The sequence below is a fragment of the Elephas maximus genome, chromosome 16, assembly GCF_024166365.1.
Source record: "Elephas maximus indicus isolate mEleMax1 chromosome 16, mEleMax1 primary haplotype, whole genome shotgun sequence".
Classification (NCBI taxonomy): Eukaryota; Metazoa; Chordata; class Mammalia; order Proboscidea; family Elephantidae; genus Elephas; species Elephas maximus.
The window spans coordinates 47,879,985-48,151,137 of NC_064834.1; the positions used below are offsets into that span (position 1 = coordinate 47,879,985).

The 271,153-nt window shown below is 40.1% G+C and overlaps 4 protein-coding genes across 18 annotated transcripts; 2 read left to right on the top strand and 2 right to left on the bottom strand.

The window, feature by feature from the left end:
* Positions 1-4,995: 4,995 nt before the first annotated feature.
* Positions 4,996-67,925, top strand: ZNF518A (zinc finger protein 518A). Of its 10 annotated transcripts, XM_049856075.1 has the most exons (7): positions 5,218-5,841; positions 8,211-8,296; positions 10,027-10,068; positions 15,734-16,275; positions 19,767-19,914; positions 22,822-22,872; positions 23,661-32,468. In XM_049856075.1, exon 7 carries the CDS (start codon positions 23,808-23,810, stop codon positions 28,257-28,259), a length of 4,452 nt encoding a protein of 1,483 aa, XP_049712032.1. In that variant the 5' UTR covers positions 5,218-5,841; positions 8,211-8,296; positions 10,027-10,068; positions 15,734-16,275; positions 19,767-19,914; positions 22,822-22,872; positions 23,661-23,807; the 3' UTR covers positions 28,260-32,468. The 10 variants fall into 10 exon arrangements, 9 of the variants coding, with proteins under 9 accessions (XP_049712033.1, XP_049712032.1, XP_049712030.1 ...); XM_049856073.1 differs by lacking the exon at positions 10,027-10,068 and having other exon boundaries at positions 8,211-8,340; XM_049856074.1 differs by lacking the exon at positions 10,027-10,068.
* Positions 67,926-68,774: 849 nt separating this feature from the next.
* Positions 68,775-160,649, bottom strand: BLNK (B cell linker). Of its 4 annotated transcripts, none has more exons than XM_049856082.1 (17): positions 157,977-158,146; positions 133,637-133,702; positions 129,131-129,180; positions 114,502-114,542; positions 110,841-110,997; positions 109,656-109,819; positions 96,594-96,675; positions 95,220-95,291; positions 86,115-86,187; positions 85,744-85,771; positions 84,703-84,745; positions 82,230-82,314; positions 81,753-81,784; positions 78,625-78,701; positions 77,762-77,845; positions 73,234-73,389; positions 68,776-69,134 (listed from the first exon to the last, which is right to left on the bottom strand). In XM_049856082.1, the coding sequence occupies exons 2-17, from the start codon at positions 133,687-133,689 to the stop codon at positions 69,015-69,017; spliced, it is 1,317 nt and encodes a 438-aa protein (XP_049712039.1). In that variant the 5' UTR covers positions 133,690-133,702; positions 157,977-158,146; the 3' UTR covers positions 68,776-69,014. The 4 variants fall into 4 exon arrangements, with proteins under 4 accessions (XP_049712040.1, XP_049712039.1, XP_049712038.1 ...); XM_049856081.1 differs by lacking the exon at positions 157,977-158,146 and adding an exon at positions 160,407-160,619 and having other exon boundaries at positions 68,782-69,134; XM_049856084.1 differs by lacking the exons at positions 68,776-69,134; positions 73,234-73,389; positions 157,977-158,146 and adding exons at positions 76,831-77,171; positions 160,407-160,649.
* On the top strand, positions 119,615-240,483 carry DNTT (DNA nucleotidylexotransferase). 3 transcript variants are annotated; one of them, XM_049856080.1, is made up of 15 exons: positions 119,615-123,178; positions 124,576-124,662; positions 125,458-125,843; positions 171,120-171,205; positions 173,124-173,165; positions 213,095-213,269; positions 214,222-214,350; positions 218,617-218,787; positions 219,740-219,811; positions 220,914-221,037; positions 227,307-227,439; positions 228,539-228,647; positions 232,511-232,756; positions 238,319-238,402; positions 240,221-240,483. In XM_049856080.1, the coding sequence occupies exons 4-15, from the start codon at positions 171,120-171,122 to the stop codon at positions 240,305-240,307; spliced, it is 1,458 nt and encodes a 485-aa protein (XP_049712037.1). In that variant the 5' UTR covers positions 119,615-123,178; positions 124,576-124,662; positions 125,458-125,843; the 3' UTR covers positions 240,308-240,483. The 3 variants fall into 3 exon arrangements, with proteins under 3 accessions (XP_049712037.1, XP_049712036.1, XP_049712035.1); XM_049856079.1 differs by having other exon boundaries at positions 119,615-124,662; XM_049856078.1 differs by lacking the exons at positions 119,615-123,178; positions 124,576-124,662; positions 125,458-125,843; positions 171,120-171,205; positions 173,124-173,165 and adding an exon at positions 197,251-197,930.
* Positions 240,484-255,548: 15,065 nt separating this feature from the next.
* OPALIN (oligodendrocytic myelin paranodal and inner loop protein) lies at positions 255,549-268,016 on the bottom strand. The gene is made up of 6 exons (XM_049855483.1): positions 267,782-268,016; positions 263,895-263,930; positions 262,197-262,232; positions 259,972-260,091; positions 258,566-258,622; positions 255,549-256,139 (listed from the first exon to the last, which is right to left on the bottom strand). Exons 1-6 carry the CDS (start codon positions 267,782-267,784, stop codon positions 255,963-255,965), a joined length of 429 nt encoding a protein of 142 aa, XP_049711440.1. The 5' UTR covers positions 267,785-268,016; the 3' UTR covers positions 255,549-255,962.
* Between the last annotated feature and the right edge of the window lie 3,137 nt (positions 268,017-271,153).

The following is a 271,153-nucleotide window of genomic DNA, read 5'->3' on the forward strand; positions in this document are numbered from 1 at the left end:
AAAGTTTGGTTTGAATGAAAAAGCATGTTTAATTTTTATAAAATTAATGAAACACAAAAGGCGGCAGTAAGGTGGAGTTAAGGAACAAAAAAGACACAAGATGTATAGAAAAACAACAGAAGTCAGTCCTTTCTTACCAGTAATTAAATTAAATGTAAATGGATTAAACTCCCCAATTAAAAGGAAGAGGTTGGCAAATGGAGGTGTCATGGGTTGAATTGTGTCCCCTAAAAAATATGTGTCAACTTGGTTAGGCCATGATTCTCAGTATTGTATGGTTGTCCTCCATTTTGTGCTAAAGAGAATTAGGATGGGATTGTAATACCAGCCTTACTCAGGTCACCTCCCTGATCCAATGTAAAGGGAGTTTCCCTGGGGTGTGGCCTGCACCGCCTTTTATCTCTCAAGAGATAAAAGGAGAGGGAAGCAAGCAGACAGTTGGGGACCTCATGCCACCAAGAAAGCAGCACCGGGAACAGAGCATGCCCTTTGGACCTGAGGTTCCTGCATTGAGATGCTTCCAAACCAAGGGAAGACAGATGACAAGGACGTTCCCCTAGAGCTGACAGAGAAAGCCTTCCTGTGGAGCCGGTGCCCTGAATTCGGACTTCTCTACTAAACTGTAAAAGGAGTTTCCGTGGGGTGTGGCCTGAGAGATAAAAGGAAAGGGAAGCAGGCAGAAAGTTGGGGACCTCACACCACCAAGAAAGCAGCACCAGGAGCAGAGTGCATCCTTTGGACATGAGGTCCCTGTACCTGAGAAGCTCCTTGACCATGGGAAGATTGAGGACAAGGACCTCCTTCCAGAGGTGACCGACAGAGGAAGCCTTCCCCTGGAGCTGAAGCCCTGTATTTGGAGTTGTAACCTACTAGACTGTGAGAAAATAAATTTTTCTTTGTTAAAGCCATCCACTTGTGGTATTTCTGTTATGGTAGCACTAGGAGACTAAGACAGGAGGAAAAAAAATGATCCAACTACATGCTGTCTACCAGAGACTCACTTTAGACATAAAGACAAAAAGAGACTGAAAGTGAAAGGATGGAAAAATATATGCCATGAAAATAGTAGCGAAAACAGTTTGAGTGGCTATACTAGTATCAGACAAAATGGACTTTTATATAAAAAATTGTTGGAAAGACATATACATATATTGATAAGTGATCAATCAAGAAGATATAACAATTATAAACATATAAATGCCTATTAGTCCCAAAATATATGAAGCAAAATTTGACAGAACCGAAGGGAGAAACAGATAATTTAACAAGAATTGGAGATTTCAATACAGTACCTTCAGTAATGGATAGAATGATGATGCACAAGATCAGTAACGAAGTAAGGACTTGAATAACACCATAATCAGTTAGATCTAACACATACACATAGAACCTCCCCCCAACAACATCAGAATATACATTCTTCTCTAGTGTACATGGACCATTATGTAGGATAGACCACACATTATGCTACAAAATAAGGCTCAATAAATTAAAAAAAGATTGAAATCATACAAAGTCTTTTCTAATCACAATGGAATAAAGCTAAAAATTAATAACAGAAAACTTAGAATATTCACAAATATGTAGAAATTAAAAAACACAACAAGTGGGTCAAAAAAGAAATCACAAGTGAAATTATAAAATACTTAGAGATAAAAATGAAAACACAACATGCCAAAATTCATGGGATGCGGCCAGGGGTGGATTAACCAGTAAGTAAGGTATGTATATGGGTTTACTGGTATGTATTTACTAACCTGTAGCAAACAATTTTACATGGCTTTCACCACATCTTACATCTTAAAGGACTAGTAGAGAAAAGCACGCTAAACCCAAAGCTAGGAGAAAGAAGGGAATAAGAAAGATTAGAGTGGAGATATATGAAATAGCGGGGGGGGGGGGGGAAACAAAAACAAACAAAAACACTAGAAAGAATCAACAAAAACAAAAGTTCGTTCTTTGATGTGGTGAAAAACAGGCAAGATTGTTCACTACAGATTAGTAAATACACACAAGTAAGCCTGTGTGTACCTTGTTTATCGGGTAATCCAGCCCTGGATGTAGCAAAGGCAGTGCTCAGAGGGAACTTCTTAGCTGTAAATATCTACATTAAAAAAGGAAAGCTCTCAAATAAAAAACCTAACTTAAACCTTAAGGAACTAAAAGAGAAATGCAAATTAAATCCAAAGCTAGAAGAAGGAAGGAAATAAGAAACATTAGAGTGGAGATAAGGCTGTACAGCCGGTAGATTTTGAGTTAGTGCGCCTGCACCTTGGCCTCAAGAAGAAAGGAAACCTTGGGAATCAACCAATCATGGTGAGGTGTTGTAAGAGTTGTAACAAAAGTGTGGCAAGAGTAGACTTTTCTGAAAAACAACTATTATGGAATGGTCAATAACCTTCTCGTGACTGCTTGCTTCAGTAAGACAAATTCATGGGTGCTATTTTGTCCTTCCATAATGCCTGGTTTTCTCACTTTTTTTGTATTATTGGAACATGTCAAACATCTTTAACTGCCAATCAAACATTATTCACCCTTCCTCCTTGCTGATTAGAACTAGTATTTTTTGCTCAGGTGGGAATTTTCCCAATTCCAGTGTATAAATCATGATTGGTTTAAGCCAATCACAACAATCCCGTTTTCCTTTGCCATTGATTGTTCTATAGGTGGGATTGTAACTGGCCAATGAAATATAAAGAGAAGTTTATTGGAAAAGAATTTTCTCCCTGATTAAAAAAAGGTGAAAGACTGTGAGACTTTTTACTTCTCCTCATTTCTTCCTACTTGGAATACAGGCAGTACCTGGATTACAAACTAGTTCTGTTCCCAAATCTGTCTTTACGTTAAATTCATATGTCAGTCAGGACAACTGGGTATGGTTTGTATCTAACGTCATTTAGTCAAATGTTGTCTTAGCATATAGTATATAGTGTAACTATATACTGCATAAAAAAATTAAATAAACACTTCCAGACACACTAAAATATTTTTAACATAATAACACAGTAATGTTTTGATGTGTGCGGTACAGTAGCTCCTCCTTGTTATTATGAACCACTCCATGTACCTCAAATTTTTCATATAATAGGCTTTATAGGGTTAGTTCTTAACTATGGGTTGCATGTTTAAGTCGGACACTTGTAACCTGGGGACTGCCTGTACTGTTGAAGGATGATAACATCTTTTAAATATTTAAAAATCTCCCATTGAACTGGTGGCTCCTTGAGGAATCATGTCTAATTTATTATTAGTACAGTTTCTGGCATATAATAAGTATTCATGAAAATGTCTGCTGAATAAATATTGAGTAATGTATCACTGCAAGGAGCCCTCATGGTGCAATGGTTAAAACTCTTGGCTGCTAACCAAAATGTCTGCAATTTGAACCCGCCAGCTGCTCCATGGGAGAAACATGAGGCAGTCTCCTTCTGTAAAGATTTACCATCTTGGAAGCCCTGTGGGACAGTTCTACTTTGTCCTGTAGGGTTGCTAGGACTCAGAATCCACTTGACAACAGTGGGTTGGTTTGTTTTTTCACATACATTGCAAAAAATATTGGGAAGGATAATATTTAAAGCTCACTTTCAACTAACATTTGGTTGATAGGTTTAAGAGTGTTATCAATGATAATATCCTTGACCAGTGAATGTGACTACTCTACGCTAGATCACCCAGGCTCTTGGTGTCTCTTTTTTCTACTTCTGGTTGCTATGATTATATTGTTGGGGTTAGGGAGACTGGACTGATACGCAAAAAGAAGATAGCCATGTTTAAGAAAGTCTTGTTCCCTAAATTAGTACCATTTAACTCTTTAGTGATGATTATGACATTTACACACTTATTCCTTAAAAGGATGCTTATATTTTCATGATGCATATGTAAGTTTCTAGCTATAACTTTATTCTGCTGTTGTTGTTAGGTGCTGGTGGAGTTGATTTTCCACTCCTAGTTACCCCATGTGACAGAGTAGAACAGCCCCATAGAGTTTCCTAGGCTGTTATCACTACGTCTTTTCCGTGGACCACTGGGTGGGTTCCAACTGCCAACCTTTCAGTTCACAGCCCAGGACTTAACCATTGTGCCACCAGAGCGCCTTAAACGTATTATACAGTATGCTTCAGTGGCATGAACCCCTACAGTGAAATGTAATTACCAATTATATATATATATATATTTTTGAGAAAATCTGACAGTCTCATATAAGTGATCTGCTTTTTGGCATAGCGTCCATGAAAAGCAGAAAATGGTTTGTAATTACGATGGAAACTTTGTGATCATAACCACTACCATCATTTGTACCATTTTCATTACACAGTGAATGCAACGGAGTTGATTACTCTCTTCAATCTATCAACCAGGTATTAGTTATGCATTACCTAATTCTCTGAGGCTCAGAAGTTAAATATCCTAAGCATTTTTTAAAGTTTTTTTTTTTTTTTCTGATTATAAAAACCATACATCCTTAAGAAAATACGGGACATAAATATTAGAAGACAAAAATTCGATCATAGCTTTGTCATTTTTTTTTTAACATACCTGCCGCTATACATATATATATAACCTAATTTATGTAAAAAGTAAAGTTAATTAATACATTGGATTTTTCAGAATTCTCTAAAGGAGGGTAGAGGAGCCATACTGGCTTTTGGGGGAAGTCAACAACCATAATATTAATTGACCTCTTTGTCTAGCCTTGTTGCGCGATGTAAAAAAAGGATTCCTTCGATGAGGACGAATGCTTCTCTCTTTGTTAAGACTGATTCTCAATTCAATTATTAAATATGTACATGTTTGGAGTTCAACATGTCTTCCAGAGCTGCTTGTGGCAGCTCATTTTATTGACCTGGGCTGCAACGGCTGCTAAAATCTGCATGTCAGAAGGAAAGGGTGCGTAGAGGCCATTTGTAAAACCGGAAATTTTAGAGTTGAGACCATCCCCAATCGGTGAGGGCTGGCTACAGAACGCAGTTCTAGCCTTGGTGTCTACTCTGAAGAGCCTAAAGTCGTCGTTTGTCTACCATTCCCTTGGCTGTAGGATCTCTGCAGCTGCTAGTAAGCAAAGGGACACCAATTAGTCACCGGAATAGCGAGCACCGGGGAAACGCGATCCTTTGAGAGGTCAGTGCGAGCCCGACCCTATGGCCTCGTCTCAGCAGGCTAACTCTCGGGTCCTCCCGGCCTCCGTCCTCTTCCGCTTGTCTCAGGTACAGCGCGGATTCCTCCGCCGCAGCGTGCCCTCCCGGTAGCGCTGCGATCGGATTTTCGGCAATACCCGGATGGAAGTATAATGGCCGCCATCAGGGGCTCGCAGGCAATGGGGACCACGACAGGTATTTCCCGTGAGCGGAGCCGCACAGACCGGCTAGCATGCCGGGACTCCTAGAGCACCAGCCTCGGGGCAAAGGGCGAGTTTGTGGGGCTTAAGGGTCCCCCGAACAGGCCCAGGGATCCGCCTCTTATGATAGGAAGCGTCTGTTAAATAGTCCCGGCCATTCAGTGCTTCCGCCTAACTTGCCGCAAAGTTTTTATAGAGAAGTCGGCGTTTTTACTCAGTGCTCTTGTGAGCTGCTGGAGTTGACCATCGCTTCTTAGCTTGGGCTTTCTATGCCTGTGGGCTTTTTTGACCTCTCTACTCTTCGAAAGGCTATGACCTTGAAGGGCAGCGCGGCAACAGTGTGCTTCCGCGCGCCCGAGGGGCAGCAGAGCCCCGGAGGAAGGGGCGGATCGGGCGCGGCGTTTGGGGCGTAGCGGGGCGCGCGGCGCTCGAAGCACCTAGTCGGCGGAATCCTGGGCTGGTGAAGGCAGCATGAGCGCCCTTCCTGAGACTTCATCCCTCGAACTGTACGTTCGCAGACCCACCGCGGCCCGACTCGACGGCGTCCCTACTGTGGGTCTAGTTTTAGTCATCGGGGGCCAATTCTTGCAGTCAAGATGCCCAGCTCCCTGGCGCGCGCTCTTCTTCTTCAAGAGTTGGCCATAGCTGTTCTTCCCTGCAGATCCCAGCCACACCCAGTCGCAGATGGATTTCTTTGTAACTGGCTTTCTCACTTGTAGGGTCCATTTTGAGTCTATTTTTAATATGGTGTCCTCATTGTTGAGTGGACAGGTTCTTCCTAGATGTCTATGGTAGTTGGAAATACGTAGGGTGAATTTATATACTTATAACTCTTAAGCAGACCAGCAGAGTAGTTGCGGTGGCTTTAAAATTCAGAATGGAAAAGTTAAGGTACAGTTTTTATAAGTTTAATTTGGGGGCATTTAGTGTTTGTTCTCCATTTTATCAAAAACATTCGTTCAGTGTGTTATCTAAAGTCTAAAAAACTCTAGAAAAGTAAAATAAGTCAATGTTTAAGAAACTCAGAACAGTGTTGAACTTTGTACCATTGTCACAATGATACATGAAGGTACCAAACAGTACATCAGGATAGAAATTTCATTAGGTTAAGGTTTTTTTTTTTTTTTTTTTAATATATATATGTTAGGCGTACTTTCCTGATATTGTTGAATTGTTTTTTTGAAGCAGGTATTTGTTTTGAGTATACGCTAAGTTTAGTAGTACTCTCAGGTTGAATAGACAACCTATTTAAATTGGTTTATTGCAATTCCCTAACATTTTCAGAGCTTAAGTGCAAATCTATACAAATGAATTCATTATCTTTCATTATCAAAACTTGGTAAAGACAGTGGCGTTCTACTAACATTTTCAGAACATTTCATGGGTCTAGTAAGTAGAGTAGACCGTGTTGATTTTTGATAAAACTCACAAATGAGTTAAGCCTTAGATCTAGAAGATTGTTAATAAAAATTATGGGGAGAGGCAAAATGTAGGTATCTAAACGATTTTGCACATCTAAAAATTTTCTTATTGCAGTGAAAATAAATACAACTGATCGAAAACATTTTGCATTTGGTTTGAGAGGATAAAAGGACAGCAATCACAATGAACACCTAGAGTGCACTGATAATGGATTAAAAACTGATTTAAAATGCTTAAGATTTTTTATCATTGTCAGACTTCTGTTCAAATCTTGTTGTCTGTAGTAATAATAGTATGCGGTAATCTAAAAAAAAATTTTGTATTTTGAAACATAGAGGAGATAGGCTTTACCATTAATCTACAGTTTGACTTTAAGTGTTTTAAAATTTATTTTTATTGTTTACTTTTCAGTTTGTAGTTTGGAATTGTTCTTATTGAAGCATTGTGTGCCCTAGAGCACTTAATGTAACTTAAAAAAAAAAGTTTTTTAAATGATAAAGTGCGTGAATCTTGCTCAGGTTCCTTCGGGTACTCTACAGTTTTTGGCAAAGCGCTATAAGTAGAAAAAAATAGTTATAATAAAGTTGAAATTTTTATTGGTTATTTGATCCCATGAATGAGGCTATTATAGGAGACCTGTTAAAGCAGTGGTTAAAGCACTTGGCTGCTAACTGAAAGGTCAGTGGTTGGAGGCCACCAACCACTGTGGGGAGAAAGATGTGGCGGCCTGCTTGTGTAAAGATTTACAGCCTTGGAAGCCCTATGGGGCGGTTCTTCTCTGTCCTGTAGCGTCATTGTGAGTAGGAATTGACTCATTGCAAACCAAAAAAAAGCCAAACCCATTGCCGTAGTGGATTCCAACTCATAGGACCCTATAGGATAGAGTAGAACTGCCCGTAGAGTTTCCAAGGAGTGCCTGGTGGATTCGAACAGCTGATCTTTTGGTTAGCAGTCATAGCACTTAACTACTATGCCACCAAGGTTTTCGACTCAACCGCAGTGAGGTTTTTTTTTTTTTTTGTATTTGGACAGTTGAGTATTTCAGTTCCTTAGCTGGGTATTGGCTTCACATGGTGAGTAATATTCATGGGATGTTAGATACCAGAAGTGAGTATTAGGAGGTAGCATTGTGGTATTAGGGTAACTGGGATGGAATCAGACCCAGATTATACTCTTAACATTGTAACTGAGTAAACTCATTTTTCCTGTCTTGTAATAAATGAAGATACTGAATTTAAATGCCCTTCTAAGCTTTGAGTTTTGTGACTTTGGTAAATTTATGACATGTTATCTCTGGGTATTGATACGTTGTTTGCCTAAGTGCAGAGAGGTTTTCGTTGGCTTTACTTTATAACCTTGAGTTGAACATGGAAGTGTAAGAGAATCAAGAATATAAAAATGTTTTATTAACTTTTTTTCCCAAAGTTTTTAAAATCTTACTCTTCATTTCCAGATACCATCTCTTCTTTTGATCACTGTTCCTGACTGTGGCATTGTCTAAGCATTAAACTGTGTCCTTTTTGTTCCTTGAAGAAAAAGGTATGGTGGATATTGAAGTACTGGAGTATGTAGTCTCTTAAATTGTAAGTTAATATGTTTTACTATTATTTACTGTCGTACTAAGTAAAATGAAATAGTTACGGATACGTGAACTTTCACAAGTTATGGTTTTATTTGTAGCTTAAATAAAGTACTTCTCCATAGGTTTTCATTTTAATATAAGCAGAAAAGTAGTTCTTGGTTTCATAGTTTATTATTTAACATTTTAGTAGTAATCTAAAGATGATTTTAACTGTATTGTCCTTCTAAAGATGGCAATAAGGGCTTCTGGGTAATGAATGATGGAGATAAATATAGCAGGAAGATGTTTAGAAGTTGTATTAATAGCCAGAAATGTGTTTCGGTCTAGTAAGCACAAAATAATGCACCTAAGGAAAAATTTCTCCGGTATATATTTATATTATCGTTAATGGGACCTACATTATGAGTCAGAAAAGGGATGTGGGAATTACAGGGTCATAACTGGCTTCCTGAAGACAGTCAACTGAATGGCCTGGTGTGGACAAAAAGAAGGGGGGAAACAGCCAACAAATCCATGGTGTTATAAGGAAAGCTTTGGAAACTCAATGGAAAGTACCGTACCTGATTTAGCTACCCTTGAAACACAATTGTTCCTTGCTGTTTTTGTTGGATGAGTCCTAGGATCTTTCAAATCCATAAATTTGTGGATATCACAGTATCATATTATTTTCCTCACTGAGTGCAACAAGCATACCTATAAATATAACCGTAAGTTAGGAATAAAACTGTGTACGTAACTGCTAAAATAATGAAAGTAGGCAATACCACCTTACATTACTTTAGTAATCATAATCATGTTTTTCACTGAACTTTACCAGCAGATAGCTTGCTTTCTTTTTATTTTGTTGTTGTTGAGAATATCCACAGCAAAACACACAAATTCAGCAGTTTCTGCACATACCGTTTGGTGACATGAATTGCATTCTTTGAGTTGTGGAACCATTCTCACCCTCCTTTTTTGAGTTGTTCCTCTTTCATTAACATAAATTCACTGCCCCCTAAAGTTGCTGTCTAATCTTTTGAGTTGCTTTTGTCAGTTTGATCCCATATAGATAGTTCTTAAAAGAGCTTAAAGCGCAAGGCAGACATTTTTTATTAAGCTAAACTGTTACATGGTTTTAAAGAGACTTAAGGGATATTTTAGTTTAAGGTCTAAAGATTATCTCAGGGCAGTAGTTTCAGGGGTTTATCCAACCTTGATGGCTCCAGGAAGTCTAGAGTCCATGATAATTTGAAATTCTCTTCTGCATTTTCCCCCTTTTGGTCAGGATTCTATGGAATCTTTGATCAAAATGTTCAGTAATGGTAGCGGGGCACCATCCAGTTCTGGTTTCATGGTAAGGAAGGCAGTTGTTCATGGAGGCAATTAGCCGCACATTCCATATTCTCCCACTCTTCCTGACTCTCCTTCCTCTGTTGTTCCAGGTGAATAGAGACCAATTTTTATGCCTTGGATGGTTGCTTGCAAGCATTTAAGACCCCAGGCACTACGCATCGAACTGGGAGGTAGAACAGAGGCACTAAATATGTTATTAGGCCGGTTAACTAGGATGTACTATGAAACCATGACCCCAAATCTCCAAACCAAGAAATTAGATCCCATGAGGTTTTTGGTTGTACATAATCAAGATGGTTTTCTTTTCAAGGCAGTTTTTTTACAAAGGCACAATTTTTTTTTATTTCATTAGAAATTAATGTTTGACAACTACACTGAGTAGAGAGCAGCAAAGGTGAGTTGAAATACCAGGTTATCGTGTTTATTTACTTTAGCAACTTCTTTTTCTGTAACATTTTCTTGGCCTCTTACCATGTGAGAGTCACATGAGTGCTGTGTTGTTCCTGGATAGAGAAAGTAAATGCTGAATGCTGAGAGCTTCTTATACTCTGTTTGATCTGGACTACTCAGAGAAAGTAATATGATGAAGAAAGAAAGCTTTAAATGCAATGAAGTAAACGTTCTTAGGTGCTGTCCAGTTGATTTCAACTCATGACATCCCCATGTTATGGAGTAGAATTGCTCCATAGGGTTTTTTAGCTATAATCTTTACAGAAAGGAACCCTAGTGGTACAGTAGTTAAGTGCTTGGCTGCTAACTGAAAGTTCAGCGGTTTGAATCTCCCAGCGGCTCTGCAGGAGAAAAGACATGGCAGTCTGCTCCCATTAAGATTTCAGCCTAGGAATCCCTATGGGGCAGTTTCACTCTGTCATGTAGGGTCACTATGAGTTGGAATCAACTTGATAGCCCACAACAAAAACAGTCTTCGTGGAAGCACATCACCAGGTCTGCCAGTAGGTGGGTTCAGATCACTCAGCCTTTCAGCTAGCACCCAGGCGCTTAACTGTTTGCACCACCAGAGCTCCTAATGAAGTAAATAAGAAGTTGTTATATGATGACTGACCAAAATGATTTGGGTTATTCCATGTTGAATGAGAATGAGAGAAGTGTGACTAGGAACTTGAAATTGTCATTGGTATAGCTACATGAAACAAGTTTCAGGATATAGGAATGGAAGTGTATAACTTGAAGTTTAGGAGCATTAAGTGAGATTTACTGTTGTTTCCCAGGTCCTTGCATACCTTTTTTCTTATAGTCATCTGACTCTCAACTCAGAGATACAGTTGGAGTATTCCATTCTACCAGAGGTCAGCAAACTTTTGCTGTCAAGGGCCAAATAATAAATATTTTAGGCTTTGCAGACCGTACAGTCTCTGCTGCAGCTGTCAGCTGCTGTTGTAGCACAAAAGCAGATAATATGTAAATAAGAATGAGTGTGTTCCAATAAAACTTAATTTACAAAAACAGTCAGGGACCAGATTTAGCCCACAGGTCATAGTTTGCCAACCTCTGTTAGACTTAATGAGACATTTTATCCTAAAAGCTCTCAAAATCACATCTCCCCACCTGCTAGCGTCTTATCCTTCCCTGTAGTTACTTTACTTCTTTCTAAAGTCAGCTCTTCCAGTTGTTCACTAGATTCCATCCCTTGTCACCTACTGAAGGGCGTTGTTCCTTCATTTCTTTCCTTTTCCTTCTCATCGTCAATTTTTTTCCGTGTTTATTGGGTCATTTCAATAAGCATGCAGTCATACTGTAATTTCTCCCACTGTTAAAAAAACAAAAACCCCACCTCCACTCTTCTACCTCTTGCCCCGTTATAGCAGAACTCTTGGAAGAGTTGTCTATATTACTTGTCTTTTTCTTTCCATTGTCTCTTAAACCCACGTGTCTTAGTCATCTAGTGCCGCTATAGCAGAAACAGCACAAGTGGATGGCTTTAACAAAGAGAAATTTACGTTCTCACAGTCCGGTAGGCTAGAAGTCCAAATTCAGGACGTCAGCTCCAGGGGAAGCCTTTCTCTCTGTCGGCTCTGGAGGAAGATCCTTCTCGTCAATCTTCCCCTGGACTAGGAGCTTCTCTGTGCAGGAACCCTGGGTACAAAGGACGCTGTCTGCTCCCAGTGCTTTTTTCTTGGTAGTATGAGGTCCCACCTCTCTGCCAGCTTTCTTGTCCATTTGTCTTTTGAGAGATAAAAGGTGGCACAGGCCACATCCCAGGAGAATTCCCTTTACATTGGATCAGGGGTGTGATCTGGTAAGGGTGTTATAATCCCCCCCTAATCCTTTTAAACATAATGTTACAATCACAAAATGGAGGACAACCACAGAATATTGGAAATCCTAGCCTAGCCAAATTGATAGACACATTTTTTGGGGGATGTGATTCAATCCATGACACCGTGCTAGTCAGGTTTTTCCTTCATAACTCCACTGAAGCTTCTAATTAATGTCACTAGTGATTTTGACATTAAGTCCAATGGTCAGTTCTCAGTCCTCCTGTTACTTGACAGAGCTGATCACTCCCTGATCCTGGATACACTTTCTTCCCTTCGTTTTAAGGGTACCATACTCCTGATTTAACTGCAGTCTCACTCATTGTTTCTTTTCAGTCTCATAGGCGCTTCCTCATCTTTCTTTTCCTCTAAATATTTCACTGTCTTAGGACTTGGGCCTTGAGCTTCTCTCTCTATGTGTTCTCCCATGATGATTTCATCCATTCTCATCACTTTGTTTATTGTATACATAAGAGTGCATGTGTACACACACACACACACACAGACGACTCCAAAAATTTTCTAGACCCCTGTAATATATATATCCAGCTACACGTTCCACATTTCCACTTGGATGTTGAATGGAACCCAAACCAAACCCATTGCCATTGAGTCGAATAGACATCTCAAATTCTTTATGGCTGAAACTGGACCCTTGGCACCCTGAACTCATCGTATCCTACACTGACAAGCCTACTACTCCCACACAGTCTTTTCTGTTTCAGTAAATGACAAATTGGTTCTTCCAGCTGCTAAGGTCAAAACTTAGTTATCCTTGTTGCTTCTCTTTCTCTCATAGCACATTCTGTCAGCAAATCCTATAGGCCCTATCTAGAGAATATATCCCGAGTTTGTTCATACCTTATTGTCTCCACAGGCCTCCACCATTGCTTAACCTGTATTATTGTAGCATAATAACTTTTGAACTGGTCTCCTTGCTTCCATCCTTACCTCTCTCTCAAATACTCTGTTCTTAACATAGCAGCCAAAGTGATCTTGCTAAAAAGTAATTCGGCTCATGTTATTTCTCTCTCCAAAATGCTCCAGTAGCTTCCCATCTCATTCAGCATAAAAGCCAAAGTCTTTACAGTGTCCGTCAGGCCCTGCATGAGCTGTCGCTCTGTTATTTTGACTGCATTTCCTTCTGGTTTCCATCTCATTCTCTGTTCCAATCATATCGACCTCCTTCTTTTGATGCCCTAAACATATTAGGCATACTCTACACCCAGGGTCTTAAAAAAAAAAAAAAAGAAACCCAAACCAAGCCCGTTGCCGTCGAGTTGATTCCGACTCATAGCGACCCTATAGAGTAGAGTAGAACTGCCCCGTGGAGTTTCCAAGGAGTGCCTGGTGGCCTTGAACTGCTGACCTCTTGGTTAGCAGCTGTAGCACTTAACCACTAGGCCCCAGGGTCTTAGCACCTACTATTTCTTTTGGAATACTGGCTCCCTCAACTCAAGATCTTAGCTCAAATATGACCTTTTCAGGGAGGCCTCCCTGACTTTCTATTTAAAATTGGAACTCCCTTGTTCTGCTTGTCCTTCCCTGCCTTTTTTTTTCTCTCTGCAGCACTTGTCACCTTTGCATATATTATGGAATTTACTTATTTTATTCATTGTCTAAGTAAACAGTAGAATGTTAGCTGCTGAAGAAAGAGATTTTTGCTTGTTTTGTTCAACGCTATATCCCCAGTGCTTAGAACAGAGACTGACCCAGATTTGGTGCCAGCTACAAGCCCAGCACTATGCCAGATGTTAGGGATGTAACAACAAACATGATCTGTATGCTTACGCAGCTTATATTCTAGTGGTTGAGACTGACAGAAAATAAATTGGCTAATAAAGTTATTTCTAGAGATAAAAGTGTTACTGGTGAGATACAGATGGCTGAAGTAGAGAATTTTTTTTTGTTGTTTTAAAGACAGGGTGATTTTTAGGTTGGGGAAGGCCTTTCTGAGGTGTTGATATTTGAGCTGAGACCTAAAAGATGGAAAGGATCTAGCCATTTGAAGAATGGGAGAATGAACATCTCAAGCAGGGGAACAGCAGGTGCAAAGGCCTGAAATAGTGTTTGAGGAACTGAGACCGTGGAAGCTTGTTAGAGTATATTTACAGATGGGGAGAGGTGTGGGATGAAGTTGAACACAGAGGCCCAGGACCAGATGTCACTGTTCTTTCCAAGCCTTTGTAAAGAGATTACGTTTTATTTTAAGTTCCTCAGGAAGCTGCTAAGGGGTTTGAAGCATAGGAGCATTGTGATACAGTCCTCACTTTTTATTTGGATTGCGTTTGTAGTCCTCTCATTTTCTCACTTCTGTTTCTACTTGCTTTCTCCAGTTTATCTTGCATTCTACTGAATACTAATAGTATTTCTGAAATACTGCTTTTATGTGAAAAGAGAAATTGTTTTTGAGGATACAGGGATTTCCTAGAATTCAAGGGCAGGAATACAGGCAGGCCTCAGTAAAAGCTTATGGTGGTGACCTGGCCCTCTGAATATCAAACGGTACTTAGGAGAGCTGATAATTCTCTCCCTGTTGTTGTCGGTTTGTTTTTAGCTGTGCTGTGCTGTGCTGTCATCGGAAACCCTAGTGGCGTAGTAGTTAAGTGCTACGGCTGCTAACCAAAGGGTCAGGCAGTTAAGTCCATCAGGCGCTCCTTGGAAACTCTGTGGGGCAGTTCTGCTCTGTCCTGTAGGGTTGCTATGAGCTGGAATCAACTTGGCGGCACTGGGTTTGGTTTGGTTTTGGGTGCTGTCATTCTTTTAAAAAAGTTAACCTGTTGTCAGTAGTTTGAAGGGTATCCTGTAGATTTGTCTGTGTTTATACAAACATGCCCATAGGATCTTTTCTCCTCACATAAAGTGACATCAAAATGAGGCTCTTTCCTTGTAATATAAAAATGTCTTATATACCTTAATTTGCAACTTCTTTTTCCTAAAATATTTTTTAAATCGTCCAGGATTAATGTCTAAATTCAATACATAAGCGTCTTTCTTAATAATGTTTTCATATAATTGTTCCATAGTTTAGTCATTTTCCTAATTATGGACATTTACATGATACACATATTTTTATATTGTGCTTTTATTTCTGTAGGCCATAGTCTGGCTTTTCTGCAGAATAGGTTCTTAGAAGTGAGGTTTATGGAAGTGTACTTTGAAAATGTGAAGGGAACATTATTTTCAAGGAGAAACACAAATTGCCGAGTGACTAAAGCAGTAGAAAATCTGAAGAGACCAGAAACCATAGAAGAACTTGGAAAGGTTATGAAGTCTAAAATCTGAAGAGGTTCTAGGGCCATACAGTGTTATTGGTACAGTCTGTCTAACTTGAAGGAGTGGGTAATTGTCATGGTTAGTGAATTATTCCAGAGGAGTTGAAGTGATGGAAAGTCCTCCAGTTTGTTTTACAAAGTTTCCATAATGCTAATATCAAAACTGTTAAAAATAGCATCTAAAAAAAAAAATTCTAAATTTTGTCAGATAAAATCCAGCACTTTATTAAAAGAACAGGCACTTTATTTAAATCACACACGAATAGTTCAACATTATACTTGGTGTTCCTTTCTTTGTATAGCACATGATGTGTGTATGTATATAAATACGTGTGCATATATACCCAACATGAAAATGCGATAGATCTTACAATATATATTGTTTCTCTTAACAATGTACCAAGATCCGGAAACAGATTACTAGTTAAGTACCATCTTTTTTGTGTATAAAATAGATGCAACTTTTAATTTGTATAACAACACTGCATGGTGTTATTGTTGTTGTTAGGTGCCACTGAGTCGGTTCCAACTCATAACGACCCTGTGTACAACAGAACAAAACACACTGCCTGGTTCTGCGCCATACTCAGTTGTTCTCCTCGAAGCCCATTGTTACAACCACTGTGTCAGTCCATCTTGTTGAGGGTCTTCCTCTTTTTCACTGGCCCTCTACTTTACCAAGCATGATGTCCTTCTCCAGCAACTGATTCCTCCTGCTAACATGTCCAAAGTATGTGAGGCGTAGTCTCGCCATCCTTGCTTCTAAGGAACGTTCTGGTCGTACTACTTCCAAGACAGACTTTTTCATTCTTTTGTCAGTCCATGGTATATTCAGTATTCTTCACCAACACCACGGTTCAAAGGTGTCAGTTCTTTGGTCTTCTTACTCATCGTCCAGCTTTTGCATCATATGAGGTGTACTGGCATCAAGAAGATTATTTTCAAATCGTTCAGGAAAATTACTGGGCTGAGGCCTATGGGGACCATGGTCTTGGGAAACATCTAACTCAATTGGAATAATACAAAGAAAATGTTCTACATTCTACTTTGGTAAGTAGTGTCTGGGGTCTTAAAAACCTGCGAACGGCTATCTAAGGTACCTCACTGGTCTCACCCCTTCAGGCGCAGGGAAGAATGAAGAAAACTAAAGATACAAGGAAAAAATCAGTCCAAAGGACTAATGGACCGCAACTACCATGGCCTCCACCAGACTCAGTCCAGTACAACTAGATGGTCCCCAGCTACCACCACTGACTGCCCTGACAGGGATCACAATAGGCGGTCCTGGACAGAGCTGGAGAAAAATGTAGAATAAAATTCTAACTCAAAAGACCAGACTTCCTGGCCTGACAGTGACTAGAGAAACCCTAAGAGTATGGCCCCTGGTTACACTTTTAGCTTAGTAATGAAGTCACTCTTGAGGTTCATCCTTCAGCCCAAGATTAGACAGGCCCATAAAACAAAACGAGATTGAAGGGGCACACCAGCCCAGGCCAGGGGCAAGGACTGGAAGGCAGCAGGGGACAGGAAAGCTGGTAGTAGGGAACTCAAGGTTGAGAAGGCAGAGTGTTGACATGTCATGAGGTTGTTAACCAATGTCAAAACAGTATGTGTGCTAACTGTTTAATGAGTAGGTAGTTCTGTAAACCTTAATCTAAAGTACAGTTTAAAAAAAAAAAAGTTCAGGAAATACTGAGTTGGTTTATGACAAGTCACTTGCTTTGTTTAAGAATTTCAGAATTTTGATGACGTTATGCCACTTCTTGATAAAATTTTGTAACATCCAAATGTAAACTATTCATGCTATGGTGAGGAAGTATGCCAGTGTAGAGACCATAGCGACCCAAGGACAACATTTTAAGAAACACCGACCTAATGGCAACTAGTAATCACAATAGATGTGTGTGTTCTTGGCTTTTTAACCCTGAGGTTGTGTGCATCTGTCTCCTTGTTCTATCCATATTTGAAGAATTTTTACTGTTACTTTGAACAGTGTACCAGAATCAGGAAACATTATTAAATACCGTCTGTTTTCTGATTAAATAGATGGAACTTTTAATTTGTATAATCTTGGCCTTTTTCACTTCAGGAATTGTAGATAATTTCCTGTTAAAAAATACGGGAGATACAGAGATACAGATTTTTTTTACAATATTTTTAAAATTGGATAATATTCCATTAAACCAAATTACCATTAATTGTTTAATTATTATTTATTGATGCACATTTTATTTTTAATTTTGAGATTTCATAAACAGTGTTACAGTGAAGATCTTTTTGATTATTAGTTTTTTATTATTTGATTATTACTATATTGAATTCCAGACTTTTGATACGTATAATGCAAGTTGTTCTTAATAAAGTTGTACCAATTTGTATTCCCATTATTAGCATGTCATAGTGCCTCTATTTCCTCAAAGTCTGACCCACACTGGGTATCAGAAATACGTAACATCTTTTACAATCTGATATGCAAAAGTTGTTTTCTCATTTTCATTTGGTGTCTTTGAATTCACTAGTATTTCTCTGTAACTTTTTCGTTTGTGTCCTTTGCCCATAAATGTATTTCTATACCAGTTATAAAATATGTGTGTGTTTTAAAGATAATATGATAAGAAAAATATCTGTGTATCTACTATCTAAGTTAAGAAACAGAATTCCTTTTTTTCTACCCTCAGTGTGTTCTGTGTGGTCATATTCCTCTCCTTCCAACCCATGTGAAACTACCATCCTAACTTTTGGTATTTTTACGACTATAAGCAGTATGGAAACCCTGGTGGCGTAGTGGTTAAGTGCTACAGCTGGTAACCAAAAAGGTCAGCAGTTCGAATCTGCCAGGTGCTCCTTGGAAACTCTGTAGGGTAGTCCTACTCTGTCCTATAGGGTCACTATGAGTTGGAATCAACTCGACAGCAATGGGAATGGATATGGGTATAAGTAGTATATTATTTAGTTTTGAAAATCTGAGTAGCAAACTTAAATCTACCTCTGAAGGCTCCTAGGAGAAGTTAAGGTGAATCTAGGCCAGGGTCTAGGTTTAGCTTCTCTGATAATTTACCACAGCCCCTTTTGGGTAAGTCAGTGTGTAAAGTCAAGAGTGAAACCTTAGGGCTTACCATTGTTAGAAAATCCGGCAACGTTATAGTGTAGACCAAATATTGGATTTTTTAGCAGAAGGAGTAGGCTGCTCTATGATTTTGGTTTCTAAGCCCACCTATAGGGTCACTATGAGTCGGAATCGACTCGATGGCACTGGGTTTGGTTTTTTTGCTTTTTAAGCTCACGGTAATCTCAGCTGATCCATACATAAGGATGTGGAGGGAAAGCAGACCCATCAACAACTTATGTCAACACAAGTCAGATAACTGTTAAGAATTGGTCCAGGCTCACTTGGGTACTGTACTCAGGTTCAAAAAGTGCTACTTGTAAGGGCTTCTTATATATTTGTCACGCTGCATTTTTTCACCTTCTCTAGTCTTTTCCATTTTCTTAATTGTATTAGTAACATTTAAATTTGTTTTGTAGATTTTATCGTCCACAGTTATTTTTTCCGTATCACATTATTGCCTTTCTTGAGTTCCGTTTTTCTGATTGATCTCTGGTTTTGCTGAAGTTAATTTTTTAAACCCCCGTAAAGAGTAAATATGTAGTATATTTTCTGAACCTTTACATATCTAAAAATTGGGTTTTCCTCCACATGTGGATGAGAGTTTTCCTGGGTATAGAATTAACTCTTGGGCTAATCCTTTTTCTTCATAACTGTAAGTGTTTCTCTATTGTCTTCTCACATTAAGTTGTGAACAAAATACCTGATATCAGTTGGTGTTGGTGATGAAAAAATAGACTAACTTTTTAGTTAATTCTCCCCTTCCTTTTTTTGGTGCTGTTTTATTTTTATCTTTTAAATATTTTGCCAAGAGAAGTTTATATCTTGATTTTTATTTTCTTCTCCCTTTAATAATCTTGTTTCGCATTTAAAAATTTGATGTTGAAAATTTAAGTCTTTTTAAAAAAAAGCTCTAATTTTTTCTCGTTTTTAAAATCAGTTAATTCTCCCCATCTACTTTGTTGTCTCTTTTGTGACAGTAAGCTCTTATTTTTTTCAATATAGTATTTCAGGTCTCACTGAGATTGCAAATTATTATTATTATTGTTTTTTTAAGTTTTCAGTAACTATCTCATTGTAGTTACTGTTTTTCACTGCTGGAAGGGGGAGGGGGAAGGAGGTTCCTCTGAGTGCTCAGATTGTTTTGCCTTTTTTGAGCTACTGCATCCAGTGATGTTTTTGGCTGCTTTATTGATGGCATTGATAGTTGAGATGAGTTCTTAGAGAAAAAACCAAGATTTTTTAGTGTTTTAAGTTAGAAGGAGAGAGAGTTCAGAGTTAGCATAGTTTTTTTTTTTTTTTTTGACAGCTTTTCTGCTAATAATTTACTTATGCAAAGGAAGGACAAATCTCTTAAGCAGAAGAAGATCACAATGGGTGTAGGAAGTTTCATCTTCATTCACGAATAATTTCCTCTTTACATCTTTCTTGACAGCTGGTGCTAGCATACTCCTACACTACCTGGCTCTGGACCCAGCCTGAGGCTCTGGATTCACGTCCTTCCTGCTCATACGTCAGCCTGAGCTCTGTCATCCAAAGAGCTACACTGGTCTCCCTCTCAAGCCCTCACTTTCTCTCCCAAGGTATGCTTAGGGGGATTGGCGGTATGGAGGCAGAGTGGGCAGAATTATGTCACTCACTTCATTATTTGAGGCATTCGTTAAATACTGGCTAAATGAATGTCCCCTAGGGAGTCCTGGTGGTACAGTGGTTAAGCTAACCAAAAGGTCAGTAGTTTGAACCCACTAGCAGCCCTGTGGGAGCAGGATGTGGCAGTCTGCTTCTGTAAAGACTTATAGCCTTGGAAACCCTACGGGACAGTTCTACTGTCCCGTAGGGTTGCTCTGAGTCAAAATTGACTCCACAGCAATGGAAATGTCCCCTAGTGGGCTTTCTTCTTAAAAGTGGTGGTTGACAGTGGATCACATTTGTTTTCCCTCTTTTCTCCTTGGAGCTTTTCTTACAAAAAAACCTCGTGGTATGTGTATGGAATGTTCCTGTAGTTTTTGGCCATTTTGTAGGATTTTCTTTATTGAATTCTTTGGTCATTTCAGTGGGTAATTGGGAGAGAGAAGAAATCAAGTGACTTTAAGTTGCCATATTGATGCTGGAAGCCCTCCAGTTTACCTTAAAGAGCTAATCATGCTTCATTCAAATAAACCAAAACCTAGTGTCATCGAGTTGATTCCGACTCATAGTGACCCGATAGGACAAAGTAGAACTGCCCTGTAGGATTTCCAAGGCTGAAAATCTTTACAGAAGCAGACTGCCGCATCTTTTCTTCTGCGAGTGGGCTAGTTGGGTTCAAACTGCTGACCTTTTGGTTAACAAATAAGTGCTTAACGACTGTACCACCAGGGCTCATTCATACATACAGTATTGTTTATTTCCAAACTTGAAATGTTGGTCAAGTTTTATGAGATAATAGTTTAAACAGCAGGTTTAAAACCAGTAATCCTTGTTGGTAGGGTAGAGATTGAATGATAATTAAAAAAAAAAAAAAAAGTGTTAGCTAATAGGTTGGAAAATTTAAATTATAATAAAATATTCTTTCTTTTATGTTGAGATGTTCACAACATGCAATTTTCTTTTTTGCCCATGGGTGGCAGTCGTAGTTGATTTGCTGTTAGGTATCATCATTTGCTCCCTCTGCTACCAGTTGAACATAGTTGAAGGAAGACAAAATAGCCTGTTCAAACCAACTTAAAATTTGAGAGCACATAACAAACCCATTTGCTGAGTACTGTGAAACCAAAGAAAATTCATCTTAATTGTACCTAAATAAGAGTAAACAATGCATGAGAATGTGCGGGCAAGTACTTTAATGGGTGAACTTTGTGGCATCTATTTTGGCTGCCAGGCAGCCTACTTAATGATTTTTCTATTCCTTGGCTGTGCACTGGAAGGTTGGGGTTGCTAGATAATCTACTGTGAATAAGTAATGTATTAGTGTATATGTTCTGCCTCCTCCCTTAGATTATAAATTATGTAAGGAAGGGTAGGGACCGTAAACATGTTTCTGAATCTCCCTAGAGCCGCCATCCAAATGCCTTGCATACATAGTAGGTATTTAGTAGTAATTATTAGTTGATTCACTTATTTTAAAATCATATTTTTACACTGGATATCAGACTTTGGGATGTATGTTAATTCATAAGGAAAATTTTTAGTTGTGTACATGTTCTGAAATGGGATTAATGGTACTTAAAAATACCACAATCTGTAATTTTCTAGTATTGCAGAAATATGTTTTTGGGCATACATAGTATTACTGTAAGAAGCAAATTGCCTTTTTTTAATGAAACCCATGATATAGTCTCTTGATGATATGTAGTAACAGAAAGGCTTGAGTATGGATAATCCAGAGTGAGCACCTATGGTATTCTGGCAAATGGGGAGGGAGAACCACTATTAGATGTGCTTAAGAAGTCTCACATGCTTGAGCCCCACTTTTCAGATTCTGTGTGATAAAAAGCTCCATAGGTGGTTACGAGGCTTTTTACCACTGAGAAATCACTGTCTAGGGAATCTACACACTGGTGTAGTGTATCCACGAGGAATCATTGAACTTTTTTCTGGCCACTTACCGTTGTTCCTACTTCTGAGGAAAAAGTTTTTACATTGAGCTTTAAGTAGTGTAGTAAAAATTTTGAAGTAAAATTTTAAACATTTTACTGTTAAAAGGAATGTGAAAATTTCAGTGAACAGATACTTTTCTAATTATCAGCTACGTATTTAGCAAATACATGTGTATTTGAAGACTGTTATGTCTCAGACCTAGGCAAAAGGATTAAGTTTCAGAAATATTAGACCTCTTTTTAAAAAATTCTAAAATTTTGTTGTTTGGGAGTATACACAGCAAAATATACGCCAATTCCACAGTTTCAACATGTACTATCTAGTGACATTTATTACATTCTTTGAGTTGTGCAACCATTCTCACCCTTGTGTTCAGACTTGTTCCTCCCATCAGATCTCTAAATGTAAAGTCATTTAACTTAAAATATAAAACTGTTTAGATTTCTAGAACAGTGAAGTTCCTAGGCATTTAGATTAGTTGAAATTTAAAGCTGAGACCTTTGAGAGTATAAATGCAAACCAACATTATGGATGGCACTTAATGTGATTTACAGTTAATTTGTTTAGCTTACCAGATTTTATCTATTATTCATATACATACTTAAGAGCATGAAAATAAGAAAATGCAATACACAGTTTAGTATTTTTACTATTGCACCCTCATTACTTAGATTCCACTTTCAGGAATATATTGTCATATCTTATTACTTTATTGTTTTTTATTCTTCTGTAATTAAAACCATAATGTCTCATATACAGTAGTCACACAGTCATTAATAATGGTAGCTATGATTTATAGAGCACTTTTTTTTTATAGGATACCTCTACATATGTTTTCTCATTTAATTTTCATAACAACCTGAAAGAGATAGGGTAAGCACTAAGTTTTTTTTTTTTTTTTCATGTTACAGATCAAGAAACTAAAACACAGAGATTGAGACTTGTCTGAAGTAACACAGCCAGTAAGTGCTTAAATTAATGGAGATTGATAGTAATGGATACATTCCAATCTGTCAAGGCCTTTCCTTGCTTAATTTTCTAGGAACAGAAAAATCCAATAGCCAAAATGGTAGAGATCCAGAAAGGTAGTATGTAGACTTTGGGTTTAACCCAGGGAGATGTGCTCTTATTTCTAACTTTTTTTTTTTTTCACCAGTTAGCAATGACAACTTGCTGAGAGAGCAGATACTGTCTTTTTATTGTTTTTAGATGAATGAAATTTTTATTTTAAACATAGCTTATCCCCGAGGCACTAAGAAAGTAGAAAACCTGGAGAAAAGTCCGTTGCGATTCTTGAAAAGTCATAGCTATGGGATCTGCTAAGCAAAGGAGAAAGTTAATGGTACATGGGTAAACCATATGTCTAGGTTTTTAGGGCTGCCTTGCTAACATTTTAAAAATCCTATTAAAAAATTGTCGTATCAGTCTTACATAAAATTCTTAGAGCTTGAGTGGGCTTATCCAACTCATATTTTCTTTAGATGAGGAATCTGAGGCACAAAGAAATTGAAACTTGCCCAGAATCACAGAGCAGAGTTGGAAGTAGAGTTTGCATTTCTTGACTCCTAGGTTATTATTATTTTAACTTCAAGCTATTATTTCTTGATAAGCTATTCTTAAAATACTTAACAGGTCTTTTGTATCTTTTATTTATATGTTTGATTAACAGCCCTACTTTTTGTCAAATGAGCTTGAAGATAATTTACTGATAATTTTGTGATGAAAATTTCAATTCTTTGTTTAATTGTAGGTGAGTTAATGTGGGAAAAATCCTGGTATTTTGAAGATGTCTCAACACAATATTGTCTCCTGTTTAAATTTCAAATAACTTCAAGAGATTTTCAGAGGAAAAAAAAAAAAAGAAATTGGGATTTTTTTTTTTTGTTGTTGTTAAATCATGCCATCTGAACAGAATCAGTTGTTTTGTGATGAAAAACATACTACTTTACAAAAAGATTATGATATGAAAAATGAGATAGTTGATACTGTCAGTTTAGTACCTAAACCAAGTATTTCAGAAAGTAGTTGTCATTATGAACTAAGAAATGTGAAAATTGATTTGCCGAAGATAAATATTCCCAGTGGAGTCCTATTGAAACATGAAATTGACAAATACAGAAAATTATTTCAGAGTAAACCACAGACTGCAAGAAAATCTGTTAGTGTAAAGACCATAAGCTGTGTCGAGGAGTGCATGTTGCTGCATAAATCGGAGATAACTGAAGAAGAGGGTATAAAAATGTCTGCAAAAATACTCAATTTCAACTGTTCAAAATGCCGAGACAACACTCGATACAGCCCAAATGATTTGCAGAAACACTTTCAAATGTGGCACTGCGGTGAATTACCTTCCTATCCTTGTGAAATGTGCAGTTTTTCAGCAAATGACTTCCAGGTATTTAAACAACACAGACGCACCCATAAAAGCACTTTAGTAAAATGTGTCATTTGTAACAATGAGAATGTATATACTTTATTGGATTTGACAAAGCATTTCACATCCACACATTGTATTAATGGTAATTTTCAGTGTGAAAGGTGCAGATTTTCCACCCAGGATGTTGGCACATTTGTTCAGCACACTCACAGACATAATGAAGTTCATTATAAATGTGGTAAATGCCATCATGTGTGTTTTTCCAAAGGAGAGCTTCAGAAGCACCTTAATGTTCATTCTGGTACGTTTCCCTTCACTTGTCAGTATTGTAGTTACGGTGCCACCAGGAGAGAGTACCTTATAAGACATGTTATAACTTTGCACAAAGAACACTTATATGCAAAAGAAAAACTGGAAAAAGACAAATATGAAAAAAGGATGGCAAAGACTTCAGCAGGACTTAAGCTAATACTGAAAAGATACAAAATAGGTGCGTCAAGGAAGACATTCTGGAAACGTAAGAAAATTAGCAACGGAAGTGACAGAAGCTTAGAAAGAAACACAAAAATACTTAAAAAAACCAACAAAACACAGACTAAATCTAAAGACCAGAGTCATCTTGTTCAAGAACATTTAAAGGAGAAAAAGGATGAAAGAGTACACTGTGAGAAGAATGATAAACCCACTGAGTTACAGTCAGAAAAATCCACTCTTCTGTCCACTGGACAGTGTAATAGAGCTGGAGAGGGATCAAATTCTACTTCAGGTTCCTTGAAGACGACTTCTGTACAAGGACCTACAGTGTTAATGGTGAAAAATAATAAAATAACAATTCCTGCAAACTACAGTGCTAAGTTTATGGGCTTCAAGATGGTGGATGGAAAACAACATATTGTAATAAAATTGTTGCCTGCCAATAAACAAAGTTTTTATTCACCAGGCTCACATTCAGGTGCTTCTAAGGACAGTACTGCTAATTTGCAGCCCCAGACTTTGGACACCACTGGATTTTTATCTGCAGGAGTAGCAGCTGAGTTAAATGACAAGGTTTGCATGAAAACAACTACTCCATTTTCATATTCATCTCCTATACTTGCAGGGAAAGTAACTTCAGCAAAAGAAATGGCTTTGATATCTCAAATGAATAATATGCTCCAGACAGTGGGGGATGAAAAAACTGTATCTTTTTTGCCAACATCATCAGAATTTGTTACAGCACCAGTGAATCTGACCACAAAAGTTGAAACCAGAGATAGTGTTGACTTATGGGGAAATCATATTACTCAGAGTCACCCTCAGATATTAGGTACCACCATTAAAAGTCCAGATAAAGTCAACTATAGCATCAAACCAAATGCATACAACAGTGGAGATATGCATAATTATTGCATTAATTATGTCAATTCTGAGTTACCTGTTGAATCTTCCAATCAAGGATCATTACCTTTTCATAATTACTCAAAAGTGAATAATTCTAATAAACATCATAGGTTTTCAGGAACAGCAGTGTATGAAAATCCTCAAAGAGAATCTTCAAGCAAAACGATGGTTCAGCAACCAATAAGTGAATCAGTTTTATCACTAGTGAAGAAGGAGAGCGCAAATCCAGATAGCCTGTTAGCATCTATTAGCCTTTTAAATCCTAAATATGGAACTATAAAAACGCAGTCGGGAATTGAACAGTGTGACGTAGGAAAAGGACAAAACATTGATGGACATAACCCGTACACAAACGAAAATCAAAATGTAGAGAGTGTGACTGAAAAACCTAAATGGGATAACTTTTCTAATGTTGATTCACCCATGATGCCTAGAATCACATCTGTTTTCTCTCTCCAGAGCAAACAGGCTTCAGAATTTTTGCCACCTGAAGTGAACCAGTTACTTCAAGATATATTAAAAACAAAATCTGATGTAAAGCAAGACTCTGATAACACTTCGGATAAAGGCCTGCCACTACATGGTGACCAACCATTTCAGAAACATGAGGGAGAGGGCAAAAGAGTTGAATCCTCAAGAGACTTGAAAATGCAAGGCAACTTCCCAGTTCCATCTGGCAGTGTTGGTGTCAGTGAGCTTACAAATGATCTGAATGGAAAACAAGTGCCATCAATGTCACAAAATCTGAGAGATGCAGGGAAGACACCTAGAATTTCAGGAATTGGCACATTACTTAAGACTCAATCAGATGCAATAATAACACAGCAGCTTGTAAAAGACAAATTACGAGCCACTACACAAAATTTAAGTTCTTTATATATACAGAATCCACTTCTAAATTCAGAACCAAAAAAAGCTATATTTGTTCAGACTCCAAAAGGCCTCTTTGTACCATTGCACATTGCTAACAAGCCTGGATTACACGTTGTTTCAGGAAGACCACTTTCCTTGGTTAACACACAAAGTGTACCTGCCTCTCTGCTCTTAAACAAGAAACCTGGGATGATTTTAACTTTTAATAACGGGAAACTTGAAGATATTTCCAATGTCAAAACTGAGAACGCTCAGTCTTCTAGTGGGGTCATGACTAAGGAGCCTTGCAGAACGCCTTTTTTAAAGGTAGAGCCGAGCAATAATTGTCTTACACCTGCACTTTGCTCCAGCATTGGCAGTTGTTTGAGCATGAAAAGTAGCTCAGAAAATACTTTGTCGTTAAAAGGCCCTTACGTTATTAAAACATCAGCAAATTCTTCAGTGAAAACTGTTCCTACTCCTACTGTGCTATCTGAGCATCAGGGCACTAAGTTGAATATCTTGGATTCAGTAAAACAGCCGAATGAGGTTTTCCCCAAACCACCTGTTTATACGCTCTTGCCTCATGGCAAACAAGCGGTGTTTTTAAAGTGTGTGATGCCAAATAAAACTGACCTACTTAAACCTACAGTAGTCCAAAATAGTACTTATCATCAAAATATACAGCCAAAGAAGCCTGAAGGAACACCACAAAAAATACTGCTGAAAGTTTTTAACCCTGTTTTAAATGTGACTGCTGCTAGTAATCTGCCAGTAAGCCACTCTGCATCTTCGTTGCAAAAAGCTGAGGGCCCATCTAATCAGACTACGGGAGGAGAGCAGAAAGAGCCAGAGTCTTCCAGAGATGCCTTACCCGTCTTATTAGATGATTTGATGCCAGCAAATGAAATTGTGGTAACTTCTACGGCAGCATGCCCGCGATCTCCCGAGCAGCCAGTATGTATCACCAACTGTTCAGACGCCAGAGTTTTAAGGTCTAAAACAAATTGTGCAAGTGAGAGAAGTTTCAATAGAAAAAAGGCTTCCAAAAGAAAAATTTCAAGAATAAAAACTCACATAGGAAGTAAAGATTTTGAAACTGCCTTTGCAACTAGAGACAGAAACTGTAAACGGAAATGTAGGGATAGTTACCAAGAACCTCCTAGAAAAAAAGCAACATTGCATAGAAAGTGTAAAGAAAAGGCTAAACCTGAAGATTTCCGTGAAACACTGGGACCTAGGTTTTCAAAAGATTCAATTAGAACTTTGAGGCTTTTCCCGTTTAGTTCCAAACAGCTTGTGAAATGTCCTAGGAGAAACCAACCAGTTGTAGTTTTGAATCATCCTGATGCAGATGCACCGGAAGTAGTAAATGTAATGAAAACCATTGCTAAATTTAATGGACGTGTACTCAAGGTTTCGTTGTCAGAAAGAACTATGAATGCCTTACTGAAACCAGTTCATTGTAACCCTTATAAAACAACTTATGATGAGTTTTCCAAGAGGCACAAAACACTTAAACCTGTTAGTTCTGTGAAAGAAAGGTTTGTGCTAAAATTAACACTCAAAAAGACAAGCAAAAACAATTATCAAATTGTGAAAACTACCTCTGAAAGTGTTCTGAAGGCTAAGTTTAACTGTTGGTTTTGTGGTCGAGTGTTTGACAATCAGGATGCTTGGGCTGGTCATGGGCAGAGACATTTAATGGAAGCCACTCGGGATTGGCATATGTTAGAATAATTTACCCTAATTACCAAGGAAAAGAAAAGTAAAACTATATTAGAAGAAAACAGTAGGTTGGATGACCATAATGCAGACATTTTCCATTTCAAATTAGTACCTGAAATTAAACACTTTTAAGGTTGGTTATATTTCAGTGGAAGAGCAAAAGTTTTGTATGTGATAATTGATAATGCTATCACTGGACACATGTAAGTTTTGAAAGAAACTAATCACAGCACAGATGTACCTTGATTTAATTTTTTAGAAATGTGTTCTTGGGGAAGTTAGGGCTAAAGAAAACTTTTATAAAACAGCTTTATTTTCCCAATTTATATTAAAAAATTTTGTGACTCTTAGAAGATGACAGCTGACAGCCCCATTCCCTCTCTTTCACCAGCCTTATGAATCTGATAAGTATAGCTCCTCTGAAGGTGGAGAGCTCTTTCACCATGCAGTTTCTCGTTTGTACAGATATACTGAGAGAGTTTGGGAAAAGAACTTATTGTACATCTGGTAAATAGGGTTCTTTTGAAGGATATAGGCTCTTTTGAGAGCACATATAATTTACTCCAATTACACCTCATATAATGCTTGAAGAGTTATTGGCAAGTAGATCTGAAACATTTTTGTTGTTTGCATAAATCTTTTTTCTTATTAAGCTATGTTCCAGGCCAGAGATTGGAACACCTTCCCAAGGTGATTTTCTTACTCCCTCTAAGTGGCTGTGTCAAGCACTGCAGTAGATTGGTAGCCTAGAGAGAAGAATTAAAAACTCTCTTGGTCTAGTTTAGAAACCAATTAACTAGAACATTTCTCTGAATTTGATTATATTCTCTTGGGATCCTCTTGAAAAGAACTATGCTTATCTGATTTAAGTCATTTCACATAAACCAAATGGCCATTTTTTTCTTGGTTGTCATCCCTTTAAAAAGAGTTGAACAGAGAAGCTCTTCCAAGGGAATGGCTTTTCTTGAAAATTAAAAATTATTTTACAGAAATACTTTTTAAAAGCAAGATTAGCGAGACAAATCAAATTTTTGTTTAATTACTGTTAGTGTGGGAATATGGCCAAATCGGAGCAAAGCATTTTGTTAGCAGCTTCTCAGTATGACTGACAAAGCAGATTTTTACTAATTGTTGGCAGGTGAAAATGGGGAAGCATTACCAGGGGATGCAGTGGTAGTGCAGAAAACTTCAGGACAGATTCCTAAGGGGCATACCCAACAGGGAGAGTTAAATGGATGTTTTCATGATAGCAACAGAATCATAGATTTAAACTTTTGATTTTGTAGGTTTGGATCATTGAAATATGACATTCTTGTATTACAAGGTTAATTTGCTATGATTTTTGTTACATTGTTACTACAAGTGTTAGGACATTTTGGTTTGGATTAAAACTTCAGGGCTTCTTTTTTGTATATAATGAAGAATTTAAACCTGTACATATTTTTTGTACCTTTCAGTTATGTAAATTTTGCACAGAAAGTTTTGACATAAAAGTTTATTTTCAGTTTAGTTCTGTGCATGCACTAATAAAACTGGTTGTTTAATTTAAAAGGAATTTATAAAACTTTACCCATGTTATTTTTTTGGTTTTTATTTCAGATGTAGAATTTTTTTTTCTCCCATAAATTCATTTTTCAGGGATTGAACACTATTGTTAGCAAGTGCCTAAAAGATGTGAAACAGTTTACATATGTCAGCTGTAAAAGTAGGTCCCAAATGGGCCCACCCCCCCAATAGTTTTATTTTTAAAAAAGCCATATGTAGATGCTTCAAGCTATCTTGCTATGCACATTATACTTGTACTGTTCTGGTGCAGTTTGTCTACTTTCTTAGTGAAGTATTTTTTGTATAAAATCTGTTATAATTGTGTTTTTAAAATTGAGCCTAAGAATGGAGCTGATTGTGAACATACAGGTTATATTAATAATGTTACGGTGTTTAAAGAATGATAAGTATTGCTCATTTCTGTAATGAAACTTTTCTTCAATTAAATTTATCTTAAGCTTGTGTAAAAGATTTTCTTTTACTGTGCTAGAATCTGATGGGAATTTTATTCAAATGGCAAATATTTAGATTTCAAAGTTTTTTAAATGCTGGTGAACTATAAAAAAGTGTGGGTTTTTTTTCCCGAAAAGAAATCATGGGTAAAGTTTTGCTGAGGATGGAATTTATCATAATTGTGCTATGGTTGTGCTATAAGGTAAGCTATAGAGAGGCGTAGGCATTTCAGTACGTAAAAATCATAAAAACTGAAACACTTATGCATAGCTATAATGAGGCATCATTAGCTGTGAGTAGAGAGGATCAAGAAGAAACTGCTTTGTCAATACATACTGCAGTATAAAAATCTATTTCTTTGTCAGAAAAATCAATCTAGTAGGGAAAATCTAGTGTTGAGAAATATACTTACACCTCTCGCCTTAAAGTTTTAAAAGTTGCTTAAAATTAGCGTCATGAGTTAGTCCAGCCAAGTCATTAAAATAAGCAAACAAATAACGAGCCTGGGGTACCGGAGAGGAGGATCAGTATCCAGAGTTGGTATATTAACTAAACTCTAGTTTTTAACAACAAAATATGAGATATGCAAATAAATAGGAAAATGTGACCTGTACACTGAGAGGAAAAAGCAGGCAATAGAAACTCCATTTCAGAGGGCCCAAATGTAAATGGCCAGCGGCTGTTATGTTACATATGTCCAAAGAACTAAAGAAAACCATGTTTAAAGTGTTAAAGGGAAATGGTGATGATAGTGTCTACTCAAATGCAATATTGATAAAGAACGAAATTATAAAAAATCAAATGAAAATTGTAGAGTTGAAAGCACAACAATTGAAAAGTTCACTAGACACGCTCAACAGTATGAGCCACTAGAAAAAGGAATCTGCACATTTGAAGGTAGTTCAATAAAGATTATGCCATCTAAAGAATGCACAGAAAAAAATTGACACACACACACAATGAAACCTAAAAATGGATTGTATATCTAAAGTGAAACCAAAACACAAGAAAATACAGAAGTATATCTTCATGAACTTGGGTTAGGCAAAGCCTTCTTAAATGTGATATCAAAAAACGTTTCTAAAAATTTATAGGATTTTAATTAGAGATTTGTAGAAATTTATTTTGTAGATTTTTTCAAACTCAAATGCCCTCTTTGTATTTTTCCCATACCTAAGTACCATCAACATTGTTTAAGTTTACCTTTAAATTGACTCTCTTATTATTAGGTCAAATATTGTGGTTTTAAATTAATACGCAATTCATCATTTTAGAATGTGCAATTCAGTGGTTTTCAGTACATTCACAATATGATGCAACCATCACCACTAAATCCAGCATATTTGTGACTTCAGAAAGAAACTCCATACCTGTTACCAGTCATTCCCAATTCACCTCTTCTCCTATTGCCTGGCAAGCACTAATCTACTTCCTGTCTCCATGGATTTGACTCTTCTGGGCATTTCATATGAATGGGATCATGCAATAGGTGGTCTTTCGTGATTGGCTTCTTTCGTGTGCATAATGTTTTCAAGTTCATGTTATAGCATTTATCAGTACTTCATTCCCCTTCCCATGACTGAAGAATATTCCATGGAATGAAAATCCATGTTCTTTTATCCATTATTCAGTTGATGGACAATTGGGATGTTTCCACTTTTTGGCTATTATGAAGAAAGTTGCTATGAACATTTGAGTACAAGTTTTTGTTTGAATGTATATTTTCATTTCTCTTGGGTAGATACCTAGGAGTGAAATTGCTGGATTATATGGTAATTCTGTGTTTAACTTTTTGGGGAATCACCGAATTGTTTTCCACGGCAGCTACACCATTTTCCTACCAACAATGCATGAGGGTTACAGTTTCTCCACATACTTGGCAACACTTGTTATTTTTCTTTTAAAAAATGTATTATAGCCATTTTGTTGTGTGTGAAGTAGTGTCACATTTTAATTTAAATATGTCTAATGACTGATGATATTGAACATGTTTTCATGTGCTTAACTGGTCATTTGTTTATCTTCTTTGGGGAAATGTCTACTCAGATCCTTTGATGAGGGTTGTCTTTTGTATTGTTGAATTTTAAGAGTTCTTAATCTTTTCTGCCATTGTGTGTGTTGTCATTTCATTCTCCTTTGACATAAAAGTTTTTAGTTTTGTTAAAGTGCCATTTATTTTTTTCCTTTGGTTGCTTGTGCTTTGGGTGTCTTATTTAAAAAAACCATTGCCTGATTAGATCATGAAGGTTTATACCCATGTTATGTTTTCTTCTAAGAGTTTTATAGTTTAACTCTTTTAGGTCTTTGATCCATTTTGATTTAACTTTTGTATATGGTTGAGGTGGGGGTTCAAATGTAATTCTTATGCTTATGAATATCCAATTATCCCAGCATTATTTGTCAAAAACACTGTCATTTTCCCCGTTGAATTGTGTTGGCACTTTTGTCAAATCAATTGACCATAGAAGTATGAGTTTATCTCTGGATGGGCTCAATTCTGTTACATTGCTTATGCGTCTAATGCCAGTACCACACTGTCTTGATTCGGTAGCAGGAAGTTTTAAAATGGGGAAGTGTGAGTCTGCCAGTTTTGTTTTCAATATTGGTTTGACAATTCTGATTTCCTTACATTTTGATACAAATTTTAGAATCAGCTTGTCCATTTTTGCACAAAAGGCTGTTGGAATTTTGATAGGAGTTGCAGTGACTGTAGGTTAATTTGGGGAATATTACCATCTTAACAGTATTAAATGTTCCAATTCATAAAAGCAGGCTGTCTTCCATATGTTCAAGTCTTCTTTAGCTTCTTCAACAATGTTTTGTAGTTTTCAATGTATAAGTCCTGCGCTTCTGGGTTAAATTCGTTCCTAGATATTTTGAGATTATTATATAAGTGGAATTGTTTTAATTTTGGATTGTTCTTTGCTAGTGTATAGAATGGAAGCCCTGGTGATGTAGTGGTTAAGAGCTGTAGCTGCTAACAAAAAGGTCAGCAGTTTGAATCCACCAGGCGCTTCTTGGAAACCCTACTCATATAGGGTTGCTATGAGTCGGAATCGACTCGATGGCAACGGGTTTGGTTTTTAGTGTGTAGAATACCAATTGAGAAGTTTCAACAAACAGATGCAGCGGTGGAGGTGGTCAGGAAATTTGGAAGGCAGCTACCTGGACGAACGACGGAAGAGAGATTTGTACTCATCGCAAAGAAAGGTGATCCAACAGGATGTAAAAATTATCAAACAATGACATTAATATGACACTCAAGTAAAATTTTGCTGAAGATCATTCAAAAGCAGTTGCAGCAGTGTATTGACAGAGAACTGTCAGAGATTCAAGCTGGATTCAGAAGAAGACGTGGAATGAGAGATTTCATTGCTGATGTCAGATGGATCTTGGCTGAAAGAGAATACGAGAAAGACATTTACCTGTGTTTTAAGGACTGTGCAAAGGTGTTTTACTGTGTAGTTCTTAAATTATGGATAGCATTGCAAAGAATGGGAATTTCAGAACACTTAATAGTGTTCATGCAGAACCTGTAAATAGACCAAGAAGCAGTTGTTAAAACAGTGCGAGGGGATACTACAATGTTTGAAATCAAGAAAGGTGTGCGTCAGGGTTGTCTCATTTCACTAGTTCAGTCTATGCTGAGCAAATAATCCAAGAAACTGAACTATATGAGGAGTGTGGCATCAGGATTGGTGGGAGACTCAACAGCCTGTGATATGCAGATGACACAACCTTGCTTGCTGAAATCGAAGAGGGCTTGGAGCATTTGCTGATGAAGATCAGAGATTACAACCTTCAGTATGAATTACATGTCAACATAAAACAAAAATCCTCACAACTGGACCAGTAAGCAACATCGTGATAAATGGAGAAATGAGCGACATTGTCAAGGATTTCATTTTACTTGGATCCACAATCAACGCCCATGGAAACAGCAGTCAGGAAATGAAATGATGTGTATTGGGCAAATCGGCTGCAAAAGACCCCTTTAAAGTGTTTAATAAGCAAAGATAACCACTTTGAGGACTGAATGTGCCTGACCCAACCCATGGTATTTCAGTCACCTCATATACATGCAAAAGCTGAACAATAAATAAGGAAGACTTTGAATTGTGATATTGGTGAAGAATATTGAATATAGCATGGACTCCCAGAAAAAACAGTCTGTCTTGGAAGAAATACAGCCTAAGTGCTCCTTGAAAGCGAGAATAGTGAGACTTTGTCTCACATACTCTGGACATGTTATCAGGAGGGACCAGTCCCCTGCAGAAGGGCATCATGGTTGGTAAGGCAGAGTGCCAGGGAAAAAAAGGAGGACCTTCTGCAAGATGGATTGATACAGTGGCTGCAACAATGAGTTCAAACATAGCAACTATTGTTAGGATGGCACACAACTGGGCAGTGTTTCATTCTGATGTACATAGGGTCGCTATGAGTTGGAACCAACTGACAGCACCTAACAACACAATAGCATATAGAAGTACTTGATTTTTGCAGTTTATCTTGTATGCTGCAATTTTGCTGAACTCATTAGCTTTAATATTTTGTGTGTGTGGATAATGTATTCTGTATGTAAGCTCAGGTTATTTGCTTGTAGAGATAGTTCTGCTTCTTTTCAATCTGGATGTTTTTTATTTCTTTGCCCTGTCTAATTGCCCTGGCTAGAACTTCCATTACAGCATTGAACAGAAGTGGGAAAATTGAGCATCCTCGTTGAGTGTTTTTTTTCCTTGAAAGGGCTTTGAATTTGTGTCAGTTGCTCTTTTCTGCTTGTATTGAAATGGTGTTGTATTTATTTATTTATTTTTGCTTTATTCTATTACTGTGGTATATTATAACAATTGATATTCATGTTTTGAACCAGCCTTGCATTCCTGGGCTATATACCACTTGGTCATAGTGTATGATCTTTTACATATGATGCTGGATTTAGTATTGTGTTTCATAAGAGGTATTGGTCTGTAGTTTACTTAACGATATCTTTAGCTTTGGAGTTAGGGTAATACTTGTCTCTTAGAATGAGTTTGGAAGTTTTTGTTTCTCCTAGTTTTTAGAAGAGTTTAAGATCTGAATTCTTCTTTAAACGTTCGGTAGAATTAATCAGTGAGGCCACCAGATTTCCAGACTTTGTTGTGTGTGTGTGTGTGTTTAATATTTTCATTGTACTTCAAGTGAAAGTTTACAAATCAAGTCAGTCTGTCATAGAAAACCGTATATACACGTTGCTGTATACTCCTAATTGTTCTCCCCCTGATGAGACAGCACATTCCTTCTCTCCACCCTGTGTTTTCGTGTCCATTCAGCCAGCTTCTCTCCCCTTTGACCTTTACATTTCCCCTACAGACAGGAGGTGCACACATAGTCTCCTGTGTCTACTTGATCCAAGAAACCCACTCCTCACTAGTATCATTTTCTGTCCTATAGTCAAGTCCAATCCCTGTCTGAAGAGTTGGTTTTGACAATGGGGTAACGGAAGGTCTGGGGACCATGACCTCTGGGGTCCCTCTAGTCTCAGTCAGACCATTAAGTCTGGTGTTTTTATGAGAATTTGGGGTCTGCATCCCACTGCACTCCTGCCCCTTCGGGGATTCTCTGTTGTGCTCCCTGTCATGGCAGTGATTGGTTGTAGCCAGGTACCTTCTAGTTCTTCTGGTCTCAGGCTGATGTAGTCTTTGGTTTTTGTGGCCCATTCTGACTCTTGGGCTCATACTTACCTTGCATCTTTGGTGTTCTTCATTCTCCTTTGCTCCAGGTGAGCTGAGACCAGTTGTTGGATCTTAGATCGCTGCTTGCTAGTGTTTAAGACCCCAGATGCCACTTTCCAAAATAGGATGCAGAATGTTTTCTTAATATTATTATGCCAGTTGACCTAGATGTCCCCCAAAACCTTGGTCCCCTAATCCCCGCCGCTGCTACACTGGCCTTTGAAGCATTCGGTTTATTCAGGAAACTTTGCTTTTGGTATAGTCCAGTTGTGCTGACCTCTCCTGTATTGTGTGTTGTCCTTCGCTTCACCTAAATTAGTTCTTGTCTACTATTTAATTAGTGAATCCCCCTCTCCCTCCCTCCCTCCCGTCTCTAGTAACCATCAAAGAATATTTTCTTCTGTTTTAACTATTTCTTGTGTTCTTATAACAGTGGTATCATACAATATTTCTCCTTTTGCAACTGCAGTTTCACTCAGCGTAATACCTTCCAGATTCCTCCATGTTATGAAATGTTTCACAGATTCATCGTTGTTCTTTATTGATGCATAGCATTCCACTGTGTGAATATACCGTAATTTATTTATCCATTCATCTGTTGATGGGCACTTTGGTTGCTTCCATCTTTTTGCTATTGTAAACAGTGCTGCAGTGAACATGGGTGTGCATATATCTGTTCGTGTAAAGACTCTTCTCTAGGATATAGTCCAAGGAGTGGGATTGCTGGATTGTATGGTAGTTCTATTTCTAGTTTTTAAAGGAAGCACCAAATCGATTTCCTAAGCGGCTGTACTATTTTACATTCCCACCAGCAGTGTCTAAGTGTTCCAGTCTCTCCACAACCTCTCCAACATTTATTATTTTGTGTGTTTTGGATTAATGTCAGCCTTGTTGGAGTGAGATGGAATCTCATTGTAGTTGTGATTTGCATTTCTCTAATGGTTAATGATCGTGAGCATTTCCTTATGTATCTGTTAGCTGCGTGAATGTTTTCTTCAGTGAAGTTCTCATATCTTTTGCCCTTTTTTTAATTGGGTTGTTTTTTGTTGTTGGGTTTTTGCAGTAACATGTCGATTTTAGAGATCAACCGCTGACCAGAAATGTCATAGCTAAAAACTTTTTCACAGCCTGTAAGTAATCTTTTTACTCTTTTGGTGAAGTCTTTGGATGAGCATAGGTATTTGAGTTTTAGGAGCTCCCAGTTAATCTAGTTTCTCTTCTGGTGTTTGTGCATTGTTAGTAATGTTTTGTATACTGTTTATGCTATGTATTAGGTATCCTAGCGCTGTTCCTATTTTTTCTTCCAAGAACTTTATAGTTTTGGATTTTATATTTAGGTCTTTGGTCCATTTTGAGTTGGTTTTTGTGCATGGTGTGAGTTATGGGCCTTGTTTCATTTTTTTGCAGATGGATACCCAGTTATGCCAGCACCATTTGTTAAAGAGACTGTCTTTTCCCCATTTAACAGACTTGGGGCCTTTGTCAAATATCAGTTGCTCATATGTGGATGGATTTACGTCTGAATTCTCAATTCTGTTCCATTGGTCTATGTCTCTGTTGTCGTACCAGTACCAGGCTGTTTTGACTACCATGGTGGTGTAATAGGTTCTAAAATCAGGTGGTATGAGGCCTCCCACTTTGTTCTTCTTTTTCAGTAATGCTTTACTTATCTGGGGCCTCTTTCCCTTCCATGTGAAGTTGGTGATGTGTTTCTCCATCTCTTTAAAAAATGTCACTGGTATTTGGATCGGGATTGCATTGTATCTATAGATCGCTTTGGGCAGAATAGACATTTTTACAATGTTGAGTCTTCCTATCCATGAGCAAGGTATGTTTTTCCACTTGTGTAGGTCTCTTGGTTTCTTGCAGTAGTGTCTTGTAGTTTTCTTTGTATAGGTCTTTTAAGTCTCTAGTTAGGTTTATTCCTAAGTATGTTGTCTTCTTAGGGGCTATTGTAAATGGTATTGATTTGGTGATTTCCTCTTCGATGTTCTTTTTGTTGGTGTAGAGGAATCCAACTGATTTATGTGTGTTTATCTTGTATCCTGATACTCTGCTGAACTTTTCTATTAGTTTCAGTAGTTTTCTTAAGGATTCTTTAGGCTTTTCTGTGTATAAGATCATGTCATCTGCAAACAGATACTTCTTTTTTGCCAGTTTGGATGCCCTTTCTTTATTTAGCCTTATAGCTCTGGCTAGGACCTCCAGCACAATGTTGAATAAGGATAGTGATAAAGGGCATCATTGTCTGGTTCCTGTTTTCAGTGGGAATGGGTTCAGTCTCTCTCCGTTTAGGATGATGTTGGCTGTTGGGTTTGTATATATGCTCTTCATAATATTTAGGAATTTTCCTTCTGTTCATATTTTGCTGAGAGTTTTTTATCATCAGTGGGTATTGGACTTTGTCAAATGCCTTTTCTGCATCAATTGCTAAGATCGTGTGGTTCTTGTTTTTTTTTGTGTGTGTGTTGGATTACGTTGATTGTTTTTCTAATGTTGAACCATCCCTGCATACCTGGTAGGAACCCCACTTGGTTGTGGTGAATTATTTTTTTGATACGTTGTTGAATTCTGTTGGCTAGAATTTTGTTGAGGATTTTTGCATCCAAGTTCATGAGGGATATTGGTCTGTAATTTTCTTTTTTTTTGTGGAGTCTTTACCTGGTTTTGGTATCAGGGTTATGCTGGATTCAAAGAATGAGCTTGGGAGCATTCCGTCCTTCTCTATGCTCTGAAATACCTTTAGTAGTAGTGGTGTTAACTCTTCTCTGAACATTTGTTAGGATTCTCCAGTGAAGCTGTCAGGGCCAAGGCTTTTCTTTGTTGGGAATTTTTTGATTACTTTTTCGGTCTCTTTTTGTTATAGGTTTATTTAGTTCTGTCTCTGTGTTAGTTTAGGTAGGTAATGTGTTTCTAGAAATTTGTCCATTTCCTCTAGGTTTTCAGATTTGTTAGAGTACAGCTTTTCATAGTACTCTGTTACAATTCTTTTAATTTCAGTTGGGTCTGTTGTGATATCGCCCATCTCATTTTTTATTGGGGTTATTTGCTTCGTCTCCTATTTTTCTTTTGTCAGTCTGGCCAATACTTTATTGATTTTGTTAATCTTTTCAAAGAACCAGCTTTTGGTCTTGTTAACTCTTTGAATTGTTTTTCTGTTGCTATTTCATTTAATTCTGCTTTAATTTTTATTATTTGCTTTCTCCTGGTGCCTGAAGTTTTCTTTTGTTGCTCTCTTTCTGTTTGTTCATGTGATAGGGATAAATCTTTGTTTTGGCCTTTCTTTTTGTGTGTGTGCATTTATTGATATAAATTGACCTCTGAGCACTGGTTTAGCTGTATCTCAAAGGTTCAGTTAGGAAGTGTTTTCATCCTTGTTGGATTCTATGAATTTCTTTAATCTGTCCTTGTTCTGTAATCCAGTTGTTCTTGAGCAAAGTGTTGTTCCGTTTCCATGTGTTTGATTTCTTTTCCCTGATTTTTCTGTTATTCTAGTTTTGTGGCTTTATGGTCAGAGAAGATGGTTTGTAATATTTCGATGTTTTGGATTCTGTGAAGGCTTGATTTATGGGCTAATATGTGGTCTGTTCTAGACAACGTTCCATGTGTATTGGAAAAGAAAGTATACTTGGATGCTGTTGGGTGGAGTGTTCTGTATATGTCTTTGAGGTCAAGTTGGTTAATTGTGGCACTTAGCTTTTCCATGTCTTTCTTGAACTTCTTTCTGGATGTTCTGTCCTTCACTGAAAGTGGTGTGGTTAAGTCTTCTACCGTTATTGTGGAGCTGTCTATCTCACTTTTCAATGCTGTTAGAGTTTGTTTTATGTATCTTGAAGCCCTGTCGTTGGGTGCATAATATTTAATATGGTAATATCCTCCTCCTGTATTGTCCCTTCAATCATTATATAGTATCCTTCCTTATCCTTTGTGGTAGATTTAAGTTTGAATTTGTTTTGTCAGAAATTAGTATAGCCATTCCTGCTCTTTTTTGATTGTTGTTTGCTTGATATTTTTTTCCTATCCGTGAATTTTAGTTTGCTTGTGTCTTTAAGTCTAAGATGTGTCTCTTGTAGGCAGCGTGTAGCCGGATGGTGTTTCTTTATCCATTCTGCAACTCTGTGTCTCTTTATTGGTGCGTTTAGTCTATTTACATTCAGCATGATTATAGATAGGTATGAGTTCAGTGCTGTCATTTTGGTGCCTTTTTTTGTGTGTTGTTGACTGTCTCATTTTTCCACTTTTTTTATGCTGAGTTTTTCTTTGTAAATTGTGTGTTCCTCTTTTTCATTGTAGTTGAAATTGTTTTTGCTGAGTCTTTATGTTTATCTCGTTCTTTATTTTGAAGTGTAGGATTGTTAGTCTTCTTTGTGGTTACCTTAATGTTTACCCCTATTTTTCTGAGTATAAACCTAACTGGTATCTACCTATATTGTCTTGATTTCCGCTCCATCTGGAAGATCTGTGCCTACTTTTTTAAAACCAAAACCAAACCCACTGCCGTCGAGTCGATTCCAACTCATAGCGACCCTGCAGGACAGAGTAGAACTGCCTGGTAGAGTTTCCAAGGCACCCCTGGTAGATTCAAACTGCCGACCTCTTGGTTAGCAGCTGTAGCCACCAGGATTTAGACCCTTTATTGATTTATTGTCATCTTTTATGTAATGAGATCACTGATACCCTGTTTTGAACTTTTTTTTTTAATCTTGATTTATTTTTGTGATTTCACTATCTGAGTTGATACCTGGTTTCTTTGTTCTTTGTTCTAGTGTTGGATTGATATCTGATATTGATTTTTTAGCCAGAGAATTCCCTTTAGTATTTCATGTAGTTTTGGTTTGCTTTTTGCAAATTCCCTAAGCTTTTGTCTATCTGTAAATGTCTTAATTTTGCCTTTATATTTGAGAGGTTTGCTGGGTATATGATTCTTTGCTGGCACTTTTTCTCCTTCAGTGCTTTGTATATGTCATCCCATTGCCTTCTTGCCTGCATGGTTTTTGCTGAGTTGCGTGAACTTACTGATTCTGTTTTGTAGGTGACTTTTTGCTTTTCCCTGGCTGCTCTTAACATTTTGTATTTATCTTTGGTTTTGGCAAGTTTTATGATAATATGTCTTGGTGATTTTCTTTTGGGATCTACCTTGTATGGAGTTTGATGAGCATCATGGATAGATATCCTTTCATCTTTCATGATGTCAGGGAAGTTTTCTGCCAACAAGTCTTCAACAATTCTCTCTCTATTTTCTGTTACCCTTCCCTGTTCTGGTATTCAGTCACTCGCAAGTTATTCTTGATAGAGTCCCACATGATTCTTAGGGTTTCTTTATTTTTTTTTAATTCTTTAATATGATTTTCCTTTGAATATGTTGTTGGCAAGTGTTTTATCTTCATTCTCACTAATTCTGAATTCCAGTTCCTCAATTCTGCTCCTCTGACTTTCTGTTGAGTTGTCTGATTCTGTAATTTTATTGTTAATACTCTGAATTTCTGATTGCCATCAATGGATTCTTGCAGTTTATTACATTTTTCATTATGTTCCTGGATAATCTTTTTAATTTCAACTGCTTTATCTGTATGGTCCTTGGCTTTTTCGGTGTGTTGCCTGATCTCCTTCTTGATGGTATTCCTGATGTCTTGAAGAGTTCTGTTTATTAATCTTTTGTGTTTTACATCTGGTAATGATAGGAATACATCTTCATCTGGGAGAGTCCTTGATTCTCTGGGAGTTTGTTGAAGCAATTATGGTCCGCTTCTTTATGTGGTTTGATATCGACTGTTGTCTGTGAGCCATGTATAAGTTATTGTATTATTTTATGTTTGGTCACTGTGTCCTAGTTTCTTGCTTTGTTTTGTTTCAGTATATACCTAAATAGGCTAGTAGAGTGAGCTAACTTGATTTTTGGAGGCTTTGAAGCACTAATGTCCTGTTACCAGATGGTGTGAGCTGTTACCAGGTATATGTTCCTAGGAGTCCATTTACTATTGTATAGTTTCAACTCAGGTGTCCTGATAGTTGGTCACCTGTTGTGTGGTGTAGGCTCTTACTATCTTAGAGGAGCAGTGGTGCTGGGTGTATGCACAGGTTTCTGGCAGCGGCAGGGGGTCACACTCTGAGAAAGGCAGGGGGCTGACAGCCTTCCCCCAAGTGTCAGTGAGGATGGAGCATCTCTGTTCTCTAGAGCGCTCTGGTGGGCGGGCTCTGAAGTTGTACCTTAGGCACCCAATGCTTGTACCTGTAAGGACTGGTAGGCACCACTATTCCTGGACTCCTACATGGGTGGCTAGGTGGTGTGGATGGAGCCTTCAGTCCTCAGACCCCTGCTATGGTTAGGGGAAGGCCCTGTTTAATAGGTAGAGCGATATCAGACCTCCAAAACCCGCCTCTCCACCACACAGCTGAAACAGTTACATTTAGACCTCAAACAGATTTGCCCTTGCAATATAATAGCTACTTGGACCCATGCAGGGGTGAAAGACAAAATCTTTGGATTGCTTATGCCTGAACTGGAGCCACTTCTGCTCTGAACTTCCAGATTAGGGGAGTCAGCAGAGTATTTTCCCCTGTTTGTCAATTTTTCCTTCTCCCTGGCCAGGAGAATGGCTCAGGGAGCGCAGCAGGTTCTATCTCAGGCCCAGGGAAATCAACTGTTAATGAAGCCGGTTGGGGCAGAGGGAGGAGGGATCAGAAAGGAGAGAGTTCTTTCAAAAAAAAGGAGCTTAGATCCACGTGCTTATGTTAAATTAGACAAAATTGCTTATCTTGTGCCAAGAGTGCTGTTTTATCTCAGATTCCAGAGGCATGTGTAGCCTGTGTGTGCTGGCTGGGTCCCCGCCAGGATTGCCCCAGCATGTTAGGGCTGCATCCCACGCTTGCCTTCTTTCACTGAAGCAGCTATGTCCTGAACTCCACAGCCAGTCCCGCAGCCATCACACCAGGGGGCTGGGGTGCTGGCACTTCGGTTGCCTTCTTTTGCTGAAGCAGCCACTTCCTAAACACCACAGCCAGCCCTGCTGTAGACACACCACAGGGTCAGGGGTACACCACTGTGCTTGCCTTCTTTCACTGAGGCTTCCGTGTCTCAGGAAACTACCATTAGCCCCACTGCAGTTGCATCAAAGAACGGTGCCAAGGAATCAGAGCCGAGGTGCTGCATGGGCTCGGCAACTTGTCACAGCTTCTGCACGGCCTCTCGCCCGTCACTCAGGCCAATTCCTTAATTTTGCCTTTGATGCTCAAGGTTACTAGCTTGTCATATATATATAATCAATTCACTTGTTTTTTCGGGTCTTTGTTTTAAGAGGGATCAGCAGAAGCTTCTGACTAGTTCACCGTCTTGGCCCCGCCCCTGTTGTGTGTTTTTTAAAGTACTAAATTTCTTTGCTTACTATAGGTCTATTCAGATATTCTATTTTTTCTTGAGTCTGTTTTGATAGTGTCTGTCATTCTAGAAAAGTGTTCATTTCATTTGGTTAGCTAATTTTTTTTTGGCGTTACGAGTGTTCATAGAGTTCCCTTATAGTCCTGTATTTTTGTAATGTTCCCCCCTTTAAGTCCTCATTTTAATAATTTTAGTTGTACCTCCTTTTCTTGGCCAGTCCAGCTAAAGATTTGTCAGTTTTATTGATCTTTTCAAAGAACTAGGTTTTGGTTTTGTTGATTTTCCATTTTGCTTTTCTGTTTATTTTGTTTATCTTCACTGTAATCTTTATTGTTTCTTCTTGCTTTCGGTTTAGTTTTCTTGTTTTTCTAGTTGCTTAAGGTGGAAGATTTGGCTGTTGGTTTGAGATCTTTCTAAATGTAGGCGTTTGTATTTCTCTCTGAGCACAGATTTTATTGCCTCCCATAATTTTTTGTATGTTGTATTTTTTCCATCTGAAAATATTTTCTAGTTTCCCTTGTGGTATCTTTGATCCATGGATTTTTTTGAGAATGTGTTGTCCGGTTTACACATTTTTGTGATTATTCCAAATTTCCTTCTGTTATTGATTTCTAATTTCATTTCGCTGTGAATAAATAACATACCTTGTATGATTTAAATATTTTTAAATTAATTGAGACTTGTTTTGTGCCCTAAAATATGGTCTATCCTGGAGAATACTCTGTGTGCACTGAGAAGAATGTATGTTCTGTTGTTGCATGGAGTCTTCTATATACATCAGTTACCTCTAGTTGGTTTATAGTGGTTTCTGAAGTCTTTTATTTCTTTTATGATCTGCCTGTTTAATTGTTCTACGCATTATTGAAAATGGAATATTGAAGTCCCCAACTATTATTGCTGAACTATTTCTCCCTTCACTTCTTTTTTTGCTGCATGTATTTTGTGGTACTGTTGTTAGGTGCATATATCTTTATAATTGTTATATGTTCTTCAGGAATTGACCCTATTGTCTCTCATAACAATTTTTGCCTTAAAGTCTACTTTGTTTGATATTAATATGTTCACTCCTGGTGTCTTTTGACTCATTTGTATCAGATTCTCAAATGAGTCCTTTCTAGGCAGTATGTAGTTGGATCATACCTTTTTTTTTTTTTTTCCATTCTCCTACTCTCTGTCTTTGTTTCTCTCCTTTTTAAAAATACATTGTATATCTTTTTGGTACCTCAGTTTCTCTATTACAGCCTTCTCATGTTAAAGAGATATTTTCAAGTATACATTTTTTAATCCACTTGTTTATTTTACAGTATTTTAAGTTATTTTCTTAGTGGTTGCCCCGGGGATTAAAATTAGCATCTTAATTTATAACAGTCTATTTCAGATTAATACCAACTTAATTTCAATTGTATACAAAAACTTTGCTTTCATATAGTTCCATTCCCACCCCCACCATTCTGTGTGTCACAAATTATGTTTATAAATTGTGTGCTCTTCAACATAGATTCATAATTATTGCTTTGTGGAATTTCCTTTTAAGTCAGGAGGAAAAAGGGATTACAAAGAAAAGGTACCCTTATACTGTCTTGTATTTACCTATGTAGTTACCTTTACTCTGGTGTTTTTTATTCCTTAATGTCAGCTTGAGTTACTATCTAGTGCCCTTTCATTTCAGCTTGAAAGATTCCTTTTTGTATTTCTGTTAGGGCAAGTCTGCTAGTGAAAAGAATGCCCTCATTTTGTTAACCTGGAAATGTTTTAATTTTTCCTTCATTTTGAAGTTTTTTATTGTGCTTTAGGTGAAAGATTACAGAGCAAATTAGTTTCTCGTTAAACAATTAATACACATATTGTTTTGTGACATGGATTGTTTATCCTTCATTTTTTGAAGGATAGTTTTGCTGGATATAGAAATTTTGGTTGACAGTTTTTTTTTTTTTTTCCAGCACTGTGACTATTTCATCCTATTACTTTCTGGCATCCATGTTTTCTGATGAGAAATTAGCCGTTAGTCTTGAGGACCCCTTGTATGTGATGAGCTGCTTTCCTCTTGCTTTCAAGATACTTTTCTTTGTTTTTCAGTAGTTTGGTTATGATGTGTCTTTGTGTGGATCTCTGAGTTTATCCTTCTTGGAGTTTATAGGGTTTCATGGATTTGTAGGTGGTTTTTAATCAAAATTTTCAAATATTCATTCTGACACTTGTTTCACTCTGTATGGGACTTCCCTTATGTGTATGTTGGTATGCTTGATGGTGTTCCATAGGTTTTTGAGGCTCTGTTCATCTTTTTTTTTTTTCTTTCTGTTCGTCAAACTGAATAATCTCAATTGACCTATCTTCAAATTTGTTGATTCTTTCTTCTTACTGCTGATTTCTGCTGTTGAGTTTCCCTGTTGTATTTTTTATTTAACTTATTTACCTTTGAACTCCAGACTTTCTATCTGGTTCCTTTTTATAATTTCTTTCTCTTTATTGATATTCTTTATTTATTGAGACATTGTTGCCTTGTTTTCCTTTATTTCGCTTAGATATGTTCCCTTAGCTCTTTGAATGTGTTTTAAATAGCTAAATCAGTCTTTGTCCAGGAATTCCAACATCTGGGCATCCGCAGGGCTAACTTCTGTTGATTGCTTTTTTTTTTATCGTGTGTGTACCATACTTGCCTGTTTCTTTGCATTCCTCATAAGTTTTTGTTAGAAACTAAACATTTTGAATGCTGTAATATGGTAACTCTGGAGATAAGATTCTCTCTCCTCCCCAGGGTTTGTCGTTGCGTCTTTCTGTAGTTGTTTGTTTAGTGACTTTTCTTAGTTCTAAGTTTGTGAAGTCTGTATTCTCTTTCATATATGGCCACTGTTTTGTTACCTTAATTGTTAGGTAGTGATGGGACAGAGATTTTCTTAAATGTCTAGAATGAAAAATAAACTTCAAGTCTTTGCTGAGAGGCTCTATGTGTGTGTTGGGACACATCTTAAACACTCAGCCAAGCACTTTACAGTACTGCCTTAACCGTCACTTCCTGTTTCTGCAGAGCCTCTAGGTCCATCAGAGGTGAGAATTAGGCCTTTTTTGAGCATGTGCGCAGCCTTGGAGAGGCGTGTGAACTTCTAGATTCCTAGGAGTATGTCAGAGCTTTTAGAAGCCGTTATGGACATCTCATCCCCCAGCCTTTTCCCAAAAGGTTTTTCGTTAACCTTTTGTTTACTCCAATTTTTACCTATTGCCTCAGGCAGCAATATCTAAAACATTTGCCGTAAATGTCTTTCAGGTCAAAACAAATCCTTACAATTATTTTCCATTGAGGACTGTTCTCTCTTCCATACTGGTAATGCAGGCCTTTAAGGCTACTGCTGATTTGGGAAATTGGGGTTACAACTAGCATAAGTTAAAATGTCACAAAGCTCACTGTTCTTACTGAGACTCAGTCATTTTTCTTGAACAAGTGTTTTATGGGTCACTAGAATCATTTGATTAGTTTTCAGAATCCTGAAAAAAGCTAATTTTGACTATTTTTGCAGTCTTTTTATTGATTTTTATTGAAGGGAGTGGAATTTCAGAGCTCCTTACTCGGCCATTTTGGTCAACATGGCAAAATTGATTAATTCAACTTCATCGAAATTTAAAACTTGTGCTTCAGTGAATACCATCAAGAAAGTGTAAAGACAGCCCACAGAATGGGAGAAAATATTTGCAAGACAACCGGTAAGACAGCCTAATTTAAAAATTGGCAAAGGGACTGACTAAAGATATGCAAATGGCCAATAACCATATGAAAAGATGTTCAGCATCAGTATTCATTAACCAAAAATCAAATGAATTGCTGTCCAGTTGATTCTGAATCTTAGCAACCCTATTATATGGTGTAAAACTGCCCCATAGCTTTACCAAGGCTGTAAATCTTTACAAAAGCAGACTGCTACATCTTTCTCCTGCATGTCAATCATAAAGGAAATGCAAATCAAAATCATATACCACTTCACACCCACTTACATGGCTATAATCTATTAGAAGATAAAAAGTATCAGAGAGGATGTGGAGAAATTGGAACCATGATAGACTGCTGGTTGGAATGTGAGATGATGGAGCCATTTTGGAAAACGGGAACTTCCTCAAAAGATTAATCATTGAGTTACTATATGATCTAATAATTCCATTCCTGGATATATACCCAACAGAAATAAAGCATATCTTCATGCAAAAACTTGTGCATAGATGTTCATAGCAGCATCATTCATATGGGCCAAAAGTGGAAACAACCCAAATATGAGCCCACTGATGAATGAAAACAAAAAGTGGTTTATCCATACACTGATATAATTTAGCCCTAATAAGGAATGAGTTATTGGTTCATGCTACAACACTGTTGAACCTTGAAAATATGCTTAGTGAAATGAGTCGCATAGACCACATGTTGCATGATTCAATGAAATATCTAGAATAGGCAAATTCACAGAGATAGGGTATTTAGTGGTTGCTTAGAGCTAAAGGTGTTGAAGGGAACTGCAGAGTGACTGCTAGTGGTCTGGGGTTTCTTTTTGGGTGATGGTAATGCTAAAATGGATTGTGGTGATGGTTGCACAGCTCTGACTATGCTGAAAACCATTGAACTGTACCATTTAAATTAAATCATACACACACACACACACACACATATGGAGAGAGCCCTGATGGTGCGGTGGTAAAGTGCTCAACTGATAACTGGAAGAGTGGTAGTTCGAACCCACTAGCTGCTCCATAGAAGAAAGATGTGACAATTGGCTTCCATAAAGATTTACAGCCTTTAGAAACCCTATGGGCGAAGTTCTGTTCTGTCCTACAGGATCACTATGAGTAGGAATCAACTTCATGGCAACAGGTCATATACATGTATTAACCATAAACTCAAGGAAATGTGGACAACACCATAAGCTTAGCAACATACATGTAATGGCAGGCCTAGAAGGACAGGAGGGAAAAGAGAAGGAAGTATTTGAAGAAATAATTACTGAAAACTTCCCTAATTTGATGAAAAATATTACACCTCCAAGACACTCAACAAACTCCAGGTAGGATAAATGTAAGAAAACCCATAACCAGATTAATCATAGTTAAATGTTGAAAGCCACGGACAAAGAAAATACTGAAAACATCAAGAGAAAAAATAATCATGTACAAGTGAACCCCAATCAGATTAACAGCTAACTTCTCATCAGAAACGATGGAGGTCAGAGGACAGTGGGATAACATTCACGGTTCTGAGAGAAAAAGCAAACTCAAGGAACAATCATATTTTAAGCCAAAATATCTTTCAAAAGTTAAAGCAAAATAGACATTCTCAGATAAAATGAAAGATCTGCTTTACGAGACATACTGAAGAAAAATTTTCATACTGAAAGCAAGTGATACCAGACAATAAATTAACCCACAAAATAAAAGAGTGCCAGTAAAGGTGATTATGTAAGTATTAAAGAGTGTAATTACATATTTTTCCTTAACTGATTTAAAAAGTAATTGCACTCACCCAGTGACTGAGCTGCAAAATACATAAACTTTAATGATAATGAAAAGAGAAATAGACAATTCTAAAATAGTAGGAGACTTTAACACACCACTTTGAATGAAGGACAGAACAACTAGAAAGAAACTCAACAAAGATACAGAAGGTCTAAACATCACATCAAGCAACTCGACCTCACAGACGTATACAGAACACCCAAGAACAGCACGTTACACATTCTTCTCCAATGCCCATGAATCATTCTCCAGAATAGACCATACTTTAGGCCAAAAAACAAGCCTCAATAAATTAAAAAAAAAATCAAAATAATATAAAATATCTTCTCTGATCACAATGCTATAAATGAGGAAACAGTAACAGGAAGAACAAGGGGAAAAAAATACATGGAAACTGAATAACACCTTGTATAGAAACCACTGGGTAATAGGAGAAATTAAAAATGAAATTTAAAGAAAAACCTAGAATCAGAGAATGAGAACACCATTCCAAAACCTTTGGGACACAGCAAAAGTGGTGCTCAGAGATCAGTTTGTAGTAATAAATGCTCACATCAAAAAATAACAAAGGACCAAAGTCAATATCTTAACCTTCAACTCAAACAGAAAAAGAGCAGCAAAAGAAGCCCACAGCCACTAGAAGAAAGGAAATAATAAAGATTAGAGCAGAAATAAATGAATTAAAATACAGAAAAACAACCAAAAGAATTAACAAGACTAGAAGCTGATTCTTCGAAAAGATCTATAAAATCAGCAAACTACTTGCCAAAGTGGCAAAAGAAGAGGACAAGATGCAAATAATTCAGATAAGAAATGAGATAGGTGACATAACAGAACCAAATGAAATAAAAAGGATCATAGCATAATATGAAAAATTATGCTCCAACAAATTTGAAAACCTAGAAGAGGACAAATTTCTAGAAACAACTACCTACCCAAACAAACACAAACTGAGGTAGAAAATCTGAACAGAACCATAACAAGAAATTGAAGAGGTCCTTAAAAAAACTGCCCCCCCGCCCCCTCCCCCCCACCACCAAAGGCCTGGCCCAGACACTTCACTGGAGAATTCTACCAAACATTCAGAGACGCGTTGACACCAATATTATTCAAACTATTCCAGGATACAGAAAAGGAAGGAATATTTCCCAAACTTATTTTATGAAGCCAGCATAACCCTGATACCAAAACCAGGCAAACACACCACTAAAAAAGAAATTATAGACCAATATCTCTAATGCATACAGATGCAAAAATTCTCAACAAAATTCTAGCCAATAGAATTCAACAGCATATAAAAAAAGATATGACCAAGTGGAATTCATACCAGGTATGCAAGCATGGTTCAACATTAGCAAATCAATCAACGTAATCCTCCACATAAATAAAACAAGGAAGAATCATATGATCAGCTTAATTGATACAAAAAAGGCATTTGATAAAGTCCAACACCCATTCTAGATAAACACTCTCATCTAAAAAGAAATAGAAATTCCTCAACATAATGGAATATATACAAAACAAACAGCCAACATCATTCTCAATGGAGAGACTGAAAGCATCCCCCTTGAGAATGGGAATGAGACAAGGGTGCCCTTTATTACCACTCTTATTCAATATTATGTTGGAAGTCCTAGCTAGACCACTAAGAAAAGGAAGTGAAATAAAGGGCATAAAAATTGGTAAGGAAGAAGTAATACTATCCCTATTTGCAGTTGATAGGATCATATTCATAGAGAATTCCAGAAACTTCACAAGAAATCTACTGGAACCAATAGAAGAATTCAGCGAAGTGACAGGGTACAAAATCAACCTACAAAAACCAGTTGGATTCCTCTACACCAACGAGAAATTTGAAAAGGAAATCAGGAAAATAATACCATTTACAGTAGCTGCCAAAATATAAAATGCTTAGGAATAAATCTAACTTAGGGATGTAAAAGACCAAAGAAAACCACCAGCAGTAGAGAACCGGTCACTCGGACCAGGAGAATGGGGCTGTCCAAAGCCGAGGGAGCAGAGTTGTGGTTCCAGTGGAACTGGAAGGCAAGTCTGAAGCCCAGGACCCAGGGGCCTCCACTCAGAATCCAGAGAGTGTGGCCAATTCCTGGAGTCTGGAGGGCAGGGCCATTGTGTAAATGGTCTCAGAGAACAGAGGACTATTTTCAGCCCTTGAGGGCTAATGTAATGTGTTCTGCTGACTTGCTTGGTGCCTGTTATCCCTTTTTCCCCTCCGGTTTCTCCCATTTGTAATGGAAGTGTCTAGCTTGTGCCGCTTCCACTATTGTACTTTGGAAGCAGATAACATGTATTCTAGATTTCACAGGTGAAGAAGTTTTGGATTTTGGACTTGGAGTTGATTTAAGACTTTTGCTATGATATGATGAGGTGAATGTGTTTATGTGGGAAGGACATGAATTTTGGGGGGGCAAAAGGGTGGACTGTCATGGATTGAATTGTGTCCCTCAAAAATATCTGTAAATTTGGCTAGGACATGATTCCCAGTAGTGTGTGATTGTCCACCATTTTGTTGCCTGATGTAATTTTCCAATGTGTTGTAAATCCTACCTCTATGATGTTAATGAGGCAGGATGAGAGGCAATTATGTTAATACAGCAGGACTCAATCTGCAAGATTAGGTTGTGTCCTAAACCAATCTCTTTTGAGATATAAAAGAGAGAAGTGAGCAGAGACGGGGAGACCTCATGCCACTAAGAAACAAGAACTGGGAGAATTGTGCATCCTTTGGACCCAAGGTCCCTGTGCTGAGAAGCTCCTCAACCAGTGAAGACTGATGACAAGGACCCCCTGCAAGAACCGACAGAGAGAAAAAGCACCGTCCCCCCCGCCCTGGAGCTCACACCCTGAATTCGGACTTCTAGCCTCCTAGACCGTCAGAGAACAAATTTTTCTTTGTTAAATTCATCCACATATGGTATTCCTGTTATAGCAGCACTAGATAATCAAGACAGGGCCCTAGTATATGGCATAAATAGAATACCAAACATAACTAAAATGCACAAACAACAGAAGTAAAACTAGATAACTGGGATCTCCTAAAAATGGAACACTTATATTCATCAAAAGACTTCACCAAAAGAGTGAAAAGAGAACCTACAAACTGGGAAAAACTTTTTGGCTTCACTGTATCTGACAAGAATCGAATCTCTAAAATGTATAGGAAATGTCAACACCTCAACAACAAAAAGACAAACAACCCAGTTAAAAAATGGTCACAGGATATGAACAGACACTTCACTGAAGAAGTCATTCAGGCAGCTAAAAAACACATGAAGAGATGCTAACAATCATTAGCCATTAGAGATATGCAAATCAAAACTGCAATGAGATACAATCTCACCCTGACAATAATGGCACTGATCAAAAAAAAAAAAAGCAAAACAACAATTGTTGATGATAATGTGAGGGGTTGGAACTCTTATACATTACTAGTGGGGATGTAAAATGGCACAACCACTATGGAAAATATTATGGCACTTCCTTAAAAAGCTAGAAATAGAAATAACATATGATGTAGCCTTCCCTAGGTATATCTCCTAGAGAAATAAGAGCCTAGAGAATAGACCCATGTTCATTGTAGCTTTATTCACAATCGCAAAAAGATGTAAACCACTAAGTGCCCATCAATGGATGAATGGTTAATCAAACTTGTACATACACACAATGGAATACTATGCAATAATAAAGAAAATGATGAATCTGCAAAATATCTCACAGCATGGATGAAATCTGGATGTCATTATGCTGAGTGAAATAAGTCAATCACAAAAGGACAAATATTGTATGAGACCACGATTATAAATAGTCGAGAAAAGGTTTACACAGAAAGAAACATTTTTTTGATGGTTACCAGAAATGGGAGAGCATGAGAGAGAAAATCACTAACTAGAAAGTAGACGTATGTTACACAATATGGGGACAGTCAGCACAACATGACCAAGGCAAGGGAAGACACTGAAAGGCAATGATGGTAAATACTATAACATAATCCTGCAACAGCAGTGTTAACAAACAAGGATTTATGAGAGAATACACAGATATGTATGCTGAAAAGGTGTGGGAGGGCGTATGGGAGTACACACGTGCATATATAGATTTGGCTGTGGATATTTCTACATATGTATTTGTATGGGCTGCATGCATATTCATATATATATTAGAGCACACGGGGGCACAATCATGGAAACATCCTAGACATAACCAGACACCTTGTGGAACTGAGTTACTGAGCTTTAAGGCTAAGGATCATAGTCTCAGGGGACATCTAGGTCAATTTGCATAACAGTTCATAAAGACAATGTTCTACATCCTACTTTAGTGAGTAGCACCTGGGGTCTTAAAAGGTTGCGAGCAGCCATTTAAGATTCAACTATTGGTCTCTTTCCATCCAGAGCAAAAGAAAGTGAAGAAAACCAAAGACTGAAGGAAATGATTAGTCCAAAGGACTAGTGGACAACAGGAACCATAGCCTCCACTAGCCTAAGACCAAGAACTAGATGGTGCCCGACTACCAGTACTGACCGCCCTGACCAGGATCACGATAGAAGGTCCCAGTTAGAGTGGGAAAAAAATGTAGAACAAAATTCAAATTTATGAAAAAGATCAGATTTACTGGCCTGAGACTGGAGGAACCATTAAGACTATAGCCCTTTGACACACTTCTAACTTGGAGTTGAAGCCATTCCTGGAGATCATCTTTCAGCCAAATAATAGGCCTATAAAATAAACAATAACACCTGTGAGGAAAGTGCCTTAGAACAGTCATCTATATGAGACCAAAAGGGCAACATCTGCCCAAAAGCAATGAGGAAAAGGCAGAAAGGAGCAGGAAAACCAGACAAATGAGAATGGGAAACTGCGGGTGCTAATGGGGAGACTGCTGATGCATTGTGGGGATTGCAGCCAATGTCACAAAACGATTTGTGTATAAACTATTGAATGGGAAACTAACTGGCTCTGTAAACCTCCACCTAAAGCATAAAAATAAAATGAAGTACAAAGCAATTGCTTAAAACAATATGTATATTTGTATACTTGGGCCAATAACAAAAATATAATGTACTTGATAACATCACAAAGGAGTGAAATGAGAACAAAGCCATATTGGAATAAGGAAATGGCACCAGATGATGTCAGAAGATAAAGCAATTATAAATATATACGAACCTAACAGCACAGCCCCAAAATATATGAAGCAAAACAGATAGAATTGAAGGGAGAAAAAGGAAATTCAATAATAATTGTTGGAGACTTCAGCAAAAAAAGAGGAAGATCTTCAACAAGATGGATTGACCCAGTGTCTACAACAATGTGCTTAAACATAAAATGATCGTGATGGTGGCACAGGACTGGGCAGTGTTTCATTCTTTTGTACATAGAGTCGCTGTGAGTCAGAATCAACTTGGTGGCACCTAACAAGAACAGTTGGAGACTTCAGTACCCCACTTGCAGTCAGATCAACAAAGAAAGGCCTTGAACAGCACTATAAACCAGCTAGACTTAAAAGATATCTGTAGAGTGGTCCACCCAATAACAATGGAATACACATTCTTCTCAAGTTCACATAAAACATTCTCCAATATAGACCATATGCTGGGCCATGAAACATACATAAATTTAAAAGGATTGATATCATACAAAATATGTTTTCTAACCACAATGGAATTAAATTAGAATTTAATAACACAAGGAAATTTGGAAAAGTCAGAAATATTTGGAAATTTAAAAAGCACTGCTAAATAACCAATATGTCAAAGAAAAAATTACAAAAGTATCATGGATTGAATTATGTCCCAAAAATGTGTGTATCAGTTTGGCTGGGTCGCGATTCCTGGTATTGTGTGATTTTCCGATATGTTGTAAATCCTGCCTCTATGATGTTAATGAGGGAGGATGGGCAGCAGTTGTGTTAGTGAGGCAGGACTCAATGTACAAGATTGGATTGTGTCTTGAGGCAATCTCTTGAGATATAAAAGAAGTGAGCAGAGAGACAGGGGGACCTCATACCGCCAAGAAAGCCGCACTGGGAGCAGAGCGTGTACTTTGGACGTGGGGGTCCCTGCGCCTGAGAAGTTCCTCCACCAGGGGAAATTTGAGGACAAGGAATCTTCCTCCAGAGCTGACAGAGAGAGAAAGCCGTCCCCTGGAACCGACACCCTGAATTTGGACTTTTAGCCTGCTTTACTGTGAGGAAATAAATTTCTCTTTGTTAAAGTCATCCACTTGTGGTATTTCTGTTATAGCAGCACTAGATAACTAAAACAAAAGGAAATTAGAAAGTACTTTCAGATGAATGGGGCCCTGATGGCACAGTAATTAAGAGCTACAGCTGCTAACCAAAAGGCCAGCAGTTTGAATTTACCAGCCGCTTCTTGGAAACTCTATTGGGCAGTTCTACTCTGTCCTATAGGGTTGCTGTGAGTCAGAATACACTCAACAGCAACAGGTTTTCAGGTGAATAAAAGCAAAAATACAATATTCGAAAACTTACGGGATGCAGCTAAAGCAGGGCTTAGAGGAAAATTTATAACTATAAACACATACTTAAAAAGATCTCAAATCAATAACTTACCACTTTAAGACTGGGAAAGAAAGAAAACTAAGCTCAAAGAAAGCAGAAAGAAGAATATAATAAATATTAGGACATAAATAAATGAAACAGAAAATAGAAAAAACAACAGAGAAAATTAGCAAAACCAAAAGTTTATTCTTTGAAATCAGTAACATTGACAAAACTTTAGCTAGACTGCCTAAAGCTGGAAGAGGAGAGAATGCTTCCAAACTCATTTTATGAAGCCAGTAGTACCCTCATACCAAAGCCAGACAAAGATAGAAAAGAACAACAAACAATGAACCAGTATCTCTAATGAATATAAATGCAAAAATCCTTAACTAAATACTAGTAAATTGAATCCGGGGACATAGAAAAAGGATTATACACCATGACCAAGTGGGATATATCCCAAGAAGACACAATTGGCTCAGCCTAGGTAAGTTGATTAATACAATATACTATAAAGTACAAAAACTATATGATTATCTTAATAGGTGCAGAAAAAGCATCTGACAAAAAATGTAGCACTCTTTCAGGATAACAACACTCAACAAAATAGAAATAGAAGAAAAGTTCCAAAACCTGATATAGGGCATCTACAGCAAACTTACAGTTAACATCATTTTTAATACTGAAAGACTGAATCCTTTTCCCCTAAGATCAGGAACAAAGCAAGGATGTCTGCTCTTGCTAATTCTCTTAAGGATTGTGCTGGCAGTTCCAGTCTGGACAGTTAGACTAGTAAAGAAACAAATTGCATCCAGAATGGAAAGGAAGAAGTAAAAATATCTCTATTTGCAGATGACATAGTTTTGTATATAGAAAATCCTAAGGAACCGCATAAAAACTTAAACTCGTAAATCAGTGGAGTGCAGAATGCAAGATTAATGTGCAAAAATCAATTATTCTATACAATGGCAATGAACAATGCTAAAATGAGATAAGAAAACAATTTCACTTACAATAGCATTATAAAGAATAAAACATTTTAATCAAGAAAGTTGTATTAGTTAATTAGGGTTACCATAACAAAGTACTAGGAATAGTGTGACTTACAAGAACAAAAATTTATTTTCTCACAGTTCAGAAGGTTAGGAGTCCAAAATCAGGGTGTCACTGTGTTGATTGTTCTGAGGGCTCTGAGAGAGAATCTATTCCATGCCCTTTCTCAGTCTCTGCCTCCATTGTCCCATGGCTTCTTTCGTCTCTGTCTCTCTGTTCTGTGTGTCTTCATCACTCATATTGGATTTCAGCCACCTCATATGCATGTGAAAGCTGGGCCATGAAAAGAATTGATGCTTTCAAATTGTAGGATTGGTGAAGAATATTGAATATACCATGGACTGGCAGAAGAACAAATAAAACAGTCTTAGAAGAAATAAAATCAAATGCTCCTAAGAAGCAAGGATGGTGAGACTTTGGCTTGCTTACTTTAGACATGTCATCAAGAAAGACCAATCATTAGAGAAGGACATTATGTTCGGTAAAGTACAGGGTCAGTGAAAACTACAAAGGGATGAAGTTGTACCTCTACCTCATGCCATACACAAAATTAAGTCAAAATGAATCAAAACCTAAGTAAGAGCTAAAGCTGTAGAATTCTTAGAAGAAAACATAGGTGTAAATCTTTGTAACTTTGGATTAAGCAATAGTTTCTTAAATAAGACACCCAAAACATAAGGAACCAAAGGGGAGAAAAAATTGGACTTCTTCAAAATTTAGAACTTTTATGTGTCAAAGGAAAAGTGACATGACAACATAGAAACTAGGAGAAAAGACCAGTAGCAAAAGACCACATATTGTAAAATTTCCTTTATATGTGATGTCCAGAATAGTCTATAGAGGCAGAAGGTACATTAGTGATTGACTAGGCTGGAGGTTGGCGGAAAATGGAGGGTATCTGCTTACAGGTATGGAGTTTCTTTCGAAGGTGACAACAATGTCCTCAATGAGATTATGGTTGCACAATTCTGTGAATATACTAAAAGTGACTGAATTACCAGTATTTCAAATACTTTAAGTGGGTGAACTTTGTGGTATATGAGTTATATCTCAATAATGCTGTTAAGAAAAGTAGCAACCAGTAAATATGGTGTCTTAGTTTTTTTTTTTAGTTATCTAGTGCTGCTATAAAAAAATACTGCAAGTGGATGGCTTTAACAAACAGAAATTTATTTTCTCACAGTTCAGGAGGTTAGAAGTCTGAATTCAGGGCGCCGACTCTAGGGAAAAGCTGTCTCTTTCTGTCAGCTCTGGGGGAAGGTCTTTGTCTCTTCAGTTTCTTTTTCCTGGTTTCTTGGAGATCTGCCTGTGGTTAGGCATCTATCTTCCCCTCATTTCTGCTTGCTTAATTTGCTTCTTTTGTATCTTGTGAAAGATTGACTCAAAAACACACCCTACACTAATCCTGCCTTATTTACATAACAAAGAAAACTCATTCCCAAATGGGATTATAGCCACAGACATAGAGGTTAGGATTTACAATACATATTTTTGGGGTACACAATTCATTCCATAATAGGTGGTTAACTATTAAAAGGCAGAAGAGGACTCTGTGGATTACAAAAAGGGCAAATACAGGAATCAACTACTATCTTCAGAAATTGAGAGAGAGTAAACAAGGGAGACCACCACGCATCTGTCAGTTTGTTGTACTGTGATGGCTTGCATGTTGCTGTGATGCTGAAAGCTTCACCACCAGTATTTCAAATACCAGGAGGGTCCCCCTTGGTGAACAGGTTTTAGCAGAGCTTCCAGACTAAGACAGACTAGGAAGAAGGACCTGGCAGTCTACTTCTGAAAAAAATTGACCAGTGAAAATCTTACCAATAGCAGCGGAGTATTGTCTGATATAGTGCCAGAAGATGAGCCCCTCAGGTTGGAAGGCACTCAAAATATAACTGGGAAAGAGCTGCTTCTTCAAAGTCGAGTCAACCTTAATGATGTGGATGTATTCAAGCTTTTGAGACCTTCATTTGCTGATGTTGCACAACTCAAAAGGAGAAGAAACAGCTGCAAACATGCATTAATAATTGGAACGTGGAATGTATGAAGTATGAATCTAGGAAAACTGGAAGTGGTCAAAAATGAAATTGAATGCGTAAAGATCGATATCCTAAGCATTAGTGAGCTGAAATGGACTGGTATTGGCCATTTTGAATCAGACAATCATATATATGGTCTACCATGCCGGGATGACAAATTGAAGAGGAATGGGATCGCATTCATCTTTAAAAAGAGCATTTCAAGATCTATCCTGAAGTACAATGTTGTCAACTATAGGACAATACCCATACGCCTAGAAGAAGAGGCCTTGTGGCGCAGTGGTTAAGAGTTGGGCTACTAACCAAAAGGTCGGCAGTTGGAATTCACCAGCCGCTGCTTGGAAACTCTGTGGGGGCAGTTTTACTCTGTCCTATAGGTCACTATGAGTCGGGATCAACTAGAAGGCAATGTTATTTTTAAAAGGAAGAACAGTAAATACAACTATTATATGAATTTATGCACCAACCACTAATGCCAAAGATAAGGAAATTGAAGATTTTTACCACCTTCTGCAGTCTCAAATTGATCAGACATGCAGTCAAGATGCATTAAAAATTACTGGTGACTGTAATGCAAAAGTTGGAAACAAAGAAGAATGATAGGTTGTTGGAACATAAGACCTTGGTGATAAAAACAACACCAGAGATTGCATGATAGAATTTTGCAAGACCAGTGACTTCTTCGTTGCAAATACCTTTTCAACAACATAAATGGCAACTATACATGTGGAGCTCACCAGATGGAAAACACAAGAATCAAGATGACTACATCTGTGGAAAGAGATGATGAGAAAGCTCAATGTCATTGTCAGAACAAGGCCAGGGGCCGACTTGCAACTGATCATATGCAAATTCAAGTTGACACTGAAGAAAATTAAAACAAGCCCACAGGAGCCAAAATACGACCTGCAGTATATCCCACCTGAATTTGGAGACCATCTCAAGAATAGATTTGATGCATTGAATACTATTGACCAAAGACCAGAAGAGTTGTAGGATGACATCAAGGACATTGTACATAAAGAAATGAAAAGGTCACTAAAAAGACAGGAAAGTAAGAAAAGACCAAAATGGATGTCAGAAGAGACTCTGAAACTTGCTCTTGTACGCGGAGTTGCTAAAGAGAATGGAAGAAATGATAAAGTAAAAGAGCTGAAGAGATTTCAAAGGGTGGCTTGAGAAGACAGAGTAAAATAAAGAAATGGGCAAAGACCAGGAGTTAGAAAACCAAAAGGGAAAAACACACTCAGCATTTCTCAAGCCAAAAAAACCAAATAAAAAATTCAAGCCTCAAGCTGCAATTTCGAAGGAGTCGCTTTAAGGACTAATGTGTGCCTGATTCAAGCCACAGTGTTTTAAATCACCTCATATGCATGCAAAATCTGGGCAATGAATAAGGAAAACCGAAGAAGCATTGAAGCCTTTGAATTATGGTATTGGTGAAGAATATTGAATATACCATGGACTGCCAAAAGAACGAACGAATCTGTCTTGAAAGAAGTACAGCCAGAATGCACGTTAGAAGCAAGGATGGTGAGACTATGTCTCAGATACTTTGTACATGTTATCAGAGGGATCAGTCTCTGAAGAAGGTCATCATGTATGGTAAAGTAGAGGGTCAAAGAAAAAGAGGAAGACCCTCAATGAGATGGATTGACACAGGGGCTGCAACAATGGGTGCAAGCATAGCAACGGTCATGAGGATGGTGCAAGACCAGGCAATATTTCATTCTGTAGTACACAGGGTCACTATGAGTTGGAACTGAATCAGTGACACCTAACAACAACAACAACACAGGCAAAATATTGAACAATGCAGGAAGCATCAAAAGCAGATTGAAAGAATTCACAGAGTCACTGTACCAAAAAGAATCGGTCAACGTTCAACCATTTCAGGAGGTAGCATATGATCAAGAACCGATGGTATTGAGGGAGTCCAAGCTGCACTGAAGGCACTGAAGAAAACAAGGCTCCAGGACAGAATACCAATTGAGTACCAATTAAAATATTTCAACAAAGGGATGCAGCACTGGAGGTGCTCACTCATCTATGCCAAGAAATTTGGAAGACAGCTAATGGCCAACTGACTTGAAGAGATCCATATTCGTGCCCATTGCAATGAAAGGTGATCCAACAGAATGCAGAAACTATTGAACAATATGATTAATATCACATGCAAATAAAATTTGCTGGAGATCACTTAAAAGTGGTTGCAGCAGTACATGGACAGACAACTGGCAGAAATTCAAGCTGGATTCAGAAGAGGATGTGGAACGAGGGTATCACTGCTGATGTTAGATGAATTTTGGCTGAAAGCAGAGAATACCAGAAGGATGTTTATCTGTGGTTTATTGACTATGAAAACCCATTCTACTGTGTGGATCGTAACAAATTATGGATAATACTGCAAAGAATGGGAATTCCGGGACACTTAATTGTGCTCATGCAGAACCTGTACATAGACCAAGAAGCAGTCGTTTGAACAGAGCAAGGGAATACTGCATGGTTTAAAATCAAGAAAGGTGTGCATTAGGGTTGTATCCTTTCACCACACTCACTTAATCTGTATGCTGAGCAAATAATCCGAGAAACTGGCTATATGAAGAAGAATGTGGCATCAAGATTGGTGGAAGACTCATTAACCTTAGATATGCAGATGACACAACCTTGCATGCTGAAAGCGAAGAGGACTTGAAGCATTTACTGATGAAGATCAAAGATTACAGCCTTCAGTATGGATTATACCTCAAAATAAAGAAAACAAAAATCCTCACAACTGGACCAGTAAGCAACATCATGATTAATGGAGAAAAGATTGACATTGTCAAGGATTTCATTTTACTTGGATCCACAATCAATGCCCATAGAAACAGCAGTCAGGAAATGAAACTATGTGTATTGCATTGGTTATCTGCTGCAAAATATCTCTTTAAAGTATTAAAAAGCAAAGATGTCACTTTGAGGATTGAGGTGTGCCTGACCCAAGCCATGATAGTATATGCATGCAAAAGTTGAACAATGAATAAGGAAGACCGAAGAATCGATGCCTTTAAATTATGCTTTTGGTGAAGAATATTGAATATACCATGGACCGCCAAAAGAATGAACAAGTCTGTCTTGGAAGAAGTACAGCCAGAGTGCTCCTTGGAAACAAGGATGGTGAGACTATGTCTCACATACTTTTGGTATGTTATCAGGAGGGACCAGTCCCTGGAGAAGGACATCATGCTTGGTAAGGTATAGGGTTCATCAAAAAAAAAAAAAAAAGGAAGACCTTCAATGAGATGGATTAACACAGTGGCTGCAACAATGGGCTCAAACATAGCAATGATTATGAGGATGGTGCAGGACTGGGTAGTGTTTCATTCTGTTGTACATAGGGTCACTGTGAATCGGAACTGACTCAACGGCATCTAACAATAACAACAGCAAACAAAGAATAACTAAGAACTTAGAGGAGGGGTCCCCACCCCCAGTCTGATATTCAGATCTAATTGGAAAGGTAGTTATGACAGAAACATTCAGGATACTGGTAGCGAAAAAACTTGCCGGAGGATACAGGTAGGAACTGGTTTGTAGGAACAGTGCATCTGGTGTCTATGAAACTTATTGACAGGTGTCTGTCAGCTAGAGCTGGCCTGCAGGATGCAGCCTGCTGGATGTCAAACTTACTGGAAGGTAATGAAATCCTTGAGCTGTACCATGGGAAGTTGCCAACTAGTTGGGCAAGAAACTCTCTAGAGGTTATGGCCAAGCTGGAGTCCACAGTGTGTTTGAATGAAATTCACTGATGAGGGCTGGTGGGCTGAGACCAGTTCATGGGAAGTGGTTTGCAGGGTGATGAAAAGCTCACTGGAAGATGATTGAGTGCCCTTAAGTGATAATTAAGTGCTACTATCCTTGTGCCACAATTTGTGACTATAGCCCTAGCCACTGTTAGCTCTAGCCAGTAGTGATGGGCCACCACTGAACTTCTTAGATGCTCCTGTCTCTTACCATCAGTGCATATCTGATGGCTTTTTAATGAATAGTGGTCCTTTGGAACATAATCCTCTGGTCAATATTTTTGCCTTCACATAATATATTTACTCCAGTATATTGAATTCCCTTCGTGAGGGGAGCTTCTCTTGCTTTGTAGGGGAGAGGCCTCTGCAGTGTCTCCACACAGAGTAAGAATGGCAGCTCTTAGTGAAAGGGGCACTGTTACCGCAAAGTACGGATTCGAGCCACCTGCTGCAGAAGCCAGTACTGAAACGGGTGGGGTGAGCAGCAAGAGGGCCTTTATTGTATACAGGTACACAAGAGACAGAGGGAAATGGACTCCTCCAAAATCTGTTTCCTGGAGGCCAGAGGATAGGGACGGGTTTTGGGTCTGAAGAGCTCAAGAAATTTGTTAGTTCCTCTCTGAAGTAAGCATGATAACTGCGTTTCAGACAAATTGACCTTCTGTGAGTATTCTCAAAGATCCTCTAAGGCCATCCTAGTTCCAGTCACCAGATTGGCTCTTTTATTTAGTCTCTTTCTCCTCCAGATGTATCACTTGCTGCCTACTTCTTAAAGAGGCACATAGGCTGATTTCAAACTTTATAGGATCATGGGAAAGACAAAGGCAAGGGGAGGAGAAGGGAACTGTAAAATCACAAAATCACTGGCGTATGTAAAAGTTAACTATGCAAGCTAGGTAAAAACAATACCATAATGCCCAAGTTGTTAGGCCTATACCCTCTGTACACCCTCTTTCCCATGCTGCCCCTCTCAGTACTTCTACAGACTCTGAGGGCCCAGAGGAGTCTGGAGAGCCAGATAATTGGTGGAATTTGCCCAAATGTCCTCATCCCATCTGTCAGGGTGGGTTTTTTGAATTGGGACCCTGATCTTGGCACGGCAGACCTGTCTTGGTTTAGCATTCAATTTTCTTTGCAGCTCAGCAACTCTTTATTAAATCCTGAGTTTGGTCTTCAGCTTTTTTTTCTCTCCCACTACAGATCAGCAACTGGGTCACACTTTGTACCGGGGATGTTCCATGCCTCACATAACCCTGAGATTGGATTCTCATTTGCCAGCGATGTGGTGAGTAATCTGGTTCCAAAACTCAATCTTACTACCTGCTTTCTTGGACCACCCCTGGTACCAACTGTCTAAATTGAGTCTTCTGTGAAGAAGATGCTGAGATGGAGTTTGGGGTGCAGGAGATTTATCGGGGGGTAATGCCTTGGAAAGATTAAGGGGGAGGGAACAGGATTGTGCAAGAAAATCTTTCAGACCATGAAGCAGATCTGATACTGTTGAATGAAAAGTTTTGGCGGGTGGAAGCAGAATTGGGCACAGAGAGCCTCAAATTGTCATACCTCTCTGATAAAATCAGCCAACCCGAAAAGGGCTTCAGATTAAAGATTGCCCATTACAGGAGTCCCATGTTGGGTAGAAATGGCCAGGCTGAGGACTTCCCAAGAACAGCATGGACTTAGCTCAAAACCTGAGGTAGATTCTGAAGGTACTAACAGTTAGAGGCTGTACAATAACTGCACTTCTTGCACCTGAATGCCAAGTTTTTTTTCTTGAAGGAAGACCCAAGCAGCACACCTCCATAACATCAAGTAGTCTAACATTCATGTAACTGGAGTTCCAAAAGGGGAGGAGAAGAGGAGGCACTCAACATATGCTAGCTTATTTAACTCTTGTATCATTACCAGAAAGAAGTTAGGTGCAGTCGAGTCAGCTCTGACTCATAGAGTCCTTGTGTATAACAGAATGAAATGTTGCCAGGTCCTGCACCATCTTCACAATAGTAGGTATGTTTGAGCCCGTTATTGCGGCCACTGTGTGAATCCATCTCGTTGAGGGTTTTTCTCTTTTTCCTTGACCCTCTACTTTACCAAGCATGGTGTCCTTCTCTAGGAATTTTTCCCTCCTGATAACATATCCAAAGTAATCAAGATGCACTTTCATCATCCTCACTTCTAAGGAGCATTTTGATGGTACTTCCTCTACGACATTTTTTTTGCAAATGTAGAAACTGAGGCTTAGAATGGTGAAAAACATGCCCAAGGTCCCACACTGGTAAATGATAAAAGTAGGATATTCGTACCTGTTTAGTTTTTTTTTTTTTAATTATGAAGTCACAGAACTAGCTTACCTTGTGGTTAGACACAGCCACCAAGTGCCAAGGGCCTTTAGTGCAACTAACCTTGCTAGGAGGCTGGTCTTTCAGTGATTTCCATGCAGCGCTGCTTAGTAATAGAGGCTGAGTTATATGGCTTCTTAAGGCCATTTTAAGAGACAGGGTTTCAGTCCTGCTTTAAGATCATGGCTCATGCGGCGCTCTCTTTGCTTCATATCACTGCATTCTGTTCTTTTGGACTCTTTAATGCAAGCCTACCACAGATGCAGTAACCGTGGTTTTGCTTCCAGAGTGCAGGGTGTCCAAACCATTTCCCTGGCAAACTCATTATAACACAATACAGTCTTCTGATGCCCAAAGACCCAGCCTTCCTATTTCCATTGTCTATCTGAATAAATTGAACAGCCTTCTTAATACCCCAACTGCAATCTTATTTGCAAAATCCCCACTGATAGAAAAGAGAGAACATTCTCTAAACAGAAACAAAACAGGAACTAAGTTGGTTTGTTTCCTTCTTCAGTTGCCACACAATATACTTCTTCTTGGCTAATGTCTCATTTCCTGCCATTCATCTTACCTGGAAATCTCCCTATGCAAAACCACTTGTTTGTCAAGCATTGAAAACCACAGGCAAGGCCATTGAGATCTCTTGAAGGTTTTCCTGGTCTCATCATGAAGCCTATACCACCTACAAAAGAGGGTTTAGGGAAGCAGGTAGGGCCACCCTCCAGTTAACTCTTCTGTAAAGTGGCGGCATCTTAGATTGAGTGTTTATCCCAACCTCTGCTCCAAGAAATCCACCCCAGCAATGCTGAATATCAACCCCCAGTGGATTAGTAAGGAACCCCTGGTGGTGCAGTGGTAAAGTGCGTGTCTGCTTACCAAAAGGTCGGTGGTTTGAACCCACCAGCCACTCAGCAGGAGAAAGATATGGGAGTCTGATTCCGTAAAGATTTACAGCCTTGGAAACCCTATGGGGCAGTTCTACTTCGCCCTACAAGGCCTCTAGCAGTGGGTTTGGTTTTTCAGTTTCTTGGACTAGTAAAATGCTATGGCTGTGCTCCTCTGCCTAGCTAGAATGGGCCACCTGGGGGAGGAGACTGAGGTTGGGGCCAAAGAGATTGTCGTGGAGCCAGGTCACTGTGGTGGTGGAGGGATTAAGTAGAAAAAAAAAAAAAAAATCCCATATAACCCTGAGGAAAACAGGATTAAATTAGAGAGCCAATGCTTCACACTAGAAAAAATTAACCCAGTTCCCTTTAAATTACAGGCTGTCCTTTTTAGTACATTCTAAATGATTCCACTGTTTTTCTAAGAGGGAAAAAAATATCTTCCCATACAAAATATCTAAAGCCTATTTATATTTAATTTCATTGTCAAAAGTATATAGGCAGTAATCATGAAAGTATATGACATTTAAAAATAGAATTATTGAGAAATTCCACTGCTAGGAATATACGCAAGGGACTTGGAAGCAGCAATGCGAACAGACATATGTACTCCAGTGTTCATTGCAGCACTATTCACAATAGGCAAAAGGTGGAAATAACCTAAATGTCCACCAATGGATGGATGGATAAACAAAATGTGGTACGTTTTTTATGTACAGTGAAATACTACTCAGCCAGAAAGAGAAAAGAAGTTGTGATACATGCTAAAGCATGGATTGCTGAGTGAAATAAGTCAATCACAAAAGGACAAATATTGTATAATCTCACTTATATAAAAATATAAGAACAGACAAATTTATAGAGACAAAAGTTTATTAGTGGTTACCAGGTATGGGAGGGAAGAGGAAAGGGGGGAGTTATTGGTCATGGAGCACTGAATTTCTGTTTATTTAATGGAAAATTCACACTGATTAAGGGTAGTGCTAGCACAACTGATTAATGTGATTGATGTCAATACGTTATTGTTGTTGTTAGGTGCCGTCAAGTTGGTTCCGACTTATAGCAACCCTATGTACAACAGAAGGAAACACTGCCCAGTTCTGTGCCATTCCCACAATAGTTGTTATGCTTGAGCCTGTTGCTGCAGCCACTGTGACAATCCACCTTGCCAAGCGTCTTCCTTTTTTTTCTCTGACCCTCTACTTTACCAAGCATGATGTCCTTCTCCAGGGACTGGTCCATGCTGATAGCATGTAGAAATTAAGTGAGGCAAAGTCTTGCCATCTTTGCTTCTAATGAGCATTCTGGCAGTACTTTTTCCAAGACAGATTTATTTGTTCTTCTGGCAGTCCATGGTATATTCACTATTCTTTGCTAACACCATAATTCAAAGGAATCAATTCTTCTTCAGTCTTCGTTACTGATTGTCCCCCTTTAACATGCATATGAGGCGATTAGAAACACCATGGCTTGTTATACATCTATAAAAAGTTGAATTGGCAAATGTTGTGTGATATATATTTTTACAATAAAAACAACAACAACAAAAGAGCAGCTGCTGAGACTGCTTATGTACAACCAAATACCTCATGGGATTTAGTTTATTGATTTGGAGGTTTAGGGTCATGATGTCATAGGACATCTCAATTAATTGGCCTAATACTGTGTTTAGTGCTTTTGTTCTACCTTCTAGTTTGTTGTGTAGTACCTGGAGTCTTAAAAATTTGCAAGCAGCCATCCAAGGTACAACAATTGGAGCAACAGAGGAATAAAGAGAGTCAGGAATAAGAGGAGAATATGGAATGTATGGCTAATAGCCTCCCTGAATAACTGTCTCCCCTGCCATGAGATCAGAAGAACTGGATGGTGCTTGGATACTGTTACTGAATGTTTTGATCAAAGATTCTGTAGAAGAATTCTGATCAAAAGGTGGAAAATGTGGAATAGAATTTCAAATTCTCGTAGAATTCAGCCTTTCTGGAGCCATTGAAGCTGGATGAAACCCAGAAACTATTGCCCTGAGATAATCTTTAAACCTTAAGCCAGAAATATACCTTGAAGTCTTCTTTAAACCAAATACTAGTTTAACTTAATTAGTAAACAATGTCTGCCTTGAGCATTCTGCTCGTTTAAAGAACTATCTGAATGGGATCAAATTGAGGAGAACAACTCAAAAGGTTAGATAGGAAGCTTAGGTAACAGTGAGTTTATGTTAAGAAGGAGGAACAATTTGGAAAAGGATGAGAATGGTTGTACAACTTGAAGAATGTAGTCAATGTCAATGAATTATACACACAGAAATTGTTACAATGGTATATGCTCTGCTGTGTGTATTTTCAACAACAACAAAATAAAACAAATTGTTAAAAAAAAATTATCTTTCCAAGTCAGTCTGTGAGTTACTCTAAAATCATTACCTTCTAGCCTTTCACAACTCCTTCAGACATTGCTGTCTTATTCAGTGATCAATGTACTTCTTATTTAATTATTGAATTTATCTTAATTAGCTGCTTTATCATTTCAGTGCTGTCTAACCCAAAAGCCTTTGTTGTCAAGTCAATTCCAACTCATAGTGACCCTATAGGACAGAGTAGAACTGCCCCATAGGGTTTCCAAGAAACACCTGGTGGATTTGAACTGCTGCTTTGGTTAGCAGCTGTAGCTCTTAACCACTACACCACCAGAGTTTCCATGCTGTCTAAAGTATACAGTTAAAAAAAAAAAAAACTTTCATATTACAGAGTATAATACATTTCTGGACAGGGCTGCTCACAATGGTATCCTTTTTATTCCCTAGTGTTCGTAAATGTCTGTTTTTCTGCTCTTGTTCTGTGATATGTTTCCCTAGGAACTGGTTTTGCTCTTATTCCACTTTGAACTTCATGTCAAGTTTAGGTTCATTTAAAAAAAATGCAGATACAAGAGGGTATAATCATCTTTAATAAGCAAAGCTAACAACACAGTCCGGAGCAATAACTTCTAGAAAGTTCATATCCATATATTATGTCCTATGGTTGGGAGCAGTCACAAAAAAGGAACTATTACATCTTCCTTGTCTGCTACTTACAAATATCATATATTACTTATAATATTTTGATTTTCTACACATTAAAATTTTAACCAAGACATAATTGTCAAGCATTGACAGTAGACATCCCAGCTACATTAGTGCACCAGTGACCATTGTGGTGGCCTAAATTTTTAGCAGCTTTGTTTTATCCAAGAATATTATTTTCTTATTTTGAAAATAGTGTGGTATTTTCTCACATGACTCAAAATACTGTACACCTGTTTTTTTTAAATAATGATTTATTTGGAGAGTATTAGTAGAATAATAACTCAACCTCATCAAATATTAACAGTTCATCATGTCGGGCAATAGATAAAACAATTTCATGTGACCATCTTATAAAAAAAAGGATGACCACCTTAATAGTTGCCTCCATCTTCTGTTTTCTTACTGGATTATTCATAATCCAAAATATGAAGTTTTGAGATTTTTTATCCAAAGTAGAAAGTTTGGGAAAATGTCTGAATCAACGATGCGGACCTGCATTTTTTTTTTCTTTATGAAATTTTAACTGCGTATTTCAGTCTTGTGGAATCTTTTGTGTTATTCTGGCTGTCGATGAGAACCAAGGGATTATGTTGGTGATTCTTGATTATTTCAGCAACACTTTCAAAGTACTAGAGCGAGAAAACATAGGTGAATTATACACTGACATTTATGTTAACTTCGAGCTCCATTCCTCCCATTTTTCAAAGCCCGGTTGAGTTCTACCTTCTCCACTTACTCAAGTTACCCAAAGTTACTAGTACCAGCTGACATCGCCTAAAAAAGTCTAGTTTTACGAAGGCTGTAGCCTTCTAGGTGACAGGCCCTGGCTTTTCCCATATTCAATAAGTCTAAAAATGGAACTGATAGTGTCAATTAGCATAACTTCTTGTAGAAATTCTTGAGTTATAATGTAATATTTTGCTTTTTATTTAGGGTCAAATGTGAAACTGTCATACAATTATGTTTCCTGAATTTTTGACAAACCACAGATTATCTGCTATATTATACAACTCTTAGATAAAAGGATTGATCTAATAAATTCTCCCTTAAATTTACTGTCAGATAAGTTTCTTTTTTTCTTCTTCTTTTTTTAACAAATAATGAAAACTTTATAAATCCTCATGTTTCCATTTTTGCTTTGGCTACCAGTAAGCTTAGAACAAAATGAATGCCTAATTAACTATTTCATGCCAGTCTCTCGCCATACATATTTATTTTTCTATATTTTAATTCCTGTTGTCTATGAGTTTTTATTTAAGGTTATCCAAATCCTTTCTGAAAGTAAAAATGATCTAACTTTTAAATTAAAGGGAAAATAAATTTAACACAGGCCATGAAATGAAATGCATTGATTATACAAATGTGGGACAAGGTCACAGTCACCGAAGAAATGCATTTAAAGTCATTTTTTAAAAAGCAGTCATTGTTTTTCAACAGTGCCATGAATTCAGCAATTACTATCACTAATTTTATTATCTCTTTTAACTTTTTGAATAAAATTAAATATCTGGAATACAAGTTTTTAAAAAGCTTATATTAATTATTTGGATGTCTTCCAAACATCTATATGTTGAATAAAGTAAAATATTCAGAATACTCATCAATTTTTTTTTCAAATGGGTACATGAATATTAGGTCGACGGGAGAGACAGGAATTTCTGAATACTTTTAGTCTTTATTCCTTTCTTTCTCTTCAGTCATTCAACCCTGTTGCAATTCCCAATGAAATCCTTTTGTGATAAATACCGCAAGACATTAATTATGTTTTTCTGGCATTGCATCTGTCTTTACTGAATGGTGTTGGAAGTTAAATATATAGACTGCAGGACCGGGAAATGACATAGCCCTTACATGTGACCCCTTTGAAGTGGATTCCAAGTGGAAAAGTATGTTCTAAACCCAGGAAGCAAAGGAGAGAATTGCTATACCTACACAAAGTCTCATTCTGTCTCTCTAGTCCTTGAATATTTTTGAGTATTGCTTTGTTTTACGGTTTGGGGATTGAAATGTTTGAAGCAGGGAATGATGAGTAAGGTTGAAGTGTATTTGTGATTTAATTGAAAGAATTGTGTGTAACTTAGTTGTTGTTTTCCTTCAGTTCTCTTTTTCCTGTCTATACTAACTCAGTGTGTTTGAGATATTTATACCTGGACAGAAAAGCAACTTGTTTGATAACTCAAAATCTCACAGTTAATAAAATAGAGAGTTGCCAAAGCTGTAAGATTACTCAATACTGTATCTACATATGCCGAAACAGCTACATGGAAAGTTAAATATTTAATCAACTGGCTTCTTTTTCTACCTATACACACAAACACAAATACAAACACCCAGACTTTCCAAATATCCACATGGTTGACCTCCTGTAACCAAACTTTTCATTTTCCATTCATATGTTAAGTATATGGGAGGCATGATTTTTTTTTTTTTTACTAAGGGATTATTAAAATAAGAATTTTAATTGACTCTGTCAGTGCTTCTTGATACCACTGTAAGAATAAGAATAGTGATCAAAAGAAGGAAGATATGGAACAGAATTTCAAATTCTTATGTAGTCCAGACTTTTTGGAATCATCGAGGCTGGATAACCCCCAAAACTATTGCCCTTAAACCAAAAATATCCCTTGAAGTCATCTTTAAACAGAAATAGTTTAGCTTAAATTAGCAAAGAATGTCTACTTTGAACATTGTGCTCTTTTAAAGAACTATCTGTAGGGAATCAAATTGACAGCAGCAACTCAAAATGTTAGATAGGAAGCTTAGGGGGCAGTGAAGTTAATGGGGGAGGAACAACTCAGAAAAAGAGGCTGAGAATGGTCTCACAACTTGAAGAATGTAATCAGTGTCAATGAATTGTACGTGTAGAAATTGTAGAATTGGTTTGTGTTCTGCCATGTATATTTTCAGCAACAACAACCACACAAAATAAATTATTCAATACAAAGAAGAAGAAGAATACAGTACTTCTTTTGGTGTCCATAGGCTGGATATGTTGGGAATGGAGTTAAAACAAAAAACAAAAACAAATATGATCTATTTACTTTGAAGTGGGGATAAGGAATCTGTGGGCCAAAAGAATCTCTCTGCTCTTTATCAGAGCTTCCTAGAAAGACATGAAAGTCCAGAATCCCTTTTGGAGCTCCAAATTTATGTGGGAGGATGTCAGGATCTTTAAACAGGACAGGCTCTCCCCTTTAGCCTTTTATAGAAGAGCTAGATGCCCAGAATGAAATCATGCATCTAAATATCATTCTGTTCTACCAGAATCACCACCATCTCCTACCATTCTTTTTACTACTGAGGAACATTTATTTAAAAAGACTTTTACGATAAAGGCTTCAGTGAGAATGAGGGCTTTTATGAGTAGGAGAAAGTAGGCAGGCCTGGTAAAGTTGAACTGGTGTTGAATGATAATGCAATCTACATTTTAGAACCCTAGTTTGGTCTTGACCAATGTTCTCAGATTCAAGAATTTTGTATTTTCTAAATATCTGAGACTTTAAGAGCACACGCATTGACACAAAACCTTTTCAGTTGTTTTACAAATGCTATTCTCTTGCCTGTAATCACTCAATCAATAATTTATTCATTTAATAAGCATCAAACATTCATTGAAGCCAACCACTGTGCTGTTCTAGAGATACAGAGATGAACAATACGTAGTCACTGGTTTCACCTAGTGGAGAAGACAGACATTTGAAAAATTATGACACTTTCTAACAATTCAGACACTTCCTAACAAGTGCTAGGCTTGGACTGGGTATAATTTTCCTGGGGAAATCTTGAAAATAAGTGTTTCTTAACTTGAACTTTGTTTTTGGTCTTTTCTCCTTCTCCTCTCCTCCATATCTCTGTCCACCTATTCAAATGGTGGAGCCCTGGTGGCACAGTGGTTAAAAGCTCAGGCTGCTAACCAAAAGGTCTGCAGTTCGAATCCAGCAGCTGCTTCTTGGAAACTCTATGGGGCAGTTCTACTCTGTCCTATAGGGTCGCTATAGTCAGAATTGACTCTATGACAATGGGTTTTTATTCAAATGTAGCCCATCATTCAAGACCAGAGACGTATCACTCCCTTTACGGAGCATTCATGGATTATTCCAGCCCATATTTCACTACAGGGACAGGCTGGCTAAACTGGCCTAGGGTGAGCATTGAGTTTGGTCAAGATTAAAGAGGAGCTGAAGTTCATGTTCAGTTAGTATTTAAGACCCATAAGATTTTTTTTTTTTTTTTTTTTTTTTTGCTGCAGGTCCCTAAGCTCATTCAGGCCCAAAGGTAATGATCCAATGTTTCAACTCAACAGGTTTTGTCTCCTCCGGATCTTTCCCTGATCACCTAACTTGGTGCCAGAGCTGAGATTCTAAGTATTAATTTTGGAGTCTGGCTCCTGACTTTGATTCTTTAAACCTTAATTCTGCTTGATAGTTAACCTTGATTTATATGTCTCCTGGAGTAAAATCCTAGGTCAGACTGACCCCATTAAGTAGCTGAATGAAAGGGACCAGCATGTAAGTTTGACATCACGCCACTCTTTCCCTGTTTTGGTTCTCCCATAGGATAAATTACTTGAACACAGTATTACCTGTTGTTCTCTATTTATGAGATATATGGAAGCTTAGGACCAAGTACTCTTGTATCCTTTCTTCTTATCCCTAGCACTTAATACAGTATGATGCTATTGTGCTCAATACATATTTACAGAGTTTAGCTAAAAGAGAAATTACTGACCTCTTCGCCAGTTTTCTTTCTTCCCAAAGCATACTGTTTTGTTGCTTCAATAAATCGCACAGGAATATTATATACTCGCTTATTAAAGAATACAACTAATGTATATGGTTGTTTGGAATCTTGTCCGGAGCTTTTCCGTATAAGAAATGATCCATCCTGTTGAAAAAAGAAAAGCATAATTTTGGTTAGTTTCATTCATATTTCCATAGGTTACAAATTATTTTATAAAGAATACTTATATTACATTCAAAAGATAATTATCTAACTACATAATTTTTATTATTGATTACAGCTTATTATTTTCCAAGAAAAAGACATCAGCAAAATATATGACATAAGAAAATATATGTAGAAAATCCTCAGTGAGTTCAATGCTAGCTTTATGATGTGATAAGTAAGATAATATGCTTTAGGATTTAGATATATGTGAAGAGACACATTAGGATCAAGCCTAGAGGGTACTCTTGACCCAGGAGCCATGCCTACCAGTTGCCTATGAATAGAAAAAGCAAACAGATTCCACTCAAAAGTTCTGCAAAATGAAAACAGAAATTGGGAATCAAAATGCTTCAGTTGATAAAAACTCACCAAAAAAACTTACACTGAAGCAGGAAAAAAAAAAACAAAAAACAAACTCTGTAACACAACACTCCAAATTTAATTAAATATTTTATAAAACTAATCCAGAAACAAATTTAAAAATTATGGACAAAAAGAAGGAAGAAGAAATGCAACAGAAGTTGATTAAACTCAGGAAAGAAATTGAAGAAAAGCACAAATCTATTTCAGAAATGAAGAAGAAATTACAAGATGCCCATGGGACAGTACCTTCAAATGAAAATTTTATAAACAACATTGAAGGAAGGTATGAACACAACCAAGAGAGAAGAAAAATGATTTAAAAAAATGATAAAAGTACAATAGGGTCAGAGAGACAGTGATGGGAATAAAGAAAAAGTCCAAAACATATATCGCTTGAGTTCTTGAAAAAGGAAACCAAAACAAAGGAATGGAACTACTCTTTGAAACTATTACTTAAGAAAGCTTACTGGAAATAGGAGAAAACTTAAATCTACATATTGAAAAGGCTTACATCTACCTGACCTCAGCATGATCAACTCAGAGATGTATTCTGATAAAACTATTAGACTTTTAAAACAAAGAAACGTCTGCAGGGCCTTTAAGAAAAAAAAAATATCAAATTATATATAAGGGCAAGACAATCAGCCCTGGATGGCACCAGACTTCTCAAGAGCATCATACAACAGAGCAATACAGCAATACAACAGAGCAATGCTTCTAAAAACTCAAGCCAAGATTTCCTCCAAGTATAAGGCTGTGACAAAGCAGCCTTAAATGTACAAGAACTCATGAAATACTGTAAACACAAGTCCTTCCTGACAATCTACTGCAGTGAGCTTTGTCAAACAGAAATAACGGGAGAAATCAGTGAAAGGACTATTATAGTGCATTTAATATATTTAATTGTACAGCTAGGACTTCAAGGGTGGAGAAGAACAGCATGAAAATGCTGTATGTTCTGACAAAGTAGCAAGGGTGCAAGTAAAAAAAAATGAGAGGAGAAGGAAGAAAAGTAGAATAAGATCACTGACTGTTTTATAGATAGTATCTGAAAGGACACCACTTAAAACTGACAGACCAGACAGTAAACATTAAACGAGCAAAGTGTTTAAGTGCACTGTAAAAGATGTAAATATCAAGATAACCACTAGAAGAAAAAATACAAATCTGTCTAAATACCAGAAGAAAAATTAAAAAATAACAATTAAGACACTTCATACAGCAAAGAGAAACTCTCTCCAAACAGAGAAAGAAACCCAATAAAAATCACGTAACAGTAATAATAACATAAAATAATATGACAAGGTTAAGACTAAACTTATCAGTCATATCAATAATGTGAATGAGCTTAACTTGCTTATTAACAAATATTTTTGAACTGTCTCATAAAGCAAAACCCAACTCTATGCTATATACAAGAGACAAAAAAACAGTAAAAAAAAAAAAAAAAAAGGCTAAAAATAAAAGAATTGGCAAAGATATACCAGGAAAATAAAAACAATTAAAAAAAAAAAAGGGTATGTGATCCAGATATAAAACATTAAATGAGCCAAACAAAGCTACTTTATATAATGCTGAAAGTCATAATTCACAATGAGAATATGGCATAGTAACTACCAAATAAAGCAGGAGGTAATAAGGAGAAACAGCTGGAAATACATGAATAATAGACTTTATACATCATTCTTGGTACAAAACAGGTTAAGCTGACCTCCCTGTCCCCCAGGAAAAAGGTAAGGATATAGGAGATTTAAGCAACATAATCAGTAAAGCAGATATTACGGGTATATATTGAACACCACCTTGATAATGGAGAAAATACCTTTTTCTCAGCACTTGTGAAACACTCACAAAAAAATTGATCATATATTGGGTCACCCAAAATATCTAGGTTCCATGAAATGGAAATATCACAAGCAATATTCTCAGATCACAAGGACTAAAACTAGAAATAAAAAAATGAAATTAAAACAAACAAAAAAGCCCTTCCAAGTGGATATTAAAAAAAAAAAAAAATTCTATGACACAACGGTTGGGTTAAAGGGAAAGCAGAAACAGAAATTACAGGTTTTCTCAAAAATAATGTTAAAGAAACCATTACATATCAGAACCTATAGGATACTCCTAAAGTGGTGATTGAGGGGAACTTATTGCCTATATCAATAAAAAAGAAAGAATTAAAATAAATGAATTAAATTTTCATTTCATAAAGCTATAAAAAGAACAAAGCAACCCCCCCCAAAAAAGCAAAGAAGAAAATAATAAAAACAAAAGTAGAAATTAATGAAGGAGAAAAGAAACAAAAACAGATCAATTTAATAAATAAAAATTCTGGTTCTTTGAAAAAATCAAAATAGACAGCTAATTTAATCATGAAGAAGGTGTAAGTACAAATACATAAAATAAGAAATGACAAGGAAGAAATAATTATTGATAGTAAGTTTTAAAACACCAGAAGAGACTATTCTTTGCACCTCTATACTCACCTCTGTGGAAACCTACATGAAATGGGTAAGTTCTTAGAAAAAAATAGTTTACCAAAATCAACGTCAATGGAGATATAAAGCTTAAGCAGACCAATTTACACAGAAGAAAGTTATCAAGGAACTACTCCACAAAACAGCACCAGATCCAGATGGTTTACAGAGAAATTCTGCCAGCTTTAGAAACCAGATAGTCTCAATGCTATATAAATTATCTTGGAGCATAGAAAATGAAGGAAGATTTCCAAATTGTTTTTATGAGGCAAGTATAGTATCGATATCTAAACATCATAGAGCAATAAAATAAAATTATAAACGAATATTACCTATGACTCTGGATACAAAAATCTTAATAAAATATTACTGAACAGACTTCAACACCACATTAAGAGAATAATATACATGTCCAAGTAGGAAAGTTCAATAATATGGAATTTATTAACATAATTTATGATATTAATCTAAGGAGAAAAGTAATTTTTTATTATCTCTGTAAAAAGGTGGAAAAATCCTTTGACAAAATTCTACATTCACTCCTAATTTTAAAAAAATTCTTTCATTTCAGTGCTTTGCATGCTTATTTTTCCGTATGAATTTTAGTATCAATTTGTCTAGCTTCAGAAAGAGCCACAAGAGGGGACAAGCCCTACCAGATATTAAAATATACTACAGAACACCTAAATTAAAACAGTGGTTTGAGATACTACCCTTGGATATATTAGATTTCCATATGAAGTCGGGTCCATTTCTGGCCTTTCTGTCCAATTCCATTGGCCCGGCTATTCATGCACCAGTACCAGCAGCTGGCAAATTTGGTTAAGAGATAAAACAGGAATTCTCTGTATCATTCTTCTCTTTACTTGTCTGTAAGTACTTTCAGAGGAAAGAATGTCTCATTACTTGTGAATCTTCTGTGCCAAGTACAGCACCTGACACAGTAGTTGTTCAGTAAATGTTTGTTGAATGAATTGGATGAACCACCACTAATTTCCAGTAGCACTAAAGACACATGGTAGAGGTAATATATAACCCTGGACAAAGAAGTATTACCTATTATTGCCAGGAATGTGAGAGAAAATTTATAAACCAGTGGCACTTGGCAAAGAAAAGAGGAAAAAAACATTTAAAGGAGCGTGGGTGCAATGATCCAAAATAGCCTGTCACTTCTCACTCCTGCATGGGCCTCATGTAGCACCAAGCCTTACAAAGAGCCTACCCCTGAAGCCTACTTCTCTTGCACTGTGTGGGGAGCAGCGGAGCCTGTGGATCCTTGGAGAGATGAAAGGACAAGTAGAAATGAGAAGGAGGAACAAAGATGGAGAGGATGGTGGTCCCTCTTGAGTAAGGGAAAAAGATCCCTGCATTCATAACTGTTGCAATTATTTTAATTAGCATACTATAAGGACAACAACTGGGCCTATTATAGACTGAGGGCACTATACGGGGTTGAAAAATGGTCAAACCTTATTTGACTTGTATAATGCCTCTTCTGCAGATTTTCGATCACAGGCACCAGCATACCATGGCTTACAGTAAACTTCAGCTTCCTGTGAAATAGAGGGTGTTGTTAGGCATGAGATGGGCCATAAAAACTCAGTAACTTCTGTGTATGAGAAACGGACTCACTTTGCATTACTAAGACAGGCCTAACTACATTTGGGATCAGTAACTGGAAAATGAGTTTTGTGCTTCCTTTGATTGACCGTAAAAATTATATAATTGACTTTTTTTCCCATTTGGCCTTGGCTGTCTTATTTGGACATAACAAATAAATTCCGCTAGGTTCCTGAGCCATTTATTCTTTTCTTCTGAATAAGTTATGAACTGTCTTTCCATTGTTCTCTCGTTGTTGCTTTGTGGAGTGCTTTTTAGTTTGCAAAGTGTTTTCACAGACGTTATCTTATTTGATTCAACTACTTTGAAGGCAAGGACAGATGATGTCATCCCTCTTTTACAGTTCAGAAAGCTGCAGCTTAGATTTTCTCTTTTTAAACTGTAAAGTAATATACGTTTTAGTATCATAAGCCTCCACAGATCTATCCTGAGGAAATTACAGTTTAAATAAAATCTATGTGAGAAGAAGAATAATGAAGACAACACACTTTGCTAGTTTTGAAGAAACTCGAATTGTTACTCAAGGCACCTGGAATGCAAGTAGAAATAAATGGAGCAAAGTCTTAGTCACTGGAAAAAAAAAAAAAAGGATTCTATACTCACCAGCAAATGGTAACTCACAAACTGACTTAAAATACAGACTCTATTCTCAAGCTTTACCCAATGCTCTCTTTTATCAGAGGGCATGCCCTTACCTGTAGTTCATTCATACCTGTTCTGACAAATTGCAATTAGATGAAAAGCTGGGTAATGGTCCATCCACAGTTGGGCTTCCCATTTCTGGAAATCCTGAAAGGGATTTGAAATATCAATTAATTTTCACAATTTCTTGAATAATGTTTGTAATACTGTAGCAGGTGCTGCAGGGGACACAGTCACACACAATCCTAAGGCAGTGGTTCTCAAAGTGTGCTCTGAATGTCCCCAAGATCCTTTCAGGGGGTTCACAAGGTCTTTTCTTTTCCAGTTACAAATCTGTGCAAAGCCCGATTTTCTTCATATACTTTGACCAAAATAACATATCACAACAGATTGAATGTAAAAGCAGATATGAGAGTCCAGCTGTCTCTGATACTTCAGACATTAAAGAGATTTCCAAAAATGTAAAATAAAGCCATTCTCCTCACTAAAATTTTTTGTTCGGGAAATATAGTTGTTTTTCATAATATATTATTTATGTTAATGTGTAATAAGTTTACGATTATTTTAAATGAATAAACATTTTTAAATGTCTCAGTTTTAGTTTCTAGTACATTAAATATCAGTAGAAAGAAACACATCAACCAAAGCCCTTTGAGTCTGCAATCACTTTAAAAGTGTTAAAGGGGTCCTGAGAACAAAATGTTTGAGAATTGCTGCCTTAAGGCATAAACCCCCTCCAGGAGCTTATAGTGTAGATATGGAGACACATGCAATAGAGAAAATACTTAGTTGTATTTATCCATTCATTATTTTGTGCCTGGCATTGATCCAGGCATTGGGGGAAATACAGCAGTCAACATCACAGGCAAAATGTCCTGTCCCTCTGGAGCTTAAATGGGGTGAGATAGACAATAAAACACAAATAATTATATACACACTATCAGTCATAAGTGCTATGGGGAAAATAAAACAAAGAAGGAGGTTGGGAATAGCCTTGGGCAGGCAGCAAGTTTAAATAGGCTCGTTAGGGAAGGCTTTGAGGTAATGTTTGGGTAAGATGCGTCAGCAGAGGGGGAGGAGGCATATGGATATCTGAGGAAAGAAAGTTCTAGGTAGAGGCAATGGTGAGTGCAAGGGCTCTGAGGCAAAAGCGTGCCTGGCATGTATGAGGAATAGCAAGGGGGCCACTATGCCTAGAGTGCAGTGAGAAAGGGGAAGAAAAAGGAGATGAGGTCATACAGGAGGCAATGAGGGGACCATGTTTATAGGACCTGGGGGACCCTTATCATGACTTGAGCTTTAATGAGGCATGATATGGGGAGCCTTCGGAGGGTTTTGAACAGAAGGCTAATATGATCTACCTGTCTCTTAACAGGATCACTCTGGCTACTGTGCTGGAAATAGATAGAAGGGGCAACAACAGAGAGGGGAGGCTAGTTCGGTGTTCTCACAAACCCAGGCAGGAGTTGATGGTGGCTTGGAAGAGCTGGCATCAATGGAGGTAGTGAGAATGACTGGATTCCTGATAGATTTTGAAGGAGTAACTGGAGGTGTGTGAAAGAACGGAGTCAAGGGTCACTCTAAGGTTTTTGGCCAGAGTGACCAGAGTTATCATTTATTAATATGGGAAAGTCTGCAGGAGGAACCTGTTCCCCGTTGCTGTCGAGTCGATTCCGACTCATAGCGACCCTATGACAGATAGGAACAGGTGCATGATAACCAGGTAGTTCAGATGAGAGTGCCCTGCACATTCAAAGGAGGAAGGCACCATTGTAACAGCAGTGGGCTGTGTAGGCTTGGTAGGCCCGGCCAGACTGGACCTGAAGGGAGGGCCTATCCTAAGTGGGGATGGTGTTCTCAGATGGGAGCGGCAAAGGCGAGTAGGTGTTCAGGCTTTCCCAAGACACACAGCATACAGCAGCTGGTGGTTTCTGAGTTTTGGTGGTTGGTGTAGTACACATGGCTTACATTTTCGGAGCCCCAAATATGTGCCAGGCTTGTTCTGTTTTCCATATATTAGCTCATTTCATCCTTAAAATAGCCTTTTACAGATTAGGCCTTTCCTAACTGCCCTATCTAAAATAGCAGCTCTCACTGCCTCTGTTACTTTCTACACCCCACCCTCTGCCCCCTTGCTTTAGTTTTCTTCACAGCTCTTTAGCATTTACCTGATGTTATGTTATTTACCTGTGTGTTCTTTTTTTACTGATGGTCTCCTTTAGTAGACACTAAGCTCCACGAGAGCAGGGACTTTATTTTATTCATTGCTGTATTCCCTCTGCCTAGACCAGTGCCTGGCACATGGCAGATGGCTAATAAATATTTATCAACTGAAAGAGTGGCTTCGATTGATAAACAAAAAAATGTATAATGAAGCTTTTAAATACTGACAAATTTCTATAGGAAAATCATCTTGATTTTGTATTGTCAGAATAAAAAACTAGTAAAAGTTTCATTTATTTAAGATGAATCAAAAATCTAATTAAAACCTTAAAGACTGATTTGTGTTTAGTATACATGCACATAAATATTTTTTTATGTGATGATTATTCTGTTTATTGAAACTAATTTAATCTTGATTATTTTGGGATATTTCCTAAATTACCCATGTAAGGTAGATTTTTTTGTTTGTTTTCCTTCCTTGAGTAGAAAGCAAACCTGGGTTTAGACAGTTACGTTCTGTGAACCTGACTAATCTGCTTCACATACTTTTAGAGCAATGGTTGCTTTGTCTCGGGAAAATTATACAGATATTTGCCAAATTCTCTTCTCAGGTGCCTTTTGTAGAGATATTGTATGACAATTAAAATGTATTTTAGCTTTAATTTAAATAGCTATCATTTATTGAGGAACTTATATGTTCCAACCACTATACCAGGAACTTCCCATATGTTGTTTTAGTTAATCTTTTAACTTCGAAAATAGTTTTTTTGTTTGTTTTTGTGTGGGGGGGGGAAGATATATAACCAGTAGAGATATTAAATCAGTACTAAAAAAGAAAGTAAAAATTATCTAAAAAATATTTACTTTTCCAAACAACTTTGTGAGATAAATATTCTTGATTCTTCACCCCATTTTACAAATTAGGAAATAGGCTAGGAAGTGACAGTGTTGGTGTTAGAACCCAGATAGGTCAGATGCCAAGACCCAGTCTTAACCACTACCTGGTATCGCTGTTCATGACTTCGTTGCACTTACTTGGCAGAGGGATGGGTTTTTGATGAATTTGTCTGAAAGAAATGATTTCGTATTAACTAAAGGGTAAAGCACCATTTTTTAAAGCACCATGTGAATAAATATGACTTGTTTACACTGAAGATGCTCTGAACAGGCATGTCACAAAGAAGTCAAGACAAATGGCCAATGAAACATATCCAAAGATAGGAGAGGAACCAAAACCTTAAATATAAGCAAAATTTTTCTCCTTAATTTTAAAAAAGGAGGAGCCTTGACTGAGATACTAGATTTTAGTTAAGCCCAATAATTAGGGGGAGCCTGAATATTAGACCCCTGCAACTCTAGTAAAATTGTTACTAATTTAGCACCTTTTAAAATTTAATTACAAAGCAGTTAGCAGATCTTTACAGGATTTATAAACCAGCTCACTATGTGGGAGAACAAGGCGAGTGTTAATTCCTGCAGCAACTTAGTATTTTGAAAAGAAAAGGTTCTTACTTCTGGGCAGGAGGCAATGCTGGTGACTGCACAGCTTCTTGTCTGTGACTAGACCCTCGGTGACGTTCAGCAGGGATAGGTTTTTCTGGATTAGGAAAATTCTCATATTAGGATTAGAGTGAAATATCTGTCTCTGCCCCCACACCCAGCACTATCATCTGAGAAGGACCAAATTTCGTCCGATGTCTTCCTGGAAACTTGTCTTTTACCAGATGTCATTGGCTTGTTCACCTGTCAGTCTAGTGATGTTTGTGCTATTAGGGACTGAGCTTGTAGGGACTGGACTTTTAAGTGTGTGAGTACTAGTGGGAGCAGAAGATGAGCAAGTTTTAGCTACCCTCTGAATACCTCACCCTCAACTTTGTATGTCGTCTCCACGCACACACACACACACACACACACTACACACATACACAAGTGTTAGAACACCCTGGTGTGCCTTGATGAGTTGTGAGATGTAGTATGAGTAATTTGTTACTAATAAGAAATAAAGTAATAGTTTGTGAATGATCCAATTTTTGAAAAATTAATTGGAGCAAATTCAACATTATCCCTATAGTGGTGTTGATCTCACTTGCATTTCACTGTGTTTTCCTGGATGGGAGGGGAAGAGATAGAGTTATAACCAGTACATATGGAAACGCACATAACCTAAATGTACGAAATTTATGTTGAAGCCCATAGTGGATTGTTACTACTGAACCATTAACACTCTCTGGGGGTATGTTAAAATCTGGGTATGCCCATGGCTGTGTCTCCTGCAATGAAGAATGTCTGAGACCTATTGATCTCCCACTATAAACCTCTTGCTGTAGAGTTGATTCCGACTCCTAGCAACCCTTTTGGACAGAGTAGAACCGTCCTATAGGGTTTCCAAGGCTGTAATCTTATGGAAGTAGACTGCCACATCTTTCTCCCGTGGAGCGACTGGTGGGTTCGAACCACCAAACTTTTGGTTAGCAGCTGAGAAGCGCTTAACCACAGCATCACCAGGGCTCCTTATCTCCTACTATAGGAACCTAAAAGGAATAAAAGTAGTAAGAACTCAAAGATTTAAATAAACAGTAAGATACACGTCAGAGTTTGTTGTGGTGCCCAGAAGTTAGGAAGATCATATTTCGAATACGTGATAAGCTACCCTGAGTAGCCTTGTTAGAGGTTTTGCTCATGACTCTACAATTTAGTAATTTCAGAAGGAGGGACAATAAACACATTAGTCCCAACAGCGTAATGAGCTTTGACTAAACCTGCTTGGCCTCTGCTGCCTAAAGGCTTCCTTCCCAGGGAAGGAAGAGACTCCTCCCCCTCTTTGGGTTTGGAAGGCCATTGCTTCTGTTCTTGGAATAAGGAACAAAAGAGAAAGCATGCCAAGGCCCTGTACTGGGAGCCCTTTGGGAGGGGGGCACCATGCACCTAAACAGCCTGGGGTATGCCATGAATTCTTTTTCTCCTGGTTTTTGGGGCTCTCAAAGCCTTGAAGTTTGCACAGGGTTATACTTACTTCTTTTAGTAGCTCAGAGGCCCTGAGTCTCCACTATAACTTCATCCCTGATCAGCAGGCATGGAAGAGCACAAGAAATGGAAGAGCAAGAAGACAAAAGCATCAAAGGAAAGGCTGAAGAAAGCAAATCAGCAGAAAAGGAATGAAATAGTATGGCGAAAAAAGATGTGGGAAACAAGGTGGAAAAACCTCATAAGAGCAATGAAAGCAGAAAGGGTGAGTTGCAGTGCACATTCAGAAATCATCCATTGTTCAGAGTCAGAGAAATCAGGACACTGTTGTAGAGATGCCCATACCAATCAGGAGATGGTGAGAGGAACACTCACTATAAGATCTGAAGATTGGGTGCCTTCAAGTGTGGGGTTAGATGAGTAAAGGAGTGTAATTGCTAGATAATGTCTTAAATGTTGAGATTTGTGGGGTTTTCCCCAGTATTTCTCAAATACAATTTAAAGTGGGAAAGCTCTAATGGAAAATGTGTGTGAGGCTTTTGACTGGTGATAAAACAAAGGAAGGAAAGCATTTAAAAATGCACTAAGAGGATAGACATTTGAACTTTGAAAACTTAGCAAAATAATGTGTTCTCATTTGAGCAGAGTAAAAAAAAAATTCATAACCTTAACTGAAGAATTAGTTCTCAGATATGGGAATGGCTCTAAATTTGTGTTTGTTCACATCTGTGTAGGGCCACTTATACTGTTTCTTGGCAAGGCATACCTGTCTGCAAACAGGCAGGTTTTTAGCATGTAGGTTGTAGGCTATCCCAAAGACCCTACGCCGTAAGCTCAGGTTCTGGTCTGCTTTGCTCCCCACTATTCATCGCAGAGTCAAGGCCATTTTGTTTAGAAAGTTGAGTTTCATATCTACAATAGCTTATAATGAAAGAAATTTAGAAATACATTTATATATAAATCCTTAATGAAACCAACTTTAAGAGACATGCTTGTCTTTCAAAATAACATATAGATTTACCTTCACAAACACTTGATGCATTCTGTTGCGAGGCAATCGGAGTCTATATATATACAGAAAAAAAAAAAAAAGGCAATGATATTCAGTACAGCTGAATGTGGAAATACAAGTCAAAGCAATATTATTAAGATAAGTATTTTGGGAGAACTTTTATATGATGCGTAGCTGTTCTTTCAATCCCAACAACAGTTAAATTAAAAACACATAACCCCTAGCTCAACTGGTTTAGTGACAACTGGCTGGAAGTGTCTCATGGCAGGGGCAGTGTTGTCTTGGTTTAGGGACCTCTGTGCTCTGTCAATGGGGTTGATGGATACCATGACGACTGGGCTCTGCCCAGGCAATAGTGCCTATGTAGTAAGATTCTAGCATCTGGTCTTGCTAAGTGAGTATAAATCTTAAGCTGCATGGCAGGTACCAGGTCAAGGTGGGCTTCCTTTCATAATGAGGGAGCCCCAGTACACTGTTCTCTGACTATAGTTGGGCCTATGTGTGCCTGGGAGCCCTGGTGATGCAGTGGTTAAGAACTTAGTTGCCAACCAAAAGGTCAGCAATCGAATTCCACTAACCGCTCCTTGGAAACCCTATAGGGCAGTTCCTCTCTCCTATAGGGTCACTATGAGTTGGAATTGACTCAGTGGCAATGGGCTTGTTTTTCTTTTTTTTTGTTTTACGTGGGCCTGATACATAGCTGCCAGCCACTACCTCCCAGGTCAGTGGATGGGGTCTGGATACATGGGCTTAGGTGCAGGTTCCCATGGGGAAGGCAGATGTGGTAGGAGGCAGGGACCCTGGCCTCAGTCTCTGATTTGCTGCACACACTCAGCAACGCTGCTGGGACCAAGCGAGGATACGCTCCTAAGCAGCATCTTCCCTGGCTAACTGAGTATTTTAAGTTTCTCTTGGACCATCTGGCCAGCAACTTTAGTTGTTAAGATTGCTGTGTTCATCTTAGATGAAAGCATTTTCAACTTGAAACAAGTGGATGAGAATAAACATTGTAGGAAATATGAAACACTTTTAAATGAAAAATTAACTTACTATCTTCAGTGGTGTAGCTGGCTTCTTCCTGTGGAATAAAGAGATTATCTTTCTTAAACCACAATGAAAACAAGTGGAGCTGACCACTTATCATTTCACTCTCAAATTTAAACAAGAATTATGAAAGTGGTGTAAATGTCTAGGAAGCCTATCCTTGAACAGTGGAGAGGGATGGGAGCAGGATTTAGTTATGATCCTCCTAACCTCAGATGGAGCCCTCTGGCAGAAAGGGAAAGGGGTTAGTTGGGATAAATGGGGACAGCAATTACCAGGGAGTCTGCAGAGCGAAGCCGTTGTTCTAGTTCTGCTACTAAGTACTTGGTGACCTCGGGCCTCTTTCTTTCGGCTTCTTCTCTGCAACAGGTACTTACCCAGCCCTTGGCAGTGGGCATGGCGCTGCAGGTGAAGAAGGTAACTTGGATTCCCAGGGCCTGCTGTTTCGACCTGCACAAACATATATACAGGTCAGGCTCCAAGTCTTGAATCTGAGGTTGATGGTCACAGTGACACTGGCCTTTCTGGCAGGCATGGAAATACATGCACATTTTTTTGTAGCTTTCAGTTAAATATATATGGGCAGTTGCATTGAAGCTATTGGAAAAAACAAATGTGATGAAACATTTTTAAGATATCAATTCATAAGCTCAAAACCAGGATGTGGATTAGGGACTCCATTTTAAAATTTCTAGTTAACTTTCTCCTTACCCCATGGGGCAAGTCCAGAGCCCCTAATTCTGAGGGCTCAGTGAGAGGGGATGGAGCCCTGGTGGAGCAACAGTTAAGTGTTCGGCTGCTAATAGAAAGGTTTGTGGTTTGAACCCACCCAGTGATTTAGTGGAGAAAGACCTGGTGATCTGCTCCCATAAAGATCACAGTCTACAAAACCCCATGGGGCAGTTCTACTCTGTCACATGGGGTCACCATAAGTCAAAATTGACTTGACAGTACCTAACAACAGTAACAAGTGAGAGGAAACCAAGGGCTCACAATTGCATCTATACATACTGCACAGATGCCTAGAGACAGAGGCACAAATCCACCACCCATGATACATATACATACACATACAGGCACTGCTCATTCATAACCGTACTTAAATACATACACTTAATTTCACATTTGGAAGATATTCATTCATTCATCTCTGCGTTCTTGGGGCCTTTGCTCATTGCACAAATGGACAAAGTGAACCAATCATCCAAATCTTATCTTCTGAAGTCACAGAAGGGACTAAGAGAGCCTTGTCCGTGGGCCCAACCTTTCCTACCTCTACCCGAAGACAGAAGCCAGGTGATCATTATGAGAGAGGAGAGTGGGAGAGAACAGGGTAGATCTTCACCATGGGGATAAAGAGTAGGCTTGGAGAGGGAGAGGCCAGAAGCTAAGCCAGCCCCCCTCAGCATCTCCTGGCTGCCTCCTCCAGGCAGGTGCCCCCTGACCCAGGCCATGCTAGTTTCAATAATCTCATATGCATGCAAAAGCCGGACAGTAAATAAGCAAGACTGAAGAAGAATTGACACCTTTGAATTACGGTGTTGGCGAAGAATATTGAATATACGGTGGACTGCCAGAAGAACAAACACATCTATCTTGGAAGAAGTTCAGCCAGAATGCTCCTTAGAAGCAAGGATGGCAAGACTTTGATGTACTTTTGTTATGTTATCAGGAGGAGCCAGTCCTGGAGAAGGGCTTCATGCTTGGTAAGGTAGAGCGTCAGCAAAAAAGAAGAAGACCCTCAATGAGATGGACTGACACAGTGGCTGCAAGAACGGGCTCAAGCATAGCAATGATTGTGAGGATTGCACACGGCCAGGCAGTATTTTGTTCTGTTGCACTGAGTCAACTATGAGTCGGAACCAACTTGATGGCACCTAACAACAACAACAAGCTGAAATATTATCTGAATATGCAGTATAAGTCCAACTGTGATTAATCAGCTAGTCAATGGCATTACTAGAAGGGTTTGGGGGGGTGCAGTCAGAGGGGGTGACACCAAAATAACTGTCTATAAAGCTTTTGTGCAATGTTTCAGGAGGAAGTTTTTTTTTTTTTTTTTTTTTAATAAATATCTCTGTAGTTAGTTAATACAATGAAATTTTTTTGTAAGCCCAGCTTACGTGTATCAATATACCTATCAGGCTAAAACTGTATGCTACTTTACTTTTTGAATCTTTTAATGTGCTCCAACATCACTCGTCTGTCAATTTGTTGTACTCTGGTGGCTCGCATGTTGCTGTGATGCTGGAAGCTAGGCCACCGGTATTTCAAATATCAGCAGGGTCACCATGGTGGACAGGTGTCAGGGGCTTCCAGACTAAGACAGACCAGGATGAAGGAACTGGCCGTCTACTTTTGAAAAAATTGGCCAGTGAAAACCTTATGAATAGCAGTGAAACATTGTCTGGTATAGGTTGGAAAGCAATCCAAATATGACTGGGGAAGAGCTGCCTCCTCAAATAGTTGTTGTTAGGTGCCATTGAGTCGGTTCTGACTCATAGTGACCTTATGTACAGCAGAACGAAACATTGCTGGGCTCTGCGCCATCCTCACAATCATTGACAAATTTGAGCCCATTGTCGCAGCCACTGTGTTAATCCATCTAGTCAAGGGTCTTCCTCTTTTTTGCTGACCCTCTACATTACCAAGGATGATGTCCAGAACCAGGGACTGGTCCCTCCTGATAACATGTCCAAAGTATGTGAGACAAAGTCTCACCATCCTCACTTCCAAGGAGCACTCTGGCTGTACTTCTTCCAAGACAGATTTGTTTATTCTTCTGGCAGTGCATGGTATATTCAATATTCTTCAACAACACCATAATTCAAAGGAATCAATTCTTCTTCGGTCTTCCTTATTCATTGTCCAGCTTTTGTATGCAGATGAGGCTACTGAAAATATCGTGGCTCGAATCATGTGGCCCTTGGTCCTCAAAGAGATGTCTTTGCTTTTTCACACTTTAAGGAGGTCTTTTGCAGCAAATTTGCCAAATGCAATACGTTGTTTGATTTCCTGACTGCTTCCATGGGCGTTGTTTGTGACTCCAAGTAAGATGAAATCCTTGACGACTTCAATCTTTTCCTCCATTTGTCATGATGTTGCTTAATGGTCCAGTTGTGAGGATTTTTGTTTTTTTATGTTGAGGTGTAATGCATGCTGAATGCTGTAATCTTTGATCTTCATCAGCAAGTGCTTCAAGTTGTCTTCACTTTCAGCAAGCAAGGTTTTGTCATCTGCATATTGCAGGTTGTTAGAGCCTTCCACCAATCCTGATGCCACTTTCTTTTTCATATAGTCCAGCTTCTCAGATTATTTGCCCAGCATACAGATTGAGTAAGTATGATGAAAGGATACAACCCTAATGCATACCTTTCTTGATTTTAAACCATGCAGTATCCCCCCGTGCTCTGTTCAAACGACTCCTTCTTGGTCTTTGTACAGATTCCTCATGAGCACAATTATGTGTTCTGGAATTCCTGTTCTTCACAATATTATCCGTAATTGGTTATGATCCACACAGTTCAATGCCTTCGCATAGTCAGTAAAACACAGGTAAACATCTTTCTGGTATTCTCTGCTTTCAGCCAGGATCCATCTGGCATCAGCAATGATATCCTTCATTCTGCATCCTCTTTGAATCTGGCTTGAATTTCTGGCAGCTGCCTGTGGATATACTTCTTCAACACTTTTGAATGATTTTCAGCAAAATTTTACTTGCGTTTGATACTAATGATATTGTTCAATAATTTCCACTTTCTGTTGAATCACCTGTTTTTGGAATGGCCTCAAATATGGATCTCTTCCAGTCAGTTGTCTTCCAAATTTCTTGGCACAGGCAAGGGAGCACCTCCAGCACTGCATCCATTTGTTGAAACAGCTTGGTTGGTATTCCATCAATTCCTGGAGCCTTGTTTTTCGCTAGTACTTGCAGTTCAGCTTGGACTTCTTCCTTCAATAACATCAGTTCTTGATTATATGCTACCTCCTGAAATTGTTGAATGTCAACCAATTCTTTTTGGTACAGTGACTGTGTATTTCTTTCATTTGCTTTTGATGCTTCCTGTGTCATTCAATATTTTGCCCATAGAATCCTTCAATACTGCACCTCGAGGCTTGAATTCTTTCTTCAGTACTTTCACCTTGAGAAACTCACTCAGCATAATGCCCTCTAGAGCATTCTTCCCTTTTGATTTTCCAACTCTGGGTATTTGCACATTTTATTATAATATTTTACTTTGTCTTCTCAAACTGCCCTTTGAAATTTTTTTTTTTTTAGGTTTAAGGTAAGTTTTATTTGGTTTTCTTTGTATTTAACAGTTACAAAAAACTGAAATCCTATTGATGTCTCCCTCATAACCCCAAACTGCTACCAGAGAAATCCTATGTATGAAATATCTTTTTTTGTGTGTGTGCTTTAGGTGAAATTTTACAGCCTAACTTAATTTCCCATTCAAAAATTTAAACACATATTGTTTTGTCATGTTGGTTGCAATCCTACAATGTGACAGCACATTCCCCTTTTCCACCCCAGGTTCCCTGTGTCCATTCAACCAATTCCTGTCCCTTTCTGCCTTCTCATCCTGGTTTTGGACAGGATCTCATATATCTGGTTGAACTAAAAAGCACATTCCTTATGTGTATTTTTTGTTTTATAGTCCGGTCTAATCTTTGTCTGAAGAGTGGGCCTCGGGAATGATTTCAGTTCTGGGTTAACAGAACATCTGGGGACTATAGTTTTGGAGGTTCTTCCAGTCTCTGTCAGATCATTAAGTCTGGTCTTTTTACATGAATTTGAATTCAGTTCCCACGTTTTTCTCCTGCTGTCTCCTGGACTCTCTGTTGTGTTCCCTGTCAGGGCGATCATTGGTGATAGCCAGGCACCAACTAATTCTTCTGGTCTCAGGCTGGTGGAGTCTCTGGTTCCCTTGGTCCTTTAGTCCTATGGGCTATATTTTCCTTGTGTCTTTAGTTTTCTTCATTCTCTTTTTATCTGAATGGGACAGGGCCAATAGATGTAACTTACATGGCCACTCACAAGCTTTTAAGACCCCAGACGCTACTCAGCAAAGTGGGATGCAGAACATTATCTCTATGAAATACGTTATGCCAATTGACCTACATGTCTCCTGAGACTATAGTCCCCAGCCCTTAGCCCCAGTAACTTGGTCCCTCAAGGTGATTGGATGTTTCTAGGAAGTGTCTAAGACTTTGTTTGGTTAAGCTGTTCTGACTTCCCCTGTATTGTGTGTTGTCTTTCCCTTTACCAATGTTAAAACTTGTCTACTATCTACTTAGAGATTTCTCCTCCCCGCTCCTCCCCTCGCTCATAACCATCAAAGATTGTTTTTTTTCTGTGTGTAGATCTTTTCTTGAGTTTTAATAAAGTGGTTTTATATAATATTTATCCTTTTGTGATTGACTTATTTCACTTAGCATAAAGCCTTCTAGACTCATGCATGGTGTGAGATGTTTCACAGATTCATCTTTGTTCTTTGTTGTTGTGTGTATTGCGCGTATGTACCATAATTTGTTTATCCATTCATCTGCTGACAAGCACTTATGTTGTTTCTATCTTTTTGCTATTGAGAATAATGCAAGGCCATAAGACAGATACCAATCCAGATAAAGAATTCTCAAAAGTAAAATAAAGCTAAAACCTACTACCTATAGCCATCTTGATTCCAACCCATAGAAACCCGAAAGACAGACTAGAACTCCCCCACAGGGTTTCTAAGGCTGTAAAACTTAACAGAAGCAGATTGCCACATTTTTCTCCCATGGAAGAGACTGCCACATTTTCTCCTGGTGGTTTTGAACCACCAGCCTTTTGGTTAGCAGCTGAGCAATTTAACCACTGCTCCACCAAGGCTCCAAAATAAAGCTACAAAACTGAAATCAGGGAATCAGAGATGCCAATTTGTAAATGAGGACAACTTCAAAACAAAAAAGGGGAAAAGAGTGTGGTTTCAGAACTTCCATATTGAGAGAAAAGTCAAGGTGCTATCAAGAAATAAAAGACAGTTTTAAACTTAGGAAGACAAAGTTCAGGGTAACCACAAAGAAAATTAACAAATCTACCCATTAAAAATAAAAGAGAAGAAAATCATAAAGACTCAGTAAACACAGAAACAACAATGAAAAAAAGGAAAGGAAACCCATGAACAAACAAAAAACTCAGTACACAAAATTCAGTGGAACAAAGAAACTGTTAACATCAAACACACACCAAAAAAGCATAACAATTACATGACAACAGTAAATCCATACCTATTGATAATTACAATAATTGTAAATGGTTTCAATGTACCAGTCAAGACACAGAGAGTGACAAAGTGGATGAAAAAAACATGACCCAGCAATATGTTACCTACAAAAGACACACATTAGACACAAATATAAAAATAAGCTAAAAATTAAAGAAAGGAAAAAAAATTATTAAGGAAACAATAACCAAAAAAGAGCAGGAGTGGCAATACTAATCTTCAATAAGTAGACTTTAAGGCAAAATCCAGCATAAGAGAAAAGGAAGGATTATATAATGACTAAAAAAAAATTTTTTAAAGGGTCAATTCACCAAGAGAACATAATTATAATAAATATTTACACACCCAATGACAGAGCTCCAGAATACATAAAACAAACTAACTGTTTTGAAAACAGAAATAGACAATTCCACAATAACGGTAGGAATCTTTAACACACCACTTTCAATGAAGGACAGAACAACTAGAAAGAAACTCAACAAAGATTCAGAAGATCTAAATAACATAATCAAACAATTTGACCTCATACACATACACTGAACACCCCACCCAACAGAAGCACAGTATACATTCTTTTCCAATGCACATGGATCATTCTCCAGAATAGACCATATTTTACTCCACAAAGCAACCCTCAATAAATTAAAAAACATCAGAATAATACAAAGTATCTTCTCTGATCACAACACTATTAGATTAGAAATCGATAAGAACAAGGGAAAAAAATCAAACACATGAAAACTGAATAAACACCTTGCTTAAAAAAAAAATTTTTTTTTTTAAAAACCATTAGGTATAGAATAAATTAAAAATGAAATAAATTCCTAGGATCAAACTAGAATGAAAACACAACATACCGAAACCTTTAGGACACAGCAAAAGCAGCCCTCAGAGGTCGATTTAAAGCAATGAATGCACAAATCAAAAAAGAAGAAAGGGCCAAAATCAATACCTTAACCCAACATCTTGAGCAAATAGAAAAAGAGCAGCAAAAGAAGCCCACAGCCACCAGAAGAAAGGAAATAATAAAGATTAGAGCATAAATAAATGAAACATAAAACAGAAAAACAATGAAAAGAATCAACAAAACTAGAAATTGGTTCTTTGAAAGACTCAATAAAAGCGACGAACTCTCGCCAAACTGACAAAGGAAAAGAAGGAGAAAAAGCAAATAACCCAAATAAAAAATGAGATGGATGACATTTCAACAGAACCATCTGAGGTAAAAAAGAATCTTAACAGAAATGAAGTTGTGATCCATGCTAAAGCATGGATTGCTGAATGAAAGAAGTCAATCACGAAAGGACAAATATTGTATGACCTCACTTATATAAACAGATAAGAACAGACAAATGTATAGAGATCAAAGTTTATTAGTGGTTACCAGGGGTGGGAGGGGGGAGGAAAGGGGGAGTTATTGCTTATGGAGCACTGAATTTCTGTTTATGTAATGGAAAATTCACAGCGATTAAGGGTAGTGGTAGCACAACTGATTAATGTAATTGATGTCAGTAAGTTATTGTTGTTGTAGTTAGGTGCCATTGAGTCAGTTCTGACTCATACCACCTCTATGTACAACAGAATGAAATGCTGCCCGGTCCTGTGCCACCTTCACAATCGTTGTTATGCTCGAGCCCATTGTTGCAGCCACAGTCCAATCCATTCATCTCATTGAGGTTCTTTTTTTTTTTAATGCTGACCTACCAAGCATCAGCTAGTAACCAAAAACCAAACCTGTTGCCGTCAAGTCGGTGTTGACTCATAGCAACCCTAAGGATAGAGTAGAACTGCCCCATAGTGTTTCCAAGGAGCACCTTGTAGATTCAGACAGCTGACCTTTTTGTTAGCAGCAGTAGCTCTTAACCACTATGCCGCCAGGGTCATGCAAAATAAAAAGTATAATGAGATACCATCTCACCCCGTCAAGAATGGCACTGATCAAAACAACAGAAAACAAAAAATGCTGGCACTGATGTGGGGAAATTGGAACTCTTATACACTGCTTGTGGGGCTGTAAATTGGTCCAACCACTATGGAAAATAGTATGGTGCGTCCTTAAAAAGCTGGAAATAGAAATACCATACGATCCAGCAATCCCACTCCTGTATATACCCTAGAGAGATAACAGCTGTGATACAGATATACATATGCACACCCATGTTCATTGCAGCTTTATTCACAATAGCAAATAGAGGGAAACCACCTAAGTATCCATTAATGGATGAATGGATAAACAAACTGTGGTACATTCATACAATGAAATACTATGTAATGGACAGAGTAAAACTGCCCCATAGGGTTTTGAAGAAGCAGCTGGTGGATTTGAACTGCTGACCTTTTGGTTAGCAGCCAAGCTCTTAACTGCTGTGCCACCAGCACATAGGGGACATAATCAAGGAAACTTCTTAGACATAACCAAACACCTTGTGGGAGTGAGCTACTGGGCTTAAAGGCTAAGGACCATAATCTTGGGGGACAACTAGGACAATTGGCATAACAAAGTTCATAAAGGTAATATTCTACATCCTAGTTTGGTGAGTAGTGTCTGGGGTCTTAACAGCTTGTGAGCCACCATCTAAGATATTGCTGTCTTCCCATCTGGAGCAAGGGAGAATGAAGAAAACTGAAGACTCAAGGAAGCAATTAGTCCAAAGTGTTAATGGCCCACATGAACCACAGCCTCCTCTAACCTGAGATCAGAACAACTAGATGGTGTCCAGCTACCACTACCGACCACTCTGGCCAGGATCACAATAGAGGGTTCTGGTTAGAATGGGTAAAAAATGTAGAACAAAATTCAAATTCATAAAAAAAGACCAGGCTTACTGGTCTGATAGAGAATGGAGGAACCCTGAGACTATTACCCTAAGACAACCCACTAGCATGGAAGTGAAGCCACTTCTGGAGGCCACCTTTCAGCCAAATAACAAAATAACGTATAAAATAAGCAATAACACCTGTGAAGACTGTGCTTCTTACAACAAAAGCAAAGATGAGAAGGCAAGGAGGGGAAAGGAAACTGGATGAATGGAAATGGGGAACCCAGGATGGAAATGGGGAGAATGCTGATACTTTGAGGGGATTGCAACCAATGTCGCAGGGCAATTTGTGTATGAATTATTGAATGGAAAATTAATTTGATGTGTAAACATTCACCTAAAGCACAATAAAAATTTTTTTTTTTTAAATCTAACCCAAATCACGTGTATATTTTACCTGAAACTGTTTCTGGAGGAGAGGCTGGCTTTGAAGAGTTACTTGGCTTGGTTGATCTGTTCACCATGGGAGCTTAAAAACACAAATATACATATATAATGATTACAGATGTATCCCACTGAAGGAAATTTACACTTGTGGAAAAAAATGCATTATGAAAATGATGGGTCAGACCAAAGAATTGGACACAAATTTATTCTCCATTAAAAGCAGACATCACCTAAGGAACATCTTTAGAATGAATGTATTTAGGATTAAAAGGAATAATCAAATTGTTTTTATACAGAGATTTTGTTAAAGTGAATCCAACTGGCTAGAAATTTCATTTGCCTAACCAGAGGGCTGGGAGATGTAAGAGTTTTGTTTTTTATCAGGAGAAATGTACTGAAACAAAAGTGGTGGTGGGGAGGCAAAGTAACAGCCCCCCTCCCCTGCCACATACAGCATACACACTTCTCTTGAATTTCATGTTGTGTGTTTTTTTGTTTTTGTGGGGTGGGGGAAGGAATGGGTAATGTGTATTCGGAAGAAAAGTCTGGAGATCTGCTTCCAAATACCAGCCAATGAAAACCCTGTGGATCACAGCAGTCCAATCCACAGCTGATCACGGGGATGGTACAGGCCCAACCAAGCAGCGTTTCTTTCTCCACTCAGTGGCAGCTAACAACAATGTGTGTTTGTTGTTTCTTCATGCTGGGTGGCTCAGGAATTCAGGTGGGTCTTGAAACGGTTGATAATAGTTAGGGAGTGCAGGACAGTGTCACTACATGACAGCAGAGTAAAAGCTGAACACTGCTACCTCCAAGTTGTTACCTGAAGAGGCTAGAGGCACGGGATTATAGTCTTCATAGCGATTATGTCTATCCAGAGTAAATGTGTAGCTTTTCAAGATGATTTATTTGCAACAGAATTTGTTGTCATATAAAACAATATGGACCTGAGGCAGACCTACATTTTCAAGGTAAGCTCCAGAGCATGTTTCACTCTTTCATTTTTTTCAGTCCTAGCAGAAATTATATAGCAGAAATTGCTCCTGGAGCAACATTTGTAATGTCAGTATAGTGGCTTGTGACTTTCTAAGGCACTAGGCTCTTTGAGAAATTCGCTGGAAGCAAGGACAGCTGAAGACAAGAACCCAGGTGCTTTCACAATTAGAGATGGGAGTATTAAATCATGAACGCAGAAGGACGACGGAGGGGAAAGACCATGAAAGGCAGAGATGGGTCACTCCCTGATGCTCTCTGCTCGACAAACCAAGCAGAGAGAGGCCAGACACAGACCTTTCTGAGCCCATTAGTGTTTACTACGAAATAGTCTTGGGTGACCCGATCAACTGCTAGAAGTTTTCAGGTGCTTAAAGCTATAAATGCTTGCCTTTTTCAGATGGAAGCAAACTGCTTTCTGTGGGATGAATATAGTTTTCATCTTCATCTTCGACAGGAACCACATAATCAGCCTAAAAGAAATGTAGAAATGAATGAGGGGAATGCTGTACATTCATATTTTTCTGTATGGGAGAGTTTGATTTTAAAAAAAAAAATCTTTATCGAGATATAATTCACGTACTATGAAATTCCTCTACTTAAAGTATACAATTCATTAGTTTTAAGTGTATTCACAGAGTTGTGGAACCATCACCACAACCTAAGTTTAGAAGATTTTCATTACTCCCTAAAGAAACCTATACCCATTAGTCACTTCTCTTCCCAACACCACCCCTTCTTCCAATAACTAATCTATTTTCCATTTTCTAGATTTGCCTATTCTGGACATTACATATAAATGGAATCATATGCTACGTAGTCTTTTGTGACTTCTTTCATTTAGCATAATGTTTTCAAGAGTTATAAATGTTGTAGCATGGATCAGAAGTTCATTCCTTCTTATGGCCATATAATATGCCACTGTATGGATATACCACATTTTGTTTATCCATTAACCGGTTCATGCACATTTGGGTTGTTCCCACCTTTTGGCTATTGTGAATAATTCTGCTGTGAGCATCCAGGTACAGGTCTTTGTGTGAACATAAACTTTAATTTCTCTTGGTATTTACCTAGGAGGAGAATTGCTGGATCATACTGATTTTTTGGGGTTATGGTAACTCTATGTTTAACATTTTTAGGAATTAACAAACTGTTTTCAAAATGGCTGCACCAATTTACATTTCCACTAGCAATGTGCAAGGGTTTCAATTTCTCTATATCCTCAACAACGCTTGTTATATTGTTTTTCTTTTTTTTTTTTTGTAGCCATCCTTGTGGGTGTGAAGTGTATCTCACTGTGGTTTCGATTGGCATTTCTCTGATAGTTAATGATGTCGAGCATCTTTTTGTGTGTGTATTGGCCATTTGTAAATCTTTGTTAGAGAAATGTCTATTCAAATCCTTTGCCCATTTTTAAATTGGTTTATCTTTTTTGGCTGGAGTCCCTGGGTGGTGAAAGTGGTTAAGCCCTTGACTACTAGCCAAAAGGTTGGCGGTTCTAATCCACCTAGAGGTTCCTGAGAAGACAGGCCTGACAATCCCAAAAGGTCAGCCTTGAAAACTCTATGGAGCAGTTCTGAGTCAGAATCAACTTGATGACGACGACCACCACCACCACCACCACCATCTTTTTATTATTGTTATAAGAATTCTTTAAATATTTCTAATAAAAAACCAAAAACCAAACCCAGTGCCATCGAGTTGATTCCGACTCATATATACAAGTGCTTTATCAGATATACGATTTGCAAATATTTTCTTCCATACTGTGGATCGTTTTTTTCGTTTTCATGATGGTATCATTTGCAGCACAGAAGCTTTAAATTTTGATAAAGTATTTTATCTTTTTTGTTTTACTTTTGTTGCTTGTGCTTTTGATGTTGTGTCTGAGAAACCATTGCCTGACCCAAGTGTCACTAAGATTTATTCCTGTTTTCTTCTAAGAGTTTTGTAGTTTTAGCTCTTACATTTAGGTCTATGACCCATTTTTTAAAATTAATATCTTTTGAGTTTTTGGTGAAAGTTCACACAGCAAGTTCGGTTCCCATTTGACAGTTTCTGCACAAATTGTTTAGTTACATTTATCACAATGTGCCAACATTCTCTTTCATTATGTTCTGTTTGTTCCCTTTCCAGTACTCTAGTTTCCCTGCCCTCTTATCTTCTCATCTTTGCTTTTGGGTAACTAATGACCTTTTTGATCTCATACAGATGGCTTTTAAGTAGTGCACAGATCTTATGGGTAATATCCTTTATTTTGTGTGCCCCTCTGCTGTTTTGTTAAAAGGTGATCTCAGGCGATAGGCTCGGTTCTAGGTTAGAGTGTCTGAAGGTGAGTCTCAGGGAGTCCTCTGTTCTCTACTGTTCCAGTTTGTCTGGTTTAAAAAAATTTTTTTTTTAAGAATTTGAGTTCTGCTCCACATTTTTCTCCCATTCTATCTGGAATCATATTTGGTGACCCTGGTCAGAATGGTCAGTGGTAGCCGGACACCGTCTAGTTCTTCTGGGCTCAGGGTAGATGAGGTCATGGCTCTTGTAGACTTATTTCTCCTCTGAGCTTTTGGTTACCTTCTTAGTGTTTTGCTCCTGGTGAATAGTTGTATCTTAGATGGCTGCTCGCAAGCTTTTAAGACCCCAGGTGCTACTTACTTCACTAGGATGCAGATCATGATTTTTGTGAACTACGTTATGCCAGTTGACTGATTTGTCCATAAAACTACGGTTCTAAGCTTTCAAACCCAGAAGACCAATCTTGGGAAGTTGTTATGTCTGAGGAGTATCCTTATTTGTATAAAAGTCAATGAATATTTGTGCCTGCATCCACATATTTGTATTCACATGTACCTATAGATACTTATGGAAACCCCGGTGGCGTAGTGGTTAAGTGCTACGGCTGCTAACCAAAGGGTCGGCAGTTTGAACCCACCAGACGCTCCTTGGAAACTCTGTGGGGCAGTTCTACTCTGTCCTATAGGGTCGCTATGAGTCAGAATCAACTCGACGGCACTGGGTTTGGTTTTGGTTTTGGTTATAGATACTTACCGGAGCCCTGGTGGCACAGTGGTTAAGAGCTTGGTTGCTAACCAAAAGGTCGGCAGTCCGAATCCACCAGCCACTCCTTGGAAACCCTATGGGACAGTTGTACTCTGTTCTGTAGGGTCGCTATGAGTCAGAGTTGACTCAATGTCAATGGATTTTGTTTTGTTTGTTTATAGATACTTATCACAGGAGAAAGATGCAGCAGTCTGCTTCCATAAAGATTTACAGCCCTGGAAACCCTATGGGGCAGTCCTACTCTGTCCTATAGGGTTGCTATGAGTTGGAATCGACTTGACGACAATGGGTTCAATGGCTAATAATCATGAACATCTTTTCATATGTTTGTTGCCGGCTTGGATGTCCTCTTTGATGAAGGTTCTTTTCATGTTATTTGCCCATTTTGTGTTTGGGTTGTTTGTCTTTTTTGTTGCTGAATTGTTGCAGTTTTCTATAGATTTTAGGGATTAGACTTGTATTGGGTAAGTCATTTTTGAAGATTTTTTCCCAGTCTGTAGATTATCTGTTTACTCTTTTGTTTCGATGAGCGTAAGTTTTTAATTTTTATGAGGTCCCATTTATCTATTTTGTCTTATTCTAGTCACTCATTTGTTGTTATGTTTTATTCTATTTGTTCAAAAGATCAAATAAAGATTCCCAAGAATCTTATGGCTTTAGGTTTAACATTTAGGTTTTTTATCCATTTTGAGTTAGTTTTTGTATATTATGTGAGATATGGGTTCTGTTTCATTTTTCTGCAGGTGGATATCCAGTTTTGCCAGCACCATTTATTAAAGAGATGGTTTCTGCCCCACTGAATGGACTTTGACCCCTTGTTGAAAATCAGTTGTCCATAGATGGCTGGGTTTAATTCTGAGTTCTAAGTTCTCTTCTGTTGGTCTATGTGTCTATGCCTGGACCAATAACAGGCTGTTTTGATTACAGTGGCTGTATAGCATATTTTGGAAACCCTGGTGGCGTAGTGGCTAAGTGCTAGGCAGCTAACCAAGAGGTTGGCAGTTCTAATCCACCAGGCGCTCCTTGGAAACTCTACGGGGCAGTTCTAGTCTGTCCTATAGGGTCGCTATGAGTTGGAATCGACTCGACGGCAGTGGGTTGTAGTATATTTTGATATCAGGGAGTGTGAGGCCTCCTGTTTTGTTCTTTTTCTTCAGTATTCTTTTGGGGTTTTTTTCCTTGCCATATAAAGTTGGTCATTAGCTTTTCCATTTCAGTTAAGAATGTTGTGGGGATTTGTATCGAGATTGCATTTTATCTATATATCACTTTAAGTAGAGTCGACATTTTTGCTATATTAAGTCTTCCAATCCATGAGCACGGGGTATCTTTCCATTTTTTTGTAGGTTTCTTTACTCTCTTGTAGTATTGTTTTATAATTTTCATTGTATAAGTCTTTTATGTCCCTGATTAGGTTAATTCCATTGATTTGGGGGCTATTGTAAATGGTGTTGCTTTCTTGACTTATTTTTTCAGAGTACTCTGTTAGTGTAGAGGAATCCAACTGCTATTTGTGTGTTGGCCTTGTACACTGCAACATTGCTAAATTCTTCTATTAGTTCCTGCGGCATTCTTGCGGAATCTTTAGGGTCTTCTATGTATAACATCGTGTCATCTACAAATAGAGATAGTTTTACTTCCTCCTGATTTGAATACCTTTTATTTCTTGTCTTACTCTTCTGGCTAGGACTTCCAGTACAATGCTGAGTAAAAGTGGTGATAATGGGAAGCCTTGTCTCATTCCCGTTCTCAAAGGGAAGTCTCTCAGCTTTTCTCCATCATATATAATGTTGGCTTTTGGTTTTGCATATATGCCCCTAATTATGTTGAGTAATTTCCCTTCTATTCCTATTTTGCTGAGAGTTTTTATCAGGAAAGGGTGTTGAATTTTATCAACTGCCTTTCTGCATCAGTTGATATGATCACGTGGTTCATTTCCTTTGTTTTATTTATGTGGTGGATTACATTGATTGATTTCCTAATGTTGAGCCACCCTTGTAATCCTGTTATGAATCCCACTTGATCATGGTGTATGATTTTTTGATATGTTGCTGAAGTCGGTTGGCCAGAATTTTGTTGAAAAAATTTTCATCTATATTCATAAGTGATGTTGGTCTGTAATTTTCTTTTTTTGTGATGTCGTTGCCTGGTTTAAGGAGCCCTAGTGATGCAGTAGTTAAGGCGCTTGACTGCTAGCTGAAAGGTTGGAGGCTTGAAACCACCAGTGGCTCCATGGGAGAAAGATGTGGCAGTCTGCTTCTGTAGAGATTTACAGCCTTGGAAACCCTGTGGTGTCGCTATGAATTGGAATCAACTCGACAGCAGTGGCTGGGGTTTTTACCTGGTTTAGCTTTCAGGGTTATGTTGGGTTCATAGAAAGAGTTCTGTAGCGCTCCTTCCTCTTCTGTGTTTTTGAAGAGATTGAGTAGGATTGATCTCAACTCTTCTCTGAATGTTTGGTAGAATTTTCCAGTGTAGCCACCTGGTTCTGGTCTTCTTTGTTGTTGGCAGTTTTTTTTTTAAATGACATCGTAAATCTCTTTTTTCATAATGGGTCTGTTTAAAGTTTCTACTTCCATTTGTGTTAATTTGGTAGGTAGTGTGTTTCTAGGAATTTGTCCATTTCATTTCGGTCTTCAAATTTGTTGGAATACAATTTTTCATAGTAATCAGTTATGATTTTTTTTTATCTCTGTTGAATTGGTTGTAATGTCACAAATTTCATTTCTTAATTTGGTTATTTGCCTCTTCTGTTTTTTTTTTGTCAATCTAGCCAGTGGTTTGTCTATTTTATTAATCCTTTCAAAGAGCCAACTTCTGGTTTTGTTGATTGTTTCTATTGTTTTACTCTTGTCTATTTCATTTATTTCTGCCCTGATTGTTATTATTTTCTTTCTTTTTTTTTTTTCCTGGTAGCTTTCGGCTTCTTTCTTTTCTATTTGTTCAAGTTGTCAGTTTAAGTTAATGATTTTGGATCTTCTTTTTTAATGTAGGCATTTACTGCTATGAATTTCCTTCTGGGTACTGCTTTTGCTGTGCCCCAAATGTTTTGATACATTGTGCTTTTATTTTCATTTGATTCAAGGAATTTTTTAATTTCACTTTTGATTTTTTCTATGACCCAATAGTTTTTTTAGTAGTGTATTATTTAGTTTCCATGTATTTTTTTTTCCTCCATATTTTTCTGTTGTTGATTTCTAGCTTCATACTGTTATGGTCAGAGAAGATGCTTTGTATGATTTCAATCTTTTTAAATTTGTCAAGAGCTGTTTTGTATCTATTATGATGTATTCTGAAAAATGATCCATGTGCCCCATTCTGATGCAGGATGGGGTGTTCTGTATATGTCCATTAGGTCCAATTGGCTTGTGGTTTTATTTAAGTTCTCAGTGTTCTTAGTGATCTTCTTTTTATATGTTCTGTCTGTAATTGAAAGTGGAGCGTTAAAGTCCCCTACTATTATTGTGGTGTTGTCTATTTCTCCATTCACATTAGTCAGTACTTGTTTCATGTATTTTTGAGCATTACTGTTAGGTGCATATATATATATAATTGTTATGTCTTCTTGCTGGATTGATCCTTTTATTATTATGTAATGTCCTTCTTTATCTCTTGTAATAGATTTTGGTTTAAATTATATTTTATCTGATAACTGCATGGCCACCTCTGCTCTTTTTTGTTTGCTGGTTGCATGGAATATTTTTCTGCATTCTTTTCTTTTCAGTCTGTTTGTGTCCTTATGTCTAAGGTGTGTTTCTTGTAGACAGCAAAAGAATGGATTATATTTTTTAATCCATTCTGCCACTCTCTGCCTTTTGTATGGGGGCACTTAGACCATTTAAGGTTATTACTGGAAATGAAATGTCTGCCTCACTTGTTTTGCTATTTGTTTTGCGAGTATTTCATATCTTCTTTGTTTTTTCATTCTGATTTTTGTTTTTGTTTGTATTTGGCTGCTCTCTTGTGGTGAGCCTTTTTACTTTCTTCCTTCTTCTCAATGTTTTTTCTTAATGGTTTCTTAGGGGTTACCACATATATCACATTATACAACTTATAATTATAACAATGTTTAATATGTGAGCAACAGTTAATATAAAACCTTAGCATAATAAATTTATTCCTGATATGTTCCTCCCCCCTTTTTCTGTTGTTGTGCTTCCATTAACATCAATATACAACCTATATTTGATAAGTTTACTTTGTACTTATTTCTTACAAACTTGATATTGTATTGTTTGCAGGATTTAATTATTGAGTTCATTTCCTGAAAATATCATATACTTGGTCCTTATGATTGCCCACATTGTTGTGTTTTTTGGAGATCTCTCTCTCTCTCTTTTATTTTTTCTCCCGTTATAGATACAAGTATTTATTTAATGCTCTTGCCTTTCCATCTGAAGTCCTCCCTTGAGTAATACTTGTAAAGCTGGTCTGGTAGTGGCAAATTCCCAGAACTTCTGTTTGTTTGGGAATATCTTGATTTCTCCATTTTTGAATGACAACTTTTCTGGGTAGAGAATTTCTGGTTGGCAATTGTTTTCATTAAGTATTTTATATATGTCACTTCATTGTCTTCTGGCCTCTAAAGTTTCTGGGAAGAAAGCCACACTGATTCTTATGAAAGGTTCTTGGTATGTTACATTGCATTTTTCTCTTCTTGCTTCAGAATTCTCTCCTTGTGTTTGGTTTTCAAGAACTTTATTAGGATATGGTGTGGAGTTGATTTTTTTGTGTTTCTAATTGGGATTTGTGTATTTGCAGGCGTGGTTCTTTGTTCGGATCTGAGAAATTCTCTCTGATTATCTCCTGGAAAATTGTTTCCATGCCTTTAGAATGGAAGTGTCCACTCCACTCACTTGTCATGTTACTCTGGGATTCCAGTAATTCTAATGTTAGATTTCTTAATCAAATCCCATATTTCCATTTGAGTTTGCTTTTCTTTGTTCTTTTCTCTTGTTTCCCTTGAGACTTGATAAGTTCAGTTATTTTGTCTCCTAGTTCATTTATTCCATCTTCTGTCTGTTCGACTCTATTGTTTCTAAGTGTTTCTCTTGCTTTTTCTAATTTAGTTGCTTTATTCTTCAGTTCCAGTAGTTCTCTCTCTTTTTTAAATGTTTTCAATTTCCTTGTTGAGTCTCTTATTTTGTTCCTCCATTTGTTTCCCTATCTCCATTAATTTGTTTTCTGTGCACTTTTTGTTTTCTTAAACATAGTTAGCACCAAAGTCTGAAAATTTTAAATTTGTTCTGTTAGTCTGGCCTCCATAGGAGAAACTTCATTTTCTTCATGTTTTGCTTTTGATTGGTTCTTCTCTTTGATTTTGTGTGTTTTACTATTTTTTGTTGAACTTTGGCCTTTTTTTTTTTTTTTTTTTTTTACTTTAAATTTTGTATTCTGATTTTATGGGAAAATTTTCTGATTGGGTACCCTAGTGGTGCAGCAGCCATGTGCCTGGCTGCCAACTGAAAGGCCAGGACCTACACTTACCAGCCACTCTTTGGAGAAAGATGTGGCAGCCTGCCTCCACAAAGGCTCACAGCCTTGGAAACCACACAGGGGAGCTCCACTCTACCCCGTAGGGCCTCCATGAGTCAGAATTGACCCAGTAACAGTGGGCCAGGTATGTTCTCCTAAGAACCACTAGAAGGCACTTGTATCCTTAGTTTTTTTCAGTGCTGATTTAGGAGTTCTAGATGCTTGAACTCTGGAATTCAGTGTGCATGCAGGAGGGTGTGGTTTAGCTGGTTGCAGATGCTGACATAGCAATAGGGATCAACTTTCATGTAGCAAAGGTGGGGAGCTGTGTCTCTCCCTCGTGGGCACTCCTGCACAGGCTTTCCTATGGTGTCCTCCTGTGGCAGGGAGCCATCTGAAGTATCCCCTTGCCCTGCTGCTTTTACAGTTCCTCTTGGCCCTAGTGCCCATCTGTCTTGGGCTTCAGTGAGATTCAACAGCACTCCCTCGCAGCACCATGGCCTCCCTTCACCTTCTCCCAGTTGTGTGGCTTACGAAGTCTCATAGCCAATCTGCGCCACGTTAAAAAATCAGGCTACAGCTTCCTCAGATTATCTCCCTTTCTGTGTTCCCTGTTTGTGATGTTGCCCAGTCCCATCCCAAAATGGCAGTGATGAACAAGTGCTCCAGAAGTTAGCAGATAGGTTCTCCCAGCTTCTGTGCCATCCCTGCTCCTTTTCTCCCTCACTTCTGGACTCGCCCCAACTCTCCAGCACCTCAGCTGCCATCCAGAGTTCTGAGGTTTCAGTATATGCTTCTTTTTCTTTGTTCTTCAGTGGGTTACTTGCTAGGGGGAGTAAATGAGAGCATCTGCTCATTTTGCCATCTTGTCCTGCCTCGTGATTCATTTTTAGTTAATTTTTGTACATGGTGTGATGTAGAGTTTCACCTTAATTCTTTTGCATGTGGATATCAAGTTGTCCTAGGACCATATGTTGAAAAAATTATTCTTTCTCACATTAATTGTCTTCGCACCTTTGATGATAATCAGTCATAAATGTTGGAAGGGACTAATGTTACTTCAATAAGAGGCAAGTGAAGTATCAGTTCTCAAAAGTGGTTTTTACAACTTGCCCTGGTGGGTAACCAAGATGGATACTCAGAAAGAAAAAACAAACATCTATTGAGCACTTGATATGTGCCAGGTGCTCTTCAAAGTATGTTATATGTGCTATCTCACTTAATCCTTATAACAATCCGCTATCAGCCCCATTTCAAGATGAGGAAACGGAGGCACAGAGAGGTTAAGTAGCTTGCTCAAGCTCTCACAGTTAAAAGTGGCAGGGCCAGGATTTGAACCCAGACAGTTAAAGAATCCAGTGCCCATACTCTTATCCACCACCCTCCAGTACCTTCTTTCCTTCTCCCCCTCTTTCTGTCTTATTACTACCTTCTCTTCACTAAATTGCTATTTCTCATCTCTTTCTTCATCTTCCAGTCTAACCAAGAGGCACCAGGTGGCTTTATTCACACAACATTTCAATCTTGGAGTCATATTTAGAGATGATTTGGCTAAAAGATATTAGGCTTTGGAATCAAACAGACCTAGGTGGAAATCTTTGCTCTACACTTTTCTATATTGTATGCCCTGGTGTAAATAGCTGAATCATCAAAAGCCTTCCTGGATCCTGCCAATCAGGGTCCTATTCTGTGGCACAAAGGACCTGTTCCTCCCCTCTGTTGTGTCCCTGGCCTGACTGTGTTAAACTGTGAACTCCTAAAGGACAGAGCCTCTTCCTTCTCTGTATTTGTATTTCCAGTGCCTAGGCAGTCCATAGCCTGGTTGAGTTGAAATGAAATCGACTGATCAGTATCCAGGGCTGGGAAGAGGCTGGTTTAGCAGCATCGAATAGTGGGGATGTTGACTGGCTCTGGTGTTCCTTTTGGTATTCCTTTTGGTTCCATGGATCCACTTCTCTGGAATAGCTTGTAGCCAGACTGACATGTTATCAGATCCAGGGGTTATTTGCTCCCAAAGTCTGGTTTCTGTGAAAGGAGAGGGTCATCCCCCAGGGAGATGTGCCCACCCTCTCAAAGCCTATAGTCAACAAAATTCTCAAATATCTTATATCTGAACATGTAACATTGGTATTGGCAATCAGCAATAATACTCGAATTGTATTAGAAGATATAATGGATGATTCAGGTATTATAAGTTGGAAGCACCATGCCCCACCAAGGTTTCGTTTCCCTACTTCACCACCTCAGAATTCCTTTTTCTGAATTCTCTATTTTACACTAGTTTTTTTTTTTTTTCTGCAGTACTAGATTACAGTGGAAGGTTTTTTTTTATCTGAAATGTCTAAAAACTGACCTATTTAGAATAATAATATTTCTGGAGTTGAGAAATTTTAAGTCCTAAAGAGCAATGGTAGGGAAAAACAAACAAACAAAACCATTTGGTCCAATCCAAACAAATTCTGTTTGTAGTCTTCTCTCTGCCATTAGATGGCCTGAGGAGAGGGGATATATAATGTATATTTCCAGCATTGTAATTCAATATTTTAAAATAGTTGTTAATTGCCAAAAGTAAATAAATAATCAAGAATTATCACAATTCGTATACTGACAAGACCACCTTGAAATTGCAGCAATATTTTAATATAAACTCCATTATCCTATGTGTGTATCACAAAAACTTGACTGTAGTGATATTAGTGATTGATCTTTTGAAATCAGGTATATTATTCTACCACTGTAGCTTATACAATATTACAAATCCTTCTTCAGTTATTACAGTGATGTGATTTAAAAGTAAATAGATGATTGTTTTTAAAATCATCTTAGATTAACTCCAATGTTTAGATGTTTTCAGTACTAAGACACCTGCCGTAGGTGTTTACATGTTTGCCTCCCCCAAGACTACAGATTCGAAAGATAGGAGTGCCATGGTGTCATGGATTGAATTGTGTTGCCCCCAAATATCTGTCAACTTGGCTAAGTCATGATTCCCTTGTATGATTATATGATTGCCTACCATTTTATCTTCTGATATGATTTCCCTATGTGTTGTAGATCCCGTCACTATGATGTAATAAGATGGATTAGTGGCAGTTATATTGATGAGGTCCACAAGATTAGCTTAGATAGTGTCTTAAGCCAATCTCTTTTGAGGTATAAAAAGTATAAAAGAGAGAAGCGAGAAGAGAGACCTGGGGACCTCATACCACCAGAAAAGCAGTGCTGGGAGCAGAGAGCGACCTTTGGACCTAAGGTTCCTGTGCCGAGATGCTCCCAGACCAAGGAGAGACCAAGGGAAGACTGATGCATGACAAGGACTTTCTTCCAGAGGCCACAGAGAAAAAGGCTTCCCCTGGAGCCGGTGCCTTGAATTCGGACTTCTAGCCTACTGGACTGTGAGAGAATAAAATTCTCTTTGTTAAAGCCATACACTTGTGGTATTCCTGTTATAGCAGCGCTAGATGACTAAGACACATGGGGATTCATCTTATTTTCACTTTCCCGTTGCTCCACACTGTATTACTTATCAAGAATCATTTTGATTAGCTATTAAATGCCCGCATGAGTTTCTTCCTCATTACAACTCTTGTGAGCATTTAACAGCTTTACATACATTATTTTGTTGAATTCTTATAGTAACACCTACCTTCTTAAACCAAGGAAACCCTGGTGGCATAGTGGTTAAGGGTTCAGCTGCTAACCAAAAGGTTGGCAGTTCTAATCCACCAGGCATTCCTTGGAAACCCTATGTGGCAGTTCTACTCTGTTCTATAGGGTCACTATGAGTTGGAATTGACTAGATGGCAATGGGCTTTTTTTTTTTTTTTTGGCTTCTTAAACCAAAACCAGCTTTTGAGTTGATTCTGACTTATAGTCGAAATCATAGCAACCCTATAGGATGGAGTAGAACTGCTTCACAGGGTTTCCGAGGTTGTAAATCTTTATGGAAGCAGACTGCCACATCTTTCTCCCACGGAGTGGCTGGTGGGTTTGAACTGCCAATCTTTGGTTTAGCAGCCGAGAGTTTTAACCACTGCTCCACAAGGGCTCCTAATGCTGGCTTTAAAGGAAACAAACAACCCCCCAAAAAACCTCTTTCTTATCTCCATTCTCTATCTGCCCATTCCATATTGCAGCCTCCTTTAAACTTCTCCTTTTCCCACTGGTTCAGACTTGGCTGAGCCACTTTCACAAGGCAGTTATTAGCAAAACTCTCACTTGCCTCACTGGAGTCCATCCTCGGTTATTCTCAGAAATGGAGAACCTTACGTAATCCACGGTATTAATTTGTATTCTGTGTCTGAATTTATATCTTCATGTGAATTTGCCGAATGTTGAAAGAATTCACAGTGAAACCCTAACATCTGGTCTGTGCACCCTGTCCCCTGTCCGCTGTTCATCTTCTCCCTACCACCCTAATCCTACCCTGAAAGCACAGCATCACCTCTCCAACTGACAGAGCAAGTATGGACAAGCCACACTTTCTCCTTTTAGGTCTGCTGATGTTCGTACTCAAAGTGTCCCTAGAGCAGGTGTCGTAAACTACAATGCTTATGGGAGAAGGATGGTAAGGGTGTGTAAACTACAATGCTTATGGGAGAAGGATGGTGAGGGTGTATGTGCTGTGTGAGTGGTGGGGACTATGGCAAACAGGAAAAGGAATCGAGAATTCACAGCTGAGCTAGAGGGTTGCCAAGAGGATCAGTTGGTTTGAGGCCACAGCTGGCCCAGTGTTGGCACATCTTCAGTTTCCAGGTGAAGCTAGACATCAGGATTTTTTAAAAAAAAAAAAATTTAGAATATACTAGAAAGAAATCCAACATATATTAAGCCCCTTTAGGTATCAGGCATTGTATCTAGTGCTGTATATATGTTCTCTTATTTAATCCTCTGGGGGGTCTTTGGGATAGATTTAGTTTACCTCATCTTCAAGGAGCTCTTTGGGTTTGGGTGGGACTTGAGGTTTCTGAAGAGAAGTGAGGGATGGCAGAGTGGAGGAGAGCCTTGCTTTTGATGAGGGCCAGCTGGGCTTGCTGGGAAGTGTCTTGCTGATGGGTGGAGACTGCCTCTGGCTTGAGCGATTGTCTTGAAAGGAAAAAAACATAAGACAAATAAAGCTCTGGATCATTCTCTGGGTTGAAGCCAACTAAGATCTAGAAAATATAAAACCACCAGCATCTCTGTAGCCAAAAATTACTAGCTGTTAATTAGCCAAATATTTCAACTACCCATTGACTTACATTATAAAAATAATGTCTCCCTTAAAACCTCCTCCCAGGGGAGTGAGGAGCCTCACGAACTAAGTAAGGCTGACAATATGGCATCCTAACAAATGAGTAGACAGAAGATGTTAAGCATACGTATGCCTGGGGGGTTAGGAACCTGGGTGGCACAAGGGGTTTGAAATCGGCTGCTAACCTAAAGGTTGGTAGTTTGAACCTACCCAGGGACATCATGGAAGAAAGGCCTGGAAAACTACTTCTGTAAAGATTACAGCCAAGAAAACTCTATGGAGCTCTACTCTGTTAATACATGAGGTTGCCCATGAATTGGGGGCCTACTCCAAAAACTCTTACCCACTGCCCCCACCCAGGTAAAAATGCAGTCTAGACTCAGTTTGTAGGAGGCCAGCCAGTGTGAGGTGGGGTTGTCTGGTGGGTGTAAGAGGGAGGAGTGGCGTTAGCAAACTTGGGACCTTTGAATGTTACTGCTGGTCTGTACAGACTTCTTAAAAGATATTCTAGGTATTTTGTGCACAGGGAGCAATAAAAGAAGTGGGGATTAATCTCAGGGTTGATTTCGCATGGGGTTATTGGGAGTTGGGGGAAGCAACCATCGGGGTGTACTTGTTTTATTTTTTCCTGTTTTCAATAATTCCGATTTAGGAAGGATACTTCTTCCTCTCAGATTGAAAAGCTTTGTACCTTGGGCTCCATTATTCATGAGCGACCCGATTACCTGCTTGGAGGTGGTGATAATGGGAGGGAGGTGGGCAGAGGGTCTTCAGGCAGCAACAAGATTTGCCCCCACCCTGCAACATGGGCCTGCTCCCACCTTCCCTGTGGCCTGGCAGGCAGAGTGCCAAGGGTCTGTGGGGTGGCCTCACCTACATACTCTCCCCTGGCAAAGGGCAGGGCTGGCTGAACTGTCCTTGTCTCCTGCTCAACTGGAGGTGGCTCATAACTGTCATCCCCGTTCTCCTCCGCTGGCATCACGTACATCTCCGAGTCAGAGTGCTCGTCTGGATTTTCATAATCACCATCCTGGAAATGCAGACACCAGACCCAGTGTTCCTCATGTGTGCTTAAAACCCCAAAACCAAACCCATTGCCATCGAGTTGATTCCAACTCATAGCAACCCTATAGGACAGAGTAGAACTGCCCCATAGAGTTTCCAAGTAGTACCTGGTGGATTTGAACTGCCGACCTTTTGGTTAGCAGCCATAGCTGTTAAACACTACGCCACCAGGGTTTCCCATGTGTGCTTAGTCCAGGATAATTCCTATTCTAGGAGGCAGAGCTCTTCCCCTAGTGTACAGGTGAGGAGACCAAGGCTTAGAGAGGCTGACTTATCCAAGGCTAGACAGCTCTTAAGAGGCAAAGCTGGGATTTGAAGCCAGGCGTTTCTGACTCTAAAGATCATCACCTTGACTACTGTACTATCCTGGGGGAATGTTTGGACTATTTGATCCTTAGGGTGGCCGAAACACTGTATGTTGACAAAGAAGAACAGTAGAAGATATATATATATATATATATATATATATATATATATATATATATATATATATAATATGTGTAAATTCTGTGGAGGAAATATTTGATTCAGGACACAAGAGATTCTCTAACCCCTCTGCCCACTACTCTGGACAGTACATGATGATCAATACATGATTGATACGCAATTGTCCAATAAATGGATGATGCACCTTCTTTTTGGCCTGTCCTTTTTCATTTTGCACTTTATAACACTGATGCAGGTATAGTGTGATAACTGTTTTATTGATTGTCATGTTCTCAAGGCTTAAAACATGAGAAGCACTCAGTATGTTTGACATGAATGAATGCATGAATGAATGGCTGAGGACTGTTCTTTCCTCCTTATTCAGCAGGGAGATGGGCAGAGAGGAGAAGAAAGGGGTGGATAAGGAAAAGCGAAAGGAGGATGAGGAGAGAGCTTTTCTGAGGTGGCTGGAGGAGGGTTGAATGAGAATAACAGGAGGGTGGAACCTGAAGAGGGCTGAGTGAGAAACAAAGTGAGGAAGAATGAAAACGTGGTTTGGTTTCTCCTTTCTTCCCTTCTCTTCCCTTCTCCTGCCCGACAACCATAAGCCTGAGATCCCTGAGGTAGGCAGGGCCTTAGCCTGTTCTGGGAACTGAGGAGGGGCTGGTGCTTTGGGATGTGCTGAACATGGCCTGGGTGGGGTGTATGCACATGTTATGAAAGTCCGCACAAGTCCGCAGGGGCTGGATGTTGTCAAGCCTGGAGGCTTTGGCGACAAGCCTGGGTTTTATTCTATGTGCACTGGAAAGCCACTGAAATAAAAATAATTATGAGTTACTGTTTACTCAACCCTTATTATAGCTAGTATCTTAATTTTGGTTGAGGCAAGTCATTTTCTCCCTCTCCAGGCTGATTTTATTTTGTGCTCCCAATGTCTTCTAAGGCTCCAGTGGGTGCTTTTAATCAAGTCAGTGAGCTCACTTTTCTTGTTTCCATCTGGTTGTGGACCAGCCTCTTTCCGGAGCTTCAGATGTGGCCCAGGTGTGTGTATCCAGCAGGGGGTGCAACTGCAGCACTAGTGGGGATTCGCAGCCACTGTAGAGGCTGCGCCCTGGGAGGAGCTCTGCAGCCAAGCAACTAGAGAGAGGCCACTCCTTCCCTGCAGGTGAAAAGTAGGAACACTCTTTCCCAGTCCTTTGAAAAAACTCCTGCAGCTATGCAGGGTGCTGCAATGGGCTCAGGCTCAATTCTGGGCATTGCTCTCATTCCCCTGGGGAATTGAGTGAAGGTGGGCAAGTCATTTCCATTCTCTTGGCCTCAGTTTCCTTATCTGTGAAATAGGGTGTGTGGTGGTGTGGTGACCCTCTTGGATCTCTTCCGAATATAAAATTCCCAGATTGGAGCAGGCCAACATTCTGGATGAATTTGATGAAAGAGAAAAATAATTATTGTGAAGAAATTTTTTAGGATGTCAAATTCACTGCAATTTTTCTCTCACATGTTTCCACAACCAGGGTCCAATTTCATCAGGTCTGGAGGCTTTAGTAACAAACCTGGATTTTAATCTGTGTTCAATGAGAAGACATTATACCTAGTCCTCACTTATCGACTATCTCGTTATCAGGCGTTTTTCATTTACAACAACAGTAAAAAATCTACTATCTGACTATTTTACACGTTAACAATGACATCTGGCAGTAATGAACGCCGTGGTGCGAGGTGAGAGTAATGTTGGCTGTGATAGTCATTGTTATGTATCAACTTGGTTGGGCCATGATTCTCAGTGGTTTGGCAGTTACATAATGATGTATTTTGACATTTATGTAATGATATAATTTGGTAGTTATGTAATGATGTAGTCATCCTCCATTTTGTGATCTGATGTGGTCATCCTCGACTTCTGCATAATGCTGATTTTCACATAATGACCTGGTCTTTGCAACTGAAGCATGCCAGTAAATAAGGAGTGGGTATATTGTGAAGAAAAGCTTTCAGGTGTTTTGTCCCTGTAAGACTCACCCCAGGAGAGAAGTGGCCACAGCAGCCCCCTTCAGGTTCCTCTGTGTTGCAGAGCTACTTCACAGAGGTTGACAGTTAATTCTGAACCCTCTCATGTCGTCATGTTTAGATCCCAGTGCCTCACTCAGTGGTCCCTGGAGCTCTTCTTATGTCCACTTGGTCACAGTAAGCAGCTTGGTGGCTAAAAGCCTGGTTCTGAGGGTCTGGGTTTGAATTTTGGAACTACAAGTTACTTAAAGTCCTCATGCCTTGGTTTCTTTGTCTGTAAAATGGACAGGGCTGATATTCAAAATGTTTATCAACTAATAAGGCACAGATACTGACAGTGGAGTCCCCAGGTGGTAAGTGCTTGGCTACTAACCAAAAGGTTGGTAGCTTGAATCTACCCAGAGGCAATTCAGAAGAAAGACTTGGTGATCTACTTCTGAGTGGTCACAGCCATTGAAAACCCTATGAAGCACAATTCTACTCTGAAACGCATGGGATTGCCATGAGTCAGAATCAACTCTATTGCAACTCATCGTTGTTGTTGTTTTTACTGACTGTGGCAGTAAAGAGAGTCTGGGAGGCCTCCTGATGTGCCAGGCATTAACTCTAGTTGTTGATTTGTTCAGGGATCCTGGGCAGGGGCCCTGGTGATAGGGCACTGGGGAATTCAGGGCAGAGGCCATTTATCAACTGATACGGAAATCCTTTAACATCTTTGCATGTGTTTTGGCTCTGCTGGTGAGTATGCTGAACATGGGGATAAGAATACCTACTTCACAGGGCTGTGGTGCGGATTCAGTGAAGAAAGCACATAAAGCTCTTAGCCAAAGGCCTGGGCTGTAGTGAGTGCTGGGCCAAGTCTGCCTTTATGAAGGTTATTGCTGCCTTGTCTGTAGGTGGCCTTTCCAGCTCTGCCCTCTCTCCTCTGTGATGTGCAGCTAATGGGCAGCTAACCAGAAGCATGTAATTCAGAAATAAGCCACTAAAACTACCTGGTGGAAATAGCACCTTTTTGGTCCCAGGAGCAAATACTTACAAAGTCATCTGACCACTGTTCCTCTTCGTCAGCAGCACTCCCTGAAACGGTGTGTGGGAACAGAGAATGCACAAGCATGAACCTCAGCTGGCCAGCTCCACCCATGCACAAACACCCTGCCTCACCTTCCCTGCCTTTGGACTTCCTGGTTCCATTTACTTGTCTTTGGATGGTTATTACAGCTGTGTCATATTCATTCAATTGTGGCTGCTCTTTTTTTTTTTCTTTCATAAATCAATTCTCAAAGTATAAAGTCCTGCTGGGGCAGAGCAATGATGCATCTGACCCATGTCTGTCTTTATCAAAGGACATTTCTGGTACCTTTTAGTAACCCAGCAGGGATCCGCAATCCATACTACATTGCTTCTAAGAATTTTTTTTTGGAATCAATGTGTAGGTGGTGTAGTAGGAAGAAAATTGGACAGGGAGTCAGATAGGCCCAAATTTGCACCTAGTCTATGTTGCTAACTAATTGGGTAATAATGGCAAGACATTTAACATCTCTGGGCCTTAGTTTCCAGATTTATAAAATGAGGGGAGAACATCTATGATTTCCACTGGCCCTGACTTTGATTTTTTCTTTAATTAAGAAAAAATTTTTTTTCAATGTACATGGCAGGCAGTATTATCAGAGCTTTGCACCTATTAACTCATTTGGTCCTCTCAAAAACCTTGTGAGGAAACTGAGGCATAAAGAAGATAAATCATTTGCCCAAAGTCACTCAGATAGTAAGCGGTAGAGTCAAGATTTGAACCCTGCAGGTTGACTCCAAAGCTCATGCTCTGAATCCCAACGCCACGCCACCTTATAGCTTATGAGCTCTAGGGTGCAGGCACTGCCCTAGGCTCCACAGGGAATATGAAAATGAATATGACAGGTCTCAGCCCTCCAGAAACTTATGATCTTGAAGAATGAGAGAATAATAAAAGATGCAAATAAAGCTGTGATCTTGAAGAATAAATCATAAGTTTAACAACTGATATAACACAGGTACTGACAGTGGTTCCCCTGGATGGTACAATGGTTGTCATAATTCATATGACAGTCAAGGGAGCATATTTGACCATTTCTCCAAAACACATTTAGGCTATGAGAAGCTTAGCATCTATTCCATCAAATGAACTGAGCTTAGAGGTTAAATGAAATTCACTCTCCTATGTAAGAGATCAACTAGACACAGGCCCAATGGTAGAGGGGCACCAACAACTGCCCAATAAAGGGTCCCAGCCCTCTTTGACCCCACTGAGGAACCATTGCTACAGAGGACCTGGTGCATGGTCCCTGAATCCTCCAGAACCTCAGCAGAATTTTTCTCACAATTTCTATCCCTTGCCACAGCAGACTGCTAACTTCAGTTCCATGTGGGTTTCTCAGAGTCACTAAGAAAGGAATCAGGGAGGTGAAATGAGGACAGGAAGGAGATCTTTGGATTAGGGAACTCATGTCTTAAGCAACAGCAGCAGCAGTGCCTTGTCGTGGAAAAAACATGATAGGAGCTAAGAAGGAGCCTCACCCTATAAGCCAAATACAGGTTAAACTTTGATATTAACAGAAAATAAGTTTTATTAAATTATTCTTTGGATTAATTTTTACCGAATTATAGTTTATTGCAATTATTGGAGTTTGCCAAGACAACTCTAGAAGAATGGGTGAATAAATACTCTTCCTAATATTGTGACATCTCTTACCTAGCAAAGTGGGAGAATGACAAGTTTCCACCTTAAGTTTGGGAATAATTGAAGGTTAACACTTAAGACTGCAGGGTGTTTTTGTTTTATTTTAAATAGAAGCCATTTAAAATAGAAACTTGTATAAAATACATTACACGCTTCCCTGTCTTGGTAGCCTGTATTTCCTGAACCTTTTCTTAATGAGCCAGAGTCTACTTTATGATCAATTACTGGTAGAAAGTAGTTGCAGAAGCCACCTAACCAGTTTCCCGGTCTTCATTATCTCTCCTCTCCAATTCTTCCTTCCTGCTGATTCTAGTTATTTTCTTAAAGATGGGATCATGTTGTTCCTCTCCTCAAGAAGATCAGTGACTCCTTATAGACTAAAGCCTAGACTCTGTGTCAAGACATTCAAATGCTCCCTCCTCACTGACTTCTCCATCTCCTCTCTTGCTGCAGTCTCCTACGTTCACTTCCAGTAATCCCGGATAGCTTGTTCCTCCCAGAATGCACTTAAAAAAAATTGTTTTGATTTCCATTGAGAACATAGTCAGCAGAACATACACCAATTCAACAGTTTCTACATGTACAATTCAGTGACACTGATTACATTGTTCAAGTTGTGTAACCATACTCACCTCCTTTTCCAACGTGTTCCTTCACCATTAACATAAACTCTCTGCCTCCTAAGTTTCCTATCTAATCTTTCAAGTCGCTGTTGTCAATTTTGTCCCATATGGATAGATCTTAAAAGAGAATTATGCTCAAAGCAGACATTCTGTACTAGTTAAGCTAGACTGTTGTTTGGTTTTAAGAAGACTTCAGGGATATTTTGGTTTAAGGTTCAAAGATTATCTCAGGGCAATAGTTTCAGGGGTTCATTCAGCCCCCATGGCTCCAGAAAGCTTGGAGTCCATGAGAATTTGAAATTCTGTTCTGCATTTTCCCCCTTTTGGTCAGGATTCTTCTAAGGAATCTTTAATCAAAATGTTCAGTAATGAGATGGAGCCAATATAGCACCATAGACAGATGTACCGTGCTGACCCTTTACAGCAAAGACCTGAAAAACTGAGTAAAATAAATACAAATGTCAGTCCTGGAACCCTAAGCATTGAGTGAAGGGATAAAGAACAAGATCAAACACCAAACGGAAGAAGAAATGGATGGAAAACAGAGAATGAGGAGAGATACAGAGTGGAGGTCCCTGCCAACTAACACGGCACAGGGTTGCCATATAGGAACACAACCGGCAATAATCCCAGACAGGGAGTATAGAAAGGCAAATTCACGGAGCTCCCAATAGGTGACAGAGCACTTGGTAACCAGAGAAACATGCTTTCCCACCCCTCACCCTTCTGCCCTGTATACCACCTCCACCCTGTCCCGACGAGCCACATTGCACTGCTTGGCTAGAGAGCCACTACCCCACAACCACCCTGGGTCTTCCCCACCCACACCAGCTGGCTCCTTCAATGCCATTTTTTCACCTTTCTTCCTCCCTCCCACCTCGCCCATATGGCACCTCCACCCCTTTCCAATGGGCCATGCTGTGCCACTCAGCTAGAGAGCCACTGGCCTGCTGCCACCCACCAGCTCCCCTTGCACTGCCATTTTATTTTTCTTTTTTCTGTTCTTACTTTTCTTTCACCCTCCTACCTAGCCCTGTAGGCCACCTCTGCCCTTCCTGCCAGCCCCCACAGTGCCACTGCAGATAGAGTGCCACCAGTAAGCTAGCCCACTGCTGCCCCAGGTCTGCCCTGCCCCCACCCACCATGCCACTGGACCAACATCAGGAGGCAGACAGTGCCTGCCCGGTCTGCTCTCAGTCACCTAGCCAAGTCAGTTACATACAGCAAAGTGGGTTCATCCTGCCTGCTGCTGCCCTGCCCACTTGGACAAAGTGGTGAGAGTTACCATGTCCACAGACAAGCAAGCAGCAAACATACCTGTCCAACACCCCCCTGACGTATCGAAACAAAACAAAAAAGTAGGATGAAACAAATTAAGACACAATCAATAAATAAAGAAAATAATGCCTTAATGTCTTGGAGACAGCAGACAATATCAAAATATATAATAAAGCAGGACAAGATGGCTCTGGCTAGTGACCAAAATAAAGAATCAGATGACGTTCAGGGAGAAGAAAAGGCAGTGGAGCTACCTGATATGGAATTCAAAAGGCTAGTATTGAGACCAGAAGAACTAGTTGGTGCCCAGCCACAATCGATGACTGCCCTGACAGGGAGCACAATAGAGAACCCCTGAGGGAGCAGGAGATCAGTGGGATGCAGACCCCAGATTCTCATAAAAAGACCATACTTAATGGTCTGACTGTGACTAGAGGAGTCCCGGCGGTCACGGTCCCCAAACCTTCTGTTGGCACAGGACAGGAACCATCCCCGAAGACAACTCATCAGACATGAAAGGGACTGGACAGTGGGTAGGAGAGAGATGCTGATGAAGAGTGGGCTAATTATATCAGGTGGACACTTGAGACTGTGTTGGCATCTCCTGTCTGGAGGGGGGATGGGAGGATAGAGAAAGTTGGAAGCTGGCAAAATTGTCACGAAAGGAGAGACTGGAAGGGCTGACTCATTAGGGGGAGAGCAAGTGGGAGTAAGGAGTAAGATGTATATTAACTTATATGTGACAGAATGACTTGATTTGCAAAGGTTCACTTGAAGCTCAATGAAAGTTAAAAAAAAAGGCTAGTATTTAGGGCTCTCCAAGCGATTAGGAAAAAGATCAAGGAAAACATAGAAAAAACCAAGAAAAAAATAGACAAAATTATGGAAAACACAGACAAAACTAAGGATGGTGCAGGACAGACAATGTTTTGTTCTGTTGTACATAAGGTCGCTATGAGTCAGAACCAACTCAACGGCACCTAACAACAGTAACAACAACAACATATTCTTTGTATGAGAAGCAAGTAATATAACACATATAATACATGTAAAAACAAAACAAAACCCATGGCCATAGAGTCGATTCTGACTCATAGTGACCCGATAGGATAGAGTTGAACTGCCCCGTAGAGTTTCCAAGGAGCAGCTGGTGGATTCGAACTGCTGACCTTTTGGTTAGCAGCTGTAGCGCTTAACTACTATGCCACCAGAGTTTCCAAATACATGTGAAGTACTTAGCAAAGCCTAACACACAATAAGTGCTATGTAAATATTAGGTATTGTTGTCTTGGGTGTTGAAAATGTCTCAATAAACCCTCAAAGCAACACCAATACTAATTCACCCCAACTCCAATCACACAGTATGGCTACCACAAAGAAATGGATCCAATAAAGCTCCTAGTATACTGGATGAAATTTTAGGGAGAGTGAGTTCAAGTTTAATGTGGGCCAGGTGGTTCAATTTTGTGTGTGTGATTGCACAGTCCCTCCCAGGAAGCCAAGATTCTGGTCTGGCCTTCTTGTCAGGTAAAACCAAAAAAAAAAAAAACCAGTGCCATTGAGTCGATTCCGACATATAGCGACACTATAGGACAGAGTAGACCTGTTCTATAGGGTTTCCAAGGAGCATCTGGTAGATTCGAACTGCCAGCCTTTCGAGTAAAGCCTTTCTTACTTTGTCGTTGATCTAATTTGGGGCTTATGGTTCATTTACTGTGTCAAAATAAAAAAGGCTTAATCCAAATGTTCTTAATCCCTTGCCTGGAAACCTTGGTGGCGTAGTGGTTAAGAGCTACAGCCGCTAACCAAAAGGTTGGCAGTTTGAACCCACCAGGCACTCCTTGGAAACCCTGAAGGGGCAGTTCTACTCTGTCCTATAGGGTCACTATGAGTTGGAATCGACTCAACAGCAACAGGTTTGGTTTTGGAATCCCTCGTCTGGCCTTGGCTTTGCAATCCGCACGGCCCCTGCCAGGTGTGTGGGCACAGCACAGAGGCTATAAGACATGTGAGAATTCCACAATGGCCCCCATCTCAGCATCTGCTCCAGGCCTGGGGTCAGACTGCCTAACTTGAAATCCTGGTTCTGCCATTTGCTAGCAGCGTGACCTTAAACAAATTGCTTAACCTCTGGGCCTCAGTTTCCTCATCTCTAAAATGGACATTATTAATAGTTCCTACGAAAAGATTTTTATGAAAAGAATATTATGTTTGGTAAAGTAGAGGGGTCAGAGAAAATGAGGGAAATCTTCAATGAGATGGATTGACACAACAGCCACAATGATCGACTCAAACATACCAATGATAATGAAGATGGCTCAGGACCAGGCAATGTTTTGTTCTGTTATACATAAAGTCGCCATGAGTCAGAGCTGACTTGACAGCAACTAACAACAACAACAATAGTACCTATCTCATAGGGTTGTTGAGAGAATGAAATGTAAAGGGCTTAGAAGAGTACCTGATATAGAGTAATGACTCCATGGATGTTAGCCACACCTATTAATTTCCATTCTTTTTAATTCTCACAATAATCTGAAGGACAGGTATTCTTATCTCCTGGTCAGGAATCTGAGGCTCAGAGAAGTCACACAGCTGCTTGGCAGCAAAGCCAGGATTCACTCCCAGGCCTAAAGGACCCCAAACAACCCTGAGTAACTGAAATAGAAGACCTAGAGACTAGAAGAATGACATATAGTAGACTGAGGACAATCTAGGATGGTATAAAAATTCTTAATAAATGTCCCAGAACAATGATTCCAGGTGGTGGGAAAGTTCAGAGACAGGTGCACTCAGTGAGGGCTGAGAGGTTGCATGAGGCTGTGAGCAGGAGGTGGGCCTGAACTGGGACTGGAAAGATGAGCAGGATTCAGGTGAGAGAACAGAGGAGGGTGTCCTCCAGCTATCAGCTAAGGCAGGGGCTCAGTGTCAGCACCAAGAGCAGGACATAGCTGATGGATGGAAGAGAGCATCTCTAAGGAGGCAGATGTGCATGGAGTGAATGAGCTACACTGGAGAGTGAGTAACAGGAGATTGCCAAGTGGTAAAACAAAGCCGGATTTATTACCAGCCAAGGGGATGCTCCAGCCACAGTGGACACATAGGTCCCAGTGACATGTGTGAGATTCGGAGGCTGACAAGGGTAGTGTTTGAGTAACTCAGGCATGAAGAAACAAAGGAGGAACCAGACTGGAGGTCATGGATGGACAATAAAGGGCTCTGTGGTGAGCAAAGGCATGAAGGTGGGGGCGGCGGTGACCTCAGCCTCTCAGTTCTGAGTGAACAGAAGCACCCGAGCTCCTGGGGCAGATGCTGGTGGCATCTCAGCCATCGGTGTTGATTGGGGCTCCCACAGCTGCGTGCCTGGTATGCAGCCTTAGTTGTGGCCCTGACCCTGCCCTGGTGGCCATGCTCTGGGCCACCCAACTCTGCTCATTCTGTCTTACAGAGCAGAAATGGTGAACAGGGACCTAGTCCCCACTCCCCCAGTGGGAAGACTCAGGAAGGAAGAAAGGAAGGAAGGTGGGCCAGCTGCAGTGGTGGGGACAGATGCAGGCAAGGAACAGAAAGCAGAGCTGTGGAGGTTGTGTAAAAGGCAGCAGCAGATAGTCCCCTTGGGAGCCCCGTCTGAGGGGAGATAGGGATGTGGTTCAGGGTGGAAGCTGAGGACAAGGCCCAGACCCCAGCTGTCTGGGAGAGGTGTTTTGAGCCTATATACTTAATAGCTTAGAAATTCCCTTTGTGTGTTTATTCCACCTTTGCAGGGCCCTATAAACAGGGGCTGGTGTGCAGACATGGGGGACATAGTCCTGACTCTGCCACTAGCTGGTGGGTGACCTTGGGGAGTCACTTTGCTTCTCTAGCCTCCAGTTTACTATCTGTAAGACAAGAGGCCTGGATTGGTTGATGTTTCAGGACTTTCCCAATTTTAAAATACCCTGAGTTCAGGTTTCATTACTTTACTCTTAGTGCCACGTGGCAGGAACAATGTCAAACACAGTTCTCCTCATGTTAGCTTAGCTAATACCACCAGGGGAGATGGAAAATCAGGTAAATACTGTTTCACTGAGGACACCAGGGCAGGGGAAAGGCAGTGTTATACTTCGCTTCTTTAAGTCAGAATTGACTCCATGGCAAAGAAATGTTTTTTTGTTTTTTGTTTTAGTGGACTAAGGGTTTTTATGCATATCTTGTGCTTCCATGCTGGGTATTTATCCAAGAATCCCTGTCCAAGTACTTTCTTTTGCCCTGGAGTCTTTTTTATGTGAGTGGATCCTTCCTACCCTTGTATCTCTAGGAAATCCTAACAGACCCACTGCCATCGAATCAATTCCGACTCATAGTGACCTTATAGGAAAATGATAGTCAGTTCACCGGAGGAGATCAGACCTGCCCCTTTTATAGTTGCTGTGATCTCTGTGAGTGACATCAGTGGTGGGAGGAGAAGGCGGACTTCCTGGGGATATCACAACAGATCCTGGATATCAGGTCCCAAGGGTATGAGAAGAGAGGCCTTGTTCAGTTCTGACACTTCAGGGGTTTCTGGAGTGACCAGAGGGGCTTCTTCAATGCCCCTGGTAGATTCTGGGGGCACAAAGACAGACCCATTGAGAGCCAGAACTCAGGTTTCAAAAATACAGCCCCAGGAGGCTGTTCAGCTAATGAAAGCTCAGGAACTGGGAAGCAGGTTCTGGTGCTAATGCCAGTGGCTCCAGTGCCGTCAGGATAATGAGAAATGGCCCAGAAGAGTATAAGGATCTCAGCCCGGGTCAAAGGAGGAATAGTGGAATGGGGGCCGGGGGTAGGTTTTCCTGTGAGCGGCTGCAGTAACTTTGGACAGGTTACTTAACTTCCCTGAGATATATTTTTCTTATCTGCAACATGGACATAATAAATTCTACATAATGATGCTAGTGGGAAGATCAGATAAGACAATGTCTGTCAAGAGCTTAACGTCATGCCTGGAGCAGAGTAAATACTTGATACTGTTGGATGTTTTCCCTTCTGACAGCAGTGCTAGCTGCCTGGCGGGGGGAGCGGTGATACACTCTGCTCAGTAGATGTGAGGTCCCTGCAACGTCTGCTCCTTGGAGACTAAGGTAGGGTTGTGGCTGTGACTTGAAAACAGCAGGCTCCACACTGGCCTGACCTCCATCACTATAGGAGGTCCAGGCCTCCATTCTTGGTGTAATTGAAGCTTTGTCCTATACTCTAACCGTAGGGCGGGACTATAGACACTCCTCTCTTGACCTCTGGGGGCACTGACCATCTCTGAATGTCGGGATCACCAAGGTCAACACATTCTCTCTGTTTAGAGGGTTGAAGGAAGACATTTGCTTCACGGACTGGAAAGAGGATAAAATTCCAGGGTTTGGGGGAAACAGATGGACCAAGTCTCCACAGATCTCCAGAGAGCACTTGCCTGGTCTCCAGCCTCAGGAGGCATATCATGGGCTAAAGTCTCCAAGCACTGGAACCTTGAGGTCCTTGCACACTCCCTGGGTCCAGGAAAAACTCTCAGGTCTGGTTTCTGAGGACTCGGGCTTGTAGCTGCACATATATGGGCCTGGAGGCTCAGAGGAAGCAGCTGGAAATGCTCCTGGGACATGAGTTGGTTTGAGAGGGGGCAGGGCAGCTACTGCAGGTGGTAATGGTGGTTTTGCAAAAAGGACTGTTTCAGGGGATTGAGTGTAAAGCGGGGGAGGCTGGGGGAAAGTCCCTATTGGTCTGGTGAAGCAATGGGATGAATTTCTGAGATCCTGTAACTTCGATAGATTTGGGAGGATCTGTTTGTCCTTCAGGTCCCTGGTGGCGCAAATGGTTTCTTCTTGGCTCCTAATTAACCAAAAGGTTGGCAGTTTGAATCCACCCAGCAGTGCCATGGAAGAAAGGCCTGGTGATCTACTTTCATAAGAAGATTAAACCAAAAATCAAACCTATTGCTATCATAGCAACCCTATAGAACTGCCCCATAGGATTGTCCAAGGATCAGCTGGTAGATTCAAACTGCCAGCCTTCTGGATAGCAGCCGAACTCTTAACCACTGCACCACCAGGTCTCCATGAGAATATTACAGCCAAGAAAACCCTATGGAGTGCAGTTCTACCCTGAAGCACACACAGCTGCTATGATTCAGAATCAACTTGACAGCAACGGTGTTTATACTTTTTTTTTTTTTTTTTTGTCCTTCAGTTCAGGAGAAGAAATAAAGATAGAGTTGGTGGCTTAGAGCAGGGCTTCTCAAATTTAATATATGTTCAAATCCCCCTGGAACTCTTGTTAAAATGTAGATTCTGATCCAGTAGTTCTAGGATGGGGCTGAGATTCTGCATTTTTAACATCCTTCCAGGTGAAGCTAATGTTTCCAGGCTAGAGACCCCACTTTGAACAGCAAAGAGTAGCAAAGGCTTAGAAGATCTCGCTGGGCTGCACATCTGTGTTCCAAGAGAGAATATGTACAGATGTACTGATGTCAAAAATATTTCTTGGGTTTTAGGGAAGAAAGCAGGTGTCTGAGGTCAAGAAAGAGAACACTTCAAGCATCACGGAGATTGGAAGATGCAACTTCTTAAAGCAGGGAAAGGTAAAGAGAGGCTGGTTTTCACTGGGATCCGGTCTCCAAAAATCTGTTCCCATATGAGTGAAGAGTGTTGGCATTGGAGGGAACCTTATAGATCTATTTCAGCCCTCTACTTTTTTTTTTTTACCATGCTTAGTAGGAAGCCCTGGTGGCATAGTGGTTAAGTGCTATGGCTGCTAGCCAAAAGCCCTGCAGTTCGAATCCAGCAGGCACCCCTTGGAAACTCTATGGGGTATTTCTGCTCTGTCCTATAGGGTTGCTGTGAGTTGGAATTGACTTGACTCCAATAGGTTTGGTGTTTTTTTGGTGCCATGCTTGGTAAAGTAGAGGGTCCGCAAAAAAGAGGAAGACCCTCGATAAGATGGATTGATAGGGTGGCTGCAACAGTGGGCTCAAACATAACAACGATTGTGAGGACGGCCCAGGACCAGAGAGTGTTTCGTTTTGTAGTACATAGGGTGGCTATGAGTAAGAACCAACTGCACAGCACCTAACAGCAACAACGACATGATATAAATACAGAAAATCCCCAGATTATATAGTCAGTTAGTAGCTAGATAATGAAGGACTTTGAATGCAAGATTCCAAACAAACAAACAAACTCATTGTTGTCGAGTCCACTCTGACTCATAGAGACCCTACAGACAGGGTAGAACTGCCCCACAGGGCTCCCAAGGAGCACCTGGTGGATTCGAATTGCCAACCTTTTGGTTAGCAGCCGAAGCACTTAACGACTACTCCAGTAGGGTTTCCAAATGGAAGATTAGTGGTTTACGATTTCTTTTATTGGTGTTATAGAGCCATAAAAAAGATTCCAACAGAGGTGTGACATGAAAAGAGCTGCATTTCAAAAAGATATCTCTGGTGGAGAGGACCACACGGATTTGGAAATTAAGGACACTAATTAGAGCTTGTCTGTACTAAGACAGGTAAGAGATGATATGGATCTGAGCTGTAGCAATGGAAAGAGAGAGGGGCAAAACTATTTGAGAGATAGAATCAATAGGATTTTGTAACTAATTGCTTACAGAGGATGAGGGAAAAGGAGAATCCCCCAAGGTGCCTGGATTAGGCAAGAGGATGAATAAATGATGAATGCTACCTGCGTTTCAGTCAAGTACCAAATAGAGTAAGACAAGAGGCCCTGGGTGAGAAGATGAACGAGGAGAGCATGATGAGTTCAGGTGAGTATGAGGTGTCTGGGACATTCAGAAGACATGTCCATCCTGAAGTCAGATATATGAGTCTACTTACGTTTCAGAGGATTGACTCCAAGCTCCTAACATCTGTGTCCAGCATTTGCAGTGCTGTTGTTTCATCTACAAAGTGATAAATATTCCTGCTCATCCCCCAGGACTCGAAGTAAATGTCATCTTCTTCCAGAGACCTTTCCTGATCACGGTAGTGGTTCCCTCACTCCATAGTGACTGTATCACTGTGCCCCATCATTTTTCTTCATTGCAGTTACCATACTTGGTAATAATTTATATTCATTTGTTTGTTTTCTTGTTTATTATCTGACTGCCCACTAGTCACTAAGCCTAGTGAGAGTCACATAGGATGCACTCCTGAAATATGTGTTGAGCGAATGAATGTGTGGAACAGCTGAAGCGTTTGGAGATGTTTACCCTGCAGAAGGTTCGAATGACCTAACATCTAAGTTCAATCCTTTGAAGTTGCACAGGACAACTCTAGTTCCACTTTCTTTAATATTTGAAGACTTGTACTATGTGGCCATTGGGGCAGAATTAGGAAGCCACAAGGGATAGATCTCATCTCTATATCCAGCCAGGCTGTCTGTCCTTAACTGGACAGGCAGGCTTATGAGGTCATCATAGGAAGTGTCCAGGCAGAAACTAGGCCCTGTTTGTGGGGGTACATGGTGGAGGAGTAGGATTTAAACACTGGATTGGGGGATTAGACTCTATGGCCTTTGGAGTTCCTTTTAAACCCGAGACTCCATGTTTCCGTAATTCTCCCATTGGACCTTTTTGGCCGTTTAATAGGTTTAGTGTACTTTGTTTTCGTTTCTTTTTGGTACTCGGGGAGAAGAATGTGTTTGCTTTCATCTGTTAAATAAGCAGCTTCCTTAACCTATTGATTAGGTAAATTTTAAAGCCCAGGAAAGGATTCCTCTTTTTCAGTTCCAAATTGTGCAGGAATCCCCTGATCAACTGTCTAGACTTGCTTACTGATTGGCAGGGGGGGTCAATAAATACTCCATGACCTGGTGAGTTATGGAAAGTGGCCCATAGGTCAGTGACTAGACTTGGGTATGTTGGTTAGCATTTCTCAGTGCAATAAGATTTCATCCATGCCTAGAAGGGACTCAATTATCTGATTAATTGCTATCTTTATCAGTTAAAGAAGTCATCATCATCTAAGGGTGTGATTTGGTTTTAGCTGGTGCCCTGTAGAGGTAGAGTCTTCAACGATGTCTATAGCCTTGTGGGTTTCACTTGGGGCTACATAGAATCTGCCTACATTCAGGAAATTATTATACTTAGTGCCAGGAAAGAAAAGATGTTACATTTACCCTTCCAGGGCATATCTTCTAGAAAAGGAAAGTGTGTTGGGTATTTTACTTCAGTCACTACTGCCATAAACCGTACCAATCTCAAAACTAATCCTTCCCCACCTCCAAAGCTGATCCTAGTTAGATTGGGGTTGCAGAGCTAAACTCAGGGATGATCGTATGCCACCAGTAATTTATTGTTTTCTCTTTCACTAACCCACAATTATCGATTTAAACTATAGCAGCTCTATCCAAGAAACCTTCCTTTCCCCACTCTAAGTGTCCTTTCCATTCTCTACCTCAGATTCAGTTAGGTGCTGTTGTATATACTTCCAGGTTACTGGTGGCACAAGTGGTTTGTGCTCAACTACTAGCCTAAAGGTTGGCAGTTTGAACCCACCCAGCAGCACTGCAGAAGAAGGGTGTGGCAATCTATTTTCATAAAGATTGTAGCCAAGAAAACCCTAAGAAGCAGTTCTACTTGGTAATACCTGGGGTCACCATGAGTTTGATGAACTTGGCAATGGGTTTATTTTATTTTATTTTGGTTTTTTATATCGTTTCATAGAACTTTGTACTTTTCCTTATCACAGTGAACTGGAATTACATTTAACATCATCTGGTCATCCCTTCTAAGAAGCCATGGTTAAAGTGCTTACTGCTAACCAAAAGGTCAGGGATTCGAGCTGCCAGTCTCTCTGTGGGAGAAAGATGTGGCAGTCTGCTTCCATAAAGATTTACAGCCTTGGCAAGGTCGTGGAAGCTTCATAGACACATCCAAACTCCCTGAGGGACTGAATTGCTGGCCTGAAAACTGTAGGAACTATGGTCTTGGGGAACATCTAGTTCAATTAACATAATTTATAAAGGAAATGTACATTCTACCTTGGCAAGTAGCGTCTGGGGTCTTAAAAGCTTATAGGTGGCCCTCTAAGATACTCCACTGGCCTCACCCCATCTGGAGCACAGGAGAATGAAGAAAACCAAAGATATAAGGGATAGATTAGTCCAAAGGACTATGGACTACAAGTACTACAGCCTCCACCAGACTTAGTCCAGCACAACTACACGGTGCCTGGCTACCACCACCGACTGCTCTGACAAGAATCACAATAGAGGGTCCTGGACAGAGCTGGAGAAAAATGTAGAACAAAATTCTAACTCACACATGCACACACAAAAGCCCAGACTTACTAGTCTGACAGAGACTGGAGAAACCCTGAGAGTATGGCCTCCAGATACCATTTTAGCTCAGTAATGAAGTCACTCCTGAGGTTCACCCTTCAGCCAAAGATTAGATAGGCACATGAAACAAAACGAGACTAGATGGGCACACCGGCCCAGGGGCAAGGACTGGAAGGCAGGAGGGGACAGGAAAGCTGGTAATAGGGAACCCAAGGTCAAGAAGGGAAGGGTGTTAACATGTCATGGGGTTGGCAAGCAATGTCACAAAACGATATGTGTATTGTTTAATGAGAAGCTAGTTTGTTCTGTAAACCTTCATCTAAAGTACAATTTAAAAAAAAGAGAGAGATTTACAGCCTTGGAAACCCTATGGGGCAGTTCTACTCTGTCCTACAGGGTTGCTACGAGTTGGAATTGGCTGGATGGCAATGGGTTTATGGGTCTTCCCTTCTAGATTATAACTTTTGTGAGTGTACAGATGATATATGATTCTTGTTTTACATTGTATTTCTACCTAAGACCTTGTGTGTGCCCAGCACATGGATGATGCTTAATAAATGTTCAATAGATAGTTGGATAGACAAATGGATGGATAGATGAATGAATCAAATACTATACCTCCATTATAGTCAAAAGCCTAAAGATTTACTCATTCTTAAAATTAGGATAGACACTTTTTGTTTCAAATGAGTAGAATGTACTTCTCCTTCCATGAAGTAAATAGAACATTTAAATTAATCAAGAATTAAAGTACCTTAGAAACACTCTTACCTGAAGCATAGTCCCTTTGAGGAACACTTGGAGGTGCTTTAACTTTCAGCCTGTAGGTAATAACCATTAGACAAACAGTCAGTAGGTAGGACAGCTGTTGTCAAGGCTCATAAACATAAACTGTTATAGAGATAACAGGTGGACAACTACTAGAATAATAGCTTCTTCTGGATCTATCACATTTAAAGGTTTAATGTATTTTAAATATAGTGAAACCATTAATCCTGAGGTTTGTCACCTCTCATCTCCCCAGCTCAAGATGTGGCTGGGACTCAGTTAAGGCAAAAACAGACAATGAAGGGGCTCTGAGATGTTGGAGCACTTGTAAGTTCAGAGGTTCAAGGAAGACAGTGTTCATTGGTTGACAGAAAGGTAAACTGTATTTTAAGAGTTTACAAATGCTTTAAATAACAAGAAGAAATTAATTACAATGAGCACTTAGTTGGAGGTTGGGCTGAAATTATTTTTGCACCGTTAAAAAAAAAAAAAAAAAGCTGAATAAATGAGCAGTGAGCATCTCCAGGTTGGGGATTGTGATTTTAGCTTACTTAGAAGTTCAACTGTTTCAACGATGCTAAAAACCACTTTAGTATCTTTATCTACATATAAAATATACTGAATATTCATAATTTCCCCCACTCGTTAAAAGAAAACTAAGATTACATTTTAAAAGAGTATCCCATTTTTTAGACTTTAAAAAGTTCTAACAACACCTTCTCTTCCATTATGTGACGTGGGTAAGACTTATAGTAAATTTCTGTTTTTTAATACTAGCCACCCATCTTATTTAAAATGATTTGCTTAATGAAATTTAAAATAGTGATAAAGCCTATATCCAATAACTTTTTAACTAAAATATCATATTCTTTTATAGAAGCAGTGTATGAAGTAATCATTATATACCAAATATTTTTCATTTCCTGGAGGGGGGGAGGGGAGGGAAGCAGGAAGCAGCATAGAAACTCTTGTTTGATTGTGAAAACCTTACAAACCAGGCTTATAATTTTGCAAAAATAACAATATTTATATTTATATGGAAATTCTGCTTTTTGTTTCCCCGTAGGCTCTCATATCTATTATTTCATTCAATCCTCATAGCTAGCCAGCAGGGTATGCTGGGAGGATACTATCATTAAAACTATGATGAGGTCCAGACAGATTGTCCAAGGTATTGTAAGGAAGAAAAACAAAAACAAAACTGAGCCTGGTGCTCAGGGCTATTCATGGGCCAGAAATATTTCAAAAAACACAAACAACTACAGGCAGTCCCCAATTTATGAGGTATTCAAGTTACAACAAAGTGCACTTATGGCCATCTTTTTTTATACATCTTATATTACTAGCAATAAAAAAAAAATTTTTTTTAGTAATATGTATTATGTATTAAAATATATCTATAAGTTTATAGGCAATGTTTCCAACACCCAAGGACAAATAAAGATGGGATTTATAAAGATACTGATAATAAAAGGCAATAATAATGAAAACTTAAAAAAAAAAAAGAGGTATTCAATTTATGTCAGAACTGGCTTAAGATGGAGTCTTAAGAACAAAACCCCCATCAAAAGTTGGGGACTGCCCTTACTATCTACTATTATCATCGTTTTATAAAAGAAAAGAATGGATATCTTAACACTTAAAAATGTATGAAGGTCATAATCTTAGAATATAGGACAGCCTCAAGAAAGAGCTGTTGGCCACTGAAGACCAACTGGGAATAAAAGGTGTGGTTTGGGTCTTGCTTAGGAGCTGCAGTTGCACACAGTTTAAGGTCCATATTTTCTCATTTGGCCATGGACCAGTAGAGACTCAGTCACGGTTTTGTGTTAGGAAACCAGTGTACTCGACCATGCTTCCTCCTTTCAAGGTAGCACCTGTTCTCTGGGTTTGAGTGACAGCTTAACCGCACATCAGTTTGAATCAAAGGGCCAATGACTTCACCCAGAGAAATGACTATAGCAGCCATATTTTCCAAACTGAGAAGAAACGTGGTTTGTCAAGTAAAAGTCTTTTGGTGACAAAGGACAGAATGTTTGAAATAGAAATTATCCAAGAAAATTTGAAAGCTGTGGTTGTTGACAGTAGGACTGATCATGGGATAGATAGACCTCTTATATGGCAGCTTCCTACTATTGAACAAACTGGTGTACTGCAAAATTGGCAACTGCGTGATAATCAATTTAGAATTTCTCGTGATTATAGCAGTGACTCCCAGGGTCCTCTTATTTGAATGAAATCCTATATGTATCAGAAATAACATTAAAATGAAAATAATCGCTCACCTCTCCCAGCCACAGAACAAAATATGAAGACAAAAGTCTTCTCTATAAAATGACCACTGCCCACAGGCAGACCATTTTAAGTATGTTATGATGATGATGATGACTTACACATCTTGAAACTCATTCACATTTTCTAGTCCAAAAAACACCACCAAAACTTATTACTTATACGATTAACAAAGATCAAAAAGAGCAAAAATACTCTTTACTGAATACATATGACCTGTAGCTGTAGAGTTGATGCAAACTCATAGCGACCATACACTATTAGTAGTACAAAATTTCTGGGGGGCAATTTGGTAATATCAATCCAAACTTTAAGGGCACATATCTTAATTTCAAGGGTACATGTTCTTAATATCATGGATCATCTTTTGAAACTGCCTGTAAGAAATGAAATTAAACATGAAATATTGGTAGTTATTATAGAGTAGTAATTTTATATAGTTATGTTAAATTTCATTTCAGGAGTTTAGTTTATTGATGTGCAAAGGATATTTATTGCAGTAGTATTTGTGACCATTAAAACAAGCTGAAGAAAATGTCAAAGAAATTTCCACTGTTATTATCAAATTGTCCTCCAAAATTGTACCATTTTAAACTCCTAGCCCCTTAGAAAAATGTCTGCTATTATAAAACCAATTAAATAAATTTTAAATTTTAAATCATTTATTTAGACAATCAGCAGTTCAAAAGGAAATACGGTTTATTTTTATGTATCTAAATATATTTTTTAAATAAAGATGTCTATGACAAACTCCTAGCCCCTTAGAAAAATGTCTGCTATTATAAAACCAATTAAATAAATTTTAAATTTTAATACATTTATTTAGACAATCAGCAGTTCAAAAGGAAATACGGTTTATTTTTATGTATCTAAATATATTTTTTAAATAAAGATGTCTATGACATAGCATTATGTAAAACAAAGCAAGCAAGTTGGTAGAATAGTGGCTTATAGTTTGATGCCATTCATGATGAAAAAGTGAAGTGTAGGTGTATGGGTATGTGCTATATCTATGTCAGTGTATGTGTGTGTGTCAGCCCTGGTGGCATAGTGGTTAAGTGCTCGGCTGCTAATCAAAAGGTCAGCAGTTCGAACCCACCAATGGCTCCTAGGGAGAAAGACCTGGCGATCTGCTCCTGTAAAGATTACAGCCTAGAAAATTCTAGGGGACAGTTCTACTCTGTCTTATTGGGTTGCTGTGAGTTGGAATTGACTCGATGGCAATGGGTTTGGTTTTTTGTGTTTTGATGTGTGTTTAGTATACATGCTTATAACATTGTTTCGTGACAATGGACAATGGCTGTTTCTGGAGAGTGGGTTGGGGTGGGATATGAAGAGGTGGGAGCTTTTGACTTTATGCATTTCTGAACTCTTTTTTTTCTTCCTGGTGAACATCTATTGTTGTTGTTAGGTGCTATGGAGTTGATTTCAACTTACAGCAACCTCATGTGACAGAGCAGAGCTGTCCTGTAGGGTTTTCTAGGTTGTAATCTTTACGGGCAGGAGTAGATTGTAAGGTCTTTCTTCTGTGAATCTGGGTGGGCTTGAACCCCGAACCTTTAGATTAGTAGCCAAGCGCTCAACCATTGTGCCACCAGGGCTCCTTTGAACATATATTACTTTCATTAAAAACAAAAACTTAAAGACTTAAAAATATTATTTCCTCTTTTCTCTTGACTTATATTTTGAATGGTAAATGAAGGCATGTACAATTTCCATTTTCTTAAAAAAAAAACTTAAGAAGTTTTTGGTATACAGAATTTGGAGGATTCTAGTTTTCCTCCTCCAGATACCACTTGAAAGCACCATTTTAAGGCAATTACTGAGAAAGCAGATGAAAATATGGAGAACAGTGTGGCGTCCTACAGACAGTAGAAGCTAGCACTGTGTTCTCGTAACTTATTTGGATTTCTCCGTGTGTGTCCTGGTGACTCTCAGCTAAATTATTATAGAAGCTGATTTTCCTGCTTTGATGTTTTCTGGGACAAATCCAATGGGCATACCTCACCTTCTCTGTAGTGTGAAGGAACAGCAAAGTACCCTGAGTACTACTCCAATAACTTGCCATGTTTTCTGACTATGAAGCTAACCACCATGGACTCTCGCCATGAGTAAGAGAGGTTGCAACCCCTCATTCAGGTAACAGAAGTTTCTTTTCTTCCACTTAGCACAGGCTGACATAATAAGGTTTATATAGTGCTCTGAAGTTTAACTTACTTTTTTATTTTGTTCATTATTCCACCTTCATTGTTCTTAATATCATGGACCATCTTTTGAAGCTGCCTGTAAGAAATGAAATTAAACATGAGATATTAGTGATTATTATACAGTAATAATTTCATATAACTAGGCTGATTTTTCAAAGGTTTTTACCCTTCTTGACTACAAAAAAAGAAAAAAAAAACCCTACAATAAAACCCCCAAATAGCATGAATTATATTTTAATGAATTATGTTCATATCTGTTACTCGAGTAACAGATAAGGACTCTATAAGGAGTGTGGTCATTGGGCCATGTTTCCATCCATTAGGATGTCTGGGTCAGCCTCAGGCTGTGAAGACAGGAATTCTGATTCCCAGATCCGTCTGATCTGAGGATACATGTGAGGCAAAGGGATCAATCAGTAGAGCGGAGATAACTCTGATTTAAATGCAACCATTTAAATTTTGTTCATAGTGCATTTAGTTGAAAGAACTATTTGAAAGAATGATATTGAGATATGGTTATCCCAAACAACACAAGGAGTAAAAAGAAGGAAGAATCAAGGGAGAGGGGAGAAAGAGGGAGAGCAAAGATGGGAAGATGAGTGAGGGAGAAGGGAAGGTGGAGGAGGAGATGGAGGTTAGTCTATACTTAAGGACAGAGCAGATGTGCAGAGAAACACAGAGATACCCTGAAGGTGACAGAAAGAGCTAGGTGGTCTCTAGCACTCACTCCCTTAGTTCCAGAATATATTTTCATTGTGTTTCAAGTCCACATGTATATCCTTAACATAAATCCATTTTGTGCTCAGGTAATTTGAACCAGCTGATGTTCCATGCAACCAAAAGACACTAAAACAGAAATTGGTACTGGAATAGGGTTACAAGGAAGAAACCTTGGCACACTCTGGGATGGATAACTAACAGTGATTGTGTCTTGGTGATGCAGCTATGAAGCTGTTTAAGAGGCTGTGTACCCATCAAAGATGAGCTTTTGAGGTGTGGCAGCTCCTGCCTTAGAATAATTTAATGGTGATAAGGATTCAGATAGGCTGACTGAGACCAGAAGAACTAGAAGGTGACCAGCTACCACTGATCACTGCCCTGAAAGGGAACACAACAGAGAATCCCTGATGGAGTAGGTGGACAGAGGGATGCAGATCTCAAATTCTCGTAAAAAGGCCAGGCTTAATGGTCTGACTGAGACTGGAGGGACCCTGGAGGTCATGGTCCCTGGACCCTTTGTTAGTCCAAGATTGGAACCAACTCTCCAGACAGGGATTGAACTGGACTGTAAGATAGGTAATGATACTGGTGAGGAGTGAGCTTCTTGGCTCAAGTAGACACATGAGACCATGTGGGCAACTCCTGTCTGGAGGTGAGATGAGAAGGAAGAGGGGGACAGGAGCTGGTTGAATGGAAATGGGGAATACAGGATAAAGACGAGGAATGTGCTGTCTCATTAGAAGGAGAGCAGCTAGGAGTACATAGCAAGTTGTATATAACTTTTTGTATGAGAGACTGACTTGATTTGTAAACTTTCACTTAAAGCGCAATAAATAAATTAGTTAATTTAAAAAAACAAAAACAAATAAAACCAATGAATGAGGGCGATGGCTGCTTTTCATAGCACCAAACAATTCGCAGTGAGATAACGTTCTTCTCTGGTCCTAGGTTACTTTACTAGAAAAGCTGAGGCTGTTTGCAATCACCTTTTGAAAGCAATTGGTGTCATTTCAATTCTTTATTACCTCAGGTTTCCATTGTCCAATTTAATTCTGTGCTGGCAAAGATAGACTGTGACAATGGGATGAAGGTGTTGGGAGGATCCAGAGGAGTAGGAAATTCCCAACTTTCTGGTCTCATCTCGAACATGCCCTTCTGTGCCCTCATCCCAAAATATGAAGGTTTTTTTTTTTGCCGTATGAAGAAGTACCTGAAATTAGGGCTGCAATGCAGCAACCTAGAGACACTTTTTCTCCTGCCCTACTCCAGTGCTGGTTTCCAGGTCGGGGCCATGAGGAGGAGGACACTGTGGAGGGATGATCTGTGTCTGTCAACAGGGCCTAGTGGGAGTGGTCTTCTGGCCTAGGTGCCACTGTTAGAAGAGGGCATGGTAATCCTGATTCTGCAAGAGTTTTATTATCAGAGAGAAGTCCAGAAACCTCAAATTAACATGGCAGGGAGTTAGGGCTCCTCAGGTAGCTTCTAGATCTGTGCACAAAGGGTGAACAATTCCTGAAGGGCTTTGCCCTGTGGAAGTGGATTCCTACAGTGGTAGAGCCCCTCCCCTTCACCATGTTTGTTACCAAGGAGCTCACTTCACTGCAAAAGAAGTCAGGTGACAGCTAGAGGCCCATGGGATTCTCTGGTCCTGTCATAAATCTCCCTGTCCATCGCGTGTTTCCTTAGAGAAACCACAATGCAAGGATAGGTGCTACCTTGAAGAACACAATACAGGCTGAAATCAGGTCCAAGACTTTTTTGTTTTTTAACTTTACTAGGTAGACTTTAGAAAAGCTGTCATTTAAAAGCTACATACATGGAAGCCAACAAGAAAATTACTGATGAATCTCATTGTATTAATATTTGAAACTTTTGTAGAACAAAAATGAGATGCACAAAATCAAAAAATAAGTGACATGCTAGAAGGCATATCTGCTACATATAATAACAACAAGAACTGCATGTCTTGATTTACAAAGAAATCTTACAACTCAGTGAGACAAAAAGGAAAAATTTAACAGAAAAATGAGCAAGAGATATGAACACATAGTTAACAGAAAAGCTAAAGTAACACATTAGTCTATTGCAAGTGGCCACAGACCAATGGAAGTACATTTAACATCATTTATATTTAAAGAAATATAAATAAAAAATGAGATATCATATTTTACCTATCATATTAGCAAAAATTAACAAGTGTGGTAACAGCCAGGACTGGCATAAATTGTTTCAATCAATATCTGTCAAAATTTAAAATGTCTGTGCCTGTTGGCCCAATGATTTCACTGCTAAGAATTTGTTTTATAAACATGGTCACAAAACCATGCCATTAGGCACATATAAACATGTTCATTAAAGCAGCATTATGTGTAATAGCCCCAGTCCTCCCCACCTCCTCCACAAAAGGACCTGGAAACAGCGTAAATGCCCATCAGTCATTAAAAGGGAACTAGTTCAATAAATTTTGATAGAGCCATACAATGGAATACTACAGACCCTTAAAAAAAAAAAAAAGAAAAGAAACTAATGCCTAATCCCCAAGAGATATAGTAAATAAAAAGGGGGAAAAGAAAAAAAGAAAGAGAAGGAGGGAGAAGAGACAGAAGGAAGGAAGGAAAGTTTAGAATAGTGTGTATCATACGGTTTCTTTGTGGAAATAAAAAGAACTAATAGAGGCATATTTCCTGGTATATGCATAACTTTTTAGAATTTGTTAAAAGGTGGCTTTCTAAGAGTGCCTTTGTACAAATTAGAAATGGTGCCCCTTTTTGGTGGGTGGACATTGCCCAGTGCTCGGGCATGCAGCTTGACAGAAAAAAAAAAAAAAGGATGGCTCTCAGTCTCCACTTGTCACCAGAGCTGGGCACAGCCCAACCAACTGTAAAGCAAGGACTTGATGGCTGGCAGTGTGAGCCTCTACTTCATAAAGAGAAGATTTTTACTTTATGATTGAGATTTTTCAATATTACTTGCAATTTCCATAGCATGTTCATATATCACTTTATTATTATAGATCTTTTATTATTAATGTTAACAGGGTGAGAATATAGGGCCATGTTTTGTTTTCTGACTTAAAAAAATTCAAATAAAATTTCACATGACTCTCCTCTGAAAGAGTAGTATATTTGAACTCACCTTTCAGTCAAACCTTTCCTTTGTTCTGAGAAAACTATTTGATTGAGCTGTTTAGTCAGCCAAATATAAAGTTAACCCCAACCACTGTGACGAGAAAATTGTGATTTTCCATAAACCTAAATGCAGATTTCTCTGACTTTAGGAGCTAGGTCTTCTGTTAAGTAATCGGTTGTTGCTAGTTGCCCTTGAGTCACCTCTAACTCACGGTGATCACATGTGCAACAGAATGAAACATTGCCGGATCCATCATTGGTATGCTTGAGTCCATTGCTGTGGCCACTGTGTAATTTGAATGCCTTCCAACTTAGGGTGCACATCTTCCAGCAATACATCAGACAAAACTCTGTTGTGATCCATAGGGTTTTCACTGGCTAATTTTCAGAGGTAGATCACTAGTAGATTTTCCTAGTGTCTTAGTCTGGAAGCTCCACTGAAACCTGTCCACCACGGGTGACCCTGTTGGTATTTGAAATATCTGTGGCACAGCTTCCAGCGCCATAGCAACATGCAAGCCACCACATTACGACAAACTGGCAGATTGGTGATGAAGGTAACATATTACCCATTGCTGTGGAGTTGATTCCAACTCATAGAGAACTCATAGGTAATGAATTGTTGTTGTTAGGTGCTGTCGAGTCGGTTCTGACTCATAGTGACCCTATGCACAACAGAACGAAACACTGCCCGGTCCTGAGCCATCCTTACAATCGTTGTTATGCTTGAGCTCATTGTTGCAGCCACTGTGTCAATCCACCTCATTGAGGGCCTTCCTCTTTTCCGCTGATCCTGTACTCTGCCAAGCATGATGTGGATGTCTGCCAAGCATGTGTGGATCATAACAAATTATGGATAACACTGTGAAGAATTCAAATTCCAGAACACTTAATTGTGCTCATGAGGAACCTTTATGTAGATCAAGAGGCAGTTGTTTGGACACAACAAGGTGATACTGATTGGTTTAAAGTCAGGAAAGGTGTGCGTCAGGGTTGTATTCTTTCACCATACTTATTCAATCTGTATGCTGAACAAATAATATAAGAAGTTGGACTATATGAAGAAGAACAGGGCATCAGGATTGGAGGAAGACTCATTAACAACCTGCGTTATGCAGATGACACAACCTTGCTTGCTGAAAGTGAACAGGACTTGAAGCACTTACTAATGAAGATCAAGGACCATAGCCTTCAATATGGATGGCACCTCAACAACTGGACCAATGAGAAACATGATGATAAACGGAGAAAAGATTGAAGTTGTCAAGGATTTCGTTTTACTTGGATCCACAATCAACAGCCATGGAAGCAGCAGTCAAGAAATCAAAAGACGTATTGCATCGGGTAAATCTGCTGCAGAGGACCTCTTTAAAGTGTTGAAGAGCAAAGATTTCACCTTAAAGACTAAGGTGCGCCTGACCCAAGCCATGGTATTTTCAATTGCATCATATGCATATGAAAGCTGAACAATGAATAAGGAAGACCGAAGAAGAGTTGATGCCTTTGAATTGTGGCACTGGCGAAGAATATTGAATATACCATGGATTGCCAAAAGAATGAACAAATCTGTCTTGGAAGAAGTACAACCGGAATGCTCCTTAGAGGCAAGGATGGTGGGACTGCATCTTACGCACTTTGGACATGTTGTCAGAAGGGATCAGTCCCTGGAGAAGGTAATGGATAAAAATGGATAGTGGTGTATAATTAAGCTTAACATAGGTTTATGAAACTCTGTTGATTGGGGATGTGGGAGAAATAGTCCCTTGACTATATATGGATTTAGAACGCCCATGCTGTGAAATGTTACTTTTCAGTGTGGTGGTGGAATAGTTACTTAGAGGAGACAAACTTTTGAGCTCCCTCAGAACTTCTGATGAGAAGACAGCTCCTCAGAGGAACTTCACCAACTGTTTTTTTTTTTTTTTAGTTGCACCAAAGCATGTATTTAAATATATTTGTTAATTAGGCTTGAGACAGGCATGCAGATAGAAGAACATGATTTTGGAATACTACCTCACACTGTAAACACAAATCAATGGATGAACATTAGACTAATACCGAGGAAATGCTGGTGAAGTGTATAAGGATATATTTTTATGTTTGCATGTGTACAAGTGCGTGTCAGTGCTGGGGATGTGTGTGGGCTTCCTGGGATTTGGGGAGTTTGAATAATTCTGCAAGCTCAGGGGCTCCAGGGGCTGTCCCTAGCTGTTGCATACCCGGCCCTGGGGCGATTGGGAGGGTGTGTCGTGGGACTCAGGGGTGTGAGAACCGGATAAAGAAAATGTTCAGAAAATGGATTTAATCAGCTGCTCAAGAAGGGGAAGGAACACTGTTTAGACAAGGCCTTAAAACTGTCAAGATTAATCTGGAACTGAAGCCACTCCTGGAGGTCACCTTTCAGCCAAGTAATAGATTAGTCTATAAAATAAATAATAACACCTGTGAAGAATGTGCACATTTAAACAATCAACTATATAAAGCCAAACGGTCAACATTTACACAAAAGCAAATATGAGAAGGCAAGGAGGGGCGGGGAAACTAGATGGATGGAAATGGAGGCAGGTGTGGTGGAAATGGTGAGAGTGCTAACACATTACGAGGATTGTAATCGAGGTCACAGAACAATTTGTGTATGAATTGTTGAATGGGAATCTAATTTGCTGTGTAAACTTTCACTTAAAACACAATGAAATATTTAAAAAAACAAAACGACCTATGTCAAGATAGCATTTTAAGAAAATTATAGGCCCCAAACCGAGAGAGTAGAGTAGGTGATCAGCAAAAAAGAGGAAGACCCTCAGCGAGATGGATTGACACAGTGGCTTCAACAATGGCTCAAGCATAACAGGGATTGTGAGGATGGCACAGGACCTGGCAGTATTTTGTTCTGTTGTACACAGGGTCGTTATGAGTTGGAGCCAACTTGACAGCACCTAACAACAACAACATCAAAACCAGGAGAATGGGATGATGCTCTTAGCTCATTTTATCAATTCTTACTAACTTAAATTAGTGATGAACAGCTTTTGCTTGTTTCTAGTATTGTCCACTTCATTTTGGAGCTTTTTTTTTTCCTCTACTGAAATTTATAGCATATGTGATAACAAAGGAATGTTATACTAGATGGTTCGAGGAGAGGTTACTTTCAGTTTCAACATTGTTTTCCTGAGATAAGTTGTGTGTAGGTAAAAATAGGCAAGATATAAAGTAGCTTCACTTTAATTATCCGTTTCAGAGATACCCTCCATGGTAGTAGAAGAATAATAGGATCATATTGTCGGAATTTTTTAAGTTGTGAAGAGACAGCCATGGTCATGTAACAAAATAAAATGAAGAACAAAGTTTATCTAATATATATTAATATGTAATTTTTAAATAATCTGGCATTTGGGCATTAAAAATGGTGAGCAGATCATATAAATGATTATAATAATTATTACTTGTATAAACCAAATCAAACTTTATATTCTATCCTTTGTTTTTAAAAAAACTTCAAGCTCTTAAATTTAACTTCAATGAAACGAGTTATTTAAGTGATTGTTACTGTCGTTATTTAACCACACACTCCCCCAGCGTGACCCTGGCTGAGTCTAAATCTCAAGAGATTTGGATCCCATGAGGTACTGAGAATGAAAAAGTCATCATTTGAATATTACCAACTTTTTTGTTTTTTTCGTCTTCACAGTAGTGGAAGCTTACTTTTGAATCTGATAGACCAATGGTTCTCACACTTGCGCTGCATCAGAACCTACAGGGCTATTGAAACACAAATCACTGGGCCCTGCACCCAGGGTTTCTGATTGGGAAGGTCTGTGGTGGGGTCTCATAATTTGCATTTCTAACCAGTTCCCAGGTGGTGCTGATGCTACTGATCAGGAGACCACCCTTTGAGCACTGCTGTGATAGGTCATATCTTTTTCCATTGCGGGACTTTTAGTTTTGCCTACGTAAAGCTAATACCTGCTTGGGAAAAATTAAAGTCCTCATGAAACAGAGTACAAAGTTTGAGACAAACTGAGCAGTCAGTTTGAAAGCATAATTTTGCATGTGCTTCTTTGTGGAACTCTAAACTTTTCTCTGTATCAATTTAGATTACCTTATGCCTGTCTATTTTTACTTATCTAAGAGTCATGGTTTACATGAGTTGCAGAGTAGAGATGAAGGAAGAACATGTACTTCATGTTGGAGAACAACATACAAAAAGGGATGACCACACCTGAAGCACAGCGACATGGCCAGGATCATTTTGCCATTTCTAATACAGTGTTCTAGAACTGAATAACACAAGATAGTGATGTTGGGACTAAGACACTGGCACATTCCTGTCAGTGGGAAATGGGTGTCCACGCTGTCACACATCCTGCAAAGAGACTAGTCTAGAAACAGGAAGTGAGGAAAATGAAGATGTGGTAGATAGGCATTAAGCTTTGTACTGAGATGTTTCCTATTTTCCTGGGGCCTCCTGGCTGTTGATCCCTGGACTACAGGTTGAGTGGATTTCTCAAAGGATTCCCACGGTGTAGAGGTGAGCTGGCACTTGAAATGATCTGTGGCTAGGAGTAAAGTGGGGAGGACCTGAAGAAGACCTGGGACACTGAGAGAAGTCTAGTCTAGTATAAACCATTCTTTGTGTTGTACTTCCCCAAATTTCAGTAAGGTCTTATTATGCACAAATAAGTCTCTGTTAGGACTGTGGGGAAATAAGAGAAGGGCTGTGGCCAAAGGTGAAAGGAGCCCAAGGATATCCAGATGGAGCTGAGAAGATGCCAGCTGTACACAGTGAGGGAACAAATCGCCCTAGAAAGAGTGGAGGGTGGATCTGAGACCAGGGATAGCCAGTGTGGAACTGTGGAGTATGTAAGTGCCTCTGGGGCTCCCAGAACCCCAGGGGTGGGAAATCTGGTAAAAGTGAAAGAGGGGTATTGGCCACTGTAATCTGAATGGCAAAAGTTAATATGACTTTTTTGTTGTTTGGAGTCACAGGTGAATAGTGACTGGTCACGTAGGTTATACAGCTTTTCATTTTATGCCTTTGTTTCTGACTACAAAAGTAATACATGTTCACTGTATCAAAGTTTAGAAATAATATTAAAAATCTTACTCTTAATTCTAACCCTCACTGTTAACATTTAATTGAACAGTCTTCCAGTTATTTTACTATGTGTGTATATGAATGCATGAGTATGTATATATTTTGCACAATTAAGTTTACGGATGACATTTTGTAATCTGCATTTCCGGTTAATATATTCCATATTATTAGTTTCATAAGGGAACACAACTCCACCACCATCCCCCCCACCCCCTCAGCCGTGCGTGGGCGCACACGTGCACGCACGCCCACACACACACACACACACGCACACAAACCTGGTTTTTCATCCTTGAACTTTGCCCAGCCAGCCTTTATCTATATATTCCCTCCTTCTGCAAATTGAATGGCTTTTAACCAGCTAAAACTGATCCTGGTGGGTGTAACAGGAAACAGAGAAATATCTGGAGCCCTGGTGGTGCAGTGGTTAAGAGTTCGGCTGCTGTCCAAAAGGTCAGCAGTTCAAATCCACCAACCACTCCTTGGAAACCCTATGGAGCAGTTCTACTCTGTCCTATAAGGTCAGATTTGAGTCTGGCGCATGAGGGGAAGTTCCTTGGTGGGGCAAAAGGTTAACGCTGACCAAAAGGTTGGAAGTTGAAGTCCATCCGTAGGCACCTTGGCAACCGGTTGCTGGTTATCCTACTGGTTTAGTAGAAAAAAAAAAAAAAAGATCAGAAAATATCTTGCTCCGCTTTTAGCTCCTCAGTGCATTCACAGAGAACCATGAAAAGGTAGGTTTAAAGTATTTTTTTTTTCACTTCTATCTTTCCAGAAAAGGTGGAAAGCAACGCATTGTTAATCAGAGAAAATCCTTGTTTAATCTGGATTTGTGAATGGATTAAATAGAGTATCAGATTAAAGTGACTTCCTGCAAACAAATGAACAGATGAATCTTTCCTTCTCCTTTGCTTCCACATCTTGATCTCTGATCTGGTTCCCAAGTTTCATCATTTCAGTGTCCTTTGGGCTGGACTTCTTCTCTCAGCCAAAATCCAAAATCAAGCCTTTCCTCTTGACACCAGAAAAAGGCTGTGCCTGGCAGTGTGCCCCTTGAAATGATGTTGTGAGTGTTTGTTGTTATTGTTGTTAGTTGCTGCCAAGTTGATTCCAACTCATGTCCACCCCATGTATGCAGAGTAGGGTTTTCAAGGCTGTGGTCTTTCAAAAGGAGATCACCAGACCTGACTTCGAAGGTGCCTCTGGGTGGGTTTGAACTTCCAACCTTTCAGCTAGTAGTTGAGTACTTAATTAACCTTGTGCCACCCAGAGTGTTTGTTAAACAACAACAACAAAAAAAACCCAAACCTGCTGCCATTGCAAGGATGGCATAGGACGGGGCAGCATTTTGTTCTGTTGTACATAGGGTCGCTATGAGTTCAAACTAACTCAATGGGATCTAATAACAACAACAAAGTAATCTCACGTTATTGACTTTGGATTTCTTTTTAAGATGCCATTCATGATTCTTATGGTATAGTTCATTCTTGTTACTAAATTTCAATACAGGAGACCCTGGTGTCCTTAGATCTTCAGGCTTGAAACTTCTGAGCTTTCTTTGGCCCTTTCTTTTTCCTTTCTTTCCATTTGACTCTTCATCTCCCATCACTACTTATGCCAATTTGTCTTTAGACAAATCTTATTTGTCTTTGTCCCTTCCAGTCCACCCCTTCAGCTACTTCTATTGTGATCTCAAGGGCAGTAGACTATTCCAGTAGCCTCCTAGCTTGTCTCCCAACCTTCAGTCTCTCCCTTTCCCCAATTTATTTAAAAAAAAAAAAAAAACGTTGCCATCAAGTAGATTCTGACTCATAGCGACCCTATAGGACAGAGTAGAACTGCCTCATAGAGTTTCCTAGGAGCGCCTGGTGGATTTGAACTGCTGACCTCTTAGCAGGTGTAGTCCTTAACCACTATGCCCCCAGGGTTTCCTCCCCAATCTCTACCAACCCCAAATTCATTTTCTTAAGTTGCCCTTTTCATGTCCCCCTGCTTATAAATAATCTTTGATGTCTCCTTGTTTCTTACAGGATAAAGTCCAAACTCACTAACTCAGCATTCAAAGGCCTTCACAGTGTGGACCCAACAAACATTTTAGGCATAATTAACCCACTGTTATAAATCCACAACTGGTCCCATTCCAAGGTCTAGCTCATTTTCTGGGCACGGGCAGAGACGGCACTTAAGAAAAGAGCACTCATGGAGAATCCAGAGAAGTGGATTCTACTCTAATCTCTGCTGCTTACTGTCTGTGCAAACCTGAGCAGTCCTCATCATCACTGTATGCTTCATGGTCTCCAATAAAATGAGAAGATTGGATTACCCAGGATTTTGCAGCTCTTAATTCTATTTCTGTATATCCTGATTCATAGCATTTCAGGCAATACTACTTACTGGTTATTGATTACAAAAAAAAAAAAAAAAAAAAACACTGCCGTCAAGTCAATTCCAACTCATAGCGACCCTACAGGACAGAGTAGAACTGCCGCACAGGGTTTCCAAGGAGCACCTGTCCGATTCGAACTGCTGACCTTTTGGTTAGCAGCCCTAGTATTTAACCACTACGCCACCAGGGTTTCTGTTTATTGATTACCAAAAACCAAGCCCACTGCCGTTGAGTGGATTCGGACTCACAGCGACCCTATAGGACTGTAGAACTGCTCTACTGAGTTTCCAAGGAGTGCCTGGCGGATTCGAACTGCCAACCTCTTGGTTAACAGTCCTAGCACTTAACCACTACGCCACCAGGGTTTCCGGTTATAGTTTGTGGTGCCCCAGTGCCTAATAGAAATTTTTGAACTATTAGTTGGTTCATGTGAAATCTTTTGTATTTTATGTCTTAAATTGTTTTATTTAGATGAAAATAGGTTTTTTTTCTTTATGAAAGTAATATACACTAATGTCTAAAAATTCATATGATACAGACAAATAAAAAGTGAAAGCTACTCCGAGAGCTGTGTGGGCTGTCAGAAGGAAGTGAACAACTTGAGGTTCTAAGAAGTGACCTGGGAGCTTGATCCCGATGGGAAAAAAAAATTCATGCGCAAACCAGTTGGGGATCAGCAGCCAGGTAGCAAGAATAGCAAGTGCAGAGGATCAGAGGTAGAATTGTCTGGGATCCAATGAGAAGTTGAGTGTGACAGAAATGTGGGGTGTGGGGAGAGGTGTGACCAAAGATGAGGCTGGATGGGGTAAGGGACAGGTAATCAAGGGCCTTGATTGTCAGGCCAAGGAGATCAGATTTGTAGGCAGTGGGAAGCCCTTGGGGACGTTTACTTAGGGGCATGTCATGATTAAGGTGGTAGCATGGAGGAGGTCCCGGGCACGAGGACATTGGTGGCTGGGAGACCATTTTGGAGGCAACTGTGCTGGGCCCCAGCCCAAGCCCGTAACAGTGGGATACAAGAAGCAGTGGAGTAAAATCAGCAGGACCTCGGCCAACGGCTCTCAATGAGGGCAATGCTGGGGCACAGTGCCCTGTGGGCCATATTGAAGCCTGAGGCAATACTGATCCTGTCTTTATTTAAAATACTGATATTTTGTTTACCATAAATCTTTTTTGCATTAATTTGGTTTTTTTTTAAAAAAGATTATATTAAGATATTATTTATCTTGATTTACTGATGGCTTTTTTTTTGCACCCCCTCCCCCGGCTTAAATTTGGCATCCAAACCTGCTGGGACATGTTGAGCCTTCATTGTTTTACACAGAACATTTATTTTTCTTATTTATTCCTCAAATATTCAGTGAATGCCCACTGGGCAAGGCAAATTCTGGATACGGAGCTACAGTGAACGCAAATCCTGCCCTCTGGTGATGCAGGAGAGAGCTCCCTTCCACCACCTTCCCGCAGGACAAAAACCTTCTGCCCTATGTGAACAGAGCCTGGAGGAGACTCTGATTCATTCAGAATGTCTCCCTTTGGATCATTTCTGTCTCAAAGCCAAAGTCTTTGGCTACCCACCTGTCATTTTGAAACAGAATGACACTTCCTAGTGACTACTGTTATTTGCATGCAGCAGAGCTCCTATCACCAACTTCCCTCCTCTGCCCTCTCCACAGCCTCCTTCAATCCTGGCTCCTCACTTCCTCCAGCCTGGCCTTCTGGCAGCATTATTGGTGTTATATTTAGATTTGTGAATTCAGCACTGGAGGCTGCCTCCTCCCAGAGGGTAAGTCCCTGGTGGAGCTGGCACAGAATTTTGACAGTCCCAGCCATGGCGTGATAACCTCAGTAAACCTCTTAAAGCTGAGTTAACATTCCCCGCACCCCACTTGCCTCCATTTCATTGAAGCCCAGAGAGATCATGATGCTTATCCCAGACCACACAGCTTTGAAATCCCAACTCGTAATTTTGCCTATAATTAAAGATTACTGTTGTTGTTGTGTGCCTTCTAGTAGATGCTGACTCATAGCGACCCTACTGGGCAGAGTAGAACTTCCCCATAGGGTTTTCTAGGCTGTAGTCTTTATGGGAGCAGATTGCCGCTGGTGGGTTCCAACTGCTGAACTTTCAGTTAGCAGCTGAACACTTAACCACTGTGCCCCCAGGACTCCTTATAATTAAAGATAAACACAGACATTTGGAAGTAAGAGAGACTTTAGGAATATCCTGGACCAGCCTCTTCTTGTTGCAAGGGAGGAAACCAAGTTCCAGGGAGATTCTGAGATTGCCCCAGTGTTAATTTAGCTGAGGACCCCTCCCAGCTCTTTCCATCATACCCTGTTCGTCAAGTCTCCTGCTGGAGAATAAGTTTTTCCATGACAGGGACTGTGTTTTCCACCTTCCACAGCCCAGAGCCATGTTTACAGTACAAGCCCAAGACGCCATTGTTAAAAAACTTCATCATACATGCCAGTGGCCAGGCTGGGATATCAACAGCAAAAAGAGCAACAACAATGGCAGCCAGCATTTATTGAACACTTACTATGTGCCAGGCACTTTGCATATGTCATCTAACCCTCACAAGTACCCTCTGAGGTAGGTAAAATTATTGTCCCCATTTCTATAGATCAGAAAACTTGGCTCAGACAGGTTATGCAATTAGCCCCAGATCCCACAGCTAGTAAATGTCAGAGCTGGGATTCAAAATTGGACAGTTTGACTCCAAAGCCCGTGTTGTCAATCACCCCTGAATGATACCAACTAACTTGTTTTAATTTGGCCCCTCACCAGGGCAGGTGGCAGGTTTCACCATGTGCCTCTTTAGGCACTTTTCTCTCTGCCTCGGAGATGGCATCCAATCCCTCTACCAGCCAATCTTTACTGGGGAGCCACATGATTCCCCACCCTGCCCTGTTACTGGTCCCTAGGCCCATAAATGCTTAGGAGCCTATTTCAGTCTTTAGGAAGTAACAGAGAGGGAAGACGAAGTGACAGATTGGGAGAAGGGGAAAGGAGAAGGTAGTGCTTTTAGGTGGTGGGAGGATAGGTAGCAGGGGCTGTCTGAGGTCTGCAACATGTTCAGAAGTAAGGTGGCTGAGCAGAGCAGGTGGAGGGGGACCTGAGCACCGTAGGTCCATGTGTCCTTTCCTGACACCTGCCAGGAAGGCTACCAAAGAGTCATGGAGTGGAGGGACTGTGTCCACATTACACATGAGCATCTGGCTGCTGGGGTCATTTCTCACTAACCATCTATTCACCTTAGAAAGTAATTTGCAAGTTACTCCAGACAGTTCACACCTTACCATTTCTTTTTTTATTTTTTTTACTGAGATCTGCAAATATTTTGTGCAAGTCTTTGGGAGGTCTAAACTGCTGATCTGAGCTATAAGCAGACAGAAATTGGGCTGACTTGGCACAATGAGAAGCGGGGATGATTCTACTAACAACCTGTATCTTTCAAAAATCCTGGCAGGCTTCCCCCTGACTAACAGAGCCAGTTAAGTGTAGGACACGTCACCTGAGACTGGTGAAATGACAAGGAAATTATTGCTACACTAGCTTAAAAAGCTCTTAGAATATTTGCCACTTGATGTGACAGCAGAAATTGTCAAGGCCCAAGCTCTTCCTGACTTTAGGCGCTGGGGGCCTTTGGGGTCTCTAGGAGTCTAGCACTTTCCTTTCTCACAGCACAGATGAAACCTTGCTGGTCCTTGCTCTCACCCACCCACACAGCAGGGAGGGGCCTGGGTAAAGGGAAATTTCTTCATAAAACCACACAAAAGCAGGGTGTGAATGCTAAAGAAGTTAAAGGAGGCAGCTGCATCCATAGACAACACAGACTCTTGGGTTTGGAAGAGACTTCCGAGGTCATGCTGTTTAATTCTGTCACTTTGCTTGGCTCTGGTGTGGTCATTGTTCTTATGAAGTGGTGACCGCTGAAATTTTGATACATGCCCAGTCTTTCCTTTACCAGCACGGAAATGACTGCATGAACTTCATGATTCCAAAGCTGAACCAACTGGAATAAGCATGTAAGACCAAGTGACAAATAAGTCATTCTAATTACATTTCAGAAAAAAAAAATTTTTAGTTTACAAGTGATATTGGTCAGAAAATGTAATTCTAGAAAATGAATGTGTTTTAAGAATTTATGCTTGTCCTTTTAAAAATTTAATGAGGAAAAGTGAGTCTTGGTTGTGTCTGCATGGTACAATTTAGTATCGTATACTTGACTGGGAACCCATTTCTGCAACTAAAGAAAAATGTTTTCAGGGAGAGAAGAATAATTTTGAGGAATGTATGTTTTGTATACTGAAAAATTTTTGCTCATTTAATCTCATTTCCCTGGGATCTGAGTAAAAAAAAAAAATAGGAAATGTCTTTTTTTATTATTATTTTTGGTGAAGATATCACATACATCAATTCAACAATTTCTACATGAACAATTCAATGACATTGGTTACACTCTGCAAGTTGTACTATCTTTCTTGGTATTCTTTTCCAAACAGTTTCACCATCATCAACACAAATTCACTGCCTCCTCAGCTTCTCATCTAGCCTTTCAAGTTGCTTTTGTCAATTTGTTACCATATACATAATCTTTGAAAGAACACAACGCTCAAGGCAGACATTGTTTGCTAACTAAGCTAAACTATACTATATTGTTTGGCTTAGGAAACACTGGTGCTGTAGTGGTTAAGAGCTACAGCTGCTAACTACAAGGTCCGCCGTTTGAATCCACCAGGTGCTTCTTGGAAACTCTATGGGGCAGTTCTACTCTGTCCTCTAGGGTCACTCTGAGTTGTAAACTGTTTAGTTTAAAGATAATTTCAGGGGATAGTTCCATTTTAAGGTTTAACGTCTTCCTCAGGGCAAAGTCTGGATTCCATTAGAATTTGAGTTCTGTTCCGCATTTTCCCTCCTGAAAATGGGGAGTATCTCACGTGCAGGAATGGGTGTGGGGAAAAGCATTGTAATTCTTAAAAAGCACCTAGGAATGTTTTTCAAGAATACATTAAAAAACAAAACAAACAAACAAAAAAACCTTCAAAATAATAGCTAGTTGATCAAACAAAATGTGATCATTGTTTTATAGCAAATATGGAAAATAATTTCATTAACAATTATAAAGTTTTTTTTTTCAATTTATTTTTGAGGCATTTACAAGAATAGCTTTTGCTTTTATCGTGGTAAGAGGTTGTTTTCAGCTTCCATCCTAAAACACCGCATTACCCCAATGACACAATTTGGCACACCAAGAAAGCCCAGGTCAGGAGGAATTTTTGGGAACAGGACATTCACTGAGGTCACCATGGGTCGGAGCTGACTCTATGACAACTAACAACAACAATTATATATTATAGAGTCACTAACAACAACAACAAAAAACCTGTTGCCACTGAGTCGATTACGACTCATAGTGACCCCATAGGACAGAGTAGTACTGCCTCACAGGGTTCCCAAGGAGCAGTTGGTGGATTCAAACTGCCAGCCATTTGGTTAGCAGCTGCGCTCTTAACCACTGCGCCACTAGGGCTGCATGGAGTCCCAAGGGTGGTGCAGATGGTTATGGTGCTTGGCTGCTAACTGAAAGGTTGGTGGTTTGAGCCCACCCAGAAGCACCTTGGAAGAAAGGCATGGTAATCTGCTTCTGAAAAATAAGCCATTAAATACCCTATGAAGCCATATTCTACTCTGATATACGTAGGGTCACCATGAGTTGGAATTGACTCCAGGACAACTGGTTTTATTATATGTTATGTATTATTAGTATATATGTATTATTATTCCCACAGCAAGTATCGAAACCCAGGTTCTCCCTGATTTCGAAGTCCATATTCTTTCTAGTACATCAAACACACCTTTCAGGGGTACTTCTTAAATAACACTACATTGCTGCAGTATGCTCAGTCTACATGTAAGATCAGCTCTTGAAAGTATTGAAACCCAGGTTCTCTGTGATTTCAAAGTCCATATTCTTTCCAGTACAGCAAACACACCTTTCAGGGGTACTTCTTAAATAATACTACGTTGCTGCAGTATGCTCAGTCTACATGTAAGATCAGCTCTGCTCCTGATAATTATACCCCACTCTCAGATTACATGAACTGCTGTGGGAATATTCCTTGAAGAATATATATTAGAGTAAAACCATACATATCTTGAGTCAGCACAGAATTTAAGTTTGGACTTGAAAACAGTGTAATGGCCTGGAATACTGACAGCATGGATTCTGTAGGACTTTACCGGGGTTTCTGACTAGTAACTTGACTGCCTTAAAAAAAAAAAATGTCTAGGAAAAATATAGAACCCAGACTTGGCTAGAATGTTATAAAAAAAATTCTCCCCAGTAAATTACACAGGGAGAGAGTAGAAAATGAGGGCGTGTCCTGCTCTTCCTTCTTTCTCACAGAAACACGTGGAAGTCTGCTCTAGACTGGGCTCTGTTAGTGACTTAACCTCTCTGGGCCTCAGCTTTCTTGCTTGAAAAACAAAAGGGTTGGAGAGGATGGCCTCTAAGGTTATTAAGGTGAATCTTTATAATGTGATGGGGTTTCTCCATTCATGTCTGTTGTCCCTACATGTTACAGGGATAATAGGCATGACTGGGATCCCTATGGAGCCCACGGCCAGAACCAGTTATATAATTTCCAGGGCCCAGTGCTAAATGAAAATGCAGGGTCCCTTATTAAAAAATTATTAACGATTTCAAGAAGGTGGCAGCAGAGCATTAAACCAAGTGCAGAGTCCTTCTGAATGTGTGCTGTGTGCAGTTGCACAGGCCGCATACCCAGAAAGCTCTGTGGCCTCTGTTTGTGTTCCCTGCATTGTGGGAGGGATGCACTCTGGAGTAAGTGTGGGACCCCCAGCTAGCCTGCTGGGAGGCAAGAACTTCCCTGGGTAAATAATCCTTTCCCAGGAAAGTGCCCAATAGATAAAGTGGCTCATTAGGTAGACAGAACATGTTTCTTAAGCTAGCTTCCTCACCTTGCTGTTGTTTTTCTTATATTTTATTTTGATATATAGGATTGTTAGTCCCCTTTGTGGTTACCTTAATATTTACTACTATTTTTCTAAGTTTAAACCTAACTTGTATCTCCCTATACTGCCTTGATTTCCTCTCCATATGAAAGATCTACGACTACTTTATTTAGTCCCTCTTTATTGATTTAATTTGTCATCTTTTACATAATGACATCACTGATTCCCTGTTTTTAGTGTTTTTTTAATCTTGATTTATTTTTGTGATTTTCCCTATCTGGGTAGATATCTGGTTGCTCTGTCCTGTGTTCTAGTGTTGGGTTGATATCTGATATTACTGATTTTCTAACCAGAGAATTACCTTTAGTATCCTAGTTTTTAGTTTGGTTTTTACAAATTCCCTAAATTTCTGTTTATCTGGAAATGTCCTAATTTCACATTCATATTTGAGAGACAGTTTTGCTGGATATATGACTCTTGGCTGGCAATTTTTCTCCTTCAATGCTTTATATATGTCATCCCATTGCCTTCTTGCTTGCATGGTTTCTGCTGAGTAGTCCAAGCTTATTCTTATTGACTCTCCTTTGTAAGTGACTTTTCATTTATCCCTGGCCACTCATAAAGTTTTCTCTTTATCTTTGGTTTTAGCAAGTTTGATTATAATGTCTGGGTGACTTTCTTTTGGGATCTACCTTGTATGGGGTTTGATGAACATCTTGGATAGATACCCTCTCATCTTTCACAATGTCAGGGAAGTTTTCTGCCAACAAATCTTTAACAATTCTCTCTGTATTTTTTGTTTTTTCTCCCTGTTCTAGTACTCCAATCATCCGTAGGTTATTTCTCTTGATAGAGTCCCACATGATTCTTAGGGTTTCTCCATTTTTTTTAATTCTTTTATCTGATTTTTCTTTGAATATATTTTTATATTGGTGCCAAGTGTTTTATCTTCAGTCTTGCTAATTCTCACTTCCATTTCCTCAACTCTGCTTTGCTGACTTTCTACTGAGTTGTCTAATTCTGAAATTTTATTGTTAATCTTCTGAATTTCTGATTGCTGTCTCTCTATGGACTCTTGCAGCCTATTAAATTTTTCATTATGTTCTTGAACAATCTTCTCAATTTCCTTGACTGGTTTATCTGTGTGCTCCTTGGCTTGTTCTATGTTTTACCTGATCTCCTTCCTGATATCTTGAAGAGTTCTGTATATTAATCTTTTGTATTCTGCATCTGGTAATGCCAGGAATACATCTTCTCATCTGGAAGATTCCTTGATTCTTTGTTTTGTGTGTTTGTTGATGCAATCATGATCTGCTTCTTTACGTGATTTGATATTGGCTATTGTCTCCCAGCCATCTGTAAGTTATTGTATTTATTTATTTTATGTTTGCTCACTGTGTCCTAGCTTCTTGCTTAGTTTTGTGTTGATATACCCAAATAGGCTATGAGGGTGAACTAATTTGATTATTGGAGCCTTTGAAGCACAAATGTCCTGTCACCAAATGGCTAGAGCTGTTACCAGGTATATGAGCCTAGGAATGCATTCGCTTTTCTTGTATAGGTTCAGCTCAGGTGTCCAGGTGGTCAGTCACCTAGTGTGTGGTGTAGGCTCTCACCTACTATCTTAGAGGAGCATTGGTGTATGCACAGGTTTCTGGTCACAGCAGGGAGTCACACTTTGAAGAAGGCAGGGGGCTGAAAACCTTCCCCTGAGTGTCTGTGAGGAAGTCATGTCCCTGTTCTCTACAGCACTCTGGTGGGTGGGCTCTGCAGCCGTATCATAGGTAGCCAGTGCTTTTAAGTGTAAGGACTGGTAGGCACCACTTATCCTTGGACCCCTGTTGCAGGTGGCTAGGTGGTGTGGGTGGAGCCTCCAGTCCTCAGGCCCCTGCTGTGGGTAGGTGAGGGCCCTGTTTAATAGGCAGAGCAGTATCAAACATCAGAAATGTGCCTTTCCGCCACACAGCTGAAACAGTTACAGTCAGACCTCAAACAGATTCGCCCTTGCAATATAACAGCCAGCTCCTATCCGCTGTAAAGGGGCCACCTGGATCCATGCACGGGTGAAAGACAAAGTCTGTGGACTGCTTGCGCCTGGACTGGAGCCGCTTCTTTTCTGAGTTTCCAGATTAGGGGAGTCAGCAGAGCCTTTTTCCTCCCTTTGTTAATTTGTTCCTTCTCCAAGGCCAGAAGAGTGGCTCTGGGAGTGCAGCAGAACTTATCTCAGGCCAGGGAAATCAACTGTTAATGAAGCCAGCTGGGGCAGAGGGAGGAGGGATCAGAGAGATAAAACCAAACAAAAAGAGTTATTTCAAAAGTTGAAGCTATTAGATCTGCAGAGTAAATTAGACAAAATCAATTGTCTTGTGCCGAGAGCGCTGTTTTATCTCAGATTCTGGAGGCATGTGTAGATTGTATGTGCTGTCTTGGTCCCTGCTGTGGTCACGTCAGGTGGTTGGGGCTGTGCCACCTTGCTTGCCTTCTTTTGCTGAAGCAGCTGTGTCCTAAACACCACTGCGAGCCGTGCCACAGTCATGCCAGGGGAACTGGGGTGCACCACTTTGCTTGCCTTCTTTCGCTGATGCAGCCATGTCCCCAAACAGTACCGCCAGCCCTGCCACAGTCACACTAGGGAATCGGGGCTGAGGCACTGCCACCGACTCAGCAACTCCTTGCTGCTTCTGCACCATCTCTCCCTTCCTCTGTCACTCAGTCCAATTTCTTAACTTTGCCTTTGATGCTCAGGGTTCGTAGATTGTCATATACATAATCGATTTTTTTTTGAGGGGGTCTTTGTTGTAAGAGGGACCACCGGAAGCATCTGACTACTCTGCCATCTTGGCCACACCTCCCTCACCTTGCTTTTGAAATAAGCATTAAAACAGCCATACTGGACTGACAGTTATCTTTTGGAGGGGTTACACAATAGTGCTGTAAAAACCATGTGAAAACTAAGCCTGGAGGTGTAACTGCCAATAGAAGCCCCTTTCCAAAGAGAGGTGAAGGCAGGACAGGGAGGAGGAGCAGGGACTTGTGGGAGGAGCTCTTTGTGGAGCACGCAGCCCTCAGCTGTGGAACAAGGTACAAGGTGTGGGGAAGGAAGACAAACTTGCTCACTGATGGATAGAGAACTGGGGATAGGGAAATAAAAGAGCCAATGAGGAGGTCAACACGCAGCCAAGAGATGTAACTCCCTGAGTGTGGTTTCCACAGCAGGCCAGGCAATCCCAGTGTCCCAACCTCAGTGCCCAGCACCAAAGCTGCTTGCCCTGGAGACAGTGCTGGAGCCTTGGCCAGTGTCACACTTTGGGGTTCACCCTTTCCTTGATCTGGAGGCAGGGACTTGGATGGTGGCCAGAATTCCACCTAATTCGCAGGTGGGGCCCATATCAGGAGCAAAAAGTGTGTCACCTTCTTACAGCCCTGAAGGCCTAGAAAGCCCAGCAAGAACTTGGAATAAGAAAATTAAGGTTGTCCCTGAGAGTTTAGACATAAACACCCAATACAGCAAATAAAAGTAAGTTCAGCTTAAAGAAACACAATGTCTTGGTTAAATGGACTTAAAAAGTTTCCCTGGCAAGGGTGTATATGTAATCACAAGAGCACTGCAACCCCTTTAACTCAGAGGCAGGATCTAGGATCACCCAAGGCCTTGAGCATCTAACATTACAATAGACAACAGCCCCACACCAGCCTGGATACCTCACAAACACCGCCTCTCACCATTCCTAATGTGCATAAGAGTATCAGGCAAGCTGTTTCCTAACATCTGAAGAAGATCAATACAATCTGAATCGTCATTTCATGGGCAGATATAGCATTGATTCATAATAGACAATAAAATTAAAAAAAAACCTCTTTAAAACAAACAGGGTTGCATCTCCAAAACTCATCTAGTAGTTTTTAAAAATAAAAATAATGCACCACTGGTGACTGAGAGACCAGGCAAGAGGTGACTCTTGCAGCAGGAACAATCTCCATTAATAGGAAAATTATTCCAAATCCGTGCCTCACAGACACTGCCACAGAATCTACATCTATGACTGAGAAGGCATTAGATGGTGGATAAACAAGCGCGTTGTCTCCCTTTCACATCTTCCTTGGTCCTTTATCCAGTGTCCTTGGGTAATGTTCTCTCCATGGATCTTCAGAGAGTCACATTCTGCTCCCAGATGCTCACAGTGTGTCCACCTCCAATCAGAATTTGGTCGTTGGACTTTTTAATAACTCTGTTATCACCTAATTTGCTTTTTATGACTGCCTTAAGGGTTCTCACTCAACATTCATCCAGTCTATTGGAGAGACAGAAACAGAGACTATTCCAGAACAAACTTATGTCTGAAAATCTTTTCCTGCTTTCATTTCTCTCCCCAGCAGAAGACAATGTGTACCTTGATGGTGCATGTAATTCATGGAACCTGTTTTTTGTTTGACACCAAAAAAGAAAAAATGAATTGAAATGTAGTCTCAAGGACCTCTAGCTCTTCCCCTTGGCAACTCCTCACCCAAACTGTCCCAGACAGATGAAAATCAGGAAATCTATGGACGTATCATAAAGGAAAGACTCTACAGGGAGTGGTGGGTGAGTGGGTATGAGTGCTTGGAGAAGGGTGAGTCAGAGTTAGGGTTGATAATGATACCATGGACCGAAACAGGAAGGACCAGAGGGGGAGGTAGTGGAGGGAGGGTGAAAAGAAGGTAGAGTTTCCTTCTGAAGAACTGAACTTGAAAAGTCAAGTAACTGGAAACTCTAATTGAAGATTCCAAGACATGAAAAGAGAAGTCATGTCCCAGAATCTGTCAGGATTCCAGAGTGAGAGGCTTAGCAGAGAGACTCAGACAGGGCTCAGTCATTTTCTTTGCCAGTTAGATGAAGGCAGAGAAGGAAGTTTTGTTACATCTATAGTCCACACAAAGCTAAATGCCACAAAAAATCCATTGCTGTCGAGTTGATTCAGATTCATAGCGACCCTATAGGACAGAGTAGAACTGCCCCACAGTGTTTCCAAGTAGTGGCTGGTGGATTCGAACTGCCCAATTTTTGGTTAACAGCCGAGTTCTTGACCACTGCTCCACCAGGGCTCCTAAATGCCACAGGTGTCAGAATTAATAGGCAAAAATAGCCAAAAAGACTGGAAAGAAGAACTGAAACTAACATGAAATTTATCAGGGATCAATGTAAAGTCCCATGTTTATATTCAGAAAAGAACTTGTACAACTACATAGAATAATAACAATAATGATGTTAATAACCACCATTTATTTTTATCCAATAATTACCATATACCAGGCTCACTATACACCAATTACTTCACTAAATCATCTATTTAGTTCTTACAACAGCCCTATGGCATTGGGGCTATTATTATCTTTGTCTTACAGGTGAAGAAACTGGGACCAAGGAGATGAAATAAACTTGCCTAAAGTCACACTGTTAGTCAGTGACAGAGTCAGTATTCTAGCTTTGGTTGTCTGGCTGAAAACTACAATGCTCTTTAACCAATAAGCTAAGGATTGGGGAGACCTGAATCGACCACACTTGTGTCAAAGACCTGGGGATTTTAACTTTTCCATTCATAAAAATAAGTGGGTACATGTCTATGTGTGTTATGAAGAAAAATACACAAGCATAGATATTGAGTCAATTGGGAGACTATTAAAGACATAAGAATATACACAATGTGATCCAAGGCTTGAAAATTTTGAAATGTTTACGTAGAAGTATGACATTTTTATGATCATAGGAATATTTAGTGTGGAAGAATTGAGAACTCAGGCCTCAGCTGGGTTCTGCTAGCATTATGTTATATAATCAAGGGAAAATCATGCTAAGAATCAACTAAAAGATTCTGAAAGTTTATGAATTCCTACCAACAGAGAATCCTACTTTATTTTAGTGCCTCAGTAGGAGGAAAAAGCGAGAATTTGTGCTCGTGCTTCTCTGTTACAACTTAGCCACCTTAACTGTCTCAATTTTTCCCCAGTGGAAACTCTCAAGGTGAGTACCCATCCCCAGCTGGTCCATTTTCTCTCTCTCACCTTCACTTTGGGAGTCCTTGGTTCCTTCCAATCCTGCTTGCCCTCCTTTCCTTGGTTGAGTTCGCTTTCCTTCCCCTGCTGATCTCTCTTCTGCTTCTATTTCTTTTCAGCCCTGGGAATATATGCCCTGGATCAAGGTCTTCCCTGCTAGCTTCCGTGAAAGACACTCACGATCTCTCTATTTTTGGGGTTAAGAATTTGAGCAAATTCTCATTAATCTTTGATAATCCTAAAACTATGAACACAGCTCTTCTTCTGTCATCCAGTGCCAAATAATTGCACAGTTAGACAACATTCTGAATTGATGTTAACCAGTGAGGACAGAGAATACAAATCACAAGGGTCAAGTATTTTATCTACCTATTCTTCATCATCCCACCTAACTATAGAAAAGGTTTAAGATGGTGTTTCAAGTCCATTGTGTTTAAATTTTATTTCTTTGAAAAGTTCCACGTTGACAATGCCCATTTTACCAAAACAGGCCAATTCTGTAAAGACAACTGAGCAACCAAGTGGAAAAAAAAAGTTACTTCTGCCCAAGCAGATGAACGTAGTGTATGATCAGCCACAATATAATTTAAGTTTTCTACCCTGTGATCTATGGTTATATGTTGCCTATCAACTACTCTGCAATCAAGCTGAACTTTGTTCCAAAGGGAAGAATCATAAAATAATTTAGGTTCTATTGCCTTTCTTTATTTAAATTCCAATCTGGATTTCCTAAAAGAGGTTCTAATGTTTTCTATAGCTCTAGGTTATGGAATATGTCTGAAAAGGTCCTTTTTGACCTTCTTGCTGATTTAAGAGAGGCCCTGATAGCCATGTTTGATAATTTCTTTGGTCTGTCTTTCCTTTTCCTTCTCAGTGCTGTGCCCCAAGTCCAGGCCTACAACCCCAGATGCTTGGGTTACTTACCTGCCCCCTTCCTAGTATCCCTGCCTCCAGGTTCCCTCCCCTTTCAATCCATGCTGCCGACTTCCCTCAAACCTACTGGTGAACTCTTCTCTGCCTCCCTATCATTAGAGCCTAACTGTTCTTTATGATCTGGCCCACCCTGTGTCCAACCTTATCAGGACATTCTGGTCCCACATACCCTACTCTACCACTTCTGTTGGCCCAGAAAACTCTCCCCCTCATCCCACAAGTGGACTGTACTCATGGGCAGTTCCAAACCTCAGCTTTTGCTGTTTCCTGGTTCCCAGCACCTAACACTTTTCTTTGAACTCTCCAGCTACGTTTATCTTACCCCCTCTTAATGCCTACCACTTGAAACCTCTTCTCCATGACACATCCTCCAACTACTCCAATTCTCTTCTTATACTCGTTTAGTCACTTACTATCTTCCATCATTTTACCTGCTGCCTCCCACCCCTGAAGGTAAATACAGCAACTTGAGAGCAAGGGCAAGACTGAGGTGTCATCTTGCCCGGCACTCAGCGCTGATCACACGGTTCACATTCAATGACAAGCTATTGCAATGGCTGACGCAGCTGTTGCCTACTGATTCCAGATCAACAGTTCATTTCAAACTACCATTTATCAAGCTGCTACTAGGCTTAAGATATTTCTTTTAACTGTGAAGGGCTATCCCTTTGCGAGTTTAAAAATTATTTTTCTTAAAATTTGTCTCAAAGTTCTAATTCTCTTGCTCCTTACTCTCTGTGATAATTTATCTGCTACTTGTGTCACATCACCTCATGGAAAACTGAAGTTCCCTTAGTACTTGGAATACAAAATGCTCATTGAACATGTAAGAGTTCTAATCTCCAAAAACCATGATGATGTTACAATTAGGCCAAAAGAAAGCCTTCCAAATTAAAATTTAGAAAGTCATTTATTCCATAGCTAAGAGGAGTTTCTTAACTCTTGCCCCTTGGGCCACTTCTATTTATTCCTACTAAGTGGCTTCTTATAGATAATTATAACAGTGGCATGAGGACATTGGAAAAACAGATCTAATCGCCCAAAGATACTTGTGATATATAGTCACAAAACAAATAAGAGATGATAAAACTATAATGACTACAAATGATTACCTTTGTTCTCAAAATTAAATAGTAATTCACAATGAAACGGTTGAGGACTCAGTTTAGACAAATACTTCTTTAGAAAAGTTTGTTGCTTTCAGACTCTGAAAGCTGACATTTGGTGAAATCTAAGCCTCTTAGCTTTTCTTTTTTGTTGTCTCTCCAGAGCTTTGCACTTTAATCTGTCACTGGGAAGAGCCAGTTTGTGCTGGCTACACATTTCTTGCTCCAACAAGTTTCTTTAAAAATTCAGTCTATTTCCCTACAGTAATTGCCACCCACTGCCTTGAAGTTAGCAAAGTATTCCAGGATTTCAGTATTTCTGAGATACAGTAAGAAAATTCCCCAAAAAAGGAGAAGAAAAAGGAGAAATAGGAGAAGTACTGAATAGGGAAAATCTTACCTCAACTTCTGACTGGCTGGGACAGTTATCTTATTAAGCTTGTCCATTCTTTTCGGTAATTGTAAGCACTACAGATAAGTGTTCAGTGGTAGCATCAGCAGTTCCTGGCCCTCCCAGGCAGTAGCATGATAAGCGTTGGGTCTCAAGGGTCCCTTGTCACTTGAATCTGATTTCCGAGAGCACAGGCTGCTGGCAGACACTCCTGCACTAGAGAGAAGTAAAACTTGCTCGAGCACATAGCAAGTTTCATGTTTCTACATAATCATGTGATCAGGGTAGCCAGCCAGCTTGGCTGATTACTCCATGTTGTGTAAACTTTAATAGTGAAACCTATTGGGCATGCAGATTTCTTTCCAGCTGCTTTTTTTTATAACCAGATTTGTAATTAGGGCAGGACAAGCTTCTGGCTGGTCACGACTTCCTGTTGTCTTGTCCACATACAGTGCCTGTTTTCAGCAAGTATCATGATATGCTGTCAACGGCAGCTTCCTGGCCTCAAGGAAAAGCAGGATAGCCAATTCCATCCTAATGTCTTTTTGAGACTTTCTGTTCATTTGCTTAAAGTCATGGATATACTTTTCCCACTTTTAAAACCATTATAAATGAGAACCCTGGTGACACAGTGGTTAAGAGCTCAGCTGCTGACCAAAAGGTCTGCAGTTCAAATCCACCAGCCACTCCTTGGAAACTCTATGGGGAAATTCTACTCTGTCCTACAGGGTTGCTATGAGTCAGAATCGACTTGACAGCAACGGATTTTTTTGCTATATGAAAATGGCATTTCTGTGCTGTCTCTTCTGTCTCGTCCCCTCCCCCCCCCAAAATATTATTTGAATAAATATCAAGGTGGCAGTGACACAGTGGTAACAGTTTCCTCAGAGAGTTAGAGTCTCTCGTTTCCTGGAGATCTATGTAAAATTGGATGGAAAATTCTCTATGCAAGATCATTTAGGGGTAGAGACAGGTGATCTGGAAAAGGAGAGATGATCACCATCATAAGAAGCGTGGCCTCCTTATTGGGCTGGTGGAGGCTGGAGTTACCACGCTGGTAGCTAGATGCTTTCAAGCTCAGCCTGGATGTACAAAAGTTAGCCAAGAACAAATCTAACAGTCTCCCAATGATGTAATTCTGACATCAGGCCATTCTGAAGTTCCCTTAAAAGTAGAGTGCCACTTTCCTCCCTGTCTTTGTCCCCTCTTGCCTCACCATACCCAGGTGACATGGGAGCAGTAATGGGTCTCCAGAGCACAGACAGGAGGAGCAGGTAAGGTGCTGGGAGGAAGGCACCCTACCTGCATGTGGCCAGACCCATCCAGAGAGGTCTACTTCTTTTCTGGAAAACTTCACAGTTTCTTCAACCTATTGTGAGTACGTTAAATAACAACAACAATAACTATACCAATAAACTTTGCTGAAAACTCCTGATTTGTCCATCGTTTAGAGTGTAGAAGGAAGACGGTGAGAGGGACCATTCCTTTTCTTCCTAGACACACTTCCCTTGCTTCCGGCAATAATGCCCTGCTCACCTATGTGAGGTCAAGTGAACATTTCCCACATTTACCAAGGTGACTGGTCCTCTCCTTGGTCTGAAAAATACACTGAATGGACAAAATAGAGGGCTCCCAGTTACCTCTCCTGTTACAGACTCAAGGTCTATCAGTTAGAAGGGGGAAGAGGAAAAATAATCAAACCCATTGCCATTGAGTCAATTCTGACTCATAGCAACCCTATAGGACAGAGTAGAACTGCCCCGTTGGGTTTCCAAGGAATGGCTGTGGATTTGAACTGCTGATCTTTTGGTTAGCAGCTATAGCTATTAACCACAGAGCTATCAGGGCTCTGGAGGAAGAGGAGGAGGAAACAAAAGAGAAGGGGAAGGAGGAGGAGGAGGTCGTGGCAGAAGTGGAAAGAGTAGATGCCTTTCTTCCTCCCGTGCCTCTTCTTTGAACAAACTGAGGTTCTATTTTTCTCTAGATAAATTTTGATTATTCACATTCATGCCTGCCTCCAAATTTCTGGTTGAGCCAGATGTTCAGGGGGAGAATCTTCAGAAGTTTTAAAGGGTAGGGCCCTTCGGCTTGGCCAGGCCACCAAACTGGCCAGGCTAGCAAGAGAGCAGATGATATTTCATGAGAAAAATTCAACAGCTTTCCTCCTCCAATCATGTATTTCCTTCAAACAAGCAGCTTAATTATCTTGCAATGTATTGTGAAGGAGCCATAAGATACTCTTCAGGTTCCTAACTGAAAGGATCCAGTAGACAAGGATGTTACCAAGGCATGTACAATGTCATCTGAGATCAGGAAAATCAAGCTTCACTGAATGGGGTGAAAACAACAAGCTCATTCTTTCTAAATTACTGTAAACTGTACTCCATCCGTCCCTTGACTTTTCTCTCAATCAACAACTCTGCTCAGCACCTGGGCTGGCAACTTATTTCCCCAGAGAAAAAGACCAGGGGGATGGGTTACTTCTGCTTTTTCTTTTTACAGCCACTTGTCTTTCTTCTTTTTACTGCATTTAGTCTGACATGATAAAAATGAGAGTCTGCATTTCCAGACTGGACATTTTGCCCCATGTGGTGTGTAGCGTGACCATCAAAATGTTCCAGGCCTGCCGTGCCTACTCAGTAGCTGTAACTGGCTTGCTACAAAGGTCAATGCAAGGATAGAAATTTATGACATCAAGTTTTAGTTGATGACTTATAAAGGGAATGAAACCACACAACATGGTTTCCACAGCACACGGAGAACATTTAAATGCTCAGGCTCAAGGTACATGGCACAGGGATGTGGAAATTTACAATTAAAAGATGGGGAAAAAATGTATAATCCCAACCTTAAAGAAAATTTGAAACTCCTATACACTGCTGATAATGGGAAACCCCGCTGGAACTGTGGTTAAATTCTCAGCTGCTAACCAAAAAGTTGGCAGTTCCAACCCACCAGCCACTCCGTGGGAGAAAGATGTGGCAGTCTGCTTCCATAAAGATTGCAGTCTTGGAAACCCTATGGGGCAGTTCTACTGTGTCCTATAGGGCCACTATGAGTCGGAATTGACTTGATGACAATGGATTTTGTTTTGGTTTTATACACTGATAAAAGTACACATATTTTACATACATTAGGTACAATGACTTTGGAAACAATGTGGCATTATCTAATAAAGTAAGCTATATATATACCTAAACCCGCTGTCATCGAGTGACACAGCAATTCCACTCCTAACTATATACCAAGGTCATGTGCAACAACGTTCATTGAGAGACTTTTATAATAGCAAAAACCAAACAAATAAATAAACCTGGAAATAACCCAGTAGTCCATCAATAGGAGAATGGATAAATTAATTGTGGTATATTCATTCAATGGAATACCATACAACTAGTGAAAAAATGAGTGAACTACAGTTGCTCACACCTCTATGGATATATTTCAAAAACAATTTGAACAATACAGGCAAGATATAAAAGATGATACAGCACAATTCCATTTATAATGAGGTTAAAGACATGCGAAGCTAGCTAAATAATATATTATTTAGGAATACATTCCAATTTGGTAAAACCAAGGAAAGGAATGATAAATATAAAATTCAGGTGAACGGTTACCAGGGAGCATAGTTGAGGTGAAGGGGTACATAGAGTTTCAAAGATGGTGGTAGTGTGCTATTTTTTACGTTGAGTAGTGAGCATACGAATTCTCGTTTTATTGTTATTCATAACTTACACACATCATAGGTATTAAATAAGAGAAGATCTAGTCTTGATTTATGGGGAAAAGCCAAGACAGTCTGCCTAAGTCTGAGTTAGCTCTGTAAGATGATAAGACAAGAGAACAAGCAGAAAGATTATACTGGAGCTTGGGGATGAGACCCAGCTAGGCTTGCCTCCTCTTGGGCTTTTTTTCTTATGTCTTTGGCATGAAAACAACATGTTTATTGAATGGTCTCCATGTGCCTGTACTATGATTACATCCATTTTACAGGTGAGGAAATTGATGCTTAGAGAGATCATGTAACTGTCCCAAAGTTACACCGCTAATTAGTGGAAGACCTGGGATTCAAACCCAAGTCTATTTCTGTCGCCTAAGCTGCTGATCCCAGGGCCCTACCTTCACTGAAGAGAGATCTTTTGTGATTCGTCTGGGGGCAGAGGACCCTGCTCTGTCACCCAGGTGCCAACTTAACCATGACCTTGAGCAACTCAGTCTGTTTGGCCTCAATTCTCACCTATAGAGTAAAGGAGAAGGGATTCAAAGAGGGCTCAGGCCTCTTCTGACTTGGAGTCTGGACACTGGTAATGGGCACAGGAATAGGTTAGCACCAGTGGGCATAGTCTGAGAATGTTCTATATTTCCTTCACCTTTGGGCAAAGGTTCTGGTTTAAAGTTTCAAGAAGAGAACCTCTGATTCTTCACTCTAGACTGCTTCTCAGAGAGAGGAGAGGCTAGGAGACCGTGGGCAGCTTAATGGATCTTGGAGGTGGTCCAAGTCCTCACTGAAGCCTGGGCTGAGGAGCACGTTTCCGTGCATTCCTGCTCTGGGAAGTCAGCTACAGTTTACCCTCTCTGCTCTGCTACCCAATCGCTGATAACCGTTGCCCTTCCAGGGCCGGCTTAGGCATGCTCCCAGAGGAAATAGGCAAGGTGTGGCATTGGAACTTCTCTATGCAGAACCATCACCATGATTCTCAGCCTCACAACAACCCTATGAGATGGGTGCTGTTATCATTCCCATTTTATGATGTGAAAACTGAGCCTTAGAAAGGTGATGTGACCTACCCAAGGCCACCCAGTCTTCCTGACCCCTCCCAAACCATTTTCTCTCTATTTGATCCCCTCTTTTTTCTTTGATTCTTTCTTTTCCTTCCCTTCTTCTTCTTTTTTTTTTTGTTTGGGGGGGTGGTTGTTAGTGGCGTCTACAGCAACAGCACCCCGGCAGCTTTCTGACACACACAGGTCAAAGTGGCAGGAGACCCTGATTGGTCAGGCCCATGCCTGGTTTTCTCAGCCAGTACTGGTTAAGAACCCAGATGGAGTCTGGGTGAGCCAGGGGAGGAAAAACAGCAGAAAACACCAGGGAAAGGCAGGGAGAAAAGGAAGTGTGGCAGGTGCTGGTAGTGATTTGTCTGCCACCCTCCTTTGTGGAGAGAGGGCAGGAATGGAAAAAGAAGGAAGAAAACAATATCTGTGATTTGGGTAAGGGGGCTTACGCTTCACATTCTGTGAGACAAGTGGTTCCTTATTTTACCTATTCAGTAAACTCAACATTCTGTACATCAGGCTGACCTAGAGTGAGGCACCTGTTTTACTAGGAGGAAAGCTTAGGTAAAAACAGCCTTTATTCATTGTATCAGTCCAAGCCCTGTTGACCAAAAATGTTACAATAGCCTGTTGTTGGAATGGACAAGTCCTGGCCTATGTATCAGCTTAATCTTCTCCCTCACCTTCAGCCCTCAGAACCAATCTACCAAAAAGACTCTTCTTTGAAATATTTCCACCTTCACCCTGCTCTCACCCCAGCCTAAGCCCTCTGGACCACTGTTCAGCCTCTTGCTACTCCTCTGTATCTAGATCCGCCCCCGTTTTCACCCCCAGTCTATGCTCCCAATTGCTGCCCCTGTTAAGGACTTCAGTGGCTTTTCCTTTCTTCTAAGACCAAATATGAATGTCATTCATGCTTCTCTGTGACTTAGTCTCACCTGGATGATCCATTTTATGCCTTACTAATGTCCAGCAGGTAACCATCCTTTGGTCAGACCAGTTCTCAAACACCCGCAGACAAACTGATTTTAAAATAAACAAGCAAGAATAGCCAAGAAACGCCTGATAAAGAAGATCGAAGGAATGAGAAGGGACTAGCCCTCCTGGATATTAAAACACATTATGAAGCCTCTATAATAAAAAGTGTGATATTGCTGTGTAAACAGACTGACGGTTCAATGGGACTAAAGAGAAGGTGCAGATATAGTCTGAAGAACGTACGAAAATTAGGTACATGATGGATGTGGCATCTGCAATGGGGAAAAATTGACTTTTAAATATAGGGCAATTGCAAAGCCATAGAGAAGAAGGTAAAACTTAAATTCATACCTGAAACCATTTATCAGAAAAAATCCCCAATGGCTCAGAGCTCTAAATGTAAAAAGGGAAGCCATAGAAATACCAGAAGAAAATAGAATTACATTTCTTTATAATCTTATCTATGACTTAAAATCCAGAAGTAGTAAAAGATTGATAAATTTGACTAGAGAAGCCTAAAGAACTTTTTCATGGCAAAAACTACATAAGCAAAGTCAAAAGACAAAGGATAAACTAGGAGTAAAGAAAAAGTTGTATCAGGTATCACAGATAAAAGGCTAATTATCCTAATATGTAAAGAGCACCTAAGAATTGAGATGGCAAAAAAAAAAAAAAAAAAGAGAAAAAGAGGACAAACACCCATAAATACGAAAGGCAAGTGGCCTTTAAATGTATGAAAGATTGCTCAGTCACACTCACATTGGGATACAGGCAGATTAAAACTATACTGAAATAATATCTCACCTATCAGATTAGCAAAAATCTAAAAATCTGATGATACACTCTGTCGCTGAGAATGTGAGGACAGAGTGCATGTGTTTACAGTTCCCATGGAGGGCAATAGAAATACCTAACAAAATCACATGCGTTTGCCTTGTGACCCACAATTTCACTTCTAGAACTCTGTCCCGAAGACACATCTTCACATACACACATAAACATTATCTGCACACAAATATTTATTGATGTTTTAGTTGCAATAGAAAAAAATTGGAAAAACCCAAATGTTCATCAGTGGGAGACTGGATGAATAAACTTTGGTCCACCCCCACAATGGACTTCTGTGCAACTGTAAAAAAAGAATGAGGAAGTTCTCTGTACTGGTATGGTGTGATCTCAGGATATGTTACATGACACAGGCAAGAGTCAGGACGGTATAAATTACATTTTTTACAAGAAGGGAGGAAAGTTATATATATTTATACGCACACATATACCCACACACACACATACTTATAAAAATAGACACTGGAAGGATAAATCGGAAACTAATAAAAATGGTCACCTATAGGAGGCATACTGGAGCTAGAAACAGAGCAAAAGTGATAAGGATGTTAATATAGTCTCTGAATTTATCTTTTTACGGAGTTTTGATTTTTCCTAAAAAACAAAATTGGGAGCCCTGGTGGCACAGTGGTTAAGAGCTTGGCTGCTAACCAAAAGGTCAGCCATTCAAATCCACCATCCACTTCTTGGAAACCCTATGGGGCAGTTCCACTCTGTCCTATAGGTCGCTATGAGTTGGAACCGACTCCACAGCACCTAACAACAACAAAAACAAAATTAAAGCACAAAGAAAAATATGTCAATCTTTAAAAAGGAAAAGAAGTGGCAACAAACAAATTTAAATTTAAATGGTAACATACTGCAAAGAACAAAACCCAAACCAAATCCATTGCCATCAAGTCAATTTCCAGTCATGGTGGCCCCATGTGTTACAGAGCAGAACTGCACCATAGGGTTTTCTGGGCTGTAATCTTTATGGAAGCAAATTGCCAGGACTTTCCCTCTCAGTGCTGCTGGGTGGGTTTGAACTGCCGATCTTCAGGTTAGTAGTTGAGAGCAAAGAGAAGAAAATCATTTCAAATACTTTTGGACATAGTCCTCCAAGCATTCTCAGTAAAACATATTCTGAGAATAAAAAGAACTGTAAATAAATATCCAACTCCACTTGGTAATTTAATTTTAGTAGTAAAATACATAGTATAACTTTGAAATGATTTTTGTATATTGTAGAGAAAACTAATGAATACACTAATATTAGTAGGAGCCAAGAATTTTGGTATGAGGAAAAATACAAATATAAAATCAAAGAAAAAGTACCAATAATGTTAAATTTAATTGGTAATGCCAGTCTGAATTTATGATTTTTTAGCACCAAACATTGAAAGGCCCTAGAAGAAATTACACTGAACAGCTGAAAATCTATTAGTCCATAGCAATAAAACAAAAACCCCAAATCAACTCATTCGCCACCATCAGAGATAACTATTTCATCAACTTTTTTTTTTTTTAATGCCCAGGATATCAGTGTTTATGCGTTCTATTTCATTTTTTTTATTATTATTATTGTACTTTAGATGAAGGTTTACAGAACAAACTAGCTTCTCACTAAACAATCAGTACACATGTTATTATGTGAGATTGGTTACCAACCCCACAACATGTCAGCGCTCTCCTTTCTCGACCTTGGGTTCCCTGTTATCAGCTTTCCTGTCCCCTCCTGCCTTCTAGTCCTTGCCCCTGGGCTGTTGTGCCCATTTAGTTTTGTTTTGTTTTATGGGCCTATCTAATCTTTGGCTGAAGGGTGAACCTCAGGAGTGACCTCATTCCTGGGCTAAAAGGGTGTCCAGGGACCATACTCTCGGGGTCTCTCCAGTCTCTGTCAGGCCAGTAAGTCTGGTTTTTTTGTGTGTGTTAGAATTTTGTTCCACATTTTTCTCCAGCTCTGTCCGGGACCCTCTGTTGTGACTGCTATCAGAGCAGTCAGTGGTGGTAGCTGGGGATTGCCTAACTGTACTGTGGTAGCTGTGATCCAATAGTTCTTTGGACTTATCTTTCCCGGTGTCTTTGGTTTTCTTCATTCTCCCTTGCTCCTGAAGGGGCGAGACCAGTGGAGTTTCTTACATGGCTGCTCACAGGCTTTTAAGACCCCAGACGCTACTTACCAAAGTAGAATGTAGAACATTTTCTTTACAAACTGTGTTATGCCAGTTGAGCTAGATGTTCCCCAAGACCATGGTCCCTGCAGCCCTCAGCCCAGTAATTTGGTCCCTCAGGGAGTTTGGATGTGTCTGTGGAGCTTCCATGACCTTGCCTTGGACAAGTTGTGCTGGCTTCCCCAGTATTGTGTACTGTCTTACCCTTCACCAAAGTTACCGCTCATCTATTGTTTATTTAGTGTTTTTCCATCCCCAACCCTCCCCTCATTCATAACCATCAAGGATTGTTTCTTTTTGTGTGTAAACCTTTTCATGAGTTTTTATAATAGTGGTCTCATTCAATATTTGTCCTTTCGTGATTAACTTATTTCACTCAGTATACTGCCCTCCGGATTCCTCCACGTTGTGAGATGCTTCGCAGAATCATCATTTTCTTTTATAATTGTGTAGCACTCCATTGTGTGTATGTACCATAGTTTGTTTATCCACTCATCTGTTGATAGGCATCTAGGTTGTTTCCATCTTTTTGCTATTGTGAACAATGCTACAATGAACATGGGTGTGCATATGTCTACTTCTGTGATGGCTCTTATTTCTGTAGGATATATTCCTAGGAGAGGGATTGCCGATCATATGGTATTTCTATTTCTAGCTTTCTAAGGAACCGCCATATTTTCCAAAATGGTTTTACCATTTTGCATTCTCATTAGCAATGCATAAGTGTTCCAATCTCATGCAGACCCCAAACTCTCATGAAAAGACCAGGCTTAATGGTCTGACTGAGACTGGAAGCACCCCAGTGATCATGGCCCCCAGACCTTCTGTTAGCCCAAGATAGGAATCATTCCCAAAGCCAACTCTTCAGACAGGGAATGGACTGGACAATGGGATAGAAAATGATACTGGTGAAGAATGAGCTTCTTGGTTCAAGTAGAAACATGAGACTATGTTGGCATCTCCTGTCTGGAGAGGAGATGAGAGGGCAGAGGGGGTCAGAAGCTAGCCGAACAGACATGAAAAGAGAAAGTGGAGGGAAGGGGTGTGCTGTCTCATTAGGGGGAGAGCAATTAGGAGTATATAGCAAGGTGTATATAAACTTTTGTATGAGAGACTGACTTGATTTGTTAACTTTCACTTAAAGCGCAATAAAAAAAAATTTTTTTAAAGCACAATAAAAATTATAAAAAAATACAAAGATGAGAAGGTAAGGGGGCAGGGAAATTAGATTATTGGAAATGGAACAACCAGAACAGAAATAATGAGAATGTTCACAAACTGAAAAATTTGTGTAGAAATTGTTGGAGGGGAACCTATTGTGCTATCTAAGCTTCCACCAAAAAACACAATATTATCCAAAAAAAAAAAAAAAAGAGTTCTAATCTCCCCACAGCCTTTCCAACATTTGTTGTTTTGTTTTTCTGATTTGTGTCAGTAATGCTGGGGTGAGATGGTATCTCATTGTGGTTTTGATTTGCATTTGTCTAATGGCTAGTGATTGCGAGCATTTCCTCATGTGTCTATTGGCTGCTTGAATGTCTTCCTTGGTGAAGTGTCTGTTCATTTCCTTTGCCCATTTTTTAATTGGATTATTTGTCTTTTTGTTGTAATGGTGTTGGATTTTCCTACAGATTTTAGAGATCAGATCTTTGTCGGATTTGTCATAGTCAAAATTTTTTTTTCCAGTCTGTAGATTCTCTTTTTACTCTTCTGGTGAAGCTTTTTTTTTTTTTATGACCGTAAGTGTTTAATTTTTAGAAGATCCCAGTTATTTAGCTTATCTTCTGGAATTTGTATGTTGTTAGTTATGATTTGTATCCTGTTAATGCCATGTATTAGGGCCTCTAGCATTGATCCTATTTTTTCTTTTACAATCTTTATAGTTTTTGGTTTTTTATTTAGGTCTTTGATCCATTTTGAATTAGTTTTTGTGTATGTTGTGAAGTATGAATCCTGTTTCATTTTTTTACAGATGGACATCCAGTTTTGGCAGCACCATTTGTTAAAAAGACTGTCTTTTCCCCATTTGATGGTCTTTGGGCCCTTGTCAAAGATCAGGTAACTGTAGGTGAATGGATTTATATCTGGGTTCTCAATTCTGTTCTATTGGTCAATGCATCTGTCATTGTACTAGTACCAGGCTGCTTTGACTACTGTAGCTGTATAGTAGTTTCTGCAGTCAGGTAGTACGAGTCCCCCTACTTAATCCTTCCTCTTTAGAAGCGCTTTATTTATCTGGGGCCTCTTCCCTTTCCATATGAAGTTAATGATAAATTTTCCATCTAAAAATAAAGAATGCTGTTGGTATTTGGATCGGGATTGCATTGTATTTGTAGATTGCTTTGGGTTCAACTCATTACTTCTGATAATTTGAAATTAAAAAGAATGAAGCATTTCCCTGATGTTTTTAGGAAGAATTGAAAATCCTCCCCAATTTTCACAGAAGAATGCTAGCTAATAAATGTTGAATGAATGCTAGAGTAAGAAAATCACCATTCGGTAACTCCAAAGAAATAGCTGATGAAAGAAAGGATCGTTGATTAATGCTAAAACCAGTAGGTGAAATGTTGTTGGGGGAACTGGATATTCATAAGTTACCAAAGTCTTATCCCACAGGCTGCTGGCTAATTGCAAAGAGAAAAGTCGACCTTACAGTGATGAGATCTGGCTGTGATCACCTTAATTAAGGGATCAAATTCAGCAAACTAGGGCATTCGAGAGTGAAGGGAACTCAATTGACAGTATGTCAGGATTATAGGTGCAAACAAGAAGGTCATTCCCAGGCAAGCTAGAATGTGAGGTCCTGCTAAGTTTATAGGAAATGAAGGGGCTAGAGGAACACATTGGGTAGCACCAAAATGAAACAATTTTTTAAAAAATCCAAATATGGGAAATTCTACAAGACTTTTGGGAAACAGTTGGAGAAATTGTAATACGGTTTTGAACATTAGATGCTATTAGGTAATTATTGTTAATGTTTTTAGGTATGATAATGGTATCGTGGTGATGTAGGAAAAGATCCTTATTAGGATATTTTGGGAAGTGCGTGCTGATGGGTTTAAGGTGTCATGATACCTACAACTTACTTTAAGGTGGCTCAAAACTTTAAAAAATGTTAGCAATTGTGGAACCTGGGTGGTGAGTGTATCCGTGTTCATTGTACCATTCTTTCAACCTTTTTAATACATTTGAAATGCTTAAAATAAGAGTTTAAAAAATGACAAGACTACAAGTGTCTTTAATACTTAAGCTCGGCCAAAGAACTATCAGGGGGATTAGAACTCCCAGGTGCCTCAGGGCTCCATATTAATGCTCTCTTCATCAAGGGAGAGGGTTCCAAAGCAGAATCCTGCTCTGGAATTCCCTGGAAGAGTCTTGCTAGCTCCCATATATTTCCCCAGTCTTGACTATTTTCTAATTTCTTGTGGTCTGTTAAAATCTCATTCACTTGCAAGGATCACTTCCTCCTGCTCCCATCTCCCAGTCCACCTGGGCCTCTACTCCAACCTCCTTCATCTCTTGGTTCTTGGACCGCTGTTTTGACTTTTAGCCATATGCCAACTCTTTAATTTTTCTCATAAATGTATATCCTATTACAAACATCCCAGTGAAAGGACTGTATTCTACTTCTTTGGACTTCTCTGCAGCAAACACAAAACTAGAATACTATATAAACAATAAGTTGTACACCTATAAAAAGTTGAATTGGCAAAAGTTGTGTGATAGATATAACAAGATTTAAAAAAAAAAAAAGCAGCTACTGAGACTGCTTATGTAGAACAAAAAACCTTATTGGATTTGATTCCTTGGTTTGGAGGTTTGGGGTCACAGTTTCATGGAACATCCCAGTTAATTGGCCTAATAACGTGTTTAGTGCTTCTGTTTTACCTTTCTAGTTTCTTGTGTAGGGCCCAGGGTCTTAAAAATTTGCAAGCAGCCATACAAGTCATGATAATTGGTCTCTATTCGCCTGCAGCAACAAAGGAAGAAGGAGATACAGGAGTATGAAGAGGATACGGTATGTGTGGCTAATTGATTCCATGAACAACTGCCTACTTTACCGTGAGACAAGAACTGGATGATGTCAAGCTACCATTACTGAATATTTTGATCAAATATTCTATAGAAAAACCCTGATCTAAAGGGGGAAAATGCAGAACAGAATTTCAAATTCTCATGAACTCCAGACTTTCTGAAGCCATGAAGGCTGGATGAACCCCTGAAATTATTGCTCTGAGATAATCTTTAAACCTTAAACCAAAAGTATTCCTTAAAGTGTTCTTAAAACCAAACAGCAGTCTAGCTTAACTAGTAGAAAATGTCTGCCTTGAGCACTATGCTCTTTTAAGAACTATCTGTATGGGATCAAAGTGATAACAGCAACTCGAAACATTAGATAGGAACCTTAGGGGGCCGTGAGTTTATGTTAATGGGGGATGAACAACTAAGAAAATGAGGATGAGAATCATTGCACAACTCAAAGAATGGAATCAATGTCACTGAACTGTACATGTAGAAACTGTTGAATTGGTATATGTTTTGCTGTATATATTCTCAATAACAACAAAATTTAAAAAAAAAAAAAAAAACCTTCCTGAATTAAACCTGGCAGTTATTAAAAGACACCTGCAAATAAAGTAAAAACTAGGCGTGAGATACAACTACAGTTCAAACTGAGGGACTGCCGTGATGTTAAAGCTTGTTGAAATTCTAATTATTTAACTATGAAGGAATGGAAACTATGTGGCCAGGAGACCTTGCTTTTCAATCCTTCTTCTTCCAGCTGACCCTCAGCTTGGATTCAGAGACCTTCCCAAAACATGTCCAAGAAAAAAAAAACCTGCTAAATACTCAGCAGAAACTCCAGTGGAAACCTATTTGCCATCACTGCTGTAAGAGAAGATTAAAAATCAAACTTTTGCCTCTCCTAGAGCTCACTCTTCATCAACTCTAGTCCTAGAGTATCTTCCATATTGTCCTTCTGACCCCACCTGCATATTTTACCTACCTCCAAACTCTACATCTAGTTACCTAGAGGTTCAAACAGATCTGAAGCCAGTCCAGGATTCACCATTTCCTTCACAATCATTCCTGGAAAAAGTCTCTGGCCAATGAAATCCCATTCCATCGGAGTATGGGACCCGAATTACCCAGGCTGCAAACGTTGCCTTGAGATTGGATTATATTTCCTAGCTCTGCATTCAATTTTAATTGTTCAGGTCTGGAATAGGCCTTAGAAATAGAGTTGCCTTATTTAGCAAATAGAAATACAGGACACCCAGTTAAATTTGAACTTAGATAAACAACGAATGCCTTTTTAGTAAAAGTAAATCCCAATTATTGCATCGTATTATCCTGTATTTTATCTGGCAATCCTGAGATGAGGAAACCAAGGCACAAGAAGTGAAGTGACTTGCAAAACCTTGTTTTACAGAAAGACCCTGAAGCAGGAAAAAACCTGTGCAGAAAGAACTCAGCTCTCCTTACCCCTAGCCCATGTTGTTCTTTTCAAAGACAACGAAGCGTACAGTCCAAACCTGAGGGAAGATGTGTTGAATCAGAACTAGGAAGCAAATTGCTTTTGAAAAAATTTTATACATACTTTCCCATTATTTATCCACACAATTTGGGTCTCTCGGGTGAAATGGCTTAAGAAAGTAATCACATCCTTAATCTAACCTCAGGTTATCTGAGTGGAAGAATTTGAATTCTCCCTTAAGAAGTGGCAAATCAAGGATTGTCAGACGGGAAATATCAAACAATGCACCCTAGCAGCCTTGGGGTTGGAGTGAGAGAACCAAATTGATGGCTATCATCCTCCCAGACCATGAATGCCTGTGTCGTGAGATTTCAACATTCTGCTCTTCTATAAATGAGAGGACCCTGCATATAAAATGTAACAAATATTTATAGAAAGTCATTTTATATAAAGAAATGTTTTTAAATATTCTGTAACATAACTATATGAAGAAATCTTTCATATCAGTAAGTAAATGGCTAGTACCCCAATAGAAAAGGAGCAAAAAGCACAAAAAAGGTTAATTTACAAAAGAAGAGGTATGAATGGCTGATAAAGCTATAGAAACCTCCTGTCAAAGTAGTTAAGCTTTTAAAAAATGATAATAATCAGGTTTGTAAAACAAACAAAAAACAAAAAAGCAACCAGAAAACAGTTGCCATCAAGCTGATTCCAACTGATAAAGACCCCATATATGTCCGAGTAGAACCGTGCTCCATAAGCTTGGCAAAGACCCCATATATGTCCGAGTAGAACCGTGCTCCATAAGCTTGGCTGGGATCGTGCAGAAGCAGATCACCAGGTCTTTCTTCCCAGGTGCTGCTGAGTGGATCCAAACCACCAGCCTTCTAGTTAATAGCTGAACACTTAACCATTTACACCACTTCTAGGTTTATCACAATTCACAGTTCTTGTTAAATGGCCACTCTTGCTGCTGACAGCACTTTAAATTGATAGAAATTTCCTAGAGGGCAATTTGGCAATATGTATCAGGATTCTTAAAATGTTTGTATGCTTAAAAAAAAGGCTTAAGATTTTAGAAATTTATCGTAAATACAGAATTATTTATAATAGTGCAAAATTGGAAATGATATAAACATCCAACAATAATGTAATAACTTTATAAATTATGACATATCCATAAAATGAAAAGCTCTGAAGTCATTACAAACAGTGTTTTCAAATAATCTGTAATGAAATGAGAAGATCTTCACAATGCATTGGGAAAAGAAAAAAAATGTAGGACACGAAACTATTTGTATAGTATGATCCAGGCTTTATAATTACACACATATATATGAAATCACACTGACATGTTGAGCGGTTATCTCTGGGTGGTTATCATGTTCACTTTAAAAATGTTCCTAATTTCTACAGTGGACTTTTTTTTTTGCTTTGAAAAAAAGGGTAAAAAAATTAAAAGATACTGTTGTACAGGTGAAACATTGCTACTTTACATTACTTTCTTGTTTGTTGTCGTTGGTAGGTGCTGTTGAGCCGGCTCCAACTCACAGCAACCTTCTGCATAACAAAACAGAATGTTGCCCGGTCCAGTACCATCCTCACAAACTTTCTTAGGGGTGCTATAACACATTAAACTCGGTGGCTTCCAACAACAGAAACTTACTCTCTCATATTTCTGGAGGCCAGAAGTTCAAAATTGAGTTGTCTGCAGGGCCATGTTTCCTCTGAAGGCACTAGCCATTATTTGAAAAAAAAAAATTATGTAAGCTTACAATTTAATACATTATCTTAAAAACAGAGATAGTAAATATTCAAAACTCATCTCTTCCTAATTATTTTAGTACATTTTACTATTATCTATGAGTTGAGGTTATTTACACCCATTGTATCTATCTCTGTGGTGAAAATACTGTATAATAGCGTGCTACTGCACATCTCTTCCCAAGCCAATGCTCAGCGATGTTACACTGGAGCTTCAAATTGGCCATGGTGGAAGTATTTAAACCACAGGAGTTGGCAAGTGCTAAAAATCAGGGCTTTTAAATTTTTTAAATTTTGAGAGCCAGCTGTTGAATGTTCAGCAGCACACCACTGTCCTGGCTGCTCCAGTCTCATAGCTCCTCAGCTTCAGGTGAAGCAGAATGGAGACTGCGCCCTCAAAAGCAGTGAGATTCATCCCAATTGGAAATTTTTGGTCACATCTCTATCCCTGAACCAAACACCCAAGGGCAAAGAGAAAGCGATGCCTTATCCTCCATCCTGGAGCTGGGTCAGGCACCCACCCAGGCCCATCTATCTGGGTGTCCCCACGTGAAAATCAGAGGCTTTCACTGGAAGAAGCGAAAATGGTTACAGTGGAAACCTCAAAACATAGCCACCATGGTTTGGAAAGCAGTGGCTTATACGCAGTCTCTATCTCCTCTAACCCACCTAAATGTCTCCTTCCTCCATTTATTTTGGACAAGAGGCAAGTGGTTCTGCATCAGTGAAGCTCCTGGTAAATGAGGAGGGAAGTTTAGGTTCTGATGTGAGATCTTTCCCCCACTATCTCCAGTCTTCCCTTTGGTGTGATGACTCCCCACGATGTTCTCCCCTAGTCCCATTTTTTACTCTCACAGCTTGATTTCAACTTAGACAATCAAAATATGTATTTCTGTATCATGTAGTTTCCTCAGATATTAAAAAAAAAAAAGAATTTAAATTAGTTTCTTCTTTGGGGGTGGGGTTTCCCTAATCAAGCAGAGGAGACATAATCACTGAAAAACGTGTGGGGCACAAAGAAACAATTACAGAACAATGTGAAGTGTGCTTTCACAGAAGTATGTACAAGCCGTCCTGAGAGCTAGTGGAGGAGTTAGAAAATGGGAAGTTCCCTGTGTGGCAAGAGGAACACAAAGGGGCTTGTGCATTCTGAGCAAACAACGTGAGCTATAACACCACAAGGCCACCCAGCTTCATTTACCCCTCCTCTCTTTTTTCCAACTCTCTAAGCATCTCGGGAAAATTCCCCTTCCTCTTTTGATCCCCTTTCTATTTCGAGCCAAAAATAGAACCTAAGCATGCTGAGTCAAAAAAAAAAAAAAAAAAAAGTTTGGAGCATCCTTGCATGGAGGACAAAAAACACATAAGCTTTAAACTGAACATGCTAAGAATGTGGGCTGTTGAAATGACCCACGGGTACCTTGGAAACTTCCAGCTGCCTCTACCGTCTCCTAGGAGGAAACCCATTCCTCTTCAAGCATAGGCATTCATGACGAACAAGTTATTACTTGGTTAGCTTTCCTCCCTGGCAGTTACTGTATTGCCACAGAATTGTTTTCTATTTTCATCACAAGGACAGATATTTCTGCAACCGTTTTTTTTTAACACTGAGGACCAAAGCACTGTTTATAGCTTTGCTTCTATGGAAAAAATGCTTTCAAGTTCCAAACAACCAACTTACAAATGAATGATTGAATACAACCTGCTTTTAAGCAGTGAGCTTCCTGTAATGCTCTGCACACTTCAGTACTAAATTCTGGTATGTGTGTGTGTTAAAATTTCTAAATATGGGCTCCAGGTGTTGCATTTTCAGATTGGTCAAGTGTAACTCCCCGCCCCCACCCCTTAAAGCAACAGAATTGTTTTCTGTTTAAAAAAAAAAGGTGGCAAAAGAAATGACTGACGCCAAAAAATAAAATAGCAATACTGAAAGTTCAGGGGAAAAAGATATATATTTGCACTGTATAAAAAAGAGGTTAATTTACTCTTTAATTTTATTATTATAGGGTTAAGGCAATACAACAAAGAGCCTCCAAGCACAGGGAGAGATAAAAGATCAAAGCCACCTGACAGCTTGGTTTTACTTTGAATCCAGCCGCCCAAAGTGGTCGCCAAGATGAAGGTTCTAGTCTGCTTCAAAGCAAGCCCAGCCAAACAAAAATTTTAAAACCACACAGTGAAGATAGCACAAATCCTTTTCACCTGATAAATGGATATCATCAGTTAATGTGCACGTCAGAAGGGTGATCATGCTAATTGCTTTTCTGCTTGTATATTTGCTTTTGCATCAAAAGGGGACTATTGGGTTCAACACTTGATTCATTCTACTTTCCTGCCCCTCGATTTCTCTGTTTTTTTTTTTTTCTACACCCGTGACCGAACCTCAGTCTATTTCTCTCACTTCCTCTAACTAGAGGGCATGACGTGGTTAGAATTAATGCTCCTGAACCAAAGAAATTAATTCAACTATAGTTTTTTTTCCCCTTTTCAAAACCTTTTATTTGGTGTTCTTTATTCGCAATTCATACCCTTTGTATACACATTGGCATGATGAAGCATTTTTTCCTCCCTAAGCCATGGCTTTTTTTTTTAAGCCATGGCACGTAATTTCTACATACCTGAATGGTATGCGGAGTCTCTGGGTGGTGCAAATGGTTAACAGTCTCAGCTGATAACTGAAAAGTTGGAAGTTAGAATCCACCCAGAGGCACTTCAGAAGAAAAGCTTTTTACTTCTGAAAAATTAGCTGTTGATAACCCTATGGAGCACAGTTCTAGTCTGACACACACGGGGTGAGCATGAATCGGGATCCACTCAGCCTAACTGGTACTGGTTGGATGGTATGCATTTTTTTAAAATAAAATACTGATAAGTATGAAAATAAACTATCTATTTTATTTTGCTTGTGCTTTTGAACAAAGACCAATATTTTAAATTGGTCAAGACCAGACACATAATTTCTGAAGTTTTGGCAAAATGAAAATGTTGGGCTCCTTGTTTAAAAATAGTTTAAAATTTCAAGAAGTCGATGTTGTTGTTAAGCTGCCATCAAGTCGATTATGACTCATAGTGACCCCTTGTGACCGAGTAGAACTGCCCATAGGGTTTTCTAGGCTGTAATCTTTATCACCAGTCTTTTCCCTGTGATGCCACTGGGTTCCAACCACCAGTCTTTAAGTTAGCAGCGAAGCGCAAACCCATTGAGACACCAGGGCACCTTAAGATGGTGATACCAAAACCCAAATCCATTGCTGTCAAATTGATTCTGACTCATAGTGACCCTGTAGGACAGAGTAGAACTGCCCCGTACAGTTTCCAAGTAGCGGCTGGTGGATTCGAACTGCCAACCTTTTCGTTAGCAGCTGAACTTTTAACCAATATGCCACCAGGTGATACCAGAGTGTTAAATCAAGTATGGCGCCCTTTTGAGCACAGAGCTCTGTATGACTGCACAGGTCACACACTCATGAAGCTGGCCTGCGGATGCATTTTTATTAATGAGAGCACACACATAGACACATGCATAATTCTCTAGGCTGGTTGGGTATAGAATTAATGAAAAATTTATGTTGAAAATTTAATGTGATGCCTCCCCAAAAGTGAAAACATCCTGTTCACTTCCTTGCTAATACACTTCCTGAGAATTCACTAATTTACAGTAACTGACACAGAGAAAACATTGCTATAATTCGTTACAGCACCTGGGGCAACGGATGAATGGGGTGTTTTGGATGACCTGTTTTCAAGTTTTTAGAACTCTTTAAAATATGCTCAAAATGTGCTAAATGTGGAAGGAATTTTGAAGTTGCCTTTCCCCTGGGGCTGGAAGCATTCAGGATAATCTGTGTGTAAGGGCTCTGCCTGCTGGGAGCCATGACCAGCATTAGCCACCAAGTAATGGCTTAATGGACGGATTGATGGAAGGGCTGATAAAGTCAGGTTTATGGTTGAGGGAATTCTGACAAACCAGTTTCTCTGATTCCCATTAATTAAATCACTGTCCCATTTCTCCTCGTTAACTGTTCCATAGCTGCAAATCATATGGTGTTTTCATTCTCTCCCAGTTCTTTTTCTGTTGGTCCCACGGGCTCCCTCTTTATGACTGCCACCTGATGTTCTCACCTCTTGTCCTCCTGGACACTCCACCTTTCCCTGATGATAATGGAGTCACTGCCTATGTCCTTTCTTGCACACTTTTCAGAATATCAGTGGCATCTTCCTCTGCTTAGACCTCTGTGATTTTAAAGTGAGGAAGAGTATTTGTCTGCCAGAAGGGGAGGTGGTGTTTATCTGAATTCCGGTTGCAGGACTGATTACGGACAGATTCTACTGCATCGCCCAAGGGCAGACACAAGCCACCATCATGAGATTTACTTGTCTTTCTCATTTGTACACCCTACTCCTGGTGTCTACTCTCATATGAGCATGAGGAATGCATGTGTGTGTGTGTGTGTGTGGGTGGGTGGGTGGGTGGGTGCTGTCGAGTTGATTTCACCTCACAGGGACCCAGTAAGACAGAGTACAACTGCCCCATACAGTTTGCTAGGCTGTAATCTTTATGGGTGCAAATTACCAGGTCTTTTCTCCAGTGGAGCTGCTGGTGGGTTCAAAGTGCCGACCTTTCGGTTAGCAGCCTAGTGCTCAACATTGCACCACCAGGGCTCCTTGAGGAATGCATTTAACCTTTACAACCCTTAGAGGTAGGTGTGAGCATCCCTGCTTCACATATGAGGAAACTGGGGCTTGTAGAGTTTAAATAATGGCTCAGTGGTTAAGAGCTCGGCTGTTAACCAAAAGGTCAGCAGTTGGAATTCACCAGCCGCTTCTTGGAAACCCTATGAGGCAGTTCCACTCCGTCCTGTAAGGTTGCTATGAGTTGGAATCAACTCAACAGCAATGGATTTTTTTATTTTTTAATAAGAGGAGGGACTGTGATTCAACCACTGCATTGCCTGACTCTTAACCATTATTGTCCTGATCACAAAATTTTGCTATAAATTAAATTATCAAACACAAATTTTTTACATTTTCTAGGAAATAATTATAGCCAGTTCTTATTATCCACAGTAGTTAAACACTATAAAATTGCTGCAAACACTGAACCATCACTTCTCAAGGAAACACAGCGTTAGGTTCCTGTGAGCCTCGGTCGCGTTCTTGTCAACCAATCAGTGCATAAGCTTGTTTAATGCGTGTTCTGTTTAAAGACACCTAATTTAATATATATTGTTGATTCATTAACATCAAACTCGTGTCCAGCAACACTATAACTAATGCCTGAACGAAGCTTATCTAACCCACATATTTTCTCCATAAGGCACATCACAGCCTCCTTGCACTTAGGAACACCAGACAGCACTTCAGCACTATGTATGAGGGACATTTAAAACAGCAAGACCAAAGAGCACAATAATGCGAACAATGGGGCACTAAATAGACCACAGAAAGGACGTTTGTTGACAGCATGAGAGCTGAAGCAAGAAGGTACAAAGTTGACTTGTTTGACCTCAGCTGGGAACGGGCACGTTGGTTGAGTCAAAGTTTTGCCACTCTACGCAGGTCTGCAAATGGCTTCGAAAGTGTTGTGAGGATTGATTTTGGGAGCATTGATTTAGCAAGCAGGCAAATTTGCAAATACGAAATCTGTGAATAATGACGATAAACTGTATTCTTGTTGTTGTTGTTGTTGTTAGGTACCTTCGAGTTGGTTCCAGCTCAGAGTGACCTGAGGTACAACAGAACAGAACAGACTGTATTTTTACAAGACTGCAAATAAGCTTGTTTGCTTTCCTTTTGGTTTTCCTAGTTTCCTCTCTGTCCTATCACTCCCCAGGTGCTTGTTTACCTCCCGCTCCCTGAAGCTGAGTGGATTATTCTAATTTCCCAGGCACCTCTTCCCCTCCTGCCACCACCTCCCCCTCTACTGTTCAGACACTGTCAGAATAGGAAAAAAAAAAAAAAAATTTTAACCCAGCAAACCCAGAATCCTCACCAGCAAGGCAAAAAAATTAACATTTCCAAAGAAGATGGAAAGATTTCAAGCAAGTTGATAAAATCAGACACCTAGGGTTGTGTTTCAGGAGTTAACTGGCAATGCTGTAAAAATTCAAATAACAACTAATGTGCTCATAGCCCTTTATAGTTTGTAAAGCTCTTTCACATGTACTAATGCACTTGGACGTTACATGTTATGACATAGATGCTGTTACTAGGTCCATTTTACAGAAGAGAAAACTGAGGCACACAGCAGTTAAGTGGCTTGCCCACAATTAGTCAACATGAGAAGCAAAGTTAAGTTTTATGACTTGGGAGCTGATATTCTTTCCACACTCCCACACAGCTATTCGCTGAACTCAATTTTCGAATGAATGCACATTTTTTTCTTCTTTTTCTAAATGACAAGATGCACAATTCAGAAGCAGCCAAGAACCTGGTCTAAAGTTCTGCAGCTCAGATACTGTCCTGCTGCCAAATTTAGAAGTCACTGACCTTCTTATTCTTTCACAACCCAAGTAGGTTTCAAATCAGTGGAGAAAATATGGATTATTTCATAAACGATTCTGGAACAAGTAGGAAGCTTTCTCAGGGAAAAGAAACTTCAGGGTCCAAAACCTCACATGGTACATGAAAATAAGTTTCAGGTGGATCAAAGATTTAGGTGTGAAAATAAAACCACTTAAAAAAAAGGGGGGGATTTCTCCTCCCCCCCCCCACCATCCTAATGCTATAGAGTCTCAGTGTGGAGGAGGTTTCTAAGTATGGTATAAAATATCAAAAAAAAAAAACCCCGTGCTGTCAAGTTGATTCCGACTCATAAAAAGATGGATCTGTTTGACTATATTAAATAAAATCTGCATGCTTAAAAAAGCACCACGATTTACCAAGTCAAAAGGCAAAGAACAAAGTGGAGGAAGTATTTGTAACCCATACACAGAAAAGGGGCTAATTTTTAAATATGTAATCAAATTCCACAAGTCATTAAGAAAAAAAAAATACATCCAATAGCATAATAGGCAAAAGATATAAATGGATGGTTTCTAGATTACATGTAGCCCTTAAATAGATTAAAAAAAAAAAAAAAAAGATGCCCAACCTTACTCATATTAAAGGAAATGCAAATGAAAACTCCACCGAGATTTTTTTTCCCCACATGTCACATTTGCAAAGATCCTAAAGTTTGGTAACACACTGTGTTGGCGAAAGTGTGAGAAAACAGGCCCATTTTTACCTTGCTGGTGTGTAATCAGAGTGTAAATTAGTACATCCTCAATGGAGAGCAGTTTGCAGAGTAGCAATATCCATAAAAATTTAAATGTACATATGGAAAATTTAAAGGATCCCTGGTGGAGCAGTGGTTATGCACTCGGCTGCTAACCAAAAGGTTGGTGGTTTGAACCCACCAGCTGCTCCATGGGAGAAAGATGTGGCAGTCTGCTTCCATAAAGATTAAAGCCTTGGAAACCTAGGAGGCAGTTCTACTCCATCCTATAGGGTCGCTAAGAGTCAGAATCAACTCAAAGGCAATGGATTTCAACAGGTTTACTAACCTAAAGGTTAGCAGTTTGAGCCTACCCAGTGGTACCATGGAAGAAAGGCCTGGCTATCCGCTTCTATTAAGATTACAACCAAGAAAACCCTATGGAAGAGTTCAACTCTGTAATACACGGGGTCTCCATGAGTTGGAATTGACTCAATGGCAGCGGGTTTGGTTTTTTGGTTTATAAACAACTATTATCTTCACAATTTTAAAACATTGAATATCATTTTTTTGTTACTTTTAGAACATGAGCAATTGCTCACAAACTTTTATACAAAAGATTATTCTATTGAAAGTGAGTCCCCCCCCCAAATTACTCTCTCTGAGAAACATATATTCAAAATAAATTTCTCAAATTTGCTGCATGACAAGCGAGTTTGGCACCATGCTCACCAACGTGAGATTGTTTCTGTGGGGCCGTTGAACCCCTTTTTCCTCCCAGGTGTTGATAAAAGATTTTTACTTCCTGGCAGGGAATAGAGAGGGTTTTGCCTGCATCCCCAGCAAAGCCAGCTTCAAAGAAATGGGGCGGCTCAAACATTGGGGGACTGAGCTCTCTCCCCTCTCCTATGCATTGGGGATGTGTCAACAACAGAGTTCTTACTGGTCTCTTTGGATGGAAGCAGAAGTGGTGTCTTTAAGCCTATAATTAGGGACTGTCTCTTTGCACAAGAACCTATGCTGGGCCCTCCAGGGTTCACAAAGGGGTAAAGACCCTCTCATTGCCGCAAAGACGGTTAAGACGCATGTGAGAAGACTGTATACTTATTAAAGAAAGGTAGTTAGGGGCAGAAGTCCATCTAAACAGAGTAAGTATCAACAGTGCATTCTTAGGCCAGAAACTGGGAAACTTGCTCTGAGATGGAGATTAGTGCGTAGGAAGTTCATTGGGAACGTCAGTGTGAGAGAAAAGAAAGTAGGCTAGGCAGAGGGAACAAGTGAAGTACCGTGTGGTCACAGCACAGGCATCAACCGATCCCATGGGATGCTTTGGAGCTGGGGTGGCCCTTCAGGATTGTCATCCCCTGAAACAAGAGGGTTCAGGCCTTCATAACACCCCCCACATTGGCCAGTAATTGTATTTGGACTTCCCTAAGAAGCCTGATCTTAAGGAGGTGGCTCTCTCCTCCCAGCAGCAGGAGAAATTGAGAACCTCAGTTCTGAAGCAGGGCTTCGGGCAGCATGCCACAGCATTCACAGGGGGATACTTGGTGACCTCAATGATAAGGACCTATAACAAAAGTCGGGGAAAAGGCCATTACTAAGGGAGTGGGAGTAATCAGGAAATTTGAAGCATATTATCATTACAGTGAATCCTGTGAGAGCCGGAGCTCAACAGAACTCTGCCTTGTTTCTCTGGGTCTCACAAGTTTTCCACCTTTGACAGGGTGCAGTCTTACCACTTTTCTATTGCTTGTTTTAGTGGAAAATATTTGCGTTTTCCTTCTCCGGCAGGTTTCTGCTTTACACAGGTTCTGGATTTCGCTGGTTTTACTGCATTAGCCTTCATGTGCTATTAATTTTGCTCTGACCTGAGACTATCTCAAAGCCCTAGAGTTACATATACTACTGTACCATATAAAATTTCCCCTATAAAATCCAGTAGCAAAAAACAAAATTTCAGCTGACTCATTTCAAACCATAAAAGTCAAACACATTTCAAGTTTCATATAATTCTATATATTTTACAATTTTAGTTATGACCCTATTGCTTTCCCATTAATTGCCTAAATGATTGTGAAATTCTTTTTTTGTTGTTGTTCATTTATGATTTAATCTCCTTTGTCTATAACATTTATCCTCTAGTCTCCATTCCTACTGCCATTAGCTTCTTACAGATATTTGCTCAAATGTCACCTTCTAGTTAGGGCTTCTCTGATCATCTTCATTAAAATTGTCACCCAGCCCCACCTGGCACACCTTATTCCCCTTGTCTGCCTTATCTCTCCCCATAGCACTCATTACCCTTGACCTGCAATAAACCAAACCCAAACCCACGGCCGTTGAGTAGATTCCAATTCATAGTGACCCTATAGGACAGAGTAGAGCTGCCCCATAGGGTTTCCAAGGCTGTAATCTTTACAGAAGCAGACTGCCACATCTTTCTCCTGTGGAGTGGCTGGTGAGTTCAAACTGTCTACCTTTTTGGTTAGCAGTGGAATACTTAACCACTGAGCCACCAGGGCTCACCTAACCTAGTAAAGTTTACTTATTTGTGTATAGTTAATTGAAGAAAACTATAAGGAGTCCCTGGGTAGAGCAAATGTTTAAGTGCCCGGCTACTAAATGAAAGGTTGGTGGTTCAGATGGACCCAGAAGCACCTTGGAAGGAAGACTTGGCTCTACTTCCAAAAAGTCACAGCCATTGAAAACCCTGTGGAGTAGAGTTCTACTCTGACACACTTGGGGTTACCTTGAGTTAGAATCAACTCGATGGCAACCGGTTTATAGTAAACTATAGCTGACGTATCTATTTCCCTCTAATAGAAAGTAAATTCCACAAGGGCGGGGATTTCTGTCTGTTTTATTCAATCTGTATTCCTATTGCCTAGAATAGTGCATAACACATAGTAAAACCCACTGCCGTCGAGCCGATTCTGACTCATAGTGACCCTATAGGACACAGTAGAACTGCCCCATAGAGCGCCTGGTGGATTCGAGTTGCCGACCTTTTGGTTAGCAGCCGTAGCACTTAACCACTACGTCACCAGGGTTTCCTAACACATACTAGGCACGCAATAAATATTTAATGAATGAATGAATGAGTAGCCCTGTTTAGGCTTCCATGAGCTTTCTCCTGGATGATTGTAGCTGAGGTCATTGCCTCAGGTCTCCACATCTCTAAGGTCTCCCCTTTCTAGACTATTGCACACATCTCTGCTAGACTGACCTTTTGTGGCCCTTTTTTGGTCATGCCACTGTCCTGCTCAGAAGCTTTCCCTGGCTTCCGAGTGCCAACACAGGCCTTCAGTCTTCTCCAAGGTCTGACCCAAACCTAATCTCCCTTTGTTTCCCTGGGACCTTCTTTCATCTGTCTGCCAAGTCCTGCCCACCTCTCCCAGCCTCTGACAGGTGCCCTCCTCTGTGAGCACTGTTCCTGGCACCTCTCCCCATCCAGAGGGCAGAGGGATGAAATTCACAGATAACCTTAGAAACCCCGCTAAGTGAGAAAAAGAAAATAGAAAGGATCTAGTGATAAATAGTGAAGGAGCAGTTTGGGAGAGAAGACAGGAGTTCCATTTTAGGCATCTTTAGTGAGATTTTTAAGTGGAACTTAAATGGATTGAGGGCTCAAGAGAGAGAAATGGGCTGGGGATAAAGATTTAGAAGTCATCAGGGTATTGGCAGGACTTCCCCCTGGGTACCCAGGGACAGATGCTGACTGCTCCTTCCCTGGCCTGATGGTGTGCACAGTCATCAGGCTATTTTCTAATTCTCTTCTCTCTTTCCTTCCCCACTGTAACTGTCCCAGTTCACATCTTTGATTACCTCATTCCTAGATTGTCACAATTGTCTCTTAAATAACTTCCTTTCTCTCTCCCTCTCCAATCATCCCATTCATTGTTGTTGTTGTCTGTCGGGCACCAGGCACAACAGGATAGGGCCTTTGTGATCCATAAGGGGCTCATTGGCTGATTTCAGTAGATTACTAGGCCTTTCTGCCTACTCTATAAGCTCTGCTGAAAACCTGTTCAAAATCATAACAACACATAAGCCTCTACTGACAGACGGATGGTGGCTGTGCTTGAGGTGCGTTTCCTGGGATTCAGACCTGGGTCTCCCACATAGAAGGTGAGAATTCTACTATTGAACTACCACTGCCCCATTCCATTCATTACTGCCTGACTAATTTTCCTAAAGCACCATTTTGATCACATTCTGCCTTTGTTCAAACACCTTCAAAGTCTCCCATTTGCCAATAAAATCCTGCTCTCTATTCAAACTTTTCCTCCAGGCAAAGATCTGTACTTTCTCATGCTGTCTCCCGCCATTTTGTGTGCAGCTGAAGTTTAATAAATATTTTTCAATAAAGATTGTTATTGTTAGGTGCCATGGAGTCGATTTTTGACTCATACTGACCCCATGTGAGAGTAGAACTGCCCCTATAGGGTTTTCTAGGCTATAATCTTCATGGGAGAAGATGGCCAGGTCTTTCTCTCAATGAGGGGCTGGGTGGGTTCCAGCAGCCAAGTTTTTGGTTAGCAGCCTAGTGCTTAACTGTTGCACCACCGGGGTGCCTTCAATAAAAACTAGATGCAAGACTAGAGCCTCCATTTTTTTAATGAGGACCTTGTAACCAGTTTAAACTTCAGGGGCTTCAAAATCTGGATCCGTCCCTACAGAGACCTTTTTTACTGGAGGTAAGTTCAGACTGATTTAACTGAGAACAAGTTTGACAACATTTTTGCAGCTGGAGAATGAAATAGATGCAAAATATAAACAAATGAAGGTCAACAAGTCTCGAGTTCTGACCACAAAGCATTTAAATATCTAGTGAATTCAGCCAATTCAGTCTTCATCATAGTTTGCATCAAGGGAAACATCACTGTAAATCAGACTCAGTTTTGAAATACGCACATCCTCAACAAGACGAGGAAAGAAACCAAGGGCACAGGAGCTAAGGAAAGGTGGTGAGGGCTAATTAAGGTTAGATCTTTTATCAAAATCTTTGTAAGCATATTCTGCTGCACCCTAGACTCTCCCAAAGAGTGGGAATAAGAACATCCCTTGTTTGAGGAGAAGAGTTTGAGATCATGGAATAGATTTCTAATTCCGATGCCTCACATAAATGTGACAATAAACTTTTAAGACCAGAGATGAGTTTTGCCCAGGATGATGTAATTGCTGGATAAAGATGAACATTTTGGGAAATACTTTATCACTGTAATATATCTGGAAATAAAGATTAGCTCCTAACTAATAAATAAAGACTAGAAGTCACCAATAAGCTTCCTTTCTGTCCTTGTTGAAGCCATTACTTCTCATCTTGTGAATGAAGGTGAAACGTCAAGTTGTCGTTCAAATGTATGTTTTTCTTGTGTTTATTAGCACCAAGGATGGAGAGCTTACTGTCAAGAAGCACATTTCTAACGATTTTGTCATTCAAGAAACTCTACAATATTTCCCCAGGAGACAGTTCTAAGTTCCAGAAGACACTTGCTGCCAAGAACCAAACACAGCTGTTCAGGCACAAAGGAAGCTGGTGCTCGGTAAAAACCAAACCAAAACACAACCCTGCCCACACATTCAAGGATGGCGGAGTTCCCAGATCTACAGCTTGATATAAAACAAAATAAAACTGCCGGAAGCATAAGCTTTTTCTCTCAAACTGACTTCTTCTAACGCACATAAACAGAACAACAGTATTCATGAGTATAAAAATAATGTTTGTTAATAGAAAATCTGCAACCCTCATCCGTCTTTCCTGCTCCATATACTTGTGTTCAATAAAGGCCTCTAAGAGTGGTCATAGGGATTTCAAGTGCTACCCAAACAGGGGAAGAAAAAATCAGTATTAAACTAAGAAGAGCAGCAACTGTGTATGAGACTGACAGCCAATGATGAGATGTGTTTGTTTTCTGGTTTTATAGCTATCATCACCTAACCAAGTCATGAACACTGGTTTTATCTGACAGCAAACAGAAAAAGCAGGGCAAAGGGGAGGATGAATCATGGACCAAACACCTACAGTGAGTGAGGAGGGTTGTTTTCATGTTATCTCATTTATTGATCACAATGCCATGAAGTTGGCACCATGACTACCATTTTACAAATAGGAAACTGAGACTCCCACAGGTTAAATGACTTGCCAAAGGTCACACACCTACTGAGTGGCAGGTGGTTACCAAACCTGTGTAACTCCAAAGCCACCAAAATTCCTTGTTGTAATCAACAGGGTGCAAAATAAACAAACTACAAGCAAATTGGGAAACACTGGGCTAAATAAAGTTGAACAGATTTTGATATTGTAAATCTTTATGAGGAATATAGAGTTAGTCTAGTTTCCCTAAACTTAATTCACCACAGAACTTTTTCTTTTGCATGGAACACCTCATGGGACTGGTGTTACTGGAAAGCCAGTTTGGGAATCATTGTAGAGCACCCATCAAGCCTCACTGAGGTCCTGGATCTGTTCTTGCGTGGGCCTGACACTGCTTTTGGAGAAGTCTAGGGAAAGCAAATGGCCAAGTGGGAAGTACTCTGTCGAAAATACCTATATAGTATGTAAGAACACAGGGGAAAAGCAGGCAAGGGAAAGGGGAACAAGGGGAAGGGGAACTAGGTCTAGGTAATTATAATAGTAGCAATTAATAGTTCTGATCACTTGTTGCATGCCAGTACTCTTTTAAGAGCTTATTGAGTTCTCGTAAGTACCTATGATACAGAAATCACTATAACCCCATTGCACAGATGAGGAAATTGAGGTACAGAGAAGCTTGATAACTTGCCCAGATAGCTCATAAATATCTGGCTGTTCACAACATGATCAAGGCAAGAGAGGACCCTGAAAGGAATGCAAGAAAAAAGGACAGCTATGGTAACTACTACAGCATAGGAGGTCCTGCAACAACAGCATTAACAATAATTTACAAATGGATACATAGATAGATATGCCAAGAGGTGAGGGAAGGTGTATGGGAGTGCACCCACCAATAGATACAGGTTTGGTAGTGGAAATTTCTGAAAACATGACTGTAGGTTCTCCTCATATATTAATATAGACAATAGAGCACACAAGTAACACAGTCAGGGAAACCTCTTAGACATAACTAAACACCTCGTGGGATGAAGTTCCTAGGCTTGAAGTTAAAGGACCATAGACTCAGGGAACATCTACGTCAACTGGCACAACATAGTTCTTAAGGACAGTGTTCTACATCCTACTTTGGTGAGTGGCGTCTGGGGTCTTAAAAGCTTGCGAGTGGCCATCTAAGACGCAACTAGTGGCCTCATCCAGTTCTGGGCAAAGGAGAGTGAAAAAACCCAAAGGCTCAAGGGAGTAATAAGTCTAAAGGACTAACGGACCGCTTGAACCACAGCCTCCATGACTCTGAGGCCAGAATTAGGTGGTGCCTGACTACCACTACCGACTGCTCTGACTGGGATTACAATGGAGGATCCTGGACAGAGCAGGAAAAAAATGTAGAACAAAATATCAACTTTACAAAAAAGACCAGACTTACTGGTCTGACAGAGAATGGAGGAACCCCTGAGACTATGGCCTTAAGATACCTTTCTGACCTGGAACTAAAGCTGTAGTTTAGTCGTAGCCACCTTCTAGCCAAACTAGGGACAAGTCTGTAAAATGAACAGTAGCACCCAAGGGGAATGTACTTATTAGAACAATTAATAATAAGAGATCAAGAAGGTAATATTTGCCCAAAAGCAAAGATGAGAAGGCAGGAAGCAGTAGAAAAACAGGACGAAAGGAAATGGGAAACACGGGCAAAACGGGGAGAGTGCTGACACATTGTAGGGAATGACGCCAAGGCCATGAAAAGCTTTATGTACAAACTATTGAATGGGAATCTAATTTACTCTGTAAACTTTCACCTAATGAACAATTTAAAAAAAGAAAGAAAACGTGTACTTGAAATATATATTTTAAGTGTCTGTTTTGATCAGTTTTGATCAAAGTATACATCCATGTAATCTTCTGTGTACCCACTACCACAATCAACACATAAAACCTTTTTATCACCTCATAATGGTCCCTTGAGACCCTTTTCAGTCACCTCATAATGGTCCCTTGAGACCCTTTTCAGTCATTCCTCTCTGCTTCAGCCAGAGATTTAGCCCTTGACAACCACTCATCTGCTTACCATCATTATAAATTAGATTTCCCTTTTCTAAAATTTCTAAAAATTTTGATAAACAGAAACATGTAGTATACATTCTTTTATATCTGGCTTATTTTGCTCAGCATAATGCCTAGATTGGTAGTTCATTCCTACTTATTGCTGAGTAGCATTACATTGTGTGAGTATACCACATTTTGTTTACACATTTACCTGTTGATGGACATTAGATTGGGAAGGAAAGACAAGGGATTAAACCATGAGGTCAAGCTAAATTCTCCCTGAATTTTTCTACAAAATTTCCTTTCTATGTCATTTTAAATGACTACTTGGTATTCTGTTGTATGGATATATTATTATTTACCAGTCTCCCACTGCTGAGTGTTTGGGTATTTTAAATTTCCAAAATTATAAATAATGCCGTAATGGAAAAAAAATATGTCTTAACTGCATTATACTTGTTCGTCTTGAAGAACTGTTTAGTCGGAGGTGTGTGGGATGGAGAAAGGTGGTCATGGCAGAAAATTCATATCACAGTTACCCAAACAACTCAAAAGCTTAATACTTAATACTTAATGATAATAATAATAATAATAGTAACATTAACTTACATTTGAATTCACATTTATTCCACAAATATTTACTGGTAGCTTTTGTACTAGGAGGAGTCCTGGTTGCACGGTGGTTAAAGCACTCAGTTGCTAACCAAAAGGTTGGTGGTTGGAACTCAATAGCCACCCCAGGGGAGAAAGATATGGCAGTCTGTTCCCATGAAGATTTATAGCCTTCTTCCAACAAAAAAAGTCCTGGACTAGATGGTGTCACTGGGGAATTCTACCAAACATTTAGAGAAGAGGTGACAGTAATACTGTTTAAACTCCTCCAAAAATAGAAAAGAAAGGAATACTTCCTACTTCATTCTATGAAGCAAACATAACCCTGATATCCAAACCAGACAAAGACACAACAAAAGAAAATTACAAGCCAATATCTCTTATGAATATAGACGAAAAAATCCTCAGCAAAATACTAGCAAACAGAATCCAACAGCATATTAAAAGAGTCATACACTAAGACCAAGTGGGATTTATTCCAGGGGTACAAGGATGGTTCAACATTAGAAAATTAATCGACGTAATACACCACTTCGATAGAACAAAGACCTATGAGTCAGAGCTGATTCCACAGCAATGGATTTGGTGTTGGTTTTCATAGACCTATGGAATAGAATTGAAAGTTCAGAAGTAAACCCATTTGTCTGTGGTCAACTGATTTTTGGCAAAGGTGCCAAGTCCATTAAATAAGGAAAGAAGAGCCTCTTCAGTAAATGGTGCTGGGAAAATTGGATTTCCACATGTGGAAAAATGAAACAGAATCTGTGCCTCATACATACACAAAAACTAATTCAAAATGGGTCAGGGACCTAGATGTTCAAACACAAACTCTAAAATTCTTAGAAGAACAAGTAGGGGCAATGCATCAGGCCTAGCTTTCAACAATTGATTATCTAATATAATAATAATAATAAAAAAGCACAAACAGCAAAAGACAAAATAAATAAATGGTACCTCATAAAAATTAAAAAATTTGTTCATCAAAAGACTTTACAAAAAAAGTGAAAAGACAAACTACCAACTCGGGGAATATCTTCAGAAGCCATATATTCAACGAGAATTTAATAACTAAAATATACATAAAACTTTGACAACAACAAAAAGACAAATAACCCAATCGTAAAATGAGCAAAGAACTTGACTAGATATTTAACCAAAGTGGATATTCAAAAGGCCACCAAACACGTAAAAAGATGTTCAACGTCATCAGCCATCAGAGAGATGCAAATCAAAACTGCAGTAACATTTCACTCCAACTAAGGGCTAAGATTAAAAAATAATAATAACATACACACACACAGAGAAAATAACAGATGTTGGCAAGGATGTGGAATAATTGCAACTCTTATCCATTGCTGATGAGAATGTGAAATGGTACAGCTGTTGTGGAAAGCAGTGTGGCGGTTCCTCAATAAACTAAAATTAGAACTACCATGTGACCCGGCAATTCCACTCGTAGGTATATACCCAAAAACTGGAAATCGGAGACTCAAAAAGAGACTTGCACACTAATTTTCATTGCAGCACTATTCACAATAGCCAAAAGGTGGAAACAACCTATAGGTCCATCAACAGATGAGTGGATAAACAAGATGTGGTGCATACATACAACGGAATACTACTCAACCAGTAGGAGAAATAAAGTCTTGAGACATGCTGCAGTATGGATGGAGCTTGAAGACATTATGCTGAGTGAAATCAGTCAATCACAAAGGGACAAGTATTGTATGACTTCACTTATCCAAAAAGACAAGAAAAGGCATATGTATAGAGACCAAAGTTTAATAGTGGTTACCAGGGGTGGGAGGGAGGAGGAAAAAGGGGTTAATGGTGATGAAAAAATTGCATTGATTAAGGGTAGGGTTGCACAGCCAATTATTGTAATTGCTGTCAATAAGTTGTACACTAGTAAAAAGTTGAATTGGCAAAAGTTGTGTGATAGGTATATTTACAACAATGACAAAAAAAGTAGCTGCTGAATCTGCTTGTGTATGAGCAAACACCTCACGGGATTGGTTCCTTAGTTTAGAGGTTTAGGGTCATAGTTTCATGGGACATCGCAGTTAATTGGCCTTACAATGTGTTTAGTGCATCTACCTCCTAATTTGTTTCATAGTGCCTGGGGTCTTAAGAGCTTGCAAGCAGCCATCCAAGGCATGGCAATTGGTTTCTATTCACCTGGAGCAACAGAGGAAGAAGAGTCAGGAATGGGGGAGGATACAGAATGCGTGGTTAATTGCCTCTGTGAATAACTGCCTCCTTTACCATGAGACCAGAAGAACTGGATGGTGCTTGGCTACCATTACTGAACATTTTGACCAAGATTCCACAGAAGAATCCTGATCAAAAGGGGGAATATGTAGAATAAAATTTCAAATTCTCATGGACTCTAGACTTTCTGGAACCATGGAAACTGGATGAACCCCTGAAACTATTGCCTCGAGAAAATCTCTAAACCTTAAATCAAAAACATCTCCTGAAGTCATCTTAAAACTGAATAATAGTTTAGCTTAACTAGTTTAAAAAAAAAAAATCTGCCTTGAGCATTATGCTTTTTCAGGAACTATCTAAATGGATTCAAATTGACAACAGCAATTTGAAAAAGATTAGATAGAAACTTAGGGGGCAGTGAGTTTATGTTAATGATGGATGAAAAACTCAGAAAATGAGAGAGAGAATGGCTGCACAACTCGAAGAATGTAATAAATGTTCCTGAATTGTACATGTAGAAACTGTTGAGTTGCTGTATGTTTTGCTGTGTAGAGTCTCAACAACAATAAAATAAACAAAATTTAGAAAAAAAAAAAATGTGGTCTGTGGATCAGAACTGGAGAATGAACTGTTTGTTACCAGTGACATGTGTTCAGAGATTCAGAGTAAGCTTTTAGGAACTTTTATGGTGATTTGAAATAGCCATTTTATGTATGTTCAATTTGATAATTAAAAATAAGTCTTATATTCTGTAAAAAAAAAAAAAAAAAGATTTACAACCTTGAAAACCATATGGGCAGTTCCGCTCTGTCCTATAGGGCCACTGTGAATCAGAATCTACTCTACAGCAGCAGGTTTTGGTTGTACCAGGCAATGTGCTAGGTGCTGGGAATTCAATTCTGAATAAGAACTAAATTGTTCCTGCCCCGATAAGACTCAAAGCCTAATGGGGGTACATAGAAGGGATGAGATCATTATAACACAGAATGACACATGCTTTTATTGGTAAGAATATGCAGAGGACTGTGGGATCAAGGAAGGCACCTGACCCAAACGTAAGATAGCCCTTTGACACTTCATTAAGTACTTCCCTGTCTACATGATGCTTGAAAGGAGAGTCAGTTTGGAGGTGTTTCAGGGGGACCACACCTTCTTACTCCCTCTACTGTTTAGGTGACATGCTGATTCTTCCTTAGGCCAGACCTTGGGAATGAACACAACCACCCCACACTCTTGGTCAAACCCTCTGCTTGCTCCATGCTGCGGAGGCACGTCTGACATGAAGCATGCTGCACTTCAGTAACCAAACCCCTAACAGTGAGGGCCAGCATGGACTCTCATTTCCAAATTTTGATCTCCAGCAAGCAATTGCAGAATACTTATCTCACAGCTGTACTACAAGTCCTTACCAGATGTTTGAATCCCTTCTATAACATTTTCAACAAACAGTTGTCCAGCCTCTATTTGAACACTTTTCATGACCTGTAATATACCACCGTACAAAGTGGCCTTCTCTATGCTTTAGAAAGCTCTAGAAAAAGAAGCTCTAGTTACTAAAAATTTCTCAGTTTCAGAGAGCTACAATCTATTACTCTATAACTTCCAGCTGAAGGTTTATGATTTTGTTCTCCTGAGCAACACCGAGAACTTGAGGGGCTCATGTGCATTTGGAGGTAGCCAAAAGTCCCAAATAACATGGTAGAGTGGGTAAGCAGAGCTCACATTGTTAGTGTGGAAGATATGTGTCAAAAAGACTTCTCTATGGTTATGAGCACAGATTTTAGAATCAGACAAGTCCGAGTTCAAGTCCCAGATCAACCATTTACTGTGATCATTTACAAGCTCTGTGACCTTGAGTGAGTTGTTTAATCAAATGAAGATGACGTCACCTACCTGTCAGTGGTGCTGTGACAAACCCATTAATCAGGCTTGTAGGCACTTGGCTTGGCGTTGGCCACATAGTACATGCTCCGGAAATGAGATCTATTAAGTGTGTGGGTGAAAGGTGCATATTTGATTTTGCATATAAACCCATGGAAATGTCTCTTTATGGCAGTGATTCTTACCTAAAGGTCATCCCACCCTTTACCAAAAGTTCTGTTTTAAGGGTTATATTACAGATTGTTCTCTGGGCAGCCTGGTTGTTAGGTGCCATAGAGTCGACTTTGACTCAAAGCAACCCCATGTGACAGAGTAGAACTGCCCCATAGTATTTTCTGGACTGCCATCTTTACAGGAGCAGGTCACCAGGTCTTTATCCCATAGAGCCACTGGGTGAGTTTGAACCACCAACCTTTTGGTTAGCATCCAAGCACTTAACTGTTGTGCCACCAGGGCTCCTTTGGGCAACCTTAGTCCACTGACTGGGAAAAAGAAAAAAAAAACAAAAAACAGATATATAAGATTTTGGAGTCAGAAGACCTGAATTCTAACCCTGATTCAGTCCCTTTTCTATTGACCTTGGACCTTGGGGTCGAATTGTCTGAACCTTGGTTTCCTCACTTATAAAATGCACCAATGTGGGGAAAATATGGTAAATGCCCACAACGAAGCACTATGGAGCAGTTAGAAGCAGCAGATTAGAACATGAGCAGTGTGGATGGGCCTGAAAAACAGTTCTGAGCAAAAAAAAAAAAAAAGTGAGCAGCAGAATGAGAAATATAAGAGTACCATTTATGTAAAATATAAAAAACATACACAATTTATAATACCCATGCAAACTGTTTTTATGCAAACTGTAGAAACCAAATTCATCGCAGTGATTGTGGGAGGAAGAGAAGACAAGTGAGGCAGGAAGTTAAAAGGGATAAATAGAACAACAGAGGGGCCTCAGCAAATTGAAAAATAACCACATAAATTACAGGAACAATGATGCACCCCTAGCTTCCTCATAAAGCTAATCTGAGGATCTGATGAGGTTACTCCGTGTGTACATGAAAGCAAAATCTTAATTTACTGTTTTCATGATAATCATCATATTGGACAAATGAACTGAACAGAGCTCTTCAGCAGGAAGCCCTTGCCAGGGCAGTCAGTGCCCATGAAGCCTTGCCCTGGCTTCAGAGTCTGCTAGTGAGACGACTTCAAACTCTTCAGGAAGGAGAGTGGCAGGCTCTGCCCTCACTGTGGGAGATGCCACTTGCTGGCAGAGCCAGAAGCAGCAGCATCCTCTTCCCATGGATCCGCTACAAATGGCCCACACGGGCCCTCGGAAGAAGAGAGCCAGACCTATGGGTGCATCAATGGCCACCACTCCTCAGGACATCAAGTTTCAGGATTTGGTCCTCTTCATTTTGGAGAAGAAAATGGGAACGTCCCGCAGAGCCTTCCTCATGGAGTTGGCCCGAAGGAAAGGGTTCAGGGTTGAAAATGAGCTCAGGTAGGACATCACAGATTTCATTTTGTAAATAAGCAGGGACTTTGTGAACAGGTCTTTTGGAAGCCAAGAAAGATGTGCTTTCTTCACTGGGAGAAGAACAGATCTGAAATCAAAAAGCAATCTTGAGACAATTAAGGGGAAAAAGAGGTAAAACTGAACACAATTATATTGAAACTAGTTGGCGCCAAATGATAAGATAGTTTTTTGTTTGTGCCTTTCACTATTATGAGATAAGGTATTTAGGTATGAGATAAGGCATCTAATAAACAGGAAACAATTTGGAAAATTTAATATTAAATCCATTCAATTTCATTCTTGACCATTCTTTGAGACAGAGAGAATGGTTTGGTTGCTTGGCTCTTACCTAGATATTTGGCTGTTTGTGATAGACTAGGATTAGTGACTGTAGCTGCCTCACCACAGGCACCCAAGTATGGCTTTGATCATGCTTTTCTGAAGAGCCATCCAAATGCGATTCATAGGCAGGGATCCTGGTAAAGATCTAGTGGTTGCTATGTCCAGGGGTGGTAGACACCGTGCTGATTGTGATAAGATCAGAGCCCAGGTTAGTTGGCAATTGAAGCAATCATTTGGGCCACCTAGACTGGTTTACTCATAAACCCACACGCTACTTGTAGCAATTATCCTTGTTTTTGTTTTTTTAACTATTATATAAGCTGGTATGGAAGATGGAAGAGAAAACAAAACAAAATCCAGTAACAAGTGTATTAGAATTTTGGCATAAATGGTGGTTCCAAGCCAAACTGTCAGGGGGCTTGCGATGAAGGAAGAATAATGATTAATGCACTTGTCTGGTTCGGGATGTCCAAGAAATAGATCAACCACAATTTTTTCAGGAAAAACTCTAAGAACTATGTGTTAAAATAAATTTTTATTTTAAAAATAGTCATTGGTCATTGATATTTGAAAATAAAAGCTGACCAGAATTTTCTAACAAAGGAATGTCAGCTTCAAAGTGTTGGGGAGACATACATCAAAAATCAATCATTAGGGACGGTAATTTTCACTAATATTCATGGAAAAGTCAATGCCACAGAAATATTTCGTTTTTACTAAAATGCTCAATTCAGAAATTTCTGAGTTTCTTGTAGTCTTTCTCTTATTTCTCTTTGCATCATCTCCTTTTCCCCTGCTCTGCTTTTTTTTTTTTTTAAACCCCCTACAGCCACCCTCAATCTCAATCTCATTTTGGGTTTAACATCCTCTCCACAATATCTTAGATATCATCTAATTGTTATAGCCTAATTTTACAGACTTATGTAAAATGCTAAAGCTAGGAGGAAAAAATGACATATAAGGTCAAAAAACAGCCCATCACAAATCGATCCATTCTGACTCATGGTGACCCCACGTGTTACAGAGTAGGACTGCTCCATAGTGTTTTCTTGGCTATAATCTTTAGGGAAGCAGATCTCCAGGACTTTTTTCAGCAGCACTGCTGAGTGGGTTTGAACCATCAATCTTTAGGTTAATAGTCAAGTGCAAATTGTTGGTGCCACTAGAGCCCTCAAAAAACAAACAAGCAAAAACCAAAACCAAAAAAACAATAAAGAGGAGGAAAAAAAAAAAAAAAAAAGCCCCAGAAATTAAACTCCTTAGCAAATACAGATCTGCTTTTTATGGTAAAGAAATTTGGCAAGGGTTGGTGGGCAGGAGGGCAAGAGCTGGATGACCCTAAGGTACCACTTACATAGAAAGCTCCCTGTTAAAGCATCCAAACTTCCAGCAAGGGCCCACGGATATGGTCATAAACACAGCTATGAACACGTCCGTGGTGGCTGAGGCAAATACTCAGGCAGACTGTGGGCGGTAAGTTTCTTCTGTTGGCAGGAGGGCAGGAGAGGCCGCTCTGTGCCCCACATGCCTGCTGCCCAGGAAGAGCCAGCTGCTGGCGACAGAGGAAACTGGTGCACGGTGAGCAAACTGCTGCTGTGCATGTGATGTTGACAAAGTTCCCAGGCTGGCAGCTTGGAAGACACAGTAAATAAAAACGTGCTCTGTAGCGTCAACTAAACCACAGGAAGTTGAAGTCCTAGCTCTCAAACGGAATTTCTGTACATAGATAAGATAGCCTGTAATTGGAAAGGAAAATAGAAATTATTATGGGGGAAATCTCTAGATAAATCCAGAGCCCTCAAATCTTGGCTCTGCCCCTTCCCAGCCAGGTGACAAGGGGCAAGGCCCTCTCTTTCCTTTCCGAACTTAGTTTCCTGGTAAATACTCTGTCTGCTGTGATCACCAAATGAGACGATGGGTATCAATGTGCTCTGGTAAATTAAAACAGTCATACCAATGTAAAGTGGGATTATTTTCTTTTTGCTTAGCTAAATCCATTGACCTTCACAGTAAAACCCTGTAGGGAAGGTTCTCTTTCCATACTATGAACTAGGTCAAAAATACAAACAAACAGCACAAAGACAGGAAGCAAACCCATCAAAATGTCTTAAGTGTTTATTTAGGAGGGTAGTAGGGAGAGATGATGGTTGTTTTCCACATTTTTTGCAATACACACGTATTTTAAAAGTAAAAGTCATTTTTAAAAAGCTGGTGTATAAGATTCAAAGAAAGAGGAGCTAAGAAGAAGAAGAAAAAAAAAAGCTCTGAAAGTAGGTGGCAATCTCCATAGTTCCTGGTACATTCTTTGACTGTAAGGAGGGCTGAATTTTAGAAGAAAACGAATTGCTACTTTACCCAGGCTAAAACAGAAGCCTGTCTTTACAGGTACTAGTAACAGTGTGGGATAAAACTGCTTCGATTTTTCTGTTTCAGGGATTCTGAAACATCAGTTGCGGGAGGGTTTCTTCAACTGCAAGGAGCCCTGGTAGTGCAGTGGTTAAGTGCTCGGCTTCTAACTGAAAGGTCAGCTGTTCAAACCCACTAGCTGCTGTGAGGGGAAAGATGTGGCAGTCTGCACCTGTAAAGGTTACAAGCTTGAAAACAGGGCCGAATTACCCAATAAGCAAGGTACGCACAGGCTTACTTGTGCTTACTTACTAATCTGTAGTGCACAATTTCATCTGCTCTTCACCACTTCAAAGATTATGTAGTAATCCGTCCTTGCTGGAAGCCCTATGGGACGTTCTACGGTGTCCTATAGGGTTGCAATGAGTTGGAATCAACTCGATGGCAATGGGTTAAGAGGTTTTTTCAACTATAAACAGCTCAGTTTAACTGTGACTATTTAAGGTCATTGTTTACAAGTTTACAAAAGAAGTCCCACACCAGATGGGAAGAATCAAGAATGACCCCTTCAAGGGAAAGAAAAGGTTTTTTTGCTTTGTTTTGTTGTTTTTTTTTCCCTATTGTGATTTAGCTGAAAGTTTACAGAGCAAATTAGTTTCTCATTAAACCATTAATACACCAATTGTTTGGTGACATTGGTTGCCAACCCCACGATATGTTAAAGCCTTCACTTCTCCATCCTGAGTTCCCTGTTTCCATTTGTCCAGTTTTCCTATCCCTTCCTGCCTTCTTGTCTTTGCTTTTGGGCTGGTGTGCCCATTAGACTCCTATGCATGAAATGAACTCCGAAGCATATTCCTCACGTGTTATTGTTGGCCCTATAGACCTGTCTAATCTTTGACTGAAAGGTGACCCTCAGGAGTGATTTCAGTATTGAGTTAAAAGGGTGCTCAGGGACCATGCTCTCCAGGCTTCTCCAGTATCTGTCAAACCAGCAAGGCGGTTTTTTTGTAAATTTGAATTTTGTTCTGTATTTTTCTCCCATTCTGTCCGGGACCCTTCTATTGTGATCCCTGCCAGAGCAGTTGGTAGTGGTAACCATCTAGTTGTTCTGGACTCAGTCTTGTGGAGGTCGTGGTAGTTGTGGTCCATTAGTCCTTTGGACTAATCTTTCCCTTGTCTTTGGTTTTCTTCATTCCCCTTTGCTCCAATTGGGATGCAGGCTTTTAAGACCCCAGACGCTACTCACTACATTTGGATGTAGAACATTTTTTTTATAGACTATGTTATGCCAATTGAGCTAGATGTCTCCCAAGACCATGGTCCCCAGCCCTCAGCCCAGTAGCTCAGTCTCTCAGGGTGTTTGGATGTGTCTGTGAAGCTTCCATGACTTTGTCCTGGTCAAGTTATGCTGACTTCCCCGGTATTGTGTGTTGTCTTACCCTTCATCAAAGTTACCACTTATCTACTATCTAGTTAGTGTTTTTCCCTTCTCACCTCTCCCCTCCTTCATAACTATCAAAGATTGTTTCTTTCTGTGTGGAACATTTTCATAAGAGTGGTCTCATACAGTATTTGTTCTTTTGTGATCGACTTATTTCACTCAGCATAATGCCCTCCAGATTCATCCATGTTGTGAGATGTTTCCCAGGTTCATCATTGTTCTTTATCGTTGAGTAGTATGCACAGTGGTTAAAAGCTCAGCTGCTAACCAAAAGTGGCAATTCGAATCCACCGACTGCTCCTTGAAACCCTATTGGGCAGCTCTACTCTGTCCTATAGGGTCGCTATGAGTCAGAATCAACTTGATGGCAATGGGTTTTGGTTTGATTTAATATTCCTTTGTGTGTATGTACATAGTTTGTTTATCCACTCATCTGTTGATGGGCACTTAGGTTGTTTCCATCTTTTTGCTATTGTGAATAATGCTGCAATGAACATGGGTGTGCATATGTCTATTCATCTGATGGCTCTTATTTCTCTAGGATATATTCCCAGAAGTGGGATTGCTGGATCTTACAGGTATTTCCATTTCTAGCTTTTTAAGGAAGTGCCATACCGTTTTCCAAAATGGTTGTACCATTTTGCATTCCCACCAGCAGTGCATGAAAGTTCTGATCTCCCCACAACTTCTCCAACATTTGTTATTTTCTGTTTTTTGATTCGTGCCAGTAATGCCTGGGGTGAGATGGTATCTAATTTAGTTTTGATTTGCATTTCTCTAATGTCGACTTAACTGCAATGGGTTTAATGGCTAGTGTTCAACAAGCCTCATGTGTCTGTTAGCCACCTGACTGTCTTCTTTGGTGAAGTGTCTGTTTCTATCCTTTGCCCATTTTTTAATTGGATTGTTTGTCCTTTTATTGCAGAGTTGTTGGATTTTCCCACAGGTTTTAGAGATTAGGCCTTTTTTGAATATGTCATAGCCAAATTTTTTTCCCCAGTCTGTAGGTTGTCTTTTTACTCATTTGGTGAAGTCTTTTGATGAGCATACGTGTTTAATTTTTAGAAGGTCTCATTTATCTAGCTTAGCTTTTGGTGTTTGTGTATTGTTAATTATAGCTTTTATCCTGTTTATGCCATATTTTACTTCCATGATCTGTATAGTTTTTGGTTTTATATTTAGGTCTTTAATCCAGTTTGAATTAGTTTTTGTGTATGGTGTGAAGTATGAGTCCCGTTGCATTTTTTTACAGATGGACATCCAGTTTTGCCAGTATCGTTTGTCTTTTCCCCATTAATGGACTTTGGGCCTTTGTTAAAGATCAGGTGGCCATAGGTGGATGGATTTACATCTGGGTTCTTGATTCTGTTCCATTGGTCAAAGTATCTGGTGCTGTACCAATACCAGGCTGTTTTGGCTACCGTGGCTGTATAAGTTCTGAGGTCAGGTAGTGCAAGGCATCCTACTTGTTGTTTTTCAGTAATGCTTTACTTATCTGGGGCCTCTCCTTTGCATATAAAGTTAATGATTAGTTTTTCCATCTTGTTAAAGAATGCTGTTGGATTGAGATGGCAAAGATAAAAGCAGGTGATCATCCATGAGGATAGAAGAAGTCAGACTGGGGAGCAGTCTGTCTCCAGGAAAAGAAAGATGGCTGCCTCTTTCTTCATGAATGGTTTTCCAGCAAGGCCAACTCTGAAAAGAAAAGCTGGAAGAAAAGGGAAACTGGTATCTGAGGGAGAAAAAAAAAAAAAAAAATCTCAGAATTGAGGCTTGTTAGTTCCCTAATCTAGGACTTTCTGGACATTCTCGATTCCTGTAATATCTTTTACCACATGGTGGTACAAACGGTTAATGTGCTCTGCTGCTAAGTGGAAGTTTGGAGGTTTGAGTCCATCTAGAAGTGCCTTGGAAGAAAGGCCTGGTGATCTACTTCAGAAACATCATCCATTCAAAACTCTGTGGAACGCAGTTCTACTCTGACACACATGGGGGTGCCGTGAGTCACAGTCAACTCTATGGCAAGTGGTTTTTATTAGGTACTTTATGTTATTTCTTTTAATTGCTCCTAAATGGAATCATTTAAAAAAATTTAGCCTTGTCTTAAACAATAATATCCATAAAACCAGGAGTCTGATGTGCTTAATTTTTAAGCACAGCTATAAAAACACATTTTTAAAAATGTTCAGCTGTGTATTCCCTAAAATTATGTCATGTGTCTCCAGTGAGTACTATGTTGGGAAACATTGCTGTAATGGAGCCCAGAGACCAGCACGGGGAACAAATCGAAGCTGTGGCAGTTCAAGAGAGAAGGCTTTTATCTAGAGCAGTGTTTCTCAAAGTGGAGTTCTTGGGCTGTGAGGCAGTTTTAAAATATAGTGGCTCCCATCAAGCGGCAGGGACTATTTTCCCTTCTCTTGTGTATGAGAGGGCTTGAGACTAGTTTCAACCAATAGAGTACAGTGGGAGTGACCCTACGTGACTTTTGAGGCTGGCTCATAGAAGGTCATGAAGTTTCTGCCTTTTCCGTGGAACACTTTTGAATCCCCGAGGCTCCCTGTAAGTTCAAGTGCTCTCCTACGGAGGTCATGTAAAGGTGCTTGGGTCAATAGTTCCAGCTGAGTCCAGCCTTCCGGCTGTTCCTGCCAAAGTGCCAGACTGTGAGAGAAGCCATCTTGGGCCCTCCAGACCAGCATGCACACTGGTTGAATTTTGCTGAGTGACCTCCGTCAGCTCCATATGGAAGCTCTCTCATTGCCGTCGAGTTGATTCCGAGTCATAGTGACCCTGTAGGACAGAGTAGAACTGCCCCATTTGGTTTCCAAGGAGCACCTGGTGGATTCAAACTGCTGACCTTTTGGTTAACAGCCGTAGCTCTTAACTGCTATGCTACCAGGGTTTCCTTCCATATGGAAGAGAAGTACCATATTCACCCAGCTAAGCCTGCCTGAATTCCTAACCTACAAAATTATGAGATATAATAAAATTCTTGCCTTTTAAACCAGAAAGTTTGGGGATAGTTTGTTATGCAGCAGGAGATAACTAGAACAGACTGACTATCAAATCACCAAGGGAGCTTGTTAAAATGCATAGTCTTGGGCCCCAGCTGAGCTTTATTCAATCTGAATCTCTGGTAATAGAGCCCAGGAATCTGAATTCTAACGCAGCTTCCTGGTGTTTCTGGTAGACACTAGGGTTTCAGAAACATTCCTTTGGAACTGTTGATTAATACATTCATTTGTTCACTCCACCATCTGCTAAGCCCCAACTATATGAGCTTGGCCACGTGCTGGGCACTGGGGCTGACTAGAATCCAGAGACTGTTATGCCACCGTTCCTGCCCTCAGGGACGCCAAGGACAAGCCAAGCACATTGAAGGAGAAGACTCCAGATCTTTTTCTCTGTGCGAAGCTGAGGGACGAATCCTAGTGTACAATGGCTATAATTGATTCAAAGCCTCCCATATTTAGTCCAAGACAGTATTAACTGGTCATTTAAGAAACTAGATGTACTTGAAGAATTAAATCATTGATTTTTCAGAATCAATTATCTCAGCAGCACTTTGAGGTCTTTAAGAGGCTGGGAGTGGCTGCTGGAGGGTTTCTGTGACCTTTTATAAGAAGGAAACCCAGGCCTCTGTGGGCAGTGCAGAAATTACCTCAGCCCATGCTCAGGTTTATTTGCCCTTTAAAATAACATTCATGTTTACTTTTTCCACCAAGTAGAAAACTGATGATAGATAGTTCATGATAGAAAATGGGAAGATACAGAAAACATTGAAATCGATACAGAAAGTATTTAAAACAAACAAACAAAACCTCATTCAGGAGACTAACCACAATCTGCTAGAACGGTTAAAAGATTGCTTCAGTCAGGCACACCTGGGTTTGGATTCTGGCTTCATGTAACCTCTCTATGTCTTGGTTTTCTCTTCTGAAATTATATCGGACACCTTATAAGGCTGTTAGGAGGATTAAAAACATGTAACATACAGACACGTGTGTATGTTACGTGTGTGTGTGTGTATAGTTATTTTTGCCAATAGTCTGGAGTACTTCTTTCTAGTCTTTTTCCTGTGTATATGCCTATATTTTATTGTTTGCTTGATTGTTTCACTTCCCCAGTTACTCCTCCACTTCACCAGCATTCTGGACATTTCTGTCAGAAGGCTGGGCTATGTCCATGGGAATCTTAGGTGAAGAGGAGGTGTGGAGGGGAGGTGACAGTGGTAAGAGTCCGTGGTGAGGGGTCTGAATTAAGAAGATGAGCTCCAGTGCTCCTCCTGAACCACTATGTCCTCCACCTATCTCCCTCTGAGGTGCGGGCAAAAGCCAGACCTTAAAGAGCCTGGCAACCTCCCTGTGGCTTCTCCATCTTGGTATGTAGCTATGGCAACCGGTCTTTCAGTTTTCTGGGACAATTCTTCATGCCTGACAGTTTTATTGTAGCTCATACGCTCAACTGTAGCTCAATTAAAAAAAAAAAAAACATTGCCATCGAGATGATTTTGATTCATAATGACTCTATAGGACAGAGTAGAGCTGCCCTATAAGGTTCCCAAGACTATAAATCTTTATGGAAGCAGACTGCCACATCTTTCTCCCTCAGAGCAGCTGGTGGGTTCAAATGCCAACCTTTTGGTTAGCAGCTAAGCACTTAACCATTCCCCTACCAGGGCCCCTACCCAAACCAAAAAACCAAACCCTTTGCTGTCTAGTCGATTCTGATTCAGAGTGACCCTACAGACAGAATAGAACTGCCCCATAGGGTTTACAAGGAGTGGCGGTGGATTCAAACTGCTGACCTTTTGGTTAGCAGCTGAGCTCTTAACCACTGCGCCACTAGGACTCCCCAGGGCTCCTGGGGTGGGGGAGGGAGGATATAAAAGAACAAAACAAATTCTATGTGGCAGCAGCAGTAGTGTATCTAATAGTGTGAATATAGAAAGTGTTATTCCATCTATTTTTTTAACCCTTTAGCGGGAATTTTTAAAAGTTTTACCATGATACACATCCAGATGTTATTCCTCTGTAATAAACAGGGCAATGAGCAGCTCCTTCCATTGCCACTGAACAAGCATAAAGACACAGAGGGGTAGCTGAGTGTGGTCAAGTACACAGGCTGTGGATTAATGCAGGCTCAGAATCAAATCCTTAGGATAAGATCCCTGAGGCTTTCTTTTTTTTTAAGTGGAGAAAACATCCACCTCATAGTGTTATTGAATTAAATGAGGTAATGTATGAAATCTACTTGGCACATTTCATCATCATACCTTATCTTGTCTTCTCAAGCCTCCCTTTCAAATTTCTGTTCAGCTCTTTTACTTGATCATTTCTTTTGTTCACTTTAGCTACTCTGTGCTCAAGGACAAGTTTCAGAGTCTCTTCTGACATCCATTTTGGTCTGAGCCAGAACAGAGATCTTCTCTAAATATCGTTGTGGTTGTTAGGTGTCATTGAGTTGGTTCTGACTCATAGCCATCCTATGTACAACAGAACGAAGCACTGCTCAGTCCTGAGCCATCCTTACAGTTGTTGCCATGTTTGAGCCCATTGTTGCAGCCACCGTGTCAATCTGTCTCGTTGAGGGTTTTCCTGTTTTTCACCGACTCTCTACTTTATCAAGCATAACATCCTTCTCCAGGGGCTGGTCCCTCCTGATAACAAGTGCAAAGTACTTGAGATGATGACTTACTGTCCTTGCTTCTAAGGAACATGCTGGCTGTACTACTTCCAGGACAGGTTTGTTTGTTCTTCTGGCTGCCCATGGTATATTCGATATTCTTTGCCGAGAGTGTAACTCAAATGCATCAATTCTTCTTCAGTCTTCCTTATTCATTGTCCAGCTTTCACAGGCATATGAGGTGATCGGTGAAGGGTCAGTTTTATTTTTAATTTGTTGCATACCAATGTTTAAAAAAAAAAATCAAAACAAAACAATAAAATATTGTGGCAATGTCAAATTACTATTAAAGTTTCTAAATGCTGGCCTTCACTTTCTGTACTTACCTCATTGGGAACTAAGGACAAGAAGTACCAAACCTTGAGTAGTAGTCTGTGAATGGCTTAAGAAGCTTTGCTTGATTTTTGTTTTTGTATGTTCTGGGTTTTGCTGTTGTTGTTTTGTTTTGTTTGATAGTTGCTTAATAAGGAGGAATTGGAAGTTTAAATCAGAGTCTTCCTTCGTATGATTTATAGCCTGTCATTCATAAATATACTTATATTAACTGTATAAAACATATATACTTTTCTAACCCAATTGTGGGAGCTCAGACCTCCCCACAGTGCCCAGGAGAATCCTAGGTGAAGAGGTGGTGGTGGTGGGAAGAGAGTCAATGGTGAGGGGCTTGAATCTGGAAAGTGAGCCTCAGGTCTCCTCTTTAGCACACCCATCTCCCTCTGAGGTTTAGACAAAAACTCTATTCATTATTATAAAACTAAGCATCGTTATAATAAATAATAATATAGCAATAAAAATGTTTCCTTCCAAAGGGCAGAAATTTAGATAACAATTCCTATATAACACTATTAATTCTTATGCTGTCTTCTTAAAGTTTTGCCATAAAGAATCCTTCAGGAGTTCTTATAATTAATTTTTGTAATTTTATAATAACCCAGGAAACCCTGGTGGCATAGCGGTTAAGAGCTATGGCTGCTAACCAAAGGGCCAGCAGTTCAAATTCACCAGGCGCTCCTTGGAAACTCTATGGGGCAGTTCTACTCTGTCCTACAGGGTCGCTATGAGTCGGAATTGACTTGCCAGCAGTGGGTTTTTTGTTTGTTTGTTTAATCTCTACTGAAGTAGGTCTGCAGGCTTTTATCCCATGGAGTCACTGGATGGATTCAAATCACCAACCTTTCGGTTAGCAGCTAGGGAAGCAGTTATCCATCTTCCCTTAACCCTTAAAATATGTTTTACCATGACATGTTTCTGCTTGGGTGTGCTGTACATCTTGCCAGCCTCTCCACCGGATGGCCTCAGCTCTGACTTCCAGCCCTAACCTGTCTCCCAGCTCCAACCTCAGATCCCCCACTGCCAGCTGGATATTTTCATTTGGGTCTCCTGCCAACCTCAAACTCAGTGTGCCTGAAAGAAACTTCAGTTCTATGACCTTGTCCCTTCCCCTGGAGTCCTTAGATAGTGCAAATGGTTAACACACTCATCTGCTAACCGAAAGGCAGTTCAAATCTACCCAAAGGTGCCTCAGAAGAAAGACCTGGCAATCTACTTCCAAAAAATCAACCATTGAAGACCCCATGGGACACAGTTTTACTCTGACATGCCTGAGGTCACCATGAATCAGAATTGACTGGACAGCAACTGATACCCCTTTACCCAAATAGTGTAATATCCTAAATCCCTATTTCTACCAGATGCAGTGATAGATATGCTGGAGTGATGTTTGACTCTGTGCGCCACTTCATGCCTTACAGGTGAACAAATGCCACATGTCCATCACATTTTCCCTTTGCTTTCCTTCCTAGTTCCACAGGAACCAGATTGGGGTAAAATCATCTCATATTTGGACTATTATTTCATCCTTCTAAGCTCTCCTACCTCCCCCAACCCATAGCTCTTCCCCCCAAGTCACCCCATGTGCTAGATTAGTCTTTTTAAATAACACTTTAATGTGATCACTGTCCTGTTACACAAAAACCTTCCCTATCTCCATAATGCCCTGAAAATAAGATCCAACCTCCTTAACCAGACTTCTAAGACCCTCTATAATGTTATCGTACCTACCAACAGCCTCATTTACTGATTCTGTCACGTTTACAACTATTTCACCACATTAGCTCTTCAGCTCAGGCTATTCTTCCTGTTTTCTAAACAGGAGCCCTGGTGGCTCAATGGTTCAGAGCGCCTCTAAACGTACTACCTTTGTTTGGGCTACTGAACATTTTCTTCCAATAGGACCCAAAGTTCTACCTTCCAGGTACCTTATTCTTACCTATCTATTATGGATTGAATTGTGTTCCCCAAAAAGATATGTTGAAGTCCTAAGCCCTGCATCAGTGAATGTGACTTTGTTTGGGAAAACAGTTTTTCTTTGTATGTTGTTAGTTAACAAGGTCTTATTGCAGTAGGGTGGGACCAAATCCTATATAACCAATGTCTTACAAAGAAGAGAACAGATATGGAAACAGAATCTCATGGGGGGAACACATGAAGATCCATCTATAAGCAAGGAATACCAAGAAACACCTGGGCTACAGAAGCTGAGATAAAAAAGGACCTTTCCCTAGAGTTGATGAAGAGACAGAGAGCACACGTGCATATACAGGCATGAGAACACCCTGCAGATGCCTTGAATTTAAATTTCTAGCCTCCAGAGTTAAAACAGAGAATCAGTGAAAAAGAAGACCACCCCAACAAGATAGATTGACACAGTGGCTACAACAATGGGTTCAAACATAGCAACAATTGTGAGGATGGCACAGGACCAGGCAGTGTTTCGTTCCCTTGTACACAGGGTTTCTATGAGTCAGAACTGACTTGTTAGGTAGCCCTAAGAAACTTAGACACCATCCATTAAGACCAGACACAAGTCCCAGCTCAACCACAAAGCCCTCTGGCTCTCCCAGCTCACACCAGCTCTTTTCCCTCCCTGAATACCATCTGCAGACCTTGTTCACATCATGTCTTGGCACAGCTCACATCATTAATTGTCTATTTCATATAAGATACCAATGCCCAGAACCTTTGTTTTTCTTCCTTGGTACCCCACCACCACCTTTGCAAGGAACCTAGGGCAGAAAAATACCCAATGAATCACAGTCAGTCAGAAAAAGGAGGAGAAAGAGGAAGTCAAGGAAGAGGAAGAGAAAATGATTCTATTTTTTCTCTTGAATGTGTGGGTGTGCTATTTGCTCTTGCTGTTTCCCAAATTTTTAGCCTCTTCAGACTGAAAGGGCCTTAAAAATCATTGGATCAAATCTTCTACTTTATAGAGAAGGAAAATGTCCCATCAGTGGCCTCTCCTCCATAAAACCCTAATGGACAGACTCCTCTACCAGGAAGCCCCCTCTGAATTACCCATCCAGCTGGGCCCCTCCATTACTATTCACCCACTGTTTCTGAGAGTCAACAGCTCAGCCTGAAGTAGCTTCATCTACCTCAACACTGGCACCTGCACCGCTTCATTGTGCCAATTCCATCTGCTCAGATAGCCACACGCTGTCTACACATGCTATCTTCACACATCTGGACCAGCAGATGTCCCTCTGAGCACTACTTCAAAATCATTAGTTAACCACCATCTTCTGGGGGTGGGCCAATGGGTCTGCCCTTTCATTTCATGTTAAATGCTCTTCCACAGTTCACATGAAATTATTCAGGTGAGACTAGGTAACATAGGAAAAAAAGCCCTAGACTAGACATCCCACATTTTAGGTTGTATTTCCACCCAGGCTGATTTCTAGCTGGTGTGATTTGGGGCAAGTTAATTTACCTTTCTAAGTCTCGGTTTCCTTCTCTGATAAATGGGGACAATACGATGCTCACACTGGAGGTCTGTTAGAAACTAGAAATAACATATTGACCCAGAAAAGATCATCAAAAGGGCAAGTGAGCAATGGCAGCTATTGTTATGAACAAGTTTACGCACAAATATTTCAAAACTCCAAGTTTTGATGTTCTGGCAGCAGAAAAAGACCTTCAGGATGTCACTAAACCTCTTTGTTTCTCAGTTTCCTCATTTTTGGAGTGTGAGTAATATACCCCTTGAAGAGCTTTGTGAGTGTTAAATAAGATGATGTATGTAAAGTACTCGGATGGTGCCTAAATCATGGTAGGTGCTCAGTAGTTGTTAAAGATCCCTGTCCATCTTACATCACTAAATGTAAAGCATTAATTCCCAAAAGCTGGTCACAGATCTATTTAGTGGCACACTTCAAACAAATCTCTATCTATACTTATTTCTATTTTGGGTCATTATATAAAATGTATTTCTAACTGTGAGGCACAGTTAAACACGTTTTAAAGACACTGGATTAAAACCCTCTACAAATAAAAATAAAATAGCCCACAAAAGTCGCACATAGAAGGCTAAATCAGGAACCAGAACCAGTTGCCATCAAGTTGATCTTGACTTATGGTGACCCCTGTGGAACTCTGCTCCACATGGTTTTCAATGGTTGGATTTTTGGACATAGATTGCTAGGCTTTTCTTCCCAGGCTCCTCTTGGTGGTCTCGAATCTCCATCCTTTTGGTTAGCAGCTGAGCACATTAACTTTTGCACCACCTATGGGCTTTTTTGTTGTTCTCATTTATTCTTCACAACAATTCTGTGGGATAGGGACTTTAGTTTTCTTTCTTTTTTTTTTTTAATTGTATCTTAGATGAAGGTTTACAGAACAAACTAGTTTCTCATTAAACAATACATATATTGTTTTGTGACATTAGTTGCCAACCCCAAGACATGTCAACACTCTCCTCTTCTTGACCTTGGGTTTCCCATTACCATCTTTCCTGTCCCCTCCTGCCTTCTCATTTAGTCTCATTTTATTTTATGGGCCTGTCTAATCTTTGGCTGAAGGGTGAACCTCAGGAGTGACTTCACTACTGAGCTATAAGGGTATCTGGGGGCTATACTCTTGGTGTTTCTCCCGTCTCTCTCAGACCAGTAAGTCTGGTCTTTTTTTGTGAGTTAAAATTTTGTTCTACATTTTTCTCCAGCTCTGTCCGGGAACCTAGGGGCTATTTTGAGAAAAATTTCATCTTCCATCTTCTCTGGAACTTGGTTTTCCATTTATACTGCAGTCTTGCTAAAGCTTCCTTAATTCTTGGATCTGACGTGGAACAAAAACCACCGTTCTGCACTAATTGCAACAAAGAGAGAGAACTCCCTTGAACAGAGGCTTAAATTCATCAAGCCTATGCTCTAGTGTGTTTTTTTTTATGCTCTAGTGTGTGTCTTTCTCCATCAAATGGAATGCTCTGAACACTTTGAAGGAAAATAGTTGCTTCTGATTTTGAAAGCCCTTTCAGCTGGTAACTTTGTCTTGCACTTTGCAGTGATTCCGTCACCCACATTGTGGCAGAAAACAACTCTGGTTCAGATGTTCTGGAGTGGCTTCAGGTACAGAAAATAAAAGCCAGCTCACAGCTAGAACTCCTTGATGTCTCCTGGCTGATAGAATGCATGGGAGCAGGAAAACCAGTGGAGATGACAGGAAAACACCAGCTTGTTGTAAGTGTCACAGTTGTGATTGTCATTGCCCTTTGCTTGATGGTTAAGAACATTGGCTTTAGAATCACACTGGTAAACCAGTTGCTGCCGAATGAATTCCGACTCCTGTGCGTCAGAGTAGAACTGTGCTCCATAGGGTTTTCAATGGTTGTTTTTTTGGAATTAGATTGCCAGGCCTTCCTTCTGAGGTGCCCTTAGGTGGACTTCAAACCTTCAACCTCTGGGTTAGCAACTAAGAGCATTAATTGCTTGTACTACCCGGGGACTTCCAGAATCACACAGACCTGAATTAAACCCCAGATTCTCTGCTTAATCCCAGTATGACCTCAGGCAAGTCACTTTGTTTTTCTGAGCTTCAGTTTTCTCTTCTATATTTTGAGATAACCATAGTGCCTACCATATAAGATAGTGACGAGGATTAGAATGACACATGTAAAGCATTTAACACAGTGCCTGGTATACAGAAAGCACTGAGTAATGGCAGCTATTGTTATGAACAAGTTTACACACAAATATTTCAAAACATCCAAGTTTTGATGTTCTGGCAGCAGAAAAAGGAGGGGGTTCCTATTTCTTTTTCTTATTATGATAATTCAGAAAGTAAAAAAATGAAGAAAGTTCATCTCTTAATTCTAAATCCTTGACCAGTAGTGCCAGAACCTCAGGAAGGAAAAGAGTCTGGATCATAACTATACAAATTCACAGAAAAGGAAAATGATATTTAATTGATGGCTGTTTTTCACGTTTTTATTTGTGATTACAAAAATAATATATGTTGGTTATAGCAAATCCACACATTAGTGATGTAAATAACATAGCATTTGAGACTTCCCATAACTTTATTCTCCTTCCAAAGACAACAGCCATCAAATTGCCTCCAGAATTTTTCTTCATCTATATCTATTGCTATTGATAATTGTTATTAAAAATGAGTGCTTATCCATTTGCTCAGGTGAGAGGAGACTATTCAGCCAGCTCCAACCCAAGTCCTCAGAAGACTCCACCACCTGCTGTAAAGAAGATCTCACAATACGCATGTCAGAGAAGAACCACTTTAAACAACCATAACAACATATTCACGGTAATGGGGCTTTGCAGCAACACCCAGAGCAGATGAATGGCTTGCAGTTTCTTTCCATTTATCTACGAATTAAATTATGAAAATTTCTGAAAATTTGGGGATGTTTTCCCCACACCCACTCACCTACCCACCTATCATGATCTCTGGTTCTCTTTGCTGTCAAGAATAGGTCCCGTTCTTTCATGGAAATAGAGAAGTACATTTGGACTATATTCTTTTTAAATTTTATTATAATATTTTACTGTGTTTTTGGTGAAAGTTTACACAGCCAATTAGGTTCCCAGTTAATAAATTTTATACATATTGTTCAGTGACATTAACTGCGTTTTTCACAATGTGTCAGCTTTCTCATTATCTCCCTTCTGGTTGTTCTGTTTCTATTAATCTAGCTTCCCTGCCTGCCCCCTTTACCTTACCATCTTTACTTTAGGGTAAATGCTGACCATTTGGTCTCATATAGATAATTTTTTAAAGAAGCACAATACTCACAGGTGATATGGTTTCTTTTATGTGCCAATCTGTTATTTAGTTGAAAAGTGACCTCTGGGTGTGGTTTCAGTACGTTCAAAGGTATCTCAGGGCAATAGTCTTGGGGTTCCTCTAGCCTCTACTGATCTAGTAAATCTGGCCTTTCTTAAGAATTTGAGTTTTGTCCTACATTTTTCTCCCTTACTATCCAGGACTACCTATTATATCCCTCATCTGGATTATACTCTTTAGAGACAGTAAATTACTATTAATATTGATTGAGCATTGATAATGTGCATAGCTCTTCTCAAAGGGAAATATTCTGAAAAACGAAATACTCTAATTAGTCCAATACATGTTGTTGTTGTTAGGTGCTGCTGAGTCAATTCTGACTCATAGTGATCCCATGTACAACAAAACGAAACACCTCCCAGTCCTGCACCATCCTTGCAATTGTTACTACACTTGAGCCCATTGTTGTAGCCACTGTGTCAATCCATCTTGTTGAGGGTTTTCCTCTTTTTCACTGACCCTCTACTTTACCAATCATGATGTCCTTCTCCAGAGACTGATCTCTCCTGATAACATGTCCAAAGTATGTGAGATGAAGTCTCACCATCCTTGCTTCTAAGGAGAATTCTAGCTATGATTCAAAGCCATCAATTCTCCTTCGGTCTTCCTTAGGTCCAACACATAGTAAGAGCAAATTACATAAAAACAGCAATAATGCATAGGCAGCCTTTTTTGGAAAACCAGAAGACAGAGAAGAGACAGCAGACCTGAATTCTAGCCTCAGCCTAATTAACTAGCTTGGACAAATCAATCTCTCTCTCTGAGCCTCAGTTTCTTCATCTCTTCAATAAAAAATTAGCTCGTTGTTGTTAGGTGCTGTCGAATCATTTTCAACTCATAGTGAACCCATGTGAGAGATTAGAACTGCCCCACAGGGGTTTCTTGCAAATTGGCAGGAAGGACTTTGTCCCCAAAAGCCTTTGAGTGGGTTTGAACTGCCAACCTTCTGGTTAGCAGCTGAGTGCTTAACTGTTACCACCAGCTGGATTGTCTCTAAAGCCCTTTCCAGCTCTGAATTTTGGTAACTGTGTTTCAAATGACCCTAATAAGCCCACAACTTCCTGTCTTCTAGTCTAGAATCAGTAGTCAGCAGAATAAAACATACAGAGGTTTAAGTGCTCAGCTGCTAATGGAAAGGTCAATAGTTCAAACCCACAAGGGGTTGCTCAGGGAGAAAAAAGATACATCAGTCCACTCCCGTAAAGATTACAGCTTTGTACACGTCATTAACAGGATACAAACCATAACTAACAACACACAAACTCCAGAAGATAAGTTAGATAACTAGAATCTTCTAAAAATCAAACACTTATGTTCATCAAAAGACTTCACCAAAAGAGTGAAAAGAACCTACAGACTGGGAAAAAAAAAATGACTATGACAAATCCGATAAAGTTCTAATCTCTAAAACCTATAGGAAAATCCAACGTCTCTGCAGCAAAAAGACAATCCAATTAAAAAATGAGCAAAGGAAATGAACAGACACTTCACCAAAGAAGACATTCAAGTGGGTAATAGATACATGAGGAAGTGCTTGAAATCACTAGCCATTAGAGAAATGCAAATCAAAACCGCAATGAAATACCATCTCATTCGGACATTACTGGGACGAATCAGAAAAAAAAAAAAAAAAAAAAAACGGAAAATAACAAACGTTGGCGAGGTTGTGGAGAGATTGGAACTCTTATGCATTGCTGGTGGGAATGCAGAACAGTGCAACCATTTTGGAAAATGATATGGCACTTCCTTAGAAAGCTAGGAATAGAAATACCATATGATCCAGCAATCCCACTCCTAGGAATATATCCTAGAGAGATAAGAGCCATCACATGAATAGACATATGCACACCCATGTTCATTGCAGCATTATTCACAATAGCAAAAAGATTGAAACAACCTAGATGCCCATCAACAGATGAATGGATAAACAAACTATGGTACATGCACACAATGGAGTACTACGCAATGATACAGAACAATGATGAATCTGTGAAGCATCTCACAACATGGATGAATCTGGAGGGCATTATGCTGAGTTAAAAAAGTCAATCACAAAAGGACAAATATTGTATGAGACCACTGCTATAAAAACTCATGAAAAGGTTTACACACAAAAAGAAACAATCTTTGATGGTTATGAGGGAGGGGAGGAATGAGGATGGAAAAACACTAAATAGACAATAGATAAGTGGTAACTTTGGTAAAGGGTAAGACCTTACACAATACTGGGGAAGCCAGCACGACCTGTACAAGGAAAGGTCATGGAAGTTCCATAGACACATCTCAACTCCCTGAGGGACTGAATGGCTGGACTGAGGGCTGTGGGGACCATGGTCTCAGAGAACATCTAGCTCAACTGGCGTAACACAGTTTGTAAAGAAAATGTTCTACATTCTACTTTGGTGAGTAGTGTCTGGGGTCTTAAAAGCTTGTGAGCAGCCATCTAAGAGACTCCACTGGTCTCACCACGTCTGGAGCAAGGGAGAGTGAAGAAAACCAAAGACACAAAGGAAAGATTAGTCCAAAGACTAATGGACCACAACTACCACAGCCTCCACCAGACTGAGTCCAGCACAACTAGATGGTGCCGGCTACCGCCACGGACTGATTTGACAGGGATCACGATAGAGTGTCCTGGATGGAGCTGGAGAAAAACATAGAACAAAATTCTAACTCACACACACACACACACACACACAAAACAGACTTACTGGTCTCACAGAGACTGGAAAAACCCTGAGAATATGGCCCCTGGACACCCTTTTAGCTCAGTAATGAAGTTACTCCTGAGGTTCACTGTTTAGCCAAAAATTAGACAGGCCCAGAAAAAAAGAGAGGGGAAAAAAAAAAAAAGATTACAGCTTTGGAAACCCTATGAGACAGTTCTACTCTGTCCTACAGGGTCGCTACAGGTTGGAATCGACTGGACAGCAAAGGGTTTTTGCACCAAATGCAAAGCTTCTCATTTCTAGACTTATAAGGAAACTGCAACTACTAGATGTGATTGTCATGAAGTCACACAACTGCAGACACTTCCCCTCTGCTAGAAATGCAAACATGCCCTACCTTAAATAACCCTAGCCTTGGGACATTCAACCTAAGACTATATCCATCCATTCATTCAACAAGCCTGTGTTAAGTGCTGTGTTTTACCCACTTGCAAAGAGAGAAGGATGTCCAGCCATCAAGACGGAATTGTAGCCACAGAGTGGTGGGAAGCCAGCAAGACAGTAGTGAGTTTTTGGGTGTGGTGATTGCAAGATTACTTTTTTATATTCTTGAATATCTGTTGTTGTTGTGTATAGACCAGTGGATTCTCACTCTTAGTGACCCAATGTGTCAGAGCAGAACTGCCCCATAGGGTTTCCCAGGTTTTTTTAATCTTTATGGGAGCTGATCATCAAGTTTTTCTCCCATGGGTTCAAACTGCTGACCTTTTTGTTAGCAGCAGATTGCTTAACCGTTGTGCCACCACGACTCCTTCTTGAATATCTAATGGCAGGAAACTCTAACTCTGGTGCCTGTTTTTCCAGTTCAGCTCCACTCGGATAAGCAGACATTAACTGGCTGGCCTTTTGCTCCAGGTACAAAGCCATCTCCTGATCTTTAAGGAGACAGTTAGGCGACACCAATACTTAAAGGAGAGCAATAAGGCATTTGTGAGTGATCCCTGGCTCAGGGGATAGAAAACAAACCGTATTTTGCTCACTTGGTTTTATTCTTCAGGATGCCTTTGAGATACTGGCTGAAAATTGTGAGTTTAGAGAAAACGAAGGGTCTTATGTGGTTTTTATGAGAGCCGCTTCTGTGCTGAAATCTCTTCCGTTCACAATTATCAGTATGAAGGACACGCAAGGAATTCCCTGCCTGGAGGACAAGGCAAAGTGTGTCATAGAGGTAAGGGTGAAATGGAATTTGTCCCCCTCCTAGTATTTCTTTCGTAGGCTAAAATTCATACTGAGAGAGAGATGCACCTAATAGATTTTCCTGTCAACTATACAGATGTGGTATCCGTGACTTCTTCCTTTATCTGGACATACATATGTATGGATACAGATACAGAGATATGTGTGTGAGTGCCATATTTGTACAATCCATATCCTAGTATGATCACAGCTAGAGTGTGTGGAGTCAGCTAATGGAAAAAGAACTCTCTTATATTATTATTTATCACGGTGAAAGACTCAAACGACCCAAAATCTCAACAGTAGGGGAATAGTCTGACTTCAAACAGTCTGTGCGTAGGACCGCAGCTCCTCTCAGGGGACATCACCCTCCAGAACAGTGGCAGATATGACATGCAGTGGAGCTGATCCTTAAAGGCCCCTCCAGCAAGGTCTATTGGGTAGTAAGTTTCCGGTTAGTCAATTAACAGGTAAATTATTCAAAGAAAATGGTCCCAACTCTACTTAGAAGAGGGTGTCTCCGAGCTAGCCATTATAAGGGCTTGAACTTGGATTGGCTTCCTAGTGGGTCCAAACCTATCCTGCTCAAATGCAAAACCCTCTCATTTTAGCAAGTTCATATCCATTGAAAAGAAAATTATCACAAATACATGGACATACGTTTATCAGTGATTATTTCGGCTTGGTATTCTGTAGATTTGGACCTGAATCCTACAGTATTTTTGTCTGGGTGGATTGTAAAGGGGTACTTAGATATATGATGAGCTTGGATTTTCAGAATTAGAGGGAAATGTCTTGTGTTCTCCGAATCAGCTAGAAAAACATCCTGCTTGCCATGGAGGTGGGTTTCATGAAAAATCAAGCTTCCAGATCTGTGAATTTGAGGGTCTCAGACTGCTTGTCTAACATCGCTAATTTACAATATTTTTCAACTGTCCATGCAGGATATTATTGAAGATGGAGAAAGTTCTGAAGTTAAAGCTGTGTTAAATGATGAACGATATAAATCCTTCAAAGTAAGTGATTTTACGTATATTTATCTAAGGTGGCTTTTCAGTTCATCATATACCTTATTCTGGGCGGTCCAGGAAGCAGGCGCCTAAATAAATATGGCTGCCCTAGCTTATTACCATGCTACCTGGAGATACAAATCATCTTACTTTCTAGGACTCTGTTACTTTTGGGTACAAATATCATGGAGACACAAGGACCTTGGGGACAGGCCAAGCCTGCTCATAAAAAGCAAACCCGAGTCTGGAAAGCTCCTCACTGCATCCTTTTCTACTTGAAGCAGGGTTTGTTACCTCCCAATTTTCCCTACCTTAGAGCTGCAGGTGGCAGAGACCTCCGAAAAGCCCTTCCACACGCGCGGCTCATTCTTTCAACCAAGGTAGCTTGGCTTCAGAGCCTCCCTCAACCCTGAGCCTTGGCTCAGAAGTGTTATGCACAGGCCTAAAATATGGTCGTGGGTAGGAGCCCAGGCTTGGAGTACAGACAGACCAAGGTTTGAGTCCAGGTTCTGTCACCTGTGGAGCCCTAGCGGTGTAGTGGTTAAGAGCTTGGGTTCTAGCCAAAGTGTCAGCAGTTCGAATCCACCAGCTGCTCCTTGGAAACCCTATGGGGCAGTTCTACTTTGTCATATAGGATCGCTAGTAGTCAGAATTATCTTGATGGCAACTGGTTTGGGATTTTTTTGGTCTGTCACTTCCCATCTGTGTGATGATGGAGAACTTATATCACCTACTTGAGCATTCCTCTTTAAAAGGTGAGAGTAAATATGCAGAGCATGCTTGCGTGAAAGAGACTCTTGCAAAGGCACGTGCCCATCAGGGATAACTGTCATCGCTTATTGACGGTACAGACAATGCCACAATCAGATTATCCCAGAACCGGCTTCCTCACCTGTTTCATTTAGTAATGCCACGTGTCAGGAAAGGACCCTGAAACAAAAATGTCTCCAGTAGACTACTATCACCCACCTTCGTGTCATATTCGGGAGAAACTGGGTCAGAGATTGCTTACACACCTTCTGAATTGCCTGAGACCTTAAAAAGTACCATTTCATTGTCACGATGATTATTTTTAAAACTAACAGCATGCCTTTTCCTCCATTTTTAGCTCTTCACTTCCGTATTTGGAGTGGGATTAAAGACATCTGAGAAATGGTTCAGGATGGGTTTCAGAAGTCTGAGTAAAATAAGGACAGACAAAACCCTGAAATTTACAGAAATGCAGGAAGCAGGTGAATTGTCTCTCTTGAAAAATCTCACATGGTTACTGTGGGGCTGGCCAGATTGTGGTGGAGATCTGATAAGTCAGCTGTATTTTAGCTCCAACCTGGGTGAGCTGGGATACCTCTTTTGCTTTCCTTGATGTTTGTGATTAAAAGCATAAACTTTCAGAATCAGACAGACCTGGATTTAAATCCTGCATCCAGCACTTTCTAGCAACATGACTGTGAGCAAGTTAAAGCCTTTGAGCCTTAGTTACCTCATCTGTGAAAGGGAGATTACATTGAGAAATAAATCGTATACTACAGGTAAATCCCGTAGTACCATGCCTGTACAGAACAAAGGCACTCTCTGTGGTGGTATTGTTATTCCTTTATCCAGATGCCAAATTCGGTTTCACTGCTGATCTGGCTCTTACTGACTGACTCTTCGAGACATTTGGGTCCTGGCCGTATCCTTTGGTAAGAGATGTGAGTGAGGAGTCAAGGACAGAAAGTCGACATGGAGGACTGAAGAATAAAGAATACTCGAACAAACTAGAATTGTTGCTTAGCACAAATGTGAATATGCTTTAAAGATTGGAAACATAAGGCAAATGATGAGATCTAGGCACAGGGTTGATCTACCTGACCAGGACTCTTTAACCTGAGAAGTCTGTAGTGGGACATGAAAGCTGGTATCACCTACCTGAAGCCCTGGCAGGGCCCTTTAGAGGTGAAGGTTACTTCCATGTTTCGAGGGTCTCAGTATATTTTTTAAAAATGAACATGTACATCAATGTTCATTGTGGCATTATTCACAATAGCCAAAAGATGAAAACAATCTGTCTTAGGATGGGCTCTCTAGAGGAGCAAAACCAGTGAAATGTATGTATATATAAATATAAAGCAAGCAATTTAATTCAAGGAAATGGCTCATGCAGTTATGGAGGCTGTCAAGTCCCAAAATCCGTTTGTCAAGCATCAGGCTGGATGCTTCTCCCGATTCACACGGTTGCAGGGGCTGATGAACCCAAAATTGGCAGGTCAAATGGCAGGCTGCTGACTCATGTCCCAAGAACCAGAGGTCAGATGATGACCAGTCAGATGCAGGATCCAGAGTGAGCTTTGCCAGAACATCCATATATATTTGATGTGGGCCACACCCTCAAGGAAACTGACTGGCTTTCAGCTGATTGGCCTTTCAACTGATTGGGTGCTCACATTAGATCACAAAATACAGGATGATTGCATAATATCTGCCAAACCACTGAGAATTGTGGCCTAGCCAAGTTGAAACATAAACTTAACCGTCCCATAAACCAAATGTCCGTCAACACAAGAATGGATAAACAAAGTGTGGTATATCCATACAATGGAACATCGTTGTTGTTGTTGTTGGGTGCCCTCAAGTAGATTCTGAATCATGGTAACCCCATATGACAGAGTAGAACTGCTCCACAGGGTTTTCTTGGCAGTAATCTTTATGGAAGAAGATTGCCAGTTCTTTCTCCCGCTGAGCAGCTGGGTGAGTCTGAACCACCAACCTTTCAGTTAACAACTGAGCAGTTAACCATTGTACCCCCAGGGCTCCTTAATGGAATATTATTTAGCCATAAAAAATAATGAAATTCTGATACATTCTGTGACATAAATGAATCTTGAAAACATTATGTTGAGTTAAATGATCCATTGTAAATAATGCTGCTATGAACATTGGTGTACCTAAAGGGTTACTTTACAATACAATTGTGATTCAAAAAAGGGTTGCAACCACAGTCTTGAGCAATATGGCTTCTGGAGTTACGGGGATTGATGCAGTCTCCAGAATTTTTAATGATATGAAAAGAAGGGAACTCCTACAAAAGGAAACCAGGAAAAAAAAAAAAGGAAGAAAGAAAATAGTTTATTTGCTGTTTAAATAATCCCAAAGTCAAGCAACCATAGAGGAAGCAAATCAAATCTTCGTAGGTCACATCGGTGATATAGAAGATTCCTACTCAACTTTTGTAAAGATGCTAACCTCTGAAAGATTGTTAATAAGCTTTATACTGTGCCATATAGGAAACAAAAGAGTGCAAGAAAAAACAGGTTCAGTGTTCACATTATGGGCTCTGAAACTATACAATTAATAAGCAAGATTTATACTAAATTTAGAGATACCATTAAAAAAAGATACATAAGTATTAAATGTAAGTATTGAGCAAATGGTTTAGAATCTGAGTAAGGACTCTCAACGCTTAGAAACTGAGAGTCAGTACAGTGTTTCACTTAGATGCAAACCCTTGTTAGATGACATCAAGGCTCTCAGGATTTAAGGCGCTCCCATTTCCCCAGCTTTATGAACTGGATTTTTCCCTTCCTACTGTGCTCTCTTGACCCAATGAATGAAGCAAGTGTCATTCATATAAGCAGTCAGTGATTGCTACCAATCACTGTTTAATAGGGTTATGTAGAAATCAAGGGATGCCTTCCCATCGGTGATGGTTAAGGTTGTGTGTCAGAAGACGACATGGAACCAGGGATATCATTGCTAATGTCAGATGGATCCTGGCTGAAAGTAGAGAATACCAGAAGGATGTTTACCTGTGTCTTATTGACTATGCAAAGGCATTCGACTGTATGGATCATAACAAATTATGGACAACATTGCAAAGAATGGGAATTCCAGAACACTTAACTGTGCTCATGAGGAACCTGTACATAGATCAAGAAGCAGTTGTTCAGACAGAACAAGGAGATACTGAGTGGTTTAAAGTCAGGAAAGGTGTACGTCATAGTTGTTCACCATACCTGTTTACTCTGTATGCTGAGGAAATAATCTGAGAAACTAGACTATATGAAGAAGAATGGGACATCAAAATTGGAGGAAGACTCATTAACAACCTACGTTATGCAGATGCTGAAAGTGAAGAGAACTTGAAGCACTTACTAATGAAAATCAAGGACCACAGCCTTCAGTATGGATTAACACCTCAACATAAAGAAAACAAAAATCCTCAGAACTGGACAAATAAGCAAGATCACGATAAATGGAGAAAAGATTGAAATTATCAAGGATTTCATTTTACTTGGATTCACAATCAACACCCATGGAAGCAGCAGTCAAGAAATCAAAAGACACATTACATTGGGTAAATCTGCTGCAAAGAACCTCTTTAAAGTATTGAAAAGCAAAGATGTCACCTTGAAGACTAAGGTACACCTGAGCCAAGCCATGGTATTTTCAATTGCATCATATGAATGTGAAAGCTGGACAATGAATAAGGAAGACCGAAGAAGAATTGACGCTTTTGAATTGTGGTGTTGGTGAAGAATATTGAATATACAATGGACCACCAAAAGAACGAACAAATCTGTCTTGGAAGAAGTACAACCAGAATACTCCTTAGAAGTAAGGATGGTGAGACTGCATCTTCCATACTTTGGACGTGTCATCAGGAGGGTACAGTCCCTGGAGAAGGACATCTTGCTTGGTAAAGTACAGAGTCAGCAGAAAAGAGGAAGACCCTCAATGAGGTAGATTGACACAGTGGCTGCAACAATGGACTCAAGCATAACAATTGTAAGGATGGTGCAGGACTGGGCAGTATATCATTCTGTTGTGCAGAGGGTCTCTATGAGTTGGAACTGACTCAACGGCACCTAACAACAATAAAAACTGTACTCTCCCAACCCAATGAATGAAGTAGGTGTCATTCATGTAAGCAGTCAGTGATTGCTACCAGACTGTTTAATGGGGTTATGTAGAACTCAGGGGATGCCTTCCCACCTGTAATGGTTAAGGTTGTGTGTCAAGTTGGCTGGGCCATAATTCTCAGTGGTTGGTAATTATGTAATGATGTAGTTTGACAATTATGTAAGGATGTAATTTGGCAGTTATGTAATGATATAGTCATCCTCCATGATGTGATCTGATGTGATCAGCCAATCATTTTCCTCGGGGGTGTGGTCTGCATTCGATAGATACATATGGATGTTCTGGCAAAGCTCATTTGCTTGCTCTGGATCCTGCATTTGGCTCGTCATCCAGTTCTCAGAATCTGAACCAGAGGCCTGCCATATAGGTTGCCAATCTCAGGATTCATCAGCTTCTGCAGCCTGTGAGCCAGCAGCCTGCCATCTTACCTGCCAATCTTGGATTCATCAGCCTCTACAGCCCATGAGCCAGTGGCCTGATGTCTGACCTGCCATTCTTTGGTTCGTCAGCTGCTGCAGCTATGTGAGTCAGGAGAAGCCTCCGGCGTGAGGCGTGATCCATAGACTTGGACTTGCCAGCCTCTACAACTGCGTGAGCCATCTCCTTGAGACAAATCTCTCTCTCTCTATATATGTATGTTTCACTGGTTTTGCTTCTCTAGAGAATCCACCTAAGACATGATCAGACTTATTTTAGTCCAAAAAACAGCTATATGCATCCCTTCTAGCAGCACTACAATTAATGGAATTATCCATGGCAATAGCTTAGAATACAGCAAAAGATAAGCTGATTGAACACATTGAAAGTATGATCCACAGGTTGGATGGAAAAGTTGATTTGGTATGACTTATAATTCCACTGGACTGCAGCTTCATGAGGCTTGAGTATTGGCTATGCCATATTGGTCTTGAAAAGTCAATTTTCGATATACAGCAGCACACACATAACATTATTCAGTGTGATAAGTTTCTTGTAAAAAGTTAAACCTCCCATTCCAAAAAGGAATGCCAATTAAGTTGTTTTCATGGTGTAAACAAATTATCATAGGACCTCCCTATGCATTTCATTTCTGATATCTCCACATCTTTTTAAATAGTTGGTAATCATGCCTTTGTTTCTATAATTGCACATACATTACTGAAAAAGTTTTGTGACTGCCGAATGAGTTGTACTTTGAATATAAGTCATGATGGCAATTTCTGTTTAAAAAGAGCCCTAATGGAACACTGCCTTTTAGATAAAAATTTCAGCCTCACAAAAATGGTCACGTTGCAATAAAAATTGCTTTATACAAGAAAAAAAGTAGAAAGTTTTATGATTTATAAAAGCCTTGTGGTTTGGTCCTGTAGGGTTGCTATGAGTCAGAATCGACTCGACGGTACTGGGTTTGTTTTTTGGTTTATGGTTTGGCATTGGACACGAGTTTATAGATGTAGGAACATGTTTGTTTGTGGTCTTGCCAACACATTTCTATAACTATCCCAACTTAGATATAGCATGGGAAGTTTGAATTTAAAAACTTGTGAACATGGTGTTCAAGCCAAATGGCCTCCCTGTCCCCTGACTCCTCTCCCTACCAGGATCCTGGTGGTGAGAAAGAAAGAACCAATAGATTTGCTCTGTGTCGTTCTGGAGAACTGAACCAGGGCCAGTGACGAATGAAACTCCAAGGAAGTAGACTTGGGCACATCAAAAAAAAAAAAAAAAAAAGAGCTGCCCAAACAGAGTTTACAATTAGCAAATGGCTACCTCCAGAGATATCAAAGTCTGCAATTATTAGAAAGATTCAAGCAGACAGAGTTTGAATGACCCTTTTTTGGGGTTCCTAGCTAAGAGCAGTGGCTCATGTTGAAGGATAGGGCCCTGTGACTCTTTCTTGAAAATCCCAAGCTGTCCCTAAGGCCCTATGAATCTCCCCACGTCCCTGCTCACCTCCCTTCCAATTCTTCATCCCAATTCTTGCAGACGTGACCCCCACCCCATCTCCTTTCCTCTCACTTTCAAGACACCCTCCGTGGATCTGTGGGAATAGCCAAGTCATTAGCTCTTCATCATAATGACTGTGTCCCAGTTTTTATTTATCTGTGGTGGTCAGACAATGAAGCACCAAGCCAAACTACCTAAGACATTGTCTCCCTCAATTCAGACACAAATCTTCTTCCTATTCTTGACTTTTATTTTTAAATTGATCCATCACCTTCCAAGCTTAAGCTTTGCCATCCCAAATCCTTATGCATTATCTTTTTTAAATAATAGCAAATAGCTTATTGATCAAGAAGTCTGGCTCTACAATTGGGAAATCATATTTGAGCCATTTGGTTTCCAGAGGAATGTGAAATACTGCCTCCTTATTAGTCAGGAATATTGTCAACCCCTCTGTCAAAAAGCAAAGAGCCATTGTTACTATGAAAAATTCATTAACCAAATGGACAACATGGATTATTCTGTCTCTAAAAAAAAAAAATTTTTTTTTTTTTTTTATGGAAACTAAGTTTGACTTTAATGCCTGTGGTCATGTTCGCTCTATTTGGAGGGCAGAATTTCTAGCCAATGAGGGCTGGTTATTTTACTCTCTCCATTGACCTGTCAAATGGCCTATCAGGATTCCTCTACTACGAAGACCTTGTCAGCTGTGTGACCAAGGCTGAAGCAGATGCCGTCAGTGTGCTGGTTAAAGAGGCTGTGTGGGCGTTTCTGCCAGATGCCTTTGTCACCATGACAGGAGGGTTCCGGAGGTAAATAACAAAGACTACTTTTGCCTCTCCTGCTCTAACCCCTTCAGCGTCTCCTCTCTCCTACTGGCTTTTGAACACTGCACAAAAAGCCTTTTGTGATCTGGCATGGACCCTCTCTCTGTAGCCTCTTTTACTGCCCCTTCATTTTCATTTCAGCAACCACAAAGGACTTGCCATTCCCTATACACACCAGGGTGTTTCTTAACTCTGTGACTTTGCCTAGTCAGGCCTTCTAGTTGCACTGCCTTTCCTCAGATTGTGACCTTGCTAACTTCTCATCCTCTACAACTCAATTCAGATATCATCTCCTCCAGGAAGCCTTTCTTGACTTCCTCATCCTCTATGGTGGGTCAGGCACCTCTCTTCTATGCCCTCTTGACCCCTGTCAATCACTTGGTGCACAGCATGATGGCAATCTGTTGGATGTGTGTTTTTACCCACTAAACTTTTAGAGCTTAGTACTCAGTGCAAGTCAGCTTAGTGCTCAGTGCCTGGCACAAAGAAGATGCTCAAGAAATGTTGGTTGACTCAATGAATGAATGAATGAGCTCTTAGCAGAAATAGAGTGTAGTTGTTGGATATTGAAACATCCAGTTCACAAAGGGATTCCTTCCTTCTCATCTCCTCCTCCAACCCTCCCCTGGCCCTCTTACCTGGTGGCTGTGTGGCTGCCAGCTATCTGGCAAGCCAGGTGTGAGGTAAGGCAGGAAGTAGGAGAAGATGGAATCTAAGAAAATGCCCCTAATCTACATCGTCATTTCAAGAGGTCAGCTTTGGATGTCATAGTTCTTAGCTTGACTTCTCTCTTTCTCTCTGTGTGCGTGTGTATACCTGTGTGTTTGTGTAGAAGGACTAATCTTCTTTGTCATTTTTTGCAACTCATATAAGTAATTGTATACATACTATATATGATTTTTTCCTATGTTAAAAGTTTATTTTGCAAGTAAATAGAGTTCTTTAGTTTAAAATAAGAAGACAATAATTTTTTAAAATTTCGTGTTGCAAACCTTAAGCATTGGGCATAGAAACACAGGTGCTTTTTTAAAAATTGAGAGGTAAAGATCTAATTTATTTCCATTTTATCCTATTTTTCAATCAGGGGTAAGAAGGTTGGGCATGATGTAGATTTTTTAATTACCAGCCAAGGATCAACAGAGGAAGAACAGCAACAGCTTTTACATAAAGTGGTAAACTTGTGGAAAAAAGAGGTAAGAAGAAAGACAAAAAAACAGAAACAAAAACAAAAAACCAGATGCTTAGACATTCAGGCATTACATGAATATTGTTGAAGTTTGCACACAATTGTGTAGTGACAACTAAACAATTCTTTTTTTTTTTTTTTATTTGTTGTGCTTTAGGTGAAAGTTTCCAAATCAAGGTAGTCTCTCATACAAAAAGCCATTCACACCCTGCCGTGCACTCCCAGCTGCTGTCCTCTTAACGAGACAGCACATTCCTCCTCTCCATTCTGTATTCCCCGTGTCCATTCAACCAGCTCCTGTCCCCTTCTTCCTTCTCATCTCGCTACCAGCCAGGAGTTGCTCACATAGTCTCCTGTGTCTACTTGAGCCATGAAGTTCACTCCTCACCAGCATCATTGTCTATCTTATAGTTCAGGCCAATCCCTGTCTGTAGAGTTGGTTTCAGGAACAGTTCCAATCTTGGGCTATCTGAGGACCATGACCGTCAGGATCCCTCTGGTCTCAGGCAGACCATTAAGCCTGGTCTTTTTATGAGAATTTGAGGTCTGCATCCCACTGATCTCGTGCTCCATCAGTGATTCTCTGTTGTATTTCCTGTCAGGGCAGTCATCGGTGGTAGCTGGGCACCATCTAGTTCTTCCAGTCTCAGGCTGATGCAGTCTCTGGTTTGTGTGACCCTTTCTGTCTCTTGGGCCCATATTTACGTTGTGTCTTTGGTGCTCTTCATTCTCCATTGCTCCAGACAGGTTGAGACCAATTTATGCATCTTAGATGGCCACTTGCTAGAGTTTAAGACCCCAGATGCCTCTCACCAAAGTGGAATGCAGAACATTTTCTTAATACATTTTGTTATGCCAATTTACCTAGATGTCCCCTGAAACCATGGTCCCCAGGCCCCTGTCCCTGCTACACTGGCCTTTGAAGCGTTTGGTTGTATTCAGGAAACTTCTTTGCTTTTGGTTTAGTCCAGTCGTATTGACTATCCCTGTGTTATGTGTTGCCCTTCCCTTCACCTAAATTTTTTTTTGTCTACTATCTAGTTAGTGAATATCCCTCTCCCTCCCTCCCTGCCTTGGTAACCATCAAAGAATATTTTCTTCTGTGTTTAATCTAGAGTTCTCATAATAGTGGTCTCATGCAATATTTGTCCTTTTGCAAGTGACTAATTTCACTCAGCACAATGCCTTTCAGATTCCTCCATGTTATGAAATGTTTCCCATATTCATCGTTTTTCTTAATAGTTGCATAGTATTCCATTGTGTGAATATACCATAATTTATTTATCCATTCATCTGTTGATGGGCACCTTGGTTGCTTCCATTTTTTGCTATTGTAAACAGTGCAGCAATGAACATGGGTGTGCATATTTCTGTTCATGTAAAGGCTCTTATTTCTTTAGGGTATATTCCAAGGAGTGTAACTGCGGGGTCATATGGTAGTTCTATTTCTAGCTTTTAAAGGAAGTACCAAACCAATTTCCAAAGTGGTTATACCATTTTACATTCCTACCAGCAGTGTATAAGTGTTCCAGTCTCTCCACAACCTCTCCAACATTTATTATTTTGTGTTTCTTCGATTAATGCCAGCCTTGGAAACCCTGGTGGTGCAGTGGTTAAATGCTACGGCTGCTAACCAAAAGGTCAGCAGTTTGAAACCACCAGCCACTCCTTGGAAACTCTATGGGGCAGTTCTACTCTGCCCTATAGGGTCACTATGAGTCGGAATCAACTTGACGGCAGTGGGTTTGGTTTGGTTTTGGGTTTTGATGGGGAGAGATGGAATCTCATTGTAGTTTTGATTTCCATTTCTCTAATAGCTAATGATTGTGAGCATTTCCTCACGTATCTGTTAGCAGCCTGAATGTCTTCTTTGGTGAAGTGCCTGCTCATATCCTTTGCCCATTTTTTAATTGGGTTATTTGTCTTTTTGTTGTTGAGCTTTTGCAGTATCATGTAGATTTTAGAGATCAGGTGCTGATCAGAAATGTCATAGCTAAAAACTTTTTCCCAATCTGTAGGTAATCTTTTTACTCTTTTGGTGAAATCTTTGGATGAGCATAAGTGTTCGACTTTTAGGAGCTCCCAGTTATCTAATTTCTCTTCTGGTGTTTGTACATTTTTAGTAATGTTTTGTATACTGTTTATGCCATGTATTAAGGCTCCTAGCATTGTCCCTATTTTTTCTTTCATGATCCTTATTGTTTTAGATTTTATATTTAGGTCTTTGATCCATTTTAAGTTGGTTTTTGTGCTTGGTGTGAGATATGGGTCTTGTTTCATTTTTTTGGAGATGGGTATCCAGTTATGCCAGCACCATTTCTTAAACAGACTGTATTTTCCCCATTTAACTGACTTTGGGCCTTTGTCAAATACCAACTGCTCATATGTGAATGGATTTATGTCTGGATTCTCAACTCTGTTTCATTGGTCTGTGTATCTGTTGTTGCACCAGTATCAGGCTGTTTTGGCTACTGTGGCGGTATAGTATTCTCTAAAATCAGGTAGTGTGAGGCCTCCAAATTTGTTCTTCTTTTTCAGTAATGCTTTACTTATCCGGGGCCTCTTTCCCTTCCATATGAAGTTGGTGATTGGTTCCCCATTTCATTAAAAAATGTCACTGGTATTTGGATCAGGATTGCATTGTATCTATAGACCACTTGGGGCAGAGTGGACATTTTTACAATGTTGAGTCAACATCTAATCAATTCCTAACTATTTGCAACAGTTCACACAATACCACATGCACAAGCAGTGAGACTTAGTTGCTTCGGTCCAAGTACACATTATAAATATATATCTTGTTTATTTACACTTGGAAACCCTGGTGGCATAGTGGTTAAGAGTTACGGTTGCAAACCCTAAAGGTCGGTGGTTCAAATCTACCAAGCACTGCTTGGAAACTCTATGGGGCAGTTTTACTCTGTCCTATAAAGTCACTATGAGTCGGAATTGACTGGACGGTGAAGGGTTTGGTTTTGGGTTTTACTTATGCTTACCCTCTTACCAAAGCGGTCTGGGGCAGCTATGCATCTGTGTTTGACATGCAAAGGCATTAAAGCACCCAAATGCTACAGAATACATGATAACACACCCCAGTGACTAAAATTAAATTCTTTGGGGATTATTTGCTCTTGCAGTTACCACTCAGGCTTAGGAATAAATTGCAAGCTTCTGCCTCTCTCTACCCCACATCTGCCTAATGCCCTGAAGACTTCTCACCCTCGGGTAGACAAACTGGATGATAGCAAGTATTGCTGGGCATACTTAGAATGACATACTAACTTTCTGACTAGGCAACGTTAGATACAACACGAGTCAGTAAGCTTATTCCACTCTGTCTCCAAGGCAGGCAGAGTAACCACCTCTAATGAGAAAAAAAAAAATTCCATAATGTTACCTAGGAGAGGAAGTCCTCTGCGACATGGGGCAGAGCCTCCAGCCATTACCCTTTGGGCCAATTAAACCTGCTCATCAGGGACACTATATATAAATATAAAGGGACACTAATTCAAAGCAACTTCACAGAAACAGTTTGGCTTTTTATGGGTTGGTTGGTTGGCTTTAAAGTGGGTGTGGGGAGGAGCTGAGCCCTGGTGTGAGATTCAGAAGATTGGAGGTTCTTTTGCAGCTTTGCCATTAGATGGCTGTGAGTCAGCCCCTCTAATTGTAAACTCCTGCAAAGAGAGGATAACAGAACCACTTCCTTTCCTCGTATTGCCAGGTGGGCCCAATGCAAGGACAAAAACATACCCACTTCTGCTCAAACGTGTAAAGATTTCACTAATGGCTTTTGTTCGTTAGGAGCCCAGTATAGAATCACAAACGCTCTCCATGGGAGACCAATACTGATGTCTTCCTATTTATTTTCAGGGATTGCTTTTGTACAGTGACCTTATCGAGTCCACATTTGAAAAGCTCAAGTTGCCTAGCAGGAAGGTGGATGCTTTAGACCATTTTCAAAAATGCTTTCTGATTTTAAAATTGCACCATCAGAGGATAGACAACAGCAAGTCCAGCCAGCTGCAAGGAAAGACCTGGAAGGCCATTCGTGTGGACCTGGTCATGTGCCCGTATGAGTGCCATGCCTTCGCCCTGCTGGGCTGGACTGGCTCCAGGGTAAGTGCTACACAGATCAATCAGATCATGTTAGCTTTCCAAAAGACATCAGCTGTGTTAACCTGAGCCCAGGGGAGAGACAATGGTGGTGGGGTGGGGGTGATGGGGCAAGGGGCTGTCCCCAAAACCCCTAAATCAAGGCATTCCCCCACATGTGGAACTGATTTGCAGGTGTGGTGCCCACACCTGCAGCATTAGCCTCACCTGGGAACAGGTTAGAAATGTAAATTCTTGGGTATCCCTCAGACCTACTGAATCAGAACTCTGGGGGTAAAGCCCACCAATCTGTGTTTGAAAAGCCCTCCCAGATGATTCTGATGCATCTCAAGTGTAAAAAACACCAGTACAAAAACCAGCAGGGTGGTTAAGAGTACAGGCTTGGCTCAATCCAGACCTATTTACAAGTCCCTGCTGTGCCTCTCACTGGCTGGGTGATCTTGGACACGTTCTTCACACCCTTTAAGACTCTGTTTTCCCATCAGGAAAGTGAGAGCAATAACTGTAGCTCCCTCCCTGGGTTGCCAGGGTTATGTGAGACAACCCTGGCAAGGGCCTCAGCACCACGTCAGGCCCTTGGTCAGTGCAGGATAAACGTAGCTCCGACCAGTAACCAGTTGCCGTGTTGTATTCTAAGCACCCAGAACATAAAGGGCACATAGTAGGCACAACAAATATTTGCTGAATGAATACTACTATTCTGCAAATAAAGGGCATTATCATCATCCTGAATGGTCTACAGGGAAATGCTCCTGAGGGATCCAGGAATATGTCTCTCATCCCACAGGGGGCTAAGGAGCCAAGGGCAGCCCCGCACTGCCCCCATTCATCTCCTGCACAGCCCTCTCTTCATACAGAGTGTGAGCAGCCATCACTGTGCTACGTGCTGGGAGAGGGGAAGAGGTTGGCCCAGGGCCCTGGGGCTGGGGTAAAGTGCTAAGAAACACCCTGTAGTTTCATAGACCTGCAGCTACTGCACCCAGAATTTTCTTCATCCAGATTCTACCACAACCTTTGTTCCCTCTCTGCCCTATTATAAAAGACTTCTGGTTGGGAAGTCTGTCTTCTCACATACCCAGGTGGTGGACAAGGGCAGTTCTCAGTCAGCTTTCCATATAGGCCTAAACCCATGGCTATGGAGTCAATTCCGACTCATACCCATTGCCATCCAGTCAATTCTGACTCATAGTGACCCTACAGGACAGAGTAGAATTGCCCTGTAGAGTTTCCAAGGAGCGCCTGGTGGATTTGAACTGCCGACCTTTTGGTTAGCAGCCGTGGCACTTAACCACTATGCCACCAGGGTTTCCGACTCATAGTGACCCTATAAAACAGAGTAGAATTGCCCCATAGAGTTTCCAAGACTGTAATCTTTACAGATGCAAACTACCATATCTTTCTCCTGCAGAGTGGCTGGTGGGTTCAAACCCCCCCTTTCTAATTAGCAGCCAAGCTGTTAACCACTGCGCCACCAAGGCTCCTTCCATATAGGGCTGTTGTTGTTGTTGTTGTTAGGTGCCATTGTGGGTCTTCCTCTTTTTCACTGACCCTCTACTTTACCTCCTGATAAATGTCCAAATTATATAATTCAGTCTTACCACCCTTGCTTCTAAGGATCATTCTGGCTGTACTTGTTCCAAGACAGATTTGTTTGTTCTTCTCGCAGCCCATGGTATATTCAGTATTCTTCGCCAATACCATAATTCAAATGCATTAATTCTTCTTCAGTCTTCCTTACTAATTGTCCAGCTTTTGAATGCATATGAGGCGATTAAAAATACCATGGCGTGGGTCACACTCACCTTAGTCCTCAAAGTGATGTCTTTGCTCTTTAACACTTTAAAGAAGTCTTTTGCAGCAGGTTTGCCCAATCCAATACGTCATTTGATTTCTTACCTGCTGCTTCCATGGACATTGATTGTGAATCTAAGTAAAATGAAATCCTTGACAGCTTCAATCTTTTCTCTGTTTATCATGATTTTGCTTATTAGTCAATTTGTGAGGATTTTTGTTTTCTTTGTGTTGAGGTGTAATCCATACTGAAGGCTGTGGTCTTTGATCTTCATCAGTAAGTACTTCAAGTCCTCTTTTGACAAGGAGGGTTGTGTCATCTGCATATCACAGGTTGTTAATGAGTCTTCCTCCAATCCTGATGCCATATAGTCTAGGTTCTCAGATTATTTGCTCAGCCTACAGGTTGAATAAGTATGGTGAAAGGATACAACCCTGACACACACCTTTCCTGATTTTAAACCATGCAGTATCCCTTTGTTCTGTTCGAACCTACTGCCTCTTGATCTATGTACAGGTTTCTCATGAGCACAATTAAGTGTTCTGGAATTCCCATTCTTTGTAATGTTATCCATAATTTGTTATGATCCACACAATCGAATGGCTTTATGTAGTCAACAAAACACAGGTAAACATCTTTCTGGTATTCTCTGCTTTCAGCCAAGATCCATCTGACATCAGCAATGATATGCCTCATCCCCACAGCCTCTTCTTAGAACTAAATAGGAAATTATTCATTGCCACTAAACAACAACAACAAACCCTCTGCCATTGAGCCAATTCTGACTCATAGCAACCCTATAGGACACTGAAGAACTGTCCCCCCGGGTTTAGAAGACCGTAACTTTTAAGGAAGCCAACTGCCTTATCTTTCTCCAGCTGAGCGGCTGGTGGGTTCCAACGCCCTTGCCGCTGACCTGTTAGCAGCCAAGCACTTAACTGCTAAGCCACAGGGATCCTTTCATCGCCACTAGAGGGCGCAATTTTCCCACGCCTTTCTTACAAATTCCTCCTAGAAAACATAGAATTTCTATGTCCGCGCTTCTCAGGGAAATTACGGTAGTTTCAACTACAACTCTATTTATTGTCCTCTCTTTTCCAAGGTTTTCCTGTCCTCTGTTTTAGGCTTCAGGCTTTTCTGCCTGCAGCCTCAGAGCTCACCAGGATCATGGGAGATGCCATTATGAGAGCACGCCGCTCAGCCCATCAGCTTTACAGAATCTCTGTATAAGAGGCTGTTAGAGCTGGAAGGGAAGGGACCTTAGTAGTTCAGTACCCATCTCGTTTGACCAGCCAGGATTCAGAGAGGCTGGGGGACAACATCCAGGCTGGTCTCTTGGTCCCCTGACTCCTCATCCTCTTTTAACAGCAAAGATATTTTTTAAAAAGCTGTTATTTATTCAGCATTCACTCTGAATCAGGTATTGTTCTGGAAACTTTGCGTATTATCTTTCTTCAATAATCCTCACAATACTCATTCATTCATTCAACAAATATTTGCCATATATCTTCTCTGTGCCAGGCACTATTTGAGGTGGGAGGGGGTTTATGGTTATGAACAACACATCCTTTCATGTTCTCACAAAGCTTCTGTTCTAGTGTGCACGTGCGCCAGAGAGGGGCAGGGTGGGTTGCCCAGACAGAAAACAAACAGAATAATTCCAGAAAGTGGTGAGTATCCTGAGAAGTGACCAGCAGCGTCTGGGGGTTCTTTAGGAGAGAATGGTCTGACGTTTGAACAGAGCTGGAAATGGAGAGGCAGCAGCATGCCCAGACTGAGGGAGAGCATTCCAGCCAGAGAGGCCAGTAAGAGTGAAGTTCGGAGGCTGGAGCATGTTGGTGCATCTGAGGGACTCAAAGGCCTGAGCGACTACTGGGGGATAGAGGTAGGTGGTGAGGTTGGAGAGGTGGGTGGCACCAGATAGGTTAGGGCTCTGTAGCCCATGTTTGGGTTTTATTCCAAGAGTGATGGGTCTGTGGGGACAGTTTTAAGCATGGCAGCAGTATGAACTGTTTTGCCTTTGTAAAAGGAGCACTGGTTGCTGTGTTGAGGATGGACTGGGGGAGGTGGAAAGGCAAGGGTAGAAGCAGAGAGACCCCTTGGGGGCTATGGCAGTAGTAGACCTATAGGCAGGCCAGCGGAGCAGGAAGAAGTATCCCACTTAGGGACTCTTTTGGAAGTGGAGCTGACAGGACATTCTGATGGATTAGATGTAGGGGTGAAAGAGAGAGGGGATCTGGGATGCCTCCGCTGAGAGACTGTTACACCTGCTTGATGACTGGGGATCCAGAGTGCCTTAGGCACCGCAATAGTGTCAGGACTGGAAACCAGGCCTGTCATTTGTCCAACCACTGAAGGGAGAGGGGCAGTCAGCTTGCAGTTGGATCTGGGAAGCTCCCCATTAGGAGAAAGCTGGTAGCGCCTGGGCAGTGGGCCCGGCAGAGAACGATCATGAATGTGAAACAGAGCCAAGTATAAAAATACTTGTACATCACCCTCACCCCAACTCCCACCCCACCCTACCCTTGCTGCGGTCTGCTGGACCTCACCCCAAGTAGGCATAGAAGTTTACAGCTGGCCAGACGAGGAACTGAGAGACAAGAGGACACACGGGGGACCTTTCTCCTTACCTGTGCCAAGCCTGTCCTCGACCTCTGTGCTGAGATTCAGAACCAGTTATGAAGCAGCTTGGCCCATGGTGCAGGTCAGAGGCAGAGAGCAGATGCCGTGACGGGCATCTGGGCATCCCAAAGAACAAAAGCCAAACCAAAGTGGCTGAGCGCGGGAGAGCCTTCCTGTGTGCTCATGTGCTAGGGGACACATAAGTGCCAAAGGAAGCACCCCGAGTACATCTTATGACTCAAACCCTGAAGCTGTTGGCTCAGATAGCAATAAAACCTCATTAAAAGGATCAGCGGTGGGAGACTCATGGTGTCTGCCAGAAGTAAGTGTGGCCTGAATTAAAGGGGGACTCTTCCTACCCTGAAAAGGGAAGGTCCTGTCAGGGTTCTATGACATGCCTTCAGCCAAGGGCCTGAGAGGGCCAAGGAACTCATTCCTTCCTTTCATTCATAGCCCTGCCCCTAATAGCTGGCTGGCCCAGGGATTGATGTGGACAAAAGCCAGAGAATAAGTAAAAAAAAAAAAAGAAGAAGAAAAAGGCTTCAGATGAGATGTACTACCAGGTGGGGGTACCATTTGCTAAGGCTTAAGAATGATGACCCCTAGATTACTAGGGGGAAATTTTAAAGCAAAAGAAGGAGAGACCGAAGTTAGAGAAAAGACTATATGAAGTATGACTCTTTGCCTCTTTGGGGATTTGAAAACATTCATTCACTCAGCAAAGACTTGTTGAACCCTTACTCTGTCCCTGGCATTGTGCAAGCCGCAGGTATAGAGAAAAGCAGCAAACATGAGCTCTGCCATGATAAGGCTTTGCCCGGGGGTAATATCTCTTTGTGAATGCTTAGTGGAGATAGATATTTACTGTAGTGATTTAGCTTTCATTAAACACATAATAAGGAGCCCTGGTGGCACAGTAGTTAAGTGCTTGGCTGCTAATCGAATGGTCAGTGGTTCAAACCCAACAGTGGCTTCGTGGCAGAAAAGACCTGGTGATCTGTTTCCTTTGGGGGCAGTTCTACTCTTTCCTATAGGGTTGCTTTGAGCTGGAATTGACTTGATGGCACAGAACAACAACAACACAAACACATAATTAATACTGAAGGCATTCTGGACTCGATAGCAATTTATTTTAATTATCTCTTGTCCAGCAGTTTGAGAGGGACATCCGGCGCTATGCCTCGCATGAGCGGAAGATGATACTGGACAACCATGCTCTGTATGACAAGACCAAGGTAGAGTCTTCTCCCTGAGATGGGCTACTTTGACCCTCAACCCTAAGGCTGGCTCCCTGAGCACTTTGCTGAACTGATTTTAGTGTCCAAGTACAGTTTTCTTTGCCATGATTTTCCTGTTCCCACAGATTACAGTTGAGGGCTGATGGAAAGATCCCAGCAGCACACAGTCCCCAGCTGTCCCAGAATGCACCTCAGGGGCTTTTGGCCCAAAGACAACAAACTAGTTGGGCCTCCAGAATCATTCTAGCAGTGGATACCTATTGAGTTTGTACGTCCTTGTTGTTTGCAATGAGTAACTCCAGAAAAAAACAAAGACCCTCCAATTCACAAATACCACTCTAGTACACTTTAAATGCAGTGGGCAGTAACATCCTGAGTGATCACTTTGGTCATTATTGAGAGTCTACTGCAAGAATTGAGAGCAACAGAGCTCCCCTGAGATGGTGATGGACAGTCCCTTGCTAAGAGACTCATTTGGCATGCTGGCCTTGCAGAGGTCATGATCCAAGTACATGCCTCAGCAAAATGATAAATTACTTTTTGAATTATAAAGAGCTAAATATCCAACTCTTAAATCCACAAGTACCAAGGACCAATTGTTCTTACGGTGGTCAAAGACACAAAACTAGGCTCCAAGGGGAAAGGAGATACACAAGAACTAGAAGCAATGGTACTTGCCCTCTAGGAGCTAATAGTCTAAATAACTGACCAAAAGAGAGAATTTAGCTTCTATAACCGCAGCGTGAGTCAGAATCGACTTGACGGCACTGGGTTTTTTTTTTGGTTTAACTGCAGCATCCAGAATTAACAGTAGCTTCAAAAAAAAAAATTTTTTTTTCAGGTATGGCTGTAGCCAGGTGCTGAGGTAGACTTTCCTCAGTATTGGTTTCATGCTCAGGGAGGGTTTTCTCATGAGTTCCATCCTTCTAGTTTAGCTATTCCAAAAGATAAGAAGAGTTTCTTGGCTAATAGTTCCAGCAAGAAACCTAGCTGATGTTCATTGGCCAGGCCTTGGTCATTTGCCCCTTCTTGAAGCTTGGGGTGGGTTGTTCTTCACCTGAACCTTATGGACTAAGGGTTAGGGGCTGCTGCCAGTAGGGGGCCATGGATGCTGGCAGGAAAGTCTCCAACATCTAGTATATGAGTGGTGGTAGATTCATATAACAGAATTTAGGAACAATTACAAATTAACACATAATTAATAGTTCAGTGTCAGCAAGTGTCTATATAAGTGTGCTACACACAAGAAGGGACGGAGGAGAAGTGGTGCTAGGTTTTAAAGAGATTGTGGGGTGGGAGGCAGGGCAGCAGCACCAGTGGAAGACTGGGAGGAGAAGTCAACACATAGAAATACCCTGTAATTACCTATAGCAGGAGTTCATAGTTCAGGCTGCACATTATAATTACCTAGTGAGCTTTTAAGTAGACTGATGCCAAGATGTCTTGCCCTGAGATTCTTATTTCTTTGAACTGGGGTATGGCTCAAGCTCTAGTTATAAAAACTCCTTTTGGTCATTGTAATGAACAGCCGTGGTCAAGAATTACAGACCCCTAGGAAAAAATCCAAAAGCCTTTTGCTGAATGTGTAAAGATGTCATGATTTTATCTTAACTCATTTAGTACTCGGTTTTTGGGTGGGAAAATATAAAAATTACAGAATTTAGTAAAGATGACTTTTATACTCAGAAACAGAATTATAATTTGGTAATAATTCATTCTGACAAGACAGTTTTACAAGTAGTAACTCCACTGTGTCAGCACTGAGATGCTTCACAAAAATATTCTGAATGTACACATTTCTTATTATGTTTCCAGAGGATATTTCTCAAAGCAGGCAGCGAAGAAGAAATTTTTGCACATCTGGGCCTGGATTACATTGAACCATGGGAAAGAAATGCCTAGAAAAGAGTCCTGGATTTTTTTCTGTTTTGTGTGTGTGTGTGCATGTGTTTTGGTTTTTTTTTTTGCTACATTTTGTTATAAGATCAAGTTAAATAACTATGCTTCATGTTATAGTAAAAAGCTTCCTTAGAAAAGTTCAGGATTCTTCAACTTTTACTGAAATGTAGATTGCTACTAGAAATAAGTTGTTTTGGAAACATAATAAAGCACCACCTAGTAACAGGTTATGCTCTAACAGACCATTTGTATGGCTGTTGCTTAGAATTCACGTTGCATTTTTCCATAGAAACAGTATTACACTTGGTGGCTCATTTCCAAGGAAGCTCATCAAAGCCCACTTTGCCCACAGTGTAACTGAAGTACTATATTATCTCCATTAAAAATAGGAAGAAACAAGATGGTGGAGTCTTCTTTTCTTCACTTAAATATTATAAAAACACTTTTAAACAAAAATGGAATAAGAAAATTTTGAAATTTACCTTAAGGAGGAAACAGGTTTAATTAGAAGATGCAGAGATTCTGAAGGGGACTCTGGGTCCCTTCTGGAAAGAAGGGCTAACTCTTGGCTCTGGCTCAGCTAAGCTCAAAGCCTGTTTCTCCCCCTTCACCACGGAGCTGCGTCACTAGATGTCCCAGCACAAGGCCACATAAGGAAATATGCCCACTGCTTTCACTTGGACGGAAGCAGAATTGCCTAAAGTACCAAACGAACATCTTTCTCTTTTTTCCACCTTGGAGTCTTTCTCTGGATTTTGGTGGTCCAGTCTCTCTCAGGAAGGTGATCTCTTTTTGGTCTTTTCATCTCAAGGCACCTAAGGTATGGGTGGAATGCCCCAGGTTCCAGATCAATTCTGGACTTCCAATTTCTCCAGGAGGGCATAGACCCTATGACTTGATGGGATTTAAAGGCCATCTGTTGCAGCTACTCTGTGTCCTCAGCCTGCTGAGGAGATGGGAGGACCCTTGGCCACCCTTCTCCCTTCCTTCCAGCCTCCTTAGAGAGGAGGGTATTGGGAGATCCAGGACCCCATACAGGCTTGATGTCCTACGCTGGGTAGAAGGAAGGAGATTCCTTCCTTTCCTGGTGTAGAACCTGGAGATGGGGCATGAGTCAGTTTTGCCAAAAATGATGCATAAGAAGCCATCTCAACACTTTGTGTCATAAGACAACACAGATCTGCATATTGGCTGGGAGTCAGCTGATCTAGGCAGGGCTCTACTCCCCATGTTCCTCATCCTCATGTCCCTGAGACTAGTGGCTTGACCTGGGCATATTCTTCCCATGATGGCAGCAGAGATGCAAAAGCAAGCAAGCCCAAGCATGCAAATGCTTTTCAAGACTCTTGCCATTGTAGTTTAATATCCAAGTGGCCAAAGCACACCACGTGCCTAAGTCTCAGGGGATGGGGAATTATACTCTGTCCACAATGGGAGGACATTGCCAAGTTATATGTCAAAAGGGCATGGGTGCAGGGAGGGGTGAAGAACTGGGGTCATTAATGCAAGCTACTTTGGGGAGTCAAGGGTTTAGTTTCTTTTCATTCTCCTCTTTTCCCACTAACTGTCTCACTTAATCCCAGTAAATCTCAGGCAAGTGCCATCCTGGTAAATCTGGGGAGACAGTGCTTCTGCTCAGCAGGAGCATTGAGCTTTGAAGGCAAAGATGGTGGAAGATTCAAAGGAGGGGCTGGCTGCAGAGGGAAACTCACCCCAGTGTCTGAGTTTTAAGAAAAAGAAAGACCTTGAGGTGAGTTTCTGTTGCCCAGTCAAGCCACATATAAGTGGCCACTACACCCCTCAGCATCACATCACAACTACATTGACTATCTGCTGCAGGTATTCTGCTGTGTGTCTCATGGGCATTGTCCCATTTAATCAGTCCAATATCCCTGAAGTGAGTACGACACCTGCTTTACAAAGAAGGGAAAGCTGAGGTGTTCCCTGCCCAAGGTCAAGCTGATATGCAGCAAAGCTGGGGTTTGAGCCCAGGTCCAGGGCTGTCTGAATCCAAAGGCAATGCTTGTTACCACTAGGCAGGAAGGTTCAGGAGTGGGTATTTAGCTGTGTTCACTCAGTCATTCAACAAATATATTGACAGGTTTGCCTGGGACAGTTCCAGGTTATGGTTGCTGTCCCTATATGATAGTACACCCTTTCTGTCTTAAAAGTTTCTGGTTTGGAGGATGATAAGTTATATGATCACCCTATTTATTGAGCCCTTATTGTGGTGCTGAGGATTCAGAGTGAACAAAACATGGCAGCTTCTCTTGCTTGGGACCTCTTGGGAACTAAAGGCCACCCAGGGGAAGTCTTGTAGACCCAGCTGAGGAGAGGAAACCTCCAACTGACCTCCCCTGAGACAAGAAGTCACAACGTGTTCTAGGTGGCTGAGATGAAGCCTGAGGGCCCTATAAGACCAGCCTGGAGCCAGCTTGGCTGGGCCCTGGCACACAACGGAGCCTGAGATGACCTTTGATAGGCTCCCCCATATCCAGGGACATAACTACAAACTATATCCACAGGTTGACTGAGGGGTCAGCAAAAAGCTCAGGACAGGGAAGGGAGGGGAGGAGAGGGCAAATCCTAGGCCCAGGGCGGTCAGGGCTTAATGTTGGAAATCCAGGCCTCTTTTTATTATTTCAGCCTCTCTTAAAGAAGAGGCCTGGAAAGTAAGGGAAGAAAAATGAAGAACAAAATGGCAATGCCAGAGATAAATGGCTGGCCAGCACCACAGTAGGAGAGCTGTCTTGTGGCAGGGGAAGATTAATGTCCCTGCAAGGTAAGGATAATACAGTGTTAGAAACTCTAGGGGGTGGGGTGGGGTGGGAGACCATATGGGCTGGGAAGGTGAGGGGGGTGTTATTGAGGGGGATGGGTGACTTCACAGAGGAAGGGGAGGGAGTTGACCCGGTTTTAAAGAAAGATGTAATTCAGAGCCACACAAGGGAAAGGAAGTGGGGGGTAGGTAAGGAGGGGAGTAGACAGCAGCCACCCACACTGAGAAAGGCCTCATAGTCCAGCATAACATGGCAAATTATACTCACATGCCTTGAATCCCCAAATCCACACACAAAAAATCTCTTAATTCCTTTCCTCTGCCCCAATGTTTCCAAGTGTGATAGTCAAGATTATTTTATATAGGTGAATTTTTTTATACCAGTATAACCAACAAGCATCTATTAAGTGCCTACTATATAGCAGCCATTTTTCTAGGCTCTGGGCATAGAGCAGCAAAGAAAACAGTCAAATATGTCTGCCCACTTGATTATATGTATGAAGCTAATAATCTGGAAAGGAAATCTGTTGCCATCGAGTGGAAGAAAGGCCGGGAGATCTGCTTCCCTTAAGATTACAGCCAAGAAAACCCTATGGAGCAGTTTTACTTTGTAACAAATGGAGTTGCCATGAACCTTTTTAAATACACTTATTTAAATACGAGAAATGAACGAATGTAAGAAAAAACATTTAGTAAGTATTAGCCAGTGGTGTGAGGATGTGGCAAGATTTGGGAGAGAGGATAGAGGTACACAGGGGGCTGATGTCTGGGAAGTGCACCGGTGGCTGTCCGGGGTCTTCCCATCTTCATTCCCCAGCTCCCAGCTCTGACTGTCCCCACTGCACAAAAGCCCTGGGGGTCCATTCAGGAGGTGTTTCCCAGTTAGAGAACCTCAAAGTTCTAATGGGGTCCTCAAACTACTTTCTTTGTTTGAAAAGGTTTGGTAAGAATTCTACAGCTGCCCTCGATAAGGCTGCCCAGAATTTTTTGCTCTAGGCTGGAATTTCATCCATTAGGATATTGCTGTTGTTGTTGTTGGGTACCCACTAGTATGACTCATGGTGATCCCATGTGACAGAGTAGAACTGCCCCACATGGTTTCCTAGGCTGTCATCTTTACAGAAGCAGATTGCCAGGTCTTTTCTCCCACAGAATGGTTCGCCGGTTCAATTTACTGACTTTTCAGTTAGCGGCCAAGTATTTAAACTTTGAGCTATCAGGGCTACTTATCAAAGCTGGATTAAGATACGCATGAGGACCTTAAACACTGATAATCTGCAATGCCCCCTCCTCTGCTTACTCACACATTCAAACAGGATATGTGAGTTATACATGTACACGTATATACAGTAATGGTCTATGATACGTTCTGTGAAATAGGACATTATGTGATTTGGACATTGGGCAAACACCATACATGACTTTCTTTTTCTCTCTCTTGCATGGAATGGGGCCACAGGCTCCTCCTCCTCCCAGTGCTGTATAACCTTATGGGACCATGACATATATACGGTCAGATGTTGCCCAAACGTACATTATGCAGTGTATGGCTGTAAATATATGTATGTGTGTCTTAACTATCCATGATGTAACTTCTTTTTAAATGCAACTATATTAGTGATTGAACACTAAAATGGTGTGTCATTTTAGTGGAATGAAATGAACTGGATTATAAAATTTTTAGTGGATGCTAACATTTTTACTATACACCACATTTTCTACAAAAAGAATATTCCACATACTCTACGACAAAGAAAATGAGTCAGTAAACTTAGTTGTTTCAACAATCAATGTAAAATTCTGTTGATCTCCCACAACAAAAAGTTGACTTTCACCAATTTTGCTTTAAATGGCTCATACTTCAATTTTAATGTTTGTTTCATAATAAATGCTATAATTATAAATGGCCAAATGAAAAGATGTCATAAAAGAAAATTTAGGGATCAGTAAGTAAATATTAAAACAAATTGCTAAATTTCATTTTTAGATAGACCTTTTGTCATGGATTGAATTTTGTCCTCCCAAAAATGTGTGTATCAACTTGGTTAGGCCACGGTTCTCAGTATTGTGTGGTTGTCCTCCATTTTGTGATTATAATTTTTTATGTTGAGAGGATTAGGGTGGGATTGTAACACCACCCTCACTCAGGTCACCTCCCTGATCCAAGGTAAAGGGATTTTCCCTGGGGTTTGGCCTGCACCACCTTTTATCTTTCAAGGGATAAAAGGAAAGGGAAGCAAGCAGAGAATTAGGAACCTCGTACAACCAAGAAGGCAACACCAGAAGCAGAGTGCATCCTTTGGATCCGGGGTCCCTGCGCCTGAGAAACTCCTCAACCACGGGAAGATTGAGGACAAGGACCTTCCTCCAGAGCCAACAGAGAGAGAAGGACTTCCCCTGGAGCCCACACCCTGAATTTGGATTTGTAACCTACTAGGCTGTGAGAAAATAAATTTCTCTTTGTTAAAGCCATCCACTTGTGGTATTTCTGTTATGGCAGCACTAGATGACTAATACACCTTTCATCCCTAACATATTATAATTAAAAACATTTCTTTCTATTCTTTGCTCTTACAAATTCTTCAATGATTTCATTACAGTTGAGCTACCGAACAATATCTACTTCCATACATAATAAGGATAATGAATTGACTCTTTCTCGAATCAGTGTTGTATGCTAAGGGTTCTTGAGTCTCTTTAGGGATGGAAATGAGCATTCTGTTATGTAGTTTGTGATCATTAAGGTTAGGAATAAGCATAAAGCAATTTCAACATTGAGAAATATGCATTGTATTTTATCTTTTATTATGGAATCATACATGCCTACATGAGTAAAATTTGTCTTTCCTGAATCTGTAAACTTAGTTCTCATGTAAGAATGAAGTTGTTACATTTCTCCATAAAGGTTTGTATTTGAATCACCAGGAGCCTGCACTTATTTCTTGGATGCCTTCATACATTCTTCCTCAGGTATACCTACATTGTTTAAGAAGGAAAATCTATTTGAAAGAACTTCATGCAATTTGGCCCTTCTTTTCATGCAAGATTCAAGTGTGTCAGTGATGGTGTAGTATGCAGTTATGTGAAATTGATCTCTGGCACCCAATACTTCTGGAACTCTTCTGTCATTTAGTTCTTCCTAATGCTTCTGTGATTGTGAACTGCTTGATAATCAGCATTTGGCAGTGTTTGTTTTGTTGTGTTTTCAAGCTTTTCAAAATCTTCTCTTAAATTATGTAAATACTCTGTTGATGACTGGTAGAGATCTATGCATGTCTTTAAATTTACTTCTGAATCTTGGAGAGCTTGACTTTTCTGATGAAAATGCTGCAATATATTATTCCACATGACCAACATAAATACATACCCTAGTGTTTGCATTTTGTTGGTGTTGTTTTCAGCTTCTCTTTTGGTACCTCCTTTTTGTGCCTGGTCTTCAGGAATATTTTCTAAGGCATCTAGAATCTCAGTACAGGATTCCAGGATCACACTTGTTGCTACAGTATGTGCTTCCCAATGTGTATTAGAAAGACATTTTAATACTCAATCACTGCATAAACATGTTTTAAGAACTGCCCACCATTGGTGAGTAGAGGCAGCAAAAAATGTGTAGAGTACCTGAACAGTTGAAAAAAAATCAACTGTTTCTGTACAACAATCTACTGCACTATGTTATACAAGATTAAGTGAACGCATAGCACATGGTATGAATATGGTATATTCATTACGTTCTAAAATTTTCTGTTGCATGCCTTTATAATGCCCTGACATATTGGCAGCATTGTCATAGGACTGGCCCCTGCACTTAGAAAAATCAGTTTTACAAACTTCACATCAATAGTGAAGTACTTGATTTGCAATTTCTTCGCTTGTATGACTTGTATCACTTTTTAAATGTGATAAATTGCTCAATCTACTGGAGATATGTATCTTAAAATAATACTTAGCTGATCTGTATGAGAACGATCAGGAGTGGGATCTACAGGCAAATTGAAATATTAAGCTATACTTTTTATCACTGAAAATAATTGATTGAACTTTATCACTTAAGTCTATCAATTCTTCCCACATTGTTTTAGACTTATACAATGGGTTGCCCTTTCCTGTGTTACCATATTTTGGGATGTGACCTGATAAAAATGGATAAAACTGACAACAAGTTCAAGTAAACCCCCAAAGTTTCCATTTTTGGAGACCCAAGCACTTCACTTCTTCCTCGAAAGGATAGTCCACGTTCAGCAATTGTTATAATGACCGCAACAATGCATTGCAAAATAGCTTTCCAGTACTGACATTCTTCATTAATTTGTGTTTCCAGTTCATGAGTTAAACCAAAACCATGTCTTCAGCTTAAATATGACAACATACAATCTCTGTGAATTGAACTGTTTTCATGTTTATCAATGATAATCAAGTTCCGCTAATCCCTAAATCCGTCCATAGCAAATCAAGAATTAAATGATTTAGGGAGAATACAGTAGCCACTCCCTCTTATAATTTTCACCAGTAGCTTTGCACCTAGAGATATAGTCTACCTATAGAACCTTGTTTGTTTGCCCTCCAGAGATTTTGGACACAAATTTTCAAATGGTCCACTTGATGTTGACAACCACTTGGCCCTCTTTTGATCCAATAATTTACATCATTAGAAGAAAAATTACTTCACAAAACAGGATCTGCATTTGTCTTATTTATGGGGTATGCAGATGCGGCTGTTCCAGGTTCTAAAATAGGTTCACTTTTCTGTACCATTATTAATTTTTTTCTACTACAGCGAGGGATGGATGCAGAATTTGGAATAAATTCTGTTACGTTTGTACTGCTGTTAGTAATTCCAGCACTAGCAGTACTAGTACAATGGTTTGCACCCATTAAACTCGAGCACTCAATGGAAGCAGTCTCTTTGGAAGTTAATTTTGTAATTTTCTTTAGGGATTCACAAATCCTTCTCTTTTTATCTTCTGTGAGCTTTCATTTTTCCATTCCACTTAGCTGTTGCTGTTTCTTGTTACCTGGATATAAAATTATGTTGCTCTTTAAATTTGGTTCTACCATAGCAAATAAATTTGAATAATTGAAAATAAAATTTATATAAAAAAGTAAAATATATCAAATAAAATTTACATTTGAATTTGAACATAACAAAATTTTATATTTGAAAAGTATTAAGTAAAAAAATTGATTTGGAACATATAATTTTGCTCTTCAGGTCTAAGGTGGTCAAAAGAAATAGTATTTACAAGGCAGCTGGAAATAATATCATTTGTCGTACAGTGTTTCTTGGCGGGCCCTTCACAGATCTCCACAAGTGTTTTTTGTCTTGAAATAACACCTAAAAAACTTGTGTACTCACACTCTGTCATTTGAGGCTGCATCTTCACAGTTCGTTGGACTATACTGCTGATACCCAGTGGGGGCAAGGTTGATCACAAAGAGCATGAAACAAATACAAGGGTATGTTCAATCTGAAGAGCATTTTGATTCGCTTTGTGCAGGACAGAACCAGATACGTCCTGAGTCATGTGATAATAGTGCTGCTGATGCGTTCTTAATGTGGTCGATGAGAGAGAACTGAATGTGAGGCTATACACAATTGGTTCAAAATGAAAAGGAAAATATAATTGTTATCACACACAAAATTTATAAAATGTCCATTTTATTTCTTTGTGAGATTATCCAACTCCCATATTTAGAGATCTGTACATAATTGATGTAACAATAGTACAACTTCTCAGGTGAGCAAGTTTGTTTTGTGAATCATAACAATATCAATCAGTTTCTTAAAAGAAAGTCAGTCTGAAGGGAAATGGAAAATAAAATACATTTAAATATTCATTTAATTTATTTCCTCGAGGAATTGTTCAATGTCCTTACATGGAGATAGGTAAATATTCTGATAAAATATAAATGTAATGTTAATGTCCTTTGTTGGTTTCTTGGAAGAAGAATTTAGAAACACACTCTCATTCTTACAAAACAGAAACCTTTTGCATGATAAATATTGGATTTTGCATCCTCTTAATATGCCTAATACCTTATTTATTAGCATATATAGAATAATATCAAGCACTGTGTCCCACACAACAGACAATAAAAAATGAAACTCACTTGATACATAAAATAAAACTTTACATGTTAGGTAAATATTAGTATTTCCAATATCTTCTGGATGTTTGCTATGTTAGTATTAATTTATTACCCATGTTAGTATTCAATGTATGCTAGATTGCTTCCGTGTATATGCCAATCATATTTTAAAGTTAAAGTTGCAAATATTTTTGTTTACAAAACTTTAAGGTATAACTCTGTACATAAATGTTATGCAGTTAAAAAGTAATTTGATTGAATTCATTGCAATGGTCAACTTATTCAAGTTCCCTGGGTTTTGGGCCTCATCTGGGACTGGAGTTCCCATTGGTTGTTTACCAGAACACATGTAAGAGCATACCCTTGTGTTCGTATCATGGCAAAGAGCATTGCTGGCCCTCCTGGCTGGAGCGGCTGGATCAGTAGACGTGGATGTTACAAGATGGCTCTCTCAAAATGGATCAGAGAGCTGTTATATATTAACATAATCCATCCTTGCCCAGTAACCACTCATGTTGGATCCAGTTGGATATTGGGTGAATGTACCAAGAGTTGGGCTAGACAGCCCACCCCCATTTCTTGTTTATTAGAAATAAACAGTATACTCCCAAGAGACCCACCGAGATAAGGAGTTTCAATTACACGTGAGTGGACCTTAGGAGACAAATGTTGACAAAGGTGTTGAAGTGGTAGGGGCCTCATAGCTTAAATTCCTTGCATGTGGGCACCTTCATGACACTGCATGAGCTTTATTCTGGCCAACACATTCTCAAGCACTGCATCTGGTATCAATTTCATTTAGTGCCCTGCCAGTTCCTTTCCACTGAGGTATTCACTTTTTCTTGTGTCCTATCTGCTTGGCATCTATGGGTCTTTGCTTTGGACAACTTGCGCCCCCTTTTTGTTGATGCCCTAAGCACGTGCTTACCTCGATTATTGGGCAATCTGTCCCTGCTCCTTATCAATTAGGGTGCCTGTTGCCTCGAGTCAATTCCTACTCATACTAGTTATTAGAACTCAGTCTTCCTGGGTGCCTCCTAGTTTGGGAACAGAGTGCCCTCTGGTGGCAAACAGAAAACCTTTGGCAGCAAGTACAACATGGTCATCGTGGCGCAAAGACGTTCAAAGATGTTGGGCAGGGCTTAGAGACCTTTTAGTCCAACCCTCCTCTTCTACAGATGAGAACCTAAGGCCCAGAGAGGGGCAGTGGCCTGCCCAACATCATAGAGCAAGTTAGTGCCAGAGCTTTTGCTGATTTGGTAAAGGTTATGGACACAGGTTGGGCTTCTCTAATTACTAGCTGTGTGACCTTGGACAAATTACCTAACCTCTCTGAGCCTCATTTTCCTCCTCTGTAAAATCAGGATGGCAATGGTTCACATGCTACAACATGGATGAACCTTGAAAGCCTTATGCTAAGTGAAATAAGTCAAACATGAAAGAACAAATGTGTTATGATCCCACTTATACGAAATATCTAAAATAGGAAAAGGCATAGAGACAGATGATAGATTAGTGTTTACCACAGGCTGGGGGTGATGAAAAAGTTTTGGAAAAAAAGTGGTGATGGTTGCACAACTTTGTGAATATAATTAATGCCACTGAATTGCACACTCAAAATGGCAAATTTTATGTTATATTATTTTCACTACAATAAAAATAAAATAAAGACGATAATGTTTCCTTCCTCCGTGTCTGCTGGAGGATTAAATGAGGCGATGCCTGTAAAGTGCTTCATTTGGGATCTTTTGGATTGGGAGCATCAAGGAACAAGTTAATAATTACCTTGGGAAAAGGACATTTAAGCTGCGCTGGGTTTTTTGGGTCAGTACTTTACCTGCAGGTTCCTCTACCGGTACATCCCAAGCCCCTAAAACTGGAACAGGAATATTAGGACCAGTGTCCTGGCTCTTGGACGCCACCCACACCCACACATGTCCGGACTTGGCCAGAACCAGCTATACCAGCTGAAGTTCTCCAGGCACCAGGTTACAAGCCCGTTAAAAAAAAAAAAAAACGTTGCTGTCTAGTCGATTCTGACTCATAGTGACCCTATAGGACAGAGTAGAACTGCCCCGTAGAGTTTCCAAGGAGTGCCTGGTGGATTTGAACTGCCAACCTTTTGGTTAGCAGCCAAACTCTTAACCACTGTACCACCAGGGTTTCCAGGTCACAAGCAGTGGGAGGCAAAGTCCTGCTCGAATGACTCTTGAGTCTCCTCCGTGGAGGCCAAGAGCTATTTTATGGGGACTTTTTTTTGAGCACTCACGGACCTTTATCCCTTAGGGACAGATGGGAGCCACAGTAGGAGCCACGTTGATCTCTTTTGCTGAATTTTTTATCAACCATACTACACTAAGCATTTCAAATTCTTCTCGCTCTTGTAACAACACAGGTACTTTCCCCATTATCAATTAAACTCATTATTCTTAACTCTTTATTTCCCATAAACTTAAACCATCCCTCAAAACAATTTGCATTACAATATCCAGGACCAATAACATTACCTTCCTAGCAAATCAATCACTTGTGAAGCACTAATTTTATTTATTTATCTATCTTCTATTTATTCACTTATCCATTCGTTCATTTCTGGTTTGACCAAGGTCCCAGGAGAATGTTTAACAGAATGTTGGCAAAGAGTGAAAATGCCTGAAAAATAAAAAACAAAAAAACCCATTGCCATTGAATTGATTCCGACTCATAATGACACTATAGGACGGAGAAGAACTGCTCCATAGGGTTCCCAAGGCTGAATCTTTCTCCTGCACAGCAGCTGGTGGGTTCAAACCGCCAACCTTTTGGTTAGCAGCCAAGCACTAAACCAGGGCTCCTTCTGCCACCAGGGCTCCTTCTGCCACCAGGGTTCCTTCTGCCTAATAAATACCTTTTACAAATCCCTCCAAGAATATTAAGGTTTCCCCTCCTTACCACCGCCCGCCCCTTTGCAGCAAGGAGGTACAGATAACGAAGGTGACTGTAATTGCACCTCTCCCTGCCTCCTGCCCCCTGGTGGGGAAAGCTAAAAGACTGAACACATTTTTTGGACTTGTTTCTTGTGAAAATACTCCACCCTACATGCTGGGGACATGTAGGATACAAAACGCATTGTAGACTACAGTGCTATTCAAATCCACGTGTGGAACCACAGTGACGGTCATGAAGAGTCTCCCTCCCTTCCAGCTCCAGAAATCACTACTTTCAGGAACAGTATGCTCTTGCCCTTAGGTTTGCACTGATGTGACAGTGAAGAACAGAAAGGTGGAAGGGGAGGCTTTACTTTGCTGGGTTTGGGAAAATCAGAGTTAGAGTGTTTGAAGTAGTTGGACATAACCTTAGAGACAAGCCAGTCTAACCAACAGGCAATACCTGAAGAAAGGAGACCCAAACAGGTTGGGTGGCTTGCCCTTCTGACTTCTAGTCAGCATTTTCTTCCAGAACCAGGCTGCCCTGCATGAAGGACTGAATATCTTCCATCCAAAACACAGCTAGAAAAACGCCAGTACCGGGAATATCCCTGTATGACCTTGCTTCCAACACCAGAGCCAACGCTGTATACCTTCATAAAAAAAACAGGAAAAGAAAACCCGCAGCCTTTTCGTAGGTCCATAAAATGGCCATTTTACCTTTCACTTTCTTCCAAAATAAGTTCTTGTTCATTATACCAGGAAAAAAAGAAAAAGACAGAAATAGGGAACCTTCCTAGTTTAGTAAAATCAACTCGAAATAAAGATTCTAAATAATAGATTGTAAGTAGACTTAAAATAAACTTAAAATAAACAGCCCCAAGTACAAGTAATACCTCACTATAGGCTACAAGGCTTATTCACGTGTATTCTTCCAATTCAGTCTTACAACAGCCCTGTGGGGTAGGAGGATGGGATCTGCTCTTTCCAATTTATAAGTACAGAACTGAGGCTTAGAGTGGTCAACAATCTGCCCAAAGGCTTGCGCTGAAGTGTCAAAGCCAAGGGCACAGCTGAGTTCTCAGTAAATTCAAGGTGCTTCCCAACAGTTAAGAGAAGTACAAGCACCAGGATCACTGAGTATGTCTGCTTAAAAATGGCCAAATGTGCTTAATTAAGGCAGGGCTTTGAACCGGTTTGTTCCAGCTGGAACCCCTGCCGAGAATTTGAGTTTCTAACAAGTTCCCTGCTGAAAATTTGCATTTCAGCCCCAGATATACTGAATCAGAATCAGATCCCCAGGTAATTCTTATGTATAACTTCCCGGGAACTTGTTAGAAATGCAAATCTTCAGCAGGGGTTTGAACCAGAACAAACCAGTTTGAAGCCCTGCATAAAGGTGACTGGACTGAAGGGACTTTGCACAAAACTGAAAGTCACAAGGAGCATTGGAAAGTACATGATGGCATGTGGCAGTACTTGGGTTTACAGAACCTGTGTTCTTGGTTATTCTGGGACGAGGGGGTGCATTTCTGAGGAATCAGGGGCCCTAAATGGGGAATTAAAAGAAGCCCTAGTGGCACAATGGTTAAACTCTTGGCTACTAACCAAAAGATCAGTAGTTTGAACCCACCAGGCACTCCTTGGAAGAAAAGACCTGGGGATCTGCTCCTGTTAAGATTACAGCCTAGGAAATCCAATGGGGCATTTCAATTCTGTCCTATAGGGTTGTTATTAGTTGGAATCAATTCAATAGCATCCAAGAACAACGTATAAGGAAGGAATGTTTCCACAGAATACCCAGGGTGGAACAGCTGGTAGATGGACCAAGAGTTTCCCTGGACTCGGGCTTTCCCACCAGGAGGCCCAGGCTGTTCAAGGGCAATGGCCCTGTGCAAGGACTAGGCTGCCTGGAAGCCTCCTCTGTGGAAGTGAATGTGAAGTCCGGGTCCGAGCCCCCGACGGTGTCCACAGGCTTTCTTCTGACGGCAAACATTTTGCTATCTGGTGTACCCCTTTGGCTTCCTGTGTTCACCCACTTGGAATACTCTTGATCTTTCTTCCTGCCACCTAGTTTTTCGCTATGATAGTCCAAGGATTCGAGCCTTTCTCTCCACTCCCACAGAATGGATAGAGCTCTTATTTCTAATAATCTCTTGGAACAACCCTTGCCTTCTCTCTACCCCTTTACCCTCCACACATATGCACACACACATGCACCTACATGTGAACACACACAGAGCCCACTGCAGAATTGCCTTCCTTAAATATTCTCTAATCATAGACACAAGTGGTAGGTCATGAATGAAGAATCTCTGAGGCCAGGTGGTTGGTGGATATCTGAAACATACTTTGGAAGGCAGCTTGCCCAAAGTCAAAGAGAAAAACAAATTAGTGTTGAGGGCAAAAAGAGGGCACAGCCAACCCCCGGACCCTGCCCCCCCCCCCAAAAAAAAAGAGAAAGAGAGAGATTGGAAAACTAGGAAAAGTTGCTAAGATAGGAGAAAGCCAGAGGATTGGTTTATCCCGGAGTAATAGAAATGAAATAGGGCAAACTGGGTATTCTTTCCCCAGTATGTTCACTGGGTCCAATGCTGCCCCTAGTGAACCTCTTTTCTATTCCACTCAGCCTCCTTGTAGAGTTCCCAGCTAGCTTATGTAGCAGTTCTGAGCATGGACACAAGGGTTCTTGTCTACTCTGAAGATTTCTTCTTCTTTTAAACAAAAGAAGCTGTATCTTTAGCAACTAGCCCGAGGCACAAATGTTACAAATTTTCAGAAACTCTTATCAGAGGTATCAAAATGTCTTGCTTAAAATATTAAGACAAAATACCTCATCTTAAAAGAAAAAATGTCATGTTAATATGAAATATGAATCTCCCAATGTCTCAAAGGTTAAATGCATTACCATAAGCCTCTGTACTTGGAACTTGGGACTTGTAATCAAGAGGCCCCTGGCTTTCATGGTTCATATTGAAGGATAAGATTACATCTAGAGTTGAAGTCTCACAGACTACTATCAACACCTAGAGTTATCTTTAGATATCAACAAGTTGGATCACAGATCAAGAAGAAAGTTTGCCATAAAAGTTCTCTTGATGACCACATAACCATGGGTAACAAATGCTAGATATCAGCTGTTTGACTTAATCAGACAAATAATATGGGAAGAGGAAGGGAAAGGAAGAGGGGAGAAAGAGCTAACACTTTGAGTGCCTACTAAGTGGCAGATGATATCCTTTTATTTCTTATTTTATCTTTCCAATAACATGAGACAGCTTGGGGAGGTTAAATTAATTCTCCAGAGTCATAAAGCTGCTCAATGGCAGGTCTGACTTGAGAGCTTCCACCTCTGTGTGACATGATCCAGCCATATTGCTGTCCCTGTGGTCAGGGTACCTGTGGCCCCACATGATTTCTATCCTAAGATATTTAAAAATAGGAACTTCTTCCCTCCACATATCCCACCACATCAGGGAGGCCTCAGCCAATACTCCCATGGAAGCCAGGTCTGCTGGCTTTTTTTGAGAAAAGGGATGTGAGATAAGATGAGAAGGTAAGACACTCAGAAACAAGTCCTTTTCCCAAAGTTACAGAGAAAAGAAAATTCCCGCTGGGGTTAGGAATGAGACCCAAGGGCTACTTCTGGATGCCTGGCAACTTCACCTGGTACTTCACTGCTTATTTAACCAAAAATCTAAGTGTTGGATGGAACTTTATCAAATCTATCTCCTAAAGAGACTAAATCAATATAAAAATTTTCCAGATCCGTGAATGAAATTTCTATTGGTTAAGAAGCAGCTTGGCAACCCTCCTCACTCCAAGTACAAATTCCTGGGTTTTCAGTTCTTTTCCAGCTCCAGGCTCACTTCTTAACTGGGCAGCATCATTCTAGGCTCAGTCTGGGTATAAGCCACCACAAGCCCCGTCTTCTCTCCATTTCTACAGGAGGGCGACGATAAGTGTCATCCATGGCCCCCTCGCTTCTTGCTACAGTCTTCACATATATGTGGCCTTCTTCTGTCCCCATTACATCATCATGTGTGGGTGACCGCCGAGGATTCTTGAGGAAAAAAAAAAAAATGTTGGTTTTAAAAAATATAGCAGAGACTTTTGCTTCCATCCAAGATGGTATAACAGCAACCAGACAAAATATAAAACTATGGTTTTCAAAACACTGGAATTCAGGCAAGGAAGGCAAGTGATCCTTGTGAGACAAAAAATAAATGAAGAGAGGCCTACAATTGCCTGAGCTTACTGCCTTGAGAGAGTTTTCAGGCAGCAGTGAATGGATGGGGAACCCAAGCAGAACCAGCAGATTCGCTGAGTTGTGGAGATGGAGATGTTAGGACCAAACGAGCTAAAGTTCACAGGGTAAAGCACTGGAGAAGAGATACCTGGACGTAGAAACAACTCCAAAGATGCGCATGCATCAAGGAGACTACCTGAGACGGAGCTACTAATCATTTGGTAAGGGATATTCTCTTACTTGGTAATGATCTTTGCTCTGAAATCTACTTTGTCTGATATTAATATAGCTACTAAAGCTTCATTTTGTTCAGTGTTGCCATAGTATCTCTTTTTCCATCCTTTTACTTCTAATCTATTTGTGTCTTTATATTTAAAATAAGTTTTTTTATAGGCAGCTTTTTTATCCAATATGGCAATCTCGGCCTTTTAACTGAGGTACTTGGGCTAGTTACATTTAATATGATTATTGATATTTGTAATTATTGTTGTTAGTTGCTGTTGAGTCAATTCTGACTCATGGAGATCCCATGTGCGCAGAATAGAACTGCTCAAGGTTTCAAGGCTGTGACCTCTTGGAAGCAGCTTGCCAGACCTGTCTCTTGACATGCCTCTGGATGTATTTGAACCACCAACCTTTTAGCTAGTAGTTAAGTGCTTAAGCATGTATACCACCAAAGGACTCCTGATCATTGATATGGTGGGGATTAAATATATCATCTTGTCATTTGTTTTCTATTTATTCCATCTGATATTGTTACTTTTTAAATCTTTTATTTATTTGTCTTCTTTTATGCCTTGGCTTTTCTTACCTCTTTGTTCTTCTATATAGGTTTTAGCCTTCTAAATTCCATGAAAAATATCCTTTGGAATTTATATTGGAATTACATTTATTATATAGGACGATTTGGAATTGCTTGACATCTTTATGCTGTTGAGTCTTCTATCCAGGAGTATAGTATATAATTGCTATTATTTAGGTCTTATTTAATCTCTTTTACTAAAGTTCTATTATTCTCCGTAAAGAGATTACATATTTTTGTTAGATTTTTTCATCACCACTGTGTATATTTTATTGCCATTGCAAAATGGTATTTTTTAGAGCTAATTTTTCTAGTTGATTTTTGTGGATATTTAGAAATACAAATTACTTTTATGCATTGATTTTGCATCCAGTAAGCTTGTTAAAATCTCTTGTTAATTCCAATAATTTATCTGTAGATTACTTGCTTTTTCTTTGTAGACATATCATCTTCATATAATAATAGTTTTTCCTCCTTTCCAGTCTTATACTTTCTATTTCTGTTTATTAGCCCATTGCATTTATTATCCTATTGCATTGAAATACAACCAGAATGCTCCTTAGAGGCAAGGATGGTCAGACTACGACCCACATACTTTGGACATGTTGTCAGGAGGGATCAGTCCCTGGGGAAGGACATCATGCTTGGTAAAGTAGAGGGTCATTAGAAATGATGGGGTCACAGCACTTGACCGTGACCATAATTAAAATCAGTGGTTCTTAAATGTGGATGCATATTAGAATCATCAGGGAGCTTTAAAAACAAAACAAAGTAGAGGATCAGCAAAAAAGAAGACCTTCAGTGAGATGGATTGACGAAGTGGCTGCAACAATGACTTAAGCATAACAACGATTGTGAGGATGGTGCAGGACCGGGCAGTGGTTTGTTCTGTTGTACATAGGGTCACTACGAGTCGGAACCGACTTGATGGCACCTGACAACAACAATCGCATTGACTAGGACCTTAAGTACAATATCGAATAGAAGTGTTGTGAGCGAGTATCCTAGTTTTGTTTCCGATGTTAAAAGAGAATGCTTTCAATGTTTTACCGTAGGTATGATATTTGCTGCAGTTTTTTTTAAGATATCCTCTTTCAAGTTAAGGATGTTCTTGTTGTATTTTTGGTTTGCTAAGAGTTCATATCACAAATGGCTGTTGAAATTTTTTTGAACACTCTTCTATTAACATGGTCACATGATTTTTCTCTTTTAATTCGTCAGTGAAATAAATTACATTAATTGGTTTTCCAATATTAAATCAACCTTGCAATCCTGTTCAGTCAACAAAAACCCACTGAGAACCTTCTTTGTGCTTGAACTTCACTTGGTAGTCTCTTTCCACATGTGTTCAGAGAATCCTTTTCATGTAAAGGCTTTAGAACTCTTACATTGTTTACTGTATAAATGGTATTTAGAGATTAGAACTTAGAGTTCTTACCTCAGATATCTTGGGGTTGTCAAAGATGTCTGAAATTTCACACGGTCTCTCATGTTCCTAAATTGGTACCCAAACAAAGAAGAAATGAAGGGTCACAGCATTTGACCACGACCATAATTAAAATCAGTGATTCTTAAATGTGGTTGCATATTAGAATCATCAGGGAGTTTAAAAGTGAACAAACAAATAGATTATAACTCCCCCTCCACCCCCATCAAAAACAAAAACAAGAAACTAATGTGAGTTACTCTGAAAATAATCCAAAATTGAAAGTGTGAAGGAGAGGGTGGGAGTAGAGATGAAACAATTTTGTCCATGAGTTGATAATTGAGTTCGTTATGCTATCCTCTCTACTTTTGTATATGTTAAAATTCTCCATACTAAAAACTTTTATAAAAGACCAATGTCACAGGTCTATCATCATCCAGAGATTCTGATTTAATTGGTTTTGCCACTTTTTTTTTTTTAGCCTCCTAGATGATTTTAAAGCACACTGAGGAGTTGAGATATCTTACTTAAATAATACCACCAACCACCACAATACTTTTTAGTGTTTTTAAAGTCTGTAGCTTGTCAAACATCTTTACATTCATCATCTCATTTCCTTCTTACGACTCTGTCTACTTGTAAAATAAAGACGGCAATTTTATGACTTCTGTTTTGGAGGTGAACTAACTGAGGATCAGAAAAGGTTAAGTCACTTGCCCAGGACCATGTAACTCATAAAGTTGCAGAGCCGGGATTAGATCCTAGGTTTTCTGTCTTCCCATTAATGCTTACAGTATGAGAACAACCATGAATGTTCATAAATAAAGACTAGGATTAGAATACAGAGTCCACACGACACATTTGTGTCATAACCACAGAACCTTGACGGATATTTCTCTGTGTGGCCTTTGAACTCTGGGTAGAGTCCTCATAGCAAGCTGACATTTGGGGGTTAGGTAGCTTGTCTTGTGACCTATGTGTGTTCAGATGTGGAAAAGGGCAGATATAAGTAGAGTCACTTACTTCTGGACATAACCCTACCATAGGTACCTGAGCGCCTTTTTGTTCCCTATCTTTCCTAAGATTGTCTCAATCCTTTCTGTGAAGTTTGTGCCCTTCTCTTTCTCAATTTTAGAAAAGACTGTATAGACATGAGTTTGCCATGGCAACAAACACCCCTTTCCACTTCTACTCTTTGCCACCTTCCTTGTTGCCACAGATTTCTTCAGGTGCCCTGTGGGTTGTACTGACATCTCTGCCTATTGTGTAATATCTTGAGTCTAAGATAGAAACCTAGGCACAGGAACTTCCACCATCTTGTCCTCAGGAAACAGACTTGGGTCCTGGATTTTAACACTAAGTTCACCAAAATACTGATTTCTGCTGACACGATCAGAACCAAAGAAGCTGGCAGTTACCTCGATGGAGTCATTGCTTCTTCTTCTTCTTTGAATCAAGGTCAATAATAAAGCCACCAGCAGGGCTGTGGCCGCCAGGGATGGAATGCCTGCTGCCAACCCAACAGAAGACTTGCAGTCCTGAGAGAGAGAGAAACATAGAGTCAAAGGATGCCCAGGTTCTCCGGGAATAAAGGAAAAGTTTGATAGATCAAAAATAAAAACAAAAAACCTGCATAGACCCTAAATGTCATGTACAAAATCAAAAGCATAATGAACTACTGTGAAAAAAAGTTTGTGACAAATGGCTTATTTCATAGTTTAAATCAATTAGAAAATGACAATAATTCAACAGAAAAATGGGCAAAGGATATGATAGGCAATTCCTTGGAGAAGAAGCACAAATTTGTAATTAATATGGGAAAAGCTGCTAAGCCTACTTGCTGATACATAACCGAAAGCAACATAAGAGATCATTTCACCTGTCAGTTTAGCATCAAGTAAAAGGTTTTATAATATCCCACACCATTTTGATGAGAATCATTTGGATTTATTTACACAACATATTAACTAGTTAATTTTCAAATTCCTGTTTTGCTCTCAGTGGAAATAACCATCCTTGCAGCCACAAACATTTTCAGATTTGCAGATTGCCCAGAAGTAACAAAGATAATCTGCAGAATGCCTATAAATCTACAATTCTCATTTAATGCCAGAGTCTTTTTCACTTTGGTGGGGATGATATTATGGAAGAATAACATATATAGAGAAATGTATAAACTTAAAATTATATCCTTTTGACTTGGTGACTTTTTATATGATGAACACACCTATGTCACCAGCACCCAAATCAAGAAACAGAGCATTGCCAGCACCCCAGGGGCCCCATCATACTCCCTTCCAGTCACCCCAAGTACAACCACTATCCTGATTTCCATCACCATATATTAGTTTTGTCTGTTCTTGAACTTGATGTTGGTGCATACGTAAAGTATGTACTTTTTTGCATCTGGCTCTTCTGCTCAACTATGTGAAATTCATTGGTATTTTTGAGCATTCTCAAAAACATTTTTTAAACCTCTTTTTATTGTGATAAATACATATAACAAAAAATATATCATTTTAACCATTTTAAAATGTACAATTCAGTGGCATTAATTATATTCACAATGTTTACAACCACCACCACTGTCTATTTCTGAGTTTTTTTATCATCCCAAACCCAATAAGCCCTTAGGCAACAACTCTACATTTCACTGTCCCCCCCCCGCAGACTCTGGTAACCACTAACAACCTTTTGTCTCTATGCATTTGACTGTTCTAGAAATTTCATATAAGTGAGATCATACAATATTTACCCTTTTGTGTCTGGCTTATTTCACTGAACATTATGTTTTTATGGCTCATCTATTTTTTTTTTATGCCTTAGTATGTATCAGAACTTCATTCATCCTTATGGCTGAATAATATGCCATTGTATGGGTATACCCCATTTTGTTTATCCATCCGTCTGTTGATGAACACTTGAGTTGTTTCCACCCTTTGGCTATCGTAACGCTGCTATGAACCTTGGTGTGCATGTATCTGTTTGAGTTCCTGCTTTCAATTCTTTTGGGTATATACCTACGGGTGGAATTGCTGGGTCATATGAAGCCCAGGAAGTGTTTCATTCTGTCGTACATAGTGTCTCCATGAGCTGGAACTGACTCAATGGCACCTTTCAACAACAATAATGAAGCCCTGGTGGTGCAGTGGTTAAGAGCTTGGCTGCTAGTCAAAAGGCCAGCAGTTCATACCCACCAGCAGCTCCTTGGAAACCCTATGGAGCAGCCCTACTCTGTCCTGTAGGGTCACTATGAGTCGGAATCAACTCGATGGCAATAAGTGTGGCTTTTTTCTTTATGGTAATTCTATGTTTAACTTTTTGAAGAACCTCCACACTCTCCTCTTTTGAGGTGAGTTGTTGAGGCAGGTCCTGTTGCCAGGAACATACCAAATTTTCTCTGATCCTCAGAACAAATGCATGACATGGCTAGAGCGTTATTATCCCCATGCTGTAAATAAGGAAGCTCTGGTGGCGCAGTGGTTAAAGCGATCGACTGCCAAGCAAAAGGTCAGCGGTTCCATGGAAGAAAGATGCGGCAGTCTGCTTCCGTAGAGATTTACAGCCTTGGAAACCTCATGGGGTTGCTATGAGTCGGAATTGACTCAAAACCATGGCTCTGTAATTTAATTGTTGTACTTACTGCTTCTTTCCCACCTGTAACAACTGGGGAGGCAGTCTGCAGAAAAAGAACATACGTCTTAAGAAAAAAGAAATTTATAACTACATGTTATAAAAGATAGTCTGTACAAGGTTCAGCTGTACTGTCTCAAGTTCACCCCTTTGCTGAGCTTTCTGTTTAAAAAAAAAAAAATTGCCAAATAGAACCTTACTTTGTTGCGTCCCAGGTGAGAACTGGAATGAAATTTGAATACAAGGATAAAGAATTCAGAAATTCAAGTAGCGTCTTCATTATTCAACCTTGGGTTTGCCATAACACATTTTGTAACACCAAAAGGCTTTCTCCTGCCTCTAGTCCCCACCCTTGCAGCACACGCTGAGCTCAAAAGGGAAAAAAATGTGAAAACTGGTGGAAGCAAGGCTCTTAAAGGAAGCCTTATTTGTTTTCAAATGTGTAATGAAGCAAATGGTTTTGAGGGTGTCTGAGGTTGTGAATCATCTGTGATGGTAGTGATAATTTCACATTGAATGAATACGTTACACATTTCTGGCTCACATCTCCACTCAAGGAGCACCATTGGACTTCATCCATTTATGTGGTATTTTAGGTAAGAGCCTTGCCTTGAATCATAAATCTCAAGGAACAAAGTTCTACTTTGTTAGCAACTAACTCATGGAAATTACATTAACTGGCAGAGCGTGAGGTTAAGAGAGCGGGCCCTGGGCCCATTCAGTTCATCCTATTTGAATAATCATGTAACTAACTGATTAGAAAGATTTGAAAGAGTCAAACCCACTGAATATCTGGACCAGAAAACTGTCCAGCTCAATCATAGTAGCACTAAACCCATTAAAAAACCAAACCTGTTGTGGTCAATTGCAGCTCATAGTGACTCTACATGACAGGGTAGAACTGCCCCATAAAGTATCCAAGGAGAGCCTGGTGGATTCGAACTGCTGACATTTTGGTTAACAGCCATAGTTCTTAACCACTACACCACCAGGATTTCCACTACTGGTCAGAAAACAGCCCTAGGTGTTGTGTTATCTCCACACACAGGACAGCAGAAGATGAAGATCAAGTATGGGTTGAGACTGTATGCCACCTACAACTAAAAGTCTCTATTTTGACTTGCAACTAAATGCCATAATCAAGAGCCATAAAATACTTATTTTTTGTTGACCTAATAATCTCCCTTCTAGACTATATGCTAAGGAAATAATCTTAAATGCAGATAAGGGTTTATGTATAATGATGTTTACCACAAAATTATCTGTAATTGTAATTAATCGACTGAAGGAATAACCCACTTGGAGCAATATCTTATGACCATCCTCTGTTGTATTTATAAAGACTGATATATATAATGGAAATTATATGTGGAATAAAAGCACAATTGTAAAAGACCAAAAAAAGTTAAACTTTATGTAAAGTCAAAAAGGACTGGAATAGGCTACACCAAAATATTTTCTGCTGATGGAAATTTAGGTGCTTTTCCTACTATTTTCCTCGTTTCCCATAATGTGTACTTATAATTTTTATAATTAAAAAAAAAATCAGCACTCCCAACTATTGATAAATGATTTTGAAAAGCTGTATAACTTATCATTATACATGTAACAACAGTAAGTTGACGGAATGGAAGTTCTAGAAGTCCAGCATAAATTCGGCATTGGCCTTCCCTGACTTGCCTGGTATGTGGGTGACTGATATACTTACCATGTTAGCCGGCAGGGTGAAGTTGAGGGAAAAACTCTGGAAGAGAGAAGAAAACATTAAAGGTCCTAGGGATGGTCAGTCTGGCTTGTGACCCCTCCTCCCTCAAACTTCACTGACACTGGTTGGCACTTAGAGAATTTATTGATTCTGAAAGCTTAGTCAGCCCTAGTCTCCATTACCAATCTTGGACCAAAAGTGTTGGGGTTTGGGACAAGGGACAGAGGAGCCTGAGGTAATGAGTTCCTTCTTTAGCATCTCTTCCCACTCCCCAAGTCTTCAAGCAGGGACAGATTAAAGGGCCAGCCAGTGGGGTTCTTACCTGATCCACAAAAACATAGATTGAAATTCAGCAAAGTGGGGAAATGTGTTTTTTCCAGGACTCCTTTCAGGGAGAAAACTGCATGTATAAGGTTAGAAGTACTTTGACACTTCCTGCCCCAAGCAGGAAGACCCTCTAAGGGGCACACTCCAACAAGAACACTAAATCACCTTCTGAGAGGACTTAGACTAGTAAAGACAAGGCTCCCATTTTAGCTGAACCTGATGCAGAGGTTCTGGACTGAAGATGAACTGAATCAACAAGGACAGACTAACCCTTCTCTCACTCAGCACCTAGTCTTCCCATTGCCATCAAGGTGATTCCAACTCATAGTGCCTCTAGAGGACAGAGTAGAACTGCCCCATAGGGTTTCCAAGGCTGTAATCTTTATGGAAGCAGACTTCCATATCTTTCTCCCAAGGAGTGACTGCTGGGTTCAAACCTCTGATCTTTTGGTTACCAGCTGAGTGCTTTAACCACTGTGCCACCAGGGCTTCTTCCACCCAGTCTTACCTCTCCCTAAATATGGAATTGCTATTTAAAGGTCATGAGCAAAATGAGACACCAAATTGTTAGCCTGTCCAGGTGCTGTTTATCAGTAACAGGCCCTGCCCAAGGCCTCCCATTGGCTCCTTCCTCCTCCTGTCTCCATCCCCTGTCACTCCAGTTTGGGCTGGTTCTTCACCAAGTCCTTTCCCTGCCTGGATGGGAACAATGGGTGGAATCCGTTCTAACTCAGCTGGTGATACTTTCTGTTCCTCGTGTCCCTGGGCTGAAGTGGTCTTGTTTCTACTTTCTGGACTCACAGCACCCTGTGTCCAACATCCCTTGATTAATAGTCCCCTGGGTGTGCCCCCAATCAGCTCCAGCCTTCCTGACCCCCAGGGCTTGGCCTGCACTGTACCTGCTGATCTTCCCAAAGGCCCCCAGGACCAGGCTTTATCATTCTAGAAGCAATGTATTTGCTAAATTTTTAGATTAGATGTTATCCAACAATAGGAATATCAAATAATATGGAGGGTTAAAAACCCAAAAGAATCATAAATTTTAGACCTGAAGTGCCTCAGAGAACATCTACCTCAAAACCTTCATTTTATAAAAGACCCAGGAGCTCATCAGAAATTGCCTCACGAATAAATGAGAACAGCTATGGTCTCTATCTCTTAAAACAGGCCAAATGAGCTCTGTCCCTGTGATTCAAACCTAACTTGAAACAAGGTTCTAGAGGAGATAGTCCCAATATATGCAAGATTACTAAAATGTCTACTTTAGCTAGTTCACTAGTAGGCTGGAGTTCAGATGGATTAATAATGGGAAAATATTTTGTAAACCAAAAGTGTTTTAAGAACCTATGATGTATTCTCCACCCACCACCACGTTCCCCACCCCCATGCCCAATCCCAAAGATTATGTGCTTCAACCAAGATGGCCCTATCCAGCTAGCATGCTATAATGGTGATTTTGCTTATTTCTCTCTCTCTCTCTCTCAACAACAGGGTGCCCTCACGTTATAGAGGAGGAAACCAAGGCTCGAGAATGTGACCAGGTTGCCAAAGTTCATATGACTAGTTAGCTGTCACCGGAACCCAGATCTTCTGGTGGCAGGCCTCTTTCCACTGCCCCACAAAGCTTCCACACAACTCCTATAGCTTCTACAGACTAGGTGGAGCCCCCAGGCTCACAGAACTATGCACCTCTTTTTTTTTAGGACAATGCTAGAGTGAGTGGGACATCTGGGATACCTTAGGTCAGGGTCTTTTTGCTCAAGGGACCTAACCACTGCCCTTCATGCTAACCCCAGCCAAGCCCACAGGTGCTGCGGGGACACTTGATGGTCACTGCATTGAGTAACACAGCTGCCCAGAGCCTTATCTCATCAGAGAGCACTGGGTACTGATGTCAGCAGGCCCCAGACAAAGCTTCCTTTGGGAGGGACAAAAGAGGAGGGGAGCAGCAACAAGCAGGCAATTCCATGCACTATTTATCAACATTTGGATGACAAATATTTTGGCTAATTTCAGAAAGATATTCATGTTCTGTAGAAACACAGTACATTGATCTCATGGGGAGGAAAACATTGTGCAGATTTGGGTAGAGAAGAACCTGATGAAGCACCCTTTAAAGAAGCAGCTAGGTGGGGTAAGGAACCCCCAGCTTTGGAGTCACCTTATTTGAATCTGAGTCCAGACTCAGCCACATAGCAGGTGTGTGGCCTTTGATGAGCCACTCAGTCTCGCTGGTCTCTATTTCCTTACAGTAGATCTACTCTCCCAGGCTCAGTTTTCCCATCCCCCAAATGGGGAACTATCTTGCCCACCTCACAAGATAAACCCAAAAGAGATAGTGTCTGTGGCAGCTTCTTCCAAACTGTGAAATACTCCAGGGATAACCTGGTACCATTGTCTTCATGGCCTGTTAGTACAGAGCGAGGCATCAGGAAACCGCCTGGCAAATTCTTGTCAGATGGAATTGCATGCATGGATTAGCAGTATTTAAAGTACCAGAATTTGACACAATATACTGTTGCTAAGGAGCCCTAGTGGCACAGCAGTTGTGCACTCAGCTGCTAACCAAAACGTTGGCAGTTCAAACCCACCAGCTGCTCTGAGTGAGAAAAATGTCTGTCTGCGTTTGTAAAGATTACAGTCTTGGAAACCCTATGGGGGAAGTTCTACTCTGTCTTATAGGGTTGGTATGAGTTGTAATCAACTTGAAGGCAACAGGTTACACTTACTGCTAAAACGAGTCCAAGCACTATGTAATATCATCATAACAGTTCTGTAGGCACTTAGGATCTCAGTGGCTGAGTGTCACTTTGCTATGAGCGTGCTGTTTGTGAGGAGAAGGAAGGAGAGATGAGGAATAATAACTCACTGTTACTAAGTGTGTACTGTCTATCAGGCACTGTACTAATAACATCTCTATGAAGTGAGTGCTTTTGTCCCTACACCATAGATCTGTGGAAACTGAGTCCGAGATAGGTTTCCGAAGGTCACCAGCTGTTGGATTAGATCACAGATCTTCCTAACTCCAAGCCCTAAATTCAACTCCTTTTAATAATCCCTTTAATAAAAGAATCACAGAAACCTCTTCTGCTTTTACTTCTAATTTAGAAAACGTTGCTTCATTTAGTTATAAGCAAATATGTACCACAAGTCAAAAAGAAAAAGAAATTTATGAAGATCATATTTCTGATAATGTAGCAAAAGGCAGACTGAGCAAAAGAGAAACATAAAGTCATTGATCGGTCCCATCGCTTTGACTAGGAAATGCATGGAGCTGAAACAGTTACTCTGCACCCTTGTATGTGGGGTTTTAGAAACAAAATAAAATAAAAGATGAGACTGGAAAAGATGAGATTAGATTTTAAAAAAATGATTAGTGTTTTACACATAGAAAAATACTTAAAAACCAAGTCCTTTGACCTCATTGTACTGAGGGTCTGGTACATTGGGTTAGGAGATGTACAGATACATTGAATTAGGAGACATGAGCTTTAAAAACCTGGGAACTGTCTTACAGAGGGAGATCAGGGTTAGGCTGAGAAAAGACTTTAGCTCTTACTCACCATTTCTGACAGCCTCCCAAACGCCTTCTCCAAATACTGCCCTTCGTGAGTTTAAGCTCCTTTCTCACTGGTGCTACTGGCGTGTGTCTCACATTTGTAGGAACTTACAACTGGGAGAGCAAGGGCAGCAGGGTGAGGAGTGGCTCCGACATAGCTCACTGGTTGGAGAGCCCCTGACAAGCCATTTATGGTCAGGGGAGTAGCCAAGTCCTTGGGCCATCCCTCAGGAAAGATGTTCTCTGTTCCCTGGTCACGGTGTAGTATGTGTCATTCACTCTTTGCTTTCATTTTCTGTCCTTCTTACTTTTCAGGTCCCTTCCTTGGAACACCTCAGTTTTAGCAATGAACCCACAGCTGGTCTGAGAGCTTGGAGGCTTCTGCAGCCAACCACTCTCTAGAAACAATGGCTTACACAGGGCTGTGGCTGGCAGCTCCATCTCCAGCTGACAGGCATCTGTCATTTACCTCTTCCTTGGTGATGACGCAGTCAACACCTTACCAGCATCAATGCAGAGAATGCCTGGAAGATGGACATTGGAGCCTGTTGTGTTTTTGAGACAGGGCTGTAGCTGCCACAATAAACATACTTGCTAATCATCGAGCTGCCTAGTGGTGAGTTTTGACACTCCCCCTTCCTGTTCTCACATTTTGAGTGGGAAGCCTCCTAGAGCTGAAAGAAGCAGTTGGCAGGGGATGCTTTCTCTTTCCTATGATTTCTCTGTTATAAGTTTGCTTCTTTCAAACAACAGAATGAAAAGCTAGTAATTAGTTCATTTAAATGAATTCATTCATTCCTTCATACAACAAATCTTTTTGACACCTACTATATGTCAAGGGGAAACCCTCGTGGTGTAGTGGTTAAGAGTTCCGCTGTTAACCAAAAAGTCAGCAGTTCGAATCCACCAACTGCTCCTTGGAAACACTTTGGGGCAGTTCTACTTTGTCCTGTAGGGTCGCTATGAGTTAGAATTGACTCGACTGCAACAGATTTCGTTTGGTATATGTCAAAGGGCACACCATGAGTCAGAACCGATTTGATGGCAAGTAATAGCAACAACAATATATGTCAAGGGCTATTCTGGGCACTTTTGGATATCGGTGATGAAGACAAATGAGGCCTTAACTCTCATGGATTTATGTTCCAGAGGGCAGACCTACAACAATCAAGTGAACAAGCGAAAATCATTTGAGAAACAAATGGGGTTGGGTAAGGAGACAGTGGTCAGGGTAACTGGAGAGGCAGTTACTCTAAACATCTCTGAGAGATGACATTTAGGCTGCATGTGAAAGATGAGAAGAGGGGAGTGTGAAGGGTTGAGGGAGGAGAGTTCCAGGCAGAGGGAACAGCAAATGAACAAGGCTGAAACAAGCTTGGTGTGTTCAGGGAACCGGAAGGAGGCTGGTGTGGCTGCAGCAACGTGAACCAGGAAAGGAACCTGGAAGGTGTTAAGAGCAGAGTGAGTTAGAGACCTGATTATGTGGGCAGGGCAGGGCATGGCAAGATCTTCATTCCTGGAAAATAGGGAGATTTCCGGGTTTAAATGGAAGAGGGGCTTGATAAAATTGACTTTATGTAGGTTTCTGTGTGGAGCATGTATTACAGGGCCAAGAGTGGAAGCTAGAGTCTTAGTGAGTAATGCTGGTGGCCGTCCTGTTATGGGGACAGTGGAAATGGAGAGCAGTGAATTAATGCAGGGGAGTGAAAATGGGAGGAAGTGCAATATAAAGCTAACTCCTGGGTTTTTCATTTGACAACCAGACAGGTTGGAGACACAATTTATTTAGGCAGGTAATAGTGGAGAAACAAATTTGAAGCATGGGGATCAAGAACTCTGTTTGGGCTGCCTTAAAATTGAGCCACCTATGAGCTATTCATCCCCACACGTTTGTCAGTTTGTCATAGTGTGGTAGCTTGCACGTGCCAGAGGAATAAACAAATCTGTCTTGAAAGAAGTACAGTCAGAATGCTCCTTAGAAGCAAGATGGCAAGACTTCGTCTCACATACTTCGGACATGTTATCAGGAGGGATCAGTCTCTGAAGAAGGACATTATGCTTGGTAAAGTAGAGGGTCAGCAAAAAAGAGGAAGATCCTCATTGAGAAGGGCTGACACAGTGGCTGCACAATGGGCTCAAGCATAATAACAATTGTGAGGATGGCACAGGAGCAGGCAGTGCTTCGTTCCGTTGTATATAGGGTCACTACGAGTCAGCACCTAACAACAACAACATGAGCTATCCAAGTGGTAGTGCCAAGCCAGCCTTTAGGTAAAGGTCCTGTGAGGCTGAAGATGGGTATTTAGAAGTGGTTGACCTGTACATGGTTTTAAAGCTACGGAAGTATATAAGCAGGTAAGCAAAGCAAAGGGCCAGGACAAAGATTAGGGGCTTAGGGATATTTAGGGGCTTGGTGGAAAAGGCAGAGCCAAGCAAGGAAGGTTCAGTGAGGGGGGAAAAAAGCCAGGAAACTGTGGAGTCACAGGAAAGAACTGCTTCAGGCAAGTTGTTGTTTTTGTTGTTAGGTGCCGTTGAGTCAGCTCCAACTCATAGCGACCCTATGCACAACAGAACAAAGCACTGCCCGGTCCTGCACCATCCTTACAATCCTTGTTATGGTTGAGCTCATTATTGCAGCCACTGTGTCAATCCACCTCGTTGAGGATCCTTCTCTTTTCTGCTGACCCTGTGCTTCAGGCAAGGGGGACTGGTTAATTGTGTCAAATGCAGCCAAGAAGTATCCTGAGGAGAGGTCAGAGATGCCATTTGATTCCCAGTACGATGGTTGCTGGTGATCTTGAGAAGAGCAGATTCATGGCACAGTGGAGAAAACCAGACTGCCTTTAGTACAGTGGATTTTTCATCCTGGCTGCACACTTGAATCACCAGGGAGCACAGTCAGGTTACCTAATAAGCAAGGTATACACGGGCTTATCTGTGCATATGTACTAATCTGTAGTGCACAATTTTACATGGGTTTCACCCTATGAAACGTGGTGAAACTCACGTGAAATTGCGCACTACAGATTAGTAAGTAAACACGATTAAACCCATGAGTAGCTTGCTTACTACAAGCTTATACGTGCCTTGCTTACTGGTTAATCTGCCCCTGCCAGGGAGCTTATCAAAACTCTTGATGCCTGGGCTTCACCCCCGGAGACTCTGATGTAATTGATCACAGCGGGGCCAGGATACTTAGGGTGATTCTAATGAGCAGGAAGAGGTTAGAACCACTGCTATAATCGGTCACCTGTAACTGCCAGGCACTGGGGATAAAATACTGAACAAGACCAATGTGCTGTTGTCTGCCTCTTGCGCTTACAATTCCCAAGACTCCACAGCGATTGCCTAAACTCACTGAATTTACTGGTAATTG

Bases quoted from the DNA above. Each gene is read 5' to 3' on its own strand.
- DNTT (XM_049856078.1), top strand. From the start codon at position 197,728: ATGGATCCGCTACAAATGGCCCACACGGGCCCTCGGAAGAAGAGAGCC. The intron at 197,931-213,094 runs GTAGGACATCAC...TGCACTTTGCAG, and splicing joins AGGGTTGAAAATGAGCTCAG to TGATTCCGTCACCCACATTG. The intron at 218,788-219,739 runs GTAAGGGTGAAA...CTGTCCATGCAG, and splicing joins AGGCAAAGTGTGTCATAGAG to GATATTATTGAAGATGGAGA.
- BLNK (XM_049856081.1), bottom strand. From the start codon at position 160,453: ATGGACAAGCTTAATAAGATAACTGTCCCAGCCAGTCAGAAGTTGAG. The intron at 95,292-96,593 runs GCAAGCATTTAT...TGTGTTTTTAAG, and splicing joins TTTGCTTCCATCTGAAAAAG to CTCCCATGGTGAACAGATCA. The intron at 69,135-73,233 runs GTCAGTAATTTC...TTCTCGCTCTAG, and splicing joins GAAAGAAAACTGGCGAAGAG to TACTTTGAAAGTGTTGCTGA.
- OPALIN (XM_049855483.1), bottom strand. The intron at 260,092-262,196 runs GTAAGTACAACA...TCTCTCTCTCAG, and splicing joins TTACAGGTGGGAAAGAAGCA to GACTGCAAGTCTTCTGTTGG. The intron at 258,623-259,971 runs GTAACTGCCAGC...GTACCAATTTAG, and splicing joins GAAGCAATGACTCCATCGAG to GAACATGAGAGACCGTGTGA.
- ZNF518A (XM_049856076.1), top strand. From the start codon at position 23,808: ATGCCATCTGAACAGAATCAGTTGTTTTGTGATGAAAAACATACTACT.